A 288358-nucleotide genomic window follows, 5' to 3' on the forward strand; every position below is an offset into this window, starting at 1 on the left:
GTAGCTCTGATACCTCCCTTGCTTTTGCTGTCCTAGGTACTTCTACTAACCAAGGAAATGGCGTTTTACATTATTATTCCATTCTTATCTCTGTTTTCCCCCTGCAAGAAAAGCTATGATAATGAGCAACATTAATGCAGAAATAGCATGTCATCAAAAAGATGCAACAGCAACACGCCCCTGCAAAACCAGTTGTGTAGTGCTGGGCACTGCTACTACAACAAATTCTTCCATCAACATTACCCTCAATAAGTGTGATAACTGGCATGTAATATTTATTTTTCTGTTTGCTCGTAAAAATCAACTCCTAGAATTTTGCCTCTATTTTTATTATCATTTAATAAATATTTTAAACTATGTGTTAGGAATCTGGGGGGGGGTTTGTTGTTGTTGTTGTTTGGTTTTTGGTGTGGTTTTTTTTTTTTGTATTGGGAACAATTTAGCCAATGCCATGAATTTTATTGCATTTCATTTTAATTAGGACTGCAGAATAATTCTGCAGTTTTAGTTTGGCAGTTGACAAAAAATAATGACACCAAATATGTTAATTCTGGTGCCTAGGACACATATCCTGTGTTATTATGGGAAATTGAGACACCTCCTCCTTTGCTTAATGAACCAATTGAAAACTGTTTTTCAGTCAAAATTGCTTTGTAAATGTAAATAAAATTAGCTACTCTTTTAAATTGACCAGCACCATGATTTCTAGCACTTTCTAGCTCTGTATCTTCTGTCTCCTTTACTTCAAGTAACTATAATTGTAAGAATATGTCATTGTGGTATTATTTCTCGTTTATAAAGAACAGTCCTGCCACATGGGAAGTGCAATTAAAAACATTGTTATGGACATTTTAGTGCTTATTCTTCAAATCCTAGTCTTCGGAGGGCTTACCATTCATATATAACTGCCTCATAAATTTACTTTTGTATAAGAATAAACACCAATAGTAACATGCAGAAGAAGCTTTATATGTAAAATAAAAACATGCAGGCTCTAGAAAGTGAAAACCCGCACATTCATTATCTGCTTTGTCATTGACAGAGGGAGGTTGTAGTCATGCAGTTATTACAATACAGACATGCAGCATTCACAATAATGACATTATAAAATAGCAATGTACACAGACATAAAAGCAAAGGTTTTCATGGTAGTGTTGTGAGATGAGGCTGTATTTCTTATTAAATACAAATTTTGTCTTTTGAATTGTACACTGCAAAAAGCACATAGAAGTTTCATGGAGTAATTATTTCCAGATTATCTGTTTGGTTCTGCTTGTTTGTGTTTGCTGTGTGTTCATTTTAAAGCATTTTAAATTGCTTCTTACCTTCCAAGACAGAAGCATGGCTTAGCATCAGCTCTCTCCTCTAAGGACCTCCACTTTAATACTTCTGCAGTTGATATTATTGTTGTGGTTCCTCATATTAGATGTTAGAGGACAGTGGGTTACTTTGTTCCTTTTTTCCATTGTTTTTTAAAGAATAGGTTTGATAATTTAATTTTAGACTTTGACTATTTTTGGCGAGAGTCAGTTGGGCTGGATCAATTGAACCTTGTGCCAGCAGCTTCATTCAACAGTCTGCATGAGCACAAATTCTCTGCTGAACATTTTTTCTTCCTCTAAATAAACTCATGCATTTTACTGATTTGTAAATAAAATTATTCATAGGTTTTGAGTATTTCTAACATTTAAAGATGCACCAAGCATTAGTAAGTTATTGTTAGATTAAAAAAAACCCTTAAAAATTTCTCTTCCTCCCATTCATAGTGCTCTTTATTCTTCTCTTCTGCAGAATTTCAACCATTTTATAAAATTTGATGATGTGACAGATCTTGCCAACAGCAAGTATTTATCATATAAAAAATGTCCAAAAGCATTTAATTGCTTTAAAGTGAAACATGCTTTTTCTCTTCATGAAAGCAGTCTTTCTGAAGTATAGATTTCAGCAAACTCACCAGTTTAGCTGGAGTTCTCCTCGAGATTTTAAGGGCACAGGTTGTGTTACCAAATGGCCTCAGGCACATGTCAGGTCACCAGAGCATGTCTCCCTGTACCAGTCCCTAGGTCAGCATCAGATCAGCCTCAGTGCCAGGGACTACCGTGTCCTCAGGCAATTTGGTGTCCTTAAACTGTGTGACATGGTGCTGACACCAGCCTCAAAAACCCACTAATGACCTTCATTCATTAAAACCACATACAGGTTTCTGTTCATCACTTTATGCTCTGTCACACCTGTGAAAAGGCCAGTGAGAACTCATTTCTGACAGGGCTGATCCACTTTTAGCAGGAGCAATGAACATACCACAGGACACTGCCTGCAGTGGCAGTGTTTGGAGGGACAGATCCTTCCCTTTCATGTGTGGATTCTAGCTGAGCTGTGCTCTGGGCTGGTGAAATGCAGAAAACGACAACATTCTTGCCAAGCTGATTCTTGCCTAAAATCTGATGCTTCCATGTCCAGCCACCTAGCAGCAAGTGACAGCATCCAGATCTTGAGGAGATTCTCTGCCAGCTGCAGCTTTGGCTCACCAGTTGCACCAAATCCATGGTGATTCAGAGAAAGGTCAGAGCCACGATGGACATTCATAAAACCTGTGATGCAGTGTTCCACAGGGGAGAAATGCAGTCCTCCTTACCTCTGCTGGCAAACCACTCAATCCACACTTGATTGTACTTGGAATTTCTTACACATTGCTGTCTTTAGAATTTATTTTGTGGCTTTATTTTCAGACAGTTCAGATGTTTCTTTACTGCTTGCTATCCTCTGTAGGGAGTTTTAATAAACAATATGGACAAAGACTGCATCATCCTTTGACTCAAATACAGCGTCAGTTTGAGTGGACTTTCAGCAAAAGTTTTCTAGACTACTAATCTGAAAATATTTAATTTGATTATATAGTGTTTTATGTCTTTCCTTACAAGAAGAACTTTCTGTTTTGCTTGCAGCTCAGTAGGACATAGATGCCTCCCAATTTCATCTAAATACATTCATTCATTCATTTCTCCATGTTATACTTAGGCATGTTAGCAGGAGTATCACCTGTACATAGGCTCAGATTTTCTTAGTTCTTGGATAGTTATAAAATGGTGACTTACATCTCATTCTGTTGGCCAGTGGGACGTCACAGGTTTCTCTTTTTCTAGCTTACCATGAGAGGATTTTGGGTCGTATTTTATAGCTTGTCCCTTTTGTCAGCTTTGTTTTTTCTAGATTTTATCTTAACCAGAATATCTGCTCAGCTGTTATAAAGTTTTGTATGTTTGTGGAATGATGGCCTTTTCAGCATTCACTGGGAAATCTTCAAAGAATTCCTAGATTTTGTTAAAACTGCCACTTATACACTTTAATATTCTTTCATAATTAATTACTTCAATAATCACATTAAGGAATTGCTTTCACTGTGAGTAACTCCTTGTAATAGTTGTGAAATGAGAGTTCAGATAATGCCCCGTTTCCTTTTCTGCAGTGCAAATTTCTCTTGCCTGTCCATCACGGCTAACATTGAGGAAACGAATTGGTCATTTGTTCTGGATTGTGACAATAAATGCTTCATGGTGGGAATCAGTGTCCTCTGTATACCCTGTCAACAACATCTTTTATGTATGATGTGTGTTAGCCTGGGGAAGGGAAAAACTAATTGTAGGCAAAGGTCAATTGATATTTTTATGTCTGCCCTATTCCAAAGTTATGTCTGTTTCATAAATGTCTAGGAAATTTCCTACAAGTTGACTAGAAGGGTGACATAGTTACTGAAAGTCTCAGAAGTTTTTTATATTCAGTTGTAAAATAGGCTTTGAAGCCTGAAAATATAACTCAATAAGTATAAACACAGATATCTGTATATATTGAACATAGGGCTCTGATCCTGATATTACTTCTTAATCTGGTTAAGATTTAGAACCACATCATGTCCTTGCTGTGTTAAACTTCAGTGAATGCTCGAGTACTGATTCAGCTGGGTTCTTATACACAGTGTACACTATTAGTGAAAGTTCTTCAGCACAGTTATCTGTGTAAGTGTTTATAGGACAGGGTCCATTTTTTAGCAATTTCTGATTTCAGGTAATTTGAATGAAACTTCAGCTGGTATTTTCAGAGATGCTTGGGGCAAAACCACAAAACTCTAAGGAACAAATTAAACACGGCTTCATGTCTAGGTCCTCTCATCAACCTAATGTGTAATTTTTATCCTGGGTACTTAAAATTTTAGAGCGTTAATTGTACAATTTTGAAATTATGTAGAAGAATATAAAAAAATATGTAGAAAGACCTCCTTTTCCCAGTTGGGTAGGTAATAGTTTATTTTCAGCACAATGGAGATCAATGGTTTTTTTGACAGAATTCCAAATTCATAACAGCTACATTTACAGTAACTTTTAAAAGGCCTTACTTCAGCTGCAGTTATCATCACTGGACTTCGAGCCTCCTTTATCATCTAAAGTCTTTTCAGTATAGCAAGGAATGGTAATATATTTCTCATAAGCAGTGTTTTAGCTTGTCCAGCTTAACTGGAATCCTGATGGTAAAGTCACATATTCGGCATGAAATTTTATATAGACTTGATGAGATGTAGCAGTAAATGGAGCGATGTTTGTGTCCTAAAATGAAAGACAAGAAAAATTAAAAGCTTTATAGAACATCAATATCCTTTGGAAGAGACAGAGAGTTAAAGCTGAGGTACAAATTGGATCATAGATTGACAGTGATCTCAGGTCTTTTCTAGTTACTGTTGCTGCATTTCTCCCTCAGGATATTGCAAATATTTAGAACACAAATACAACGAAGTACGGAGCAAACTTGTTTGATACCTCCCACTAGATGTCACTGTACGGTCTGTGTTGGAAGGCTTCAAAGGCGCCACACACGCCTCATGGCTTCACTTCCACTCGTCTGTGTGGAATTCTTGCCAGAATTAGGGAAATGGTCTTGTAGATGAAACAGTAAAAACTTCTTTTACCCACTTCTGGGGTCACAGAGGGAAGGCAATACGTACCATTCCACAGTAGGGCCCGGCGGGGGGGTGGCTGGCATCTGGCCCATTGTAGAGGATCAGGTAGTTGCTGCTGCAATCCCCTGGGTCATCGATGCTGATGAAATCAAAGTTCACTGTGACAATCCGTCCCTGGGGCACGGTAATGGCCCACTCGCAGTCAGTGTTGTTGTGGTAAGTCGCTGGGTAGCTGGGACTGGCAAAGGAGCCAGTGGTGCCGTATAATGTTCCGCCACATCCTGGAAGCAGAGACTGTTAATTGGCCTAGAAGGCTTAGTTTCACAAGATAATACATGATGTAGTACATTGGTACAGTATCAGTGGTAACGCTGAAAACCAGAGAGACCGTGAGCTGGGACAACTAACGTGGCTAAAAACATTAACAAGAGATAAAACTGAGGTTCTGCCTTCAGCAACCTAAGAATATGCAACGGTCATTAGACCATCACTGAATATTAAAACCAACAATCTCAGCATACCTCATACAGAAGCCACTTAATGTTGAGCCCTTTATTAATCCTGATTTTTATTAGAGGAAGTGACCAGAGTTGTGCACATCATTCAATTTGTGTGTGAACTATGGATTAAGACAGTGGCTGTCAATTTCTTCTCTCTTCCTTTCCCAACAATTTCTACCTTTATGCTAGTCTATTTGAATCTTAGTGAACTTTTGTTTTCATGAAACAATTTTACCCCTAAGATCTTGTTGTTGACTACTAAAAGCCAATTCAGTGCTCATATTTTTGTAAGTAAAGTTAGGATTGTCTTTTTTTGGCCACATTCTTTATTGAAACTTTCCTACACTGAGCTTTCTCTGCCTTTCCATCGTTGGGTCACCCAGTACTCTATGGTTATTCTGCAGTACTTCTCATCTAGCCACAAGCTTTCCTACCTCTAGCAACTCAGTGTCATGACAAAATTATTACCTAACTGCCATTTTGTAAGCCATTCATGAACGTGTCCATGATATAGTCACGACACAGCACTAGAGGTAGTTCATTTACTTGGGGCAACTCTTCAGGCTGAGCTGTGCTTGTGCCTAGCTCCTCGGGCATATCACAACTGGACTACTGGAGCAAGCTGAGTCACCACCAGCATCACCACTCCGTGGATCCCAAGGTAGATGTTCCTGATATTTTCCAGCCCCTCTCACTGAAAGGAGATCTTCGTCTTAAGTGGACTACATCATCTGAGGTTTCTAAAGTCAACATTAGGAGAGGGAATTGCTTCCATCTTGTAAAACAAATCTTGCCCCAGTGGTCTTGAGGAACAACTGCCTCTCTCTGGTGACTGAATACAGTGGACTGTGGGCACTAGGGAAGGTCTAAAGTGGTGATGAGGAAGGATCCAAAAAGAGCTGAATTCCACATTGCTGCATTTTCCTTCTATGTAGCGTTATTTTGTAACTACAGCCTTACCACTTGACGATGAAGTCCAAGTAATTTCGTATCCATCATAAGTCCTTGAAAAGTCGCTCTTGAAACGAAGGTAAACAACGTGGTTTTGGGGGAAGATGGGACTGGGCACAGTGTTTCCGCAGAACCTGCCAAGTAGTGGTGATTGCACATCACTCCCATTTCTGACCTTCAGGGAACACAGAAAATTCTGTCAACATTAAATTCCTATGCAATTATATACCAGCACAATTATTCACGGATACAAACACAGCACAAACTAGGTAGTAACTTGCATGCATACTGTAGCTGTCATTTTAATACTGCTATTTTTTCTACCACATATTCTTGTGTAGAAGGAAAAAAAAACTGTTAACTGGTCTGACTTTTATAAATAATTGCACAGAACAAGTATCATCAGAAACAGGCAGCTAAATGTTATAGTGTGTATATCTCCTGGCTGACATCTTAGCAGCTAAGATATTCTTCTGCAATTCAAGCCCCTGTTTTGCTTTTCATAAGAAATGTTAATATTCCAGATGAAAAGATTAATTCTTTACTCTGCAGACCGCTCTTTTCCCCAGTCACATTAAGACACAGATCATATTACACAGCTCAGATTTAATCTGATTTTTTTTCTGCACTCTAATAATGCTGGTGCTTAGATCCATTTCTTAAGACAGTAAAGAGGATATGAAAGTAGAGCTAAATAATGATTCTGCCGCAGACATCTTATTTTTGTCATCTGACCAGTGAACAGGGAAACCTGCAAGAGTGAGGATTGTGTAGGAGGAAGATAGGCTTTTCATTGACACGAAGTACTTTTGCAAGTGTCTTATAGTCGTCACTAGAGTTTGTTAGTTTCTTTTTTTTTTTTTTAATTTTGTTTTGTTTTAATTGCTTTTTTAGGAAAAAAAATCTTTCTTGTGAAAAAATTCAAGCAGTTGGAATCTACCACTGTAATAAAACCATTCAGATTTATGGCTTTCTCTTCATGCATGTATGTTAGTCTCAAACACAAACTATTCCAGATGACTCTGTTAATTGGGTAACCTCAACAAGAGGTTGGTAAGGATAAGTTAGCTGATAATGAAACTATTTATTCACTGGGTTTGGACTTACTAGGGTGTATTGTTTAACTTCTTACTATAACACCTTTGTGCGTTTCACCTTAAAACTTTGGCAATAAATTAGTCCCTAATTCAGTCAGTTCAACTCCAGCTTGATCCAAACTTGATCCAAACATACTAATATCCTTTGAATTCAGCAGATTTTTACATAGGCTCACAAAATATGTATACTTGCATGATACCTCTAGGAAATCATGTGAACACTGGGTGCTGTCTTCCAGACTGAAAGCGTGGAAAAAGAGAGATATTGTGTGATTTGGGGGAGCTCGAAGAATGATAGAACAATCCATATTATTGGGGTGATGACCAGGCCAGCCAGGACTCTTCAGGTAACCAAATGTCTGATTATACTCTCTGCTGCAACCTTGAGACAGAAAACCAGAAACATGTAAGGATTTCAGATCTCTGTATCGCATTTCAGTGTATGAAACAAAGAGAATAGTACATAGATTTTTTGGGACATTTCTTTAAGCTTACCTGTTGCTTGATAGGAAAATCTGACTCCGTTGTTAATCATATATTCATCTGACTTGAAAGTCACAATGGCAGTGCGATCATAAGAGTAAAATTCAGGGACTGGAAAAGTTTCAGTGCCACAGAATCTATGGACTGACCCTTGGCTCTCCTGGAATTTAATACATCACAAATAATTGCTATAATTCAATTTTATATGTACTGAACTTAAGGTAAACAAATCTCTCAACACTTTCTATACCAATTACAAAATTGCATTTTAAAGTTCTCCCAGAAATCACTTAATAAAATCTCAACATTTCATGTTGAATTATTATAAGAATCAAATAGAATATAAGAGGTATTCTCATGCCAAAATGAGAAATTATGAAGGAAGGTTTAGAATATGAGGGACATAAATATTGGGGTTTTTTTCTGGTGTTTTTTAACACTCTTCCTGGCTTGAGTATTCATTTTTATTATGGTTTTTGGATGTGAGGAAGGACAACGAAAACTTGCTGTGGGACAGTATTTTCTGCATCTTAAATTTGGCAGATTAACCACTGATACTTGGTTCAGCTGTGAAAAACTGTGTAACACTTGCCCAGGTCTAACTCGATGTGTGCACAGAGTGTTTCTGTGAGGTCTGTGTACAGTTCCCACACATTTATTGGGGCATGGTGAATAACACTTTGGATGTGCCCCTCACAGAGGATCATCAATGAATGTATTACCAAATAGTGGGTTTCTTCTCTCTTTCCAAAGAGTGAAGGGAGCTGAATAGGAATGGGGAATGGTATCCCCTGTAAATTTCTTACAGTTGGTGAATCCTGGAACTCTAGGTAGTTCTGAGAGCAGTCCTGGCTGGAATGGAGATGGAAGGCCTCTACCACCACCCTGACTTGCTGTTGTGGAGGGGCATCAATGACCCAAGTGCAGAGAGTAAATGGTGGATATTCATTTGGAAAATTAGGAGATGTTGCAGTCAGGGATGTAGAAGTTGCATTATAGATTCCTCCACACAGACCTGTGTAAAACAGTAGCAAGTGCATCATAGAGTGAAAACAGTAAAATTATATTTTGAACAAAACTCAAATGAAATTGAGTTTTGGATGGTATACTTTTGTGTTTGCCTTTGAGTCTCTAGAAGGAAAACAAAAAGCAAAATACATGGTAGTGCAGTCAATATATGTCACAGAACTCAAAGAAATGTTTGCTCCCTATTTGTTAACAATCTGTGAGCATTTCTGTTTAGTAATCCCAGACTGACAATCTCCTCCCAGCCAGCTAAGGCCAAAAAGAATTGTACTGCACTCAAGCTGCTTTCAGCTTGCCTAAAGATGCTGTACTACTGACTGTCTTTGCCCCTTCCTGAGGCTTATGTCTAGAACAAATTTTGAGTTATTATTTAAATATGAATTTCCATAAAAGAGTCATAACAATATATATGCATGCATATATATGTATACTTACGATCTACTATGGTGTAGGTGGCATTGAAACCAGCCCTTTCCACAGAACTGTCTGTGACAAATGTCACTGTCAAGAAATTACGGGTAGAAAGAAAAGGAGCTGGCACTGTAGATCCACAGAATGTGCCAGCTAAATTGGCATTTTCATTAGCTCCATCATAAAGCTGAAAGAAGCAAAATATATAAACCACTAATAGTTTAGGCACAACAAACAAATAAAGATAAATAAAATTCCCTGACCCTCCTTCCATTACAATTTCGTTTACTTTAAAGTCCAGTGTGTTCTCTTGTGCTTTAACAGGATGTTCTTGATTACCATAATAATTCACTGCCATATTAACTAAGTCTGTTGGACAGGGTAAATCTCATTATGGAACATTCTGGTCCCGTCTCAGCAAATTTATAAAAAATGATTACATTTTAATTTGGCACTCTCATTTCTTTATTATATGTAAACTCAAAGTGCCTTTCAGTGAGAAGACTGATTTTATTCATCAAAATGTAGAATGAATTCCTTGTTTCATTGAGTATCTCAAATGTTCAACAGGATCTATAACATTCCTTGGTGGAAGAATAAAAAATATGGAAATTTTTATTTTCAAAAATTATGAAAAATTTTATTAATTCTAGTCCTTTCAAGCAATTGCATGTGATAATGAATCTGCAAGTTTACTCTGAAGTTTTACTTTACACGTGTCTGAGTTTTGTTTTGTTTCTATTCTGTGAAATAAATACTCATTAAAGGAGCAGTCTAAGACCAGAAGCTTGTGTAATGTTAAAACTCTTACTGGTTTCCAGAAAGGCAAAATGACATCTGGAGTAGTAATCTAACCCAATGAAAAAATTTAATTATATTAAGGAATTTAATTTCTTCTTAAGATCATTTTCTATTAATTAAGTTAGCCTCATGGAGAAGATAATGGATTGTATCTCACTGATATTTTCTTGTTAAAATACTCAGCTGTCTTACTTTGACATAATCAAAGCGGCAACTCCGAACAGACTGTCCTTCAAGCTGAAATGAAGTGAAGGTGAGGTTGATCAGTTTGTTTGCAGGTGCAGTTATGATCCATACACAGTGCAGATTTTTCTCGTATCTTCTGGTCACATTGGAGACTGGAGGGCCAAAGGTAGAAGCTGAAGTTGACAAGTAACCACCACAGCCATTCTGAGGTCCTGTTGAAGAAACAGAAGCATTTTAACAGCAATTCCTGGCGTTTATTTAATCTTCAACTGTTTAATATTAAGCCAGGAGCTTTTTATCTGTGCTACAGTATTTTACTGTCCTGTCTTGCAAGGACTATCTGAGTGATTGAAAGACTTTCAACACAAAGAGAGACATGAATCACAATTAGATTTCATAAAGTGAATTAAGAAATGCTCATGTCTTTTGTTGAACATAAAAACAATATTTACTTTGAAAATGTATAAATAGAAGTTTTGAAAAGGGACTGTAAGAAGACGGAGGGCAGCAATGAAACAGAAAAGCATTGGTCTGAGGGCCTTTGAAATGGGATCCATGCTGGCTGCCGAGAATATTTAGTCAGTAGGGGGCACTGAGCTGTTGGCTTTGAAAATGTGATATAAAATCAAGTTGCTTATTTTGGCAATACAGCTGCATCCTAGAGGGATTGAATTTGGCAGCCTGACACCGTATTCACGAATCTAGCTAAAAGGGACATACTTCTGGAAGTGTTTTGCTTGGTGGGAACTTACAGCCCCTCTGAAATGCAGGCTGCTTTTCATTTGGTTCCCACAGACAGGGCTAAGTCCTTGACTTATTTACTGTGAAAATTTGAACCCAATTAAGTCAGTCACATTGAATGAAATTACCTTTGGGGAAAAGCAGTTATTTATCACATTGAATTCCAAACAAGCAAAACCCACAGATTATCTGAAAGGCTTGTGTGGTATTTTTGGTGGTTTTTTTGTTGTTTTTTTTGTTTGGTTGGTTGGGGTTTTTTTTGTTTTGTTTTGTTTTGTTTTTGTTTGTTTGTTTGTTTGTTAATAGTTTGATTTCCAGAGGTTGGACTGGGCTAGTAAATGTGATCATCAATTCATTTATTTCCTGCCCCAGACTCTACAAGGTCTTCTGGCCACTTAATTGAACTCCAGAATTTAAATAAAACATTGTTTTACTCTTGCCTTAGAATCTGAGGAAAGAGTTTTTGTAAACTGCACAGAGCAGAGGAGTAACTGCAAGCCTGTTGTCTCCTGCAGCAAATCCATTTATGAGCAGTCAATAACAAATGAAGCTACAGCTGTGGCTAAGCAACACGAGCAGTTTCAGAATTTAATCTGTGTGTGTAAAATACGCCTGTCTGGCACATTCAGTGACTTAACCTTGACACGCTGATACATTTCCAGACATATAAAACTAAATGTGCCTTACTTGAGCTACAGTATTGCAAAAGATCATGCTGGTAAGAAATCAGCATCCAAGCATCAGGATTGCATCAGTGACCCAGGGCTTGCAAGACTACAGTAGTTAAAGCAGAGTGACTAAGGCTGAAAGTCATCCAGCTCTACCAACAAAAGCCAGAAAAACCCCACCCTGTAAAGCAGTTTGCTTAAAACCAAAATCCTAATAACTTTGGATTTCAGATTTTTCTATAGTTAAAAATGAACAGAAGAAACATTACAAAGTGAAAAAGCCAGGAATTAATAGAGTATAGTCCAGCTTTTGTGGGCATTTAATGAAGTCAGAGACTTGGAAAAGTGTTAGCATTCATTCCAGTGTCACTGCAGAAGGCGAGAACAACAGCAGGGGAAATGTGAGCAATAAATTACATTCTCACAAATTGTCTAGGAAGGAGGAAAATGTCAGACAGGAGGGTGCCTGGGCCCTAAGAATGCAGTTTCCCTATATTTTTCTCTGCGTTCACCCTTCTGCGTGATTTATTCTGTTCCCCTGAAACAATCTTCTTGGGGCTGTCACCTGCAAGCATTTAAACATAACATTAGGCATATAAACGTCAGTCAAAGATCATAGTCTGACCATCCAGCCCTGCAATATTGAGTCTGGACTGATACATAGGTCAGACACTAACAGAGCACCCTTCCCCTTTTTCAAGGATAAAATTGCAGAGATACCAGTCAGACCATGGCAGCAAGAGTCAGGGAATTTCCATAGACCCGTGCAACAAGAAGGCTCTCAGTGCTGCAGGATCATCCTTTTTTTGAATATTAAATGTGTGGACCTTTGCAGTAGTGAAATTCACTGCTAACTGTGCAGCTATAAAGACAGCTCTAATGACAAAAGACACACATATGGGTAAGCTCTGTGTGTACAGCATATGAAAAGGACCTGACAGAGAGAGAAGCAGGCCAAATTCTCCTTATCAGAAAATTAATTCCAGCTAGTATAGTATAACCAGCAATATCATCTAAGGGGAGATAAAAAATAACTGAAAATGTGATTTATACTTAATAAAGATGAGACTTCACAATGCCTGGCTTGCTCAGCGGGGATAGAGTCAGATGCTTACAGGACAGTATATTATAAATAACTGCTAAACTGGAGGCTGACCAGATAGCAAGTAGTCCTACATCAAAGCCAAATAAAGAGCAGTCCTTGTTGAAAAATCCATCTATCTTGGTGCTTTTCAGTGCTGATCAATGTTACATCTCATTGCAGGCACTAGAAGTTACACAATAGTGGAACTGTAGAGATGAAGGAAACACCCACAAATAAATGAAGAACCAACTGCTTAACAGGAGGGAACTAAGAGAAGCACTCTCTCACTGCATTTTAGCCAGGACACAACACATTGCTTCAAAAATCAGCACTACTTCTGAACAGAAGGCCAAAGAGTAGCCATCCAGCCTGCAGGTGATTTTTAATGGAAAGATATTCATCACTGCCTAACACAGACAGAAACAAATGTAGCTAAAATCCAGGCAAAATCTGGGACTGAGAAGTCTCTTAATTTGTAGAATAGACTCTTAGAAATGAAAAGCTAAACTTGATTAAGAGAATGAGAAATGTACCTTACAGAACAATTTGTATGTCAGCAGATGGACCAACTACATGGCTGACTGTCTTTTTTCAGTCTTTGCTTTCTTATTTGAAACAAAAATCATAGGGTCATCATAAATCAGATGGCAATCTTGTTCTCATAAACAGCTTGCCAGAAAATGCAAATTATTAGAACTAGGGCACACACTGTCATCCCTAATTGCTTTCGGTGGGAAGCATTAGTAAAACTAAAAGGTACAAGGACCATTCAGAAAAGAAGGAATTGAAGGTTCCCTATGGCAAATAAAAATCATTGCAGCAGAGACCAAGCACATGTTTCTCTGTTAAGAGGTATGCCCTCTAGATATGGAATGAAGATGAAGATAAATCTTTGAAGCTTCCTGCCTTTGAAGTACAGCCAGGGGTAAGGTTCATTTATACAGGTATGGGTGCAATGAAAGGGTAACCTACTGAATAGTTTGAAATCCATCAGAATCAACTACACCACTGACATTTCAAAAGACAACAAAGCCATTTTGCTGTCTTTCCCTTCTTTTACAAATGAGCACCCTGAACAGCTATTAGAAGGCCGCAAAGCTAAAGAAATTGTCTAGTTCTGCTTAACAGTTATGAAAATTCCCTTCAAGACTTCTGACTCTTTTGCTTTCACCTAGAAGCATCCCTGGGAACTCTAGACTCCTCTCTAATCTGAACTAAAGATGAATATAAGCAAAGATTAATTCAATTAAGACTAATTCTTCTTTCTTGATGGGTCTTATTTCCAGTGCATAGGAGTGGCTGAACTTACTGTGGCTATAACAATTAACTCATAGTGTGTCTAGATCACAGCTTCAAACAGGCTCAGAAGGACAGGGCTGGAGTGAGGACTTGTACTCTTCTGCTTTGTTTCATGGCTGGTACTGAAAGTTGGTGAACCTTCTCAAGCTGGGCTGTTCCTGTGTTTGGCGGTCATTGCACCAACATCATGATTTTGTGAGGCTGCAGGCCCTGGCCACAGAGCCTGCAACATTTCGGAAGACCTCTGAAAGCACAAGGCCCTTTAGAGTCCTTAGCTAGGCTTCATGCAGAAAAGTTTTTGACTGGTTTGATGGCCTGGCAATGGTACTAGCAGTGATATTTAGGGCTGTAAAACCCCAGTATCCTGCTTTAGCCAGATTTCACAAATGCAGTCAGATGAAATTTGTATCCTTAAGGTTCTTTGGACTGATACCAGATATAACAGCTCAGACATGCTCTGTGCCAAGGCTGAAAAACTGTGATCTATGTACTGTCCTATCCATCTCCTTGATGCTTGTCTGGGAGACCAGAGGCTGACATGCAGTCTTGCCTAATTCCAATACTTACTAATACTGAATTAGTGTTCATATTTGGCACCACAGCTACTTAAGCCTTTTCAGATCTCTCTTGCAAATGAGAAATGTCTCCTTATCTCTTTTGTATGCACCAGAGGACGTATTTTCAGCTGAAGAAGTTGCCTTCTGACAAGCTAAGACACTTCATGCCAGCAGAGTTCACCCACAGTTTTGTGAAGTGCCATTAATCTGAATATCCCATCAGCTTTTAACCATTTAGTCACTACAAAGATATGCTATTACTGTGTCTGAAAATAAGTTTTCACCTCAATTTTTCAGATCAGATCAGACAGAAAATTCTTATTTTAATGTCTGCCTTTCTTCTTATCTGTCCAATTTGAGTATACAAGCACTTTCTTTTTATTTTGCTTTGGAAGTAGTTCTTCACTGAAGATATTCAAGCAGTGTTTGGATGCAATCCTATGCAATGTGCTCTAGGATGACCCTACAAGAGCAGGGAGGTGGGAGCAGATGACCCACTGTGGTCCTTTCCAACCTCACCCATTCTGTGACCCTATGATTAATTAACTGACATTTCTGAGAGGCATTTGTAGACTATCCCTTAGCTCAACAGTTGTATTCTTTTCAAAGACACCGAAGAGATATATTTCAACACTGCAAATGCTTTCTAAATTTAGTGATATTTCAAGCTGATGGATATTTTTATATTTGAGCCCCAAAATACATTTAGAAACAGTCTGGGAATTGTGACTTATGATCATATATTTTGATCTTGTCACGGATATTCTTATTTTCCTAGACTATCATAAGATCAAGAAAAGATATTATTAGCCACAATTTATTCAGTTCTTTTAATACATAAAACTAATCATAAGTTATCCATGACTATGTAATGAAATGTGTAATACTAATGGGTAATAAATTTGGCAAAAATTGTGTGAACTGAAAGCCCAAAGAAATTTCTGCCACAAGATTTGTGACATTCAGACAATTCTCAGCTAGACCCTCTGCAGCACCAGGATCTAAGTTCAGGTTGGATACCTTGAGATACTTGCCTGGAAAACAGTCCTTTATGGGATGTGAAATCTCTGCAAGCCACCGCTGCTTTTCCAAAGGCATGGGAAAATACAACAATATTCACATGCCACAGTCAAGGACACATCCTTCTACAATATTTTTGGTGCAGGAGGAAAAATTTGCAGGACTCAGCTGTGCTGAATGTTATGTACTTTCCACATATCAGGCCATAACTGCTGTTATCAGTACATCTATAGCAGGTGCCACCTACAGCAGGTGCCAACATTAATTACATGAATCAGTGCAATGAACTGTTTGGTGGTATGAGAATTTAAATATGACTCACAAAAGGAAACCTACACCTGGTCTACTATGCAATAGAATATCCAAACCAATATTTTGCACCTTATATTGATCATTCACAATTGTGAGGGGCTTTTTCAGCAATTCTGAACAACCCAAAAAGACTCTGCAGCAACTGTGTATGCTGAACACTGCTGAAAAAGTGCACCTAGAAACCAAACATAGAGTAAGCAATAGTTACAGTTTACAGGACAGAACATGAACTAGAACAAAATGAGGCTCTTTTTTTTGTTGTTGTTGATAAAATAAAATAGGATTAAAATGCTGTGAAAATTCTACTAGATCACTTTTTAAAAAGTAGACTGCAATTTCATTAGGCGAGAGTGTAACAGTAAACCTGTTAAGTGACAGGCTTTTAGTAATTCAATACACAGCAAATAGAATAAGAGAAGGCAGATACCTCAGTGTGATTTGTCAGGCAAGTTACAGATCATTTTATCAAGAAGAAAAGCATGTAGATTATAGTCTATTTCTATTTTATGCAAACTAGATTATTTCTGTAAATTACCTATTAATGCACTTTTCTGATATATCAGAGAAGATTAATTTTTCCAGCTATTTTTCTTCTAAATTCTACTTGCTTATGATTATTTTTCTCATGTAAAATGATTAATATTCATTCAATAGAAATGATGATTTGTATTAAAAGAATGGAGAAATCCTTGAGGGGAAAACTGAGCAAACTGAGGACAATGTAGAGGATGGGGAATTAACATTCCAACAGCCTAATGGTTGCCAAAGGTTATGGGGACATTTCTCCTGCCCCAGAGCTAGCAACACTAGTCTTCTCATTGTGGCTGCTCTATTCTTCTTGTCTGCCTATATTCATTGGGTTTTCTTCATCTTGTGTTTAAATCATAATCTTTTTGTGACATTGGACTTTTGCTTTATTCTGCCTGTGCAGTGCCTTTTGCAGTAGAATTGTGGCCCATGAGCTCATAAGCCCCAAAATAATGCAAACAAGGGACCACAATGGTATTAATCCAGTACACAATGCTCATCTTTCACAACGCATAAACTTGGATTTCTTCTGCATGCTCACAAAAGATAGTATAAAAAAGGGAGGGGAAAAAGCTGGTCACAGCTTGAAGTCAAGCAAAATTTAGGGCAGTAAAGAAAAACCAGGCAATCTTCCTCCCCTCCTCCACCCCACCTTCTCCACTGTCCCAACTGTTGCAGTCCTACTTCTCTTGTGTGAATAAAGTTCAGGAAGAGCCTTCTAACTCAACTCACTTACCTAATTATGTGCAACACTTTGCTTCTTATACGTTCATGTGAATTCCTTAGGAAGCCTCAGTGAGCAGACCTGCGTTTCAGAAGACTCCTCAATCCTTCTCTGATGGTTTAGAACATGAGGCATTTTTCATTACTGAGAAAATGGAGCTATGTACATGAGCAGAGAGCTTTCAAGGATAAATTATTCCCTGTTAATAAGGTCACAGCCACAGCTTCCAACAGGGATTTCTGACTCTTTAAACAAGAACAAACCCCAAATCTTTATGTCTTCTTAACTTTTGTATCATATGCCTCAGGGGATCACAAGTTCAGGTGAGAAGGTCACCCTATTAATGAATGGGAATAGGCAGAAGTTCCATTTGTCACCAAAGTGCTATTTGTGCTATTCCAGCAGGAATGGCAGAGGTATGTGCAGGCTCTGTCCCTGCCAGCCAGGGTCAGCTGAAAAGCTCAGATCTTCCCTTAGAGCTGAAGAGATAATCAGGAGATTTTTAGCCAAGTCACAAGCTCAGTACACGCAGACCTCATTCTTGGGGGAGAGATCTTAGCTTTCCTTCCTTTACAGAGACATCTCATGTAACCAAATCCCTTAAGCTGATATTGATTTCTATCTTCTCATCCTTTTATTGATTGTCTAGAGGAGCACATGCTCACTGTGGAAAAGAGCTATAATTCTCATTTTACACACTGAAAAGAAAGGCAGAAAAAAGGTCAGTGGTAACTAAGGTAAGAGGAGTCTGTCTTTCTACAAATCTAACACTTGGAGCAGGCTGGTATATTCCAGTCAGCCCAGCTCTCCAGCTCTGCCTGAGAGTATGTCCAAGTGATTCCAAAAACGAGGCTGGTAAGTGCCCAAACTGAGCAGCAGAAATAGTGAAAAGATAAACCCTCTGAACCACATCACAAAGGCCATATGTTCCCCTGCCTCAAACATACCATTTCACAGAGTTACAACAAGAAATGCTGCCTGTGAAATGTGCACTTTTTATTGCACAGGGTACGGAGAAGCACCAGGGAAGGAAAGTTTTCTGACAAGAAAGACGACGTTGCTAAATGGCCAAACTAGCACATTTCATACTTTCTTTTAGTGTCCTTTTTCTGTCTAGTGGTGGGGGGGACCCTGAATATCCAGTTGGGGGCAGGACCAGTGATGGAAAAAAATTGTTTTAATAAAAGCAAGGACGGTTTTCTACAGAAATTTCAGGGTTTAACTCTTTGAGCATCTGGATAAGTCTAGATTTAGGCAGTATTCCTGAAACAGCCTTATCGGGAAAGAAATTGGAAGAGCTTGTGGGGAAAGGAAATAGTTTCATTTACTACAAACAGAAACAACATACTGTTTCTGTTTGTTTCTTTCCAATACATAATCAGGGTCACTCACAACATGAAACAGAGAGCAGTAATTACGTTATTCACTTGTGTTTCCCTGGGGCAACTAGAGAATAATGTGTTCACTGTCATCCAACAGAGAATGAGGCTTCTTATTTCTCTACAGATACCATCTTCCTTATTCAAGAGATTTATCATTATGAATTGTCATCTGATTGCATTTGTACTCTTACAAAACCACATGGGTTTTATCATTTAACAGGCATGAGGGAGCTTCTCTAAAGCACCATGTAGAATAACAGGCTTTTAGATCTTCATGGTTTTATTCTCTTTTATTTGAAGCATAATCTCAGACCTCATAATACAAAGATGTGTCACACATTTTCCTGGCTCTGTTTTTTAGGCAAGCCAAACTGGAAACATTTATAGGATGTGACTCATGTTTTCCCTTTATTATATGCTTTTCTACTTTTTGGCTATTCTGTACTATCATGGGACTGCCAAGATCCTTGCTAATGGCTATGTGGTTTAGTCCCTGTGGCTTGCTTCCCACAGTGAAGAGAGAAGATCTACCATTAAGCAGCTCACCACCACAGGCTCTCACACAACCCATACCTCTGCCTGGGCATCTTTTATAACTTGCAACTCATGAGTAACCCATGCAACATCTTAACATTTTTTTCCTTGGGAGCCTCCAGAAATGTCCCTCCAAAGCATCAAAGAAATGTAAAAGCTTATTCATAAAAGTCTTCTCACTCCAGGAAATTATCAAGCATGGTACTGACTTGAAGAGCTTGGCTTGTGTTCTGTTGTGTGCTTAAGAAGAATATCTGGCAAGATGCACAAATAAATCTAAAGTCAGTGGCTAAAAAAAATTGATTAAATGCCAACAGGAAGAGGAAGAGCTTGGGGAGTCCTGATGATCTCACCCTGGAAATACAAACTCAGGCTGCAAGGGGATCTATAACAGCTGATACTTCAGGGTTTAAAGACAGCAAGAAGCAACATTAAGTTACCTGGAATACCATTCACAAGACTTAAAGACCATTCACAAGGTCTTAAGCATTCTTGTAGCAATTACTTTGAGTGAAGCAAAGGAAGAGTTAATAATAGTAATAACTATGAGGTTCTGTGAGAACATTTTTCTTGGCAAAGCCTGTAGAACCAGTTATTTTCGTTATCTGTAAATACTTTCTCAGACTATCAAATGAGAAAGTCACTGGCTTGGGACTAGGGAGGGGATTCAATGACTCAGCAGAAGACTATGTTTGTTCTGCCACAAAGGCCTTTCATTCTGATCTGTCTGAGTGCCAGCTTTGCAAGCTGGACAATTACTTCTTTCTAGACCACAAAAGACATGGAGTTAATTATGCAGGAAAGTAGTAGAGATGACATGAAATCAATTTGCATGTAATAATTATTTGTTGCTTACCATCCCTAAACAATTCAGATAAGAAAATAAAAATCTCCTTTTACACCTTGATCTTAAAAGTGGAGTACTGAATTTAAACAGTTTTTTAAGGTAATAATCAAGTTCTGCCCTTTATTCTTGCATCCATCAAAACAGAAGGCATCCAGTGCCTTGTCACTATGATCCTATTTATGTTATGGCCAGCCATCCAGAATGATCCCACAAATCAGTAGAAATCAGGACAGTGGTGCCTGGTGTGGAACCACATTCTTAACTGACCTCACCACATTAATTCTTTTGAAGGTGTGAGGGAAACTGAAGGAAATGGAAATTAAGCATAGATTGAAAGGAGGCATCTTCAGTACACCACCAGCCTTTGACTACAGAAGAATAAGAATTCTCAGGTGTTGCTGTATTTCCTCCAAAATAGAGGCCTGTGGGTGCTGCTAAGCCTTCAGTCACCCAAGAAATACTTACGCCTTCAGAGAGGCAGGGAAAGAGTAGCAAAGAATGAAGGGGATCAGTTCAGAACCAGACTGGAATGCAGGGATCCCATAAGCGTAGTGTTTAGCTTAGCTCACTCAAATTTCACAAAATCAGAAACATTCTTCTGCTTCACGCACCCCCAGAGAGAGAGGTCACAACTGCTCCTCACCAAAAGAAATTGCTTACCAGCAGATTAGGAGTCTGATAATACACTTACCTAAGGTCTCTCTGTAGGATGCTTTCCATCCCCTGTCCGCTCCATAAAAGTCAGTGCTAAACACCAGGAACAAGTTGTTACTGGAGCTCTTAATATTTGGAGGCAATTCTGAGCCACAGAATTTCCCAAGGAGAGGAGCATGAGTATCTGAGCCATCATACACTGCCACATAATCTTTGTAGCAGGAGGGAGATATTTCAAGCTGGAAGTTGTTGAATCTGTAAAACACAGTTGGAGCCTTAGGTATCACATTTTCAGTTCTTTTCCTGTGTTATTTGTGTTTTAGTGCTTGAAGAAAGGTCCAAGTACTACCATTAGCCAAAGCTATATACAGGCAAAACATGTCTCTCCTAATTCACAATCATATGAAGGGCAGACCAGTTTTTAATTTCTCAGTGGCAGGATTTTGTGGCAATAACATCTCTCTCTTAGGCAAGACAGCATACACTCAGAAATACACTATTTTGGGTGGGTATTATTACTTGGCTATAAAGTGATTACTACTCTTCTAAAAGAATTACTATTTTTCTTGTATAAACTTCTCAAAGGCTGACAGAATTTAACTAAAAAGCATGAGCTGCATTTTTACAATTTCTTAGTCTTGTCGGTAACCAAAGTAGGAACTTAAAATTGTGATTTTTTAACATAACAAGTTAAAAAGAAAGACGGAAGGGAGCCTGAGGCTGATAAAACTGAGCTGATAAAAGGGAGCCTGACTTCAGTAACCATTTCTTAGTTTAGTTTAGCTTTGACTTTGAAAAAGGAGAGTCACTGAAAATGCTGTCAATAATTGCAGCTTTAACTGGAATCAGAGACCTCCCTGTTCCCTTAATGATAAACTGAATTTGGATTACATACTTCAGGGCCACTGCTTTGCCATTTCCAACTGTGATGGAGTATGAGCAGTTCATGTTGTTGTGATAATCAAGAACTGAATGGGCTGGACTGCTGATAACACCACTAGAGCCATTGAAAATGCCACCACAAGCTGTAGAGGAAACAGAAAAAAGAGTGATTACTGTCTGAGTACTAGTTCAGTCCTAATTCTCATTTTTCTTTCAGGAGTTTACCCACAAGGAAAGAAAGACCCTTGATAAACTTGGAGCATTCTTCATTGTCATGCCTAGAACTATTAAATGTGAGATGTCTGTCAGGCTGTGCTCTGCAGTGGAAGACTAATGAGAATTGCAGAAACAGGTTGTTACCAATCTATACCAAGTCACACTGGCACTGTGCAGGAAAAGACTGAGACTTATTTCAAGTGTCCTGCAGTAGGTCCAGGGAGCAGCAGGGTGGGATGGGTGCCTCATGCAGCAGCATGAGTGAGAACAGCTCTGCACTCATTCTAGCTTGCCAAGAGAAACCTGGCTGATCCGTGGGCAAAGACATTCCTTCAGCCAGATTCTGCCCCCATGGATGCCTCTAATTAGCCACAACTGCTCTCATAGCCCTCATCTCTGACGTTTCTGGAATAAATGTATGCAGAGCCTCATAATCTGTCGATACCCTGTCAGGGCAGGGGCATTGCTGTAGCATTTGTTCTGCAAAGAAATGCATAGAGGAGTCTCCAGGTATCACTAATCCTGTTCCCCGCTGCACCCTGTGCTGGGACTCACCAGCAGTGTGGGGTGGCTGAGCTGGAGGTCTGAATATTTGCTTTCTGGCTGAAAAGCAAGTTAACTCTGCAGCTCTAAACTCAAGGTGCTGCTTGGCTTCTCAGGGTTTTTCATCATGGATGCAAATGAGGCCAGGATGTGGTTAATGTTTGCTCCCAGCTTCAGCACTTCAGGGAACAAGAACTCTAATCTCCATTGTTAGCTTCAGCCTTCATTTTATAATCTTAAACTTAGGGGGGGAAAAAAAGTTTCCCTGAGTCTCCCTGCATCCTGTTGATAAGCTCAGAGCCACACAGTTTTTCATGTTTTAGCGAAGACAACATTGCCATTGCACCACCTTAACAAAGACAGTCCCATACAGGGTGCTGCTGGATGCAGAGCCCCCGACAACTCAGGCTGGCAGCGTGGAGAACTGGCAGAAAAAGGATAGGAGTTGGAAAGATAAAGAATCAGCATTATTCTAAACTAGGAGGGGGGAGCCTTTTTTCATTTTTTTGCAGCAAACAATGCAGCTAGGGGGAAGAGGAATGTTAATTGGCAGAATCTGCTTTGTATACAACAACAAGCTAATAAAGCTCTAGTTATCCTTCTCAAATGTCAGAAGTCACAAGTCAGATAGCAGCAACTGACTTGAGTGAGTTATGAAGGTCTTTTCCATGAGTAACTGCACATTGTCATTTCTCAGTGCCAGTCCCTCTGTCTTATCTGTATGGGACCATTCATTTCACATAAAGAATTTAGCCTTACGCTTTTTTGCTGTGGCTCTGAACATGAGGAATGCATTAAGGGGAATACCAAAGTTAAATTCACACTTTCCTTTGCAGTTAGAAAATTATGCTTTTGAACATAAAAGTGGTCTCTACCAGTTAAACCTGGAAAATATTAAAATTGATTTTGCAAATAAAATCAGTCTTCTGAGATATTTATATTTGTGCAGATGTAAATTCTAAACTCAGTTGGAAATTTCTTTTTTGAATTCACATTTCCTCTTTAAAATTTAAGAGATCTCTTGTGAATGACAAAAGAGTTTTGGTGAAAATAGTTATTAAAAAGAAATCTATATCCCAAGTTTTATGTACATTAATTCCTGGCACTGAAAGAGGGTCATCAAATGGAGGCATATAGCTGTGAAAATTTACCCGTTCTGTTTCCCATATTGTATCATGTATCACATATCATGTACAATTTTAGTATAACTGAGAATTAGACCATTCTCCTGTAAGTGATAAAATCTTTTAAATTAACTCAGTTAAATAAACTAGTGATGTTTCTCCTGAGACAATGCACACAACAACCAACCAACTAGAACCTGCCAAAAATGGCTGCATTTCTTTTCTGTAGAAAAGGGAAAATATTTCAGTTTCTGACTTGGTCCCATGGAAAGTCTAGAAATGAGAATCATGAGGTAACACATCCTTCAGTGTGTTAATACACATCAAAGGGTGCCATGTCCTGGTCCTGAGAACTGTTTTTGAGCAAATGCAGAAAATGTACCATCTACACCCATCTAAGTTATTCCCAAAATGAGGTACAGCTTTCCTACATGGAACCATTATCCAGAATATTTCTACTATCTGAAATACAGAACAGTGTATACTCACCAATTGCTCTGTATCTCGCCTGGAATCCAAAGCCTACAATGTGGGAGTCAGTGTAAAAGTTGAGCAGCATTGGTCCAAAGACACTGATTGGGGCAGGGAGCTGATTGCCACAGAGAGTGATGAGAGAATGTGAGGCTGTGCTCTTCCCACTGAAGATGCTCACTCCATCATAAAGACAAATTCTGCTCAGGAGAGCTGGGGCTGCATGGACATAAGAGTGCAGAAGTGTTAGCAGCATATTTTACATGTGATTTACTGAGCAACAATTATATAGACCTAGTCCAGGGGAGAATTAAATTTTTTATTACTTTCCATTGCAGGGATCTCGGGATTTAATTTGCTTGCTGAGGAAGCAAATGTGAATTTTTAACATGCAGCAAAACTGTGGCAGAAAAAGGCAAGAGACCTTGTATGTAAGACATCAGATTTGTCTCATTCAACACATCCCATGATCTGGAAAAGGCCCCTTGAATTTGTCGAAGTTCACAGTTGAGTGAACACCATCTATGTAGAGATAAGAAGACCCAACAAAAGCATGGATGTCCTCTGCAGATAAAAGCAATGCACTCTTTGTTACAGGCAACTACCTACCTGGAATTTCTTTCCACTAATACAGAATTCAGCACTCAGTGCAGGGAATTTTAAACCATTAAGAGTAAGATTTTTGAAAAATCAAAAAGTAGTCCATACACTATCAAGTTTCAGAGCTGACATTTCTTCCTGATTTTCCTCAAACTTTGGAGTACCTAAACTCATGCTCTTCAGCTTGGCTCAAGAAAAAGTCAAAAGGAAATTTGATCTTGCAGTAATTTTCTAAAGCAATCTCTTTTGGGGGGAAAATCAGTGCAGATATTAGGCTGAGTGGAAAATAAGAAAACACAGAAATGGGGAGTTCAGCATTCTATTTTTTTTTCACAGTTTTAAACTTCTCATTCACTGTCAGGTTTCTGGAGGAACTGAAAAGTTTTACTCACAATCCTTTGTCAACCATCTTTTTTTTCCAATGCCAATATTGGGCCAATATGATTTGTGACTCATAAATCCTGGTAAGATTAATTATTTTTTGATCTCTATCCAGTAACTCATTCTCTTGTTTACACTTTTCTTAATTTCTCACCAATCTAAATGCATTTTTCTATAAATATTCCCCAGATTCGGATTCTCCTCATCTCATACTTTCAGCATCTAAACATACTCAGCACACCATCCGCAGTTCTTCTCTGTGGTTTATTTCCCCTGATCATATAATCTTAGATATTTTCTAGACCAATTCCTGTCCCTTACACTACAATGAAATAGCTTTCATGAGTCTCCAGAGATCTGCTCTTAGCCAGATGTCAGACCAACATCCTCTTTGAGCTGACAGGCACTTTCCACATAGCCAGCACTGCTTTTCTTCATAAAACCTTGTCTACTAAGAGCTTTTGCTCATCCTTCTGGAACTACTGTATCCTCTGTTCTGATTCATCCATGAGGATTCAATGAGATATCTTCTGTCTTGCGCTCCTTATCTCCACGTTAGCTCTGTATAATCTCATTTGCAAGAACAGATGCAACTGCCTCTCTCTCTGTTGATGACCCCGTAAGTGCCCAGTTACTATCTTTAAGATAAACTGTTTCCTATCCTTCCACTCTACCATTCATCCTTCTAGTCTTGACAATATTTCTTGCAAATACTTCTGGAGAGATCATTTATTTGGCCTGACATTATGAACATATCCCTATTTCTTTGAATTGCTGCATGCATTTGCTTTCAAGGCCTTTTGTTATCTATCTGCGCTCTATTTATCATCCCTTGGCACCATTCAGCATTGATACATTGACCCTTGTTTCCAAAGTTCACATGATGAGAGCTTCAGCTCTCCTTACATTACATTTTGAAATATTCCTTGGGTTGTTTCCTTTCCACTTTGCAGAAATTTCTGTCCAGTCTCATTATTGTCCATAAAATCATTTGTTTGATATGACGCCGGCACAAAAACCTTGACCAAATCTGGGCCCCTGACTATCTGATCACTAATATCAATGTGCAATATCGATGTCTTCTTTCTATCCCTCTGTCTTTAGCCATAGATTTTGTTTCATTTAGTATTGAGGCAGAACGTGTCTTTTTGTTTAAAGGCTTTAAAACTAAAAATAATGAGGCTTTTTTGTCACAACAGCAGCTTCTGATATAAATGGCAATACAATTAGAAATTACTAAAGTAGAAGTATTACCTAGAAATATATCACTGTGCAATATATCAACCAGCTCTGTAGCACAAGATATTGCTTTGAAAGCAAGGAAATAAAATTCTTCCTCATATATATTCTATTTCAAAATAATCTATTGCTAAACTTGTCTGTTTTCTGAATTGCCTAGTAACAGTTGAGAAAGCAGATAGAGCAGACTCCAAAACAAAGCTGTGACCCTATCCCAGATTGCAAAATTGCAGACATGCTTTTTTTAAAAGGTGAAATAAACAAGTTATTAAAACATTTTTCAGATCAACATGGTATAAACACAAAGCAGTTGTCTCGTATGGACAGAGTATAAATACGACAAAATTCTTAAAGCGGATACTGCAGGAAGCTTACATTTATTTTCCCTATTTTCCCATTACTTGGGACTTACTTTATTATGTGTTATACTCATACCTGAGGAGTATTACAGCCACTTAATAATACATTACTGTAGCTGTCCTAGATGAGAATTTGTCAGGATGTTCATCTGAATAAATCTAATGGACAAGAAATTAAATGGGATTAATTATTTCTTAGATAGTAAGTCCAACAAGAAAGACAATTAAGTGGTTTTTACTAATTCTGTGTGATTTTTGTAGACTTTTGACCCAAGGAGGGAGGGCAGATGGAAGATATTTATTACTGCAGAAGTTGGGCTGGAATAACAAACTCACCTCTATTTGTTTGGTTCTTTATAAAATAACCAAGCACAACAATGCAAGTGGTAGTACAAGGGCAAGTGGCAGCTTATGCAACTTCCTGAAACTGGCAAATCAAAAGAGGGGTTCTATGACCATATTCAATTTGGCACAGGAATAAACATCCTGAACACTGCAAGGAAATCACAGAAGCTAGGCCAAACTCCATTCAGGGGGTTAATCTTGCCTATGCTTTCCTGCCCAGATCTCAAGTATCTTGTGTAAGCTATTGTTTATGGCTTCCTGCAATAGTCAGTAGGTAAAGAGAGTGAGAGAGGCTTCCAGAAAGTAATTCACTTCACCTGCACTACACATTTGGTTCTGAGTTTAAAGACCTTCTCCACCACTAGGAGATAAATCTAGGTGAATATCTAAATTATATGTATATTTTCAGGGGCTCAAAGTGAGATAAAAATTGTTCTACCTACAAAGAAGCAGACTGTTTAGATTAAATTTCAATCACAAAATCAACAAATGCAGTTTCCCTGAGTTCTGTTTGTTGCTATATTTAGTGCTTAATATATATTTCATACTTAGTACATGCATGCCGTGTTTGGTTGGTTCCAGATACTGACAAAATCAGTGCTGTGGGTTACCAGCCTCAGTCATTCTTTACAATCAGAAGAGGCATCCCATCATAACTGGAAACATAACTACTATAGAGCAGAGATCTGTGGCTAACCCATTAAGTAATTCCATTTTGTAGCAATGTGTCACTGCACTATAGACTATTAACTTCTGCCTTCTAATTTTCTGGAGAAGATATCTCAACTTGTTCAAGTTGATGAGATATGCATGCTTCACAGGCATTATTTTAAATATTTCATTTCTTTACCTAACAACTATGGGGAAAAAGTCAGATTTCTTTTGAGAAGTCAAATAGTTAATAAATTATTTTAAATATTAATTAGACATGCAGCTAAACTTTACAACCCAATCTAGAACATCTGTAATAGCACAGTTAAAATTTTAAAGGCCTCACTCAGCAACAATCTAAGCAGGTGCAATGCTTCCTTGCATATGGAATAGCTGGAAATAATTTTAACAGATGCTGCCAAACATTGTCCTGCCTTTGCAAAAGAACTAATGGAGTTTACACTGGAAACCCTTAGGCACATATGCTAAATATGTTCAGTATGACTGCTGAGTAAGTTTATATTTCTGCAATGATAGTTTTCAAGATGGTGGTTTCAATCTTCTTCAATCTTCTTTACAGGCAATCTTTCTCTACTGCAGGGTTTTATTTTAAGATTTTGTGAAAAATATTAGTAACCAACTACTAGAGAGTGTCCTACGTCCTCTTTGCTAACCAGATGTCCATTAGCTCATATCCACAGTTCCTTCATGTGACTAAGGACTTTAGATTGGTGTAGCCTAAGGAAGCCTATAAAAATAAAGGAACAAAGTTGCCCTGCAAGAAACAGAGTATTTTTAGTATTTATTTAGATCTGTGTTTATTACTATGTCTGTATCACTTACCTCTCTGTTTTGACCCTCTTGATAATAAAAGCTTGGATCCATTTATAAATAAACTCAATGTACAGACAGAATGCAGAGTAGTAAATGTACTCAAAGAGTTGTCATAATTGGCACCATCTGATTCAGCCTAATGTTTAGTGTGTTTGCTGAATAACAGTTTCTTCTGTGTGAAGAAATGACATTATTTCTATGGTTTACATTTTATTTTTAAAAATTCTTAAAGCAGTGGTTTGTATTAGGGGATGAAAATAGTATTTCAGCTAAAATCGTAGTCAAAGCAAATTTTTATCTCAGACCTAAATTAAGTCTGAATCAGAATACTTTTGAATTCAAGACAGTCTGGAAACTTAAAAAGAAAAGATAATAATACTGTTTTATGGCTTTATTGTTGGGTCTGAAGAAAAATTCGAATCATGCAACCCACCTTAGTACAAAATTACTCAATATCTCTTTGTCTGGTGACTGCCAGATTAAGATGGCCTCAAACTACATGATGCCACTCAAGTAGTTTAGACATACTGATTCCTCTGTGTTATCATGGCACGTCCACACAAAAAAATATGATCTTACCAAGGTTGAGAAAGCTTTACCATTCACACCAATGTGGTCAGGATACTATACTTGTTATTTCTTGGCTAAACGCTGCCAAATTTGATAATCGCAGGAGGGACTTCAGTTACTGGAATATACAGGGTAATCACTTTTATGCATTTCCCACTGCTGTAGTCTTTCACCTAATTTCATATTTTTGTGTTCTTACATCCTTGTAAAACATCCGAGTATTTTTATATCTATTTTATCAGTTAAGGAACAGATGCAGTGAAAAGCAAAACAGCTGGCCTAAGATAAAAAAGATCGTAAGACTCAATGGCAAACAGACAAACAAACAAAAAGGCAGGCGGGAACAAAGACCCAGATTAGCCACAGTCACTTTTATATTCCAAGGAACTGGCAAATTCCCAAAATTATTGCTGCAAAACATTCAACAGGTGAAATCTCTCTTCATTCTTCTGGAAGACTTCAGTGACTCAAAACCTAACCCTGAAAACTATAAATGTTCATCTGTAAAAGATTTTCAGAATGGGCCATCAAATTGCACCATCAGTCATTTTCAATGATAGAAGACTTGTGTGTTTTCAAGTAAGACACTGCATTTCATAATACATACTGAAATTATGAAGAACCAGTTACCTTCCAAGTGAAAAGTCTCAAATTCTAGGATCACCAGTGACTGTGGTCCCTGATCTATAATATAATTGCAGTTCAGGTTGTTATCATATTGATTAGGGTAGTTTGGAGAAACAATACGACCTTCAGGCCTGGTGAAATTTACTCCGCATCCTGCAAACAAATAAATACAGCACAGCTCTAATCCAGATGATAATATTATTCTGTGTTTACAATAAGAAACTCAATAATGTGCACAAGGACCTCATCTCTCCTGGCAAAAAAAAAAAAAACAAAAACAACCCGGGGAGAGCATCATATACCATATGGCAAAATGGTATATGATACTCTCCCCGGGTTGTTTTTGGCAAAAAAACAAATGGCAAAAGCAGGTCTTACACATACCCAGAGCAGGGTTTTTGGGAAGCGTGGGGCCTTCCCACCTAGAGTGTCACACTCTTGGATAAGACCAGGCCATAGGCCCACAGCCCCTGACCAGAAGGACACAGCACTGCTGTTCTTGTGGGTGTGGAGCCTGCACATTTCAAAATCCCTTAGTACGTACAAATAAGTCTGAATTGGAGGGAGGGTTACTGGGGCACAGGAGCAGTTCAGCCTTATTTGAAAATGCCCACATTAGTGTAAGTGATGCCATTCTTGTTTCACGGCTGACATCCAAGAGAATGCAGTCTGCTGTAAGGCCACCTCTGGATTGCTTTGCTATATGCAGAGGCAGGAAAGGTTTACCACCCAGAAGTTTTCAGGCACACAGAACAGTTCATTTTCACAGAGCTCCTTCGGATCCTAATGACTTTGCATGGCCTTTGTTTCTCTTTTGTAAGATAAAAGCTTAAAAGAATGCAGTGCACAGTGAAATGCTGGTAGAAGATTAGGAAAGGCATATGAAGCCTGTGACTGTCTCCACTAAAAGATTGTTAGATGTTACTGACAAAGTCAGTGCAAATATTATATAAACAAAGTGGTTTCAATTCAGAATTCTATATGTTTCAGTGGTGTTTCCCTCAAAGCACTTCATTTCTTGCTGTTTTAATCTGAATGCCATGAAGGGCAAATAGTTTCCTTTGGCAGCATCCCACAAAAAACACCCAGCAACCAACAGGAGCTGAGCAGTACCTCTTCTGTTTCTGGTGGGTTTGATCATCACAAAGCACATGCCATGGTTAAAGAAGTGTCTTAAGAAAATTAAAGCTTTAGCTTTCATGTAGTTTAACTATGAATTTTTAAAATTTATTCATTCTTTTAAAATTTATTTTGTTCATTCTTTTCAGCGCACTGAAAAGGCAAAGGTGGCTGAGAATAACTACAAAATCAGAGCTGCATCTTGGGCAAGTCCAGCACTGGAGTTCATTGCATTCAGCATGGAAACTCTTGGTTTACAAATCTGGGCAGAGGCTTCAATGCCTTGTTGGACAGGGGTCTGAATTGCTACACACAGGTCAAACTAATCCCAAATGGACCAATTAAGCAACCATCTGGCTTTACTATTACTTACTGCTTGTGAAAGATGCGGAGAAACCTGGTGCAGGAGCATCCTGAGACTGAAATACTGTAGTTATCACATTGTTTGGAGCAACAACAGGATCAGGTGCTGAACTTCCACATCCTGTTGCTAACAAAGCTGCTGCCTCTTCATTATTTCCTCTCCACACCTGGCAAGGCCAGATTAGAAATGGTTTAGTACTTTCAAAGTCTAAGTAGCTTGTGGGAACCAAACAGGAATTACATGTACAATTTTTCTTTCCATAGACTTAGGGTAGGATTCATCTCACAGTGAATCTAAGAGTTCTAAATTGGAGCTAGTTATTACAGTCAGTGGAGACAAAAACATCCCTGCAAGGAGTGAGTCATGGTGAATAACTTAGGTTGCCAGGGACCTCTGAAGGGCATCTGGAGGTCATTTGCTTGAACCCTTGCTGGTAACAGAGCAAACATACATCAGGTCCAGGGGACAAGAAAAAAACATTTTATGCGTATCATTACCTGCTTCCATTTTGTCTCTGCTTAATTAACTCCATACAACCTATGAATATGCATATCTGTGTATACAAGGAATTATTACATGCAATCCTCATGTTATTCAGTAAATAAAAATCAAAGCTCTCATACTAGGGTAATATATATATGCATCAGATAATACCTAGTGTTGCTAATATTTTTTTTTATTTTTGCATTCAATTTTTCAATGACAAGTATCAAATCAAGTAAACAGTTACTAAAATAATAAAATAAAAATATATAATAAAGAAAAAAATCATGATGTTTTAAAGTATTACTTCAACTGTACCAATAGCCAGTTGAAGCTCAATCAAACCATGCATCCTAAAAAGCACATGCAGTTTTAGGTAGGTACTTAAATGAAATCTTACTCAAGTAATTACTTAAATATGTGCTTGAGGCTCACAGTTTAAATGCTGAATTTCAAGACACGTGTAAAATGAAACATAGGTATAAATGTTTCATGTTTCTAACCATTTAAATATTTTTCTTAATTGGGGTGTTGGTTGACAGGATTTAAAATGTCTGTTTAAATAATGAATTATTTACTCTAATAATAAAATTCTTTTTGTTAGTGTGTTTGAACAGTTTTTTACTGTAGTTTATACCAAAAATATATCATGTCTGATTTTTAAAATAATGTGTTTGAAGGAAATTGAGTTGAACTAGTACAACCACATGAAACTGATTTCTTCAAGCAACCATCCTAGAAAAGAAAGGGTTAGCCAAGGGTTAGTCTGTAAGTGTAAGCATATGAATCACCTCATTCATGTGACCAGGTGTTTGAGGCAATGGATGCTCAAAGGATTAATTTATACAGTCCAAAGCCTGGCCAAGGTTTTGCAAAGTCACTATTGATTTTGGATTACTCTCTTGGCTCAGTTTGGAATAAATGGAATAAACTTACATCGTTCTACAGCTTTTCAGACACCTTCGTACATTTCAAATTAGACATTTGGAAAAGGAAGTGGACATCAAAAATCTCAGATCTTCATGGAGAAAATCTCCAATTGACATAGTTTTGCTTATGTCATTCAGAGCAGTTTAGGAATTTAAAATTAAACACTTTTACTGAGTGGCATTAAGATTTTCATATTAGTGAAATGTAACATTGCATCAATTAATTCCTAGAGCAGGTTAAGAAAAGACAAATCTAATAGCTGTGGGGTTTTTTTCACAGCCTTAAAAAATGAGTACAACTGATTTGTAAGTTGGTTGGTATAGATCAGATGTACAGCTGCTCAAGTCTTCCTACATGCTATAAAATTATGTTTGCCCTTTACTTCAAGTGGGAGTTGTATTGCTGGGGAGAAAATGAGCAAAAAACCACTGAACATATGCCAAATGCCTGAGAAAAAAATGACACTGAAAAATTCAAGACATGTCCACTCTGGTCTATTGGTTTGAAAACAATGGCTCTTGACAACATATGAAAGATCAGATTGTTATCTTCCTTTCTGAAAAAAAAAAAAAAAAAAAAAAGACCTGGACAGTCTATATACTTATAAAGAAGTTTTGTAGAATTATTGTGTAAAATTCATGTTTTTTTTCTTCACTGGAGTAATTGAAAAGAACTTTTTTTTATGCTTTATTTTCTCATTATTTTCTGGTTCTGAAATAATATATGCCTTTTTCATTTTTGGGAATGCATGTAGGCTGATGAGACCTTGCTGGAGGTGGAACCTCAAGAACCAACGAAAATTAAAATTTTATACAGGCCAGTTCACAAAGTATGCAGAAAACAGAACTGTATGATACAAGGGCTTTAGTTTACTTTTCCCAAATTTTGTGCCTTGACAGTCCAAACCATAACAAATGCAAAACAGGATTCTGAAATCATGCCTTCTTAAAGTACTGCTTAAGTTCATAAAGCACACTTAAAGCTCTGCTGATCTAACTTCAACAATTATTTTACCTTCACATAACTGGTCTGGCAGCTTCCATTGCTATCTGGAATCTGGAAGTTACTGTGGAAGTTCATCTCCAAGTGTTTGCTTTCATGCGTAATGATGGTCCATGTGCATCTGCTGTTCATGGGAAAGTTTTGAGGCCAATGAGGGGACTTGATTGTACCATTATCTGAATGAATGATTCCACCACAGCCTGGAAAAAAATAGTAACAGATGGGAGAAATGTTCAAATATGTTTGAGTGGTGTTCAGCTTTGAATGGTTGTTTGCTTCTGTGGCTGCAAAAGTGAGAGAGGAAAGCCTTAATACTCATTGAAGCTTAATTCACCCCTCTTGATTTTCGTTCTCCCACCCCTGCAGCGGGGAGGTAGTCACACTCAAGAGGTGTCTCTGTACTTCACTTTATTTTCTTCACAAGCTCATTCTTGCCACTTCATAGCCATTTGCAAGGTCCATCTATATAATCCTGGCAATTTGAAGTGAATATTGCTTTGAAAGAGTGCAGGGGTCAGGAATACATCTGAGACTGTGCTGGTTCCTCCCCACACCCCACAGCATGCACATTGTGACAGACAGCCATTCAGAAAAGCACTCTAGGGGGAAAAAAAAAAGTTTACTGATATATCCTTTTTTTCTTCTCACTCTGCAACATGCAAATATTGTAGTTCCACATGTGAATCTATTCAAGCTACATCCGTTTACCCAGGGCAAAATGCTGACTTCCCTGGCCTAGGCAGCTCTGCGGATTTCAGTGGAACTATGGGATGGGCTGAAAAACATGCCTTTCAAAATTGCTAACAGATTCATTTATAAAGGGGAATAGCTGATCACGGCTCTGTGGCAGCTCATGATTTTACACAGAATAAGTTTAGTTAATTTGAAACATATTGCAAATACCACGCCAAGAATAATTTATTAGGGCTATGCGTACAGTACTAGCAAGCCCTTATTATTTCAGATACAGTGCAGTCAAAGGATGAATAGAGAAAAAAAGGTTTGTAACATGCTACTTTTTTCCTCTTAATTTAAAAAATATGTAATAGCTTTAAAAGGAAGATGTTACTTTTCATTCTTCTCTGTTAGAAATGGCAATTGTGTTTAGGAGGGTGTGAAGCCAAGTTTTGGTCACACATACAGAATGCAGACCTGGAGATTCTCAGTGAACAAATGAGAAGAAAGCTGAAGAAAGTATACTAGGTATATACAGAAATGAAAACTTCCACAGAGAATACTGCCTATGCACATGGCACGTGTAGGCTAATGTCCCCTAAAGCATTGAAGAGTGGGCTTCATTGCACATGGAATCTCATGGACAATAGGGAACAATGTCCAAAACTTGCTAAAATGACAGTGTATATTCATGCAAGCACAGACTATTGATATGTTTAAGAAGACACTCCATCAACTAACTGTGTGAATACAGCTACATCATCAGTGGACAGAAAGATGCTGAGGATCAGCCAGAAGGTTTGCAGCTGGAAGTGACACTAGAAAGCATATGCCAGCTCTGTACTAAAACAAAAAGGCACAGTAATTTCTGCCCTGCCACCATCTACCACATTTACATTTACCTTTAGTCTTTTAATGACTTCCTGAATTACACTGCACAAATGGTGAGCTACAGATTGATGATAATTTCATAAGAAGGAAGGCAGCTTTGAGAAATGCACTATTCAATCCTACATGTATACCACCTTCAAAAGTGTACCAACAACTCCATCACAGTGCAAGAGTTCTAGGCTGTTGTCACATGTGCTCTTTGAGATGTTCTGTCTGCCTCTCTGTTTTGGAACTCACTTTGTTCTAGTTTGAAGTGTTTAAACCAAATCAAACAGTGAAACAATAGTTATTCATGAAGTGAAATATCTCATAGTCCTTGACAATAGATACAACTGCTGGGAGGGTAATGCTGATGGTATCAATTTACAGCCATCAAGAAACTGCCAGTAGGAGGTTTTAAAAGTGCAAAATCAATCCAAATTTGAATTCATTGTGTAAAATCACAAAGCACTGGATTAATACTTCATTTTTTTACTACTGTCTTCTTTCAAGGATCCTGAAGACGATGGCATGCCTTTCTTTTGTTCTTTAATTCAAACTTACCTAAAGATTCTGCTGTCCATGTTGCATAAAAGCCACCTCCTTGAACTGAGTGATCAGAATTAAAGATGATGACTAGCTTGTTGGAACCAGACCGAATAGTCCCAGGTGAGGTGTTTCCACAATACTTTCCTATGACAGGAGACCCTGGAGATCCACCATTCAGGATAGTAACAGAATCCCACTTACAAAGTGAATGACTTTCAGTGTGGAATGCTGTAAAAGTAAGCTGCAACACACAAAGGTGACATTCAGGTGCTAAAACCAGTCACTCCAGGGGACAGTTTAGAACAATTCCAGACAGACAAGTCCTGTAGCCATCGTGGCACAATGATTTGTGGGTACACTCAGAAATCTGACCCTCACTTCATGATGCTTTCCTGCAAATATTGATTGGAATCTTGCCACCATAAGTAACAGCAGCTACTTAGCTTGAAGATAGAGGTGGAAGACGAATTTATAGGTTGAAAACTGGCATCATTGTGTCTGAACTATATTTTGAAACAATGTGCATCAAAACAGTGTTGAATATACACAGGTGTTGAACCACTTTCCTGCACTCAACATTTCTGTTCATGAGATATAACAAGCTATGGAAGCAGAAAGCCTGGGATTTTTTTTTCCTTCCTTTTATTTTGAATCAATACATTTACAGTTGCTAAAAATAATATTTTTTTTCCACCAAAACAGAAACAATTCTTTGGTCCATTCCTTTGGGCCTGAATGCATCACATTAACATACCAGGCTGGACAGGCAGCTCCCGACCCTGTCTCCCTCCCACACCAATGCCACTTGTCCTTGGAGATATATGCTCACACATGGAATTTCCAGTTCAAACATTTAGATTGCTGATCCTGTAGGCTCCTGCATTTGTTGATGCTGAAGTATTGATGAACACTAGTTAATGCCTAGCCCCATTTCCATCAGTTTGGGGATTTTTTAAACTAGTTTCATGAGCAGGATCTTTGTAGAAAAATTTAGTAAACACACAGGATTTTTTCCAGTACCTTTTGTGCGTCATTTCCAAAAGAACCTGTCTAAGACTAAATACAAATTTAGCTGTAATAGTTTAAATTCAGAACTTTGCCAGCAACTGAAACTGGCAGCTTATACTGGAAAAAATTAGTCTGCCTTCACCGAGCATGCTGCTACTCAGTCCTTTCAAAACAGAAATCTCCTTCCTTCTGATTAAAATTAGTTCTGCTTTAAACTAATTTGTGGATTAAATGGAAATCTTGTGTTCAACTAAAATAATCCCGTATCCCCCGAAATAAGTACATAGGCAGTGGCCAGAATAAAATGTAGCAGAAGAATTAGGACTATGGGTTTGCATTTCTAACCTTTGTAGTTGTAAGCAAGGAAAACATGATAGGGAAATTATTGAAAGACATTATATATGAAAAATCTGCAATGTGTTCCCACAAAGCTGCTTTTCAAATATTCTTACCCAAACCATAAATGTTACTGATTGTATCTGTGCTTGAAAGAACCAGTCAAATAATTCAGTGAATTAAGTTTTGTACTGCTTGGTCAAAAATGTGCTTAAGTTGTTCTGTCAGGAGTTTGACTCAAGAAAGAATCACCTCAGGCAGACTTCTAATACTTATTGGGAAATTAGAGCAACGTTTCCGTGATGTACCAGAAATAGTATTATGTTCCAGACTAACCAGTAAGACACAAAAGTAACTTTCTAATGGCTTGAAACTTTCCGGCAGAGAAGGAAAATCTTCAGCTTCATGTTTATTCTCATGATAGTGAGAATATCTATGAAAAATCTAATTAAATTATTTATTTCAGTTTTGTAAACATAGAAAGTTGTTGTTTCAAGGAGAAGTCAGAATTATGTTTTGAAGTCAAGTTATAGTAGGATCCTTCATATTTTCAGAAAGGACAATCTTCGAACAGTTTTGTTGTGTTATCTTCATTCCCTCTTTTAGGTAAAATCAATGGGAAGATGTGTAATTATTCAAAATTTCTGATTTTCCAAATTGTCTCAAATCTATTCTCAAAACTCAGAAGGTACTTCTCACACTTTTTGCTATGCACACAATTGTGATATGTTACTCACAGTGATGGTATCACCTTCAGGGGCTTCCAACACCCAGGAGCAGCGATTCAGATTGCTATAAGGCTCTGGGTAGTTAGGGCTTGAGATAATGCCCCTTTCACCTGACTGTACACCACCACAGGCTGCAGAAAAAAAAGTAACATTTCAATACATTTTCAGAACAGAACACTATAATCAAATGAATGGAAGATTATTCATCTTGTAATAGTAATAATATATATTTAAGATGTACTTGACAGAGTTAAAGATGAACAATTTGTCTGGGAAATTCCAAGTTTTAAAATCTTTGTCATTGAGTAAAAGGATGCAATGAAACTTTGCATGTATTCTGATACTTAATATAACTCTGCAAAACCTTAGCCAGCTGACATCTGCCTCTTCCACCTTATCGTCTGTTTATCTCACTCTTAAGCAAACCAGTGCCATCCTTGGACCAACTCAATGAAGTAAAAAAAGTTTTGTGACGTGTCTAGATAAGCCCCAAGGCTAAATTCAGCTGTGACAAGAAGAGAAGTTGTTCTGGCACATAAATGGCAAAGGGGTGTAATTTGCACTGATACATCTTCAAGTGGATTTCAAAATGAGTGCAAAGGTTCAAGCAGCAGAATGCATTTCAGCTCTGCTAGCACTCCAGAGACATATCTGAAGTAAGTCAAACTTGGCTGGTATTACCTGTTATGTCGCTATTCCCAAGAGCAACCAGCTGCTCTGACTGTTGCAAAATCTCAAATACAGTTTGGGGAATGCCAACACTGAGGCAGAAAATAAATCTGAGAGTTCAACTGCTAGCACATGCTTGCTGTAGAAGATATAAATAGCAGCTAGCACTGTGTAACTTTTGAAGACCTCTTTGAGAGTTGATCCCATCATGACTATTCTCTGTATCACCAAATCACTAGCAATATTCCCCAGAAGTGCCTCAGTCAGCCAAGGCAGCAGTGTACTGAGCCATTTACCTTCAAACGTGTAATGGGCCAAGAATCCTTTATCTTCTGTGTTTTCATCACTGACAAACTGTACCCACACCTGGGGGGCAGCTATAACTAGTGGCACAGATGGTGCAGCCTGACCACAAAGTCTGGCTATTAGCTCTCCATCAGCATCCCCTAAGCAAAGAAAGGGAAAAATAAACAAAACACAGCACTTTTGAGTCCTAAAAGAGCTACAATAACATAAAGGAATAGCACAAACATGCAATTCATTTTTTGACAAGGAAACAGAGAAGAGTACATTTCACATGTAGTAACTGATTATTTCTTATGTAAATAAGCAGAGTGTTGCAGTTTATTGTTGGGATTTAAATCTTGGCAACAAGAAAGTTCTTTCCAAAGCTACATCAATGATCCTTTTAATACTCTGGGCTCCTTTTCTCCCCTTCCTACCATCCTGCACACTTTCATTTGTCATATCAGATATATCAGACACACCAACCCCTCACTGTTCTGCTCCGAAACTACAGACCTTTTGGGGCAGAACAGTGGAAAGAGACAGCCTAAGGACCACATGGACACCTATTGAACCTTTTTTTGTTTGTGACATCCTCATTAAAGTCAGCAGGGATTCTGAGTTTTCTACAGTATAGGGATGTGCACCATCCATGAACAAACTGTCATCACTGTATTAATAGTGGGCATCTCTTTCCCAGGGAACTCAACATATTGTTCTCTGTATGGCAAAAAACCCCAAACCAAACCAAACCAAAAAAAAACCCCAAAAAACCCCCAACAAAACAAAACAAAAAACCCAACCCCCCCCCCCCCCCGCCCCCAAACCAGCTTTCGCTGAAATCCTTGAAGCCTAAAAGGAAAGCATAACACAGGCCACTGTATTTGAGTGACACTGAATGTTTGCTCAAGTTGGTGGGCTCTTATCCATCACATTACTAAAAGCATAGTTTCTAATTATTACTGATAAATTCCCAAGAGAAAGAAAGTAAGTGTAATAGCATTCCTCATGACATCCAGGCAATGCCATTCCTAAGTTCACTTCTCTAATAATAGCAGGTTGCTGGTCTTAAAAGTCTCCATTCAAAAGCAACTCCCAGCTCTGTGCAAAGTGGCAGGCCAGTCTTGTGAAGAAGGCAATAGAGCAAGAGGGGAAAATTTTGGGTGCTCTTCAAAGCCTTTTCAGAGTTATTCCAAGTCATGGGTTGGTTGAGTAACTTCATGTTTCTGTCATATGCAAGTGACACAGCCACCATTTGAAATGCCTTGAAGCACAAGGATGAAAAAGGACATATAATAAAATTATATCATGAAAATTACACAGAGAAATGGTACAAACTGTCTTAATAACATGCACTCAAAATTATATTGAGCTGTACAAGGCGAAGACATTAATGATAAATTGTGTTTCAGGAAAAAGTAGTAATAACTACTTTTAGCATTAGTATGTGAAATACATTTTCTTTTTTGTACATTTTTGAGGTGATTGACTATGTGACAGATGTCACCCAGATTACTCAGTCTCTACAGTGTGAAAAGTGACACCAATCATTGCTTTCATGGATGGCCAGCTGGCCAGAGATCTAGCCTGTTGATAAACAGAAAAAGAACACAGAAATATTGTGCTGTTACATTTCATTAAAACTGAAGGGAATGGCCTGAAAGACAAAATGAAGAGTTTTCCACAAAAGCCAAAAGTTAGGAGTATATTTCATTGTAGCAATATGCTCACCTGTATTACCACGTACAACCTACATGCACGTGCATGATAATTTAATAACTTAATACCTTACCCTAAAAACCAGAAATATTTGTTTTATCTATTTAGCTCAAATATTAGACAGTGTATTACAGTCAATTCTCCTTTAGATATTTTTTTTTTATTTGAGTACCATGAAGTGTGTTGTATGGGCATCATGACAGAATTTTGTACACCTCAGCTCCATTTGGGGTCTCATGGGTAACTTAAAGTAGAATTGGACCCTTCCCTAAATGTGCATCTGCTGTGTCAAGAGTCTTAAACAGCACCTGCCTGAGTTTAGTGATATTCTGCGCTACTGCATCTCAGTGCTCATTAAATGTTACTTGTCAGCAGACTCAGATGAATGGGGGGCATTCTGCTTTTGACACCAGGCTAGCTGTGAAATTGGAGGTTCATTAGTAGTGCTAAAATGGACACTGCTGTTTTGATGACAGAACTGTGTAGAACAAAGCAAGACTACACTTCCTTCCCTTTTCTTTGATTGTATTGCCTGGAGGCCTGAGGTTCATGATAAAGTGAGAGTAGCAGGAATGGATGAGTAACAAAGCAAATATATTTTACTGTTTTTCTCTGAGTTTTTTCCTATTATTTCCCAACTCCAATGCATACATGGGAGAGAACTTCCAGGCTACAGAGCTGTGCAGGGTCTGGCTCTACATGGGACAAACCAATGTCATACCACCAAAAGCTCTTACTCAAATGAGCGCAAATGAGGATGTGACAGATTCCTGCCCTCAACCTTTTCACATGTTTCAGAAAGCGTTTCCTGGTAAATTAAAATCAGCTCTCTCTGGGACTCACAGGTACAGCCTTTCTGTGAAGAAGACAGCTGCAGCTTTCATACTACACTTGGCATTAGCTGAGTGACTTTCATATGACATTTCCAGCTGCTTGCTATTGCCGATGAAGATGCTCAAATATGCAGGGATATCGCTGGTGCATTAATCCTGTGGGGTTTTGTTTTTTTTTTTTTTCCTTTAAAATGCTTTAGTCTGTGTTTTGCAATGTATTCTCACTGGAAATATGGATTTCCTTATGGAGAATCATCTTATAGAATGCAAAAATGGATCTGAAGTGGGCGTGCAGTCCAGAGGCTATGAATAATTAAAACATTTTTTACTCCATTCCTGCTGTCCCTGGAGATATTTCAGGACCAGGCAGAGAATGGGGAGTGGACCAAATAAATTGTTTTGATGACTGTAAATGCCATCTCTCAAGGCAGACAAAGTGAAATTCATATTGTCTCTTGTAAAGAGAGAGTCAGATGAGTATTGCAAACAGCAAAACTATTTATACCCCGAAGATATCTATCCATTTTTCTATTTTCTCCCCTGAAAGAACAGGTGACCAAATCCGTGCATCCATTTCTCTGGTAGTGAAATCCCACTTCTGATCATGGAATAGAATGGAAGGCATGATGTAAACACTCTCAAATGTACAGATTCTACAACAGCCATTCCCTGCAAATATATATGAATGAGACTTGGCACAAACAAACTTGTACAACCAGAATCTTGACAGGCTTTATCCATTCTCCTGCTGAACATACGAACCTATTCGTAGCTCTAGGTAGTCATATTGGCAGTTCTGGTGATGTTCTAAGTGGAAATCCTCAAAAGATATATAAATGGATGAATTATAGTGAGAGGGATTTTCAATGATCCATTCACAGTTCAGGTTGCTTGTGTAATTCGTGATGCCATCATAACCAGGAGAAGAGAAATTCCCACCTGCATATGCCATCAGGGTTCCACCACAAACTGCAGAAACAAAATATGGTTTATTTAAAAGTAGTAATAATTCTTTTATGAGGAGAAATCTTGCCCATCTTTATTCAGGTATGCTCACATCAGAAAGCACGTTCTGATTAGATCAAAACATTTTCCATCTTCCTATATTTTTTTATAATTTACTCCTGTGTACAAGAGAATTCTTGCCTGGTGCCCTGAAATTTATTGGCAAGTCTTTAAAAACACACATATAAAGCAAAGAACAATTACTTACAGTATCAAATAAAATATTTCAGCAGCACTATCAATACAACAAGCATTATTTAATATTGTAATAAAATCTTACTACAGCTTCAGTTCAGTATTGCTCAGACTTACTCATTACCTAATTCTAGGCTCAAGAGAAAAATTTTCATGGAAGATCCTCTCATGCCATAATAGGGTGCTTGGGGTGGGAGTTGGAAAATAAGTTCAAAAGACTCAAGGCTGTAGTAGTAAGACTCTGCCAGCTGCCCCGTCTCTGGAGGCTGAGCTTGCAAAAGTAGGTTAGCTGCACTCTTTCACAAGCTACAATAAATTAATTACCCCCCTGAGTAAAAAGGAAGCACTTGAATTATTCAATTTGTCTATGGCACTATGCTTTTTAAAATTTTTCATGGAATAAGGCCACTTTGGGCCATCTCTTACTCAAGACGAAGTACAAAAAAATAAGACAGTAGGGACAACAGGGACTGTGATCCATACAGAGGCACATGAAGTCTATTACTCATGGAGATTCTCCTTTTTTTCAAGTTCTTTCATCTAATTAAATGTAAATATCTATTCCCATCCACAAAGGAAAGGGAAAAACAGTATCAGAGATTTGTTACCTGTTTAGGTAATTTTTTATACGTGCCAGTACTCTTGCTATGAAATGACTCACCAGAGATCATTTACTTAAGTCAAAAACATACAGTACCTGCATCTTCACTAGAGGTATATGAGACACTGAAGCCCCTGGCTGCATGAGACATATCTGTCACCAAAATGACTTTCATTGTGTTCCCAGTGGATTTCACCTCAGTGCCTGGATTTACCTCCCCACACAGCTTGGCCAGCTGGCGAGAGTTTTTCCCAAGGCCATTGTAAACCTGTGGAGTCAAAATAAACTCTTATGACACCAATATACATTCTTACGAGCATTTCCTGTATCATTTAAGTGTGTTTACCATCTTTAATACAAAATTCACTGATGTCCCTCACAAGGGGTTAGTTCTCAAATCTACCCAAACGTTGGAACAAACTTTCATTGCCTTGAGTGGATGAGGCCCTGAAGTAAACACCAAAAATAACTTGCTTATTTTAGTGAAACACAAACATATCCTCTCCCTCTCTCTCTCTCCTTTTTCAAAAAGAAATTGATATTTTTATTGAGAAGAACACTGTGTTTTAGCTCAATATTTATATATTCAATCACTTAATAATGCCAGCTACTAATAATATTAATTTCATTTCAAATCGTTGTCTTTGTATTCTTGTTAAAGCCAACATCAGCTTTATCAAATTCTTCTCCAACATACTGAGTGTTGGTGGGCATTTCTGATGATTTCAAACATTTCACTTTTTGATAATCCAGAGATATTTTGCTCTGTTTCCTTCATACACCCTTTAGCCTAGGAATTAATTTCCTTCTTTCTACTCGGCAGTGCAAGCAAGGCAGAAATTATGTTTCCCAGTGAGACTTGGAATATATTAGAGTATTGAAGGCTTGAAAGCTGGCAGGAAAAAAATTCCCTTAAGAGATCATTAACTGATAAAAAGCCAGCTCCTAAAGGTTTGTCTAAAGCATCTGTGGAGAAAAACCAAGGAAAACCTCATCTACAAACCCCAAGGGATGAATAGCTACTTCAGCCCCCCATGCTTGTGCATGGATTGGCTTCTGATCATCCTACAGTTAATTCCTGTTAATTACAGCTAACTCTACCTCACCTTCCTGCAATTTCAGAGAGGAATCATACTTTTAAGGCATTTGTACATCAGACCAGGTCCAGGTATATGTGCCAGGCTTGAATTTTTTTTCACAAAATAACCAGAAATCAAAACCAAACATGATAAAATAACCAATATCTACCTTTTTTTTGAGATGGATAGTGATATACAAGTAAGTTTCCTGGGGTTTTCCTATCTTTAGTTCAGAGTAGCCATTTGCTGCAATCTCTGTGGTTTTCTTTTTCTTCTTTTTTTTTTTTTAATTGACAGCCAAAAGTAACAGCAGCAGCTGATACTTCCAAAATCAATAAAAATTGAAACTAACTGATGGATCTTGTTTGCACAGAAAAGAGACATTGAAAACTTTCAAAAACCCTAGAGGTTTTTGTTTTGTTTTTTTCTTTTTTGTAATTGATTAAAAGACAACTCCAGTGATTCCTTTAAGTCTTCTACTCTGCCTAGGACACAATTTCAAAATTTCCATACTTACTCCAAAACAAGGAGATGAGTTTAGATGTTCTACAGAGGTAACTTCCTCTCATTTATCTGCATCCCCCAGATTAAATTATGATTTGTCTTAAAACCATATATAGACCTATAAGTGATTTTTCAGCTTTATTACATCCATTAACTCTCTATAAAGGGATTAGGAAGAGCAGTTTCTGACTCTACACCCAATACTCACAGCCACATAATCTGATGAGCAGCTCCAATGCTCTTCAGTTCTCATGTCATTAAAGGTTAGGGTCACACGTCGGCCTTCTTCCACTGTGATCCTCCATTCACACACTCGGTTATGTGGGTATAGGTTGGGATAGTTGGGTGAAGTAAATGTTCCAACAGGTGCAGTAAGATCCCCACCACATTCTGAAATATCCAAATATTGGTACACTTCTCAGAGCAAAGCATTGCTTATAGAATTACACCAAAAAAAAAAAAAGAATGTTGTAAGAAAAAGAAATCCTGAGAGGTTGATTTGATCAGCCTACCCTGTCCATATGTTTGTCTAAACAGCAAAGTTCCTGCCAGTCTTTATCTCTCAGTCATAAAAGCAGTTGAGTATTAACTGACCATAGCAACTCCTTTTAGTCTAATTGTTAATATTTCTTGCTCTGAAGGACTCATCCCGGGCTTCAGAAGCCTGGGTGACCCACACCCAGGATCACCTTGTACCATAGGATACAAGCCTGTCATTGTGGCAAGACTGAGACATTTCTGACTTTCAGAGGACTCAGCAGAGCTACACAGAACCAGAACGGTCTTAAAGTGGCTAATGATGGAGGATGTATTTTTCCTATTCTGATTAACAGAGGTAGAGAAAAAGCTTTTAGGTATTTTGAGCAACACTTTTCAGTACAGTTATTTTTGCTTTTCCTATCTTTCTTATGAATATCAAGCTGTGCTGTGAGGAAGGAACAATGAGGTTCTTGGATACAGAGTGCATTTTTTCTGAAACTTACAATAGAATTTTACCAGTTTTTCCTCAGTTTCTTTTTAAAATAGAGAGATATTGTTTAATGCTGTGTAGTGAAAGTCCCTTTCCTCACACTCACAGATTCTGCAGAATAGTGAGATCTCTGCATCCACCTGCATTAAATTTTTTGGTAATAGAGTTTCTATTCTAAGTTGGCATAATAGGATTCTAGGAGCGGAATAATGTTCTTTTGGAGTTTGTTTACCCTTTTGTTGTTTTATTGCAGAATCAAACATGAAGAAAGCTTTCAGCTGAACTTTTAAATGAGCCGGAAGGAGTTAAGAAGAGTTGGCAGGAGATTTTTCAACATGACTATTGCAAAGAATTTCTAAAAAAGTAGCCACATTTTGGTAGGACACACATTGCATGGACATTGAAGACTGTGAAAGAAGTGTGAAGCAGGAGTAGGTCTATGTTCTCAGTCCTGATTAGAGCAGCTTTTTGAAGTCATTGTGCTCAGGAAAAGGGGCAATTGGCACAAATTGAAACACATGAAATTTCACTTGAACATATGAGAAAACTTCTCCTGTGAGGGTCATTGAATACCAGAATAAGTTGATCTTACTTATCAAGAGGGTATGTTAGGACATCCCTTGACTCACTGTTGAAAAAAAAAAGGTGTAGAAGAGTGTGCTTCCTTGTGCCACTGATGGCAACATCCATTATAGCAGGAGATTGCTTGCTTCACCAAGTTGCAGCTCAGTTCAGCTAAGTTGTTGCCAGAGAGCTCTATTCATACTTCCCCCAAGTTTAAATTTAAGAGCAAATGCATACCACTCCAAGAACAAGTGATCTACAATATAAGCTATTATATTGTAAAAATAATATTAATAATATTAATAATAATAATAATAATAATAATAATAATAATAATAATATAGTGCAATCATGGTCTAAGTTGCTTCCTGAGAGTATATTTCAACCTTAAAAATCCAACCTTCAGTACTGGAATCAAAGCGCAGTCTGAATCCCCGGGCATTGACTGATCCATCAGTGACAAACTTGACATAAGCAAAACTGTCAGAGGTGTCCACAGCATCAGGGAGAGTATTACCACAGTACCTGCCCAACAAATTTCCTGCAAAAATCACAGAGAGAAAGAGAAATTTATATCAATACATAATTTATATTTTCATTTATATTAAAATTTATATTTGTATTTATATTTATATTGAAGGGTCACTTTCCAATTTAACTGGACAGGCAGGAGTAAACTATTGGAATCAAGTTATTGCTGGCAAATAGAAGGGGTTTGTTTGCCTTACTTTGCATCAGCAAGCAAGGCAGGCACAAGCAAGGCACTACACATTGAAAAGGCTCACTTTGTACCCAAAGTGAAATGCTTTATGAAACTTCTGGTGAGGTTTCATAGTAGGACTAGGGAGGGGAAGACAAACACTGAAATAATTCTCAGACCAGAAGCGTTGTATTCTCGGATCTCCACAAAGTCATTTGCGCACTCAGAGGAGTTTTGAATATCTAGGCCTTCTAGTCTGATGGTGAGATAGTGGCCCCTGGGACCCTGCAGAAACCATTCACACAGCAGGTTGTCTTGATAATGAAGGTCAGGATACCCCGTGCTTTCAACGATACCAGTTTGTCCTATCACTGTCCCACCACAGGGAGCTGCAAAAGGAAGAATATCATTTGGTTGACTAAAGAACCTCAGAGACATGATCTTTCTCCTAAATAAAACTTAAAGGTAAGGTAAAATTGACTTGTTCTTTAACTGTGGTAATATGACCGGAATTGCCTTCCAATTAAAAATCTTCCACGTTTTCAATCTAATTCAATCAGTCCTGGTTGCTGTTTTGCTTTTTTTTTCACACCCCCCACGCCCACACACACCCTGCCATTGCAAACATCCCCTCCACTCTTTCATATCTCCTATAATTTGAATGAACTCACAGTTTTCAATCTAATCTCTATCTATGTCCATATTCACCAGAAAACCTTGCAAAGATTTAACAGGTAAACTAAAAAGAAACGAAATTTGCTAAGTGTGGATCTCAGTTTTTATGACAGACAGAAGTTGACTTCTGGTTTGGGTCAACAGCTATAGTTCAGACTCCTTTTTTCTTTCATCCCTTCCCATTCACTCCTTGTGATGCCTTAGTGAGTAATCACTGTACAGTGTGTAAAACAGCTATTAATTTCTAATTTTCTCTTTCTGAACACTCATTTCTCTGCAGTACCTGCAAACATAAATTTGTAGTAGTAAGGCGTACAGCTAACATGTGCTTACAGGCACATGGTGTGAATCTTGGGGTGGTCATGTGTAGGTCCAGGAGTTGGACCCTGATTATCCTTGTGATTCCATTCCAAATCAGGATTTTCTATGATTCTATGGAACAATAATCCCAGGTGGAATTTATTGGATTTTTTTTTTGTAGTGGATTTGGTGTCTATTACAATCGTTCCATAGCAGTAACAGTTGTGTTCATACTGTCAGTTCCATGAGTCATCATCAGTGCTTTGTTACAGGATGACTGGCATTCAGCTAAGATAAATATATGTATATATGCAAGTTTCTTCAGTTTTCACATTCAGAAATATGATAGCACTCTATTTTGGTTTTAGTGTATCAGACCTAATGCAATGAGCAAAATTCTGGATAAAACAATATAGTTCACTACTTTGAGAAATTAACAGTCCTAGACTTTCCTATATAAGTGATACTAACATAATGGCTGTTATTCTTTGAAGATTATGAACATTATCAAACCCAAAAAAGTAGCATAGTTCTGAATCTGATCAAGGATTTTTTTTCTTGAATTTTAATTTTTTAAGTGCTTTCCAGCCCTGTTTTTGCAGCTTGAGAAAAGTAACTAAAGTAGTTCTTTCCCAAATGGCAAATAATGGCTCATTCCTTTTCTAAGCCATTATTATGCTGCCCCTGTTTGTCTAGCAGCTTTATTATAGATTAATTTACATTTACATAGAGAAGCTCCTAATTTGTTCTTCTGCTGCCAATTCTCAACTGATATTCACATTCCCCTTCAGAAACTTGCTCATGAAAGTGACACTAACTTAGCCTGCTGAAAATCAAACCATGACTCTATCCACACTGACCATTTTTCTACTGCTCCTTTTACAACTGGCTTTGACAAGAGGTTATCCAGTAGTTGTTTCTCCTGCTGCTGGTCTATGAGTTCCTTCCTATTAATATTTCCCTAATTTTCAGCTCTTGCTAGGTGCAGAACATGCTAATATTCTGATGCCTTAGCTCTAACACTCACTCAAAGAGGCATGTTCCTGTCAGCCCACCCCACAGGTCTAGTTTAAGCCCAATTACAAAAGTCTAACACTTGAGACCAAAATCTTCTTTAAAATCATAGAAACTGATAAATGCAAGCATTACCAATGGAGTATTTAGCATTGAATCCCACGTATGTGGCACTGCTGCCAGACCTGAACCTCAGGTACATGACAGCTCCTGAGGATCTGTGTGAGCCTGGCATCAAACCTCCACAAAGCTTGGCAATGAGGGGGGCACTGGAGTCAGCACCGCTGTGCAGCTCGAGGTAACTGGAAGTGCAGCTGGAAGAGGAGACAATTTTCTTTTCAATGTATGGCAGTAGTGGTTCAAAATCATTCCAGTATGTGCACAAAGCCATGAAGCTCTAGTGAATTAGATTGGTTTCCATGCAGTGTGACCAGGACAGAATCAACAAGATCATAATCCATTGCAGTTATGTAATAATTGAATCAAAAGAAGTGCTAGAAACGTTGAGAAAAATTAATCTAAAACTCAGTCTATGACCAGATCAGATCTGACAGGAGCAAATTCTGGGTAGGGATATGAACAGCACTGGCAAAAAAAAAGAAAAAAAAAACCACCATTTTTTTGGCAGGATTCAGATTCAGCAGATAATTCCCTACTAAACCTCACTGCAAAGTGTTGAATTAAGGGCCAACAAGAAGACAGATTAAGGGAATAAAAAAATCAGTTCTTGAGTCTAATTAGATGGGAATACAAAGACCCAAAATAACTATAAACTTTGTCTTCAGAAAGCTGCAATGTTCTGGAAGCAAGAAAGGACACCTTTGGAATTCTCCACCCTTCGCTATTTTTCCTGGACATGGTTTCACAGGCTTACCTTTGCCTTACAGTGGTCCACCCCCTATCAATGAAGCTACATCAGCTGGAAAAGAGCCTTTTTTATGCTTCAGGCAGGGGGTGCAAAATGTGTACACCCATTACAAACCAGGCAACGGAGGTGGGAGGCAAAGTGTCACGGTGGCAATCCATTGGCTTTAAAAGCACCCAAAAGTACAAATTACTGAAAACCTGAATATGAAAGGACTACAGGGTGCAGATTTTACAGAAAGAACCTTTCTATCATGGATGTTTCCACATTTTCTGTCATACTAATTTCTGTTATGCATTGCAATGTCCTAGGAATGTAAACCAGTGACCTGATAGCTCCAGTGATCTCTCAAAAATTTCTTAACCCTATTTGGTTTTAAATATAGAAGTTTTTGTTCTCTGAGAGGAATCACAGAAAGTAACAGAGAAAGAAAAATCAGAATGGAGTCTCTGAAGAAAAATAGGCAAAATAATGCGGATATATACTTTGGCGAAGATTCAATGTAAAACTGATCTTCAAATTGCAGCTCTACTGCATGTCCATTGGGAGCAGTTATGGTCCAGACACAGTCAGCATGCGGAGGGTAATTGCTTGGATAGTTGGGGGAAGATGTATATCCACTGGGGTTGAAATCATTGATATAAATGTTCCCTCCACAGGCTGGGAAAGAAAAGATTGCAGGTAAAAAAACATGAAAAGGAAATGGGTGAGGCATCAAAAATATGATTGCTATATTCCAACACAGTTTCCTTTTGATGTCATATAGTCACATCAAATAAAAAAAAACCAAACCAAAACCCACAAACAAATGCATTCTATTGCTTTCTGTGGAAAAACATTTTAATGAAGTAGAATCCTACATTCCTGTGCTCCTGCTTACCTAGTCCTCCTCATTTCCAAATGTTCAGGGTCCTGAATTAAACTGATATTACTTCTTCCTTGGATTGTTTATAAAACAAGCAGAAAACATATTTCTTGCCTTGTTCCTATGCCAATTCCTAAGAGCTAGAAAGTCCACAAGTCAGACCCATCAATATTCCTGTGATTCATTCCCAACTTCTTCTTTCAAGAACCAAAATGTCTGTTTCAGATAATAATGAATGTAAGGAATGTGAGGAATGCCAGTCAGAGAAAACATGAGGGTTTGTTCAGGTCCTTTACCTGAGAAAAACATCTTTGTTTTGACCAGAACCTTTCTGTCCCAAACCCCCTCTATATTATAGCAATACTGGTTTAAACCGGGGCTTTACTCAAGTTCCATAAATGGAAGGGGTAGAAATGCTATTGTACAGCTTCACCTAATCCCCTCATGAATACTCTGAAGTAATGCTAATTCTTTGTGGCAGCAGGGAAAATAGGCAGAAATAAAGCACTTAAAGATTTGAGCTGATTGGCAGGTTGCCCTAGTTGTTTAGATATACTGTTTAACAGGTCTTCAGGTGTGCCAAGTGGCTCTGTTATGAACGCAGTGGGATAACTGCAAATGCCAAGTTTGTGGTTTCCTCCTGGGAGCTGGGTCTTCATTTTGTTCCTTCTTTCAAAGAAGTTAGCTTTGGCAATTAATGTTATTTTGTCAGTTGGGAGTAAAACTTGTGAGAAATGTTGTCACCTTTCTAGACACACTACCCTGAAAAGTTCCTAACTTTATTTAGCGCTTGCACTGGGTACTAAATGTTCAAAATAGAGTTCATGTTTCCATGAGTTTTTTCCTTTCCCATATGAATTTTTAACATCTCTTCCTAACTGTAGATGCTACTTCCCTACTAAAGGATTTTTTTTTTAAATCTATCTTTAGTATCTTCAGGTTCCGTGACCTGAGCCTGACACTCTTTAAAAAGGAGAAATGTGAGTGTCAGATTAGAAGTCATGCACTATAGGACATTTTTGCAGACATCCAATTTTACCAGGGTTGGGACTTAGAAAAAAAACATCCTTTAAGAGGACAAACTCCATGTTACATTTGTGTAAGTTGCAGAATTTGTTACCTAGACTTACCTAGACTCTTAGCCTCATATTTCAGTTTGAATCCTTGCCCCTCATTCCTGCTGTCAGAAGTGAAGTGGACAAACAGCTGATTGTCTGTGGTGTACATGGTAGAGATGGGGCTGCTTCCACAAAACCGTCCATTCCCTCTTGCAGACACCAAAGGTGGGGCAGCATTATCTAACCCATTCTTCAGCTAAAACAGAAATTGCTAATGTTACTCAAGCAAGGAGCCCTGGAACATAAACTTTGTGCACACACAATCCTAATGCTTCCAGCCACATGGAAAATTAATAAGCTAGTGATTAATTAATGCACTATAATAAAAAAGAGAGAGAGATAGAGAATATCATCTTCAGTATTTCTCTTTGGTGTTTTCACCCCATGACATCTTGAGCTGCTTTACTGACTCTGAAATCTGTAAGATTCAATAGCTTTAATAGCTTTGAGGATTTAGTGACTCGGCCAATAACCTCACCTCTATGTAATCTCCACGGATGCAGGAAGTATCCTCGCTCTTAATCTGGAAAGGCTGTTCAAAATGAACAGCAATGATAAATCCAGTGGTTACCACTACATGCCAGGAACAATTTAGATTAGGAGAATAGTTTTGAGGGTAGTTGGGGGATGTTATCACACCCCTGCTTGTGTGCAAATAGCCTCCACAACCTAAAAAAAAACAAAAAAACAAAAACAAAAACAAAAAAAAGACAAAAGTTGAAGCAAGGACAAAAACCCAAAAGCATCAAATATTCACCTATTCATTTTGAGGAAAACCCTGTCTCCTAAAAGATGTGATGAGTTAAAATAAATGTTGAAATGAGTGTATGAAGAGCTGAGGGGCATATAGCTATGCACATGATGAATGATCTCCCAAAATGCAAGTTTATAGATTTCAAGATGACACACACCAAAATTCCTGATCATGAGACTCTTCTCAGACTTAGCAGATGAATAAGCAGTCTGCAATGTCAAGGACCTCCATGGCATGAGCTTATCATTACCCCCCTGTCTGAGGACATTGCTTCTAACCAGGAACCAAAACACTGCCATCTACTCCAGCTGCCAGTCAGAAAAACTTCCCCTTATTGTCACTGTTGCCCTAACACTTTCTTGGTGCCTCAGCCCATTCAGGAATCTGTCATCATTCCTGAGTTCACGTGGGAGGACTGTTGCTGGAAATTGCTGACATTCCTGCTCGAATTTATACAGCTTTCTGCATTTGTCTCTTTCTGCTTTGAGTGATTTATTTTCTTCTCTTAGTTGAGCATTCTTTCGCCCTTCAGCTGAGCTATTATAAACTTAGGCATACCCTTTTCTTCTGAGAAGTGGCTGGTTGGGTTGAATCATGCTTTGTTGCATTACGTTGCTGGGAAAATAGAGAATTTTACCTTTGTAGAGTCAGACATTTATTAAAACATATTCATGAGAGGTGAATAATTTGAGGTGTGTGTGATTAATTAAATTGTACACAGCTCTTAACAACGCCAGAGTCTCTTACCCCATTGTTAGGAGCAAGGCAGACATTTATCTGAGGGAGAAAAGAAATGAGTCTTACTTTTATGGTAAGAGGCATTAAACCCAGCTCCAGTGACACTTGCATCCGACATGAAGTGGATGAACATTGCATCTCCAGTTGATCTGATTGGCCCAGGAGGTTCTCGTCCACACAGAGTAGCCAGTACTGGGGAAAGACTATTGTCTCCTGAGATGAAAAGAACACATTAGTGTTAAAATTGAATCAGTCCACAGCTGCCTGTTTGTTGCTGTGGCTCACACTTTCAGGAAGGTGCCTTTCAAGACCTTTAACCCCTTACATATTTAGAAATATTTTTATAGATCACCAAATATTTTGCTAGACTTTGTTAATTTTATTTTAACTAGCAGAATGTCTCAGAATAGAGGAAGTGTACTGTTTTAAGGCATGTTCCCACTGCTATCTAGGTTGCTTAAGCTCAGTGGAGATGAGAATTTGAGATATTTGGACCTTGGGTCTCTACTGCATCTTGTCAGGGTAGGACAAGACTGGCTTCTCACCATCTTTGATAATAAGTTTGTCATAGTTGCATGAGCTGTGAGATTCTATGTCTAGTGCCAGGATATTGAATTCCACAGTGGATCCAGGAGCTCTGATAAGCCACATACAGTCCTCAAGATTTCTGTAATTCATTGGCCAGCTTGGTGAGAAGAGGAATGAAGGTGTCTCTTCAGTTGTTACAGCCCCTCCACATGCACCTGTCATGGACAAGAAGACAAAAAAAAGAAAGCATCCTCTTTTTAAACCAAGTAAACCCCTCATGTAAGATTAGATGACAGTCCTATAATAACTAATAGTGATAATGTGTGCAGTTACAGTAATGCAGCAATTCTTCAACTTCAGTTTGGATTGGAAGTATAAAACTTGAAAATCCTTATCTCTAAGGATGTTCTTGTGCCACCTGCTGCAGCAATGATGTAACTTATTTTATCTTGAGGGATATCTAACAAAATACCTAAGAGCATCTACCACAGTAACATAAGTTATTGTGCACGTTTCGTGTCACAATGGCCAATGATTTAGAATGTTTTTCCAAGAGGGATAATTTTCCATGAAAGCATAACAAATATTTAGATTTAATTAAATACCTGTGTAATGAAAAATTATCCTCTAGCAACATGCTAATTTTCAGAACACTGTAAATTAGTATATCTAAGAATCTTTAGAAATTCTTTTTAAAAGATTGTAAAATGCTTCATTAAATGTCGGCGAAAGCTTTGCCTCATTAATAATTTGGGCTTTCTCTAGTGGGGAAGTTGGTTTGGAATTCTTTAAGCAAAGGTGAGTGTATTACAGCCTGTGCCACTTGTAACTGTGCAACTCACTGAAAACCCACCTCTAGCAATGGTCTGTGTAACAGCAGAAGCGTCCACTGCATACCACTCCAAAAGAAAGCCTTTTCCAGTCACAGATGAATCTGACTGGAACTGGATTGTCATTGAACTGCCAGAGGATGCAAAGGAAGCAGGGTCTGCACCACAGTATGTTGCAATAAGACGAGAATGAACTGTGGGCCCATCATACACCTGCAGAGAGAAGAACAGTGCTGTTCCTCACAAAGCCAGATTTTTATCTGCCCCATACTCAGCAAATTTCCAAGGAGAAAATTACCCTTTTTAAATGAGTGAGGGATCTTTCAACAAATCCAAGTTAGAGACAAATCTCTCTAAGGGAACAAAATTTCCCTTTCAACTATATGCTGTTAAAAGTGAAGCTTTCACAGAAGAAAGATCTGAATGGAAGTCATCAAATTCACCTCATTCCCTATCACAGGGCTGCTCTTTGGGGATGTAGTATGACATCCCTCTTTAATAAAAAGTCCACAGGTACATTTTTTTATCCTTGATGGGAAAAAAGACCCCACGATATGCAAGGAAAAGAAAAGGAATTACTTTTCTCTTTTTCCTTTTTCTTTCTTCCCCCAGTGAGGAGCATATGTATTTTGAGTTCTATCAGATAAATATGCAGAAATATTTTTTTCATTGTATTTATTTATAACCAAAAATATTGGCTGGTTACAAGATGTTTCTCTTTTGCCACCTTTCAAGCTTATTTTGTTCTTCTCATCTACCACCCAGTAAAAATGTCCAGTAGAGAAAGATAGAAATTATTAAATAAACATTAACATTACATTAATGATCTGATCCTTGAGTCAGGTTAAAGGTCAGGCTGATTTACACTCACTAAATGTCTAGCTGGTTTAAGAAACTCATTTTGCTTTCAGAGGGACAAAAAAGGCAGTCTGAGGTTGGAGAAAAAAATGCTGTTGATATATGGCATGAGATGAAAGAAAAAGTTTTATTTCCTTTTTGAACTAATAACGCATTTGAATATCAGTCAATAATGAACTGAAAATATTGAACTAGTATTAACTTTCTCAAATATAAAAAAGGATAATTGATGAATTAACTGCTTTTAAAAAAAAGAAAGCAAGAAGAGATTTACCTTTTAAAAATGGCTATGTTAGCTAAGTTCAGAAAGAAATTGTGTTCTCTATTGTTAATTTTTCTTAGCACCATGAGTGCTGTATTTAAGAAGCCCCTACTTATTGCTGGGGGGTGGGACTAGACCTGTAAAAGGCTCCTTCCAACTTCAAACTATTCCACTATTCTATTTTTTAACCTGACTAGATTGTATTATAGAGGGGTACAGAAAAACAATGAAACTGAAAGAAAGAGACACCTTTCTATGGCAAGCAGCCAAATTACTGATGCAGAGAGCTAAGAAGGTTCAAGTAAAGAATGGTTTATTGTAGTATTTTAAAACAACCTTATTTTTAGAAACATTGAGATGTTACGATCATTGTTGTCCTTAACTGAACCAGCAAGGAGCAAATTTCAGTCTGATACCTGAAATTCTTGAATAGTAATATTCAGGATTGTACCACTGCAGACTTATTTTTAGCAAATTTCAAACTTACAGATTGGAAATATCTGTTAGGGAGCCAAAGAGTACATAACTCTTCCTATAAATAATAATTACTGAAAGGACAACAACACAGCAGAAACAATAAGCCACACCAGATCCTCAGAAATGCTTCCCATTCATCTTGTAGGTTTCTCTATTCATCCATTTTACTAAAGTTGATTGAAAGAACTTCTCAGAATGAAATCACCTTTAGATTGTCATACTGGCAGCTGTAATGGTTTTCGATATCCATCTGCAGGATACGGCCATGGATAACTTGGGAAGCATTAACGCTTATCCGCCACTGGTAGTCAGAGTTGTGAGGATAACTTCTGGGCCACTGTGGTGAAGCTATTTGTCCTCTGTCTCCCACAATGTCATTTCCATACACTGAAAAACAAGAAAGAGACAACTAATTCCTCTAATTCAAGTAGAGTAAAAGAAACACTGGGGGGACCATCTGACTTAATTTACTAGGACTAGACAGTGTTGTAAGGCTGTAATGTCTCAGGCAGTTCTAAGATGCACATCTAATTGTTTTCTTGTTTTGAGAGATGCAGTGTTCCCTTTTCTGAAGGAAATTACGCATTTGAGCCATGTGGGTCTACCTGTAGGAGATGCAGAAAGGCAACATATCTAAACTCCTCCCTGACTGTGACTACTTTATGTTCATTTTGACCCAAAATCATTAAAGAATTTTTTTTAAAATGCCTGTGTGTGTTCTGGTGAAAAATGGTTCTGACTTCATTGAGGTCTGAGCTATTCACAATTCATTTTGAAAAGGAGTTATATCTCAAAAAAAGGAAAATTATTAGAAGTTTAGCTTGCATAATCAAAATGGTTGTGGATTTTTAGCTTCAGCTGTCTGTTCATGCAGCCAGTCAGATTGATTTTGGCAGTGGTCCCTTGAAATTTTGAATCTATAAATTGGCATAATTTCCTTTTTTCTAATGCCATTCCCTGGTTGATGGCATCTAGATCCAAACCAGAAGACAGACACTGTCACACTCAAAAAGCAAAATGGAAAGCTGGAAAAGAAATACTTTTTTCTTAATTTGCCAACTGCCTAATAAATATGATATATTTACATGCAGATGAATTTTGTTCTGGCAATTTTAAGAGCACCCCTTTACACTCAGCAGATAATCTACAAAATATTTTTAAGTGAATTTACAGACTTTTTGACATCAGCAAATATTTTCTAATAGACTTTAGAGGGCCAAACAATTGCTTTTTGGAATAATTTCAGAAGTACTATGAAAGAACAATAGTTTTCAATGAAATTCCATCTACTTACAGTGAGAGAAGGTGGCCCTGAAGCCAACATGCGTGCCTGAACCGTCTGAGACAAATTTGACCCACAGGATATGTCCAACAGTTGATGTATAATTTGAAGGCAAGGAGTTCCCACAGAATCGTCCTGCCAGCGTGCCTGTATCACTCCCTTCACGAATCTCCAGGTAATCTTTGGTGCAGCCAGTACTACGCTCCACCTGAAATGCTCTGTTTCAACAGCAGTAGAAGAGCATTAGCATGCATATGACTGGCACATACTTCAGAGTGTGGCCTGCCAGGCCATTAATCCCACTGTAGATGGTATCCTACGGTAAGACTTAAGAAAAGGGCAGCAACAAAACCCTCAGCACCTGCTAAGGCCACCAGTTCAGAGCACTCACTTTCCACCCCCTTATTTTATAACAGAGCTTCAGTGTTGCACATTTTAAAGACTACTCAAACCTTTTTAAAATTTCTTGGTTCTCCAAGAACCATGAAACTCAGAAAGCCCTGAGATATAACCCAGATTTTTAATGTAAATCCAGTGAGTGTTGGGTGCAAAGAATATTTTAACCCCTTCATATGTGTATTATTTCAGCACACTCTGTGGTGAGAAAACAACTACTAATTTCATTGTAGTTAAGACCTCAGAGGTCAGAAACCCCTTAGCAGTTTCTCCAGAACTACAAAATACTACTGTTTCTCTGACCTCCCTGACTTTTACATATCTGGGTGTGCAAAATAATAAGGATTGTTATCATCTCTTCTAAACTACTTTTTACCATAGAAAAGGAATGAGATACAGTAATCAAATTATAAGTTCTTAATTACTGCACTAAGCAGTAATGCTTATATTCTAAAAATTATCTGTTATTCTTACTGAAATGCTTTTATACAAGGCAACATGGTTTTCAGAAGCAGACTATGAATATATAGCAAAGATTCCAGAGAATGCCTCTAATAACCAATGCCTTAAATATTCATGCCTTCTGATACACTGGTAACAACTTCTCCCTTTCATTTTTGACTATAGCCCTGTGTGTTCAGCATACCATGCTGTGAAATGGTTCCAACCACTCATCTGGATATATTTCAGAGCAATTTAAACCTAACCCTCACACTGCAAGATAGACATTTCAGTTCAGACTGAGCTGAAGAAAATTAATGCGTCATGCCAGCAAAACTTTATAACCCCCAAACATTAAAATAAACAAAACAAATAATGCTTTCTAACACAATTACTCCATCCTTTCCAGTATTTTCAGTTTCCCTTTCAGCTATGTGCAACTGAAGAAAAAGAATTAACATCTACTCAGTGTCACTTTATATAAGTGAATGTATGTTCCACTGTAAGTTTCTGCTTCACACTAGAATTTTGGGTTGTTTCTGAAAGGTTACTGCTTATTTTGTAGCCTTTTGAAAAATGTTTTCAGGCTTTTGGAAAACATTTTGGAAAATGTTTTCAGACTGTAGTGCTTTTTCTCTGCTTCAGTGAGTTGTGGAGGAATAGAATGTCCTTTTTATTGCATTAGTGAATCAGCACATGCCTAACAAGTTGTGCCTTATGCAGTCAGCGTGTTACCAGAAAAATTTTCCTTTTGTTCTGATTAACTGCAAATGCAGGTTTCAGAGTTAGTTTTCTTTTTCTGCTCATTCTTGGTAAGCTTTGCTAAAGGTCAGTGCTCTCTTTCTTGGCAGCAGCCAGTTTGATGCCCGGAAACGGGGAGGGTCAGAAATCTACCTCATGGGTAAAGAATGACATAACGGCCCTGCTAAAGGACTCCACATTATTCTCCACGTGACTTTCTTCTCAGAACTGTTCAAAGGAAAATTAGTTTACTGAAGGAAAAACAGAATTCCATCACATATTCTTCTGATTCCTGTTATAGCTCCTCTGCTTTAACAGTTTGAGAAATTTTGAAGAGTTTAACATCAATTTTAGAATCTCAAAATAGAATCATAGAATGTTTTGAGTTGGAAGGGACCTTAATGATCAAGTAGTTTTCCAAACCCCCTGCCATGGACAGGGACACCTTTCACTAGACTAGGTTGCCCAGAGCCCCATCCAATCTAGCCTTGAACACTGCCAGGTTTGGGGCATTCACAACTTCTCTGGGCAACCTTTTCCAGTGCCTCATCACTCTCACAGTAAAGAATTTTTTTCTAACATCTAATCCAAACCTGTCTGTTTTCATTTTGAAGCTATTTACCTTTGTCCTGTCACTACAGTTCCTGATGAAGAGTCCCTTTCCATCTTCCCTGTATGCCCCCTTCAGATACTGGAAGGTTGCTAAGAGGTCTCCACACAGCCTTCTCCTCTCTAGCCTGAAGAGCCCAAACTTTCTCAGCCCATCTTCACAAGGGAGGTGCTCCAGTCCCCTCTTCAGCTTTGCGGCTTCCATGTCTTTCTTGCATTGGGGCAACATAACCATATGAGGAGCTCTGGGTGAGATCTCAGGAGAGCAGAATCCTCCCTCGACCTGCTGGCCATAATCCTTTGGATGCAGCCCAGGATTCCTTTGGCTTTCTGGGATGTGAGTGCACATTGCCGGCTCATGTTGAGATTATCATCAACCAACACCTCCAAGTCCTTCTCTATAGGGCTGTCCTCAATCACTTCTCTGCCCAACCTGTGGGCATATCTGGGATTGCCCTGACCCGGGTTTAGGACCTGGCACTTGATTTTGTTGAATTTCATGAGGTTTGCCTCAGCCCACCTCATAAATGCATCAAGAACCCTCCAGAGGCATAACCCTACAATGTGTGGAATATCTAGGCCCTTTATACTAATCATCTATATAACAAACACTAAAATGAATCTTTACAATGTAGGAATTTCCTTTGTAAAGAAAAGGCAGAGTGATGCTAAATTTCCTCTTCTTGTTTATAAGTGAGTAATAACTGGCTTCTTCAGCATCCCATGCTGCTCAAATAATAAACCACCTATTTATATAATGCTGTACCTGCCTTAATATAAGCAATGACTAAGACGGGGTAACACTGATTGCAAGCTGCCACGGACCCCTGCTGTGTTCTCTTTCCAAGTTACTCTAAAAATATGTTTCAGCTTTATCATTCGGTAATTGCATTTCCTAATAAACACAGAGCATCCTTCCTTCAGGTCTGTTAAAGGCTGAATAATAACCCCTGGCAATGCACTTACATGAAGGACAGCTGGAGCCGGTTGCCAGGGGAGCTGAGGATTGTCCAGACACACTCGCTGTTGTGCGGATATGGCTCAGGATAGCCAGGGCTGTTGAAAGCTCCTCTGTCCATGTGGAAAGTACCCCCACAGGCTGCAACAAGAAAGAGACAGCAGAGGCTTGGAAAGGATGGCATTAAATAAAAAAAAAAACAACAAAAAAGCTTGACAGAGACAGAGAACTTGCTAATCAAGAAAACATTTCTCCTCATCTCCTTTGTTCTTTAGCTTGTTGATGTACTTGCTGAGACCTTGGCCAAAAAGACAGAAGGCTACAGAGGTGGTTCAAAAATTGAGTGGCAGAGAGAAAAAGAGGTAAAGGATCTCTTTGTTTTCTGAAAAGCCAGAGGCATAAGGAAGTAGCACCTGTCTTGTGGACTTACATGATGACGATGCAGCATAGGTTGCATGGAAGCCCCTGGCAGTAATGTTGTTGTTGGAGATGAAATTCACCACCAAGGCATTACCAAAAGAAGTGATAGGATGTGGCATAGTAGTGCCACAGTAATGGCCTGAAAGAGAGCAGACCAGAGAGGGAAAAAAATGAGTGCTCAGCATGTAACTGTTACTGCTAATTTAACATTTGGAGTTAGTGCCTGAGAACAAGAAGGAGTAACATTTGTTGCTTACAATTGCAGTTTTCAATTCAATCTACATAAAAAAGAAATATTCCGTTACATTTGCATAAAACTCAACTCTTGTGGCAATACTTTTTAACAGAAAAGGACCTCCTGCACTCCAGACACCCTCATCCCTGGCTATTCTGTCACTAAGTCCCCTCAATGAATATGAAAAAAATGAGGAATTACTGCCTAATTGGAAATAAACCCCAACAAACCCTATCAAATATATCTGACAGCAGTTTCCATTTCACTCAATTGGTTTATGATGAAAAAATAAAAAACAACTGAAAAATAACAGACTATTTCTCTTGTGATGAATTGTAACATGGAGATTAGGAATATGAGTCATGACCTGTCAAAAAGCCATCTGACAGTGAAAAGAAAGATAACAACTAGTATCATAGAACCATGGAATACTTTGGGTTGGAAGGAACCTTTTAAGGGCATCTAGTCCAACCACCCTGCAATGAGCAGGGTCATCTTCATCTAGATCAGATTGCTCAGAACCTCATCCAGCCTGACCTTGAATGTTTCCAGGGCATCTACCAATTCTCCGGACAACTCACTGCAGTATTTCACCACCCTCATTTTATTTTTTTTTCTTTATATCTAGTTGAAATCTACCTTCTTTTAGCTTAAAACCATGACAATCTCAACATGCCTTTCTAAAATGTTTTTTCCCATCTTTCTTACATGTCCCTTTTAAGTACTAAAAAGTCCTTTTGGCAAGTGAAAGCCAAGGATAGGAGACAAAAATGAATTCTGCTCTTAGTTACAAACCATTTAAATTTACTGTAGCCCTACTCCCAACAAAGAAGCATGTACAAAAGTAGAGTAAGATTCGGAATTTTCTAGCAAAGAATTCGAGGCAGGCCTAAGGATACAAGGGGAGTTGAGACCACCCTGTGGCCTGGGCTCTGAATTTTGCTGCTTCAGGGTGCTCCTGGCACTTGAAGGGAATGATACCATCCAGAGAAGTCAGAAGAAAGCTGTAGAAAAGTCAGGAAAGACCAGAAAAATTTGGCTTTCCACGGCTTGATGAAAAACCATTTTCTGCTCCCAGAAATCTGCAGCTTCCTTACGTGTGTTTAGCATGGACTGCACTTACTTGCTATGCTTGTGAGTTATATGTTTTTGTGCAGTTAACTGGAAATTTGATTTCAACGGAATTGCTTGGTTCCCAGGATTGTTCAGCTGAGGAGGATGGAAAAGGCAGCTGGAGTCAACACCAAGCTGCAGGTTAATAGGAGCATAGTCAGAGCCTGGGAGGACTCTGCCATTCACACTGAAGACTAATTCTCCATTCTCAATTTCCTCTGGGTAGAGAGGCCAAGGAGATTCTGTTATCAAAGAAAATCCATGAAGCAGGAAACCATGAACAGAAAACCTTCTCCTGCTTACCTTGAGTGTAGTTCTATATAGAAGAAATACACGAGGGAAAGATACTGTACCTTGAAGAGGAGCCTCATAGTTATTCCCATCCAAAATCTCCACAAAATCCGTTGTACAGTTTTGTCTGTTGTTTTCAATGTCAAAGTCAGTGAATGAAAGTGTGACGTGGTTGACTGGCAATAGCAAAGAGTAAAAATTTAGGAAGAAGTTGGTAATTTCACAGACAATTACATGTAAACAAATGTTCTTCTTTTTCCCTGAAGTCAATCAGTCCCCATAAAGTATATCATCTGAAGTAGGTTTTTAAAATTATATATTGAATGAATTTGATGTAAGTGCATTAACCTTTAATGCAAAGGTCCTGGTAAGTCTCTTCAGTACCTTTCAGTACTTTCTAGTTCAATCAACATTAGAAGGACAGGATTTAACATATACACATGGATCTAAGTTTCCTTGTTTCTGGACAGCTTCATTATATACTGAAAGCATTGGCAAATAAAACATGGAAAATCTACAGACATTCAGAAACAAAACTTATTTCTACACACCCATGACCTGCTGTCCCTTTGCGATCTATACCATAGATCTGGACAAATGTGCCCTGCTCCAGGCTTAGAAAGAGCCGCATCTTTCATCATATTGCAACATTCCATATTCATCAATTGGACTGGTCAAAGGATCATTAACTACCCTCAGCTATACTTGTACAGAATTGGATTTTCCACACTCCTGGACTGCAGGCTATAATGAAAAAGAGGATTTCTGATTCAGGGTATTTTTGATTCTCCTACTACTCTTGCTTGTCTGCTATAAATGAAGGTGAAGTCACAGCTGGCAGAAGAGAAACTGTCCTTGACACTAGTCTGGGACATTAGTTACTACTGGCTTTACGGTTCCATGCAGTTTGAGTGGTTCAGAAAGTGTCTCATGATTTAGATGATAACTAAGTTTTCTCCCACACAGACCAAGCTGAATTTAACACAAATATTTTGCTTCTCACTGAGCCCCAGTTAATTGGCTTGAATAAGCTGAAATGACAGACATGGAGCCCAGGCTGCATTCAGCAGGGTGCCGCTGACTGGCATTCAGCTGCATATGCATGTTCTGCACTCCTTTGTGTCCTGTCTGGTCAGACAATTACAACTATCCATGCAGGTCCTCAGGATACACAGCAAAAAGGAAAAACACACTGGGTGGCCAGAGCAGGAGACTTGTTGGCCTTCCCAGTAAAAGCAGAGCAGGAACTCTGCTGTGGCCTGCCATTGGCTAAATCTATTGGACATGGGTATGCAATGCAATGTATGTATGCTATTTATTTATGTAATGCCACGTGATGGCATAATGAAGCCACATGGAGCTGTAACATGAGGCATGGGGTGGTCCTGCTAGTAAGTGGAGGAAGTCACTACTTCTTATACAGTATTTCTGTGGTCTCTCATACTCATGTAATTCAGGAGACAGCAGTCATGTATTAGTTTTCAATATGAATCCAGGGAAAGTTTGTCTTTAAAAATAGACATTGTATAGGTGATGAACAGCTCAGATGATGTCCTTTTCATGGACATCCTATTTGTATAAGTAAGTATGCTAAAAAAGAATTGCTTATCTCCTGATTTATGTTATGGCATTTTCTTGGCAAATTGATATTTGTTTTATAAACTAACAAAATAAACTTATAAACATGATTGAAACATTCTAGGATTTTAATGCCATCTAAATATAATAGGCACAACTGAAGTAGAATAATTGCAATTTAAAATTAGGGTACCAGGACACTATTATAGGATTTAACACAGACAAATTATTTTTAGGAATCTTATACAATCTAAAGGTAATAGAGGTTACTAAAGGCAGTAGCAGTATCTGATTGAAAATATTTGGTGTTTTATGATAAATCATAAATCTGTGTAAAATTATGATAAATCATAAATCTGTGTAAAATTATGAATAGCTGAGAGTGTATCTATGCATATGAAAAGAGTTTATTTATATATAAAAATATATATATAAATATCTTTGTTTCTATTTTAAATCAAAATTTCTGTGTACCTTTTCTCATTATTTAATGTAAATTTTTTTCATGTTAACAGCATAGATTTAATGTAACACAACTCCAGCTTGAAAACTCCGGACCAGAGTAACGTCAGCTAAATACAAGTGCCTTAATTATATAAAAACCCATAGATTTTCTCATGATTCCAACTTTACATAGTATTCAACACCTCATTTATAATTTTAACACTTGGGTCACAGTAAATTGGCTAAGATGACAAAATTGTAAATTGTTTTTCTCACTATGCACTAAATCTTCTACAGTGAAATCTGACTAGTGACAGACTGGGAGGGCCACACTCACCAACTACCAGGATGCAGAACTTCCTAAAGAAATAAAGGGGGAACTTTGCATTGTTATTACAGAAAAGAAGATGAGGATATTAGTCATCCCAACTAACTATAAAAGATGTTTTTACTTACATGGTTCCTGAGCCTGAATAATCCAGCTGCAGTTCTGATTGTTTGGGTATTTGGCAGGATACAGAGGAGAGGAAATTGCTGCCCCAACTGAATCCGACTCTATGAAACTTCCACATGCTTTAAACACAAAGATTTAGATACATACATACATTTTTATATATACAAATCACCTTGCTTAGATTCTGTAGTGAAAATGAATGCATGAAGTGTGACATGGCACATCAGCATGAAATGAGAATAGAATTTGCAATAGTATTTAATCAGAAGAAGAGACTTAAGGATTAGTTCTCAGCACTGGCTGCTCTTTCTTGGCCTGGATCCACATGCCATGCTGCACCTGGCTGACCATCTGCAAGAAACCAGAGTGACTTTAGACCTGATAGTTTTCATCTCTTCATAGCCCAGAAGAGATATTTTGGAGCCAAAATAACTTGGTTTCAGGTTAGTGCAATACACCCATTTCTCTGGTCATTTGTCTATGTTGGCAGCTAGGAAGAAAAAAATCACAAGTAACTGTCCACAACCTTCCAGCAGCCAAGGGTGGCCTCACATTTCATTGGCAGGATCCTCTTGTGAGCTGTGTCAGCAAAACTGCAATTGTGTGAGGTGTTGCACACACACTAGAGCTTGACTGCCTGCAGAACATTGGCTGACAGTGCTGAGTGCTGCTGTGCCTCATTGCTAAGCTCACTGGCTGCTCATAAACTTCCCAGGTCAGAGTTTAACACACACCTGCTTTAAACTGCAGGGTGAGGAGATGGGTACCGAAGAGTGAGGTTCATTTATTGTGTTGTGCTGCCTAAAATACCAAACAGAAGATGTGACTTAAGTTAACTGAGTTTTATCAGGAAGAAGGAAGCTGGCTTGCTAACATCCTAGGCAGGGAGCATTCACTCATCAGACATGGCTTGTGCAGTACTGAATCCAGTAAACATGTTCTGAGAAAGCTGAACAGTTTAGGCTCTCATAGCTGTTAGCCAGAAATGCCTAATTGTACCTAACTAGTACCTCAGTAAATGAGGTTTCTGAGATTTTTGCTGATACAAATCCCTCCTTTTCTTCATAATTTTTCACAATATTTTCAAAGAAAGAAACATTTCTGGGAAAAGCAATAATTTATAGTGAAAAGAATCCTGAGAGGAAAATGAGAGAAACTGATTTTCTCTGCAAAAATTAAATGTCTGTATCTTGGGCAAAAACTGTTTCCTAAATTATTGACAAAATGCAAAAGCAAATCACCAGGTATCAAATAATATGTAACTTCATGAAAAAATATGCCCAGTTGGTGTCATTTGTCATTAAAAAGGAAACCATGTAAAATACCAATTAGTCTGCCACAAATTGGATAGTTGATGTTTGGCAGGGCACGCAGGCCTGAATCCATGGACTTCATCAACAGCACCACACAGAATTCTTTTATAGCTTTTCAGATTCATGCGCATGGATGGACATATAAAATGTTATTTTGTCACTAGGTCTGTGGAAACTGCCAGTTGCATATTTTTCTCAGGACAGTTATGGACAGCTAACCCTCTAGGGAGGAAGAATGAGAGGTAGTTGGTGTCTGCTAGATGCCTTGCGACAAAAAGTATGATTTCTTTCTTCCCAATTAAAGAATCTAAGTTGATCCTCGGACTTTAAAGTCTTTCATCCATAATTTGGAAAAAATAAATGTTCCTGGTAAAGATACACACTGGTGTGCTGCATGGGTAGAAATGACACTTTCCATTATCAGCTGTGCTAAAAGACTGTGTCTGATACCAAGTGGTGATGAGATAAATATGCATTAATGTAAATGATGAAATTACCCTCGGTGAAGTGAGCACTGAAGCCCCTGTGCTGGATGGTTGTGTCGGAGTGCAGTCGGACATACATCTGATTCTTGGAGGATGTGATAGGAGGAGGATGCTGTGTTCCACAGAGTTTTCTAAGAAGTGGTGCTTCATTGTTAGGACCATCAAACACCTGTTATGAAAAGATCAAATGAAGTATTTGGTCTCAATGGGAGTACTGAGAAGACTTTTATTTCATTTCCTCTCTTATGTTTCATATATTTTGATCATGATATAGTCCTGCTACGGGCAGTGCAAACAAACTGTACATTGCTTATCCTAAGTGGCAATTTCCCAAAAATGCATATATTTCAGGTTGAAGCTACTGTGACCCTTGTAACAGAAATGCCCCAAGTAAACATCCTCTTTCGTGCGTATTGGGCATTGAAGCAACTCTCCTTTAACAATCCTGATGTCCCCATATTTTTGTTGTTTTCTGTTAATGGCTAACACGAGCTCCTGTGTAGCTTTCATTCAGTTAAACCCTACATCTTGTCTCAGTAAAGATTTCCAGACTGACCCTAACAAGCAACTGGTGCACCAGTGAGAGCTATGACTCTGGATAAAAGGTCAGTAGGATTATGGTTTTTAGATTTGGCATCACGGATCGGAGTCTTATATCTATATTTTATAACAGGTTTGAGTGCTGAATTATGCACATATACATGAAGTGCTATTTAAGCAGAGGGTAAAGAAAAGTGAAAAATTAAAAGAAGGAAGAAAGTAGATAGGTTTACAAAACTTCACTTTTAATTTTACCACAAATGGCTTCCTTCTCTTTTTTCCCCCCTACAGCTGATAATTTTGTTCCCTTCCTGTTTCACAATCAGGAAAAGAAGGACAGAGAAGTTAGAACCAATGAGTTCTTAACTTAAGAAACATCAAAATTTTGACAAGAGAAAGTACAAAGAAAAATGGCCAGAGCCTGTCTCCCATTAATGCTTCCTAGCACTCCAGCAGAAGTGATTTGTTGCTGCTGTGTTTGGAGCCAAGGGACAGTCTCAGAAGTGCCTGCCTTCAGCAGTAAGGAGAGCTGGAGCCCCCAGCACAGTTGCATGACTGTGCACAGAGGAAGAACCTTTGGGTTGCAACAGTAGTTGAATTCAGTTCCTGTTTCAGCATTAACATCCTGCCCTTCCATGGGCACATCATTTAATATAATGGAGAAAAATATAGATTAAAATGTGTATAGGTGTACACAAAAATGGAGCCAGGACTGTAACAGCTATATAAAAGCTATCCAACTGCCATCAGATTAGAAGACATGTACTTTTAGTGAGAATGTCTTCCTTTACTTCAAAACGCCTCACATTCTAGCAAGATTGTGCAAGGCATCACCAATTAATTGGAATTTTTTAACTAGACTGTGTAACACAATGCAATGTTTCTGCCTCCAGTATTCAAAGTCTTTTGAACACACTAGTGAAAAAAAAAAACTAATAAAACCCCAGCAGCTGAGAGAAAGATGACCTGTCTCAAATAAACCTCAGAGCTAAGAAACAAGGGACAAAACTCCTGCTTAATCCCCTGACATATCCTACATAGTCAATGCCGTACTCATGAATTAAACATTTGCCTATGATTCTGTGAACACTAGCTAGCTGTGTGGGATCTTGTGATGGAGTATTAAGTCTGCAACGCCTGTTAAAATGAGTACCTGGTAAAGACACCCAAAAACATCCATCCATTCAACCTTTTCTTCTCTCTTGGCAGCCTGCCACAATCAGCCCTCTAATACACAGTGTGCAGTGTTTATACTTCCTCTGCACATATATTCTGTATATAAATCAAACTGCCTGGAGTTAAAAACCACAAACCATGGAATGTGGGGGGAAAAAATAACCCTTAGGAATTAAGGCAGTGTCTTTCCCTAGACAGCAGTGAGAAGATTTTATCTGAATGCTGGAACTGAGAAGAAGCATTGCATTGACAGGGCATTGAGAGAGGGCCTGACTACTCCTGGTAAAATGCTGGCTTTGATCTGCATGCCTCTGCCCAGCTGAGGACACGACCAGGAGGATTTCAGGCTTGCAGTTAGATCAGAAACCGCAATATTCACACAATAGTTCAGGAAAGAGTTGAGTGTCTGCAGTTTCTTAAAGTTATTTTTAAAGCATCTGAGAAACGCATTTTTGTGGCTGAATGACTAAGGAAAACCAATGCATCTGCTCACTTAAAAGCCAAGTTTTTAGTTGCATTGCGCATAGCAACAATTCCCTTTCCATAGTGAACATAACTGAGTGACTCATTGCCTTCTTCTTCAAATGTGTCCTGAATTTTGCACAAACACATGACAAAAAGATGTCAATTTTTGCCTTCTAAGCAAAAAACCCCTCCACATATTTCTAACTGTTCTCTCTTGAGAGATTCTCTTTGCCAGCACCTGGAATAAATGAAGTTGTACCTCCTCTCTATTTCCCAGAAGCTTACCTTTCTACATTCCTGTTTTTTACTTGTTATACTGCAACAGGAAAGAAAAATAATATTTACCTAATCAAACACTGGATAGAATAAGCTATTTCTCGCTCCCCTTTCCAAGACCTTGTGCTACAAGCACTGTCTTCTGAGCCATGTCCTCCTCCAGTCTCCAAATACTTGAAACTCTTGCTGACCTGAGCTCCTGGCATAGCATCAGATACATTATTGGTTAAATATGGTCCAAAAATTCAGCAAATGGTGCATTGACAATTTCTTTCCCTCCATTTTCCTTCAAATGAACAAATTTTTTGTGAGTCACACTCTCCTGACAGAAGTACACAGATGTTTGTACACAGAGGAATTAAAAATTTACTCAAGTATGTTGACAATGACAACAGAAAACTCTTCTCAAAGATTTTATACTTTCTACATAATGTAATTGAGTTAGACCTGAGATTAGAGAAAGGATATATACCCTCCTTTAACAGATGAAGAGATGGTCATCTGTTCTGAGAACAAATAAGAAAGAAAACTAAGGTGCAGAAACAGAGGACTCAGCTAAATTTAGAAAGCTAAACAAATGAAAAATGTGCTCTCTGCACTCCCTCCATTGGCTCTAGAGGGAGTTCAGGGCAGTTATCCCATGATTTACCATCACAGGTTCAGAATACATTTTGCTGTACCTAGACCAGTGCTCAGATTCATATCTGAAATCACTAAGCAGAACTGAAAAATGCAACAGGCTTTATGAAGTTGCAGTATAGCCAAGAAGCAGCAGACACAAATATTTTCCCTCCTCCCCCTTTGCTCACATAACACACGTGCAATGGAAAACTTTACAGGAAAAAAATACATTTTCATGTGTTCCCCATAGAAAGGAATTTATGGTAGAAATATTTGAAAAAAAAAAATCTTGAGTCATAATGCAGAGAAAAAGGAAAGGATCTAGAAGGGGGTGGGTGAATAAAAAGACTATTAGTTCACTCAAGGGTGGAGGGAAGCCCCAAGAGAACTCACAGCACAAATAAAATTCACACAGATAAGTGAAAATTCAAGAAACAGAAAAGGGTGGAACCTCTGTGCTACTCATACATGGTAGTTATTCCTATATTAGGGAGAGAAAAACAACCCACCTGCTTCCTTAGCTGACTGTATTTTCCATTTACACAGCTTTTGGAATGCAATTCCAAAACCATTCAGTCAGACATTTACTTATATTTTCCAGCTACTCTCTGTCCCCTCACTCTCTTCTCCTACATGCAAGGCAAATAGCAAGTCTTGAAACGAGATGAACACAAATCACATCTAGGTGTTGGTAACAAGTGATTCCTCTATTATTGGCATACCAGAAATGAAAGAAACTTCATTTACTCCTTTCTTGCCCTACTGGTTCCCCCACATGAGCACTGAAAAACTCTACCTCATACACCAAGGCCTCAGAGCCCTTTATTATCTTTTGGCTTCAAACCAGCATTCTCTTATCAATTTTCAAACCACACTCTACTGGGTGGGCAGTGATTGATGTCTGCATCAAATTTAAATCTCCACTTGTGTTTGCACAGCTGGGGCTAATAGGCAACTTCCTTCTTCAGCACCCCCAAAAAACCAAAAAGCAAACAGCAAAAGAAGCAAACAGATACTCCTATAGCTTTGGAGGACAAGGGGTGTCACTGCACAGGGTCTACAGACTGTGTTCACATGAAGAGCTTTGGCACAGCCATCTCCCCTGCCCACCAAGGGAATGATTCTTTTCAATGATTCAAAACTCAGCGTCCTATCCAGCCTGTAAAGGTATTGGGAGGCTAGTTCTTGTAGCTGCAAGGGGCTCATGGAACTGAGTACTCCACAAAGTGTTAAGATACATGCAAACATCCCTTGGCATCAGGTCTAGAAGAGAAACTAGTATATCAGGCCTTTTCAGAATTTCAGAATTTAGCCTTTAATTTGTGAATGGTTTACTTGCATCAGTAGAAATACTACAAAATCTCAGATAGCCTGTTTTTCTGTCAGGCACTTTGACTTTCAACTCCTGTGTCTTAGCACAGAAGATCTGAAAGTTTCTTTTCAAAGGTCCCCTGATGCAGCTAATAATTTAAACAAAAAGACATGACCATATTTCCTTATTCTTCATAACCAGAAAAAAAAAAAAAAAAGGAACAGTCATTGTACAAAGACGCTTTGTGGGCAAATGAAATCTTCAGTTCTGCTCAGCAAAATGGGGACACATTTCCCTTTTTTCTAGTTCAGTACAAAAAAGCTTTACGAGGCAATGTTGTTAAAACTGATGCTGTTTTCAAAAGAGTCGCAGCTCCTGCCAAATTGAGTTCTTTGTGAATGACAGTTTATCAAGGAGAGGAAAGCTGGATTTTGGGCTACAGCCACTGTGCTTTATCTGACTAGTACTGATCACACATGCCTTTGTACTGAGTGAAGTGCAATCTGACATCGAGGGTCAGGATTTCATGTCCCTGCTCCCAAAAGGCCAAGAGGAGACTTGGAGAGTTTTTCGCCGTTGTGCACTGATTGAGCAGCAATTTGAGTTTCTGTGACACAAACAAAAGTTCACAAACCAGCAGCAATGGGAAGCTTTAAAGAGAGCAGTGGGTCTAATGAAGCAATTAAACAGACAGCTGCAGAGCACCTGAATAAACAGTGCATACATAAAGAAAATTAGCCAGCAACAATTCCGTCTGGATGCAGACTCCCTCTCTCCTGAGTTTAGCAGAGCATGGGTAATCTGCTATATATGCCAGCAGTTCATCCTATGGCTGGAGCAAGCTGTGGCACTATAAATGGGATGGGGTGTCATCATAACAGTCACCATGCACGAGGTTATTTTGCAAGCATTTCACCAGACTAATGAAGGAAACTTTTGAAATTTCTTTTGTTACTTACTTCAACATTGTCATAGTTACATGAATGGTGATTTTCAATGTCAAAATCAGTGAAATTCAATAGGACTCTGTGGCCATAGTCAACTTGGATAACCCAGGAACAATCTGTGTTGTTATTATACGGTTGAGGATAGTTCGGAGAATGGATTTCCCCACTGGTAGCTTGGAAAATACCACCACAGCCTGAAAAAGACACAATCAGTTTTAATTACAAGCTCTTTTCTTTTATGCTTAGTGAGAATCCACCTCTATTTTAAACTAAGAACACCTCCTTTTTTGTATTTCCTACATTAAGCTTTTGTAAGATGAGTGCTACAACTGTTGCAGTGTGCAACAAAAATGAATGGAAATTCCTTTTTGGAGAGTATAACATTATAATTGTAATTGAATATGCAACAACACTGCTCGGAATAATGTAGCCCCAAGCTGGTAGTAGATGTTGTAAAGGCTGAAGCGTTAGTGCTGGTATTCCTCTATCCTAGATACTGTAAAAGCAATCCAAAATACTGTTCACATGAATGCCAGAGACCTGGCATACTGAGAAAGTAATAACTAGGCCTAGCTGAGCATAGGGTGAGAAAATTACTTCTTTACTGAGAGAACCGGGAGCTCCTCATTGCTCATGGGCAGTGCAGCAATTGCAAACTTCACATTTTTACTTCTCTACCCATGAAGTTGAGGGCTTCCTAAGGACTCTACCCTCAGACACTTCCGGTTGGAACAGATCTGGTGCTCACGGATATCTAAATAGCCTGGAATGATGGATTCTGTGTGGGAAGTTCCAGGGATTTCAACAGGACTAACACGAATGAACTTTTATATCTTAAGAAGAGATGGAGGAAGGAGAAAGAAAGAGACTAGGATTGCTGTAGGTGGAGGCAGCCTGCTGGAAGCATAAAAGACCTGTACTGTTATTGCATTCTGGTGAGTGGGTATTTTAGAGGCTAGAGGGGGTTGGAGTAGAGCAGGAAAGACATTGTAAAGGGATAAGAAAGCTTCAGGGGGCCTAAGCAGAAAAGTAAGCCGCCAGATCTCAGAAGGGGATTAATTCAAAGGACTATTGTAGACTTCTTTTATTGAGAAAAAAACCTTGTGCCTCTCTCATAAAACTTGTGAGAGAGAAGTATAAACCTTGACAAATTAATGAATCGGTGTGCTTAATCAAGCAAAACTGCAAGAATTAAGATTTGCCTCTCATCACTTTTCATTGCAATTATTTTCCGATAATTGGTCTTTTTATAAGGACTCCCATGTAGAGATGCGGTTGAGTATTTTAAGCATATCTCTTCTTTTACTGATTATCAATAAGGCTATGAACAAATAATCACATTGGGGGATGGATGAACCTTAGAGAGATCAAGTATTCAGTAATCACTCCGAGTATTTTTGGGGCCCAGTCTACTGAGTTCTTCAAGTTAAGCCATGTTCTCAGCTATTTTTCACTTTACCATTTAAAACTGAAAGCATCATTCAGTGAATAAAGGACTCTGTATGGGTAAGTGGGTGGGAAGAAGTGGTAACATGCAAAATCCTTTGCTGATTGCAGGAATGACTTCATTAATTATATAGAAAAGAAACCTAAACAAAATACATAAATAGGCCTAGATTTCACATAATTAGACAATTTTTAACTCTTGTGTGTTTTGCAGCATCTCTAAGTGTTACCAAATTCAGTATCACCCAAATTCTCTTTCAGCTTTCAGTCCTGTGCTGTTTGGCTACTTTGAATGCTTGCATGGCTGATTGTCAATTCTCAGACTTCCTGAATTTCTCATGCTATTAATCAGTATACTCACCACCTGGATTTTCTTGCCAGGAGGCATTAAAACCTCTCCCTGTCACTGCTGCATCTGTCTCGAAACGGACAATGGCTGAATTGCCAGTGGTGGAGACTTGCAGTGGGTTCTGTGCTGATCTTGAAACACACAGCTGGGCTAGCCTAGGAGAGAGGAAATCTGGGCCACCAAAGACCTAGAAGTGGAAGAAATATTGTCAAAGTTTTCTCAAAGAGAGTACGTCAGGTAGAGTACATAAGAACGGTTTAGTTTTTAGGAGGAAAAAACCCCAAACATCTTTAAGTATTGAAAATTATTCAAAATTTTAAAATGTAAAGCAGTTGATAGAGTAATTTTCTCTGCAAACTTACTTGGTATCTGAACCACCTGTACAAACCAAGTTTAAAATTCTAGATGATTTGAGAACAGCCTTGCATTAAATAGAATTTTCTGTTTGGGTACTTGGCCGGATTCTTCTTCCCTTTCCCTCCAGAATTAGCACCTTGTTTTCTGGGTATATAAACCCAGAGGTTTTTTTCATGCTTGTGCAAACTAACTTCTTCTTTTTGCAGGAACCTGCGCTGATGATTTGCACCATTGATATTTAGAGGCATACTTAAAGATGATTTTTAAATTGGGGGAAGATTTCATAATTCCTTCTGATAAAACAAAAAAAAAAAAGCATTGCAACTTTATTTACTTCAAGGGCAGCATATATATCCAAAATACTGGGTTTGGGTCAAATAAACTACATTTTAATAATGTTCTTTGGAAGCAAGGATATATAGCATACATATTTGCCACAAAAGATGGGGTTTGGCTTTTAAGAATAATTATTTCCTACTCAGAAGACTGTGTCTAAGGCAGCCATAAACCAGAGAACCACCACTCCCTGAAGCATCACAACAGTATTATGTACTTACAATGCATTTTTAAATCAAGTGAAGTAAATTAGGTAGAAGTGCTGAAGCCTTGTTAACCCTCTTTCTTGTTTACCAGAAGGGATGTAGGATTTTAGTTTGAACACATTTGTAACTGGTGGAAGTGACTCACCTTCCCGAGTCTCCCCTCTCAAAGCTGAAGAAAACACACATGCTCAGTGCAATTTCCAATTGACATGTGATTTGGGTGCCTAGAGCCCTCAATGATTGGATTTTCTTGGCTTCCTGTGTGCTAATGAAATAGCAGCTGATACTAACAGTCTACCACCTTCCACTGTATGTCCCTGGTAGGACTGCAGCTGCAAAAGTCAGCTTGGCAGCAACCTCAGATGTGAAAACTATAAAAGAGGTACACCAAATAAAGAATGTGCTGCTGTCTTTCAGCAACTGAACAAGTAATTGAAAGATTCTAATTCTATAAGCATAAATTATGTATAAATCTCAAAACTAAACTAGATAACAAGTTCTAACAACAACAAATAAAAACCTCAACAACCCAAAACAGTAACAAAATCATACAAACAAACAAAAAAAAAAAACAACCCCAAAAGCAGAGAATAGGAATATAAGGCAACAAATCCCATCAGAATTTTCCAACAGTAGCACCTCAAGTACACTCCAAAAATTAATAGTTTGGTAAACACCAAAAGAGTTACAAGAAGTTGTCTATGCATCCCTCTCAGAAAGTGACAGTACTGTTAGAAACAGCTTTGTATGTGTCCTTTTTTCCTATGATCACTTCAAGATGAGGGGAAACTCAATATTTTAATAAGCCATGTACAACACTTTTAAACCCCAGAAGTAGTTTGGGTTCTGTCCAAGCTAAATATCTGAGCAAGCCTAACAAAGAGCTGAGCTAGTCCCCCCACATCCAGGGCTAAATGTACTGCATTGTCACATCATTTGATTAATTGTGTTCTCACTAACTACTCAGAGGGCCTGACACTGCTCTGATGTTAGAGATATAAGAGAAATATTTTGGTTTTAACTGGAAAAAAAATTCAATGACTCCAGGTTAATGTGAGACCTCAGGAACTGAGGCTTGCATCCCCAGAAGAAATAAGGAATTAATTTTTTTATAAACATCATAGTCTGTTAGATGTTCAAAAGACAGTATTTTGCTTTGGTGGCTGATAATACAGGCTTAATAGCTTAAACATTTTTATTTTGACCGAGACAGCACTTTTTTGCATTCTGCAGGGAGGCTGCGTGACTTGAATGGATAATGGTTCCTCTGTCCAATCCATCGTCTCAAGGCATTCAAAAGAAGTCAGGATGGATGAAATCACAGCTTGGATTCAGAATCTGTAATGAAGCTGTCACGGTCTGGGGAAGAAGCCTGTTTGTCCGCTGGAAGCTCAGTGTCTTCAGAAAACTCTTACTGCTTGGCTGCTTGTGAGGCCCAGTGACTTCTGCATTTGTCAGAAGGCTGTTCAAATGTGAATTTTAAAATGTGTTTGTGGTACATTCCTTGAGTCAGAGTCACAGCATGAGATCTAGCTGGAACACATGCTCTCAATCATCTAAACCAGCCTAGGGAAGCTATGTGGCAGAGGAAACAGCAGGAGTTTCTAATATGCATCTAATAAGTCTCATGGAGCAGCCTCTCATATCATCCCTGGTGCTCCCTGGGGCTCTCTGCACTCCATGGGCAAGGGAACCAAACCCAGCTCTGACATAAACCCTGCTGATTTCTGCAGCATTACCTCAGAAATTAACTTGGCCCAAGCTGAACACTTTGAATTGACCTGTTGGGAAAGAATTAAGGATGGGGAAGAAATACTGATGGAAATCTGAACTTTCTGGGTCTCCTTTACATTGTTAACTGTTCAGCAACAGCTTCTGCACAGTTTCAAAACAAAAAGCAGTCAGAGGCCTGTCCCTTATAGGTATGAGTGTATTTTCTTTTCTTCTTTAGTCTAGTTCAGTTAATCAGATGCTTTTATAAGGGCTGGACCAAAAACAAGTTTGAGTGTTTCCATGACAAAAAACAATAAAATATTATATTTGGCTACAAAGAGAAAAAACAAGAGTTACCACATTAAAAAAAAAAAAAAAGAGGAAAAAGGGAATGGATGGAAAGAATGAATTCAAGGGTGTGGTTCATAAAGAGTGATAGGATGTCTAAGCTGAAAGAAAATAAAAATATAAACATCTAGTATGACCAGAGTACCTGATCCCAAGATAAAGTGGTACTGGATGGCATAGCAGGGCTGCAGAACACTGCCATAAAGCCCATGGTTTTAATCTGTTCTTATCATTTGCTTCTGCCCCGTTAGCTCCATTTAATATTAACAATCAGCATTCCAGAGTTATGAGCAACAGAAAGCTGTTTTTAGTTGGTCACCCTCATGACACAGATTTTCTGGGAATAACACTGATCCTTGCTCAGATATAACTTCCAGCAAAGAGAGAGCCTGGCTTTGACAGAGCATTGAGAACAGTGTTAATACCTGGTGTTTCTTTATATTTAAATGAGAAGGCCAGAGCATCTGACTTGGAAGCGCAATAGGTTAACAGTCTTCCTTCCTTTCCAGCTCAGTGCTACATCTTGCTGAGGCAGAATATATTTATAGCTTGTAAAAGTCTGCTCCGTGCTAAAGGAGAAGATGTCATAACTTATGTGTCACAATTTATTCAAAGCAGACATGGTAGTTTTCCTTTATGAATGTATTTTCAATAGAAGCCATTTTAAAATTATTTCAATTCTTTCAGTGTGTCCAAAAGAATGTCTTCAATTTCCATTAAACATTTCTAGAAAATATCTGTAAGAACAATTTAAATTTGCTTCTGGATGTTTATAAATGGAATGGAATTTGATGGGAAAGAAAAGAGAGATTGCAACAGTGTCATAAAAGAAACAGGGAGAAAGATTAAAGAAGAATGCATCAGACACTTGAGCCATGGGGATAACCTGAGGATTTCTCATGAAAAAAAATTAATGTAACTATTATTGCACAGTTTTGGTGAAACATATGGCAGTCCTGGGATACTGACATGGAAATGAGAACTTGTTTAAGCGGCATTGTGAAAGGAAAGGGAAGGGATACACTGCCTTTTACAAGAACAAATATGCTTCAGACAAATGTGCAAGGGTGAAATATTCTAGAAATTGTGTATAAAAATAAAGTTAGCAACAAAGGTGTTGCAATGAGAAATATCTCTTAGAACTTTCCTAAATTCACTGCCAGGTCAAAGGGATGAGGGTGTTCCTAAGCAAAAGCTAAATGCATCCAGGACAGCAAGTTTTGTGATTGCTGGGAAATATTTATTACAGGACATCTTATTTCAGGTAGCAGACTGAATGGGACACGGAGGGACAGCATAGTGCAGATCTACTTCAGTACTGATTTTGAATTCCTATTAAAACTGGAAAATTGTTTGATGTGAAAGAAAGCGGGAAGCGGTAGAAATTACTACTCAGAGATAAGGCAAACATGAAATCAGGAGACTAACCATGTGAAAAATTAAACTTCAAACCCCAAAGATACTTAGACAGGATACTTCTGGGAAGATAATGTGAGAGTGAAAGACCTTTGGAACCTTAGTGATCACTGAAACACACAGTCTCAAAAGCTTTTTTTTTTTTTTTTTTTTTTAAACACTGCAAACTTAAATGCATGTGTGGTTTTCAGCTTGGACATACATAGACAACTACAGGAAAGAAGGTGACAAAGCAGCTTCTGAAAATGGCTAGCCATGTTCTTTTTTTTTCCCCCCTAAATCTGAGTCAGCCCTTGTTCTGCTCAGACTAGGTCAATCATGGTATGAATGAATTTTACAACAATAGCAAGAAAATATGTATGTGGCAAGGCCACAAACTGCCTACAGTTTGGCAGGGGAAGCTCTATGCTGCCAGGCAGGACCTTTGATCACGCACTAAGACATGCACTAAGCCAATTCACCCCTGTAAACTGATTTCTGTAAGATTATCTGCCAGCAGATCAGAGACAGGTGTTGGGAACTGGACGAACCACGGTCAGGAGACAAGTAACTAGAAGTACGCCAATTCTGAGAGCAGGAAGACAGGGAAGTTCAAGCAGCAAGGTGAGCATCTGTGCAGATGAATCAGTATGGTTGCAAAGAAGCAAAACATAACAACTAAGCTGCAAATGGCAAAGAAAGGAAACCTGTAACCTAAGGTGAATACCTTGCTCAGGAACACAGAGCAGCAGACTGCAGGGTCCTGTTAAACAGTGTCTTTAAGCAGTTGGTGTCTGGCAACCCACTCAATTTGGTTTAGGTCAGCTGCCTTCCCAGTCAAAAAGTTCTCAAACAAATGGTTGCCAGCCATCTTTAATCTTGCTGGATCATGATAGCTCCTGAGCAACCATCTGCAGATGTAGGTATTGTCCTTGGACTATTCAAGAAATGGTTTTCCACAGCAAGTTTAGATTTGGAGGTTGTTTAATGGATTCCTCTGGGCAACAGAGGCATAATGGAAGTTTATAGGCAGATTACTTTCAATCTAGTAATTCTGGGCACAAAGAACAATGAAGATGCAATTCAACAGACTTCATCAATACCCAAACCAGCCAGTACAAGTCACCTACTAACAGTCTCTGGTGTCAGCAATGCGACATACAGGTATACTTGCCAGTGCTACTGATGGAGAATTCATGGAACAACTTCCTTACACCCAGATCCTACAGAAATCAGAATGTGGGAATGGGCAACAAAGCATATGTGTGGATGTTGGACAGAAAGTTGTCTAACTGTATGCTGCATCACATCACTCAGGAGAAGACGAGAAGAAAGGCTGCAGCAGAGTGGTACAAGTTCTCTTAATCAATCTTTTGCATTCATTACAAAAACGATAAAAAGTCATCCATGTAATAACATTGACAAAAAGTCACAACAAGTGTACCTCCATTAATGATCTCAAATGTCTCTAGTGAGAACAGTTGAGAAAGTCTGTAATTCTAAATGAGTTCTTCCTGAAACTATTTCCTGTTCCTTCTTCCTGTACTGGAAGTCTATTCAACTCTGTTAACTGAGATTGGTCACCTGGTTTCTTACTAACATGACTGAAAAGATGTCATATATACCAGGGTTATCCAGTCTTGTGGATCTCTTAAAGGTCAGAACATCCTTACAGAGGCCCCTTTTCTCCTTTTTCCACCACCCTAAGATAACTAGGATATTGCCTCTTCTTTAATTTTTTTTTTTTCTGAGTGCAAAGATTCTTCATAATTTTCATCATCCAGGGTTATAAATCTCCCCACATCCTTGGAGGGCCCTACACAAGGTCCCACCTGAGTTATCCCCCACAGTGACCCATCATCTTCCTTTACATCAGGATATTATCTTCATGGCACAGCACCCTACACTTAGTTTTTCATAAAAGGGTGGGGGTTTTAAGACTAAGTTTTTCAATGCAGTTTTGTCTCTTGTTTGGAAGCATGCAGTGCATAACATCATAATTGACAAAGGTATACAGTCATCAAAGACATAAAAGCAAAAAATAGTAAGAACATTGTGCCGTCTGTGATAATACCTGTTGAATATAACTTTAGCCACAGCAGAAATGGGATAGTATGGTAGAATTGTTTGTTCTGCATCTGCAGTTTATGGGATTATCTGTTCCAGACAGAAATGAATATAACTTGTGAATTTTAGAGGATTAAAACTAACACTCTTACCTCCAAAACATCATAGCTGCAGTTGGGATGATACTCAATGTCGAATTCATGAATGGTGAGTTGAATGCTGCTACCAGGTGCTGTGTGGATGTACCAGATGCATTCCCTATTGCTTGGGTATCTGCTGGGGTAGCCAGGACTGTGAAATGAACCAGAAGGGCCAGAGAGTTCTTCTCCACAACCTGACAACAAAGCAAAGCAGCCTGTCAGCGAGGAGGTCTGGAAAAACTCACTGACAACTCTGATAAGGACAGGCAGTAGCTCCCACTGACAAATGTGTACGCTGGGCTGGAAGGTCTTCTCTGTCACAAGGAACCCAGGAAGAGAATGGCAGGCTGCAGCTGTTTGCACTGCCTGTGCAAGAAGCACTTCACCTCCTGTTTCGGTACCTTTCGTACCAAACCTTAGCCTCGGCTCTGACTGGTGAGACACAGAGAAAAAGAAGTGAAATTTTTTTTATTGGCTTCTAACTTTATCAGTTCAAAAAAGTTGATAAATCAGATCCATTCTCAGCTCTTGCTAACTTCAAATAATACACAAGCTAAGATGTCACAGGGAGGTCTTTCTATTGTTGTAAAAATGCCACTTCCCACTGCTTTAGAAATCATAAAATTCAAGACAATGCAATTTGCCTCAGCCTACTGAGCATGATTAAAAGCTGCCAGATCACAGTGGATAAACCAGCTTTCTGACACTTGCTGGTTTAATGTTCTCTTTTTTTTACACAATTGTAACAGTGCAATTGTAAAACAAGCCATGTTTGAAAAGTTATGTATTTTCTTTTCAGATAAGAAAGTATTGTCCTAACACCACTCCCCAGATCCTGGGGTGACTAAGTTCTTACATACTATGAGCTAGGAAAAAAAAAAAATAAAACCAACAAAACCAACAGTAACAAAACAATGGATGAAATGCAGGCTCCGGTTTAACAGGACAAAGCAGCTGAACATCTGAGACTAGTTTTATCATTGCTTTATGGAGATGTGCAAAGTGTAGCACTAGCCTCTCTTTAATGAATTCCTGGGAAGATGCTATTCCTGACTCAGTCCCCAAGTTCAGGCATAAAGAGGGTAGGAAGGCACAGCAGCCCTCCCAGTACCAGGGCAGATTTAGATCAGCTACATTTATAGTGAACCTTACCTTTAGAAAAGCCAGTAGGATGGCTATGTACCTGTCACATGCAGAAAGAAAAAGGATTCTGTGTTTGATCTGATTTTGTGAGTGCCACTTTGCCTTCCAGCAGCATTTTTTTTTTTTTTTTGCTCTTTACATTATAAGGCCCCAAGTGTTTCATTTAAGCACTAATCTTCTGCTTGCACAGAATTTATGGGGTCACTTGAGCTTTGTAATGCCCACACTCCATCAATCTCTTTGGCTTCATCTCCAGAGGAAAATTCACTGCCAGGGTGAAGGAACCTTTCACAGAGGAAAGGTTCTGTCACATTGCAAAGCCTCAAAATACTTAATAAAATCATCTAACAAACTGTGAGCTCTATATTCCCAGAGGCAAATACTGTGGTATCTCAGAAGTGATAAACAGCATCTGAAACAGGGTCTTTACTTATAGATTTTTTATAACATAAACCAAATAAACTACCCCTTCGATCTGCTCAACATATGCACACAGATGCGTAAAACTCATCCAATCTCTGTTAAATCTAAGAATAATTTGCAATTTGAACAAGGTGTCTTTGGCCTTTGCTCTGCTTTACTCCATGTTTTCAGGAAGCTGTAGATCAAGATCTTCAATTAAGAAGATATTTTCCTTAATGTCTTTCATGCCAAACTTGTGGCTGCTAAGTCCCTGAAGCATTTAGCATCATCTCTATCATGAGGTCTTTTAGCTTCACACAGAAAACCTGACTTTGACTTCCTCATAGTTGGCTATAAGACTTCTAGGACTGCAAAACACAAATCTATGAGGGGAAAGAGCAACAGGCCTGAAAGGGAGCAAAGCTATAAGAATCTATTTTAAGCTAAAAAGGAGACATCTAAATACAGATGTGAAGCCATGCCAGCTATGTGACACTGATCTCTCTCAGTCCATCATACAGCATCCACCAGAAAAGCACCTTTAAAACAAAAGAATTCCCACTAATCCAGGTAAACGTTTACATAGCTGAAGCTGTCTCTCAGATGAATTGGCCCAGGCTTAGCTCTTCTCCCTTTTCCCCACCCTACCGCACATGGAGCAGCCAGAGGTGGCTTGCCCTGCAGTCGCAAAGTTACATTGTCAAGCTACTGGGTATCTCAATTTTGGAACTGAAGAAGTTTTTAAGTGTATTTTAAACCAATCTTGCCTTCGATCCCTATGGAGAAAAAGGCAGTGCACTTCCTTCCCCGAAGCTGTCAGCACGGGTAAATCTTAAGCCCCCTGGAACTTTGATATCCGTGCGCATTTCATCAGACGGAGAGGAAGAAAGCTTCAGTGTAAACCACCATCCTTCTTTTCTCCCAGTGCCATTAGAAGATGGCCTGTTTTTCCTCTAAAGAAACCAGGTTACTGAGGTTTTACAACTGGAGAAAAAAAGGTGTTGATGTCGGGGAAGCCTTAGAGTGGGATTTGCAGAGTTTCTTTCCCCTCAGCAGCCGGAATTACACAGCCACTAAGGACAGACCTCCGGAGGAAAAAGCCGCTTCCCCAGCTTGGGAAACAGAAAAATTTTTCAACAAACAGACTTAATGTCTCGGCTCCTGAGGGGGTGGGAACAGGGATCAGGGGAGTTTCAGCAGCCGAAACAAAGCCAATTGCTATTTATCTCAGCCCAAAGAAAGCTGGGAACATTTTAAAACTTAACAGGCAGTTATGACTCAGCTTCTCCTACTAAGAGTTTCCTGACAGCCACAAAAGACGTTTTTTATTTAAACCTGAAATGCCTCAGAGGAATGGAAAGCTTGTGTGCTCTTCTTTGAGGCACAGAGCTTTCTTCCATGCAAACCTTGCAGGTAGCATTCAATTACTCACACTCCCTCTCCAGAGAGGTTTATATTTCCTCTGAGCTCAATCAACATTCACTGGCAGCACATGAGCAAGAAGGTCAAACTGTTTTTAATGTCCCATTTCTTTTCTTCCAACTGAAAAGTTTCCCAGAAAGGCTTTTTTTCTTTTTTTTTTTCCTTTTTTTTTTTTTCTTTTTTTTTTTCTCTAATGGAGTGATTTTTTTGAAGTGCTCCAGTAAAATGGAGTTAAAGTTTAGGTCTTTGAGATTAATTTGTTTGCAAAAAGATCAGAATTACTTGAGTTTATCCCTAAGCATTCACTGACTAATAGCTGTAAAAAGAGCTCACTGATCTTTGCAAATACGTGAACTTCACACTCGAATTTTTTTGACTGACCAGCATATGCCACAAGAAACCTCCACATCAGAGCAGAAGCACTATCTCTGAACTCTCTGGCCAGCTGCCAGGAAGTCTGTGCATGATGTTTCTGTTCTTTTCAAGGATGAGGTAAGAGTCAATTCTCTTGTGCCGCACTGAAAATATAGATGCTAGTTGATTTTAAAAAATATTTACCTAAATACTAAAGAAATTAAAACATATGTTCCCAATTTAAACTCACTTGCTGTATTACAATGCCAAAAAGAGAAAACTCAAATAATGAACTTTTTGAAATGCTTATGAAACTTTGATTACAAAGTTACATGAATAATTAGTTACATGAATACAAACCTTCTCCCAATGTTTGTATTTGTCAGCAAACATCAAATAAAATTTTGATTCTATTCAAATAAATAGAAATTTCTGGGTATACCAACAAAGTAAAAAAAAAATGGTCTTTAGGGATAAATAAAAATGCAGAAGCAGAACCTATAAATAGCTGCATTACTTCACCTCTCACTGAAATCATAGGGAATAATACCAAGCCATTCTGCTCCTAGTGAAACATCTTTAAAAGTTGTTCTCAGCACAGAGATACATGGTCTTGCTGTGTGCTGTGAAATGCAGACAGCTGCACTGTGGAAAAGTTGCTTGCAGCTGAACTGCATACAGCATATGACCAGTTTGTGCCAACCTCCTTGCAGTAATTATGGACATTTCAGCCCTGCAGTTAAACAGAGGGAAAAAAAAATAAAAAAGGGGAGATACTCTTTTAGTAGTGTAAAGGTCCTGGAATTCCCTTGAAAAATGCTGAAAACTACTACCTACTCTGGTGTCAGTTGCTAGGAAATCAGACAACAAACAGAAAACTTAGGAAACATATATTTGGTGGTTTTGCTTTCCTCTGACTAAAACCTACGTATTCATTGAAGATTGTGCAAGGGATGATTTACAGATATTTCCATATTACTGCCTGTCTGGTTAGCAGATGGTGGTCATTAACCAAAGAAGGATCTCTATTCTCATAAATAATTATAGCTGAACAGAAATGTTGTAATCTGTGGAAAACTCTATTATTTGCTAGGTTTTCAGATTTATTCATGGGTATGTTTTAGCCACATGCTAGAAAAATCCCATCCATAAAGGTTAAAGAGAACTGGCACTGTTCCTGTAAAATCAAAGTTAGGGAAATGAAAGGATACAGAATTTTCCAGTTGTGGTACTCATGGTGAAACATTTCAGTAAGCGTAAGCTGACTCTAACTGCAAGGAGCATGTACTATAAACATTTGCCTGTATTACAACAATACTTGTGTGAAGTATAATTTGGATTTGATGCTGAAGATTTTTGCTCTCTTGGGTAGGTTTGGTTATAGGATATTGTCCAATGGATGAAGTAGAATAATTTACGTGATAAGGATTTTTGCAAGAGAGTAAAAACTCAAGTGAGATACTGTTTCAGGTTTTTTCTGCTTTCTGATTTATTAATATCAGACCTTGCTCACCCTTAGACTTAATGTGACAGAAAGACACTGAAAAGGAATAGTCACTTTTGGAAACTGAAAAAATGGCAACTTGGCAAAGGTTACACAAGAGACAAGCAACAGAACTATGATTCAGGCTTAGAAAATCTGGACCTCAGCTCCCTTGCTGACCTGCAGGGTGATATTCTGTTCAGCAATCCTAATGGATGCCTGACAAATGTTTCCAGTGAATGGCTTCTGCATCTTCATCTAACCTCTGTTTCTGTAGTGCTTCTCTGAAGAACTAACAAACTATTTAACATTTGACCTGACACATATACTGACAACGTGAAACAGAAGGCAGAATAGTTGGTGCAAATTTGGACTATGCTGAGAAGAGACAATTAAGTTTAAAAGGTCTGTTGACAATCAATCAGCAAAATGAGTGAGCTCCCAATGAAATTCATATGTATAGATAAAGCAGTGAGGCCCTACATGCATGTTGTTGCTTAATAAGGTAAGTGACGGGTCTAGGAAATATGTGTCTTCTCAGATATGACAGTTGTCACTGGTGTAATTTTGCACTGAGAGACCTTTGCCCTTCTGGCCCTCTGAATTTTTTTTTAGGGAAAGCAATTTGATTGGCATTCCATCTTTGCAATATCCAGACTGTTACCACAAGTTTGTTCTTTCTCAAAGGGCCAATATTTGTTCCGTATATATTTGCCTATATTAATCTTCTTAAAACTGAGTGAAAGTAGAATGAGCACCTTGCAGATTCAAGCTTTCCCCTGGTAAATAATCCTTTTGAGGCCTTGACTGCAGAAGAAAACATTAGTGATTTAGCCAAATCAATACAAAATCCATCCTCATCAGTGAAAGCCCCTTAGAAGAATAGTATTATTTTAGAACCACAATAATTTTTAAATTAACTTCTCTGTTAAGCACTAGAGCTTTCTATCCAAGTTAAAATTACATAGGACACTTTTAAGCATAAATAACAGCATTCTCCTAAGATCAGTTACTAATTCTGTCTTTGTGAAAGCCTGTGTGTTCTTTGAAAAAAAAAACCTTTTAAAGCACTTTTTAAAGCACGTTTCCTCAGCAGCTGGAAAGATCAGATGCAAATGTTTAAAATCAAAGCAGTTTTGTTTCATCTATGGCAGGAGGGGCTATTCAAATCAGCTATCAATGAGGTAAGCTTTTGTCTTTTTTTGACCACCTTACAACTGTGAAAAAAGCTGCTGGGAAGAGTGTCTGAAGCAAACTGCATCAGGAACATGACAAATGTAAATGCTGCTCTCTTTACCATCGAAACATGTGAAGGTCCTTGATATATATCTCATAGAGGCTTCACAACTGCTAGTTAAGGAGCACACGGGCAGCCTGAGAAATAGTTCACAGCAGCTTGAACTCTAGAGCACACATTTGTCACTTGAGCAGAAATAAAAGCTCTTCTCTCAGCAGTATATGTAGCTCTGTTATTTTCTTGTCAGGTGAGATGTTACCAGATCTGGGTGTAGACTCCCCCCTCCAGGAATTTGCCCTCAGGAAAGAAGGGACCCAAATGCTTCACTCTGAAATACCAAACTCAAAGGCTGCAGCTCCTGATCAGTTCCCCTAGACAAGGAGACTTTTTCCAGTGAATTTTTTTTTGGAATTTTCAAGATTTTCAGAAGGGAAAGATAAGTATACTACCCCAACCATAGGGGCATATCTAATTTATCCACTCTCAGGCAACCAAGAAATGTAGCCACGAAGAGTAAGAGGAATAGCTGTATTTGTGCATGACACCAACGGAGAAAAGAAAAAGATTTTTGGAATGAACGAAAAGATGACAACTGTGGTCAGCTCTGGAGGAACTTGCACTCACATTACAAGCTGTCAGAAGTCACAGCTGTGACGTTCTGAGCCAGCAATGACATTCCCCAAGAGCCAGGCCTATCTGACCCCACAGCTCCTGGTCTGCTGCTTAGACACAGCCCCACATTAGCAGTCTGGCCCTATGCAGCATTAGGGTGGAGCTTAGTGTCCAGGAATTAACAGAAGGGCAGTGCTGTCTGACGGAGAAATTCATGTCAGTGCAGCAAAGGACGGCAGAGGGGTGGGAAAGGAGGGAAAGCACAAGAGTGTTTACCATGCAGGCAGATTCTGGAAAGCTTTGAGAGCTTTAGAAAAGCAAGTTAACCCAGCACCATGGCTACTGTATGGAACTGATGTCATCTGGCTGTGCATAAAAGCCTCTGCTTTTTCTTCTTTTGTGCAGCTCCAGAATGACATCACCCCAAAGCACAAGAAGGTACTTTTGTGCTGCGGCCCTTCCCCTGCTGGCTCTGGCTACACATCCCACTCCCGGAGTGTGTCCCTCCCCTACCCAGAAACGCTCCTTCAGTCACCCTGCTGAATGCAAGGCACCTCTGTGGGGTCGGCAGAGCCCTTTGGGAGCCTGCAAACTCCAGCAGGCTGGGTAGGAGTAATGAGTTTCATTCAAACCGTGTTCAGCACGCCCTACACTTCAGTAACCCACAGTGGGGCCTCTGCAGCCCACTTCAGCTGCTTCGCAATGCTGTCAAACCTGAATGCTGCGGACTGATGAAACAGGCAGGGCAACTGGGGCAATTTAATTATTTTCAAATTTGGAACCCCTTTGGTGGGGTGTACAACGCCACACGATTTAACCTTGTTACAGTTCACAATTGCTGTTAAATAGAGTGAAAAATACTACATTTGTAGCCTCACTTATGAAGAAACTCCAAACACTGTTTGCCTTCGTGCAATCGTTAACAGATTTGTTTATAGCTGGCGTGCATGCTTGCCTGTTTAATAAGGCTCGGGACAGTTTTCATGACATGCAAGAACAAGAGAACAAACACCTAAAGCACAACCTGGCCAATGTTATTTCATGAAGAGAAGTGAGGCAGGGGCAGCTGGAAGTGAACACTACCAAACGAAACAAGTACCACTAAATTGGACAAGAGAAGCCTGCAAAACAGAAGTCTATAGAAATGGGGAAAACTGAGGGCTGAATGTTCCCATTAAAAGCCCAGGTCACTCACAATTACCCGTGACAGCATCTGTCTCCTGTTCAGTACAGAAATTCTGGACACGCCCCTCATCCCTGTGCCTACTCCTGGAAATGAAAGCACATTTCACTAATAGCTCTTGATCTCCAGTCAGCTGATCTTTGACGCTGTACATGTGCAGAAACAGCCACTGGGAAATTATATGAAGAATTATGAGGAAATGCAATGGATTTAGAGCTGTAATGGGTTATTTCTATTTAGACGGCATAGAGTGGCATAAGCTGGAACTCCATTACATATACAGGGAAGGAAACCTGGCCAACTTACCATTAACATGCCATAGCATCTGGAACCCAGTTCTAGCATTCAGTCCATCAGAGTAAAACTCCACATGAAGGCTGGTCCCTGTGGTGCTCCCTGCCAGTGGAAGAGACTGTCCACAGAAAGTGCCTATCAGATTGGCTTGTGCATCAGGCCCATCATAGAGCTGAAATGAAATAAAAAATATGCCAGTGACTAAAAAGAAGCTCCCCAATTCAGCAGCTCCCCAGTGACACTTCTCCCACTGGCCACCCTTTCATAGCAATTTGAGTCTGGGCAGTGTGGAAAGATTTGAGTAAAATGATGAGTAAATACAATGCCAATATGTCTTTAAACCTGGCTGCACACTGTGTGCAGTAGGAAGGGTTTGCTGTTTCTGTTTTGGTGTGTATTGGGGGTTGCTGGGGAAGAAGATAAAGGGCAAGTGGCAATGAACTGAAACAGAAAGAAAAAGAGAGCATCGTGGGTCTGATTTGCCCATGTGCCTAACATGCAGAGTGCCTCCAAACCCCTTGGTGACAACTCTGTTTACATCTTCATCTGTTTAAGACTGCACTAAGGTGATATGAGGACTGCCTGGGCTTCTGATGGAGAGAATCAAGCAGTCAGCATCACAACAGCCTCTCAGAGTAGTGAGGACAAACTGAAAACCAGAAGTAAAGTAAATCTTCAAAAACACCAAGAGATTTCATACGTGTTTTTTTATGGTTTCATAATCTCATGCTAAAGCCTTGCTTTGGAGAAAAACTGTACTGAGCCATGCTTCTGAAATTTGATTTCCTTGTCATACTCTATGTGCCAGTATTTAGACAATCAGTGTGTTGGCAGATGTAGCCAGCCTGAAAACCTATTTGTTTTCCAAATACAGACGAGGAATCCTCCATCCCACTCTTAAAACATTGCCGCTCTTAAAAAAAATCCAAAATCAACCAAACAATCAAAACAACAAAATTCTAGGAAAATATTTCTGTATTTAAATTATGTCTGAAGGCAGTCATATACTCACAATTAAACGAAAACACTTAATACACATTTTGATGGGGTGATAGTAGATGCTTAGAGCTTTTTAACTTCTTTAAATTTGTTGTCTCCAGACAGGTTTAAGTGGTCTTTCAAATTCTAGTTTTGTGAGTTTTTTCAAGTCCAGCAAATCACACTGAACATACCTCTGTTCTCACCATGTCCCAGTGTCATTTTTCAGGTGTGAGGAATGTAATGTTTGCAAAGCTAGTAAAAATGAAACATTTTAGCGAGACTGCCTTTGATTTGCAATATCGAATTGCTGGTTATTTTCAAGTTAGGACTTGCTTTATCATTTCTACCTTGGTTACTATGATTCTTGAAGTTTAGGAAAACAGCAACTCTTGTCCTTTGTTATCACTTTGCAACAGTTGATCTGATGTTCTGTCTCACAAAGCATATCTTCCTAACACAACCCAGAAAATTACTGGCACAGAAATCTTGTCTGAACATTCTCATCGTGCATTTTTGCCTTGCTTCCTTTCAGAATTTCAATAAAAACTTTCTCTCTTCTGAAGCCATTACTGTAAAGTTGTCTCCATGCAAAGAATAAAATCTATGATCTCTAGAAAAACAGCGAAGTCTTTGCTCTCCATTCAAATCTCTTTTCCAGAAATCTGTGATTCCACTAAGAATTCTGCTGCGTTCAGTACTGTATTACTCATACTATGGAAATAGGACATTTCAGCAAATATTGATTGACCATGCTAGCTACTAATTTTCGCACATATTTTCTGGCAGAATCACATATGAGAATAAGTCATTAGCTCCCAGCCTTTCTGTTGAAAATGCTGGTCTTGCAGAATCTTCAGAAATCTTGCTGTTCATTTAAAACATAGTTGGGACCAAGAAATCACCTCAAATGGTTTCAAATCCGCTACCAGACAGTTCGGTTTAAATGTTTTTGTTTGTTTTTTAATTAATAAAAAAAATTGAGTTAGTTCTGCCAGAAGTTAGGGGCAAATTGCAGGAATAATTCCATGGTAATATTTCATGGCCTATTTCATAACTAGTAACCACCAGGCCAATACAATGAAAAGCTCAAAGGAAGCTAAGTGTATTGCAAATTGAGAATTGTCATTCTATTTGGTTTGGTTCTCTTGGTGAAATCAGAAAAGATTGAAAGTTTCTAATAGCAGACACATTGCTGGTAGTGATCAGATATGTTTGAGAATAAATATGAAATTGCCCTAAATATTAGATGGCAATATGTTGAATATCAATCTGGATTCTTTCCACATGTAAAATTTGAAGGAGCATTTGATAGACAGACGAGCTGTCCCAGGCCCAGCATTACAGTTATGACCATCTTCCAAGCCAGGGTAAGAGATATACAAATTCTTTAAAGGCATAAGTTCAGCAAAATGAAATCAAGCCAGATCCAATTAGACTTTTTAATAGTACTTCCTTTGACAAATCTGTAGTGTATACTACTCATATTTCTATGGCTTCAAACCATGGAAATCTTACACCAGAAAAATATGAATGGTGAAGAAGGAATCGATGTGCAGATCACTCTGAATAGTAGCTAAAACTATGTCAAAACACATATTCACAATGTACTATTAGTTCTAGTGATTACAAATAGTTTAAAGAACTAATAGTTTAACTATTAAACTATCTTTAATAGTTTAAAGAACTATGGACTAAATCATACCTAGAAACTTTCAAATCCAAACAACAATAAAAAAAGCTTCATGCATCTCCTGCAATTTGATTCATCAAGGGGGTGGTATTTTTATCTAAGACAGCGAATGTCATTTCCTCTGAAAACAGTCCGTCAGTTTTTCTAGACACAAAGCACGGTTACTATGGCAATCCCTTCATGCCATGCTGCCCCGTGGGTTTGAGTTCAGAGCTGCGTTTTGCAGAGAATTTGAGTGCCTGACCAGCTGTAACTCATTGAGAGAGGCAGAACCACGACTGCTAGAATTACAGCTGGGTTTTTTTGAGCTGTCTTTCATTTCTAAATGAAGGGAACAGCTGTGTGTTTTCACAGGGCATTTTGAACTTCTCAAACGAACTTTTGCTCTCACACAAACACAGGCATGTGAAACTGAAGCTGAACACAGCTCTCATGAGCCATAATTTCTCTCCTGATCTCTGAGATAATGTTTCTTGTGTCAGGTCCTGCTTTGTCAGCTGTGTTATCTTAAACTGCTGCAAATCAAGGGAAGGTTCTTCTGCAGTCTGTGTGAGGCAAGATACTCCTTAAGATTGTGCAAGACAGTTGGGTTTTGGGGCGCTATATTAGTCACTCCTGCACTACAGGAACTGGTGATTTGACTCCCTTCCAGCTCCCCATTGGGAAGAAAGTGCTTGTTCCCCTTCTGTGTGTATATTGGTTTTGTAATATATTTATTTGTTCAGACCTTTTAGCCTCCACCAGAAAAATCCAAGTGCTTCATAATTTGATTTTGGCAGACAATTCAACAATTCAAACATGGAAACACCTGCAAGTTCAGATCCTTAGCCTCTCCTTTGTAGCCAAAGCAATTGTCCAGCAGCAAGTAGAATGCTCCATTTCATCGGCCTGCATCCCAGCACTGGGTCCAGCTGGGGATGTGCTATGTTCAAATGAATTATTAGGCACAGCTCAATAACTGTTAGAAGAAATGCCTTACCAGGCTCGCTAGGAGCAAGTGTATAGATTGATACGAAGGTAAAAAGAGGAGGTACCAGCTCTCTAAGGGATGAATCAAGCTGTGTGACTGCCCCACAGTGAAGTGGCAGCTGAAAACCATCTGCTGTACACTAGAACGGGGTTGGGAAAGCAGGACTAGCAAAAGCTGCAGGAAGGGTTCAGCTTGGGTAGCTCTCCTGGGGGGACACCATGGTCACCAGTATTGCATTTTGGCTTTTCTGACTCTTCAGCCTGGAAATATGTCACTAACACCAATAATGATGCCCTGGAGGCCACAGCTGTTCACTTCTCTTTGGAGGAGCAAAGCAAAAGGGCATGACCTGTGTTACAGAAAAGCTCATTACCAGAACTGGAGCAGGGGTTCAAAGACTGAGCTGACTGGAAAATGAGGTTTCCTCTACTTGGAAGAAATAAAGGTCTACAAAAAATGGGGAAATGAAACTTGGAATGTGTTCCATTTGGACAAACTCGAGGTAGGGACAATTTTCTAGCCGAGTGCCTTGTCAAGCTTATTCTGTCTTGCAAAAGTGAGCCTTTCAGACTGGTAGTAAGACTCCATCTGTTCAGTTTTCCTGGCAGAAAACTCGGGGGTGGGGAGCAGGCGGGCATGGGGGAGGGAGGGATTGTTAGGGCAAAATATCAGTTTCCTCCTGGAGAATGTTACTTCTATGAAAAGGCATGAATTTTTTTTTTTTTTTCCATCAGGAAAAATATTGCAGAGGAAAAGCCCATGCCTTATCAGCTCTGGAAAAAAGGTGCTTACATACACTAGTTAGTCATAACACATAGTCTTGATCAAGAGGTGATAGTCTTCAAAAACAAACTTTCAGTTTAAATGAGGGAAAAATCTATTCTATGAATACTGACAGTTCTTTTATTGTTCTGTAAAAACCACTGTCATCAGATGTCATGAATTCATCATAATAATGAGCAATTATATTAATAATTGTCTCCAACTGAGTCTTGAAACAAACTATTTGCTGTCAGAAAACCTTTATACAGGGACCAGCAGCAACAGTCCTGGGCTGTATTTGCAGAACTCAGGAAAGGAGGCGTTGCCTTGGATCAGACCAACAAAGCCATGAGTGTCCCACCCATGGTCAGAGCCTCTAGGACAGTCTGACACACACAAGTATCCCTTTCCTCTTAGAAGTGGGATTATATATATATAAACTTATATGGGATTGTTTGGGTCTAAACGCCAGAGGCAGTGATTACAGGTTTCTGAATAGCTCTTCCTGAAAGGAAATGAAAAGAAATTTTGGAAAGGAAATTTTGATGGCATTGCTGCAAATCTATTACCAGAAAACAAAAAGAAGCAAAAACCAGACAATATAATACTCATCCAAATAACAGAATTCACTTAAAGAGAGACCACCATTAATTGTTAAAACAATAATTAACACAAACAAAAATAATTAATTTCCAAGCAACACATTTCTTTCCAGAAGGGATAGAGTGCCAACTTAAGAACCTGCAGGTCAGTCAGCCAGAGGAAAACCCAAACAAATTAAAGCTCCAGGATGTGGCCCAATGTGCTAGCTAAGCACCACAGTGCCATTGTTTCACAGAAACAAAGGCAGCTTAAGACTTTGAGTGACTGACTGCACAGAGCCTTGACACTTCTGCACAAACAGAAGAAAAAAATAAGGTTATGTTTGTGCTTGGATGATAAGAGTTTGCAATCACCACTAAAAAGAGGCCCTCCTTAAGAACTCATTCTAATTAATATTTTAATATGATTATTTAAATGTGTTAATGCCCTAGGTGACTATGATAAAAGTCTGACCACCATAGGCACCTTTCTTGTCTCCAGACTTTCACTAATGAACCACTAATTCACTTTATTCTATAGTACAATGGAATTTGACGTCAGGCATCACTTAGACATGTAGGCATACTAGTTAATCTTCCTGGGATTTATCTAACATATGGCAATAAAGAAATGTCTAGTTTTTTAATAGTAAGAATTTTATCTGAGTCTGTGTTTTGTCTTGTTACTTAAGCCTAAAACAATCAGAACCCCTTGAAAATTTCTAGCAATGTTGAAGTCCACATTACGTTGGAGTGATTTTTTTAAAAATAATTTTTCACCTTGTGAATTAGCACTTACTTCCTTCTCAAAGAAAACAGTGATTTTTAACTACAGTTATATCTGCTCATTTGTGTCTTTCTAAGGAAGGTTTATTTCTTCAAATTATATGAAACCAACATTTTTTGTTAGTGATGACTAAATTAAAAGAATGTAAAAAATGCAGGGTGTATCTTTCGATTAAATTTTTAAATTGTTTTAGAGGCAGGAGTAGGAAATAACCACTGCTGAAGAAAGGAATGCCTGGGAGACATCCACCTAGTCGGTACATCCCAAGATCTGCAATAAAAATATTATTTGTTCAGCATGCCATTCTAAATCTCCAAAGCTCTATCAGGAAGGCACCTCCTCCTAATCCACATGCTGTGGTGGACAGAATCCAGATGGGTCCCTAAAGTGCCTCTGCAGTTTTTGCTGACCAAGGGACTGCCTGGGGATCCATGCCTTTGTAATAGTGGGATGATGTTCCTGGCAATGAGGCTGTTGCTATTTTGGTAGAGTTCTGCTGTCCTCAAAGCAGAAATTGAGGTGGTTCCTCTGCAGGGAGAATCCACTCATGGTGGAGGGAACAGGACTGCTTTTGAGCTTGGGACAGTAATATTTCCAAAGTTATTCTTCAGCAGAAATCTGTGTGAAAAGCTCCTTACAAAGGGAGGGGCTGTGCCTAAGGGGGTGGAGAAGTGTGCCTTCTCTGGAAAGCCCAGTGTGGTCTGAGCAGTTTGCAGTGCTGATGACTTGTGCCCAGGGCTGTGCTTCTGCCCCTGTGCTTTGCCAGCCCAGATGAACTGAACTTTAAGTGGAAGAAACATCACACTGATATCATAAAGGGCCAGAGAGGGCAGGAAGGGTTCTGGGATTTCCCTTTTATTCAAGAAAATTTGCATCATGCACATCTATGGACACTACAGAGAACTGCAGCTTGGTCTCAGCAAATGGAGACAGAAGAAAAGGGAAATATTCCTGCCTCTTAGGATTTCAGGTTTGCTTATGGAAACAATGTAGGGGGTACACATGACCTTCCTCAAAGTCCAGTGTGTTTTTTTCTGAGCTGTTTGGGGTCTTCCCTTTGATGAGGGGAAGTTTTGACTGATTTAAATGGAGTTTCTCCATTAAATCAATCTCCATCTCCATCTCAGCCACAATGTAACTTTTTATTGCGACACCTATGCTGAGTGTGATAAGCAGTCTCACAGATAATGGCCAGGCTTTCCAGCAAAATCTAGAATACAGAAGAGGAATCAAAAATCCAGCTGCAAATAGATGAGTCCCAAATATTCTTTCTCCAACAAGGGCCATGCACACTATCATCATGTGGTGATATTTCACAGTCATTTGATTGTACTATGCTTTTTTTCTGAAGGAACAGGCTAAGTCACATTGCTATGAGCTGGAAGGGTGTGGAAAATGCCAAGTCCATGAAGATCTGACTCATTTTGTGAGTCTAAAAGAGGAGTCAGCGCTGGCTTCACTTGTGCTTCTTGTCATCTGTGTTTCTGTAGGCAGCAGACAACCATGTCATCACTACAAATTTAGTGATTATGAGGGGTCAGGGGTTTTGTGTGCATTTGTAATTTTGCTTCAACGTAACCTTTCAAACAGCAAAGCCAAAGTGTACTTTGATTCTGGCAATGCAGGCAATTAGAAAAACAAAAAAAACAGAGTCCTAAGCTGGTCTTGTTTAGGGTGGACAGCTTTTTGTCCTGACACTCTCCTTTTAAATACCCACATCTCCCACTGAAAATCAGTGCATGGGCTAAGATTTTGCTGTAATACCAGTGTATATACTATGCTGCCAGGTGAAGCCTGGCACAGAAACCTGAGAATTGTCACTTTGATCCTTACACTCTTACACTGAAGGATTTCTTGTGGAGGCCCATAACCTCCTGAAGGAATCCAGGGATATGATGTTGTGTTGCCAGCTTGCATGATAATATGTTAATGGACACTACTGCAGTCTGGCCAGCAGACTGTGATTTGATGTCTGGGAGCAGGACCTGGGTGGGTACATTTCATACATCATGTGCTTCTCCAGGGAGATGTACTACCAGTGACATTTTGTACATCAATGCATGGCCATAAGAAAAGACATTCCCTGTGCTTGAAGAATTCCTGCAGCACTTTAGAAAGACACACTCATAAATAAAATGTAATAATGGTAATCTCCTAATATAGTTTAAGCATATTTACTAATTGCAAGAGGGAGTAAAACTAGAAACAGGGTAAGATATTTTTATGCTAAGCTAATAATAAAAGAGGATGACCAGATGAGTGCAAGCAACAGTTATCTAATGCAGTATTCCCAGATGGAGAAAAAGGATATTATAGCACATCCCTGGAATGCTACTGTGGTTTAAAAAAGTGGGGGGAACAGACATATCCTGCTACCACCAGAAGGAAATGAAACAGTTCTCAGGAGCAGATGCCATATTAATTACTGTATTCATTCGATAATATTCCTCATAGAATCATGCAATGGTATTTTAGCCACTTTGAGCCGAGCTGCTGAAAGAGTCTGGGCTGCTTAAGCACACTGACAGTAAGCAAGCAAGGCAGTGATGCAGCAAGGCTTTGGTCCAAAGTGGAACTCTGTCCTGGCCTTTAGCAGAAGAAAGACATTTGTTGTTATCAGGCAGTTGTTTGCCTTCATCAGATGTTCTTTTGCATTAACCCAATGATAAGTCCAACACTGACAGTAGATGCACAGACCAAAGGGGTGAAACTTGGACCAAGAGCTCTGAAACTTGTCTTGCTGCCTGACACAATTTTGCTATCTGCTTATCAGGCTGCTGGCATCTTGCAAAAGAAGGGTCTCCTTCTGGCCTAGAAAACCTGGATGAGGGAGCTGTCTGGTATTGTCAATTACAGTTTGGGGTGGTTTTTATTACAGTTTGGCCTGTATGAATAATTTCTTTTCTTATACCCTCTGTCATTAGTATTGTTGCTGATACTGTTAATTTTCTTATCTCAACCCTTCATCTTTGCCTTTTGTGCCTCCAGTTAGAGGGAGAAAGGGGAGCGGTGCATGGCTTTAGTGGGAGTTCTAAATTGGAGAATATCATTCCTAAACCATGACATCCCTGTAATTAAGAAAAGCAGATGTTAAGACTGGACATTAAGGGATGGTAGTACTTTCTGAGCAGAAGAACACAGAGGGACATTGTCACTGAAAGACAGAAGGATTAGTGATTTTCAAATAATATTTTTCTTGTATAAGGAAGGAGTATATGTCAGTTCTACAGCAGGACTGAACTTCAGGGAAAAAACATGACATTCTCCCCACTTTGCCTTTGGAGATTATGTTCTGCCATACCGAATAAGAAGGCAATTCATCATTAAGAATGGGGAGTTAAATATATGCTTGTTCAGCTAATAATCTGATGAATGTTGAGGAAAGAATGACATTTCTATGTCATTGCCTGCAATATCTCACTAGTTATAGCCCCATGACTCCTCTAGAAAGACTAATGTCAGGTTATTTAGCCAAGGCACATCAAGCAATAGAAGTTAAAGACCATCCAATCTAATTACAGCTAGTATAGCATCACCAGTAAACAGTCTGCTGTTTCATATGCCTTGTATCTTATTATTGTCACTTCTGTACGTCTTTATCAGAAGCAATTAATCTCATAGTCTTGCAACTTCACTGCAAAACTCCTTCCAAAATGTCACACATCCTATGAGCATTACTAGCAATGAGCCAACATCCTCTGACAGGACATGAGACACTGCACAGTGCTCATTTGCTGGCAAAGTGCTCATATAAGATTCATGCTAGAGACTGGCATAATAAAAACTGCAGTTTTGCTTCCCTCCCACATTGCCCCTTCTCAGTTTCTGACACCTACACACAGAGGCAGAGAATTGCCACAAAGTCAGAAGAGCAGAGTTTTTTCCTTCCTACTTGACACAGGTATGAATAGCTGTATATGCTAAAGTGGTGGAGATGCAAGTCCTGCCCAGACCAGACCAAGCTGGAGTCACCCAGTTCTCCCTGCAGAGAGAGAATGCTGCTCACCATGAGTAACACCTGTCAGCTGGTGGAATGGTAGCCTAGCTGACAAGAAGCATCCCATTATCAAAGGAGAAATACACAACTGACTTCTCATTGTACAGATGTGACTGAATTTCAGTCTGGAAGAACCACGCACTGTACTTTTACTTACTCATACTCACTGGATATCTGATTATGTTTTTCCTGCCCTTAATGTTAAACAGTTATTTGCTCTATGGCATGATGATATCTTTGGTAACTGAAAATCAGTAGGAATACCTGTGTGTAGAAACTTTTGGTTTTGACATTACATGTATAACTTCTGACTCATACGTGGACTAAGCCAGGGAGCAAACAGCTTATTAACTGTGTATATCTGACTGAATTAGTCATGAGGCAAAATGCTCTTTTTATGTGGGTTTGGGTCAGTGTCAGTCATAATTAAACACAAAGCTGAAGAATAGGCCCCTTTCCAGTATGGAGACTGGGACCAAAACCATTGTGTCCAGCAGGCAAGGTCCAGCAGTACACAGGAAAACAGCTTGCTCAGTCTAACTGTCCCCACCCCACCAAGCACCAGGATTTTCCCTTTGAGAATTCAGAAAGATTTCAAAAAAATTAGAGCTTTAGTTTGACACTATAAGAATATGTCCACATGTCCATAAATCTGTTTCTCACACTAACTTTTGAAAAAGGCTTTACTACTTTTGGGGGTTTTTTGCAACTGCCATTTCTTGACTGTCATTTGCTAAGGCAGGTCATGTCTCTGCCCTAACACCTCTGCAACATTTAGTCTTGTCCTTTTGCATCATATACCACTTTTCCTTACTCCTTCTGTCTCTAAAACTCTGATCACCACCTAATCCAACCTAACAGCTAACTCTTGTCCTTCCTGTCTCCAGCCTCCCAGCAAGTAGGAGGAAATAATGCCACCAAGCCCGCCATCTGCTAGCTGCCACAGAGCTAAGAAGACAAAGAGAGTGTTGCTGTCTGCTGTAAGGGCCTGAGGTGGGAGAGCTGCTGCCACAAACCCAAAACAAGATGAGAGAAGGGACATTTAAAACCTCCCAGGGAAAAGAGCACTTGATCAGCACCAGTGGCCACTCTGGTTCATGAGCTACATGGAAAGTGTCTGAGCAGCAGCTTCCCATTTCGTTCCAGAAAATGGTGAGGGACTCTAGTGAATGGTCCCTGCATCACCTACTTAGACTACAATGAACAAGTTTATGTCTCTATTATACTCAATGAGAGCATCAGATCTTTTCCCTCTTAGACCTTGCTGCAATAAAGGAATCTCGAAACTGACATGTGGCAGAAAAGTAATTTATTTTAGCTGAATGGATATGAGGTTTCTTTTAATTATCTTTTTTTCCCAATTTGCAGCAGTGTCAGACTCCACATGGATTTCGAACAGAAAAGTCCCAAATAGCTGCAGTCTGCTTAGAAAGTGAACTGTATACTGGTTCCAGATGATTCCCCCTTTCCCCTACACCACAGCACATTCTCAGCCTTGCCAATATGCTCCCCTTTCGCAAGATGCAGGGTGGGAGCAAACACTATTCAACTCCCTGGCTAGTTCAACCTCGTTCTCTTTTTACACTATGGCACATATTTGTGCAGCATGCAACAACCAAATGAGAACATCTTTTCCAAGTGGTATTTCTTAATGGCATTGGAGAAAGATTTGTAAGTAACCTTACATGAATTGCAAATAAAAGCCTCCTTAACACACTTCCATGACTTTATTTTCCCCTTGTTTTTTCTTTTTTATACCACTTTCAGTCTCTATTTTCTTTGATTGAAAGCACTGAAAAATTGTTAAACAAAGAGTGCCCCTGTCTCCTCACTCTCTCCAATATGTTTTATTTCTGTTCTTTTAAGTGCTTTGGATCAGGTCCTTGCCCCTGGCACTATTCCTCCATCCTTGACTTATGTCTAGAATAGTGTTTTCTGGCAAGTTTCTTGCTCCTCACAGGCTGGCTACTGCGTTCAGGGCTCCTGCTTTCCATGGGTCAAGGCCTTGGGCATCTTGAGATTAGCACTGGCTTCTTCACTTGGCTCAAATGTTTCTTTTTCAGCCTCCTCACAAAAACAAACCAGGGCTTAATAGTTCTCAGTACAGTTCTCCTTTGCTTATTTTCTTGTCTATTATTTCTTTCCATTCCTGGCCACAAAGAGACAAAAGCTGGAAGAACATTACTTTTGCCAATTTACTACCAATTTTGAGCTGTGAAAGCTGCCAGAGGGAGTGAAGGAGGACATCTAGAAGGAACAGATTGGGCCATCAACTGGTCTGTTGCTGAGCCTTCTGCACAACTCAGGTGTAAATATCCCCAGAAACACAGATCCTATTCCATAGTCCTCTCCATGGCTCTAAGTAGTCTTCGCTAAGATTTCTCTAAAATTCAGTTCCTCTTGTGCAAAAACCTAAGTAGAGCACGGGGGCTACATGCTGGCATCCTGTACAAGGATGAGATCTGAAGGATGAATTAGTCCACCAAAACAGCAAAATTGTAGGCAGAATATTGTGATCCACAGTACAGAGTGATCATGACTACCCTCTACATCCTACAGTACTAAGTACAAAGTTGAGAGAAAATAGCTTTTCACTTTTCCTAGAGAATTTTGAGAAAACACTTTTTTCGTCCTTGAAATATTTTTTTTGAGGAAATGAACACATAGGGTACTTGGCTTCAGATTGACTCTGTGGTTTCATTTGCCTAAACATGTCACGTTTTGGTTGTGGATGCATTCATTTTCTTTTAGTCCCTTTAAAGATGCACATGAATTATGAAAAGTATAAACAGGAGACACAGCAACCCTCCCTTTAAAAATGTAGACATTTATCAAAGTTTTTGAACATTCCTCGCTCCTTCTCAGATAAAAACAAGAGAAATAATTGATCTCACTGCCTTTTGCAATCCATTTACTAATCTCAGGATTTCCCCTTTGCATGAAGCTGGAATCACAACATCTCACTTCACCCATAAAAGCCACTGCATCTAATCTAAGGTGGAAGTTAGACTGTACCAAACCTAGGCACCTGCAGAGCGATTCATCCTCTGAGAGGAACACGCCTGTCTTAAGGTAGCAATGCTTCACGCCTTACTGATCACTGAGGAAACAGGGTTAAATAGTTTGGATTTAATATTTGAGCTTTAATGGTTAAATTTAAATAAGATAATTTTTTCCTTGCTCTTCTGCAATCTTATTATTTTTCTTTATTGTTAAAGACTTGATTTTCCTTGTTTCTAGAATCAGGGCACATACCTTCAAGAAGTCACGATCACAGTCAGATCCATCTTCTATATCAAAGGCTGTGAAGCTATAGTTGAGAGTGTTCCCCTTGGTGGTTTGGATAGTCCAGCTGCAGTGCTCATTTAATGGGTAATTATTTGGATAATTTAAACTTTCCAATATGCCATGGCTACGATTAACAGTCAGTACTTCATGGCAAACTGAAAAACAAGTGGTAATAGATTAGTTTTGTACAGTGTTATTAATCAATATCTCAAAAATTACTAACCGAAGTTACTTTTTGCATTACAAGATGAGAAATATTTTTATTCAGATTAGAGAAGCCATGCAGAAAGAGAATGGTGACCTAATGAAGAACTTATTTTATATGTTTCAACCAAAATTCCAACTATTCAAACTTGAATTTTTCAGCATTATCATGACCTTCTTTTCTTACAATTTCAGACCCATCAGTATATATAGTACATACATATTTTTTCGGCAGTCTTCTTTAAATCTAAATACATGGGTATTCATGAAACACATTTTCTTTCTTTTCTTTTTTTTTTTTTTTTAACTAGTCATAGAAATGTGCCCTGTCATTTCAAACAATTTGGGGAGGTGCTCAACAAATATTGACTAATAGATAAAAGTAGTTAGTTCATTATGATTCCTGGCTAAAACAACCAATGAAGAGAACACTACTAGTATTGGGCTTTCTAGCCCCAGGAAGAGAATGTGATAATGAAATTTTTTGAAAAGAAGCCATGATTTTCCTTGTGAGACATTCAATAGCATCCTAGCATAAGAACTGGACACTCACCTGGAATAGTAAGAGCTTTCCTTGAAGTGCAGAGAAAATGAAAATAAACTAAACTAGATTAAGAACAAAATTACAATTATGGCATTAAGTCAGTGAGTCTCATTTTCCTGTATCCACCTTTCCCTAAAAACAAAAAATACCAGTGTGGGCAATCCCTTGTCTGGAGAGGACATATAGTGTGTATTGGGAGCAGGGAAGTGGGCAGGAGGCAGGGAGCAGACCAGGCTGTTTGGTTCGTGCAGCAAATCTGCAGTGTTTGAACAGCAGAAATAGCTGAGATTCACTTGTATAACTGTTCTATTGTCTGTCACCACAGATAGTACACCTACCTCCTGCACATTTTTTTATTCTATCCAAACGATTTAAAGGTCCGTGTTTTCAGTATTTCAAAATGCTTGGGATACAGCTGAAGGTCAGGTCAGGTGCAGTGGAGTGGAGCTTGCCTGCAAAGCTACACTGAAGCACCTGACTTTTTGAAAGGGCAGGACAAAGAGCACAAAATGGGTTTTGAAGAATGCAAGACGGGTAAAATCTGCTACCCCCTGCCATCAGGATTTTATTAGAAACATATCAGGCACAAAGGTGCCTTTGAATGGTAACTTGATACCATCTTTTCCTTTGCAACATTTTCCAATTAATCATTAAATTTCTTTCATGTACATGTAAATGTATCTGGTATCTAAGCATCCTTATTTTACAACATACTAGCTACATAATTTCAACCTTTGGGCAAGCCATTAAAAGCTTCCTCTGATGCACCTTCAGGAATTAAATATGAATGTAAATCGCATTATCTGATAGCTCAGGTTCTACATCTGAGTGCTTTGAAAGTGCTCTTTCTGTTTAATTAATGGAAGGCAAGGAGAACCTTTTCTAATATATCCTCTTGACACTGCAGTCTGAAAAAAACATGGTAGATGAATGTGCAGTGATATCTGTAAGGAATGAGGGAGCCAAGGCTCCCTCCCTCTTCTAATTACTCTGTGTGTCATGTATGGATGAATAGGTCTGTTTTTTCATAATCCATTTACTATTGTCCAAACCTAGGACAACTTCATGTCTCTAAAACTACAACAATCCTTGTCACTTGGGCACGTCATATTAAGAGGACACAAAGATGCTTGCAAATCACTTTGTACGTGATGAATTTACCTATCTTTCCATGTGCATTTAACTGTAAAAAAATATAAAGTGTATAAAGAGAAAAAGAAACATCAGGACTATATTCAAGATTATGACTGGGAATAAAATAACTGTCATATGTCTTCTTGTATATTTCTCCAAATGCTATTATTCTGATATTTCTAGGGTAGTACTATTTTACAAAAAAATGTTTGCAAGAGAAGTATTATCCTTTCCACAAGATAGAAAAAAAAATGAAACTTTTAAAAACGTTCCTGATAGGCTAAATTATTCTAAGTACCCACAACGATGCAGTCTGGCTGGCAGAAACTCAATTATCCTTTGTCAGCCTGCCTCAAAAGCAGCTCTAAGATCAGAGACTCTTGCTGTATCTGCCTTCTCTTTTAAAAATTTAGGAGCCTGAAGGAGCAGAAGAGCAAGAACAGTCAAATCCACCCTTTTATGGACTTCCAGCACTTGTTTTTCTGAGTAAATCTGGAGTGGTAAGTGCCACTGGTGCAGGTAGTAGAAACAGAGCCACCTTACTAGCTTTCTCCTAAGGAAGAGATAATCTCCATCACAGGTAGATGGGCAGATAATTTTTAGCTCTCTGTGTTCTGTAACTGTACCAGACTAGAAAATCTGGGTCCTCGGTATGCTGTATACATTTTACTGTGCTGATAAATATGTAAGACATGGGCTGAAAGCAGTTTCACAGACAACACGAGCCGTAGAAACATCTCATCTTCCTTTACTTACCCTGTTTGTATTTGGCTAAGAAACCTCCACCTTGCAGACTGCTGTCTGTCCTTAGTTTTACATACACAGTCTCTCCACCGGAATGGATTGTTTGTGGTATCTGATCCCCACAAAATTTACCTAGCTGTCTAGCATTGCTGCTGTTGCCATCATATATCTAAAAAAACCCAAAAAATAAAAAAGAAAAATTAAAACATAATAAAGTTGATGACATTAAAAATCCAGTTAAGTTCCCCCTGACAAATGTCTGCTTAGGGAAATGTTACCGGGTATACAAGAGGTTAAATTCCATTTCTGCTTAGAGGAAGCCTGGCAGGCATTTCAGAAATAAGCAAAAACAGGAAGCCAGTAAGTGAATACTAGTGGGTTTTTAGGGGCTTAGTCACCAAGAGTGGAACACAGCATTCCACCTCAATTTTATTAAAAATATTCAAATAATTTATGCAACAATTCAAATCTGAAATTTGGGATTAACAATATTATTGTTATTGACACCCTTGTGCTCTGTTCCATGCAATTTACTAAGAAAGCATACTAAGGCCTTGGTTCAAAACACAGAAAATTTAAAAGATACAGGCAGATTTTTGTTTCTATCTATCAGATTCTTTCTATCTAGACATAAATGCTTTTCTCAGCAGCAGCTACACAGACACTGCTGCCTTGCCTCTCATGGCTCTGTGAGATGAAGGTAGCATATCAACATGGAGCTTTCCTAATCTGAGTCTGTTCACTTAGAAGCATTTGAAAACCAGGGCCCTGTGTTTCTCCTGGCCTTTATACTCAGCATACTCATCTGCCTCCTGTGAAGCAAAGTGTCATAGGGCACCTACCGCAAGGTAATCAAAGCGGCACTTCTGGTGATATTCTAGATGGAACTGCTCAAACTGGATTTCAAATGGACTTCCTTGGTTTCCTTTGAGCAGCCAGTAGCACTCTGAATTGTGGTAATATGGCATAGGGTAATTGGGAGACATGAAGATGCCAGAAGATGTTGTGAAAGTCCCACCACAACCTGAAGATAGCAGAGAAAGCAAACCAACATTTAACAACTAGAAGAGCAGAGAATTAAACCTGGTGTGAGCAATTCTCACTACTGAGCTCCTTGACATGCCCTGAACATCTTCAGTAATGGCCCAAAAATCTGCATCCAGCCATCAATGTTGTAAGCAGAAGAGAGTCCATAGCAAATAGAAGTATTAACTATCTGATTTGAAGGGTAATTCTGAGCGAGAAGAATTAGTAATCAGAAACCTCTTCATTAAATTCTTAATTTCTGCTCTCTTAAACATTAGAGAAAATTGAAGCTACTTTATGTCTAGGGAATAGTATGCGGTAAAAGAGAAATAGTCTGTGGTAAAAGAGAAAACCCAAGGATCAAGAAATATCCTTGATCTTAACAACATGCATACATGCACACATATAATTAGCAGACAGACTTTAGAAATTGGAAGCAGAAAAATTGTGGGGAAAACGGTGAGAAATTAAATACAAACAAAAGATCAAAAATAAGATGTGTAAAATAGTTCTATACTTGATGCAGTCATTTTACCTGCTGAGGTACCATCCCACTCTGCTGAAAATCCCTTTCTTGTGCCAAATACATCACTTACAAACTTTATCCACAGCTTGTTACCATGAGAGATTATAACAGGAGGCAGGTCTGTACCACAGTATTTTCCAAGAGGAGGAGAAGTTTCAAAGCCTCCATCTCTAGAATGGTAAAAAAGAAAAATTTTTGGTCAAAGAGAGATACCATGAGCAATGCTAGCAAATCAAAAATCTTATGATTCTTTTGGGCCTGGGAAAGACTAATCCTGGTTTTTAATCTTCAACAGAAATACTCCCACCAAATATTGAGGCTTGCTACTTGCAGTAATAAGCCCTACCACAAACACCTGCGTGCTGGGTATGTCACTCTCTCATCTCAGCATCCTGAGAGTGTGTCAACACAATAACAAGCTTGAGAAGTGTCTAGGTAGTATAGGTAGACTATATTCTCTGTATTCTACAAGGTGACTATCATTGGGGCAACCAATGGTAATCTTCTAATTTGAAGTAGTAATTTTCTCATTACTCACTGTTTAGCCTGGTGCAAACCTAGATGAGCTGATTTACTTAAAAAAAAACCCCAACATGTTTATTTGCCATCACACAGATGGGAATTAATTTCTGAATTCATTCCACTGAAGTGATGCATGTTTTGAAATATTTTCTTAGTCTTCAGAATTGGTTCTACAACCACTTATTTTCCTGTTTTTAAATTAAGTAATTTTTCCAATAACATTTTTTAATACTGTAATCAGGATTCACAGCTAATATTCTGTTTTTTCGCCTGCACATGCCTTATGGGAATAAACAAGAGGGTGACAACCTGCTTATCAATTGCTTCCTGACCTTGTCTTTAAGCACTTTCATACTACAAACAACCTACAGGTCAGTAGGAAAAGAACAGATAATTTATAATCTGTATATGGGTGTGATGTTACTATGATGCTTTTTAAGTGGACAGTAATAATTTCTATTGCATATTCACAGGTTTACAGCTGCTTTTGAGAAAAATTTCTACTTAGCCTTTGCCACTCTTCTCAGTTTAAACCGCTTGCTGCTGTCTCATGTTACTGGCAGTTGAAGAAATGTGCCAGTCTCCCCTCACTTGCATCTTGGCCTCTGCAGCTGTGGTCAGATGAACAGCTTTCTTAGTTGACTTTATGCAATTTATCAGAAGACAAGAAATGAGAGTGGCACTTCACCTAAGTCTTGTGTAGCTACCCTATTTAACAGTATCAGGTTTGAAGAGACATTCTATAAATCCAGTTATGGCAGCAGGAACGTGCTGAGTTGCACTTACAAAGTTCTGTCCATATCTTAAAGCCTGTTAAATGCTGCTGAACTCTTCACAGTGAAAACAGAGTTAGATTTATGCTATAAATTATGTTTTCAGTTCCTAAGGTGAAAAAGTGAAAAAAAATCACCCCATTTATAATTTGGGTCACCCCAAATTAAATTCTTAATTGTTAAAATAAAGTTAGATTAAATTTAATCTCAGATTGTTTTTCTAAAAAGAAAAGAAAAGAAAATGAAATGCTTTACTTAGAAAATATTGAGAAAGCTTTACAGGTTTTCACAACTTTCTCCAGTTGGTATGTACAGCTGAAAGACCCAGCTAATTCAGATGGAATTCAGAATCTCAATACTGCAACTTCAGCAAGCAGACTTTTGCTTGGTTTTAAAAAGAAGATACTATTTACCAAGGAATAACCCGTACAAAATATCTGGTATAACATTCAGGATGAGATGTATCATGCTGCTCAGTGAGGTAATGGAAACTCTTAGCACGCCCAGACTGAAAAAACACACTGCATTCTTCAGATATGGTTCACCCAGAGAGCTGGCTCATGAGGACAGGAATGGCTGCACCAACACTGCAAAGTGCAAATCCATTTGCAGCCACACAACAGAAAGGATATGTGCTTGGTGCTGCTGTACTCTAACCAGGTATCCTTCCTGCAAATATTATTTTCTTCTATTTGTCTCTGTCCTGCAAAATTTCCTAGAAATCACTAGGTTAGTATGCTAAGTTTAATGGTGATGAAGTATAGAAAAATACAGCAGATTATTTACATGGTCCTCTTGTTACCTCCTTGAGCAGCTGCGGTCTAAAGACTAGAAACATAGAATATAGAATATAGAGTATAGAATATAGAATATACAATATACAATATACAATATGGAATAGTTTGGGTTGGAAGGGGCATTTAAGTGTCACCTATGCCACCCAACTCTGCAAGGACCAGGGACATCTTCAAATAGATCAGGTTGCTCAGAGCCTCGTCCAGCCTGACCTTGAACATTTCCAGGGATGGGACATCAGCTATGTCTGTGGGCAACCTGTTCCAGTACCTTACTACTCTCATTGTAAAAAGTTTCATCTGAACAATCCAAACTGTCTCAGCCTGTCTTCATATGAGAGCGCTCTGATTGTCTTCATGGTGCTCCTTTGAAGTTGCTCCAAGAGGTCCATGTCCTTACACTAGGGGCCCCAGAGCTGGATGCAGCATTCCAGGTGGGGTTTCTCTCACCAGGGCAGAGCACAAAGGCAGAATCACCTCCCTTGGCCTGCTGGCCACGCTGCTTTTGTTGCAGCCCAGGACACAGCTGGCTTTCTGGGCTGCAAGGGCACATTGCCAGATCCTCTCTGATTTTTCATCCACCAGCATCCTCAAGTCCTTCTCCACTGGGCTGCTCTTGATCTGTTCACTTCCTAGACTGTATTGGTACTGAGAGTTTCTCCAAACCAGGAGCAGGACCTTATACTTGGCCTTGTTGAACCTCATGAGGTTCACATGGGCCAATTGGTCAAGCTTACCCAGGTCCCTCTGGATGGCATCCTGTCCTTCAGGTGTGTCAGCTGCACCACTCAGCTTGGTGTCATCTGCACACTTGCTGAGGGTGCACTATGTCATTAATGAAGATATTAAATAACACTGATCCCAGTACAGACCCCTAAGGGATCACTTGTCAGAGATCTCCATCTTCACATCAAGCCATTGACCACTACCCTCTGGATGTGACAATCCAATCAGTTCCTCATCTTCCAAACCATCTATCCATCCAATCTATCTCTCTCCAATTTTGTGAGAAGAATGTTGTGGAGGACAGTGTAAAAAGCTTTACAGAAGTCCACACAGATGACATCTGTAGCTGTTCACTCATCCACTGATGTAGTCATTCCATAACAAAAAGCCACTGGGTTGGTCAAGAATGCCCTTGGTGAAGTCATGCTTGCTGCCTCCAGCCACCCCCCTGTCTTCCATGTGTCTTAGCAGAGTTTCTAGGAGGATCTGTTCCATGATATTCCCAGGCACAGAGGTCAGGCATACAGGTAAATAGTTCCCAGGGTCCTCTTTTCTACCCTTTTTAAGAATGGGTACAATGTTTCCCCTTTTCCAGTCACCTGGAACTTCACCTGACTGCCACGACTTTTCAAATAGGGAGAACATGTCACAAAACAAACAATGAAACTCTTTCTTTCTGCAACCATCGAGCTCAAGTGCATGGGAACACAGTCCACACGGTGCACTTGCTCTCAGAAATGAAATTTATCAAGTGGGAAAGCTGACAACAGAGCAGGATGAGGGAAGGAAAAGGTAGCCTTTAAAGCTCTCTAGTAAATCCTTTTCCCACATTGACAGCAAAGTGTATTAGTTAAAACTAAAGATTCTGTACATGCTTAAGAGGGTTTGGACAATGTACATGGTAATCAGTACTAAGGACAAGAGAAATAATTATCCTTGCCTGATTTCTACATAATCCTCTGTGCAGCGTTTGTTCCCTTCCAAGATGAAGTCGGTGAAGTTCAGCACAATCCGTCTGTTTATTCCCACTGTGATGGTGTAAATGCACTCTGTCCGGACAGGGTAGTTACTGGGGTAGTTTGGAGATGTTAGGATGCCAGTTTCAGCAGTGTAGTTCTGCGAGCAAACTTTAAAAAGAAAAGGAACAAAGATGAATTAATGTCATATGCCTGCTAAATTAACAGGAAATTTCTATTTTCAACAGGCAGAGGAGCAAACATCCTGTGTTCCTGTGCATTATAACTCTTCCTGGACACATCTTACTGCTGAATGTCAACAGTATAAACTAAAACCAGAATCCAGCTGTTTCATGGGATTTTTTACATTTGAATTGATTTGTTCAGCTTTTACCAGAACACTGTGTCTGTAATAAATAGGCAACATAAAAGCAGTTTCAGCTGCCTAGATGGCTTTGTCCAAAAGCCCAAGCAAGCAGAGAAAGGAAACTGAAAGGGATGTCTTGCTGAACATGAAAGGTAGGACTCCTGAATTTCTGAAAAGTAGGGATGATGGAAACTAAATATAGTTTCTAGCTATGAGGAGAAACTACAATGTTTTCAGGATTCCCCATGGTCAAACCTGTTGGAGGGAATTTTATATCTAAATTTCTTTTCCTATTTTCTGGGCCATAAGTGACAATAAGTCAGAAAGTGGTATAATTCCTAGAATTTGAGAACACAAGAGTTTTACTTAAGGTCTTATATTTAAGTGAACTACATTTTTTTTCAGGAGCAAGGTAAGAGCTGGGAAGAAGAAAATAGTGTGGACTAATGCTGAGGTAAAACCTAAGCAGTAATTAAAAATAAGCTCTTTTCGGAGCACAGACAGAAGCACTAGGAATAAAAATATTTGCTATAAAAAGTATGAAACTAGAAGAATTGTTGTCTATTAGTTGATCACAGTCAATGAGTAAAGTTTGTGATAAGGCTTCAAAAAGGGCAAGAAGAAATGTGAACTGTGCCAGCTGTTTTCAGGCAAAACAGGAAATCCTAATGCCACTGCACAAGGCAATGGTGACATGTCACCTGGACAAACGTGGATAACCATGGCCACTGATGTTCTGAAAATCAAATGAGAACAAGTAAGACAGAGGTTGTGGAGATAGCAGGAAATTAGTAGATTGGTAGGCAAGAGACACTAGAAGAGCTCAACTTGTTTGCCTTAGCAAGTGCAGATAAACATCAAGAAACAAAAAGAAAGGAAAAATAAATATTCTCAATGGCAAGACAAGTTCTGAAGTTTAAAAACGTCCATGAGTACAGATACATAGAAATAAGGACAAAGTTTCTATTAGAAAATAAGTTTCTAGAGCAATGATCCAATCAGCATAACAGATGCAAAAAGGAGGAAACAGTCCACTGGTTCTTAAGATACAGTTTGATTAATTTAAGGAGGGGTCCACATTATGTAGATTTTAGAAAAAAAAAAAAAAAGGACCGGGGGAATGGCATAAAATTGTGGACTGGATTTGATGACCCTGGGGACTCATTCTGGTCCTCCATTTCCCCATTTCAGGTCCTACAGGTTGCAAATATAAGAAATTAAATTTTTCCTACCAAATAGGCAGGTTTAGACTAATTATAAACAGAACTGAGAGAGTGAGCAAAATATTGTGTTCAACTACACTCATTTAAGCTGGTTGCCACAGATCTCTGAGATCTGCTTTCTAACACAGCACAGTTGCAGTGTAGCAATGTTTATGCTTAACTCTTTAATTGCATAACAATTTAGGGGGAAGGGATGGAGCTAAACTCCAGACTCTTCATGTCTAGGGTTGGTCATTTCCATGTCTGTTCTCTAGCCATTGTAACTACTAAAACACATTTTGCTTTCAATGGTGAATTTTTAATAGTGTTTTTTCGCATTCTGGGTCACCTGGAAGGCCTCTGTTGCAAACATTTTCTGTGAGATAAATACTCCCAAGTCTAGCTCCCAGACTCATGTTCCTAATTCATCATGGGGAGAACAGAGAAACAGGACACAGCAAAAGGTCAATAATTTTCTGCTATTGGCTTGTGCTTTGGTATTGACAAATCAAAAAGGTTTCATACGCTAGTTTACCTAAAATCGTTATCTGTGGAAGTCTTTATCTAGAATTTTAGTAATTTATGTGTTCCATCACAGATACACTTTAATGTAAACATGTAACAAACAGGTTAGTTTGGTCCCCATAAGACTCTTGTGCTGCTTTGTAAATCTTTATAATGCCCTGGCCGTGCTGCCAGCCCCCATGCTGTTTTGTGATATGTAGGGTTTATCATCAAATCTCAGATCCTCAAGTCACAGGTTTTCTTGAGAATGCTGACTGAAGGGTTAGAAATCTGACTTAGAAATGTGACCCAAGTTTTCCTAACAGACCACTACAGAAAAAGCACTAAAAGATTAAAAAGAAAATGTGTGTATATTTATTAGGTTACTTAGTTTTAACTAATTATTTCCTCCTGCTTTTGGAGAGATAGATGTCTGACTTGTGCATACTTAATGATTAAAACTCTTGCAATGCTGCCATTACTTACTTTCTCAGAGGATGAGACAAAGAATATCAGCTTTCAACCTGTAGAATATTAAAACTGGTGTACTAGATAAGAACCTTTGCAGTGAAATTAGCACTACAGAAGCCAATTTTTTTTTTTTATCTGCCCTTTTAATAACAATTTCCAGAGTATTGTCCAGGTTCCCTCCCTCACCAAAGTTTTTCTTCCTGGGAGGAGCCCAGAGAGAAACTTATCCCAAGTGTGCTGTTTTAAACTGGATGCTCTGTACTGCTTTATATTTCACTTCATAATCTTCTTTATGAGCTAAGGGATAATAAATACAAAAGATGGAACAGGGCCTGCCTTATAAATGTTAGACTTCTGGTTACAGTGAAATAAATCCAAGTATAGGTGGAGTATGCTGGCTGCTATGAGGATATAGAAAAGCATAGATGAACCCATATTTTTTGACAGCCAACTCTTTTCTGGTAACTGGATTAATTCATCATGATCTACTTTCAGCAGGAGAGCTAGCACTCCCCTTTAGCACTCACCTCACTAACAACATTTGGGGGTGTGCTCGGGCAACAACAGACCCTTCAGTGAACACTTAGAAAAGTTAGCAGGAAAAAAAGTACTTGGACTCTTTTGCCAAAGTTCAGAATGCAGTCTAATAGTATACATGATTATTATATGTCTGGAAAAAAACATTAATTCAGTTCAGTTGGAAGACACTTACTACAGCTCATGAAAAACAGAAAGAGGCAGTTGTTGAGGACAATCACACATCTTGCTTTGCCCAGAGTATGAGGTTTTGAAAGCTATTCAATCTGCCTTCTGATTTAGTACTGAATGTGTTAGCTTTTCTGAAAAGCCATAAATGGCAGTAACCCACTGTAATAGCCAATAGCAGAGGAAAAATGGCAGCTTTTGTACTACTCACTTATGCAATCATGCATAATGTAGAAAATTGCATCCATGTTTTCTGTCCTAAAGATATACCAATCAGTTCCCACAATCCCAGTTAATCAAAAATCAAGCAATAGTTCAGTATGCAACATGGAATTTTCTTTCAATCTCACTGTACCAAAGGAAAACTGGGATCCCTAACTATTCACTCCTTAGGTAGTACCATGCTTGTTTAGGAAAAAAACCAAGAAACTATCACATGAAATATATGCCCCTCCACAGGCAGTGTGAAAGCACATCTGCACTTCAGGGCCTTCCGTTACTGCTGCTGGCAAATGCTAACCGGCTTGATTTTTACCAAGGAGGCACACAACGGTCTTTCGTAGCATGTTAGACCCAAACTCCCTCAAAATACTGGGTACAATAGTTCAAAAAGAATCTTTGTCTGCCTTCTGCTGATTTACACCTAAACACATATCCTGTGGAGTTGTACGCACATATTTTGGCTTTTATAGGCAGACTAACACCCTGATCAAACACTGCCAAGTTACAGCAGTCTAAGAAGTTGTCAGGTGGCAGCCAGTCTCTTTTTTCTGAGCCTTGGGGTGAGCTGAGCAGGTGCCCAAGACACATATGGGACATCAGCTTTATTTTCTGTCTTAGGTCAACCTCATTTAACCATCCTCTGCGCATCTCTGCACACACTTATTTGCCAGACATTGCTTTCCATTCTCGTCAGTGCTCGTTCAGCTGAAGACCAAAGCCAGGCATCATAATCCTAATAATTACTAGGTTCAGTCAGGAAGATGGGAATGAAGACCTCAACTTGTACTCAGCTACCAAGGAAGAAAGCACACAAATCTATACCACTTTCAGGTGGACTTTTAAGTTCAAGGATTCACAGATGTTTTTCTCTTTCCTCATCCATCTCAAACTCTGGCTTCTCCAAATAGTCATTGTAACTAAGATATAATCCACAATGAAGCTATTTAAAACCAGATTACCCATCCTGATAAATAATATTCAGACTTCAGGATGATAATGAGGAAAATTATCTTTCACCAAGCCAGAGACAGGCCAGGAATAAAAAGTCTATCAGGAAGGCAATCTGCTAAAAGCCTTGTTATGGTTAACTTTTCCCAGCAGAATGACTGAAATGAAGCATCTCTAAAGAAATAAATTTTTAAAACCCCAAAAAACCAGAAAACCAACCAACAAACCAACCAAACACACTGCCAAAACCCCGACTAGAAGTAAAACAGACAAATTCCCACTTATTTGTGAAGAAGCTGAGGGAAAAAAAATTAATAGCACTGACTCCAGTAGCATTCCTATGGGAAAATTGCAGCCTGTATCTATCAAGATCCTGCACAAAAGTTCCAGGAAAAACTAAACCCTTTCAAAGGATTTTTGATATTTTTACATGGGTTGTTTGTGATGTGGTCAGCCAAAATTGACAGAAGACAACCCTAAAATCTACCATAACACTTACATGGCTTTTGTGACATTCATCTGTTTAGTAGTTGAGATCTGGACCCTTCAAAACAAATCAAAATATTACCTTGCATTCCATGTGACTTTCCGTTTTATAAGAGAGAAGGATGGCAACTAAGAAACCAAGGTACCTACAGCTGAAGTGGGTGATACACATTTTAAAATGAGTATCATGTGGGCATGTCTGACTGAAGGATTTCCATCTGTATTGCTGCTACACAACCTATTCACAGCTACTAGCTGGCAGAATGCTAAAACAATTGTTTGCACTTTATGGGCCATGGCCATGGCTGCATCTTGTGGCACTCAGTTTTATTTTTTTTTTAATTTTTTTTTTTCAGGAAATATAGCTTTGCCTTTTATTCTTTTCAGGCTACTTTTCAAGTGTTTAATATATCACAGATAAGCCATGCTAACAAAAACATTGTTTACCAAGATGCATGGAGAAGAAAATAAATTTCATTTTGCATTAAAAAAATCCCCTCCTACATATCCTTCTTTTTTTAACTCAAATTTATTTGGCGGGGGGGGGGGAGGGACAATCTTATCCATGTTTTCAACAGCTCCTTCTCTCTGAAACAACTCCAGACAAAAGACTATTGAAATGTGTAATTTGAACCAGAACATCTTTGACAGGTTCTGATACTGGTTATGCTCTAGCTGGCTAAGAAAACACAGCTGAATAATATGAAGAATTCTTATTGCACAAGAAACATTATTAGAACCACATTTCTTTAGCAGAAAAAAATCTAAATTAGCAGCAGATGTAAAGAAAAAGAAATCATAGTTTTAGTATATCTCTCAGACATTATTATGCTTAGCAATTTGCTACCTTAATGTAACTGGATATACATGAGACGAAGATCAGACCTAAACGTCTCACAGTGGGAAAATTAAACTCTGTATGATTGCAGGGAAGTGAGGAGTTTCTTCTCATAGCAAAATCCACATACACATATGTGTTTACCTTCTCTCAGGCCACAGAAGTTTCAAAACACTTTATTCTTAAAAAAAAAAAAAAAAGAATTTTATGTCTCTGGTATTTATGAAAACTTTATGGTACTGCTATGCTTGTACTGGACCAAAAGAAACAAATCTTTGTAAAAAAACCAAGTCATAGTTTCAGCCTCTCTGTAAGTTTATAACTCTCAGTTTCAGTAGCTATCTCCCACTTTGCCATATTTATACAAGCTGTAGTGGTTGAAATTAAAAAGCATTTATTCTAGAGATTGTTCCAAGAGTGAAAATAAATTGAGAGTTAGTTCAGATTGGCTGAAGAGCAGTAAAGATATTTGTGTTCATTACGGGAAAAGAAAATTCTAGGTGTTCTATAGAGTTTGGATTAAGATATTACATAGCACTCATTTCATATAAACATATTCTATAGTTGTTAAAAGCATTGAAGAGACAGCAGATTTTTAAGGCATTTTTTGAAAACATTCCAGGGACAGCATTGGTGCAGTTGGAACTCCACTTGACACATATTGCAGTGCTTTGGATGAAAGATGAGAAAAGCTAATCACCATGGTAGTGGTAAGCGGGGGCGGGGGGTGGGGGATACAGAAGAGAAGAGGCAGAACTGTGAAACTGGACAGCATTGACATGACTAACAGACACACAGAAAGAGATATGGTTACAACAGAGACAGAAACACAGATTAATGTTGAGTAAAGAATACTTTGATCTTGATGGACTCTGAGAAAAGCTGCTGTAGGAATATTTAGGAAGGAATCAATCCACCCATGAAATAGTAATCTGAGCTGAGTTAAAAAGAAAAAATATCACATTAAAAAGCAACAATGATATTTACAGAAGGTTTAGTTTGCACTTGCAAACAAAGGCTCAAAAAAAGACTTTATAAGGATAGTAGTCTTTCTCACTAGTAAGAATTCAGATTTCAAACTACAGAGTTTTCCTGGAAAGATTTTTAAAAGTAAAACTTGTTAAAACTTGGGTCTTTTGCATATTGCTTTCTAAGAAATAGAAATTTCCTCTTTGAAATAGTTCCCGTTAAATCTTAATTGTTTCTACTGGCTTTTTGTTTTCAATGCCAGATAACTCAAATATAAATTAAGGCAGCTAAGGAAATTGTTTCTTTACATTTGTAAGTTATCTGGTAGTGAATAAAACCACAGTAGCAAAATCTGTACTGGTACCACCTATACACAAGATTCACAGACAAAATAATGGCCAATTTTACCAAGATGTCACCAAGAAAGCAGTAGGAATTGGAAAAATTGCTGCTTTAAGCAGGTTGAATAAATTCAAGAATTAGGAAAATTAAAGAAACTAAGAGCACAAAATGAACAGTCATTGGTAGTTTATGGCTGCATAGATGAATACTATGAATTTCTGATATTCATCTAACAAATCCCTCGTAGTCTGCACTCACACGCAGAAACAACATAGAAACTGGTTAGTGATGGATAACAAACATCCCAGCTACAAACATATTCTCATTTTTACTTTTTTTTCCCTTGTGCCACTCTGCCTCTTCTGTGGTTTAGTTCTGCTAGGCAGACCCTGTCCCTCTACCTTTCAAAGCACTAAGTGCTGTGTCCAGTTGTTTCTTGAACACATCCAGGGATGGTGACTCCACCACCTACCTGGGCAGTCCATTCTAAAGTTTCACCACCCTTTCTGTGACTAAAACTCCTCCTAATGTCCAAAAGAGAAGATTAGAGAGAGAATGAGCAGTCATTCTTCCTTTACCTCACTGATACAAGTCTTAGCCCTTTAGAAAATACTTAAAGAAGGGATTTAATGCATAACAGGAGCCCTGAACTCTGGTGGAGACAGAAAGGTTGCACTTTGTTTTAATGAAGAAATCGTTTGTGCTTTCAGGTTCTTTTGCTGCTTTATCAAATGTCATTCTAATTGATCTTTTTCTACCTACCATAATATTGGACCTTACAGAGACTAAATAATTTTTTTATGGCACCCAAGAGTCTCCCATTCAAGTGAGTTGTCCATGATCACTAAGTTTCCTACATCACATATACTCAGCTCAGAATGGACAAAGAAATTTCTGAAAATACTTTTCCTAAATAATTCATGCAGTTCTGCCATGTCAGCTCTTACTGACATTTTAAAGAAAGCAACGATGCTGCTTGCAGAAATTGCTTTCCGCTTTCCTAGGGAGTAAAAAGCTTTTGAATAAAGCAGAATGAATAAGAAGGAGTAGAAGAGGCACCAGGCAGTCTTCTGGCAACATAGAAAATAATGTCTCTGTTTCTTGTAGTGGTTATTTACAATGACAGCTGAAAACATTTAATTTGCATAATGAACAGACTGATATATTACCTTTGGATGCATTCAGGGAGATATAATTAGCTGAGAAGCCTTCAGTTGCAATGCTGTGATCTGTCATGAAGGACAATGTCATCATATTGCCACCACTAGTGAGAGATGGTGGAATTGATCTTCCACAGTACCTGCAGCAAAAGGATACCCCAAACTGAATGGCAGTACTTTATAAAGCATCTGTATCACTGGAAGAGAATTCAGCTTTCCTGTGAAGTTTGAATATCTAAACAATTCTCTCCTTTGGATGATACAGGTCCCAGGCATATACCCTGTATCATGGGACTAAATAGCATACTACATGTACAAGGGTACAAATCTAAAGCCTGGCAAAATCAGAGAAGAAACTCTGACTTACATCAAGTTGTCAAATTCTTATTGAATTTATACTGTCCTGTACCTACAATATACTCTGTTCTTTTGTAGGAGTCAGAGTGGCTGGCCAAACACCAAGATTGCAAAATGCTCTCCATTATGAGAGTCGTTTGCTCCTTATTTTACAAAAACCTGCCGTGTCAGCCAACTATTTTACAGTGTATAGCTGCAGCTGGATACTGTTTCCAAGTAATTCAAATGTTCTTGAATTCTAGGGCAGCAAGAAAACCTCGTGCATACACAAATTGGAGAACTGGAATAGAAGGAAATAATCTTCCCTAAGATAAAATCAGGAGAAAGTGAAAATTAAATCCCATAAAATGGAGGTTGTGGTCTAGTTTTTGCAGAGATCCAAATGCACAGCCTCTTAAGTAATCTGTCTTTCACTTCTGCAAGTTTTTAAAATCATGTCTTTTCTGGGCAGAGATATATTAATGCTTTTCAATTTATTTTCCATAAATCAAAATTTTAATGGAGCTGGACAAAGCCAGCTATTGAAACCTGTCCTTGAAAGCTATCCTTTTGATACAACTTAGTTTCTCCCAATATATTATTTTTTTAAATGTGCTTTTCATTCCATGGTCAAGGAAAGCAAGCTATCCTAGCAGAAAAATTGCAACTACTGTTTCTGTGATGAAGAGAAAATAGTCTATACACAAAACGGAAGGAAGAAAATTGAATGTCGAGACCTGCAGAACAGTGCTCACTCCACAGTAATACAGTTCTGCAGGGTAATGGACATATTTACCTTCCCAATTTTTGCATAGTGCTGTTGTCATATATTTCAAGATAATCCGTTTTGCAACCATAATCAAAGGCCAAGTTAAATGAAGTGAATGTCAGGCGGACAAGGTAGCCAGGCTGAACGTTGATAATCCAGGTACAGTTAATCCCATGTGGGTACACATCTGGATAACCAGGACTTGTAATGGTTCCTGATGGTCCAGTGAAAGTCTCTCCACATACTGCAGAGATTTAAAACATCAGTTTAAATTATACATTTATAAAAAAAGAGTTAGACACTTATAAAATTGCTTACTTTTCTTTCTGGAATTTCATAGTCTTTCTTCCTTGATGCATACTACACAGTAACTGATTCAGAATATATCTCCCATTACACCATCATAAAACTTGATTGCCAATTGTTTTCCGTTTGCAGGAAAATTTGGAAAGTCCCAACACTCTACACAGAAAACAGCAAAACAGTCCTTACCTGTATCTAATGGCCAGTACTGAGCTCTGAAGCCAAGGTTGGTAAGTGAGGAAGCTCTGAATTTGATATAGAGATTGTTCCGTGTGGATTGCACTCTAGAGGGTACAGCTGTACCACAGTATTTCCCCAAAAGAGGAGAATCTCCACTGTTGCCATCTCTGACCTGAAGAACAGTGTATTCAAAATATCACATAGAAATTTTTATTACACTCAAGTATTAAGCTTAAAGTAATTAATAAGAACTATATAAAAGAGATCCTTAGTCAACCCTACTATTTCTTCAGTGTGGTTTTACTACAGGCACATAAAATACAACCTTATGCCTATCAGAGAAACACTGTCCCCCACAAAGCATGTCAGACAGAAAAAAGATGAGATCTTACACCCTCAGCAGTAAATACCACATAAACCTCCCAAATCAGGCCTACCTGTTTAAAGAAACCTGATACTTTTCTCTGATTTTAAAAACAGTCAACGTCTTTGGAGAACCAAGAAAAGCTTTGGGATCCCATTATGAACCTGGAACAGCTATTGTGACTGCTGGAAGGAGTGCTCGTCTGTCGAGAACTTCTGCTTTGGTGGAGATTAGTACAAGAAGGAACTTGCAGATACACATCTACTATTCATAGCATATGTGTATTGTTCTTTACCTCAATGTAGTCAGAATCACAAGTGGTTGCATTTCGAATGTCAAAGTCTGTAAAGTTTAGAATGACCACTTTGGTAGCTGGCTGGGAGATGATCCACTCACAGGTCTTTGGGTGAGGGGATGTCCTGGGGTAATAAGGTGAATGGATTGTGCCTGCTCCAGACAAGGAACCTCCACAGGCTGTCAAGAGACACCAAGAATCAGAACTTGTAATGAATGATTTCAAGGAATGTATCATAAGGTTGATGTATCAAGTATGTATCTATGAAATTAGAAGAAAACCATCCCTAAACCCTAAACTATCTTATTACAGCAGTTTTTACAGATCACTCAAGTAGTATTCACAGCATATTTAAAAGAACAGTTTACTATAGGTATAGCATAAACATGCTTGTACAGAAGACCAAACTGTGCCCATGAAAACTAATTGGACTCTTTTGTTTCACAGACACAGAAAGACTTGTTGGTGGTTAAGAACTTAAAGACAGGCAAAATTAAAGTAAAAAGATTTAGGCAGAATTGAAGCTATAACAGCTTTGGTATGTCAGCATCAGGTGATAAATCATTGATAAACCACATCACAGAATCATTAATATCATATCACAGAATATTCTGCATTGGAAGGGACCCACAAGGATCATCGAGTCCAACTCTTAAATGAATGGCCCATATGAGGATCAAACCCACAACTTTGCTGTTATTAGTACCATCCTCTAACCATCTGAGGTAATTTCATGGTCAGAAGCAACAAAGGACACATTTCCGAGCGTGCTAGGAGTGCCTACAGCAAACCTACTGCAGACATCTTTTAAATAAATAGACTGTTTTTTCTTTCCTTTCTTTGGAAGTTTGTGTTTAACCTATTATATGAATAAGATGGGATAGAAATGACAAAAATGTCCAAATTACACGTAAGTTCATTGTGCAAATGACCAGTTCCTCTTACCAACTTGATAAACAGCCCTGAAGCTAGTTCTTTGCACAGAAGCATCAGACTTGAATTTGATCCAGAGACTATTGCTGGTAGAAGTGATTGGAGACATGAGTGTATTATGACAGATCTTTATAATAAGAGGAGATATCTCACTGTCACCGTCTCGAACCTAGTCATCAAAAAGAGGAAAGAAAACTGTTAGATCATAAAAGCGCTGGGATCTGATAGCCAGATAAAATTATAATCTCCCAAGAGCTGCTACATAACAAAAGGAGTAACTTTTTTACATATTTATGAGAGGGGCAAAGAGCCATCACAGTAACTGGAATGAGCACAGGATTTATGAGAGCTTAAAAGAGCAATCAGATGATCAGCACAGAAGACACTAAAACATGCTGCTGTCACAGGACATTAGGATGAAATTATATTCTCTATGAACCACAGTTTCAGCACTATTTGGGTCTATGCTTCCAAAAGTGACACCTTTAGTATGAAAGAGACAGGTAGGGTTCTCAACAATGATAGCCGTGAAATTTTTCCCAGCACTAAAATCTGCTGGGGATGAAAAGGGTATTTTTGATTTTCTTTTTCTGGCTATGAAGTTTACAGTGATTTTTCAATGGCACTTCTCCAGAACAAGCATCTGTCCCATCACACCCATACATCAATGCAGGCAGACAGTTGCAGGAGATGCCACTCCAAGTCCCTAACGCAGTAAAGAGGCACACTGACATCTTTTCACTCCTTTATCTGAAGGGTTCAATGCATGATACTGGCAATGAGGCTATATCAGGAAATCCAGCTTCTACCTTCTGCACTGCCTTTTTACTGACCTCAATCAATTTGCTTATCAAAGGAGAAATGTATCTTATATATTTTCCCTAAAGTTGATTATAAATGCTGGTTATCAAGGGGAGTAGATGGGAAAAAGGTATTAGAACCTCAAAACTTCACACTCTGAATCCATATTCCATGAGTAAGAATAGCTACAACAAGGGAACCAGGCAGAGCCCTGGTATACCTCTGAGGTGCCCATCTCATTTCAAGTGAGCAACAACAACCTGAGGTCCAAAAGACAGGTCCTCTGCTCTCGGCCCAAGCAAAAAAATACAGTTTTTGTCCCAAAGAATCTCCCAAAAACAAAACGCTTTTTGTTTTCTGCTGTAAAAGTGGTCCTAGTTAATGCAGATGGAACTGCTTTTAAAACTATAAATTCTATATTAAAACATAGAAAATAGAAATATTTTAATATAAAATATAAATAAATATAAATATTTAAAATAGAATATATTCTATATTCTATTTTAAAATTGTATATGCTGTCAAAGCCAAGAAATCATTCCAGTGAATTCACTGGCAAACCAGGAACATCCAGCCTTCAGGTCCCCTCTCATTACCAGTTCTTTCTTCCTCAGCTGTATTCATTCATGGGCTGAGACAGAAGGTAAGGAACCCTTATGAGCCTGGTGAACAGGGAGTGGTTGTCCTGCTTGCCTAGCTTTGCAGTCTAAAGCTGATGAGATGGCTTTCTGACTAACAGATATTTTCAATTTCCCTGGAATTTGAGTTTAAGGTGACAGAATTATTCTGGATTTACAGTAGAGCAGCTGACATAAGAATTTGTGCCAAAATATTTAGTCAATATTTTTAGAAAGCAGTGAAAACTTCCAAAATATTATTTCACAGGAGTTTACATGTTTTTCTTGAGCTGATTTTCCTTACATTTTTTGTTTATATAGACCAGTGAGTAGTGATAAAAATAACAGGTTCTCTAAGCCATGTAAGTGACTAATGTCTTCATTGCTGGTTAGAAGGATGGCATGGAAAAGGGACTGCCTTGGCTAGTATCTTACCTCTGCACCATCATGTCACAGCCTTTCTCAAATAAGCTTTATTGTCTCTATTTTCTTGTTGCAGATCCCTTCCTTAGCAAGAAAATAAACATCCTTCCCTGAGCAAGTGCTGTGAGCTGTGTCTGGTCCCTGTGGAAAGTCTACAGATTTCCTGGTATAGCCAGGGAATGGAATAATCTGCACCATTCCAAAGTGACAACAGAGTTGTTGGAGAATGACTTTTAAAGTAACTTAAACACCCAAAAGTTATCTCCCTAGATGAACCAGTGGGATAGTATTTTACAAAAGCACACGTGAAAAAATCAGGCCTTAATAAAGAGCGCAGTACTTCGGTTTTACTGACTGTCCCAGCCAGAAAATGTCAGTCCAATTTCTCTGCTCTGGACTGAGCCACAGAGTAAGAGGGCAGGAAGAAGAGGAGAGCAGAAGCACATGAAAACTGAAGGGCTTGTGACTGAGCAGCAAACAGTGAGGTAAATGCCTTGCTGAACTAATACAAACCGATGGTGTTCAACAGAAATGGTTTTGTTTCTCTGGCTGCTGTGAATTTAGCTGCTGTTTTGCCAGCAATTAGGCAAGAGGAGTAGCAGGCCAAACAAACAAAAGCTGTCTGTTTTCATTAAACACTCTTCCCCTCCCATTTCAGAAACTAATTACGTTTCATTCCAACCTAGGCCTTTGAATTACGGGAGAGAAGGGAACAATGTCAACACAATAACATCTTTTAAAAATAGACCAACAGCATAAAGCTCACAGGGGCCTGTTCCTCACTGGTCAAGAAGAGATTAAATACAAAACCAAACCTCTGCTGCCACTGAGCTGCATGGCTGGCAGTACTGGACCCCTCTCCTGGGCCACAGGGATGGCTCCCGCCTGCTTCAGCTGCGGTGGCACCTTCACAAATCAACCACTGACTGTACCCTGTTTGTTTTCCTTCTGTTTAGCTCTGCACAGCACAGGCACAGTTTTCTACAGGGCTGTGGTACCCAGCAGCCATCCCATGTGGGATGAGGTGTTTATGACTGTACGGAGAAATACAAGCTGGGTATGGCAGCAGAGGCCTTGAGACATGACGAGCAGGGCATGATGCAAAGAACAGGGATGCCATGGTAGGAGAAGGGGCATCAACACAGAGAGCTTGTCAGGCTCTGAGGGCACCACCACGACTCACTGGGGCCAGCCTTGCCTCCACCAGGGCCCTGTCACTGTCCAGGACCCATGTCAGACCCTCAGGGCTGTCAGTCCCTGCCCCAGCAAATCTGCAGCCTGGTAAGTCTCCATCTCCCCACAGCTCTGCCCTGCCTGGCCACGGACTCTGCTGAGCCAGGTTTCCCTGTACTTCCCTTATCCTGGCCTGCCCCAGTCCATGCCCAGCCCAGCAGGTGCCCACATCCCAGGGCTGCCCTGCTCCCTGGCCAGAGCAGTGGGACAAGCCCTGTCCCCAGCCTGTACAGCACTGCACCAGACCTCACCTGCGGCCAGATGAAGGATGCACACCAGCAGCTGGACAAAACTGGGCTTAGGGATGACAAAGGAAAGGAAAACATGGTGTCTCATGTACTTAAAAGGCACCCTACAGCTGTAAATTTGTATGTAACACAACATTGTGAACCAGTGAAGAGAGAGTTAGGAGTAAAAGCAAAAGTAAAAGTCACCTCAAGTGGATTGTACTAAGTACTGACATTAGCTCTACATTAATATTACATTTTCCATATAGAAACATTCTAACTGTACCATTTTGCTTTCCTTGACAATTAGATTTAGACTAATAACAATTCTTGAATTAGACTTATAAGATTTCAGTTATGGCAACAATTAACTCCCAGCTTTACATATGTATATAGAATCATAGAATCATTAAAGTTGGAAAGGACCAATCTTAGAGTCTAACTGTAAACTGAGCTTGGCCAAGCCCACCACTAAATCATGTCCCTAAGAGCCACTTCTACACATCTTGTAAATACTCCATGAATGGTAATTCAGCCACTTCCCTGGGAATGTGTGTATAAATGTTTATATGGTGTGCTTTTTTTTAGTTTCAGACCAAGATCTTCCATATACTTTGAGTCCAGAAAATGCTGCATGGCAGCTATGGCATTAATTCTATTTTTCTTGCAGTTGATATACATTTACCAAATGTCCAAACTCCCCCTTAATCATGTACAGACTATTAAGAATTAGTGTTAAGCTAGACAATTTTTCTCATTCTCTTATCTTTGCTTCACTCCAAATGCACCATCCTGCTCTTTCAGCCCCTGTGACTTTTGGACCCTAGTAAATTCGTATACTTAGTTGTTTGATTAACACCTATTTCTGCAGTGGCCCTTGGGACAGAAGTTATACATGCTCTTGTACACACAGGCAATCAAACTTTCATATCAACTGATTATGGGAATCACCTCTATATAATTTGCGGAACAACCGCTATGACTCTCCAGCTCCATATGGGTGAAGTTGAGGAATATTTTTTCATCCTCTGGCTGTTGGATAATGTAGACACATTGTCGGCTGTTGATATAAGGGTTAGGCCAGAAAGGAGATGTGATAACCCCTTCACTCTCTGTGAAATTTCCTCCACAACTTGGATCTGCTATATTAAGAAAAAAAAAATTAATAAGTACAGTAACTCCTTTTAAGGCTGCCTCTGTACAATGCCTGCAAATCAAAATGAATTACTATATTATTTAAGAGCAAGTGTTAATTGCCTCCTTTCATGTGTTGTTGGCTCTATCTCGAGAATGTCACAGACCAAACTTTAATCCTGAGTATTTTACTTACCAGGAGATGTTGTATAGACAATATGGAAGCCTTTATCAGTAATTAAGTCATCAGAGTGGAAGTGAATAAATGCATATGGACCAGTGGTTTGGAGTGGGGGTGGAGATCCAGTGCTACAGTATTTACCAAGGACAGGGTCTTGTGGAAGAAGACCGTCTCGAATCTAGACAGAACGACAGATCAACATTTAGGATTATCATATGTGTGCCACTTGTGAACTGTACCAACACTCTGTAAGTTATCTCAGAGGCCCCAGAGGTATTGTGCATGGTACATGGAGGGAAACCAAGAAACAGATCCATCAGTAGAGCTGTGATGCTGCCGCCAGGAGTCATCAAGGGTTTTGTGAAAGGGAAAGAAAGTGTCAGGAGATCTACTGTTGAACCATTTTCTTGAAATCATGCTCTGCATTGGACACAACATACTATTCCAAACTGACTTCTCATTTCCATGAAAATGTATTGGCAAATTCCATAAACATTATGTCACACTTGACAAAAAGCCCTAAGCTCATATGTCAAATTGTGGACGGCTGTGTGAGTTACGATATGAATCTATTAGTCTTAGATCCCTTTCCTGAATAGTTTCCAATAGGCTCATGAATTCTCTGTGGGTGGACATTTGACAAGGAGTTTGGAGACCAAACTTTGTGAGAAAGTGAAAGCTTCCCCTCATGTATTTGGCCTGAATCCTACCCTTTTTGTCACAGGATTTCCACTGACTTCAGTGAAGCAGGTTCTCGTCCCCTTTCTGTCCTATTGTCTCTGATTGTGAATGGATGGCTGGAATATGTAAATAAAAAGGAGCATTTCAATCCAGGATTAAATTTTCAAACAGCCCCCTTCTGTACATAAAAAAGTTTTGAAATATCTTGTTTTGCAATAACATATCCACAAAATGTTGTCGTAAGTCACAATTACACTTTACCTCTAAATAGTCATAACTGCAGGTTTCATGGTGTTCCAGGCTCAGTGTGCCAAAAGCAAACATGATGAGGAGGCCGGGACTGGTTGAGATGGTCCAGAAACAATTTCTGTTTACAGGATAGTTACCAGGATATCCTGGAGAGCTTATCGAGCCATAAGTACCTGTCAGTTCACCACCGCATTCTAACAAAAAGAGACATGGAACGACAGAGTCTTTATCACTGCATGTCGGGTCAGAAGATGAATTGTCCTCTAGTGTCAAAGCTAGCTACCACTTTGGGGTCAGAATAAATTTTAAAACAAATACTAAGCCAAACAAACCAGCCAAGATTCTTCTTTCTTTAAATTTTGCAGTTAATTCTGCAACTCAATTTCAAAAGGAGAACTCCAAGTATTTCTTGATTTACACAGTAAAAGAAAGATTCTTACCCAGTTATGATGAATATGCCTTAAGAAGAATAATCAGAAGCACTGTGTATGGATTGGAATTACAAAATTATTCTGAATTTCTGTACTTGGTAAATATTTTTTTAAAAAAAAAACTATTCCATTTTTTATCCTATCACAAGACGGTTTCCATTAAAAGGGGGGGGAAAAAAGGAAGTTTAATTACAGGTAAGGCTGTTTTATATACCTGTAATAAAATAATATCAGTTCTACAGTTGGGAATGGGAGGGGTATATCATGTGTTATACCTCAGGAATAGCTAGTTTAATCTCATCTATACTGCTCTCTTTGCTTTTTTTTTTTTTTTTTTTTTTTTTTTTTTTTTTTTTTGGTTTTTCAGTGCTCTTTTTTCCTCCAAAATATCTGCTTTCACTTTTCAGTACTCGTATTTGTTAATTAGTAATTATCAATCTAATAATGACAATTCAAAGAAAAAAAACCACTAAAAATAATATTAAAAGCATTTCAAGAAATATTTCTAGAAAGAATGAAATGGCTTTTTTTACTTTATGGTTCGTTCAAGACTCAACCCAATGCACTATTTTCTTTCTAGATAATATACTGAACTGAAGTGACCCTAATGTTATGTGAGATGATTTGAAGTCAATCTCTGGAGATGCATTGCCAGACCGTCTGGAACAATCACCCAATTAGCATTACCAAGAATTCAGGCAGAAATGAACAACAAATCATACCAAAAACCTCACACATTCTTTAAAATCCAATTCCCTAAAATCTATTATGTTTGGAACATTTAGGCTATTGTAAATCGTCAGTGGCAAAACAAACCATTAACTTGCTTGCTTGAAGTACTAGATACTTCTGCGAAAAACGCGAACTGACTAAATGAATCCCCAGAAACACATGCTCTTTAGGGGATTCCTCACAGGAGGTGTAAAGCTGCCTTAAAAAACAGCAGAAAGCTATTAATAAAGCAGCCTAGAGCTTGAGTTTGAAAATATCTTCAAGTGATATATATGTCTACATTTCAGCCTCACTCACTTGAAAAACACTGTCCTTCTGTTCCTAATGTTTCCTAATCAAAGGAAGTAAGTAATTCATTTTACTCCAAAGCCATAAAGATGCTTGACATTTCATCAACTTACCAGGATCATGAGATTCCCAATGAACAGTAAAACCTCCAGTAATGGTGTGGTTTGAGTATAACCAAAAATACAGAGAGTTGTGGGAGCTGAAAAGCTCTGCAGGACCTGGGAAGCCACAGTATTTTCCTAGCATGAACATTGATGCTGAAGGCCCATCATGGATTTGAAGGAATTCAGAGTTACATTCATTACTTGTCTCCAGTTGGAAAAGTGGGAAAGTAATACGCAGAATCTAATAGAAGCAAGAAAACAAGAAGTCTCTTTTTTTTCCATTTGCTGAGACACTTTCTATGCAGAAACTTTATAGAGCAGACATATGTATTCATGCACCTGTGAGAATCTATGAACTTCAGAGCCATTATGTCATTTCCTGAAATACTCCAGGACAAAAAGGAATATTGAAGAATCTTAAGCATCAAAAGGAAAGAGAGAAGATAGACAGATAAGAATTTAGTCAGTGAAGTTTTCTGGAAAGAGTATTATTTCTATAAACTAATAATTGAGACCATTTGCCTGTGTGTGTGGTATGTGCAAAATATATATATGAGTAAATTTCAAGCCATGTGAAAAGCTTAAAACACAGTATAAAATACCTTATTCCACGTTTCTCTTGGCAGTTTTTTTCATCAGATAATTAGCAGTTTTCACCCTTGCTATGGTTGAAAGTGTTGTAATGGGAGTTAAAAGACTCAATGATTTTGTTTCACACATATAAAATCACTGTCTCTAAAGCCAATTCTGGATACTTAGTGACATGCAGAGCTTTAAGTTTGTTCAGATTCTTCACTGATGTGCTGTAATATGCTCTGCTGAAGACAGTAGTGGCTTCAGGCTTAAGGCTGAGGACATGTCACATACATATATATATATGTAATGCCGTATAAACCACTGTTAAGCACTGGTTTATAAAATGACAATTAATTCCACAAAATGTCAAAAATACATGAAATACTTAGATCCCAAGTAAGAAATTTCATGATAAATTATGAAGTAACATATTTCTAGTTGTTATTTATAACACAATGCATTTGTGTGCAACACTTAAAAATTAATCCTTAAAAAAATGAAATGCTTTTTTTTTTGTTATTACACAAAGCCTTTGACAATATGAATTAAGCATTCTATATTTCTGCACTCAGACATCAGAAACATGAAATTGTTTGGGGATCACAGAATAGTCTGAGCTGGAAGGGACCCAGAAGGATCACCGAGTCAAACTCTTAAATGAAGAGCTGGCACATGAGGGGATCAAACCCACAGCCTTGGTGTTGTTAGCACCAGGCTCTGACCAACTCACTCAGCTCAGGAACCCCCTGTGCAGTCCACCAGAGCAGAGCTTTTCTCATGCAGCTATTCACAGATCACATTCTAAGGCAATGTGGAACAGTTCCCTTTGGTAGCTGGAGGTACGCTAATAAACGTTAACCCTCAGCTGCTTAGAAAAAGCCTGAAAAATCTAACCCAAGCAAATCCTTAGGCTAAGGAGCCTAAAGGTTTGTAAGGATCTAAAATTTATTCTTTTGAAAAACTTTTTTTTCCGAGGGGATTGGATCACAACATAGGAACATGTGTAGCATGAAGATAGTCATGTTTGCTCTGATAAGCCGAGGGATCCTGCAGACTGAGGATTTCTTTAACCTGAACTCTATTTTACCTTGTTGGGACTAGTTTGAATAACCCAAGCACAGCTGACCCCACTGTTGTACCACTGGCTGTTTGGGTTGTTAGGGTAACTGAAAGTCCCGCTCAAGCCTGTGAGGTATCCTCCACAAACTGCAAAAAGAGAGAAAATTAAACAGATTTTGTGCTATTACTGTACAAACTAAAACAAACAAAACCTTTTTTTTTTTGCATAGCTTTTTCTACTTGACCATTTAAAACAATGTTGAAAAACACTTCAATAAAAGGATCTTTAGGACTTCCTCTCAAGTTGAATGACATCTCGAAAAAAGCACAAATTCCCTGAAAGAAAAATAGTTCTTGGAAAAAGAACAAAGAATACCAGTTGGAACATGTAGGTACTGCCAAAAGATATTGACTCTGTCTGATGGTAGTGTCCATAAACTGCTTTGCTTCCAGAAGGATATCTACAGATTGAATCTCTAAATTTTCCCCTTCAATGAAATAACATTTTGCATTTTGAAGTTAACATTCTTTCTCAGTAATGGTACATCATAGAAGTTATCTTGAAGAGGTTGTATTGTTCTATTTACTCTTTTTGGTCAGATTTCTGGGCCTGATAATCCTGCTCATGATATACCATGATCTCCTTTCTCACTGAACCATTCAATGCAAGGGAACTGAGAACTGAGAACCCCAAATAGCTACAGAAAAACATGTCTGTAAAGCAGCCAAAATATAATGCACATATAGCTACAGTGCACAGCAAGCACCTGTAGTTTAACACTGAACTGATTCTAAATAGCCAATTCCCACCAAACTGTTTTGTTTCAAAAAGTGGTAAAAAGAATACAATTTTATTTGAAATGTCTGTCTAAAACATCTCACCTTTTTTCAACCAGATTCAAAATGATCATGTTAGAAAACACATTTTTCATTGATTAGAAACTAAAAGAACAGGTGGTACAGTATGATTCCTTACTGCATAAAAACTGCTTTTCTTTCCCTTCATTATGAATGCCTAAATTTTTTTTTCCCCTGTGGACTTAATAATAAAACATTACTAGTTAGATACTTCAAGAAAATAGAAAAAAGCCTAAAATAGTTCTAAAATAGAGAGGTTTTCACAGGGGATCAGTGGAAGTTTTACATTCTGTATTACATTAAAATGTAATTTGCTTTCTTCTCAGCAATCTGCAATAAAAAATGAGCCACTTCTGTTGCCACAGGGACATGGGACTCACTGGAATGCTATCCTTACCTTGTTTAATTAATATTAATGCAAAAAAAGTCCTCCAACAAGTAGAAGAAATGATATTAGGAGGAAAAGTGAGAACCTTGCAGCCAGTATAAAGCTGAGAGTCCCTCATTTTCATGCTAACATTTCTTTCATTAAATTTCTGTTTGAAAACCTTTTCTGGCTTTTCCTCTTGACTAAGAATATCAGGACCTTTCAGCTTCGTAACAGATGAAATAATATGCACAAAAGAGAAACATCAATATATTCTCTTGTTCTCCTCATACTAGATCCTCTTTCCCGACGAGATTTCCAGACCACTTTCTCGGGAACAGAGATCTGATTTTAGGATGTCTGGCATCTAGCCAAGCCCAGTAGGCCTGCAGATCAACTTCATTGTTTCTTTCCTACTGCTAAACAAAACAGCTATAAACAAAGCCCATGGAAAACTCTGACTTGAAGGGAATTAGGGTTGGGACTTCTAATCCACCAAACACAGGGTTGTTTTTCACATCATAACTCAGTCCTTATTCATGTCCCATGCACCAAGCATCTACTCGCTGAAGCCTGCTGTCCCATTTCCCAGGAGGGGAGGGGGAGGTTCTGTCTGTACCTTGCTGGGCAGTCTGGCACTGTGGTCCTGTCCAGGTGCTGGTGCACTCGCAGGAGTAGCCGTTGACCCCATCGGTGCAGGTGCCCCCATTCTGACACGGGTTGCTGACACATTCATCAATGTTCTCTGTACAATTAGGGCCTGTCCAGCCCGCATTACACAGGCAGAAATAGCCAGAGATCGTTGCCTACAGATACAAACAAACCAAATAAACTGTGAGCATGGATCACCTAAAGAAATCTATGGAGTCAGCAGAAAGACTGATGTTTACACTTAATAAATGAGGAGATATTGGAGTAAAGAAATAAAACCTTTGAATTTTTATGGCCTTGATGGTCACTGGTAAATACCAAAATAAACACAAAGCCTAATTAGATTATCTATCTCTTTGTGGTTTTTTTTTTTAATTAAGTTATTTCTTAGCAGACCTCTTTCAAATTACTGTCTTAAAAATCAAAATCTGTACCCTTTTAGCCATTCAGAAAACTGTTTGTTTGGTTTTGGAATGATCACGCTGTTTGCTTGGTTTTGGAATGATCACACTAGAACCAAGTCAATCATATTACCTAAACCTTATAAATAGCAAGGCAAGATAACTGGTTTATAAGTCATTTCACTGAAGGCCTTTCTCCAGGAAGTCTGCACAGCAGTTATGAGGGCTGTTAACTTTCATTTTCATCCTGAGGAATGTTAAAGTGGAACAATTTCATCACCTTTTCAGCTTTATTCCTTATTCTGTATGTCTCTTTTCCATTTCTGTTGTTGCAACCTGTACTACTTCTCCGTATAATCAAGTCTTTCCACATCCGTAACTGTTTTAATTTCATATGTTCTCTTGTTTTATAGACACAATCTTTAAAGGTAAAGCAGAACATGGTCCCAGGTACAGGCTACTATCTCATCTTTGATGACATACAATCAGTGTATTGCATTCTCTATTTGCTTTTTCATTATCTAGTCATGTCCTCTGTGTCCCAAAGAGATCTTTCAGTATGATGGAAGAGGGTTTTGATGTGTTTTTAGGGCACTGAATGTTGTTTTAAAAGGTGTTTCCTGATCTGTGTTGCCTGATTCTTAATTGACATATTTCCACTCTCATTATGCTGGCCAAATATAGCTCTGTTGTTTCTCTATTTTATTAGATGCTTCTGTAGTCCCATTACTTAAATATCTGTGTTATTATCTTCAGGTCGCAGTTTGTAGCCATGATTGCCTCCTGTTGAATGTTAGGATATATTTAGGGGAAGATTTCGTATCTTTTAATAGATTGAATAAAATGAACTGAATAGTCAGAAAAAGTATATAATATCTGGGCACAAAGGGTCGTATAAATATCTTTAAATATGAGGGAAGACACAGTAGATACCTACAGAAGAGAGAGCAAGGAATGCTGGTAAGGAGTGGGGTGTAATTGAGAGGACCATTTCACACAGAAAATGGAAAAACAAGAGGTAATACACCACAGAATCATAGAAACATTTAGCTTGGAAAAGACCCTTAAGATCATCAAATCCAGCTGTTAATCTAACACTGCCAAATCCATATCTCATGTCTCATCTTCCCTGTGCCTCCAGGGACAACCAAAAGGGGGATATCTGCAGCCTAATGGGGATAAATGGGAAAAGACTCTACTGGAAGAAAAAATTTTTAGCATTTGTGAATGTTTTGGCAAAATCACCATTGTCAATATCCTCCACAACAAAATCCCCAGGTTTGCAGCATGGACTTGCCAGGGCACAGCACTCCTCACAAAGGAAGCCAAAAAAGCCTTTACAGGGCCCATGAGGACAAACTAAATGTTCACTGTGCATGAGAATTAATTCGTACTACCAATCAATTTAGGTCCAAAAGACTTGGTTACCATCAGTGCAAGAAATTCCCTTCAAACACCCTTTCCATGTTCATAAAACAGCCTGAGACTCCAGGAGTCGGATCAGACTAGGAACTCATAACTAACTCTGCTAGATATTAAGTCTGAAGGTCAGCAGGTACTGGTTCTGTTATCATGGATAATTCCTCCATGACCCAGGGTGGTAAATTACTTTCCTGTGCCACCAAGTGCAGTCCTCTCCCATCAGCATTCCACTGGCTAGTGTGGGCTACTGAACACAACTTCTCCAGCCATTAGTGCCAAGATTGGCACGACTTCACACACAAAGAAATGGCTTGTGTACCCTGAAACTCACTTTGCTTTCCTCAGGTATATCCTTTGATCTTGCAATCCCCACTGACTTTGCCTCATTTCCGGTAGTATGTCTGCACTCAGCCTTCAGTCTCACCAAGTCTCTCTGACTGGTTATAACCTCACAATGTTGTCACTATGTGTGAGGAGCCAAGTACTTACCAAGCACTGCCCATTTGCACAAGGGTTTTGCAGCTGACAGATATCACTGAGAGGAGAGCACCCATTTGGCCCATATCCACTTCCAGTGTACCCAGATTGGCAGGAACAAAGTGCCATGGGCCCTTGGGAGATAAGACAAGATACAGAATGTAGTTTTGTTACAATGACAATACCAATGTCTGTAAATGTCCTTGACATTTTGAAGCAGAGTCTTAATATAATTCTAACTTACTTGATCTTTTGACACCTTCCCTGGTCAGTGCCCAGCTCTTCCATGGAAAGAGCCCTAGTGTTGTTTTGCTATGGGTACCTGAGAGTCCAAGGTCACCTTCATGGGGAGTAGTGGGGTAGTCGAAGGCTGTTTATGGGAAGGGGAATAGCAAAAGCAGCCGTATAATTGGAAAACTGCATCAGAGAGAAATGGTGAACATCTCCACTGTTTCAAGATAAAATCTTCTTTTTGGTGGAGCCTAAATCTACTTCTGTCAGTGTTTGTGCAAAAGTCTGCTGCTTTAGCTAGCCTGCCTGTAAAATCCCGTGCATGAGGCAAAACTGACTGTGGCAAAGGGGCTGCAATCTAGATATGTTACTATGAAGTGGATTCATCCTAACCAGATCCTCCTTGACATTCACACTGATATTAACTTACAGTCTTTAAGAAAGCATCATACCTGGAGCTGAGGTACAAGTAGCCAAAGGATGGCACCCTCCATTATTTATTGAGCAGATATCAACCTGGGTACATGTTTGTCCATCTCCCTCATAACCTGTTCAGGGGTAAATCTCAGTTAGTCTGTAACAAACAATTTCCTTTAAAAATTTACAGTAAAACAATCAATTGGTGAGCAAAACACTAATTCATGGTGTAGAATCATAGTCTTCTGCTGTTAAAAAGAAAGAATTGAGATAGCTGCTGAAGTTAAACCTGGCATATTTATTGTGGCTCTTTCATTGAAGAGATGGATTCTGACTGCAAATAAATCCTTCCATAGATGCGGAAAAAAGATATATTAGTGTATGCCAAATACAGGTAAAGTCAGTGAGGCCATAGAAGCCCATATCTCTCAGCCACCGTGCGTTGCCCTCCCTACACATCTGCACCCAGTCAGCCCTAACCACACACAGATTTTTTCCACCTGCACACAAGAGCAGCTCTTGGATCTCAAACACAGCACCCAGATCCTCTCAGGACATTCAGGAGGACCAAAGCGCTGCAGCCCAACTCCTTATGGCCAGAGCTGACATCATCAAGATTTGTCTGATGCCACATTTCCAGAATGGTGATACCCACTCACTAACTGGGAGTCTTCACTACCTGCAGTCTATTGCCATTTAAATAGCAATCAAAAAGTCAATTAGAAAGACTTTTTCCTGCTATATTTCTAGTATCGATACCTTGCATTTCACAAAGCATTTTAAATTATAAACCTTAAATTATAAAGACCTAAGTTGCAACTTCCACTGCTTGGGCTGTTCTGTGGCAGAAACATTGCCTCCTCAGACAGCATTCAGAGCGTGACAATTATCAAGGCTTTTTTTTTTACTGCAGACAATACAGTCTGTGATTTATGGCACACAGGATACTCCTTCAATTAATACAGACAACAAAATTACTACCATGATTATGCAATCCTTGTTTCCCATTAATGATCTTGTAAAGGAAGTACTTCACCAAATAAAGGTTATAACACTGAAAATACCCACCTAGTACAGGAGAAACATATTTCAGAGGACCATCTTTAGAGGCATACTCTATACAATGTTCATTAATAGCTGAAGCAGTTTGAATATACTTGGACTCTGCATTCTGTTCTGCAGTATTGTGTATGTGACATTTCTTTATATAAAAACAATTTTCAGCTTCTTAAATCTACCCCAAAACAGGCTCAATTGTGTTGAATCTTCATCTTTTAAGCCCTTCCACAGTATTACCAACAAGGAATGCATTTTACCTGGTGGACAGAGCCCACAGCGAAATGATCCAACTGTGTTGATACATTGGACCATCGGTACTGTTGAGCAGCCTCCGTTATTACTTGCACATTCATCAATGTCTTGGCAAGTGTAGCCATTTCCTCGCCAGCCTAAAAAGCAGCGCAGAAAAGACATCAGAAAGAAAATGCCTGGCCTTTTTGGTTTCTTCTTTGACTAAATCTTTTCATAGAGGACAACTGAATTGCACTTCATTAGCACAAGAATAGACCTGTCTCTCTCATAACTGATTAAAATTAATGCTGGTCTGAAAATTAGGTTTCAAACACAACTGGGTGGACATGTGTTTACAAGAATTATTTTAACTGTATTCTGGATATTTTTGATTCAAACACACTTTTACCTAAAGAGGATGCAGTTCTGGTCTAGTGCATGTATGTATATTTTGCAGCAAAGATTTATTACAACTTCAATTAAACACTTTAAAAACTTCTCCCATAGACACCATCTGCCCAGCTCAGGAAGCGTAATCATAGGTTATATGGTCTGAGGGAATAATCAGATTTTATATTGCCTTAGGGCAGGAAACATACAGATGTGAAAGTACTGCAGACCTCTTACGTGAAGGTGATTGGACATGATGAACGTGAAGGTACTGTGGACATGAGACCTATTTAGATGCTCAGTTTAGAATGAGATAAATTGTGTATTAGACTTCACTGCCTGAGCGACCTTTATAAAACACAACTTGTATTTATTCCCTAGAACACAGACTAAAGCATTTCATGGAGTTCCTCTCATTTGCATCCTGTGTCTGTGTTTATGATACACAGGCAGTAGTACCTCTGCCACCCCATCCAACCTGAGAGCATGGAAGGACGAGATACCTGTGGGACAGGGACCACATCTGTAGGAGCCTGGAGTGTTGTGGCACTGCACAAGGGGATCCTGTGAACATGGAGGATCAGGGAGGCTGCATTCATCTATATCAGCACTGCAGGCAGGGCTGTCAGAAGGGGACATCCAGCCAGCCTCACAGATACAGTGGTACTTGGGCTGCCACAGAAAACACCACATTGCATATTTAAGACATTTGCAATAGTCAAGAAAAAGGCAGGAGGAGTTAATTTCACAAAATGACTTTCCAACTATAGCAAGAAAGCTTTCAGAGCATTACATGCCTTTCACATTTTGTTTGGTAAGTTGCTTCAATAGTTTTCTCAGTCTATTTCTTCCTCTGAATTTACTTATTCAGATTATGGAAGCAACTCAGGCTCATTCATTATGTTCATTAAAAAAATCTGTAATTTACCCCAAAGCTCCCAGAGAAGATAAGATCAATTATGAGCTGTACATAAACATAATTAAAAGTCATCAACTTGCTTTTAACCAGGGCAAAGAGATCACTGTAAGCAACCTGAAATCATCTTGGCTGTTTTCTTTTAATCAAATTATTCAGTAGTCTATTCAATGTGCATCATTGACATTAAATTGCGAATACATGTTTTCCTTTAGGAAAACAGTTTTCTCTCTAGTAAACTTTACTAATGGCTGGATTTCAGCATTTATCTAGCTTTGGTCCAATTAAAGCTAATGGGAGATTTATTGTTGATTGTCACAGGAGCAGACACTGCTAAGCCAACACTGAGCCCTTTTGAAAAGCTTTCTCAACAAAAAGTGGGCAGAAAATAAGTGGTGAGTTGTGAAACTTCTAAAAATTAAGCAAAGAAATTATTTTATAGCAAAGCACAAAAAATATGTGCTGTGACTAGAATGGTGCATGGGTGTATAGGAATATTAAGGAGCACAAGCTTGGCTGGGTGGTTTTGGAGGGCTGCTCTGAGTGGAAAGAGCCAAAGCTGGCATGGCCCATCTGTCCCTTTGGAGTGAACACCCTGTACTCAGATTCTTGCCCAAATGGAATGAGCTGGCTTGCTCCTGAAGAGCCCTCAAGTGTGTGCTAGCATCCACCCAGAGCAGATGCTTGGAAAGATTTGGCCTGGAGTCAGACACCACATCCAGCTGACACTGAGGAGCACCAAAGATGAGCAGCAGTCACCCAGTCACCATGTAGCCCTGGCAGCTGCCAGGCCCCTGGCAGTAAGGTGCTGCTGGTATGCTTTTTCCCAAGAAAAATAAGATTCATGACTTTTGGCCTTCTTAATCATTTAAGCAGTAAAATATTCTAGCAAATTAATTCTCCCCAAATAATGAACAGTAAGAATATTATATTTCACATAAGACTTTAACTTCTAAAAAATATATTCCCAAGCTTCCTATGGATGTAGTAGTAGATCTAATACTGTAACAAGTACCTCTAACAAGGCATAAGACATTTTTGATGCTTTCTGCCACCCCTGGTACAACAGAGAGGCTGTTATGTTGTACAGTGACCTTTCTTCTTGTTTTTCAGCAGCAGTTCATGCTAGGCAGTTTTGTCATGCCCAGCAGTATTTGTTGCTTATTCATGCTGTACTCTATGATGAAGTTTATACATTGTTCCTTACCCTATTGGGCTGATCCCTTTCTTCATCTATGCAGAGGCCATGCTCACAGAGTGTCTCAGATCCTTCCTGGCAGTCATCAAACTTTGAGGCACAGTGAGGCCCATAGGTTTCTGGAGTACAGGAGCAGCTAATAGTGAAAGTGGAAAGAAAAATCAAAATTTTGTCCTTCTACCACTATTAAAGATTGTTCATTGCCACTCTCCACTTTATGGGGTGTTTCTTACAAAAGACATCTATTTACCTATATTGCCAATCCTGCTAATAATCAGGCAGGGAGGCAAATCTCCTGTTCAGCAGAGACTCCAGAATCATTTGAGATTTGTGAATATTCATGACTGACTGGCCCTATGAAAGAATCTACAGCCTTTTGTTAATTCACAAGCACAAATCCAGAAAAAGAAAAGTCTAACCTAAGACTTAACCAGAATATAAGCATGGAAACCCCCACTTCAGTCAAAGAGCACCTAAAATTCCTCTTTCAGTTATGACCATCATATGATGCTAGGTGACTAAAACCCTACCTCTAGCAATATGCAGAAATGCCATGTCTGGCCTGTCCTAGAGAGTGGGGTTCTTTCATCCCCACATCACAACAATGGGCAGCTGCTGTCTCAGCAGCACCTCAGCTTTTAGGGATGTGTGGTGGGCAAGGGGTGGCATTTGTGGTTGGTGGGGGGAGAAGAACAAAGTAGTGGATTGAAAGAAGGCATTTTACTGGGAGGATCTGGTTTGAAAGCTGCCACATGCATCACACAGTTATTTATAGGGCAGAGCTTAGTTACAGCATTATACATATGTGGTGGAACTGAAATTGGGAACTTCTAACCTATCGGATAATACTTCCCATTTCTCTGGCTCTTTATTTCCACATAGACAAAATGTGAGGCTCTGAAATACAACTGAAAAAGATAAAAATGTACAAAAAACCTGCTATCAGATCACTAGATTCTTAATAAACTCACAGTGACACTCACATTTGGATTCAAGTTACATGCTGCAATGTCTTGCAGCTTGCAGAGACATATGGAAGGTACACACCCTTCTTGGATTGCTTTTAAGCTGCCTAATGAAAAAGGCTCTGTAAAAGCATTTCTCTGAAGAATTGGAATCAGGGTATTCCAGTGCAGCTGACCTGGACCTTGGAGCAATTTATATAAAAAAAGCTGCTGCTGTCCCTTCCACTGTGTCACATGCTCAGCTGAAATAGCAGTTTGATAAGCCAATTGCAGGTAACTAAACAGTGCACCCAGGACAAGCAACCCACATGACCTTAGGCTTCAAAAACCCACTACAGCTTAATGCTTAACTGCAGTCTGCAGTGCAGGACAGCGTGTTCATTATTGTAAGAGACAGAAAGCAGAACAACACCTTCCCATCAGTGCAGCAGCTCATCCTGGGCAAGCACAGAGGCAACAGGTGACCAGATGAGTTTTTTTTGTCTAAGGTACATTCAGAGCTCTGTGTTCAACTTCAAAGGACACAATAAGGCAATCTGACCATCTCTAAAGGAGGAGAACAATGGCACTGTCTCCTGTCTACTCTGGCAAAGATTAATCTGCTACCCATCTGAAGTTTCTCAGAGAAGAGCTTCAAAGAAGTAGGTCACACTGCAAGGCACTTCAGCCAAATTGTGATGCACTGCTGCTTGGCACTGCCGTGGTTCTCTCACATGACTCATGGCATGCTGTGATGAGGCCCCTGCTACTTTGGTTGTGACATGGAAGTCTGATAGACATGGGGACTTTCACAGCCTTTCATCCAATGTCCCCTTAAAATTCTGATTGAGGAAGGTGTTTCTGGATACCTGCTCTTTTTCCTCATATTTCAGCTTTTCTGAGTTACAGGAAAAGCACGCAGATACAGAATAGGAACAAGGGGTGAAGACTGCATTATGTTCCATTTCATGGTGCATAATCCATCACCTGGCATTATATCTAAAGGCTTTGGAAAGTCAATTATTACCCTTTTCTTTCCCTGCAGTCCACAGTGGTGTATATAGCTATACCAAAGCATAAGTGGGGTGACCTGGGCTGTTGAGACCAGGAAGATGAGCAGCAAGGTCCTCATAGCTGCTGAAAAGTGATGGAATGCTCTGTGTGGGGATGGATTTAGCATTTGGGGAGCACTCAGAAATAAGGAAGACAATTTGTGAAGTGAGACTGGCGATAGTACAATGGACTTGGGGAAGGGACTATATAATAATCCTGAGTGTGTCATGCAAAAGCAGTAATATTAAGGTGTCGATGACTCAAGAAGAGGTCTTAGTTCATCTCATGAAGCATTGATTCAGCAAGTACCAAGGAGGGCAAGGGGTACACCAGGGAAGAAACTGGGGAATCATTACTGTGCTAACACAATGAAAATGCTTGCGAGAACAGCAGACCTTAAACCTTGATTTAGTCACACACCTGTAATTCTCTGAGCACAACAAGAAACAAATAAAGGCAGATTGCTTTGTGTGTTGTTGTCCTAGACAAATGTCTGTTGCAGACAAGCTAGAAACGCCCTTTAAAATCAAAGTGAAGCTTACAGGAAGCATCATGCACCAGTGACACCTCTGCAGACTCTATTAATGCTGAAGCATGAGGAGCACTACAGGAGAATTTCCTTTGTTTGAGGTTCTTCCAAGAACTGACAAAGCACTAGAAGCCAGTGTTACATCAAATAAATATTTGTGGGGGCTAAGATTTCCATGCTGAAGCAGGACACAAAATGCTTTGCAGAAAGCTGTGGCAGGCTCTCCAGCGTGCTTGTTCCCATTGCACAGGGATAGCTTTGTATTATATGTTATTTATTTATATTTTTATTTATATATTTATTATAAGTTATTTATTTACCAGATTATTTGACATTTTGGAGAATGAGACACAAAATGTTCAGGCTGGCTTGCCCTGTAAGCAAGAGGGCAACGTTTCCTGAGGAGCTGGGCACAGCCAGAGAAGAATATGCTCCAAGGGCCTCATGTGTGTGGGGCCCAGCACACAGGCAGCCCAGGAGCCCCCTTGGTCAGAAGGCTGCAGACAGCACTTCTCCTCCCTTTCTACCTGGCAGCACTGTGCATTCCTTGCTTTGCTGCTGTCTCAGCAGTGCCTGTGTTTTTGGAGGAGATGAAGGCATTTCACAGAACTGTTTCTGTTTTCACAGAATACCCTGAGTCAGAAGGGACCCACAAGGATCATCAAGTCCAAGCTTTAGTGAATGCCCTGCAGGGGATTGAAACCGGGATCCTGGGGTTATTAGCACCCTGCTCTGACCAAAAGAGTGTGCTGGGAATGCCAGTGATCAAGGGTGATCACCTCCTTCATCTTCTCACTCCCTTTGATCTCGAGGGGTGGGTGATAGCAGAAGTATGGTAACGTGGCTGTGCTTTGTGGGCACGTTGGTGAGTGCTGGTTACAGACCAGCATGAGCCTCTCACTGCCCCAGCTACATCCCATGGTGCAGGAAATTGCCATTAAAGCAGCTGCACCTACAGCAGGAAGGAGGGCCACTGGAGCCAGTCTTCAATTTGCAGCCTTCTCCCCTGGCAGGGCTGTGAGATGGAGCTGGTTCCTGCTGCTCTTCTTGTGTCCAAGCAGGCAAAGGCTTTGGAGGCCTTTCTGTGTCTGTGGTGGGCTCAGTGTACAGTGCAGTAAGGATTTTATATGTTTCCAGACTGCAAGGGGTTATAGTGCATACATATTAAACAGACTTATTTCTAGAACTTGGGCTGCAGGCGTGATATGGAATACAAATATAGCAGAGTATTCTACAGGGGATATTTGTGTCTAGTTTTGAGAAGTTACCTGTAGCTGCCTGGTGTGTTCACACAAGTAGCTCCATTCTGGCAGCCTAATTCTGTTCCAGCAAAAATCTGGCATTCATTAACATCCACTGAGCATAGGGGGCCCTAGGATGAAATGGAAAACCAGTTTATTTTTCAAATAACTGAGAAATGAAGCAAACCATGGACCCAATGTTTAATATAGTTTTCAAAGATATACAAACCTTGAGCTGTTATCAACACAGTTTCCCTTATGAAACACAATAACAAAACTTTATTTTTCAGCTGTGTTTCTGTGACCCTTGCTATCAGTCAGATGGGGATAAAATATCTCAGCTGTAGAAAGCATATGAACAGCACATTTTTGTCATCCCCTCCATTTCCAACTAGAAAAAGACTCAGAGAATTTTCTTATAAACTGTTTCTCTCAGGAAAGCATGTCAATTTTGACCCAAATCTTGCTGGTATAACTTTTAAGTTTAAATCTTTTGAGAAGAAGATATAACACTTCCATCTCTGGTGCACGTAATAGCACCATTAAAGCATTTGCTAGTAAAGTCTCTGGATTAAAAAAATTCAGAATGGCACTGATTATTTACACTCTGTTTGTCTTATTTGTTTAAGACTGAATAAATCTCCATCCCTTCCCCCAGTCTCTGTCAATCCTTGTGTAAGTTCAACAGCAAGGCATGCAGTTCAGTTCAGTGCTCAGCAAAAACCAGACTAATTCCCTGCTGTGGGAACTGCCAAAGATCACTGACTTCATGGGCCATCGCCTGCGTGTAACAGCTCAGGGGTTGGCCCAATGCTTTGGGCTTCTTTTTTTTTTACACATATATATTGATATTGTTGAGAAGCAAACGTGGCGCTCCAACCAATGAGTGATACTGCTGCTCTGCTGTTCAGTGTACCTCACCCTGTCCTGAGCAACTCTAAATGATGCACTTCGTGGCAATCACCCTGACCTAGATGCAGTCTCACAGTTGAAATACACACTCTGTAGTCAAGGAGGCTAAAGACTCACCTGCCAGTTGTTTGTACAGAGGCAAAAGAAACCATCCAGTGAGTTAACACAGGTCCCTGAGTTCTTACAGGGGTTACTACTGCAGGCTCTCCTCTGGATATCCTGAAATGCCAGAAAAGAGTAGAAAATGAGGTTTCTGCTTAGCTGGTGTTCTAATAACATTTATTTTCAAGACAAACCTTCTTTCCCCTTTTTTTTCCCCAAATTATTTTTTGAATTCCCCCTCCACTTTTTTTTTCAGCAAGGTTGATTTGTAAAAGTTTTGAGCTATTTCACTCATCCCTGTACAAAATAACAATGCTGTGATTGCTCATACACAGAATGGCCAAGCACCAGGATGAGAAAAGCCATGTAAAAAGTAAATATTAATAGAGACTGTTCTTCAGCAGCACACTGGGAGTCTAGATGAAGGGTTATCTTGTCTTTTTGACTCCATGGGTATTTCATCTGCTAATTGTTTTTACTGGCACCTGTAGATGTGGATTGTCTCAAGCTCACAGGAGAAGCAGGCGACAGCTGAAACTTACTTAGTTCCAGCACAATAAATTCCAGTTTGAGTTTCTGGTCTTTATCTTGACAGACCAGGGAAGGAAAAGTTTACTTCTCCTTGTATCGACTTGTTGTTCTTGAATGTACAACTGTTTTTCCATTAAGAATAGCAGGCTCCTACACAGTTTATATTTTGTAAGAAGGCATATCACCTCCTCCACAAATCTTGGTGCTTTTTTTTTACCTTCTGTTACCAAAAAAAGGTTTCCTGAGGAATGCCTGAGAGGAAAGAAATCATTTAGCTGTTTAATCATTGAAACCTCACTTTATTTACTTGGGGCTGAGATTTTCTTTTCTGATCTCTAGTTTGCTTCTCATTTACTTACCTGCTGTAAGCTTTGAAGTTTGTTATCGAGATTCAGGATCTGAAAAAAAAAAAAAAAGAGAGAATTACATTGTGTTTAGTATGAGAGTGATCACAGAGGTATTTGCTGGATGCTGGTAAACTCACAAAATATTTTCCTTTGAGAACAGAGAATAGCCAGTATGTGAAACCAGGTGACAGTCAGATCTAAATGAGGCCCCATTCACTGAGATTTTGGTGGGTTTCGCAGTTCAAAAAATGACAGCTTAAATATGTCCCAGCTTGGATCCACAAGGCAAGACTCAGTCTTGCAAAGATGTATTCAGGTGCTGAAAACCGAGAATGTGAGTATTCCTGTGGGACTGTTTGGGTCCTCACATGGGTGACAAGCATGGAGGTCTGGGACAGAGCACCCAAAGCTAAGAAAAGGGTCTTCACATCTCAGTGGGTTGTAACCACAAACAGCAAGCCGACACTGAACCACAGAATGTGATGGATACATATTAAAACAATTTCCCTAAAGGAAGGTGTCCCTTACACTATAAAATATTTTCCTATAAGGCACGTGTGGAAACACTGTAACAAAAGACACTCAAATCAGGCAGTCTTTAAAAATTTTCTCATGGAAAAAAAATTTAAGGAGCAGGGAAGTGACAAAACTACTGCATCAGTCTTTTCTTTCCACTGCAAACCCCTATAGCCCATTCCATTCATAGAATGGGATGTCTGTGTAAACATATATGCAAACATATATGGTCCATTTCCAGAATTTATCCATAAATACTAGAGGATATCGGCAATACTGATGCTGACAATGAACAAAGAAGAATCACAGTAACTGGAAATTTTGGGGGGATTTACAGAAATATTTCCATTGTCTACAGAGTTACTGAATCAGTATCTCAAAATTAAACACAGACTCCAAGCTGATATTAAATAGGGACTCTGCTTCAGCCCCCTAAACTGGGTCCAGAAATACTAAAATGAATCAGGTTGTTTAATATTAGTGGGAGGAATGGAAACCTGGGAATGCTGGAGGAGGATAACATGAAGGTGTGACTCACCTTGGAGGTCAGCAGAGAAATCTGCTGAGATACATTCTGCAAGGCACCATTGGCTTTTTTAAGTTCTTGAATCTCTGTGCTACTCTCTCTAACCTAAAGTTAAACAACAGAGGTAATGTGAAACAAACTTTGACTTTTCAAAAGCTTAGGAAAGTTTAGTTCTTGCATAACTTTACTATTATAAAGTCCACTTAAATACAGAGAGCTCTACTACACACACAATTTATCTTTCCATTATCTTTTGTGATGATATGATTACTTTACAAGTCTGCAATGGCTTACTTTCATATTAGACTGCTGATATACATAATATAAAATAAAATACAAAACACATCAAACACTTGTGATAACAATTTAACTCTTAATATGTAGAACTGAAAATGAAAATATATTAAGGGAAAATAACTGTATCACCTGACTAAAAAGTTCTGCAAGGTCTTCTCCATTAATTTTTACTTTCCCCAGTGGTCCAGTTCGAAATTCAATATTTTTGCTGGAGCCAGCATGGAACACTAAATTACCCTGCTCAGAGGATAAACGAGGCCTGTTGTGTATTGGAAAAAAAAATAATAATAAAGAGAACATTTAGTTACAGATATCTGCCAAAGAGTACATAAAATAGAGATGTAGCAAAGCCATTCTGCTCCCATTACCAGCACTTAGACGCCACCGCATCAACAAATGTATTTGCAAGCAATGGTACTTACTGCTCGTCATAAGTGGCTCTTTTCTGCCTCTTTTTTTCATGGTGGTTTTGGTCACAGCTCAATCCAGTAAGTAATAATAACACAACTACAAGCCCAGGAGCAGGAGAAGCCCAAAGCATTGCTCTCCTCCAGCTGTCCTGCGCTTGAAGTGAAAGCTCCAGTGCTGGACTGGGCTGTTGTGAGCCCAGATGCCCTTTGCTCTCACACAGCTCTTTGTTCACAAGGTGCCCATTCTGCTGTCTTGTCTTGCAAGGGTGAACTTTATCTCGGATACCTAATTAAAGATTGACAGCATGCAAATCCCCTAGACATTAAATGCATTTTTCTCCCTTTGTCTTTTGGATTCATGAGCTTTGAGAGATCATTGAATGGAATCTGCCTGTATTTTATCACTATGTCTTTGCCCTTTGTACAGCTGAGCACCCCTGTGTCCCTGAGAAGCTTGTAATCTGCAGAAAGTGCTCTCCCACATGCTGCACCACAGGGGCGAAGGAAAGATAGGTTATTTGGCAGCACTAAAGGACCTAAATTGTTATAAAAAAATCCCCAACCCCAAATGTAAAACCCACAGTGGCTGGCAAGGAACATTTGTATTGAAAGAGAAGCTTCCAGTCAGTAATTTACTGGGCAGATGACACAAACAAGTCAGCAGTACTGAACAGCATCCCATGGATTACAGCAGGAAAGTACAATTTTACCTGAATATGGTTACTCTGTCTCAAGGGTGACTCAGTCCCCAGATGCTGAGGCTCAGGCTGTTGCTACTGAAAGCCATGAGAGATTCCACATCTCACCTCCCCTTTGTTTTTGCCGGATTCTCCATATTCCCCTTGCACAAGACTTTGCTGTGCTTTTCTCTTCCTGACATCCAGGTCCACTACCATACTTTTTGATTTTTTTTTTTTTTGTTTAGTAGACATCTTATTCAGGCTGCTCACATTTCAAAACTCAACTGAGAAGAATAACAACAGTTGTAGCTGCTCTTGCTCATAGGTAACACCAGCATCCTTTAAGCCCCAGACTTCCCTGGAAGTCATGGAGCTCCTGCAACTCCTAATCCTGCCCAGTCTTTCTTTCTGCTCCAGTTTGTACTTGCCACCTACAGATAACCCATAGATATGTGGAACCTGCCCTGGAGCTGGAGGATTGAATGAACTCTGCAACTCTCACAGATGGAAGCATTATAAGCTCAAAACAACCTGGGAAGAAATTGAATGTGGTGACAAAAAATGCTATTGTCATCTCAAAAAGAGACAGATGCACACTGAGTATATGAATGTGAAGTCAGGGCAGCTAATGTTTGTGGTGCTGCCACAGATAATGTGATCTTCCCTGTGAATACCATAGTGTCTTAGGCTGTATCAGATATATCCCACCATTTTTCCAAAAACTAGATTTGTATTATATTTTATTAACTGTGTTTTCATAAACTTACCTTGGAATTCAGAACAGCACCAGCCTGCTGACCACAACCCTTGTGCTCCCACTGGCTGTGATTGCAGGTAACCCAACAGTCACTGCTGCTGCCGAGGGATCTGGAAGGGCGGCAGTGAAGCTCCTCCTGAACCCAGGGAAGACAGCCCCATCCCATGAACCTACTGGTGAGGTGGAAGGAGGACAGTTCTCTGGATGTTCGCCTGCTCTGCAGCAGGGAGTCTACCAGCTGTTTCTGCCAGAACAGAGAAACAAGGAGAATTTTCCATGTGTTGTCCTTTACCAACGTGAGGGGTAATATTTCCATAAAAATACAGAATTGTGTCCCTAGTTGTTGGAAATATGACTGCTCCGTTCAATCCACATGAGCTATGTTTTTTTTATATCAACTGAGAATTTGTACCTGCACCTTTTTTATATTTACTATTATGCTTTTTGCTCTGAAACCTCTGTTCAGTAATAGGTCAACATACACAAATTATCAATGTTTCTGTCTAGTCAACAGGACACCTTCTGCCTCTGGGTATCCTGGTACTGTCCATTAAACTGGTGCTCATTAACATTCTTCCTGTCGATTTTGAAGTCTGTCTGGTGGGGATTTTTTTCTCTTTAGGTTTTGATTTTCTTTTTGTTTCAACAGTTTACTGAGTTTGTGTAACTGTCAGTTGGATGTTAACTTGGACAAACTCCGGGCCAACTACACTCGCACTCCATAGCAGGCTGCCTGAATGTCTGTGTACTCCAGGAACTTACTTCCACAAAGTCCATTGTATGCTGACAGTTTCCATCCTGGCCTTCAGCTGTGGCCCACCAAGTCTTTCCTTCCCTCTATTCATTTCTTTTGCATGCGGAGTATGCACTGCTCCTCTCTGCTGCCTGTCAGCCTTCGATACGGGCTTTCCTTTCCAACTAATTAACTCCAATAAACCAATAACCAGTGAGCAATAAACCATAAAGGATGAAGACAAGGCTGGTAATGCAAGGAACAGGAAGAAATTCACCCTCTCTTCCTGTAGGCTTTATAACTTAGAAAATAGTTGGCCTGAGAAACAGCTCATTTTGACTATACACTGATTATAGGACGGAAAAAGAGGGCTGGACATCCACCTATTTGCATGACACACTATTCTCCATTTCATTAGACCTTCCAGATTTTAGTTAATTTAGTCTTTATTCCTAGTGAATGCACCTTAGGCTGGCCAAATTGAGAAATCTATAAACCTTCTTAGGGAGAGAAATAGGTCCACACCTTCTAATTTTACTGTAATATATTGGATGGAGACATCATTTTTGGAGGAACATAATGGAAAACATACAAATGTCTGGCACAAAGATAGGGGTTGTTCTTTCTAACAAGGAGAGCTGGCATGAACCTCGCCTCCTGGGACAGGTCATTAATTACCTGCCTAAGATGAAGGCTCAGAAAACAGCTCTAAAGAGCATAGGTTGTGTGCAGATTTGGCAAGAGTAATGGAGTGTTTGTCTCTAATTCTGGTTGAAGTTCATCCTGTACGAGCAGGGACTACAATTTACCACCATCTTGTATAGCTGTGTGAAATGAAATGGTGGTATTCCTCTATTTCTCCAGCAGTACGTGCCTGCAATGCAGACACTGTGTAGAAGATAAGATTTGACTCAAATCATGGCCAAAAATTCAATACACACATTAATTACTTCTGGGAAATAGCTCAAATGCATGGACATGAGTTTTTGACAATATTATCTGTTTAAATGGAGGAAGAACAGCAACTGGTGTGAATCCAAACCTGCCTAGTTTTTAATGGAAGACTAAAAAATAATCCTTTTCTTTTTCCCTACAGATGCAATTTAAAAAAAAGAATCCCTGCTATTCAATGTTATCACTTTAAATACTTGCAAATAATTATAAATCCAGTCCACTGCTGGTTAAATACCAAGTAGAGCACAAGCTTTCCCTCAGCTGAGCTCGTATTTCCCAGTACTTCTATCTTCACTTCCCTGTATCTGCCTTCATCTTTCCTCTTTTTAATTATACTCTAGTGTTCAAAAGTGACACAACATATGAAGTTATACTGTTACCTCCATATAACTGAGCAAATTCATGGTGTAAACCATGCTCCATATTGAACTCAACATTTCCTGTGTGTCCCTACAGCTCGGAGACAATCAAGCACTAACCTGGTAACAGGTCCTGTGCAACGGATCAGCAGCCATGGGGTTTACATCAAACATGGGTGAAAAGTAACATCCCCCTTGCTGTGCCTTACCTATAAGCACCTATGATCAGTTCCTTCCCACTCTTCACGAGTGTCTGGAGAGTTTTATGGCCACAGCACCTACCCCAGGGGCAGCAGTTGCTGCAAGACTAAATTTCCCACACCCCTCCTCAAGGATTTCTCTTTTTTTCAACATTCTGCCCTCTGACACCTGTTTAAGATTATGCTTCCTCAACACAGTTGATGAAGTTCATAAGTTACCTGCTAAGGAAGTTAAACTACCTGGTCAGGAAATTGAGTTTTTCAGTTTTTAATAGCAAGTGACAAAGATAAGGGTCTTGATTTAGTTAACCACTTAAGCTGAAATTGATCTACTGTCCAAATTTTCCCTGGATTCCTTTATCAGAAGTAAGATTTAACATATTAGCTTTTACTTTCCTTATGAGACTCTTATTTTAGTTCTTCTGTCTTTCTGGTTTGTCTTCCTACACATTGTTGTTTCTGTAAACCACTAACCACTTTGATACTTCCTATTCTCCATTTCATTCTTTTTTGCAATTAGCATTTTCATTTGCAAATGAAAAGCTTCCAGTCAGTTGTATTGGCTTTGCTCTTTCCGATTGATTATTCCAGTCCCTTTAACACATTCCAGTCGCTTTAACATACACTGGAGTTATTTTTAGGGACTTCCATTTGCACCCTTCTTCACTAATAACCCTAAAGCCATGAATGGACCTGGCTGCACAGCCTCCCTCAGACTGATGCTATTCTGTCCTGCTGGCTTTTACCAAGAAGCTCAGTCCGAGCTATGTCTGCAAAGCGTTTCCTGTGTGTTGATGCCCTGGTTACAAGTACTGCCATTCAGCCACCATAGAATATAAGCAGTAAGAGTCATCATCCTGGGCTAGAAAAGATCTGTGCAGGTCAGTGGATCATCTAAGTCACTCTCCAAAAGTGGCCAAAAGCAAATAGGAAATGAAGGGGACATGAAGGGATGAGCACATACAGTACCTCCCCCAGGTACTCTCTTGGCCTCCAGTTATTTACAGCTTTGGAACTTCTTCAGCCAGAAATATACTTTGTACTCTCAAAGGATTTTTCATACACGAACTTCTCCAGTCTTCTCCACAAGCTTTCCCTTATAACACATGTGCAAAAAATGAGTAATGCCATAGGTCAATTGTGGTGAATATAAAGTGAAAATGCCAACAAAAAATACTGATTCTGAAAAGAATTCCATTTTAAGTGTATTATTTATAAACAGAATGAGATTAGTTTATTTTTTTAAATATATACAGGTAAACATCTGAACTAGTAAAAACTACTTATTGCTATCTACATATGAGAAAATACATCAGTACCATCAACATGCTTTGCTTCCAAATGCCAGGTGGCGATTTAAAATTATCTGAATTAAAACAGCCCAGTGCATGGACAAAAGCACAAGATAAACATGCTCTCACTGAAGCTGGGATTTCAGGATATATTCCTGCATCCAGAATCAGAGACATTCCTCCCTGGAGGAGATTTTAGGAACTTTTTTACTGCAGTTTCCCAAATCCTAGTGAAAGGCATCCAACCAGAGTGGCCATCTGACATTCGATCCAACAACTCTCTCAACTAAAAGTGGTGTGTTCCAGCCGACTTAAACCTTTCCAACTCTTTTTCTTGTTTCACCAGAGCTCTTACCAGAAGATTCCTCGTCCAACTTACTCCCACTGTCAACAGAACCAGGCAGAGGAAAGTCAAAGAGAACAATCCAGTTGTCTTGCCTTCACAGACAGCTGCCTGACCCTCTTGGGCCACTATTTATTTTCTTTAACAGCTATATAAATTCCCCAAACCTTACGATCAACTAAAGACAAAAAACCATAAATCTTGTCCTGCTCTTTGTAATTACATTTAAATTGACATACTATCACTACTCAGTATTTCAGAAACTTCCCCTAATGAGGTTGTAACACTGCAATACTCATATTTGCACAGGAAAAAGGAAAATGGCTACTGGAATGAATTTTGGGCTTAGTGTCTACTTTATTATGGTTTCACACTATTTTCCTTGGATATTTCTTTGATCAGTTCAATTTTATACAATATTTACATAGGGCTGTTCAGAAATGCCTAGTGTTTTCTACCAATTATTACTTCATCTCCTCCAAATCCTTACTAATATGTCACGTTCTTTAAACACCATGCAGAAAAAAATACAACACTAAAGTGGTTGTAAACACTTAGGAGACAATATATATTAAACTGCTAAGGAAAATAAATATAATTCAGTATTTATACAAGAATTCAAGTGTTAAACTTACTCTGAACAGCAAGCAAATAGAGGAGCCAAAGGAAGAGCTGAGAATTGAATAGTTCATCCTTGAGATGTAACAAATATTTTCTAAATTTTCCATTTATTTTAGAAATGTCTGAAAACTGCTAAAACAGAATTGTAGAGTCATTGAAGCACTGGGCTTGTTCAGATTTCTATTGAAATATCTCTGTCAAAACCAAAATGGGCTTTCCCTTGTCTAAATTTAAGAAATAGTTATCACCAATCAATGTTTTACCAGACTGTAATACAGAGCTTCCTGAAAATCCTTGTAATTCCCCTAGGAGGAATCAGTAAAAAGTGAGGTAAAAAAGTCTCTGGGCAGAAGCCTGACATTCACAGCATGGAAGGACGCACCTCCACTTCAAGCATCAAAAGATACTCAAACTCACTACATTAAAAAAAAATGATATTCTAGTAATTTTGCTGCTAGACAGGTTTCTTCATGAGTATAGGGAAACCCCAGATCAAGTCAGATACAAACTAGCTGGTATAGGGAAGATTTCTGTAAGTCAATCTGCAAGCTTCAAAAATAACTACATAAATAGAACACCACCAAATATGACACCCTTTTTCTCAGTGGAAATTCTCAAATTTCAGGGAACACAACCACATCACCTCACTCAGATAATGAAATGTAATTAAGATGTGCAAATGAATTGGGTACAAAATCAAAAATCAGATTCTGGAAATCTCCCTCCCTTTCCAAAGGCTGTTTTCCAGATTTCCCTTCTTCACCTTTCAGGTGCTTTGGTAATCAGATTTCATTGCTGTGAAAATGCTTAAGCTGAAGTTGCAAAGTACAGCAATGATGTGGGCTGCAAAGTACTCAGGATTAGGGGACTGCTTGGAAAAGGAAGCAACATGATAATCAAGTGGGGTCAAGCAGGTACAACCCAACAGAACCCAGTAAACCAGTCTATTAATGACAAACCAAGGGGATAAGCAGCAGTCACCCAATTTAGCAGCACCAGTATGACAGGGTTAGTAGGGGTAAAACACAAATATGCATTTACAACTCTGAATTCTTTCAATTTTCTTTTCCTTCAGAAACAGCTCAAATTAGTAAACAGATTTCAGTCTTCACAATCATATTGGATTAAAATTCACTGTCAATATGGAACACGGTCTGTATTACTATACCAGTTTTACGTGCAGCTAGACGTTTCAATTTACACTTCCACACTGCTAACTTACAAGTGGCATATAAAGCATTAGGATATGTTCTACACATAAAAGAATTGAAAATTAATTGTTAATAGTAATATTTTTCCAAATATTACTACAGTGAAGCAGAATGAATAAACTATTTACATGGTTTAGCAGAAGGAATTCAATTTATACATCAAATTAATATTGTTTTCATACCAATGTTTGGAACATATTAGATAGCGATAGATCTTCATACTACCACATTTCTCCCAAGAACAAAACCATACAGCTACTAGTTATTGATCTGGCTGATAAATCTACACAATAACCATTATGTGCATAGGTAACCATGGTTCACTGTCAAAACCACACCCGCTCTTTGCAGTTTAGTAGCCAGCACAGCAGTACTTTTTAACCATTTCAGCACAAGTGACCAGGTGAGGACAGAGGCCAGCCTCATCCTTCTCTAGGGCTTTGTCCAGAGCACTTTCAGGAGAAACCATTTCCATTTCTCTTTTACAACTGGAACAGCCCGAGTGGTCAGCATGCTGCTGGAGAATCAGACAGGTTGAAGTAGGTCAACCCAAACTTTTCCTGGTTTACCAGTCCACAAGTAACATGCAAATCAAGACTGAAGAAGAAATAAGCAGGAGTCAGAAGAAAAAGCTGTGTGAATTTATCTACATAAATTCATTCTGAAATTGTTTTCAGGACTACAGTGGATGAAAGTAGCTGCAGTATGTCTACAGCTGCTCTGTTCTCTATGGTCTTCACTTCCTCCTGCACTACCAAGCCCAGATGGAACATACCATGACTGTTCCTGTGTCACCCCTTGGGTGGCAGGAAGAGGGGGAAGAAAACTCATTCATTTTCAGGATTGGCACCTTAAACTTACTGCTTAGGTGCACAAGAACTATGATCAACAACAAAACCCTTCTGTCTTCTAGCACATAATCTCCTTAAGGATGCTTACTAAGTATCATCTCACCTCTTCCTCACTCAAACTGTTTTTATCTAGATACCAATGCGAAAATCCCAAGGAAAGACAACAACTAGAGCACATGCTTCTTTAGAGGGCTTTCAGTTTTCCCATCATTTTCTCTTTATTTCAGAGGTACTGAACTCACAAGATTTCATTACAAACCCACTGAATTCAGCTTTATGAGGCACTGTGCAGCGGTGGCACTCGGGATGGCCACATGCAGTGATTTCACCTCAACATACACTCCTAACCCCCAGTTCCCAACTCTAGCAAGATCTGTGAAGAAATTTTAAGAAGAAGCCCATATAGTTTTTCTCCAGTTCTTATGTCACAGGAACCTAAACATGAAGCTTTAAAATTTTTTTTATGTCTTTCACATGTAGGTCTTGGGTAAGGAGCAATGATCTTATCCTGAAAAATATGAGAAGAGAAACAGGAAAGTTTTATCAGGCCTGTGATAATTTCGCAGTATTTTGATTCAGCTGCACCTAAACAAATCATTCCAGACAAATATAGTTGGGTTACAGAATCCCATGAGACAACCATGAAGAACAACATTATGTCTAAAAAATTGTATATAAAATACTGAATTTATTAGTTTCATGAGCTACAAAAATCATATCAAAATTTCAGATCATATATACAGTGTATCTTTTCAGAATGCATCACTTACATTTAAAGATGAAGACATTTTACATGTAGAACTTGGCCTCTGCACCTAATTAAAACAGCTCTGACACAGTTTCACACAATACAGAGAAAATGGTTTTAAGATTAAAAAATAAAATAAAATAATCTTATCCCTTCTAGCTGAAGTATTTGCATATGTTGCTATTTTTTATTCTGCAAACTAAAAAAAAAAAAAAAAAAAACCAAACCATTTAAATAAAGCAAGTAAGTCCTGTAAACTGCCGTTTAAATAAAACACCTATACAGTTCAAATCCATCATGAATGTGAGTTATTAAAAATATATCTAAACTGTTCAGCAAAATGTCTGGACGAATATCTTGGCTAGCTCTGATTTTTGTCCAGGTTCCATCAGCTTTCTTCTAAATGATGAGAGTACTTTCTGTCACCAGTCCACATGCATCAGTTTCAGGTTCTAAATTATTCAAGTAGAATGGAGATCAATTTTGACACCACACGTACATTGAGGCTGTTTCCCAGAAGACGATAGCATTGTTTTACTGTTACCTTTTCAGGAAAACCTAAAACAAAAACATATAGTGCAACATCACTAGTCTGAATTTGTTCCTACTTTTAAGGGGTTTTTTTCAGTGAACATTTCTTAGTGCAGTTATCATAGATTGCAGAAGGATTTACCCTCCCTCCAGGCCCCCCACAAAAATTCACAAGGTTACAAAACCAATTCACAACCAATTGATTGGATTTGCATCAGTTCTTCTATTACCAGTACTGGTTTCACAAGAAGCTTCAAAACATTCCCCTATTGTGTAACTACTGCTGATCCACCTTCCCTTCAGAGAGCTCAAAACATCTAGCAGTCTCAGGGAGGGGCAGCAGTACTAAATCCCTGCAAAACTGCTACTCTAGATAACATCCACAGAAGAACACAGCCACAGCAGAAAGACAGTGTGACATTTCTGCAGATGGACTAAACTGCACTTCTCAATAAGCTTTATACTATACTTCCCATATGATCCCCTCTAACAGCTCAAGCAAATCACAAGTCTCTCAGTGCAATATATCACCCATGCAGATTAAATGATGAGCAAGACTTGTTTAGTGACTGATCAAGCAGATGAACAATTTTCCATGTAATTCAATGCCAACCCCATTAAACACACTCAGAAATACAGACAGCATGAGAAATGTCCTTCACATAGTAAGTGCATGGCCTGGCAGAAAGAAGGGAGAGCCACTAAAAATGACACTAGCCCAGGTATTGTGAAAGGGCTGTGTTGTGTACTGACTACCAAGCTCCTGAGAGTGAAGCAGTTTCGAGCAGCCAGCTGGTCTGCTCTGTCCTTGCTTGCACTCTTACCTTACTCCAACTGTGAGGTAAAGTACATTTGCTTCAACCTGAGCGAAAGAGGAACAGCAGTGGTGACTTAATTTTTAGGGTCATATAGTAAACTGCTGAAACTTGGCCACATTCAATTATTTCATCATTCCCTAAGAAGAAAAGCCTTTGACTCAGAGGTCAACACTACCCCATTAGCTCAGATGCACAAGCACACTGTGAGTCCAAGTAGTGATTTGTACACTCTGAAATTTTCACAACTCTTCAGAAAAAAATTGTCTTCCAGAGAGAGCTCAGGAGAGAACATGGTTGGACAGTTACTGAGCCAAAGGAGGCTCTGAGGAGGAGGTGGTGTCTGGGAGGAGTCGTTCCATCCTTCTCTGCCAGTTATTAATGCCTCGAATGTGGACTGCTTTGGTAAACACATCTTCTGCCAGCTCCATCCACTCTGCCCAGCTTCCTGGCACTCACATTTGGGCAACCGTTCTTCTGTCTTTGGAACAATCACTTGCACTCCCACACACATTTCCTTAGATGGAGTTTTCACATTCCATCGATGAATAAGGTACAGAACAAAAGGATTTTAAAAGCATACATGAAAATAAATATGTATTTTTGCATACACACACATGCACTTACAGCCCAAGAAGCCTACCTGAATCTTGAAAATGTCAGAATTTCTCCTACCTTTTGGCAACAGAAAGCCAAGAATGAATTTTAAGAACTCACGGTTTCCTTCATCCCAAGCCTCCTCCTTCTGACTGTTAACATTGTCTTTCAATGTTACAACACTTCCTATCTTCTTGGCTTCAGAGTGGCCTACATCAAAAGGTCAGATTCAACAACTCCCAGTATGCTGGCACTTACTGCACAGCTCTCACTGTAGCATTTATGTCACACACAGTATCTGATGACACTGAGGTCTTAACAGCACGTACTTCCCCACCATGCTGGCTTTTGTTTCCTAAAAGCTTGCACACATTGCTAATAAGAAAAATGGAAAACACATCCTAACACCACTCTCATGAAAGCAGGTCACAGGTGCAAGAATGCTCTGTTCACTTTTAATGATATTGCTGTGGGACCCACCAGAGTGACTAAGACAAATGACTGCAGTATTTCATTGAACTATAGTCCAATTACTATTTATACATTTAGAGGTTAAAAGCACAAATAAATCTGGTCATGTTAAGAATGAACAATGACTTTAACTCTGGACCTTACATATTAGAAAAGGCCATCTACTTCTTAAAATGCAGAACCATTTAGACAACCACATTTCTTCTGATGATACTATAGCTGCACTAGTAACAGCATCTGTTACAAAGCTTCTTACAGTCTGCTCACAGTTTTCAGCTTATAGTTTCCTCATTCTTCAGTTTCTTGGACCAATAACATATTTGCAGTGGGTGCAATTCCAAGTTTCCTGGTTTTGAAAATTTTGGCCTAAATGTTGCTGTCACTACGGATCACAGTAGCAGAGAACTTATAACACATTTGCTCTGAAAATACCATATCTCACTACAATTCCTTGAAGTTTAGCATGGGAGAAATGCTGTCAGGGCAACACCCCGTGCTGCAGCCATAAATACATCCACTTTCAAAAAAAAAAAAAAGAAAAAAATCCAGAGTTTGCAAATTCTCAAAGGAAACTGAGATTACAGTACCTGAATTCACTAAAGATTCCTATCAGCCTGGAGTGGAGTAACATTTTTTAAGCAAAAAGTGGGAGAAGTTTTAAACACAAAGAAATGTCAGACTTGTGACTCAGTGCAGGGGGAAATGCATGTTCTGCCTATGACTCAGGAGTATATTTGAGAGGAAACCACTGAATGAGAGGCTTGCTTTATGTGTCATGAAAGTTGGAAAAGCAGTATAGAGAGGGAACTGCAAGAACTGTAAAACAGTTATAATACTAACTGCCATAATTATGGTGAAAGGGTACTCTCCTCTAAGAGGTGGAATCCCAACCAACAAAAGACAGGCCTCCTAAATGAACACATTGTTACATAGTGATGATCTGGATGATCCTCAAATTCAGAAGCCCGACCTGTCTTCAGAGCTCAGTTCTGATTTGCAAAAATATTAAACCTCACAGGTGTCTCTGCAGATGAGCTATGAACAGAAAGGACGGTATCACTCCAAGCACTATGAAATTATAGAAGTCATGTTTTGCAAACTGCTCACCCCAAAGTAATGGAGTCTTCCAAATATAAATTTCTCCATTGTCTCAGTTCTCCCTTTGTAAAATACAAGCAACATTAACCCTATTGCACCTCTCAGTAATGTTGCAGAGACTGATTTAACAGTACAAAAACTTCAGCTGTATTTTAAAAAAAAGAGAAAATGGGCAATTTTGTGCTCAAAAGAGCCCTTGAGCAGCATGATAAGCCTATACAAGCCCAATCCAGCTCTGTTAAGTTCAAGTATCTTGACATCAGCCTACATGAATATGGAACAGAGCTGTGCTAAAAGGCTGTCTGCAAATAGAACAGATCCATTAAAGAAGTGGGGCTATGAAAAAACATTGCATGTTGGTATGTTACAACACAGCACACACTTGCAAATACTCATGAACACATAAGCTTAGTGCTGGCAACTCCAGTTTCACTGTGCAACCTTGATAATGTTCTCTAAATGCAGCAATTTCAAATCTAACAAGTAATAAATGAAATAACAAACTAAAACTGTGAAATAAATACATAGAAACAAGCCACATTTCTCAGAACTCTAAGTCACCAAGGAAGTTAAAGCAAAATATAACCAATTATTCAAGGTCAGTGCCGTCTTATTCTTTGAGCAATCTGGTCTAGTGGAAGGGGGTTGGAAACAGATGATCTTTAAGGTCTCTTCAAACACAAACTCCTCCCATGATTCCATGGATGCTTTTGTTGCTGAGTGACAATAAATTGATCTGATGTGATGTCGGCAGGACAGTTTCTTAGCAGATAGTAACAGCTACATTTTCCTCATTGCCCCTTTTTACAAGGAGAATTCTGATGAATTTACTTCAGGTTTAATTCTTGTTGATATGTATCCAGCATACTGATACTGCTGAGTCTTGTTCCTTGACTCCTTCAAAAAACAAAACCACTTACAAAATTAAGTGACTGCCCAAGGGCTGCCTTGCCTAGAAAATAGAGATTGCTTAATAGATTCTTCTATTGCTTAATAGATCAACAAAGAACTATCTGTATCATCTGAAATTCCCTATCAACAGCTGTAAATGTGTGGAAGGGAGAAAGCAAGCAGCTCAAACACTGACAATCACAGACAGCCTTCCTAAGCTGGCAGGATAGGTTGATTTAACACAGTTGTGAGTAACACCGGCTGCTGAGTAAATAGTTTCAACTTTAAACAAAGGTATTCCTTTACTGCACTTCACTAACAGAGCATTTTGTATGCCAAAACCTTCTTCTTAGCTTATGCAGATAAACCTCACCACAGAGGCTGGCTATTACAAGACATGAAAAAATCTAGTGGAAATTCAGATAAATTCAAAGTTAGCCAAACAACAAGAATCAATCAATCATAAGAAATTAGTGGCCTGAAAAAAATGCAATATAAAAAGATTGGATTAGTCCCAGTTAAAAAAAAAAAATACATTGGCATTTCTGAAGAATAATGTAGAAGTGGGTATTTTGCAGCACATACCAAATTCCAAAGGGAATCCATGAAGATTTGCTATTTCTCTTGGGGTAAAGTACCTCAGTTTTAATGTTGACAATTTCATAAGCTTCTCGTCCTCTGGTAACTCGTCAATGTGTTTAAACACTGATTCAAGCTATGAAGAATATCAAAACCAAGAAATATGACTGATGCAGACCAAATACGCAAAATTTACAGTCACATCTTAATAGAATATTTCTTTAATTATCAAAGTGACAAAGACAATAGAATGTTCTGCTTGAAAGTGTCATTTGCATTCTGTTTTTGCAGCCAACATCTCAACACGTGGACTTGCAAGAAAGAAATCAATGTTGCCATGAGGACATTCATGATTTCTTCCTCCAGTTCCAAGCTATACCAATACTTAATGGGGCAATCAAAGAATAAACATTTGTTAATGACAAAAGACAGTGACTCAATATAACTCAATAACAGACCATTCATATAAATTAAGCTGTGTGGATGCAGCTGTTTTAATACGCTCACTTTGAGATTATTCTGAATTCTAGAGCTGCATACCTCTTATGCTTAGAAATGCCCTATAATATTAGTGAACAGCACGGAAGTGCAGGAGGAAGGGCTTGTGTACAGCACAATATTTCATTCAAAATTTTTGACAAAGTACAGCTTGTGTCCTTTTTTGTGAAAAGTATCTTTGAATACTGATTAACTAGTACATTTATTACCTTCCTCAATGTCTCAATACCACTTGGTCATGAACTTAGTATCAAAAGTAGAACTTCTCAAAATACTCTTCACAGATAAACAGTAATTTTGAAATTCAAACATGTTAAACATCTGACAACATATACCAAATTATATGTGTAAAAAAACAGCCCTTGATTCATAGCTCTGTACTGCAGGTTATCCATAGAACTAGCAATTTTTAAGGTTTTCGCATACCCTACTGAAGCCTCTGTATTATGACATGACAGGTAACAAGACAATAGCAACTCATATTCTCCTCACAGAGAGACACAGATATAATTTTAGTCTAAACAAACTGCTGTCTAGGAACACAAAGTAAACCAATTTGAAACTCAGTTGCCACAAAATGTGCATTTTAAAGATGTTTTTCTTATAATATTTAGAATAACAGAGGAGGAGGAGAAAAAAACCAAGCTTTGAAACAAGTCTTGAGTTTTAAAACAAGTCATTCTAATATGTTAGACTACACACTTACCTGTACATCTACTGCTGTCTGCAGAACTGAGCCGGTGCCTTCTACATAGTGTCCATACCTTAACAATAATAATAACAACCTTAAATTAATATTTTCACTGGATTTCATTGTACTGATAACTGCAAAGATGCTGGGAAGTTTCTTAGGTTCCTTTCCCTTGATGAACAAACAGCCTCCTGGACAGATAAAGCAGAAGGTCTTGTTATAAACTCTGCTCACCCCTGGAGTGCAGTACCCTCTGAATGTGCTCTCTGAGGGTGAGTCTGCCCTCAGTGCTCAAGGGTTTATCCACACGAGTGTCTTATACATGGCAACCACACAAAGCCAAGGAATTCAAGCATAGGACCACCAAAAATAACCATCTACATTGCCTAAGCCAATTTTACATTAAGGCAAAATGTGTTGAAGGTCAAATGGTCCCAGGGGTTCAAATTAGCTCTCCTTATTAAAAGGAGGACCACTAGTGTCAGCATCCAGCTTCCATGTCAAAGCATTAGGAACAAAGTGGTTCAGTCAGGTTTAACTTCTGTTTACTTGTGAATTTTCCACTGAAGGAAGGGCAATGGCCAGGCATCTATGCAGAGCAGTAGATGAAAGAAAGAAAGAAGAAAATAAAATTAAACCCAAGTAAACAGTAAGTAAATTTGCATTCTGAAACTTATGATAGCTGTTCTGCATGCTTTGTGGTTGATTGCATAACATGTTTACTCTCTAGTCTCTTCAAGACTGTAATTTAAATATAATTATGGGCTTTCAGAAACATGCTTTGTTGGTCTAACTATGGCAGTTTGAACATTCTGAACAGAAAAAGAGTGAGCCAAGACAACAGATGGCTTTGTCCTGTGGAAGAACTTCAGAAGATCCCCTGTGTTAGAGGGATGTGGTCTGCATCAATTGTTAACGGACACCCTTCTCTAGTTTTATCTGTACAACTGTAAAGACAATTACAAAGGTCTTTTGTTCCACTTGGGACCCACTTCTAAAGCATGGCACCAGTTATGTTTTAAACCTAATTCCACAGTGAATAAAAGAATACTCTCCCTTCAGCACAGACAGCAATGACCTAGCATGGCTCAATCTTGGGTATTTCATACTCAGCTAAAAAAGCTACAATTACCTCTGCCAATAACAGCCAGAGCAGCACTCATTTTTAAACGAAGCACTCATTTTTAAATCTTCCTCAGAATCAGAAGACCTAAACACTATTACAGATTAAATACATGTGGAATCTGTTTTATAAATACATCATCTTTGATTGGTTAATTGCATTCTGCATATTCCTTAACACAAAGTTTAATGATGTAACACACACAACACTAAGGAATCCTCATCCTCTTATATAGCATCTGGTAATATTTCAGTTTAATATAACTGAGCCAAAAGAAACAAATGAAGGACAATTCAAAGTAGTACTGAAGAGTTTTATTGGGAGAAATAAATACTCCTGTCTAAACAACTGGCAATAGAGTACAGAACTCCTCCCATTCCATTAAAAAAAATCCAGTTGGTGTCCATGTGCTTTGATGGCCATGCTCTGTGTGTGTGTGTTGGTTTTATAATACAAATGTGGGCATATGGCTACTGTAATGCTAGCTGGATTCTTATTAATTATTATTGAAGCTGCTGACTACAGAAAAGTTAACATTGCTACCTTAGACCCAGAACATAATTAAATTTTATCACGGGGGAAAAAAATGAAGTATTGATTTTTTTGACATTTCATTACAAGTTATAATGAAAGAAGTTGGCTTAAAAAATTACAGTCTTTAATTTTCATCTGATTCAAGATTCCCTCTCTCTTTTATTTCTGTAAGCTTTAAAAAAAATCTTTTCATTTCATACATGTATTTTTTCTAGGTATATTGTGTCGTTTATTATGACTGACAAAAAGTAATTTCCACAAAGTGAGAAAGCTCTTCTGTAATTGATATTTGCACTATTTTGAAAGGTATCACTTCTCTTGTCAATAGCATATCAAAAATTTGAAGTATGTCCAGAACAACTATTTCCTTTCAAAACTTCAGCCACCCCAAGCATACTCCAAAGAGAAACCATGGTGTTGGCGGTTGTCTCACAGAACTCAGCAATCATTCACTATGTGCCCAGGAATTCAGTGTCAGAAGGGCACACAAAATTACCTGCTTGATCTCTCACACATTACATTTTGCAGCATACTCTGCCAAAGCCTTTCAAGGGACATACTGGTAAAGCGAAAATCACTGAACTATCAGCATTTGAGGTCCCTGAATTAGCAAGGACTAGAGAAGGCATAGCCAGATTATTTCTATCACATGAACCTTGCTAGAAATACCTGAAAACCAAAAGAGAAAAAGGGAAATTTTTCTCCCACTCTCAAAGCTGATGGTCAGTGTGACTTACAAGAAGGACACTAGACAAGCACAGCAGCAGAGGGATTCTCTGTACTACCTGGAGTGCTGTTCCAGCCCATTCAGGGGTCTTTTTCCTAGATCTCATGCTTCAGAGAAATACAAAAACAGAACTTCTGAAACAGATACAGCAGGGACTTATTCTTGGCTTCAGAAAGTGACTTAAAGGGGATGTAATTATAAACCTTCTCTTAATGCAGAGCTGTAAATGAGATGATTACGCTGAGAACCACGTTGACAACCTTCCTTCCCAAAGGCTCTTGAAAAACACAACAAAGATGATAAATCAGACAGAACTACCACCACAAGTACCTCCATATCAGCAGAGGAATAAGAGTCATGTTCCCCTGGTGTCAGATTTCCCACTACCACATACAGAGACTTGGTATTAACTTCTCAGGAGCCTCCTTCAGAGTGATTTTGATAAACATGACCACAAGTAACATGATGTATTCTAGTGAAACCACAAGGGGCCAATTACCTTCAATGACACCTAAGGCTTACTTAAGACACATCAGACACCATTCTGGCTAAGGGCTTTTTTGGACTATTCTAGTTAAGAAAGAGATTCCACAAGATGCTGACTCTCTCTCAACTCAAAAGAGTGAAGTCAGAAAAGACACACACATATATATCAATGAGAGCTGAGTGAAGGCCTTTCCTATTGCACAAATTTCAAACTTATGAAATTCTTTTTCTTCTTTATTATCTAGAAGTTAAAAATGAAAAAAATCTGCAGGAATTCTGTCAATCTGGCAGTCTAATTTCTACTAATTAAAAAAAGTTACAATTAGCTTTAACTCATCATCCAAGCCATTTTATTGAAACACTCAGCAATTCAAAAAACCAATCCAATCAGAAAAAATTATCAGTATTAAAAATTCCCACAAAATTGAAGGCTCCAACTGGAATATTTCAGAACAACTCAATTCACTGGAAAAGCTCCTCACCAGTTGTCCACAGAGTTTCAGAACACTCACCAACTTCTAGAAGTCAAACTTAAAATTGCAAGGTACAAATCAGGAAACTGCTAGACAGAAAAGCACCAGTGTTCTGCTCCTTCAAATATGAATTGTAACGCAGCAACCTAACCGGTTTCATGACAATCCACAGCTATTCTGATCTACATAGCTGAAAAATCCAAGGAATCAATGAAATGTACAGTGGAGACACATTTAATGAGGAATGGATCTGTCATGCATGACACTTTGTAACTTCATTGAGCAATATAAAGAAATTCATTAATGAATCAGCACTATAGTGGTTCCAGTCTGCTGGAACCATATTTCCGCAGGGGTAATTAAGCTTCTGTGAAGGTCAACAACAAATGGCAACTGTCTTTTGTGAATGCCTTTTTGGAGTGGGCACATGATGTTCTGCCAGACAGATTCACACGCGGGCACTCCACTGGACCAGCATGCATACTATACAAGGAGATTTCTTTCAAAGGCCAAGGATTTTTTCACGAAACACCTCTCTGTGATTTTACAGGACACAAGTGAGAAAATGCACTTAAAATTCCAGGACATGATTTAGCAAGACGTTTTCTTGGCAACTTACCCTTTTGTAAAGCACGTGGATCTCCGGCAGGTGGGTTTAACAATGTCTAACAAGAAAGCATAGCGCAGTAAGGACTTTGGTGATAAGAAATACGGACTCATGTCTTTGTTTTCCTCTTCCAAGAAGTCTTTTAGCATTTGAATAGAGGAATCATTATCCTGATTATGTTTCCTTTCCATTTCTTCTACTGTTTCAAGCTTAAATAGAAAGGCCCCTTTTGGTAAACTCTTCTTGCTGCTGCAGTCTGGACTAATGCTTGGATCCAGATCCTTCTCCTCAGAGGACAAAGAAGAACTGGTTTCACCCACTTTGTTGGCGACTTTTTCCTTGAGTAGATCTTCTGGATCCTGATCTGGGAATCTTGTCAATATCTAAGTGGAAATTGTGACAAAAATAAAATTAAAGAATTGTATTTTATAAAAAACTTGACAGCCAATCATATAGTGAGTAAGAATTCCTTCAGAGGTGCTCAGAATAAAGGAAGTAACCTTCCGAAGTTATTTTCATGAAGATTTCAAAAGCATTAGCATTGAGATTAGTTGACCTATTGGCAAAGATGCCAGAACACCTCAAATAACTGCCTTTGCAAAAAGACCTTTCCAAGTGTGAAAACAATGTAGCAGTGTGACATATTTTCTAGCCCACTATCAGGCTAGAAAACACATCTCCCAACGCATTAAAGCCATCTAATGCACAGACATGCACATAAGTCCTTACAAAGCTCAGTATATCCAGGCTGAAAGAAGGAGACAGAATTTAACTTTTCTGTTGGAATCACTTCTTCTCCATTCATCAACACACACAACTAAACTGAAAATTTAACCCTCAATCTTCATGAAATGAAGCAAATTCAAGTAATATAAACAGACTCACTTGACCAGGAGCTTGAAAGGAAAATGGTTCTTGGTGAAGTTTCGCAATTAGAAAATACCGCAGCCTAGAATTGGGAATGCCAAGCTGTAATCAAAATTCAGGAGCCTTTAGTCCATGTGATAGTAGAGAAAAAGTGGCCTATAGCATCATACAAGTTATCTGCCATTATATGCAGTAACAGGACTATGACATACTAACATATTTTGTGCCTTCAGAGATATCAGTATTCACAGAATCAGATATTCATATAATGGTTTGTGTTGGAAGGGACCTTGCAGGCCACCTAGTTCCAAGCCTCCTGCCATGGGCAGGGACACCTTCCACTAGACCAGGTTGCTCAGAGCCCCATCCAACCTGGTCTTGAACACTTCCAGGGATAGGGTATCCACAACTCCTCTGAGCAACCTGTTCCAGTGCATAACCATCCTCATCACAAAGAACTAACTTCTTCCTGATTCTAATTTAAAATTACTCTTTAAGTTTAAATCCATTCTCCCTTGTCCTATCACTACAGACTCTTGTAAAAAGTCCCTCTCTGTATTTCTTGTAATCTCTCATCAGGTACTGGAAGGCTGCAATTAGGTCACCCTGAAGCCTCCTTTTTCCAGGGTATTCTCTAGGTATTAGTTGGTAATACCTACACACTTGTAACTTCCATACCTAGGTACTTCCAAAGAACCAAGCAAGCAATTATTCTTTGTATCTCATAGTTTTGACTTCTCTGTAAACGAATATGAATGTAAACAAAATTTTATGTGATGCAAAAAGAAAAAATTACATGCCTCATGATTTCTTGGGACAGGTACTATCTGTTTTCTGTTAAAAGCAAAAAAGTCTCTCTTTGCCTCTTTAAACAAGGAATTATAAGACACCTAACAATTAAATAAATATATCACAATTGGTTTTCAAGCTACACTCTATTAGCTTCTCTCAAATAGTTATACTTCACTGATTCGTTAGTCTTGCACAATCTGAAATCTCTCTCAAACTTTTTTTCAGTTGCCAGGGTAACATGGAAACAAAGCACCTCCTCCCACAAGAAACAGTCACATTTTCTGTGCTGGGAAATCCAGAGGCACAACGCTCCTGAAGCAATGAGGCTCCTACAGGGAAAACCACCTTCGTGGTTACAGTGTAAATTCATGCCTCCTTAAAAATATGAAATGGCAGCAAAGCAACAGGGATCTGAACACAAACAGCAATACAGTTATGCTCTATGAGAAAGAATGAAGTACACGGTATGAGAAATCAGAAGTCATGTCAGTTGGTTTTCTCACTCAAGTGTATCCACCATTGGGCATGACTCTCTTTTCTAATACAAAAGAGAATTTTCAAACATTAGTGGACTCAGTGCACTTTGAACTAATAAATAATATTAGAGCAATTTTAGTACTCACACATGTTGGAGACAAGAGAAATTCCTGATATTTAAATCCACATGTTGCTAGTGTTTGCAAAAGTTCATTTCTGAAAGGAATCAAAAAGCAATTACTCCCTTCACATAGTCTTTGCCCCTTTTTTAATCCTAAATAAAAACAGATTAATTCAACAACGTATTTACCAAAGCATTCATTGCAATAACTGGACAGCAAATTATTGATGTGTCATCCATTACTGAATTTGAGATACAACTTACGAAGTTCAGTGTTAGAGACTATTACACATTCAAAGGCACCTCGCTCTTACTACAGTGCAAATGCCTCTTCAAAAAACATCCCAGCTCTAGGAGAGTAATTGTAGTGTGTCAACACGGAAAGTTAATCAGAGGGCAAGATACTCTCTTTATTGGGAATCATAAAACAGGAGATTAAAACCACTACGAATAGCTCAGTACTTCTGCTCACATACACAGCACCAGCTAAGCCTAACAAAAAGGCTAAATCGAGGGATGACAAATACCAGTGGCTTTGATTATAAAAGTCAGATAGGGCTGTGGTTTACAAACAATGGAAAAAGACTGTAAGGGAAATAATCTTAGAAAGACTTTTCTTCTGTATTCCATGCAGACTGCACTAGGCTGGAACTATACAAAAGGCAGGAGCTGTGACCTGTACCCAGTATTCTATGTGAGATTGCATCCCCGGTGTTGTAAGAGAAAACAAGTCTCCTAGCCTGGGGTGTTTTCTGAAGGACAGCTTGTCCCAAGCACTGGCCATCAAGGCACAGCCTAGGGAATCCCAGGGTCTACAAGAGGGGACCATGAACGCTGAACCAGTGAGAGAGCTGAGCATGTCTCCCAGCTGCCTGCCACATTCATTACGAGCATGGTACGCAGGGTGGCTGTTGGTGCTTTAAGGAGTGCATGGAAAGATCCCACTCTATTCCAGCAAGAACTGAGAAGATTGCAACTCACTCACTCCTGCTTTGGTCACAAGAGAGGAGTGTGCTCCTGCTGTCATTAGGTAACTGTAGGGACACCTCTCCTCTTCCACATTTCAGACCAAGACTAAATATGACCTTCTTACTGTATCTCTGAACCATTTGATGGTAGCCCTGAGTCAGGGATAATCTACTCTCAACAAAGGTACTCAAGAAAGCCCCTGTACGTTCTGTGACCATAACACAAGATACCATGGGATCCTGTCATGAATAAGCCCCTGAAACCTCTGAGTGTTACATCTATTGTTATTTTTCTTTGAAAACTAATTCTGACCTTTTCCAAAGAAAACATGATCATCAAATCAAATCAAATACTCATCAAATAAAATTGAAATAAAATACTGTTGTATTTTATCTGCTTAGACACATAACCAGTTATCTAACAAGTCCTTTTCACAACCTAAGATTTTAGTTCCTGTCCCATCTCAAGCTATTTTGTTAACTCTGATTCTAGGAAATAAAAATCCCTTCTAAAGAATAAATCTCTTCTCCTCCTAAAGAATATATCCTTATTGCAAACTAAACCCTGCCTATATCAATTAGAGTTTACCTTGCAGAAGAGGATTCAAATCCTTTAACGTTTTCTAAAAGTAGGTATTTTGGAAGCTTCTGAAGTCTACAAGGAAAAAAAAAAGCAAATCAGAGTAACAAGATGTAAAGTACATTATATTCATCCACAGATCTGTTTAGCTAGCAGAAAGATCAAAGTATTTCCACATCATGCTAGCTGTTAAAGTTTAGTATCCTCAAAAAACCCAACTGGATTAAAAATGTGGACTGCTGGTTAAAAACCACAAAGCCCATTTATGTTTGGATGAACAGTTGTACCCTCTTGTACTCCATGCATGTACTTTTGAAAATGTTTATCACTGTTCATTTCCTAAAGCACAATAATATTATTCAACCAATTCAGTGTATAATAGGAAATATAATTGTTGGGGGAACACCAATTGCTACTTCACCATAAAACTGTTGTTTTCAAGTCCTTGTACCTGAAATCAATGTCAAAAGGTCACATAAACCTTACTGATAACATATCGGAACGAGTATTCATTTAACTGATTTCAGAAACACAACATATTTAGAGTTCAAACTGAAGATATTCTCAATTTTCTAAACCTGACTTTTTTTATTTTGATGGGAGGAAGGGAAGGAGGTGTCTCAGCTTTAGCAAGATCAGTGCAAAGGCCTGGAAACAGGTGCATTCCAAAACCAGCATATTAAATCTCTGGAGAAATGAATATGCCCCAACTGTGCTAGGGGCTGTTTCAACAGTTTAGAAGCATAGACAATTCAGATTCAAGTCTCTGGGAACGTTCTGTAGCACTGTAATAATAATACCAATGTAGACACAGAATGTCTGTCACACACACTGGGATCTCAGAAAAACATACAGAAGTAGGATATTAATGCCCCCAGACAGCAGCTTCATGCTTATTGAAGTTAGTGACTTTGGACTTCCACTGGAACAAATCACAGCAGAATTTGTTTCAGCACATTTTTAATTACCACCAATTAAAGACATCACATAATTAAAAGAAACAATGCATCTCACAAGAAACAAGAAAACGTACAAGAAACTACATCAAATCTAATATATCCTAAAAATAATAGTGAAAAAATAATACTAAGGTGAAAAAAGCAGCATCAGCCGAATTCCTTGCAGAGGAATGGAGAATATATCTGCTAGTATGTCTACCCACACTCATCATCATTAACTACTGTGAAACTTCTTTTTCAGCAATGAATCCAGAGCACAGCCTGAAATGCAAGCACTCATGGAGGATCGACAGATCACAAGGCAAGTAATCACTGTACAAAGAGGAAGTGTTAAGTATTTAGCAGATATTAACATTAAAAATGTTTCTGTAAGAGCAGCACTTTGATGTTTTAGCATTGGATTTCATCAGATTGTGGCTAGGACACGATAAACAGATAGTATCTCGACCATTTGGATTGGACTTTGTTTGCTGGCTAGGTGCTCCAAGGATTTTCAAGGTCTTTCCAGGTCTTCAAATTGTCCTTTCCATTATCTCTAATATTTGTCATTCCAGGCTACCTCTGAGCCTCATTTCAGCAATATTTCATTACAAAAGGCTGAACAAAAGCTAAGTATATCCAAGGGATGAGAAATTATTTTACACTTTTCACAAACTGCATGCATACCATATCAATTTGGAATGTAATGGGATAATTCCTGTATTAAGAATTTCCCTTTTTGGGGCTGAAGTACTCCATACTCAATGTCCCACAAATGTATCATATTCAAAAAACACATAAGCGCTATCTTAGTAAAACACAAATCCACTGGAATTGAGAAATTCTACAGAAGCCATCATGTTGAACCTTCTAGTGGCTACTTAGAGTAGGTGCTGCTTCAAGAACCCTCCCCAAGGAGATAAGGGACATTAGCAGTGTCTCCTGGGGTGTTGAGATAAAAGTGAGACAGCCAAGCCCAGGTCCTTTGCATCGTCATGATAAAAACACAGGTCCTGGAGTGTCTAAAGCTTTGGTTTTGAGAAGGAAAAGCTTCTGCTGTTTATCCAGGTAAGCCCACAGCAACTGGGAAGCAGCATTTCCATATAAATGCACTATAATGTCCAAAAGCAGCCAGCCTCCTAACCAAGTCTCAGTTTAATGGAAAGGAATCCCTAGGTCAGGATGCCGTTAAGGATATAGAAGGTACTGTTATTCTGAAAAATTATTAACTTACTCAGTATCTGCCAGGTTTTATTTATCATTTTAACAGATCAGTTAAAAACCTGTGTTACATTTCTTGTTCCACAAAAGACATCCTTTGCAACTTCTGAACAACTCGTGTTCCCTCCCTAACTTTGTGTCTCTGGCAGAAGCAGGGGAGTAGTAATAACCATTATTTTTACCTAGGAATTGTCTAACTTAGTGGGCAACAGAATCTGTGTTTTATTCTGTGTTCTGTACCACAGATTTTTAAAGTATGGCCCTGCCAAGCCACACAGCCCTTCTGAGTCATTGTTCTCTCTCTGCCCATGACAAGGGCAAAGACACAGTTCTTAATGTTGTTGGCTGCATGAAGTTTCTAGAACAAGGATGAAGACCCTTTTCTCCCAGTGCTAAAAGCAGTTTAAAAGAATTGCTTTTTGGTACTGGCTTCCTTCTGTGTTGAAAGCATTCATTAAAAAAAAAAAAAAAAAAAAAAAAAAAAAAAAAAAAAAAAAAAAAAAAGAGACACCAAACATTCATCTGTTCTTCTCCAATCCTGACAGCAAGATGAACTAATGAAGGAATATATAGGGAACAGCTGTCCTAGTCTCCAGGTGAAGCAAGATTTCAAAATAATGATGCCTGTTTCATTAGGAACTGGGATCTGACCAGGCAAAAAATGACAGATGAATACAAAGACAAGGACACAGTTCAGACAATGCAGTGCTATTCGAATTCTTTAGTATTACTACTCCAAACAAGAGATTGTACTAGAAACCAAAAATACACAATCTGCCCCAAAATATCTAGAAGCAGCACCAAAAAGAACAGACACTTTAAGAAAGAATGGAAGAGGCAGGAAGATGCATTGCATTGTACAGTCAATAACATATTTAAATCAACTTTCAAATGGTACCTCTTTGAAAGATGACTATATGTTAAATCTAAGCGTTTGTTCCCCAATATTTTAAAAACTTTTCATGTTTCCATGAGACCAATAGACAAACTATTACATTACCTACTCCTGCTTCTATGTAAAATAAATGCAAATTTGATGTTGAACTGAAAAGAACTCTTTCTTTTCATTTATCATCTAGGCACAGTTTAAATAGACATGCAACGAAAAGGAAACTGGACAATGAAAGCACATACAGCAATGAGGTGATTACAGCACTAGTAAAATACAAGTATTTGTAAGTTACATATGATCATGTGAAAACAAACATGGAATACAACATAAGACTAGCAGCATCCCTCTAAAACATTACAGATGTCTTGTCCCACTGAAATAGAGAAGATCTAGTTACAACAAAGCCTAGTTACAAAAGAGGTTTTACAATGGAGGTAGAGTTGATTTATACCTTGGGAGTATATCGAGGATATAGAGAAAGCTCTTTGTCCGTGGATCAGACACATCACCTTGCAGGCCAATTCTAAGAAAGAATAAAGAAACAATGGTGTATTACTCAGAGCAGACTGATATTTGAGTTACATTTTTCTACAAAATGCTGACACTTAGAGTTTCGAAAGGAGATTCTGCAAAAGCAACATGAACAGACAGGAGGACCTGCTTACAAAGGCAGTGTCCTGAGAGATGCTCTAAGGAATCAAAGTCCGCCCCTGGAATCCATCAGCTCACAGCAAAGTTAAAATTGAAGCGTTCAGTAATGAAATCCACTCCCCAGACTCCAAAGCCTTTAGCATTCTGGTCTTGTCCAGCAAAGCCTTTGAACATACTTGGCTCTGAATGAACAAAAATCCCCCACTGGGTTTCTGGGAATACCCTGCTATTTTGCACTGAATATATTAAATTATTTCTATGAATTAAAGCCTCATTGTTCACCATTTAGCAGGATTGAGCCCCATGTGAATAACTTCAGAACCAATTTTGTAACACTAAACTGGACAGATTATGTAGGTTACAAAAATGATAATGATTCCAGGCCTGTGTTTTCCTAGCTTATGCTTGTATTAGCTCATAAAAAAAGAATAAAAGCTTGGTAGAAGAGTTTTAGCATGTATGTAAATTAATCAGTCATATGCAGATTTTTCTTTTCATCATATTAGAAAGAAAAAATCTGAAATGTTTCCTATATACATCATAGGTTTGCACTAATAGATCAGCACCACTTTACAGGGATTTCTTTTCAATCTTAGGACATTCAATGAAATATACTTTCTTACACAATCAGTATTATCACCATCAACAGACCTTTTTTCCTGAAGCTACTACTTTGCATGAATGCAGTTACTAGAATCTTTCCCCACTGGTCACTGCTGTCAAATGATCTGAATTACAAATTAATCTGACAAATAACATCTCAGTAAACTCAGTCCTTAATCAGCAAGATATTCCTCTTAATCATTCACAAAATAATTTCAAAGCCATTATCCTTCCACTCTTGCCTAAAATAGAAATATTCTTTGGAATAAACTGTGTGCATGTGCAATTTTCAAAGTAAAAATAAAACCAGATTACACTCTTGAGTCTCAGGTGGAATTGAGAAATTCCAGTCCTCCTTCTGGAGTTGCCCCAGGAAAATATTAGATTGATATCTAAAAGGCAAGGCAGCACTCATAAACACTAAATTTCACTATTAGAGGAATAGTACAGTGCACAAAATTGGTGCTGTAAGAAGCTTACTTAAACTGAATTAATATATACATATGCAAGAAATGTGATCAACCATTAAGGTGCAAATTGCTGCATTTCTTTTGCTTCAGTAAACATCATGATGAACAGAGCTACATACAACACATCTCTCAGGAAGAGAAAGATACACAGATCACCAACACACCGTGTCACTCTTGATAACATTTCTCCTTTGACCGTACATAGTGCAGTAACTGCACTTTTTTCCCAAGTGTGCTGTATCTACCTTGTAAATGGCTGACAGGGAGGACTCATCAAAATCATATCAAAAGATAATTTGTCAAATTCTTTCAGTGTTATGCCCTGAAAACAGAAAAAAAAATAAAAATAAAAGAATGTTGAGTGTTGTGAACTGCATGAAATTCTCAAATCATCTTTCAGATCAAACTACCCCACTTACTTCCACTGTATGCTTCATTTAATAAAAAACTACCCAACCTCTCACTTGACCTAGTAATTTCAAAATCTTTTCTACCTTGGCAAACCATAAAAGGTAAATATGCATTCACTGCTCTGAATATAAAAGAAAACACTGGTAAGGTTAGCATTTATACATAATCTTGAGGTTTGTATCTGCTCATTCTTTGAGGTGTGTAGTGGTTCTTTCAGTAGATACTGACCTGCTACTTCTCCAGAAAATAAAGTATCATTATTCAGATATGAAGTCTTTGTACATCAAAACCAGTGTTCACATACTCAAAATATGTGTAAAAACATCTGAGAAGAAAAGTAGCTCAAGTGTAAGTATGGTAATTTTTACAGATCCAGCCTATGGATTTTAGCTCTTAGGAGCCTACTGGCAAGGCACCCTATAAAGTTTATTTCATAGTTTTTCCCCTATAAAAATTAGTCAAAGATACCACATGGCTGAAGTTCTCCTCTACAAAGATTATTCTGCTCAGAAAAAAAAAGAATTACGGAATTAATTGCAGAGGTAGAAATTCCTCTAAACTACGTTTCCACCAGAAGGTCAACACATTAAGGGGCCAGGAGGAAAGAAGGACAATGATCAAGTTAACTATGACTTGGACAAAGAAATCACTCCTTACATATTCTGAGGGATATCTATACAGCAAACGTAACATAACTACTCTCAAAAAACTAGACAAAAGCGGCTATTTTTTTCCATTATATTTGAAGAAGGTGTTACCAACTCTAATAATCTGCTGTTGTTTACTATAAAATGACACAGGCAAGGATTCTTCTTCTTCCATTACAAAACCATAAACTACCATTTAGCCAGTTATTATTGAGAGCTGAAAAAGCATTTAACCTTTAGCCATCTATTTAACTCTTACTTAAGGTGGTGTCTTAAAACAGACACAGTATCTTTTACTGCCATGTTGTAAAACTGTGAAAGATTAAGAAGTATACAGTAATTTCTAACTCAATCCAAGCAAAACCCCATGCCTACCTTGCCTCTCATTTATTAAAACAAAATCCAATTTAACTTAGTTATTTTTCAAATAATTTGGCAAGTGACAGAATTCCAGATAATTAATAGATAAAACATTTTATCTATTGAGCCCATTAAAATAGATTAAAGAGTGTTTAATCCAATTAATTTTGTTGTGTTTCTCTGAGCCCAAGTGTAACTACAAAACAAAGGCATACCCCAAGAAACTTAATTAAATTTTTTCAAAGTACATGAAAATATTTTTTTTAACCTAAAAATATGATTTTTTTACATTCCTTTACTGGTGGTAAGCATTTCTTTTGACATTTATATAACCTTTCCTAATGCAGCAGGAAAGACTAAGAAAAAGCCTGCAGTAAGAATATCCCTCTTACTTCAACAAGCAACAACAGCACAAGCAACCAAAGTTATTGTAAAACTGCTTTATTCATAATAACACAAATCTTTTTGTTTCTCTTGTTACTAATAAAGACAGTGAAAACAATTTACATCTTACAAATGGCAGACTACAGTAAAAACCACATTGATTACTCACCTCAATAGTCTTTGCCCATAATGGTGTGCTCGGAAAGTTGTGCTTATAAACATCGTTGGCAAGAGTGTTCACATCAACAGCAGCTACAACTTCTGCATATGTGCAGCTTTCTAAAATTAAAAAAATAATAATTTGAGAACTCTAGTATCTCTCTACTACTCTTACAAAAATGCATTTGCTCAGCTGTGTTACGGCATTGCTCAAAAACAAAAGACGAATTACACAATCAAATTCTGCTGTGTTGTCTTTGAAATTTTGTATAAAAAACATACAGTTTTTCTAATCATATGGGCAATACTTCCCTTCTTTAGATATCCAAAAATGGAAACTAACTGTGCACCTTATTAGTAGATTAAAAAAATTCCAAACAGGGTGCACCTCTACAACATTTCCACCTCTGTGCAGATCTCTGTGGCCAGCAAGTTCCCTGGCTACAGGAATCCCAAGTCAACCTGCCAAGCCCCACTGCCACTACCTTATCCTCTGAAAACCGGCAAGAAATAAGTGTGTTATTTTAGAGGTGTACTACTTCTCATTATGAAAAAATAGCACCAGTATGTTTGACATATGTCTACTCTTCCAATGAAACTTTTAAGTTGCCTGAAGAACATTTGTGCTTACATTTCGGTAAAGCCTTAGGCCTCAAACTCAGCTGCTGCCTCCTTTGAGTTAAAGGTCGCAAAATACCAAACTTGGCAGCTTCGCCTCTCTTGGACAGAGGTGTTATTGAAGAGAGGACAGTGTAACAAACCCACAGCTAAAACCCTGAAATAAAAATACACTAAAAAGAATGTAAATAAACAACAGTTAATTCATAGAGTAAGAGAGCAATAGATTCTACAGAAGCTAAAGAGATAAAAAGAGCAGTGTTTACTCCATTGCTCATCATGTCACACTATTTGTTATTACTAAACAGAGTACCTTCACTGAGGCTTTTTATCCAAGAAGATGGGCTGTGGTTACTGTCACAGCTGCAGGCAGAGAAGTGACGTTACCTCCTGGTACCCAAGATCAGTCTAAACCACCAGGATATTTATATTATGGTCGGCATTACAAAGCCTCAGATGAAACACAGGCAATTCTAAAAAAACTTTTGTAAACCAAAAGAAACAAGGCAAATAGCCACATGCCTTTGAATAATCTCACAATATACTCAAGTAACACATTAACAAATGACCTTAGGAGAGACTGTATGAATTACTGCTAGTCAGCTAATTATTTACAGTTTGAGAGGATGAAAGCACAGCTGGGATGATCCCAGTGGATTTAATTTTGAATAATGCAGTCACCATCCATCTACTATCTTTCAGGTTTTCAAGGCTATCTTAGTCAAAACTAAGATGAAAGAGAAATCCAGGTATTGAAAAGATTGTAGCAGACATTTTAACAGGGACCAAGCTGGTTCTTCCAGGCTTACTTGGTGATATTGAGGGCAAAAAGATAAGGATTTTCACAAGATAAATACTCACAGACCATGAAGGGTCAACATACAAAACATTATTTGCCATGACTGTCTTGACCTTTTGACCACAAGCTGTAACTGAGAACTAAATACAGGTGCCTCCAAAAGGACAATAGAATGACTACACCTGAGATTACAGAACAGGTATGTTAACACTGACACCTAGCGTGAAAAGAAGCTGGATCAATGTCCCAATTTACAAACGAATTCAAGAACCAACTCTTTCATCTTCCTAAAGCAAAGCTGCAGCATCTAAGTAACAGGAACGAACTTCCAATACTGTTAAAGAGACCGCTTCTCCCACTTACTCCTTCAGTTCTTAAAACACATTCTTGTCCTTACAAGCTTACCCTTACCATATTTTCCAGGTACTCCAAAAGAAAAACAAAATTTTAAAATTCAAGACCTTCAAATTATTATCTAAATTAGCATATAGTTTTAAAACGGCAACTGGGAAGGCAAGCTTTCTGCTTTGTCTCACAACTCAAGATTTAGACACTCGTTTTTTTACTGCCATCCATCCAATATCTTCCTGTGTACATACAAGAAGAGCAAGCTACTGAGGAATTCACAGGCCCAAAAGCTTGGAGATACTCGAAGAGAGCACACAGCTAATAGTATCCTATGGAAGCTCCAAGCAATACAATGTTCAGTCTAAACCAGAGATGCAAACCACCATAGAAAATGGACAGGAACTTTTCCTGAAGTATTTCCCCTGAGACCCTCCCTTCCTAATTCAAAGACCTGATAACTTTTTCAAAGCTTCTCCTCCTTTTCACTTAAATGTTGCAGCTCACTCGGCAATTCCTGTTACAGAACAGACTCCCTCCAAAAGCTGATTAAGCATATTTGTGAGGAAATGCCCTGGAAACGCATGAAGGAGCTCGAGCAGACAAGCAGCTCTCACACATCCAACCTAACAAAGAAAAGCTTGTGTAAATTTCAAACAATGAGAAAATGCAACATTTTTAAAGAACTTCTCCTGAAAGTTAAATAACTTTATGTCAAACTGTGATATTCTGCTTTTCCACAGCAATTACATTTACTACTTGAAAATTACTATAAAGAATGCATCATAAAAAAGCCTGAAAGCAGAACCTAAGAAAAACAGAATCAAGACTGTATTTAACTATCCCTACTGACAAAAGGCACAAAACCAACTCAGGAATTGCTGACTTGGTGGGATGTTAAATCAATTCCCCAAAATACATAGCAGAACTTCAATACAGAAATAGACTCAGCTCTGGAGACTTCTTTATCCCCCTCAAACAAGTACATCCAATTTTCAAAACACAGATATTTAACAGAATTACGGTAATGTAGAAAACAGTATCATTTTATTCAGACTAAAGAAAAAAATAATACACACTTCTAAAGTGAAACTAAAAGGCTGCTGGAATACATGATTTGCAAGATTCCTCAACACCAGTTTTTGAACAGAGATTTTTCATTTCTGAGCAAGATGACATAGTTCAAATGGAAGCCACAGACATGATGGGGAAGTTACTGAGGGAGATGTTAGGACTTATTTTTAGGCAGGCAGATTGTGATATTCTCTCTTGGCTGAACGCAGGGGCAATCAAGTTTGTATCATCCTACTAGTAATGTACTCATTTCACACTTAAAGCTTAAAACCTCTTGGACCCAGACAGCAGAAACTTTTTGACTGTTACTTAAACTGCCTAAAGAGGCAGCAATCACACTTTGGGTCCCAGTTCTTTGCTTTATTCAATACACATTGCTTGCAAGTCATTTCAGCTATGGAGTTGTCATTCTTGAGGGAAAGGGACACTACTCTGAGGACTGGAAGGTGATGCATTTGAAACAAAGAAAGACAGGGTGTGTGTATTAGCTTCTGATTTGAAAAAGTAAACCCAAAGAGTGTCACCTTCAAATACCAGAAATTAAATTGCTGAGATAACAATATCTGTCCTTTTCCTCTTTGGAATTGATTCCTTTGTCATGTGTTTCTGCAGACTTTAAAATTAACATAGATCTGTTTATATTCACTACTGTACTTTTGCAATAGTCATCAGTGTCAACAGAACACACGAAATACACTGGGTTATAGCAAGGGCAGTTTGGTGGATTTCAGCATATTGCAAAATAGGAGCCAGAACAATTATCTATTCTAACAGGTATATGGAAACAGATGGAAAAGAGAAGATTAGTCACAAGTTTGGTCAGTCCTGTTTCCTTTTAAAACAGAGAGCAAGGATTTAATTTCGGAGTTGTCAGCTCTTGGCTGAAATGATTAGACTGAACTGTCCATAGCTACAGTCAACACGACTATCAGTAAACTTGATACTTGCTTCCTGCAGGATACTTGGCAACTTCTTTCACTGCTTTATTTGTACAGGATTTGATCATGTTAAGCCATATAAACTTCCTAAACCTACACTACAGCACAACTGGCACCACCCCGTGCCTCAAAGTGCTGTATTTTGGAAAACCATTGAGTTTAGGTGTAAAAACTTGCTCAAGCCAGCAATATTTTTGTTTTGCGTGGTACTGAATCCTAAAGCTCCTTGCCAGTTTTGTCTCCTTTGCCTCTCCTGGTGGGATAGCTTTGCTTAGTGTAAATACACACACCAGTTTACTGTGCTGTGCAATTCACAGAGACAATAAAGTAAAATGAACAAACATGCGTGACAGAGCACAAGAGACAAGTTTTTACTCTGTAAAATTGAAGTACAACAATTGCAGAGGAAAAATACCACCAACTTCATCACTGCAAAATTACAATGTTTTTTTAAAATCAAAAGTCCTTTGGTGTTTTATGCAAGAAGACTTTTTTCAGGGACCTGGCAGATTACAAATGCTTGTGGCAAAGACATGGAACCCACTTTTCATGGGAAAAGTGCCTGAATTAATAGGCCAGTTTAGGTTTGTTTTGGCTGGGAAGGAGCAAGAGTGGGCTGTTTGTTTGATGGAATGTTACTAAGGAAATTAATTTGCCGTCATAGATTTTCTAAAAATAAAACACTATTTTTCACTGCAGAAACTCTGCACTTTATAAAGAACAAATTCATTCACTCACACATAAAAGAATTATCACACATTTAGACATGTATAACTTATCCTTTATAAATCCCAAAAGGCTTCAGGTACAGGGTGGGAAGAAGAAAGAAATGCATCCATTAGCTGCGTCAGTCTTTCAAGAGTGTGAATATGAACAGACTCACTGGTTTCTGACCTTAACTGAGCTCAACTTTCTAAATTGTATCTTTTTGCAGGTCTTTAGTGTTAAAATATTATTATAAAGCATTCCAAACCTAAAACCAGAAATTCTGCATGTGCTGACAGAGATAGACAATCCCCAAGGTTTTTCTTTTTCAGCTTTAGACTGAAGCCTAAATTCAGGCACAACCTTCTCTTCACTGTCAAAAAGGTGATTCAACTATGAAGCTATGTACTCATAACTTCTTCTCTTTCAGAGAAACACAAGAGACTATAAACTTCCATCAATATGTGGAAATTCAATTCTTTTTTAGTGTAATCTCAAAACCAATTGCACACTTTTTGGTGCCAAACGCATTCTATGGTAACGTCAGCTGCCAAAACAACAAACATCCTCATCCTGCAAGCTATCCTAAAACTACATTTTTTGAAAGATCACAGCAAAGAAGGGCAACAAGGTAGAAGAGTCAGAGCTCCTGACAAATACCTATTTGCCAATTGAAACACTGGCAATTTCACAGAAAAAGTAGGAAGTTGGACCAGCTGAACTAACCATAACTAACCCCATTACATGGCCAGGAATTAGCCTGCCAGAACTGCAGAACCCCTTTTGTAGAACAAGGCTTTCCTGGGATGCTACCACTGAAATACTAAATGCTCCCTCTGTTTCCTACATATTCCTATTATTTTTCTTGGCTTATAGATTCACTAGAAACCATACCCAGATAATATATTATTAGACATAATCTTCATCTAGCATGCATCTGGCTTATGGAACTGTTGGCACAATGGAGGCCTTTCTTACAAACTTCATATTTGTATGGAAAAAAAACCCCACAACTCTTCTAATATTTCCATACATGATGTAAAAGGAAGATGCTGAACAATCTGCCACTTGCTAAATGGAAGATTGGATCAGAGACCTTTTCAAACAGCATGGTTTCATGTACACGTACAGGCCAAAAACGTATAAGAAGCACATTATTAAAGTACTTACAGAGGAACATTCACTTCTTTTCTGTTTTATTTGCATGCAAAAGCAAACACTTCAATGCCCCTTGACTTTACTTTGTTCTTTCATAAACCGTGTAAGAAAACTGAATCCAGATGTCTAAAAGACTTTAAAAACCAGTAGAAATTATCAAATGCCCAAGTATATCTCTGCTCCCAAATGAAATCCAATTCATCAAAAAATGGTTTTATGTAATAACCTGTTCATAAATACTTAATTTAGTGCAAATTTTGGGGGACACTTTTTAATCAAATTGCCTACTACTTTTAACAAGACTCTAACAAGATTTTCATCTAGAAGTGTATGGTTTGGACCTCTCCTGAGACAACACAATTCCTATGGGCTGAGTTTTCATATGCTTCCCAGAAACATAAGCACCCAGACTGAAAAACATTGTACCGACTGTAATGCAAATAGCTTTGTGTCCATTCACTTGGCAAATTTCAACTGGTACTTGACCATTTTGAGCGAGTTAAGGTCACTTACACAAATAATAAATTAAATGTCCTTACTTACAATCCCTTCATCTGTTAGCTGATACCACTGCAGAAAAATCTCAGTCTCATTGTTCACACCTACTGCAATTTCTTCAGTCAAATGTAAACCCATAAGAACAGAAATTACATGAAAGACTGACAGTGAATCAGTTGTGTTCAGCAAGTTCAGAAACAGTCAATGTGGAAGTAAATTTACCCTTTCAGGAAGTAATACAAGGGGTTTAGTTAAATCCTTCAGTTTTCAAACTACACCATTAGGTGACATGATTTCAAGACTTCATATGAGTAGTAACTATCCACTGGGGCATCACTAATTCTGTGTATCTTTTGTATAAAAGTTTACAATATTCTGATAATCCAATGAGGTGCTCCCAACATTCCCACCCTTTTAAATACATACTGAGTTGCAAGTGATGTTGTTGCAGGTGGAAATTCACAGGACATCACACCTGGCATTGTAATTTATTAAAAAAATTGAGCACACTACTGAACTGCCCCAAGACATCTATTGTTATGGCAAGAATACAGCTTGGTAATTCAATAAAGAGTGAAGGAACCGTGGTATAGACTAACTTTCAGGAACCAGTCCACTTTCCATGGAAATAGAGAAACTGTCTACAATACAACAAACATGGATAGCTTGCCATCACTTCAGAAAATTGATTACTAGGAAAGCAGCACGTTACCATTAGTGTGTGCACTGTATACAAGGCCTAACACACTCGTTTCATTCTACAAAACCTCCAAAATCTGTAGTTCCAGACAAAGCTATATTTTCCCCTTAATATTCTAAGAATGTCTCTGGAAATAAGGAAAATCCATCCTCAAAACAGGTGGTTAGGAACAATGTAGGAACCTATTTTGTTGTGTATTTTTATACATAATAAATAAAATGTATTTATATATTTATATTTATAAATAAAGTAGATGTGCACATTCATCAAAAATAGGATAGTAGGAAAAATGCCACACTGACAATCTTGAGTGTGTTTTAAGTAAATAAATGATGCTAAATGGATTTGACTCCATAAGCATACTCTCAATACTCCATAGCTCCCTGGAAAAATAGAACGATAAGACAAGTTTCTACCTGATGGTTTTATTATAATGCTCTCTGCTAATGCTCCTTGACTGAAAGATTTGAAGGGTTGTAGTTACAGTTAAAATTATTATGGTGATTCTCATAAATTATACTAATGTGTGTTGAAACCTGGACTTCGAAGTAATAAGGTCCAGGGCACTTTACAAAGGAAATCAATAGCCCTAACTCAATTTTTAATTTGGGGAAGCCAGTTCACAGAGAGTCTGCTGAAGGTCACTCAGGCCACGCTTTAACAATTCAGCAAACTGAGCTCCAGGGTTCCTTGCACCAGATCAAAAACTCACCTGGAACTCTCTATACCAGCTCAAATTCCATATTCAATTTTCATGTTTGTAAAAAGTTACACCAGCCTCAGATGTTCAGGCTTGCTCATACTGGAACACGGCTCAGCTGTTCACCTAACCACGGCCTCTGAAAACCAAGTCCAGGTGCCTACCAGTGGGAAACCCTGGCTCCTGTGGTTATCATCCTGGGTATCCCACCGACCCCCATCATCCCATCTCCAGCCGGGGGGCGTCTGTATTACACGGAGCACACAGTAACAAACACAAAATCACGGCCTTTCCAGCAGCAGCTCCCCGAGCCAAACAAGGTGCAGGGATCCCTAATTTCTGTCCCAACGTGCTTCTGGATACCTGGCGCCGACACGCCGGGCTGGGGAAGGGGCTATGGGAGAAGAGGGGCCCCCTGTGACCGCCCCATGGAGAAGAGACGCACCCTCCATTGCCCCCCTCCCTCAAGGACGGGAGTCCCCTCGAGAGGATGGAGCCACCGAGGGCGGGGTGTCCCGGGCGGGGCAGGCAGCACGGAGCCCCGCGGGACGCGCCGGTACCTCTGAGGGCCTGGTGCATGCCCCCGATGCCGCTGTACAGCTCCAGCACCCGCAGCGCCGCCATGCCCGGCCGGCCGCGCCCGCCGGCCCGCCCGGCGCCTCCCCGAGCGCCGCCCGCCCGTTCCGCCGCTCTTTCGTTCCCCCCGCCCGCCCCGGCCTGCGCAGCCCCGGAGCGGCGGCGGCCTGGCCTCGGCGGTCGCTCGGGGACCCACGGGCGGGCTCGGCCCCGCAGGACGAGGCCACCCCCGGCTCAGCCGGCCCTGCCGCCCCCTGAGGTGTCCGCGGGGCGGCTGCAGCGCGGGACCCCACCGGCGGGAAAGGGACCCGCTGCGCGCCATCACTCCCTTGGGGGTCAGGCGACAGTAAAGCGGGCGGCGCAGGGAGAGGAGGGGTGGCAGAGGGGCTTGTCCCCACGAGGGGTGTGCGCTGCCCCGCCCGGCGGGCAGCCGGTGCCAGCGGCCTCGGCGCTGCCGTGCGCCCGGGCGTTCCGTGAGTTGGGCCGAGGGTGATGTTTTCGAGAAGTCCTTTCAAAGCCCGCACAGGAAAGAATGAAATAACTGATGAAACTGCTCTAATTTGCCCCAACGCTTCTTGCTGAATTGCGAAGTAAGAGACTGCTCAATGATATTGTTTCCCCTGTAAAGTGTCCTTTCCGTTGTTAATGTTTTAAATACATATTATATCTATATATATATCTATACGTGTGTGTGTATGCCAACCAGAGCAAATACGTTGCAGGCTGTTACATGAGTTACCCACCGCAGTCAAGCAGACACTCAACTACGTCTCAGTTTGCAGATTCAGGTTCTAAAGTGAAGTTGAAACATTAACAAGAAAAAAAAAAAAAAAAGTCAGTCAAACCAAACCTGAACATGTTTCTCCGCTAGCTCCTTGATTTAATTATACTGTTGTGGAGCCTTTAAGAAACCTGTCAAAAGCAAGGTGGGTTTAAGGAATAGTTTGGTTTTTTTCTTAGAAGCTGCCTCATACAGCATGTCATAGTGGCTCCCACCTCTTGACTTGCAGTGGGGAAAGAATTTTTAGCTGAAACTGGAGGGCAAAGAAGAGGTAAATCTTCTGCCTTTCAGTGCACTTCTCCAAAATACAGGATGCATCACCTGTGGAAAACAGTGGAATTAGAAACAAAAATTCAAAGTAAAAATATCATTCCTTGCTAGTTTTTTCAAAACAGTGGTGACATTCACCTGTGGATCTTCATTATCAGAGTCTGAGGCTGCTGCTTTATTTGTCAGCCATGGAAGTAAGCAGGTGAATAAAACAAGAAATCCAAGTCTACGTCTAGGATTTCTGAAAGGAAGTGTGGCAGCTGAGATGCCAGAGGACAACAGCAGGCATTGCAACCAGCTGCATGCAGGTTTCCTGCATTGGTGCTTGACAGAGAACTGAGAAAAGGAAATCACATGGCGCAACAAAATTAGAAAAGTGCTTGCTGGAGAAAAGAGTCATGGGACAAAGATGCTGAAGGCTCTGAAGGAAATTGGTCAAGATGATGAAGATGTGTTACAAAGAGCAAGGTTGTTATCAGCTAAGAAGATACACTTTAGTAGAACCCTTTCAAAATGTTGAAGCCAGGTGAAATTAAAGAAAAAAGCAACTTTTAGACTATTGAAATCAGTGAAGCTGATGAATGAGTTTGAGTTTCTTGTTTTACTATTCCTGTAACCTACAAATCACAGCAACACTACATATTGTGATGGGTGAGAACTGTAGTCAGCCAGAAGCAGTTCATTTATTTGAATCTGCTCAGTACCTGGAGTGATTAATATCAGACAGGAAAACAGGGCTGAGACCTGTTTTTCCTTCTCCTTTCCCTGAATCCTAGGGATTTTTGCCATTCACACATAGGAAAAGTGGAGTCTGATGGAAAAAGCAGCAGAGATGTCTCTGCTATGCTGGTGGCAGTAGAACATTCCCTGCTCAGGGGAAATCCTCCACCTACTTCCTCTTCCAGTGTAGTAAACTGGAGAATATAATCAACATGCCTCCCCTCTGGCAACAAAGAAATTCGTAAACTAGATTGGGATTTTATTGGCTTCCTCTTGCAAAGAATGGGAAGCACCAAAATTTCCCGAGTGCTCATTTTTAAACAACTGTCAGCAGTCACTTTTATAATTCTGTATAACTGTGTCTGCACGAACTTGGTTCTCATTATTAATTGACAGCTGCGAAAAGAACCAAAATGAAAACAGGGAAACTGGAAGCAGTTACTTTTAGTGTTCTTCACTTTAAAAATGTAACATCAACATAGTACTAACCATACTTTTTGGATCCAAACTTACACAATAGTATTAAAGGCATGCTGCTTATTTCAGACAGGGGCAATGGCTGAGAAGTGCTGAGATCCATGGCCACTCATATTTTCCTTCTCAGAGGAAAACCCAGAATGATGGCAGAGAGAGGGTGAGCCCTGTGAAAGCAATTGTTCATACTTTGCTCAGAAAATCTTGCTAACATGTGCTGCCACTGCCGTGGGGCGGGCTAAATGTTGCTCACACTGTCTTGTGACCCCAAAACAGCCACGTGTCTGCAAAATTTCCCAACTGGATCTCTCTGACTTACTGAAATTTGGATATTGTGACAGCTCCTTTTTACTTTTCTCCATGCATATAGGATTCCTGTAAAACTCCATGAAAGTTTAATTTTATTAACAGAGGTGATTAATAACAGAGTTGAAGTCCAAAGTCCAACTCTGGAGTCTGCATTTTTTAGGACACAAGTATGGGCTGTTTCCTATATGAATTATGCTCCACAATGTCATTTGCTTTAAATAACAAATGAAAGGCTTTTCTAAAACATTAATTTATTCTAAATGGGTACATCTACAGAACTATGATAATGCATTGATGAAGCAGCTGTTTGCTTGACTCTAATATATTTATAGTAAAATACATTTTAAGCAAACTGATCTTTTAATGATATTTTTAAAGTTGTTGACATAAGCATGTGATATCAGCATTTTCACTGAGACAGCTTTGAAAACTTTTGCCTCCTACCAACTAGCAGCATTTCCTCAATGCAGAAGTTCCTGGAGTTTGCCCACATCTCTGATGAGTGGTATGATACAGGTAATCGTGCTAAGTTTGAAATTGTTGCCTTGGTAATCAAGAAACAGAGTGAAACAGCTACGTGTGGTAAGAGGAACACGAAACCACGTTTTCGCATCTCAAAATGCTTTCGAATTGTTAAAAATGTTACAATTAGCAATGCTGCACAAGAACATCACAGAAACATGCAAAAATCCCCACTTTAAGATTCTGCATTGTACTTGGCAACTAAAAAGCAAAATTACAAAATATGACTGGACCATGTAATCTTGTCCTCAAAGTGAGAAGAAAAGATTTTCACTGCTCTGTTTATAATTCAACAAATACACACAAAACTCCATAGGCAAACTGATGTAAGTCTCCTCCCTGCCCTCCCCTTTGCAGCAGAGCAGATCCAGCAGGGCCTCGCCCCCAGCTGTGACAGGAGGCTGCCAGTCTGCACTGTCTGTCACTGGGCTTTGTGGGGGCCATGAATGTGACACCTCAGCGTAAGGCTGGGTGACAAAAGGTAGTACACCTGAAGCTGGGAAGTGTTTGTGAGCATTTCCTCTATATTCAAAAAAATTGAGAGAGAGCAGGGAAAATCTCCCTCTGCTTGTACACCAGATGTTTAAAAGTGCCTTCACAGTGCTCAGCCAAAACTTCAGTACAAGCTAATATCAATGCTGATGGCTGAACAACAAAAAATGCTTCTTCTGTCGAAAGGTCCGATATAACTTACTTAATACCCAAGTGAGGATCAGGAAGAGTATACAAATATCTCAGCTGTCTGGAAGGGAAGCTCATGTTCTGGGTCAGAAATCACTGTGGCCAGGGAAGAATGTGAGGCATTGTCATACCCTTGCAATGCAACCAGTGAATTGAAAAAAATCACTGAGAGCGTATGGCATCAATTATGTTTCCATAACCATTGGCCCAGTAGGTTACTAATAAAACTGAAAACCTTTTGCAGTTTATCAAAGTCAATCTTTATCGGATGTTATTTTTCAGGGTATTCATCAGAGGGTATTTATCAGAGTTGGTTTCTGCTGAAGTGGTTCTCAGTAAAAGTAGCTGTCAACCACAGAGGCGATGTTTCCAGGAAGCCTGCTGGGCTGTGCTGTATGGCTAAGGAAGCCTATGATTTTCATTTATAATGCCACGCATCTGCAAGACTAGAAATGACAACGACACTCAACCAGATTTGTCAGCCTCCATCAATGCATTTTCTAAGAACTCTATACTCAGGAAAATTATAGTAGTGGAAATTACTTGGAAGTCATCAGACAAACATTTTTAACCTTTTGCTTTTCAAAGATATTAATAGCTCCATTTCAGGATTTTATTTTCAGGTTTTGGTGCTAGGTGTATACTCTGTAGGGAGTAAGGAATAAAAAGACATTGCTTCTCTAATTAAATCTTTACTTTTCAGGTTTAAATGCATTTAAATCTAAATAAATCTGGCTTGTTTGTTACATTTGGCCTGCAGTGGTTACCCAGTCTGGATGAAAGGCACATGTTTACATTATGTTATTGACTTTCTTGAACTTACACATTCCAGTGCTTGACAAAAAAAAAAAAAAAAAAACACATAAAAATTATATATTCACTGGACTGAACAAAACAGACTGAGAGTTGTTTATGGCCCCTGCAGTCAGGCAAAAGATTGCTGGTGCAATGAATGTGTTTTGACTCAGACCTTTGAAGGGTGAAGCAGGCATGGAGCCAGGCATTTGTTAAAGGGGGATCAGTTCAGGATGAGGTAATGGCGTGGGAGATCCCAGCTCTCTTGCAAGGGCAGGAGGAAATGATGTGGTGCCTTCTGCTCTCTCAAAGGGAGGGGAGGGGAGGGGAGGTGACGGAAAGAAAGGAAGTGCAGACGGTGAGCCTGGATATGCCTCTTAACTTCTTGCTGAAGACAGGAATTTTCACCTCCGGTATCCCCGTATGATTTGCACAACCTATACTGTGCAAACTGAAAAAGCCTTGTAGCTGTATGTCAGTGTTGGTCACACTTTTTGATCACAAGGCCATCTAGTATCACCTACAACTTTTGTACAGTGCAGTTTTGTCTTTTAAGGAGTTCAGCCCCTGCCCAAACTTTTTTCTATTCAGTCCATGTGGTGAGTTTAATCTCTGACTACGACTAGTGTTAACACAGGAAATGAGATCTGCCATCATGGTGGTAGGATTTCAGCAGAAGGATAATTTCTCCAGAGCGAAAGAAAACCTATAATGCAACCATAGCAGAGCTGTAACTGTGGTCCTGCTGAGTGACCTATAGATTAGATAAACCAAAATTTTACACAGTAAGTACTGTAAAATCTGCCCAAGAAGCTGAGCACTTGGTGCCTAGACAGCACAGAGATGTATTCCATCCTGGTTCTATTGCTAGCATTTGCAAATGAGTTACTTTAAAGCTAATATAAAACTATCCAATATCAGTTATGGACTGCAATTACAGAAGTTACTGTACTTAAAATATTCTCTTTCTGGCTTAGGACATGTCTACAGATATCTGTCAAACACACCAACATAACATCTGCCTGAAAGTCTCTTAGAAAATAGTCTATAATAAAACACAGATTTGAAGAAGTTGTGAGATTTTGTAAGGATAAACTGAAATAAAGGATAAATTGAAAAGTTATTGTGAAAAAAATCTAGGAAAAATATAACTGTGTCATTTTTGGCTGCTTTTGGGGTCCCTTCCCCTTTGCCTCAACTAAAAACAAAAGCTTTAGGTTTTCTAAAGTTGAAAAAGGCTTTTTTTTTAGAAAAAATACTGTGAAATTTAAAAGTTATTTTTTGCCAAGACAGCTTGGAGAGAGAAGCCCCAAAAAGCCTGGCCTAAAAGGGCCAAGAAAGCCTAAAATAGTTATTTCTGAAGAAGAGAAATCTTCTTGCACAAGACACATGCCAGTATGGACTGGCAGTGTCAAAATTCAGTGGTAGGGAGTTGTACTCCAGCAAACATGTTTCACATAATTCACCAGAAAAAATACAATGGGAGATTGTTGGAATTGTCCACTGGGAACACTGCATGTCAGATGAAGTCCCTGAGGATGATTTTATCACAGTTTTGGTGCCAAGTCAGATGTAGCGCTCATCTCCAACACTATAGGACACTGTTGTTCAAAACCTAACAACATTAAACTCAAGTACTTAATTAACCTTAACTCTGAATTATTCACATTGTCAATGGCAGTCCAGGCATCATGTATATTGTAGTACAATAGTATTGTGTCCTTCATCTGTGGGATATCTCTCAAGATTCCTCTTGATAAAACAGAAGTTGATTATTTTTGGAATACAACTGCAAGATGGTGGCATTACCTCTCGCTTTAAAATATCTTGACATCTGACCTGTATGTTGTTTCATCCTGATGTGCTGGACTTACATGGTAGGCTTGGTAAATTCTGTCATGGAGTTTATAAAAATTCCTGACCCATGTGAAATAGACAGCTACAAACACTAGCAAAAGTCTGAGTTAGCAAAACTGAAACATCTACAAAGCCCCTGAATAGTTGTTAGATTCTTCCTTCTGCCATCCTACACAAGCTCTCTCCCACCCAGTATACATATTGGATGATATACAAGACCAAATTCTTAAGGAAAATATCAGGTAGACACTGAATTGTCTTTGTATTGGGAAACAGGTCACTGTTCCACCTGAAAAAGTATGGACACCTCTACTCTTCCAGTTATTTGCTCTCGTCCTTCTCCAGCCATATGCATCATCTCTTCTGCATTTAACTTATTTTCCACTCAATTCTTTGTGGCCATAATATATTATGCATCTTCCCTCCTTAATCCCAACTGGACAGAGAGTATATTTATGCTTGAAAATTAGGCATAGAGCTGGCATGTAAAAACAGAATGTCTTTTTAGAAACTCAGTCTTCTCAGTTTTGGGGTGTGTGCAGCAACGCCTCTTCCCTTTGAAAGGAGCCAATTAATCCCAGAATGGCTAACACAATGTATTCTCAGTTTATGAGTCTCATTGGAACCAAGGATTTGGCACAAGAATTTGGACTGAGGAATCCACTAAAAAACTTGGCCTTCAAGGAGCTAGTACGGTTATGCTTGTCCTGGGCATCTCAAAGGAAGAATGGAACAATTGCTGCACGCAATTAATGATTCCATTGCTGTGTCCTGCCTCTTCCTCAGAAAGATCATCATTTCCTGGTATATCATGGCAAGAAAACATTATGCTATTTATGCTTTGTGTAAGTGATGGAACTGGGGGAGAGAGAAGAATGAAATTACTTCTCAGATTTAATTATTTTTTGGCTAGAGGAGCTCTTTAAGCACTTTGATTTGAAAAAGCTTGGCCAAAAAGAAGTAGTAAGTGTTTAACTGACAGGGTTCATTAATGGCGTACAAGAATCACTTTGTTAGAATTTTCCCAAAGAGAGAATGGATGGATGGATGGATGGATGGATGGATGGATGGATGGATGGATGGATGACTCATCCTTGAAAAAGTTTGCAACCTCAAAATTAAAAACAGTGAAGCAAGACAGGGCTTCGCATTGTTATGTGACAAGTGACTGTTCATCCAAGCTGTTGACTTCCACCTGGACCAACAGTTTGCTGCAGGAACTGCAACCTAGTGCTGAGCAAGGTCAAGATGGCTAGGTCAGCAGTGTGGCAAAGGCCAGAAAGAAGCTACACACACTGCATTTTGCATAGATCCTCCAGAAAACTTGAGCTGCTTAACTGAAATATTTTATCTACTATTTAAGTTAAATGGTCATTTAGTTCCTATCATGATCCTTGAACAATTTCTTGGTATTTGACAATATACAAATTTCATGAAACAAGGATGTGGAGAGATGAAATTTCTAATTATCTACTTTGGGGCACTCAAAATCAAGACTAAGAGATTTTGTGTATTCTGAAAATTGGTTCTGCTTAAGGAGTTTCAGGTTGAGCATTGAGCCTTAAACAATACCAAACCTCTTCTCAGTTTGGAAAACCTCTTTCTTTATGTCCCAGTCATAGCTAACTGTATTGCTGCCATTCAGCAGTCAGTGCTATTGCTGTTAAAGAAGTGAGACAGGGTGTTATTCTTGATTTGGGTTGTTTTTTGGGTTGTTTTGGGGGTTTTTTGTTGCTGTTTTTTTGTTCTGTTTTGGGGGTTTTTTGTTTGTTTTTTAAGGGATGGATTATATAAATTGCTATACTTGTGATAGAGCTTAAAAACTCTCCTCTCCTCTCCTCTCCTCTCCTCTCCTCTCCTCTCCTCTCCTCTCCTCTCCTCTCCTCTCCTCTCCTCTCCTCTCCTCTCCTCTCCTCTCCTCTCCTCTCCTCTCCTCTCCTCTCCTCTCCTCTCCTCTCCTCTCCTCTCCTCTCCTCTCCTCTCCTCTCCTCTCCTCTCCTCTCCTCTCCTCTCCTCTCCTCTCCTCTCCTCTCCTCTCCTCTCCTCTCCTCTCCTCTCCTCTCCTCTCCTCTCCTCTCCTCTCCTCTCCTCGTTCCTGGAGGTGTGCATGGTGTTTGAGAACCCCAAGGCACAGGGCTGTAGTGACTTTGAAATGAGCACCTGATTTGGTACAGGAATATCCTATTTTGATACAGAAAACTTACTATTCTGGCAACTAGAAACTATAGTAAAGAGGAACCTAATGCATGACAATAATTCTTTGGAAATGTAAATCGTACAACAGGGTGGCTTGACTCATGTTCATATCACTTCCCTAATGATGAAACCCCTGCCAGTTTCATATAGTTCATTATACATTAAAATAGAATATTTTAGACAGACTTGGTTAGTTTTGAGTCTAGTAATTCACTTGAAAAAATCAGCAGCTAGTCACACCAATTTGATATGCTTTGGAATGCTGGCAATGACAATAGGCAACATAATTTAAAAAATAAATTTCATTTAAAAATTTGCCAGTTTCTTTCTCAAGACAAAAATTAGTCAAGGAAGTTACAAGGGGAGATTTCAATGCTGGAACATTTAGATGTTCTGCAGCCTGGTGATATTCAGAAATTCAGATCAGCTTCTCCTAGTCAGAATGTAGGGAGATGGATTATCAGGGTTCAGAAAAAACATCACTTCCCTGAATGCAGTGGCCTTGGGGGCTACTCCTTACACTCGGCTCTCAGCTGAAGGGAGTGACTTATCCCAACTGAAGATTAGAGTCAGAATCCGTGGAGTTTTTTGTTTTATTTTTTCAAGCAGGGACGTTTCTGTTTTCAAAATCGTAGCAGTCTTCATGTTTTTAGGCCATGGCTGAAGGTCTTAGACTGTGAAAGTCACAGCAGTCACTAAAGTGATAGGCCACAGCACTTGCTCTTGCTGAGCACTAGTGTTCCTCCTGTTCAGTTGACTGTAGGGTGTTAAGGGTCTTTCATTTCCTCATGTTAAAATGTGTCACCCATTGCCCCGACTTTGTTTAATATTCGTGGTGCAGGGGATGTATGAAGGAATGCCTCTACAGCCCCATGCATGCCAGGGCTTACGGTTGTTGTTTGGTACTGACAACAAAAATTATTGTATTTGCATGGCAGGATTTTTTTCATGGGTGTTCAATCTCAATGTATCTTTCTACACCTCCTGGAAGCAGAATCCTTAGAAAAAGGGCATAAATCTCATTAAGAAAAGCATTCACATCGTTTAGTCAAGGTTTATATAACTGGAAAGCACATTCAATATTTGGACTAAATTGCTCTAATTTCTTACTCTTTAAATTAAATTATAAATTAAAAAAATATTTAAAAAGTGAATGCCAGTCTTTTCAGTGATGTTTTCATACCAACAGATATTTTTGCAAGGAAATAATGGAAATTCTGTTATATGAACATTTTAATTTTTAGTACAACAGATATGCAGTATAAAGTCATTCAGGCACCTGTACCTTCTCTCTATGAATATCCATTTCCCCTGTTAATGGAAGTTACACACAATACAAGTGTCTTTTTGCTAAATTTCTATGGCTTGATTCTGCATTTCATTCTTGACAGTAAATTAATACATAATTATTTGAAAGAAAAGGCCACCAAAAAAAACCAAAAGGGAAAAAAAGAAAATTTCAGTGTGAACTGAAACTCTTGTGACAAAAATACCTGTTTGCTTTTTCAAGAGTGCCATTGGCTTACCTCTGATCTGCTTCTGTAGAGGTGATGTTGCAGGCTGACCAGGCAGCTGCATGACTGCACACTGGAGTTGCAAGGGGAGGCATTGCAGTAAACAGCACAGATGACAACCAGTAGCTTATGAATAATCCCCACCATGGTGCTGAGTGACGCTCTTTGCTGTCTGTGCTTAATGTCAGAAGTGGTCAAGATCTCCATCAGCCACCACCTCTGAGAGTCCCATAGCATTTCCCATGAAACTAGACAGATTATTGTGATTTCATTTCCATTCAAAGTACACTCTCTGTGATGTTTATGGCTACACTGAGACAGAGTCTCTTCTGAAAAGGATAGTAGAGATCTTTTTGCATTTCAAGGGGACATATTTTAATCCCCTTTGGGGCCTGCAATGCAAATGTGCCTTAAATTTATTACAGCTTACAAGAAACTTACAGCTTCTTCCATTTGTGCATCTGTGTAAATGCCAACCAGCAAAAAGCACTTAAAGGTTTACTGTAGTCTCAACAACCAGCAATATCTTAGCATTTCATAGTGAGACACAGAGATGAGGCAGGTGGCCAAAAGCACATATGGCAGCAGTGACATAAACATATGGAAATTACACTTGAAACATGAAGTGGGTGGGTCATATTTGCTAAAACAAATACCTTGGATTTTAGGGGCAAAGCATTTTCTGAATGAGGATGATTCTTGCATATGTGTGCCATTGAAGGTTTTGTGAAGCATAATTTGTGCTCTGTTAGGAAAAACAGATGGGGCACTGGCACACCTTTAAAAAAACAACAGTCTTCTAAAGCTATCAGTATTTCTGAGCACAGCATCTTTAATCTGTGAGACTGTTGGTTATGTGCTGTTTTGCTTTTTGCCTGCTCATAGAACGGGTATGTACTTCTGTGCCAGGGCTCACAAAGGCTTACAGCTCAAACTTGATGGCTTTAACAGAGCTCTGAGAGGGCTGGGCAGCAAAACAGCGTCCAGGCTGGGCTTCGGGAACCCTTAGCCTCAGGAATGCTGTGTGACCTCTGCCTCTTATTCAGTGGGTGAATGGAATGAGCTGCAGCCCAGGACTTATACTGCAAGCACTTCAGTAGCTCAACCTTGTCAGCTTCCTTTGCTTGACTAAGCTTCAGTGAACAAAAGAAATTAAAATCTCAAGGACCTACATTTAGATACAACTGCATTCCTGCACTTCTGGTTACCAACAGAATGAAAGCAAAGCAGAATTTCATTCAAAAAACACAAGCTCTTTAATAAAATACATAGGTTCACATTCTTCCTTGTAAAGTGCATTACCTGAAGTAGAATAGTTGACTACTGTGAATTGGGGTGTGAAGTTTACCTTTTCCTCTACCCACTGTTCATGTTCAGGTTTATCAGAACTTCCAGTGAAGATATTTCTTTCTGCAGGACTGAAAGCTAAAAAGAATCAAAAATCAAAGGTAGTTTTGCATCCCCTAAGTGCTGAAGTAATACATTATATTTAATATCTCTACAATGTATCACTCACTTCCTATAGCAAAGAGGAAAAAAGATGTCCCTTACCTCATGCATCAGTGCAGAATTTATGAATGAGAGCTGTGCTTTGGCCACTCCAGTTTTAAGTTACCTAAATGGCAGAGATTCTATCACCTTCCTTAAGCAACCTCTGCATTCATGCTGAAACAGTCTGCTGCTACTTCAGGTTTTTCTCTGTTAACTTTTATGCCATTGCTATTGCCCTGTACTACCTACATCATTCTTTTCCATTGCTGGTTGTCCCATTTTAACAGTAAAATTGCTCTTAAAACACTGGGATTTTTGTCTGGCCTTTTATGTTACACACATAATTGCAGATTATAGCTAATAATTCATTAGCATTTTGCCAGGTGCTCTCCTAAGACTCTTACCACGTGCCTGCCAAAATTAATAGCAAAAGTCTGCTGGGTACAACAGTGGAGAAACGAACCTTTGTTAAAATCAAGCCTGCTGCTATCCTAGTTATTATGCATGAGCAAGATCCTGGATGCAGCAATTCCAATAATAGACTGTCCACACAAAAATCCCCTAAGTTACTCCTGGGATCATTGTTACCATAATGGCAGATTTAAGCCTTAGGAATGTAACTGCTTACCCAGCTACAAGGAAAACATATTTAACCTATAAGGTTTGTGTCTTAAGCATAGGAGCTGAGATTGCTAATAACGGGAGGCAGCTAAAGAAAACACATTATTTTTCTGGCTATTTATTTTGAACACCTGGCAGCCCTTTGTGAGTAGTTAGCATAATTTTTCCCCGATCCTACTAGTTCAGAAAGCTCAAAAGGAAATAAAAGGTTCTTAGAAAGATATATAGATATATATGCATCATACCTATAGAGGGGCTTTAACGGGTTATTCGGAGTATTTTGCCAGGCCTGTGACATAACATTAAACTTGCCAACCCCTTCTTGCAGCCACCGCGCCCACTCTGGAGGGGGACAACGAGAGGCAAGGGGAGAAACCCAGCGTCCACTTCCACGACGCCGAAGATGCCATTGCTGTCACCCCCGTTCTCTCCGGGCGCGCCGTGCCGGGGTTCCCCGCGCTCCCTGGGTGGGGCACCGCCCTGCCACGTCCCACAGTCCCGGCGGAAACCTGCCAACCTCTGGGGACTCAGCCGCAGCTCAAGCTGCCGCCCACCCTCTGCGCCCCGCCAGCCGAGCAGCCCCGCTCGCCTCCTTTGTGTCCGCGGCCGCCGCCCCTTCCCTGCGGGCGGGGCGGAGCAGGGCGGGCCCGGCGGGGCGGGTTCGCGGCGCCCATAAGAAGGGGCCCTGGGCGCGGCCACCGCCCTTCTTCGTCGCACGCTCTGCTCGTCCTGCTCCGCTCCCGGATTACAAAGCCCGCGCCGCCGTCGCTATGAGCATCAGCACGAAAAACTCCTCGTACCGCCGCATGTTCGGCGGGGGCAGCCGCCCCAGCACCGGCACCCGCTACATCACGTCCAGCAGCCGGTACTCGCTGGGCAGCGCCCTGCGGCCCAGCAGCGCCCGGTACGTGTCCGCCTCGCCCGGCGGCATGTACGCCGCCAAGACGACGTCGGTGCGACTGCGGAGCAGCATGCCGCCCATGCGGCTCCACGACTCCGTGGACTTCACCTTGGCCGACGCCATCAACACGGAGTTTAAGGCGAACCGCACCAACGAGAAGGTTGAGCTGCAGGAGCTTAATGACCGCTTCGCCAACTACATTGACAAGGTGCGCTTCCTGGAGCAGCAAAACAAGATCTTGCTGGCCGAGCTGGAGCAGCTCAAGGGCAAGGGCACGTCCCGTCTGGGCGACCTTTACGAGGAGGAGATGCGGGAGCTGCGGCGACAGGTGGACCAGCTCACTAACGACAAGGCACGCGTGGAAGTGGAGCGGGACAACCTCGCCGACGACATCATGCGGCTGCGGGAGAAGTGAGTGTGCCTGGGGGACGCGGGTTCGGGCTGCCGGCGCCTCCCGCTGCCTTCCCCCCGTCCTGTCCCCTGGCGCGGAGGCAGCCCCTGAGCATCCCGAGTGGTACCGGGCGGGCGGGAGGCTGGGCGAGGGGTTTGGGCCACCCCCGCTCCCTCCTCACCTCTGTCTTGCCCCTTCCAGGTTGCAAGAGGAGATGCTTCAGAGGGAGGAGGCCGAGACCACCCTGCAGTCCTTCAGACAGGTTAGCGGTGGTGGAGGAGGGAGGGGCCCGAGGAGGTAGTGGCTGTGCCTGGGGCGGAGGGTGGGAGTGCAGGAGTTTGCTTTTCTTGCACAAAGAGGTTCCGTCAGTTCTCACGCAAGCCCTCTGTGTTTTCTTTAGGGGGATGCTGCAGTCTGAGGGGAGGGGAGGGAAACTATTGTCCTGCTTTATCCAAGTCTAGCCCGTTTTACAAAAAACGCCCCAACGTGGAATCACTTTCCGATCCAATAAAAGTGAAAGGGGGCCATCTGTTCGCTTGGCTGAAGGGTATTAATGGTTTCTATGGGATTCACCGTGGAATGCAGATACAGGCATTATGGCAAGTGTGGTGGCAGCAGATTGAAATAATAGATCCCTTTGTGTCGGAGGGGAGGGCGCAGTGGGCTGCATTCTTACTAAATGTGTAATGGTGCGGGAATATTTCTAGCGAAATGTGTCTATTATGGGCCAGTTTTTGTCCAAGACAGAACTCCTTTTTGATGAATCACTGGTCAGTGCATTACTGGGCAACAGTTTCAAATTTAAGGTTTTTCATATGGGTGTTGTCTGCTGACAAGAAGTAGACGGTATGTTCCTTGGGGCGAGGTCACAGGATTGAGTTTGCCTCCTCTGAGTGTCCATTTAAAAAGTGGAATTCAATCCTCTGTAAAACAACTATGTTAACCTAGGAAACAAGTTATGTTAGAGTTTAGTCTCTGTAGGATGCTGTGATGTTATCCGGAGAAAGTAAATCTACATGACAACCAGAAACAACTGTGCAAACAGTGTTCGAAAATTCTTAAGCTCAAGTTTTCACTTGTGCAAAACCAGCTTTCAACTTAGATTAAGCCTTGTTTGGACTAAGAGATATTTAGGAATGTGGCTTCTCTAAACAAGGTCTCTTCCCTAAAACTGCTGGTGTAAAACAGCATTGCTAGCATTCTTCCAGACTGGAAATGACTGCCTTTATCACCAGGCAGATGGCTACAGGCTGACTTTGTCCCAGAGCTCTTCATAGGCATTAACAGAAGTCACTATTCAGGAAATCAGCACTTGATGGTCAGTGTTTCCCTGGGAAAGGCTTTTGACTGCAGTGTATTTACAGTCCTTGAAGGAGGGCAGGTATGTTCAAGAGATAGTATGGGAAAACTGAAACACCTACTCCCATTCAGAACCTGGGAATTCAGTCTCCACTGGCATTCTGGGGACAGAAGTTTTAAACAACAGTTTGAGATATTGCCTTAATTTAAGCTTCTGGGGATTTTTAGAGTGCTAAGACAATCTAATATAGTGTGAAGTTCTATGAAAGAGCATTTTACATAAGTTTTGGAGAACCTCATCTACTCTGATTCATTGCTGAATTTAGTTGAAGGATCAATTGACTTAAGGTTGGCTTTTACATGATCTTTCATATTTAATTGGTGCACTTTAGGCATGTCTGTATTTCAATCCAATTGAATTTTATGAAGGCTCTGGGCTTTAAATTGAGCTTGGCTTGGTGTGCATACCCCACACTCATTATGTAGCTCTTCCCTGTACTTTGGAAAGGGGTCACTCAGGAGCTCAGCCTCTAGCAGATTGTGTGCATGCAGGACAGTCAGAATTGTATCCATTTAACCTCCTAAGCTGTAGCTTGTGCATAAGAAATGCAAATCATTGTCTATGGAAACTCTACACTAAATCCATTTGTGACATAACTGGTGCATGCTGGTGTGCTTGATTTGAACATCAGTCATACATCATTTTTCCTTACTGGCAAGGGTGGAGTTAACATGAAGGTTTTGAAACCTAAATCTGTTTCAGTGTAAGCTTTGTTTTTCTGAAAGTGCAATTAAATTCACAGAACACTGAAACTGAAATATCCTGTTGTGCATTCCATTTTAAAACAACACACAGCTTTCTCTTAAATCATTATATTTTTCCACTGGAAGGTTGTATAGTTGTATAGATTTGGAGTACTTCAGCAGGTGCTTTGCTTTTCTGATGTATCATCAAAGCTGGTTCTTATTTGATGGAGCAGTTTTGTACTTCAATATTTTAAAATAAAGAATGAATATTTGAACTTAAGCTTTTATTTCCAAAAGCTGCCTGTTACAGAAACTGTTCAGCTCTAAACTGTTCAGTACTAAATTTTAATTTATTTCTTCTGGGCAAAGATGTGATTTTGCTCATGTGCTGAGGGGTGTACTGCATAAAGTATACCTGAAAGTTCAGTGAGGACTTTCCTTTGGGGCAGGACAAGCATCACAGTTAATGAGAAAGTTACTGCGGCTTTGCCAGCTAGTCTAGCAGCAAGGAATAGGTCCTGAACCTGTGACAAACCTAACAGGTCAGGTCCTGGCTAACATGAATTTGTCTGAAGTAAACATGGATGCTCAACCCTGCAAAGTATGTAGCTTGCTGTGAAAAATCTCCTAGGATAAAATCAGTGCATACTCCAACTGCATGTGTCTATGACTTCTACTTGTTTGTTCAGGCTACAAGTAGCCTATTCATTTATGTGGTTCTCCACACATCTGGGAACTGCTGAAACACTGAATCTTAGTGATAGGGAATACATAAATGATAGCATATAGTAAAGTACATACCACATATTGTGTCTTCAGTTTAAATTGCTTTCAATTTACTATAAGGTCCTAAAATCCTGTAGCTATTCAGTTGTTACAAAAAAAAAAAAAAATAATAGCCTTCAGGGTGAAGATTTCTTTAAAATCCTCTAGAAAATCTTTGGATGTCTGGCCAATTATGTAAACATGTTGGGTCATAGCCATGTAATTTTCTGCCAGAATGATCTCGAGGGGTTTTGGGGGGAGGAGAACAAATTAATTAGGAAATTCTTTCCCTGAACCAAAAAACAGAGCTGATATGAACTGTGGCTGTAAAACTGGAATTGATAGAAAAGTTATGGAATGACGCATGAAAGGGGTAGTTTGCTGGATAAAGTAAACAGAATTATTCTTCTGGAGCAAGGACCTTACCCCAGAGTAGGAGTGATCCAAGGAAAGGCTTTCTAGGAGTCTAAAGAAAACACTCCTTATTTCAAAGATGCCGTAATAAAGAGAGCTGCTGATTAGGAATGCTTATGCTTTGGGCAATCCAAAATAGTTTTAGAGTAAGCTGTGAGAACCTGATATGTTAATACCCTGTGAGCACAAGCATGTGGCTGTGTATGTGTATGTAACTGTGAAAGGAACAATCTTCCCCTTTGCAAACTAAATGCCCTACACATTCAAAATGTAAGCAGTTTCCAATCAATGTTTAGTCTTATGTTTTTGAACTAATTCAAGTTGCTCCCTTGTAACATTCATGACGTGTCTTCTGTTATGCTCTAAATGAATTTTTGCTGTTGATTAAGACTATCTCTGTCCAGCAAAAGGTGGAGTCTTTGCCAGCAAGTGTGAGGGTGTAGGCAATGATGAGTAGCTCAGTTTGTGTTTATGCTCATACCTTCTTTTTCTCAAGGGTGTTCTGTTGACCTGCATTAAGTGAATGCTGCAGTTCTTATACGTACCTCACCAACTTTACAAGTACGCTTTAAAAGTGTGGTCTGTGGACCTAAGGGGCTCTGTGCTTGTTCACCAAGGAGTCCTCAAGTTAAGCCCATTGACAGGCATGAAGGCTCATGTGTTGGATTTTTAAGCCCCACTGAAAAAAGTGGAAGTTTGCAAATTGCAACTCTTTGTTAGTGTAGTCAAGCTAGAAGGACTTACTGCCGACTTCTGACTGAAGTACTTGAAGGATTTACACCCACTATGATCTGTGTGCTCTTGATCATGCTTAGCAACATGTCAGCAAAGATGATATAATCAACATATGTGGGATAGTTTTCAAATTCACAATGAAGGTAAATGTAATAGTTTATGGCTTAGGTAGGAGGTGGCAAAAAGGGTTTTTACAGCTTTTGCTTTCCTATTGTCTTGCTAAAAAGCTCAGATGTAGCATCAGTCTGTATGCTGCTGAATTTGCTGTAAGAGACTTCTCTACATCAGTTTTGTAAGATTATGAATTGTTCTTCTCTCTGGTCAGGATGTTGACAATGCCTCTCTGGCACGTCTTGATCTTGAGCGCAAAGTTGAGTCCCTGCAAGAGGAGATAGTCTTCTTGAAGAAGCTTCATGATGAGGTAAGCTGAGAAATGAGGTCTGTGTTTAGATGCAGACTGTCTGGCAAGGAAGCTCTTTGCTGGTTCTGTCCCAGAGTCCCCACCTTGGTATTATCTGTGTGCTTTTGTGCAATAGTGTTGAGTGTCTGCTTCTCTCTTAAGGAAATCCGAGAATTGCAGGCCCAACTCCAGGAACAGCACATCCAAATTGATATGGATGTTTCTAAGCCTGATCTTACTGCTGCCCTGCGTGATGTTCGCCAACAGTATGAAAGTGTTGCTGCTAAGAATCTTCAGGAAGCTGAAGAGTGGTACAAGTCCAAAGTAAGTAAAGTGCATCAGACACTGGAACGAATTCTTTTTAACAGCTCTGTTGTAGCCCCTGCTGTCTCTCTAGTGGACATGAACATAACCATGACACAAAGTCTTTTTTTAAATCCTAGTCTAGGAAGGGTACAACTGAAAACATTTTGTGCCATAACTCAAGCAGCAAATTAATGGGTGGACACTGGGAATCTTTCCTGGGATTGTGCTTGAAAGCAGATGTTGGATGAAGTACTGGAAAAATGGTGAAAAGATGGGCAATGTGCAGGGTGGGGAAACAAGTATGAAAGTTTACTATGACTTCCAATATAGCATTTAGAAATAGAGAGGCACTTTAATACTAATATTTAATATTTAAGCATTTCAGGTGCTAACCTTTGTAATACCTTCAGTTGCCCTCAAGTGCTGTGTCCACAGAGGGTCTGTTTCCCCATTTCTGTTGAAGTGTTGTGCTAACCAGACTGGGGTTTTCCAGTTTGCAGATCTCTCTGAAGCTGCTAACAGGAACAATGATGCCCTGCGCCAGGCCAAGCAGGAAGCCAATGAGTACCGCAGACAGATCCAGTCTCTCACCTGTGAAGTTGATGCTCTTAAGGGAAGCGTAAGTAGAAGACAGCAGTTGTTCTTCTTCATTGCAGCTGCACTGCTCTGCAGTTTAATTGTTACTTTGGATGTGAATGCAGGTGATCTGCCATGCAATTCAGCAGCATATTACTACTTTTTGAAAAGGATGCTGTGGGCTCAATTTGTGCACAACAGTGCTCTGGCTACATTGATATGCTGAATTAGTCTTAAGCTGCTTGCTTAAGACTAATTCTGCTCTTGCTATAATATTCACTTCATTCTCTTGCTATAATAATCACTATTTATTTAGCACTTTCTGAAAATGTTTATGCCTTGTCTGTTAGGTACAGCTAAATTTATAAAAAAGAATCCTGGAGGAGCAGTGAAAGGTGCAAATTTTGCTGTTGATAGAACATGACTACCTTTAAGACAGGCTTGAAATGGATGTAACAGTGTTTAGCATACTTGCAAATCTCCACTAAGGACTACCTGCATGCTGACCTGAACTGCATGTGTTTGGCTTACTGTAAAGGATGGCTTTGGCACTTGGTAAAACAAATATCTGGCACACCTCAGATCATGCAGCAGAATAACCCTCCTTGACTTTGCAAAGGGAAGATAAGAAGATGACAAATTTGGGACATGTCTGGGCATTTTCAGAAAGGATGCTAATGTAACACAACTTTAAAATGCTAAGGGTCTTGAGGGTGGGAAAGCAGTGTTTGATTTCACTATTCTCTTCCAGAATGAGTCCCTGGAGCGCCAAATGCGTGAAATGGAGGAGAATTTTGCTGTTGAAGCTGCTAACTACCAAGACACTATTGGCCGTCTGCAGGATGAGATTCAGAACATGAAGGAAGAAATGGCTCGCCATCTCCGCGAGTACCAGGACCTGCTGAATGTAAAGATGGCTCTTGATATTGAGATTGCCACCTACAGAAAACTGCTGGAGGGTGAAGAGAGCAGGTAATCACATGCAGACACTTTTCTAAAACCAGGAGTTACTAGAAGATACTTTATAGCCATGTCTGATTTTATCCATTTCTTTTTTCCTTCAGGATTAACATGCCTATTCCAACCTTTGCTGCTTTGAACCTGAGAGGTAAGCTGGTTTTGCTATTTCAGTTTAGGCAGTTGCTCAATCATTAGCATGAGGGTTCTTGTGTAAGTGCAGTTGGTTATGAATACTCTTCTTGGATCTAACTACAGTATTTGCACTTACTTAACCTTGGATGGTAGCTGGACACATATTTTTAAATATTGTTACATAGCAAGTAATTAGTTTGGATACCTGCTGAAAGTGCTTTAAGGGACATGGAGAGAAAATGTAGAAGACCTGGCTTATTCAGAGAAGGACACTTTTTTGTATAATGCAAATTGAGATTCTGATAGTAGACACTAAAATCTGTTACACCTCATTTCTTTGAGGAAGTGCTTCATCTAGACTATTGGTAATAATGCATCTTCTTCTGCAGAAACCAACATTGAGTCTCAGCCAATGGTTGACACTCACTCAAAGAGAACACTTCTAATTAAGACCGTCGAAACTAGAGATGGACAGGTGGGTGGTAACTTTAATTTTATTTCTATCACAGCTGGTTACCTTAAATTCTTAAGTTTGCCTAGTGTTTACTGCAGCTTGTATGTGGTAGTAAGTATTGAGTAGAACAGCAACTGGCCCTCCAAACTGTGTGAACTTACAGGTATAGCAAACAGGTTTCTCTGGAAAAAATCAAAATTCATCTGATAATAAAACTTTAAGTTGGTGACTGTTACCTGTGTATTGAGTATTTAAATTCAGCTGAGTTAGCAAATTTTCAAAAGATTTCCTTAGGAAAACATGTGGCACTAAACAGAGATACTTTACTTGCCTAGGATAAGATGCTGTTGTTTGTGTAAGTAAGTAAAACTTGAATGGTTTCTGTATGCTCTTTACAAACTAGAATTTCTCATAAATGAGAGCTGATACCCACTTGTTCACAGTTTGGAAGTGGATGTTCCACTTCTAACTCTTGAAAAACTCACAAAAATCTTCCTACTAAAACGTAATGCAAGTGTTTCTGGTTTTCATTAGGTTATTAATGAAACTTCCCAGCATCATGATGACTTGGAGTAAAGCTGAAGTGAAGATGAATACTTACTAAAGGAGTTCTTACCAGCAAGATTGAAAAAGTTCATGTCTTAAAGGAAGAAACAGCTTTCAAGTGCCTTTCTGCAGTTTTTCCATGAGCGCAAGATGATTATGCTAGGAAATAGGTCTTAGATCTTGCAAACTGACTCTCCCTGAAGGATTAGAGTTTACAATGGAGTCTAGTTTACAAATAGCAATATCTTGTGCTGCAATACTGTTTTTAAGTATCTGAATTCAATAAAACTGCTTTTTCCAGCACAGTATGAGCAACCTGTCGCTACTTCAATAAATCTTTGGAAAATGGCTCTTGATGTGTTCTAATTTGTTAACTTCATGACTTTCTGGAAAGCCATAACAACATAATGCTGGAATTATTATACGGTTGACATCTCTAGTACTGGCTGTGTGGAATGCTGTTTTTTCAGTTTAACTAGATAAACTGTCTTACTCATTTACTGCTTAGGTTTTGGAACCAATTAAAATGGATTATAACTGGCAGATGCATAATGTATTATGATATTTCTTATCACTTGAATAAAATATGATACTTCAAGCTAATAAAAATTAATCTTGCTTCCATATACTAGTTAATGCAGTTACTAAATGTCAGAATGCCTGAAGTACCTTAAAACTTGGCTTTATAAAACATAGTAGTTATGTAGCAGAGAAATAGTTCATGTGAGCCCTTATCTCAGACAACACCTTGCAAAGTTAACAGCTGACTTGGTGCATTAACTTATATTTTTCCAGGAAAAACTAGTTCCCAAAGGCTTGTTGGCATTACAGAAGCTACAAGAAGGCTTTGGCTGGAGTGGGGGTTAGGAGAGACTAACTTGTCTTTTTGCTGAAAATTCCAGTATTTAAACTCCTTTTAAAAGAGGAGAACCACCATGCTTGCCATTCTCTGCTGAACATCAGTGTAAATACAGCAGAATAGGAAGGACATTCCACTCTGCCTTGCCATAGTCTTCCAGGAGGCAGTAGTGGAAGTTGATGTCCTCTCTGAAGGCTTAAGTTTTCTTCTGCAGAGTAACTTCTCAAACACAATAAAGACCAACAGCAGAGCCCCATGTGTTCTGCATTACTTCTGTAAAATCTGATTCCTGTAAGCTTTTACTGAGGTACAAATTTTATGGAATGAGAAACTGCAAACTGAAAATTTTCAGTTAATATTAATAGCATTCAGGGTAAGGGTAGTACTTCCATGTTGTACAGACACACTGGCTAGCATTCAGGAATTGATCTGTAAGAAAAACTTACTGTTACCTCCATCTGATAGGGATGAAAACACTTTACTCCTTTTCCATCCTTATTCTTACCTTTGCTCAAGTGTGTGACTACCTGGATGCAGTGCAGGCACTGGATGGGGGACGTGGGGGCAGTAGGAAGCTGCTTTGCTCATCCCAGTTGCTGGCAGCACTAGGTTAGGAGTCCTGGAGCCAGGGTACTGAAGAGGGAGGTAGATAGTGCTTGGGGTGTGCTGAAACCCCCTGCAGCTCCAACACACAGGCATCCTTGCAACCTGGCGGTAGGGCCTAGGCATGAGGGCAGTTTGCATCTTTGAGCCACCCAGGCAGAATTGCTGCAGCTGTTCTTCACAGCAGAAAAGCACCTAAATTTTCAAACAAGGCAGGGTGCTGTTCTTACCCCACTTTCCTGTAGTAAGTGTTCAAAGACTTCAGTCTCCCACTTCCCATCAGGCCAGGGGGGAGTTTTCTCTTTGCTGTTGCACCAAACGTGGGCTGATGATCCATGTAAATCCATTAGGCTGGGATATGTCCCTGTCCAGCTTGGTGCTTTATGTGCTTCCCAAGAGAAAAGTCCTGCAACTGATCCAGCGTTTGTTCTGGTGACTCCCATCAAGCAAAAAGGGCCAGAAGTGACTCTGAGGAGATTGCCTGGACCCAAGCCTCAGCCACAGCTTTTGCCTCAGCAAAGCAGAACAGATTCAACCTGCTCCACCATTTGGTGGGTAGGATAGTCTCACTAGAAATTGAGAGTGAACCTGGCCTTTTTCATGTTGCAGAGATTACAGACCAGGTTTTCTACTACCTTTCAACATCCAGACTGATAAAATAAAGCGCAAATGAGCTCTCATGGAAAGTATTTTCTGTGATAATAACAGCTCTGGGCATGTGTAATATCTCATTTTTGAGCACTTGATAGGCATGAGTGTCAACAACCTTTCAGGACAAAAGGAATAAGGGGCTGATGTCCTGCCTGTTGCAGACTACTTAAGTCTTTCTCTGGAACTAGTTATTGAAAAAGTAGACCCAATGCTAAATGTAATTTCTTGCCCCTAAAGCAATGTAAGAGCCCTGGTTGGTGGCATCTGGCAATGTATGGCAAGGAGAGCCAGCTCCACTAGGGGATGGTGGGCACCCTTGGTGGCTCTGGGCAGAGACCCACAGCACAGTCTGCTTTTTGAAACGCACATTGACCTCTGGAGTTTGTGATAGTCTTTCAGATATTGCTCCCACTCTGGCACTAGCAACCTGGCTCAGTGTTTTCTGTCGTCTTTGCTTCACTCAGTAGATTAAAGAAGTGCCTGTATCAAGCACTGACTACAGCAAAGGAGTTATTCCTGGCTCTTCAGTGTTTGAGGTTACTCAGAACACAGAGAAGCTTGTGGCAGAGCTCTCAGTTCTGGGAATAAATAGAAAAAATAAATAAAAATAAATAAACCTAGTTGCCGAGGGGATAAGAAGATTGCAGGAAACCTCAAAAACCCACACCCCTGTGAGTGCAAGAGCACCCTCATGGTGGAAAGGAGAGTGGACAGTGGCTGTGTAAATCTCTGATCTAGGGGCACCAGCCTGATGCCCGTATATAATTACAGCGAGCTGCTTAGTGCTGAGCCAGCAGCTGACCTCAGAACTGTATTTCACATCCTAATAACTGCAGGCAGCAGCTGCACTAAGTGGGGCAGCCCCCACCAATGGCCAAGAACTTGTCCTGCCCTCCAATGAGCCCCACGAAGCTGCTCCTGTGGGCTTACATAGTGAGTGCCTCCAAATGTTTCCACAGTCAACAGTAATAATCCTCCAAATGACTGAGAATCCTCATGTTTAGTTTGTTTTGCCTCATGTAGCCAGAACCTTGTTTTCCTTTTTTTTTTTTTTTTAATTTAATATTTTTGCAAAACATGGAAACTGTTAGCAGAGACTCCACATTCCAAGCCCCTGGGAACATGTAGCCAATGCAGTTCTTCTGCCATCCAGCTGGTCTGCTTTAGTATACAGCAAAGATACTTCTCCCTCCCTCCCTCCCTCCCTCCCTCCCTCCCTCCCTCCCTCCCTCCCTCCCTCCCTCCCTCCCTCCCTCCCTCCCTCCCTCCCTCCCTCCCTCCCTCCCTCCCTCCCTCCCTCCCTCCCTCCCTCCCTCCCTCCCTCCGTCCCTCCCTCCCTCCCTCCCTCCTCTCTCCCTCCCTTTTTTTTCTTCCTCTCCTCTCCTCTCCTCTCCTCTCCTCTCCTCTCCTCTCCTCTCCTCTCCTCTCCTCTCCTCTCCTCTCCTCTCCTCTCCTCTCCTCTCCTCTCCTCTCCTCTCCTCTCCTCTCCTCTCCTCTCCTCTCCTCTCCTCTCCTCTCCTCTCCTCTCCTCTCCTCTCCTCTCCTCTCCTCTCCTCTCCTCTCCTCTCCTCTCCTCTCCTCTCCTCTCCTCTCCTCTCCTCTCCTCTCCTCTCCTCTCCTCTCCTCTCCTCTCTCCATTGTTGAACACACTTTTTTGGCTCAGAGTGCTCGCAGTTCTGTCCCAGCCAGAGGCTCTGGCCTTCTCTCTTGCCCTTCCTGTAGCAGCTCTTTTCAGTTGTTACATCAATAAATGAATCTGGTGCTTTCACTGATGCCATGCTCTGCTGGGTGGGAACATCTGTATTTTTTTAAGTGCATGGAGGAAATGCCTACAAGACTGCTCTGAGGTTCTGAACGTTCAGCTGTGAGGCTAACTTGCTCAGGACACTTTGGCTGAAGCCAGCTGAGAGCATGTGGGAAGCTGCCCATCATGGTGGTGGGGGCTGGCCTTGCTGGGCCTCAGGCTGCAGGGTGCTGCCTCACAGACTGACAGGGGCCTGGGCATAGCCACAAAAGCATCCAAGGAACTTTCAGAAAACTGTTGATAGGAGACCACTCATCCTAGCCCACTGGGAAACTTCCCAACTGGGGTCTGGGCCAAATCCCACCACTCTAGGCCCAGCACCTGTGATGAGAGCACTTACAGGGCTCATGTTCAAAGTCCTTTGTGCAGGTGCAGGGTCCCACATGAAAGTGGGCTACTGGGCACTTTGAGACTGCTCTGTTTTCCCATTAGTCAGTCATTTAAACATATCTTGTAAATTCTCAATCACCTTTAGGCACCCATGGAGCATGGAGACACTTGTGACTGACATCCCCATCTTGGTGGCAGTCACCAAGGACCCAATGCTGCGTGGAGATCGTGTCCTGCTGGGGCACACTTGGTGTTGGGAGGGCCCTGCTCCTGGCTAGGGCTTGCTTATACCAACTGCTGGAAGGGAAAGCATCCAGAGGATATAAATTTCCATGTCTGGAGAGGATGAACAGTTGAGTGGCTGGATAGAGAATTTTGCTGGTTCCCTAACAAGTATTGGAGATTTTAATTACAAAATCCTTCCACAGAGGTAGAGAAGCCCGGGTATTGCCAAAAATTTTTAAGTAATTTACATAGAATAGACTACTCTAAGAGACCCTTATTTGAGTGCAGTCACACATGCAGAAATAGTAAGTGCCAAATATAAAATTACATCTTCAGTCTTCATTTGGTCTCTTCATGCTCATGCATAATCCTGTGGATTTGAGCTTCAAGTTCATAGGCCTTGTCTTACTTACCCACCAACACTTCAGGAATCACTACTGCTCACTGCTAGAGCATTTCACATCTCCTGCATTTGTGTTTCCCGAGTTTATCTGCTTTCAGGAGTTTGAATTTTTAATTTCCTCTCGAGTACCCTCTGCTGTTCTTCATGGTCCTTTGCAACACCCCTGCAGGATGTGAGGTATTGTCAGCCCTGTTTGAAATGTAGGGCCATGGAGCACAGCAGTCAAGATCAGAAGTAAAAGGCAGTCCCAGGGGTTCATTGCGAAGGTGTTTAGTTTAGCACAGTGTACTTTTAAGGCACTTACTGATTTCAGGTCCAGGCATTTTCCCAGTCTAGATTTCAGATTAAGTCCCCACAAAATGAAGCTCACACAATATGGGGTACCAATGTAATGCACAGTTCAAGTGAAACTCTCAGCTTCAGCCAGGAAAGCTGTAGCACAAACACAGAAAAATCGCTGTCTCCAATAGTGTAGAGTTACCTTAGCCATAAGACTTTTCCTGTCTGCAGAATATCACATCCTTCATTCCATGTTCCCTCCTTCTGCACTAAGGGCAGCAGGGCTCTGGCTAACAGGCCCCCTCCCAACCCAGTCCAAGGCCATTCCCCAGGCCCACGAGCTGGCCAGAGGGAAAAGTTCTTGTGAGTTTCCGTCCACAGCAGCCAAACTCATTGCTTCTGGAAAGGGCAGTCCACAGCAGCCCCATCTCCGCACAGTGGTGTCATATTTTCCCCACCAACGCCTCAGCCTGACGTTTCGGGCCGGTTTCTTTCTCAGAGATGTATTGCAGCTGTCTCCCTGTGGAGGGTGATGTGAACTGCAAGGCAAAGGCAGCCGGCATGGAGCCTTTCTTCTGGCTGGTGGGTGCTTACCTGCGGGGAATGACACAGGGCGGATGGCATTGCTGCAAAGGGAGAGATGCCGCTTTCTTCAAGAACTGTCCTGCAGTTACTCTCTGTTACTGTCAGCGAGACTGGAAGATGTCTCAGACTTGACAGACAGCGTATAAATACATTTTCAGGATGGAGAAATGTGGTGGGTTGAACTCGGCCAGCAGCCAAGCACCTACAGAAATTCTTGCTTGTCCTTGTTACTACCAGTGAGATGGGGGACAAAAAAGAAAAACCAAAGAAAGAAAATTGGTGAGTCAAGATAAGCAGTTTAATCGGTAAAACAAAAAAAAGGCAATCACGCACTATTCCCCACAGCCAGACGGAGGCCCACCTGGTGTCTGAACAATGACCACCATGGAAGCCTTCTTCTTCCTTTACCCCAGTCTTTATTTCTGATGACTGAGCTGATTGAACATTACATTGTAGGGTACGGAATAAATATCCTGGCCAATTCAGGTCATTTGTCCCAACTGTGTTTCTTCCCGTTCTCTTTCCTACCCTCAGTCAGACTTGTTGAGGGGTCAGAGTGGGAAACAAAGAGAATCCTTGATGCCTTGTAAGCACTGTTCAGTCAAAACATCAGTGCACCATCAATATTGTTTTAGTCACACATCCTAAGCACAGCACCCCCAGGGCTGCTGTAAAGACAGTGAACTCCATCTGGGCCAGACTCAGCCAAGAATCTTGCAGAAATTCAGATGAGGTTGTGTGTCTCTGTTACTGGCAGTGGGGTAGAGGCCAAATACAAGATCTGAGAATGACCCAGATACAAAGTCCATGTTTTCCAAATTAAGGGGAAGGTTTGAAGCCCAGATCTCCCAACTTAAGACACCTTATAGACTTCATGGGTGTCCAAGAAATGTATGAGCTAGAAGGTCTCTGCCCTTTTATACAACCGCCTTTATAATATATAGAAAAGTGAGTAATATGGGAAGGTTTTGCTATCTGAAGTACTCCATGTGCAGGCTAGGCTTCCATTCCCATCTCAAGCTTTATTTAACTACTGCAAACATATCCTGGCTTCTTCCTGCTGTAAACCATTACAATCATATTTTAAAGTTCATTTTGCAAATTGGAGATGTTAATTGCAAACATACTTTCTGCTCCAGCAGTCCTTCTTTGATGATGCCTGCTGGAGTGCATGACAGGTTTGCTCCTGACTTTTCCTCTCAGCTCTCAGTGCTCTACAGCTGGGTGGCCGTGGAAGTGTGTTTCTGTACCACACAAAGTACTTTCCCTGATCCTTTAGGCTAAAAAATACTGGACTGTGATCTAGGAGGGGTCTGGACTGGGAAATTCTTTCATTGGTAGGGTATGCTTCTATCATGGCCAAATACTGTTCAGTATTCAGTTACTCTCAAAATGAAAGAGATTTTTTCTTATATGTTAACAGAATTTCTTGCTTCTCATTTGATGCCCATTGTGTCTAGCCTTTCTCCTGGATACCACTGAGGAGAGCCTGGCTTTTTCTTTGGTATTCCTGCCACCAGGTATTTATGTGATGGAAATTGATGTGATCCCCCTGAACCTCCTGTTCTCCAGGCCAAAGACTCCCAGCTCTCTCAGCTTTCTCTACTTGAATTTCAAGTACTCCAAGTTCTTCATTGTCCTCATGGCCGTTGGCTCGACTTGTTCCTGTATATCCATCTCTCTCTTGTTCTGGGGAGCCCAGAACTGGACATGGCATTGCAGAGGGGTCTCACCAGGGCTGTGCAGAAAGAAAGGATCACCTCTTCCAAAAAGCTTAGCTTCATCATATTAAATTATACTGACTTGTCATAAAAAGGATCCATAGAAAGTGGTGGCCTGGCAGATGGAGGGGAAGTAAAGTCCTGAGCTCTACAACTTAAGAAAAGCCATTTTGGGTCAGACCAGGGATCTGCCTGGCCTCCTACAGAGATTGTTGGGGAAAAGGGCATAAGAAACAGTGCTCCAATTCCTGAAACAGCCTTTGCTTTGAGGCAAAGAGAAATTCAGGAGCTTTTTGAGCCAGTGGCTTAATCCAGACCCTTGATGAAGTTGTCTGACTTAAGTAGTTTTGTATTTTTAGTTTCTAACAGAGTGTATTTCATAATATGACAGTATACTAGGGAAGAACATTGCCTTTTGATTTTATCCTTATTATCTGATCCCTTTGCTGACTTTCCAGGAGTTCTTCTGTTATGAAACCTAGTAAATAATCACCCTGTGCTCAAGTCCCTCCATGTTATCCCTAATTTGACAGATTTCCCTCCCCTGGAAGTGTTCAAGGACAGGTTGGATGGGGCTCTGAGAATCTGGTCTAGTGCAAGGTGTCCCTACCCACAGCAAGGAGGTTGGAACTACATGATCTTTAAGGTCCCTTCCAACCCAAAACATTTTGTGAGTCTGTAATTCTCTACACACTCTCCTCCAGCACGTTTGCATGTTCCAACATCTATAGTGCTTTCTCATCAGGAAGTCATCCTGTAACCCTAATAATCCTCATCCCTCTACTCCTCATTCTAGTTCTGCTATGATCTATTTAAAAGAAGGTGACTAAGAATACGTGATCTCCAAAACATGTGCATTGGTGCAATACAGAGTGACATAATGAGAACTCCTGTTTTGTGCTCAAAGTAAGTAAAAATATCCTAGCTACTTTTTTGATCACTGCTCAGTACTGGGATGATATTTTCAGAAAGTTACCCAAAGCGACTCAAAGATCTGTTTCCTAAGGACAAATAGCTATGAGTTATTTTTTCCCCCTACTTTGCCGTCACTGACATTAAATTTTCATTCCCCGTTTGATCACCCAGTTATCTCGGAACACAATACCCTTCTGCATTTTTGAGCTCAGCATTAATATCGATTGCCCTTTTTTCTATTGTCAACCTGCTGGACAGCCTTGGCTAGGTCCCTGGGGAATGTATTGAATGGTAAAGTCCAATGTATGAATACTTGTGGCAGCCCATTGACAGCTTCTTTTCACAGTGAAGGCTCTCCATTATTTCTATAATTTCCTACCTTCTAGCTTAAAACTGGGAGAACATGACCTTTGTATCTCTTAGAAATCTGAAGTTATTGATACACATAATATTTTGACAAAATCTTCCATCTGCACCACCATTACGCACACGGCTTTTATAATCCTATAGATGTTTCCACCGCATCCATGAGGTGTGACTTCCCTGGGAAAAAATGCATGTGGAATCCAACCCAGCACAGCTGCTCTCACAGTTCCTCCTGATCTTGCCAGGTAAAAACATTAGTGTTATTTATCTCTAGATTTCAGCATCACCCTGGAGCCTCTTTTTGAGAGCCTCAAGTTATACCAACCTTTGTCTGTTCCTCTTACACCAGACGCATTGCAGTTCACAAATTAGCAGTTTCATGCTGAGTTGCTGCAGAGCTGCTTGATGGTTGCCATTCTGCCTTCATACCTGTCAATGTATTGATTTGTTTCAAAGCCTTTTCAGTTTGAGATTGTTCTTCATCTGTCTCAGGGGGCTCCTTCACCTTTTCCTTAATAAGCTGCATTCATCTAAGCTTTTTCTTATTTTTGCTGAGTAATCTTTCTACTTCTTGACTATCTCACTTCAAGTTGCACTGAATTTCTGGCAGACATCATGGTTTGGATGTGCCTGAAACTGTTTTTTATTGGCAACTTGCCACTTGAAAAGGTATTTGAATCGTATCATTAGATATCTACTTTTCAACTGCCAGATTTTCCTACGTTTCCCATTTGGATATGACTTCTGTCAAAGTCTAGTAGTTCCTTTCATTGTCCCTTTAAACTTAAATGGTGCTTTCTGTGGGCTTTTTCCTTTCCCTTTCCCTTTTCCTTTTCTTCTTTTCCTTTTCCTTTTCTTCTTTTCCTTTTCCTTTTCTTCTTTCTTGAAGGCTTTTCAGCATGATAGTGGGCAGTTCTCAGTTTAATATGGTGTCACGGTTTAACCTCAGCTGGTAACTAAGTGCCAGACAGCCACTTGCTTGCTCCCTGCCCCCTCACCCCTGGTGGAATGAGGAGAAGAATCAGATAAAGTAAAACCCAGGAACTGAGATAAGAACAGTTTAATATTTTAGATAATGTATAAAATACTACTACTACTACTACTACTACTAATTATTATAATGAAAAGGAAGATTACAAAAAGGGAGAGAAATAAAACCCAGGAGCAAAAAGTGATGCGCAATACAATTTCTCACCACTCACTGACTGATGCCCATCTGTCCCTGAATTGAGCTCTTCCCCTCTAGGTCAACCCCCCCCCCCAGTTTATATCCTGAGCATGAGGTTCTGCGGTGGGGAATATCCCTTTGGCCAGTTTCATCAGCTATCCTGGCTCTTCTCTGTCCCAGCTATCTCCTCAATTTCAGAGCATGAGACACTGAAAAGTCCTTGCCTCAGTGCAAGCACTACTCAGCAGCAACCAAAACATCAGTGTGTTATCGACGGTATTCTCATCCTGAATCCAAAACTCTGCACTGTACCCGATACTAGGGAGAAAATTAATTCTATTCCCACATGAAACCAGGACATAAAGTGTCTCAAAAAACATCTTTGTGTCTAATCAGCATTTTAATTTTTCTGGCTTCTAGGGTTTGTTGTCGTTTTTGGGGGTTTTTGGTGTGTATGTCATGCAGCTGGTATATCCTTTCCACCACTAACCTCTCCACTTTCCTCACAGGCTGTAAATTACTTGTCTCTCTCTTTCCTTTGCAAGATATGTTTTCAGCTTCTCTCTTCTCTAACCCATAATTCTCTAGCTGCCTTTTCCTCTGTAGGTAGTAGAGCTCCTATGTACCTGACTGAATTTGGAACAATTGCTTTGAACTTCAAAATACCTCTTTCAGACATGAAGAAAAGCTTTCAGATTAAAGTTTGTCATTTCCCCCCAACTTTATTAGATGGACTAATAAAACATAGGACTTCTATCCACAGACCTTGACTTACTGTCATCAGATGAACAAGCACTGTAGGTGCTCCCCACATGGGCTGACAGGGAATGGCTTCACCACCATGGACTGTCCCACCTTCCCCAGCCAGGGAACAGGGCAGGCTGTCGTGGAATGACAGATGGAGCAGCCCCAACCCAAGGTATCAGGCACCTCCATGGGCAAGCAGGTGCCTGATGCAGAGGGTGTCTACTCTGATCAGGAAGAACAAGTAGAGGAGGCCTTTCACAGTCTCCCATTCACTGGCTCTGGTCCTCACAGCAGACTGTAACCATACCAATATCTGCAGGAGGAAGAGCACAGCCTTGGAGGTTCCTGAAGAGCATTGATGAAATCATCCAGACCCAAGGGATAAAGGAGCCAGTAGGGAAGAGGTGCACTGTTGGACCTCACACCTACAAAGAAGGGAAGGCTCCCTGAGGATGTGAGAGTCAAAGGCTGCCTTGACTGCAGTGACCAAGAGATGGTGAAGTTAAGTATCTTGAGAGGAGACAGCAGGGCAAAGACCAAGATCCCAACTCTGGCCTTTAGGAGAGAAGACTTTGGTCTCTTCTGGGATCCACTCGAAAGAGTCCCATGGGATAGAACCCTAAAGGGAAAAGAGGTCTAAGAAAGCTGGTTGATATTCAACAATCACATTCCTTATGCTTAAGAACAATCCCTCCTAAAGAATAGGAAGTCAGGCAAAAATGTCAGGGGGCGTGTGTGGACTGCTAAGGAGTTCCTGAAAAAACTCAGACCTCAAAATGAAATATGCAGAAAGTAGAATTAGGGTCAGGTAACCTGTGATAAATGTAGAGACACTTTTTGAGAAAACAGACATGGTTAGGAAAGAGTCAAAGCCATCTGGAATTGACTCTGGCAAGGAATGTCAAGAGCAACGAGAAGAGCTTCCATAAATACATATGGGGCAAAAAGACTATTGAAAATGTGGGCCTGATGCTGAAAGGGGCAGGTGTTCTGGTGATGCAGGATATGGACAAGGCTGATGTACTTCATGTTTTCTTCACCTCAGCCTTTGCTAAAAAGACACAATTCAGGAATCCCCAGAGACCGGCATGAAAGATTGGAGCAAGAAAGTTGTACCTTCGTGGAAGAGAATCAGGTTGGAGAACATTTAAACAAGCTGGACATACATAAACCCCTAAGCCCCAAGAGGATGTACCATTGAGTGCTGAGGGAGCTGGCTGATGTCATGGTAAGGCTTCTGGTGGTTCTCATATTTCCATGCAAAACAACAGTCATCACAGGCTTCTCACAATAGATCAGTGTCCCTTATATTCCATATCATCAGCCTCCAGTTGAAGAGTTGCACTCTACTGCTTCAGACTTAGAGATATGTTGATATTTAAGGTAAAGAATTACGTGGGTAAAATTCTGCATGAATAAACTCTGCATTCTATGCTCTGAATGAAGCCTGCTGGAGCTGTTATGAGGGTAAGAAGGAGAAGCAGAGGTGGTAGAAGTACTGCAGGATGAGAAAAGACAGATTGGTATAAAGGTTATAAAGGTTTGGAAAACTACTATTCTATGCATGAGACAAAACAAAGTACTGAACTGGTCTTCTACCTTCGTTCAAGCTCCTTTCCATGTACACAAAGCAATTTCAAATAGAGGATTTGCTTTGCATCTCTCAAATATTATTTCTGTTCATCCAAAAGGTCCTTCCCCAAATGCACTGTATATCACTGGGGACTGCTCTACACTCCAAATGTTTTTTTCATGTAATAAATACTTGACATTTAGAAAAATTGCTTCTAAATTTACACAGTGCAGAGCTCACAGTTTGAGATTACCCTCTAAGCACCCTGAAGTGCCAGGCGCATAAATAAATATCTTTGCAAATAGATTCTCATTTATTAGTTTTGAAAGAGTATTTTCACTTCTTGGAGATGGGTGATTTCTACAGGATGAAAGAAACACTTCTGGCTGAAAATTAATAGTAAGAAAATGCAGGAGAAAGGTTGATCAAAAAGGTTAAATTCTCTCCCTGATGTTTTGATGTTTTCTGCCTTTGTAATTTAAATTTCATAATAATAGTACTAAATGTCTAAACTGTCCAGTTGTGTTTTATGTCACAGCCAACCAAGAATAGATTAAGCTGTGTGAGAAACAGTAGCAAGAGATAAACTGTCATTTTCAGGGACAGGAAATACTGTCTGTCTGCAGGTCATGCATAGTCTCCATCATACAGGACATAAACAGACTTCAAGATGTACTATCTACTCCTGTAACTCTACTGGGAGATGACCAAGCATTATTGTCCCCTTTTCAGAGAGGGAATAATACAGGACTAAGTGCTTTGCTATAGAGAAAGCCAGGGATTGCTGTCTGCTACCACTATATAAAAATTGAAAAGTTCCCTACTTTTCCTGCATCTGAACTGCAATGCCTCACCTCATTTCCAGGTATTTGGAAAGTGAGAAAAGATTCCTGATGGCCATGAATTGCTTGGCACCCCTTCTCACTATCACCTGTGGATAATGCCTATGCTGCACAGGCTGGAGTACTGATGCAATTAATGGTGCCATGAAAGGATACAACCAGTAAGCAAGGTGATTTTTCCCTTACTTTTGCTGCCAAAACCCTAAATCTCTTGTTAAAACTCTCTGCTCTTGGGGGGGGTAGCATAACAGCACAGTGATAGATGGGATAAAGGGCCTGCCTGTGACTGCAGAAGGCAGCCCAGATGGTAACCCTGGGACAGGCTGGATAGGTCAGGATTTTCTTCAGTACAGACTGAGCCATAGCAACTAAAACCACAAGGGGCCAGGGATCCTTGGACATGTGTTCAAAACCCTTGAGCTCAGGGCCTTCAGCTCAGGGAGTGCCTGTGTTTTTGCATGAAGTCTGCAAGTCAGCAGCAGTGAAGACCCTGATGATTCCAGACTTTTGTTATGGCCTAGGTGTGCCAGAACATTGTTTTTTGGCCAAGTCAACACTTTAGTGAAGCTAAAGAACTTTGACACTTTTTCTGACAAATGACAGATGAAGCCATGTGGAACATATTGAGGAAGGGGGTGGGGGTGGGGGGGCGGTGTCCCTGTTAGCACAAAATTATAGTCTTACTACTGGTTACCTCTTCTCTGAGTGTGGGTACTCAGATTCAAGGGATACGCTGCCCAGTCAAGCTTCATGACATTCTCTCTATAGCATTGTGTTACACTGAGAACTGGCTTCCAGGTTACTGTTGCTTACCTCCAGGAAGGTCTCCATGGCTCCAAAAGCCCCTCAGACTCACAGTTACTTTATGCCTTGCTAATGAATTTATCCAAGCGAAGCAGTGAAAATCCCTAAGTGAAAGCTGTTTGACTTGCACTGCTAGACTGACAAACTAAGCTAAAGCCAAAGTACAATCGGATTAAACCACTTTTAATGTGTCTATTCAGGGCTGCACAACAGTTGGAGTATACAAATCCAATACTGATTTCAACAGTGAACATTTGATAAAGAGCTTTTACATTCTGATTAACTTTTTGTGACTGTGAAACTTGTTTTAGAGGTCAAAGAAATTAAGTTCACCAGCTTTGTTATTCACAAAGGCTAGTCTATACCTTTTCTCTTTTGGAGAATCTTTATCAACCTGATCTCATTATATGCTGTCTCTAAGGGATGTTATATAGTCTGCTACTTAGCTACTATTTCCCTGCTCACAAGGTGTAATGCCACAGGGTAATGATCAGGCCTCAATCAAGTCATGGCTGTGTATGAATAAGGAAGGTGGTAGCTCAGTCTAGGGTTGCACCTGCATTTCACCTACTCCCGCAGAGTAGATCACTGAACTATGGGCCAGCACACTGAACGTGATGGTCAAGTTAGTCACTCTACACTCCCTCCATAAACCAGGGAATCTAGGATTTATCACAAGCTGATTTAGACACCTAAAACAAGCTGGTTGAATTATACTCCATTTTTCTCCATGACCATAAAGGGAATCCACAGTGGTGACTTTGAACTGTAGCGATGACACCTGCAGTCAGTTCCATGGAAACCACCTTTGGTGTTAAAATGCATTTACTTCAGTTCACTGCTAGACTGTACAGCATTGAACTATTCAGCTGCTCCACATTCCCCTCTCCTTCTTTTCCCCTGGTCTGAGGTCACTTTGCAGTGATCTTTCATCTCAGCTGATCTCTTGCTGTCTGACTTTTGAAATTAATATCCTCAGTTAATCATTCAGCTCCTGCAGAGCACATACAACACAATCAGTATAATTACTTCATGTCATACCTCAGTTGTCACTTCACTTTAATGGACTGCAAGTAAGACAAACTTGAAAAATGCTCTAATTTAATGTTCTTAGAGTTTCTGTTTTAGACTCTTCTGAAAGATGGTAAATGTATTCAGAAAAAGAGATTTCATCCTAGAAATTATTATCTGTATTACAGCAAAGAAAATAGGGCCAACAGAGTTCAGAGCTCTATGATTCAGGCACTGTTGAAAAAACATTCAATGTAGATAGGGAAAGTGTAGGACATGATGAAACTGATCTAGTAAATGTAGGTGCTTATGATGTAGGAATTTATATATAATGTAGTCCCTGACTGTGAAGGAGCCTCCTGTACTTAAGGACCATGGGGCTTGGTATTAAAGTCTCCCTACCTTGAACTGGAGACTGTGGGTGGTGAGATGATGTTGCAGTGCATTTTGGGTTTTGCAAAGTTCTGCATGCTTTTGTTCCTTGCTTTAAAGTGGCTTGTCCCTTACCCCCATGTTAAAACCCCTGTTCGTTTTTCCTTAGTTATGGGTCCTGTCCATCATTCTGCAACCCTGCCCAGATGGCTAGAAAGTTCTAGTGGGGGGCCGGGGTGACTGGCAGAATCCATTACTTCCCTGCCCTTTATTATGTATGGCATGTTCTACTGACTGTCCTTTTGTTCTGGGTCACTCCCCCTCTTTCTGGGATTGGTTCTAGATTGTCCCCTGCCCTTTCCACACCTCCTGTACTTGAGCTGAAACCCAAAGGGAAAAACTCACTTTTTACGTGGGCCCTCTGGGTGAAATAAAACCACAGTTGAAACCCGCCTGGAAGTCCTCCTTTCTTCCTCACCATTGCCAGGTTTCTGCCTGAAGCCAAGTCCCATAATATCAGAAAGGTACCGAGCTGTACCCTTAAATGCAAGTTTGGTGAAAGAGCTAGCCAGATAGCAGCACCGAACATGCACAAGATGAGTCTCTAGCTATTTCCTCCTGTCACCTCACTCAGCTTTACAGCAAGGAGAGGTGCCCATCTACCTCCCACTCTCACCCATCCAGTTCTCCAACATGTCTGGCTTTTTAAAACAGTTATTTTACACCAGCATTTGAGAGAGAACTGTGAATTCAATATCAGAGCACTGCAATCTCCCATTTTAGGTCACTCCCTCTGCCACTTAATAAGCACAACCCCCTCATCCTTCCTTCATAACCTTTCTCCACGATGTATCTCACACAAGCATATCCAGAGTATCTTAAGCCTTTTCTCTTACTCTTCTACTCCCAATGCCTCAGAGAACATTGTCTTTTTTTGATCCAGCCTTGAAACCTTTCCTGAGAGTATAAGAGCTTTTGTTTTGTTTTGTTTTAAACAAACCAACTAATTTAAAAGACAGCTAGAGAAGAGTCCTGCTTCTCTTTTATGTCATAATTCAACTTCAAGACATTTATTGAGGCAGCATGCCACCACCCACCTCAACTCCTTCCTCTCCTATAGGTGACTCAGACCCATCATTTCTACCTTCGGGGCAGGAACCCGAGGGTGGGGGTTGGTAGCAACCCAGAGGCAGGAGCTGTGGTCGTGTTCTGTTAGAGGGCACACACAGTGGGAGGCTGCAGCCCACACCTGGTGTCCTGCTTGGGCTCACAAAAGGTTTTGCACGATGCATATTGTTCAAGAGAAACTATCAGTACTGAAGGGGCAGTTCAAACTGAGGGACCTTTACTGAGTGATTTTACTTTATTTAAAATCTACACCTAACAAAAGAGCAATTTTTGTCCTTACAAAGATTAAAAGCTAAACAAAAGGAACCAATGTCCCTGCGGGGCTGGATTTACACAAGCAGCACTGTACTTAAAATTCAGTCAGAATATTTTTGCCTTAAGTTTCTCAAATTACCTAATTAAAGTAATTTCAAATATGAAGGTTATTCCATTTCTAATGCTTATATAATTTTCCCAGCACATCCAGCATTTCTTCCTCCAATGACAGCAACAGTATGTGAGATCATGGACTAATTCAGCTTTGCTTCCCTGTGCTGTAGAAAACAGACAGCAGCTTAAATTCAGTCCTCACTGGGGTCTCTTTTTTTTTTTTTCCACTTACATGATAAAAGATCTGCAGCGCTACACTTAAGAGCTAATGCTTTCATTATGGTATCTCCATTAACCAGATGGTTTTATCTATCAGTCTGCAGTGGCCATGAGACCTTAACATTTCTATTTAGTATTAATTTGCTCTGGTGCAGAGTGAGGATGACACAGACACTTGATACAGGATGGAAGAAGCAAGCTAATACTTAGCCATGTATCTCAAAACTCAGGCACATTTAGTTACCAGAACATGGGCATACTGGGATCCTTGAAAAGGAGGCAATCTCTCCTCAACTTTTAAAATGCTGATGACTTCCTCAGCCCATTTATGTATTTTTCCAGCTGCTGGCTGGGGTGTGGCTGTGATTCCAGATTCCCTAGCACACTGCCATGGCTTTTAGCTTGTGGACTTTGGCCATTCTCCTCTTCTGGACTAAGCCAGTGCCCACATGTTGTAAAATCTTCACATGACACTTTTTGCCTAATAGAGAAAAGAGGAAAACCTAACCTGGTCTTGGACCATATAACTGCTCCTGGGAACATTCCTTCTAAAGCCCTTCTAACAGCAGAGAGCAGGTGTTTCCCACAGCAGGAGTGTCACCTTGATGGTAGGTGCTCTGCCCCTAGGAGCATGGTTTGAGCTTGGTGTGATCCAGAGGTACAGTGACTACGTGACAGGCATAACTTCAATGCACAACCACTTCCCTCCCACCCTCCTCTTGCCCAGCTGACTTTTCCCAGACTGCTCCCCTTCTAAACAGGGAATAACAGCAAGGCAATGAATTGTCTAGGACTGCACTCAGTTATTCTGTACTTGGACCAAGTCCTAATCACCTGGCAGTGATGCTCTTTCAACATTTAGCTGTTCATAAATATTTGAGAAGGCTAAGCTCAATCTATGACACTTTCCTCAGCAGAAATCACACTTCTGATTTAGAACCTGCTCTGATTATGGGGACACATTTGCATTTGCATCACTCATATATGCCATTCCAGCTTCCAGCACAGCAAACAAAAGAAACCCTTTGGTTCTGATCATCAGTGAGAGACTCATGCACTATGGGAAGGAGGCAGGCCACAAAGATCCAGATCTTAATTTTCAGGCAGAAGCCACTTGATGGTCCATGAGGCCAAATAAAAGCTTTCAGTTCTAAACCTCTGTTCTGTCTGCAATAAAATTTGGCAATTGCAATTCAGTCCCTAGAGGGCCCTAAAGGATAAGTCCTCCTCACAAAACAGCTGCATGTACATATTTGACCTGATTTAACGAGGCAGTCAGCTTCTATTTGAAGAAGTCACAGTAAGTGGCACAGAAGTTCTATGATCGCCTTCTGCACAAAAGTAAAAAAGTAAATGCTTGGAGGAGAAATTCTTTCTCTGAACTTTATCTGTTTGAAATTCATTCACTACAAGCATCTTTGTATGTGACCAAAACCTATATAAGAAAAAATCCTAACGTTAAGTTACTAAAATATGCATAGTAATCTATTAGATACACATTTATCATACATTTACTCATGGTCAGTATTTTGTTTAAAAAAACTTTTGCATCTCTTATTTAAACATTTTCCATTAATCATTGCTTTTGAAGCATTTAGTTATAATTTGAGATAGTTTTCAAATTTAAGAGCTATTTTCAGAGGAAGATGGTAACAATTGTGTTTTCTTGTTTGTTTCCTTTCCATGCTTGATGTTTCTTCAAGAAATAATTTTTGAAAGTATTTCAAGTCATTAGAAGTAACAGAAGATGAATAATTTTGCTGCCATTCAAGAACAGAAAATACTGAAATCACTTGGAGGTACCATTTAAGCAACAGATACTTACACATGCACCAGTGCCCCAATCCCCTATCCTTGCTTTTAAGCACAGCTTGCGTTTTTTTCTTGCACAATTTAAAGGAACTGTCCACATTTCTACTGTCAGTTGCTGATGCTGTTCCAGAGGATTCAGACCAATGCATTTTCTATGCTGCTGCCTCAGGAGACATATTTTTGGATGTTTAGTCTCAGGAATTCACAAAAGAAAAATCCCACCATAATTATGTCTAATAAGTCTTTATTTCGAAACATAAATTGCAAAAATATTCTATTACAGAACAGGTAGCAAGTACAGAATTCTAAGTATGCCTTGTAACAGTGAAACCATTGCCTCCTTGACAAAAAATCATCAGGCACTTAAAACATGAAAACAAAGTACAAATTAAACCAGCTGTAACAGATGACTCAACAATACAACTTCATCTTGGTTTTCTGTAATAAAAGCACACACACAGCTGAGGGGCTCCTGCCTCCTCCTAAACCCTGCGCAGAGACATTTCTATATTACGCTGCACACATTCTACTCAGACAATATCAAGTTCACATCTGAAAACATAAATAAGTTCAGCACTGAGAGAATTTGAGGAACCTTTTTGGAACAGCAGTAGCAGAGCCTACACTAGCAGCTTCAGAGAGCTTGGTGCATGTGGAGGAGCACAATTATACCAGCTCCACGGGGGAATAAGCTCTGCTTTGACAATCGCATTGGAAAGAATGGAGCTGAAATGAATGCAAACAATACACAATTTAAGAGACAACGAAACCTCTGGGCAAAAGCTATCATGGTAACTTTATGAAATTACTTTTTGACACATGGACCAGCCTCTGAAAAGAAAAGCCACATATTTGCCATCCCTGAGGAGCAGCCCTGTGTAGGACCTCTCCATTCACCTGTTTTGTCCCTTGCAGATCTTGAACTAAATCAGAAGCAGAGGTTGCCTCTTAGGCCTATCTTAGAAAGGTAAATCTAAGATGCAAGTGTCCAAATAACTAATGAAAATACTCCTCCAGAAATCAGTCAAATACCCTTAAAATTAATTTGGCTTGTATGACTGGTTTTTTAGGTGACATTATGTAACTTCCCACACACTTTACTCTGGTGGCTTTAATAAAGAAGAATATTCAAAATAATTTTAATTAGGTATTCAAAAGAATATTAACGTAAAGAATACATACGAAGTCACTATATAAATAGTACATATAAAAATGCAGAAATGTCAGCTGTTATACTTCAATGTCACAAGAATTCAAGAATGGTTTTGTATTTTAAACACTGACAATAAACACACCAAAGAGGAAGTGTTTTTAGAGAAACACCTCACAGACAAGCCAAGAGCAGAGAAGCCTAGCATGTTGTTGGCCTACACACTTACTGTGAAGAATCTCCTCTTGTCAGGGACCAAAGGGAATAGTGAGGAATTTAAACCCAGCAATATTGACAATAGGCTATCCTGTCACAACCATTTGCATGATTCATTCTGATGGGCTCTTGCTTTGAAACATGATGGCATCATTAAATACTTCCATCATGCATTTCGAGTTTTCTCCCTTGCTGGAGAAAAGAGGGATGAAACAAAGACAAGACACAGAAGTACCAGGTGTAGCAACAAACACTGATGTATTGCTGAAGGTACATCAGGATTTAGCAAAAGACAGACTTGAATGTTCTTTTGATGGCAACATGAGGATACCAATCCTTGTATTTCACAGCCAGACTATTTTCATCCTTAAACTGGCATCTGCCAACACCTGCCACCCAAAGGCAGTTATTGCTCATGCTCAGATTGATGTGAGCTCAATCACCACACATCACAGTACTACGCTAACTCCTTGGTCGGTGGCAAACTCAAGCTGATGTACTCCCATCGTGTTAAGCTCCTGCTGCACTGCTGGAATCTGCTGGACACGGAGAGCACACTGACAGGCTGCTACCCCTGTAGCTGTAACCCAGTAACCCCGGGTCACTCCCCTGGTGAGCTGCGTTCCCAGAATAGGAAGGTATTCTGAAATGTGCCCTTATGAAAGGAGACCATGAAATAACAGCAATAGTCCCTTTGTTTACTGGCATGCTGCACAGCGTTTCTGCTCTACTTGATCAGAATGATAATTTCGAGCCTATTAAATACTTTATGAAAATCTGGAACAAAGGTTAATAAATAGAAATCTGCTCACTTGTTGTATGCTGTAGGTGAAAAGCCTTAAGAATTTCCCCAGAGTATCCTGAGAGATTAGCAGCATTTGACATTTTTCTGTCCAGAAACTCAGAGAAGAATGATCCTGCCTAGAATGACAGAATTCAAAAAAAACCAGTCAGGCCTTCTAAAGTAACTACATGCCCCCTTGACACTGTTGTTGGCTAGCAGATCTAGAGATTAAAGAGATCTGCTGCTGAAGTACCACAAGGTGAAGGATTACCCGGCTTTGAATATTTTAAACTAAGATATGTTTAACTAAAAGGCTCATGTGCAAGACATCTACTGCTTCAAAGCATGCAGCAAGTGGCTATCAGCTGTTTGAGATAGAGCTGTTTCAGAATAAAGGGCTCCACAGAATATTCCTTGGGTTTGATCTCACAGACTCCTGTATACAGGTAAATGTGTACTTTGCGGACCTGAGGGTCTCTGGAGGAGCTACTGCATGGATATTCAGGACCTCCCTCTACAAATTTGCCACAGGAGAACAAGTGACAGGACAAAAAGAGATCTCTAGGTCAAATGGATCTAAACCTAGATTCCTGTGTTAGGCTGCAGCTTCACCATGGAGCCTGTGCAAGCTCAAGGCGTACGTGATCAATTAACCCAGATGAATTAACTGACCCAGATATTTGCACCAAATAAAATCAACTAATATCTAACAACAGGAATATTTTGATAGTAATTTAGAGAGCCACCAAAGGTCAGAGGTCACCCAGATAATTTAGTTTCTTTTCCTGAGTCACTCAAGACAGAGAATTTCAACTTTTGTCAAGCATGGTGGTATGTCAGTCCTCTCATTACTGTACAAAGGAAAGAGAATCAAAGTGAGAGTAACTGGTCTCAATGCCCCCCTCAGGCCTCGTTCACCTCTGCTCTCTGCAGAGGCTGTTTTAGAAGCTGGGGTTAAAAGAGGCTGAAAGCAAAGGCATGCTGATTAACAAGCAAGTTTATGCAAGTTTACTATCAGTGATCTGAGAATTTTTTCTGCTTATCATTTCTGAATCTGCTGGGGTCACCAGCTTGTTAAAATGACCATAACGAGAAAGAGAGAAGGGTGAGCAATAATCAGCAGCGTAGGAACCTAGAGTTCTTAGTGCAGATCTCTTAAGCACCTTCTGGCACCACAGGGAGTGACAGGCTCTGGCCCACCAGAACAGCTGCTGTGCTGCCAATCACCCTTGCAGGGGTCCATCTCTCCCTTCTGACCAGGCAGACCTTCAGAGATGTTACCTTCTGAACTTGGTCAAGCTTTCAGGGCACCACTGGGCCTGTCCAACAGCTGTCAGATAACAAAAGGCACCTGTTGTGTCCCTACAATCCCACCTGCACAGTCTTACCCCCTCCTTTGCTTTGACTGTGAAATTCCCGTCTCTTGGCATGAACCAATTTTCTCATTTTGTTGCCATGGGAGGGTTTCCCATCTCGGTGTGCCAAAACAGCTCCATGTGGGACAGGCCAAGGCCAGACATGGCATGAAGGGAGGGGTGCAGCACAAGAATGGGGACTGGACCTTGCAGCCATTCCATTTAAGTCACCATGGAGCTACAGACCAACTTTAGCACCTCCAGTTAGGCAACACGAAAATCACACCAAGCTGCCTCCCTTGAGGTGTAAACCCAGTCATTTACAGCATGTTTCACTAAGCTGCAAGCACAGCAGTGTTTGATTCACAGTCACACAAACTCCCTAACAGACACTAAGCAGGGTTGCATAGCACCCCATAGGGTAAAGACAAATAACCAACTCAAGGCAGCACTGGATCCTGAAGGAGGAGGCAACATTAGAGATTCAGAGGAGAAAAAGGAATAAAAACAGCCAGGCAGGCTTTAATCTAATGATGCTGTGATGCAGCTGGGCAAGGACATCGTCAGCTTCTGCAAAGGTACAGTGGAAATATTAGCACACTGTCAGTGCTTCTATCTTTAGAAAACTATTTGATCTCAATATTCATTCCACAGCATGTGACAGCATTGGAGGCCCACAAACCCTAAAAATGAATATTCTTGATGTGAAATGGAGGGAATTCAAAGGTCCTTACTAGCCTTTGGTCAAGAATCCTTAATCCAAACTGATGTTGGCTCAGTCTTGCAAAAGTGACATAAACATTCCCAGCCAGGTACAAAATCCATTTATTAACCTGGCACAGGTATAAAACAAATTAGAAATAATGTATTCAGCTACCCAAGAAAACATATTTTCCCACAGTGAGTGTACTTCAGCAAGTCTTGATCAATCTGATGGTACCTTGTGATGCAGAAATGCCACTATTAACTTGCCCAGCCCATGCCTGAATTAACACGACCCAGCCACCCAGCACAGAGCACCAGTAGCTATAAGAAAGCTGAGTACAATGTCTGCCCTCCTGGAGAGTGAAGTGGATGCAACCAACATCTCATTCTGGCTCATGTCTGGAGCAAGGCCTGAGGATCTTAATCTGAAGTCAAATAGACTATATTTTTAATCTATGGAGAGTTAAGAGCATTTGTAGGAGAGGGAAGAAAAGGTCAACAACTCCTTCAAGCATTTCTTATCAGCCCTGTGTTCCACCTAAATCACTGAGAGTCTTGAGAGCATGGAAGATCAGGTCTTCAAGTCATTGGCAAGTTTAAACTTTGTGGAAACAGTGGTAAAAAGTCAGTGGCTATCCACACTACAGAAATTTCCATTTGCTCTCAACTGTGAGTACTACATCACACTCCTTCAGTTAAGACCTCTTTTCATCAAGGAAGCCAGAATACGTTTCCTCCTTTTGGCTAATCCTCTCTTCAAATGTATTCTGATGATCTTTCCAGTTACTAATACACGTGTGTTTCAAATAATGTAGCTGCACAGAAATAGTTATGATGCACAGTAACTTCACCTCTTTGTGGTGTGTCATGGCACAGTTTACATTTATTCACTGCAGTAGTGCAACATGGTACTAACTAACAAACACTTTTGAAAAAAGTTGCTTCACTGCAAATGAATTTCATTTTCCCCTTTTCCCATCTACTTCACACAACCAGGTTTTGCCCCTTTACTCACACTGAGTAGTTAATTGAATTCAGTCAGAGCAATGAATGATCTTGCATCTCTATGAGCACATAGAGCACTTGCAATTGTTCTGGATACAATGTAAGAACCTGTAAAAGATGTATGAATTTTCCCCAAGACAAACCATGTAGCTGCTACACAGTCAAGATCACCTCACTGCTCTACACTAGACTGGAACAAGTTACAGTCCTTACATGAACACAGGTGTGCCTTTGTCTGTCTTTGTGAAATACAGCAAGGTTCTCCTCAATCTCAGCTGTTTGCATCACCCAAAGGACAACTACATCACCTTGCACAGCTTCTTTTAAAAACATTCCATGTGAGTGATTTTTAGGAGAGGTGATGCTCTTTTGGGAGCAAGTTTGCCTTTGATCTGTAACTAGTATGTTGCAGTAGGCAATCACCCATAGCATAACACGGATGCAGGTTCTTGCAGCAGCCACCTCTCTGTACATAAGCAGCAGATGCCTGTGGCCAGAAAATAGCAAAAATCTCACTTCTGGGGAAGAAAGAATGTGGATTGTGGTTCTGGGACTGGAACAGACCAGTGTAAATCAAACCCCTGTGCTCCCCTCTTCCAGTTACCAGCTGGTAATGCAGATGGACTCATCAGCTCAAATCTGCTGTCTTTGTTTCTGTTAAAGGCTCTACTAACACTCAGAGGTCCACACGTGTGTTAGTGGCATCAGTTATTGCCCCAAAGCACTATGCATTTTTTAAAACCCCTTATTTTCAAAAATTGACATTATTGCTGATATCTGCAGTCAGAATTTATGGACACTTCTGCTTGGGTAGGAGTAATATTGGATTCTTATATCATTATCCTGGAAATGGATCCAGATGCTGAATGTGTCTCAATCAACAGACCTCTAACCATAATGATTGATTCTAATACTTCCAGGAGTGTTTATGTGATTATAAAACTGCTGCAAGGTAAGCTTTCAAATATTACAGTACAGTAATGCTCTTATGAAGTATACATTTAAAAGGCTTTTCTGAACCTTATTTCATAAGGTCCAATTCATTTAAGTGGGAATTTTTTTTTGCAGATACAATCCTCCAAGAGTGGAATACTGAATGCTCTTTAAATCACTTATTTTGGGATTTAATGGTGCAGTAGCAAAAGGAATTTTAGTAAACAAAATACCTGATAGCATCTGACTGTAAAAGAAGGACACTATCTTTGAACTGACCATTCAAAGGACTCTCAAAAGAGTCAGTGAAACTCTTAACAAAATTTGGTTATTAAAATTTTTAAATTTTGTTTCCTTGCTTGCTTGGGGTTTTTTTCTGCAGTAGAACATATAATCATATAAGCAATAAAAGCTAGGGTACAACTGCTTGTCAAAGCTCCTGTAAATATTACAGTGATTCCTTCCGCTTGGCTGATATTTCACTTTCTCTTGTTGCAGGATGTTGCTCCACGTGTATTCTCGGACCGTATGGAAAACTTAAAGGACTACACAAGTTATAAATTAGGGGAATGTAGACAGTTTTCTCATACATCCTGGTGCAGAAAGGCTTGGGGTTGATGGTAAGAGGAACATTCTTCTAATAATGCTGAGTGCAGCTTCATTATCTGTAGTCATATATGAATACAAGCTATACTACATGAAAAGAAATTGAATTATAGGCTTGGTACCTGTCATCTTTCTAATGGAAATTCCATCTCATGTATCAGCCAAGACACAAAGCTAGAATAGAAAGGATGTGTGTCAAGTCATGCCCTACCAGGACTCTGGGGATTTTTAGTGTGGAACCAGGTTCACAGTCCCCAGGAGCTGAACTGGACCTTAGACAGGAACACAAGCAAGTAGAGCGGTTTATAAATAATTATAAAGCTCTGGTCCTTCATACACTTGTTTTCAGAATTAACATCACTCATATGAGTGATCCTATTAAATACACAGCATCATCTATTGCTCACAAAATGAAGGCCCATTAAATCCACAGCACTACTTACTGCCCACAAAATGAAAGCCCATAAACCACTTAACTACCTCTGACCCGAGGGATTTTCTCATCTGTGCACCTTGGGACAAACTAAGAATGACATGGCTCTGAATTTATCACTCTTCTGCAGCTCTTCTATCACTTCTCTCATTTAGACAAATGCCAGTATTTACAGGATGAAGTTCTTAATTGAAAATATTCACTGCCACCATACAGAGACTATTGCCTATACTATGTGATATCAACAAAACCAGAGATCTTATATCTTATGACATAAGAGACAGAGATCTTACAATCTTAATGATCCTCTAAGAAGCAAAACATGATGAATGCACATATTGCCACCATCCTGAGATTGTGCTTTGCTACCATTAAACCAACAATAAGGAATTTCAGGATTTTCCAAATAATTGTTACTGTGTATTTTAAAAAATGATCACTCAAAATTTGCAAATGTAGCAGTCACTGTGTGAAAAAATCACTCCCTTTTCTCCCCAAGTGCAAAATATTTCTCTATTGTAATAATGCAGTTTAATGCTCACATCAGATCAAATCCAACACCGAACTGCTGAGATACACATAAATTGTCTCCTTAGGATCATCCCCCTGAAATTAAAACAATAAAACATGTTATTGGTATTTCTTGCATAGTAGAAAAACTGCTTGTTATACTTGAAATAAGCCAATAGTTTAGTTTTCTGTGTATGCCTGGCACTTTATGCATCAGCTTTTCATCTGCATTTCAGGCTGGCAGTCTGTGAGATCTATTATACAGAATTCTCCTGACTAGGCTGGAATGCTCGTGCCTGGTCTAACTCAAGCATCTGCTCTTTCTAAAGGAGGACTCCTTCATTTGAATACCCCCAGAACCACTCATGCTTACCCCACCTGCTCCACTCTTCAGGCTTCCTAAGCTAACCAAGGCTAGGTCCAGCCAGTATCTTCATGGGGACACAATCCATTGCTAATTTGAATATGGATATGTTCTAAATTATATTATCTTAATCATATTTTTGAATCACCAGAGATTGCAATTATTCTGTTTCTTCAACAGGACATCTCTGCTGTGGAAAACCAAAACAAAATCCTTCTAGATATGTAAATACTTCTTCATTTGAATTGAAATCTAACATAAATTCTAATTTGATTTAATTTATACTTTTCTATTCTAGTAGGTTTTTAACCAAACCAGAAACAATTTATCCCTACATGTTTCATTACTGACATTATTCTTAACATGCATATTTAATTCACTGAATGCACGAGCAAAGTGTGTGCTTAAAAGCTGCACTGCAGGGATTCTAAGGCAGAAAACCTTTCTTTCAATATCTAATAATTTCACATTGGATAATACTCGCCCAAGTCAAGAATAGTCTGCAATTTGGCTGCCTGACAGGAGCCCAGAAGTGTCCTTTTTATAAAATGTGGTATAATTTTTCTCAAGGTAACTAAAAGTTAAGTGTGGGTTAGTTCTTATTTCTCTAGCTACACTGGGACACCACAAGCATAAAAGAATTTCAACAGAATTTAAGCTCATGTTGGTATTCTAAAGTTATAAATAGGTTATCTGTAACAGTATTTATCACGTACTTGGATTGCAGCAAATTCCAATCAATTTCAATTTCAATTGCAGCAAAAAAAAATATCACATGCTGACAGAGTTTGGGAAAAAATAATTCTTTTTTATGTTAGTTCCTGAGAAAGTAAACAGGCACCCCCTGCTTTACAGGATGCAGCTCTGGCAGCTTCACCTTGAATGGAAGGAGTCATTGCTGCTCTCTGTCAGAAACAGATCACATTTAATCTTTTGATTGGAGTTAAGTAAAAAAAATACCTACTTTTTACTTTCCAGGTAAGATATGCAGTAGAGAGTTCAGCAGTTCTTACTTCCGAACCACCAGCACACCTCTGCTCAAGCCCTCCTCCCTCAGTCCTTCTGCTCAGACAATTGAGTACTATTTTCTTCCCCAGGCTCAGAGTCTTAGTTTCATTCTTCCTTTCTGTGTTTTTTTTTTTGTATTGACTGACTCCTCTGAGCAGATGCTTAATGTTACTGTTTCGTATGTCAAAGCAACACATACTCATCTGCCCTGCTGTCTTCTCCTAGCAAACAGAAAACCTGATGGATCCCCGGTCAGACAAAATTTGCATTTTAACCAAGCTTCTGGGCAATCAAATTTATGCCAGTCTGATTAATTTATCATCTGACAATGTTTCTAATCAGATTTTTTTTCTATTTTTAAATATGAATCAGGTCATTTTTCCTCCTACATTTACTTGAAGCTAATGACATGCCCTTCAGGCTTATCAGGTTAAACCAATGAACAAATAAGACTTCCTTCAGCTGCAAGGCCATAGCAAAAATGATTTGGTAATCTAATAAAATAATAAAGATCATTAATTATATTTCAAGATTTTGCTGTTGCTGCATTTTCTGTTTGACTCTCTGTGATAGGTGGGCACCAACTTTAGTGATGACCTGTACTTGTCTGTTGAACATAATCACAAAGGTACAGGAGAGGATAACGAGGCAGAATTTCCCAAATTGTGGGACTCTACAGGGCTCTCACATCTGACAATTCTCTCTATCCAATAAGAAAAATCCGCGTTTCCAATGCTAAGGATGGTGTTTAGGAGCAATATTACTGAAAATGATTAATTGGGAGGCAATTATACTCTCCCTATAGGTGCTCCCAGCAGAGAGGCTTCCTTCACTTCTCATTTACAGCAGCAAATTTTCTGTCCCAGTAATGTGTGTGGGAGGTTCTGCCTGAGCCTTCTGTGGGCACCCACTGGTGTAAGGAATCTCCAGCTACCCACTAAGAGGGAAGAGCACAGAGCATGGAGAAGAACATAAAATGGAAATTGAGAAGAGAAAGGAGATTGTTCAATTTTTAGAAAAGGTCATCTTCAGTAAAATATACTCATTATAGAATTTCAATTATCTCTAATAGCTGATAATACCAGAAGAATGGTAGCTCATACTGAAAGCATTTATTTGGTTTTCTCTTTGTAAATATAAGTGTAAATTAGGGCAGCACAACTTATTCTTCTTGTGCCTTTTTTTTTTTTTTTTTAATTTACACCTTATTTGGCAAATTTGGCCACAAAGTAATTTTCAGTCTGTCAAGCATGGACAACATTTAATTAACACGTACAGATACTTAAACATTTTTTGTGGCTTCTATCTGCTTCTCTCTAGAGTAAATATTTCTAAGGAGCTGACTTTCATTTTCTTAGCTGATGTAGTTACTACAGTTAAAATTACACAGTATGTCTCCAATGATTTATATTATAGGAATAAAAAATACAATGGAAACTGTTGGATATAAACAGCTTAGACACTAAGAAAAACGCATTATGTATTTCTTAACCTTTCTAATATGCTGCAACCTTTTGCAAACAAAAAAAAAACATACCTTAGCCACATGAAACCGCACATATATACAATTCAACTCCTTCTAGGTAATCTCCTGCCAAGGACCAGAAGAATGGATCCACTATGTGGATTCTCGGTCCCTTTTTACAGGTTTTATATTATTCTAATAATCTGAAAGCCATTTATTTTTCTATTTCTTAAAAAAACCCTTGAAACTGAATAAAATTGTGCCTTCCTGGTACTAACAATCTGCTATTTTAAAAATTAGTATTCTCTGATGATAAACTAAGTGTGAATGTATCTTTGACAATGTTTTCTAAATATCAACAAAAGACATTTTCAAATACATTTCAGAACCTAGCCAGAAGAAAAGTGCCCTTAGCTTTTAAGCTTGAAATTTCTGGCTTGAACAAGAGGATGCTATTTATTTAACTTGAGTAATACAGTCATGAGATTACATCAGTCCAATTAAAGTATATAGTATACAATGGCAGTTCTACTGTACATTTCACTTATTGTTATTTTAACTTGAACCCCCTGGAAAAATAGAGTTCTGTGAAAGGAGAATCTAACAACAGTACTGTGAGCTCATGAATTTGTGAGTTAGCTTAAAAGATGAAGTATTTATACAAATTGGTCTTATTTAGTCAACAAGGCAAATCAAAATTGAAAACATGAAGACAAATCTTTTCAGAGTCATCTCTAGTATATACCCAGTAAATTGGCTCAAGGTCAGAGGCCAGACTGTGCTGCATTTCTGTGAGGCAATACACAGAAGGCAGAGGTCCAAGGGTTGGGACAGAAAGAACAGAGGAAAAGGAATGACACTTCATCCTATTTTTGTAACTCCCAGATTGTGAGCTGCCTCAAGGTAAAATTCTCAGCAAGATCTGCTGTAATGTATGGCAGCTCCTTCACTGCTGTCCACAAGCTGCTCTGCAGCCCTGGGCCGTGAGTGCATGCTTCTCCAATCTTTACCCAGCAAGAGGCAACGAGGCCATAGATGCATGTTTCCCCTTCATGGAACAATCCTCATCCTTACTGTGCTCTGTACACACCTGGAAAGGCTGTGCTAGGATTAGGCATCTCCTTTTGGAGATCACAATGTGTGAATGCCTTTCGTAAAGCAATTCTTAAAGGAGGCTGGTACCTGGGAACTGATACCAAACCAAACATAAGCTGTCAAAGACATGTATCTGAGATTAGGAGACACTTCTGATTGACTATGATTTAAGGGGATAATTTGTACTTAGCTATGCTCCCCATCTAATGTTCACAATTAGAGAACATTTCTCAACTCTGTGATACATATTTATTCAGAAAGATCCAATCTTTCACTTATTTAGGAATACAATTTCCATTGACTGTAAGGTAGACATGTCTCTCTAAGGAAGAACAGACTCACACTTTGTAAAACAAGTTTTCCCTTGGCACATTAGTGAAATAAAGACATTTCATGGTAAGAATGGGACCTACCTTTTTAGTCTGATTCACATTTACCAAACTGCAACTTCAAAATGCCTTTGCCATGAAGCTGAAGGATCTGGTTGTATTCTTTGGGCATTGCATGGAAACCAGGTTTAGGCAGCTGGTTGTCGTAATAGTGGTGGCTGATTGGGATCTTCTCTGTGGATTTTGTGAAAGGCCAGAAGCCATAGAGCCTCACATTCTCACACAACTCAAGAGCAGCACTAGTAATCATAAAACCAGATGACAACCGGTAGGCTTTCACACCCTTAGTTCTCCAGAACTGGGCAAGACTTTTCAGATATGCGGGGTGAAAAAATATTGCCCTTTGGGTTGCTTTAAACTCTTTCAGAGTGTGGTATACTTTAAAAGAAGTGGCTGTGTTGCTTCTAAAGGAAAATGCCGGCAGTAAAAGAAAAGCATCTCCATAGACCGCAATGTTTTCCAGAAATTCTGTCTTCTTTTCATTTAGCTTGTTGTATCTGCAAAGTACAAAATGTTAGGAATGGAATGTAGTATTGATACAAACATTACAGACAAACATTACACTGCAAGTGCACAACTGCACTTGCAAAGATGTGTTATAAACTCTGCTGCAGCAGTTGAGCCTGCCTACACTGCAAATTTATTTCACCCTATTATAAGTTGCCATATGTGCAGCTATGAAAATCTGACTATTGCATAGTAAGAACACACTAGGATTGAACTGGCAACACAGGAGATACTGAAGCAGATCAAATTCACTGCTAATGAGACTAGGACATGTTTACAGAATTGATCAATTCAAGAAATTAGGAAGAATGCAAAAAAATATTGTGCTCATACTTTCTCTGTTTAAAAATGCATGCACTACAATATATACTGTATATGTTTTTGAAACGTGTTTTTTACATCAACAGGTATACAAAAATCTCTCCTCAAAATCTCTATGTCTGCCTGTGTGGAAATCCAAGGACGCATGTGAGCAGTCTTGGAATGTTAAAGATTAGTGTGTGGTCAAGTGCGGGATATACTTTGAAAATATAGGCGTCCCTGTTTACGTCCTTCAACTACGAAGGCAACACATGGAGATCTACAAAGACATAGAACTCTAACTTCACAAATGACAAGAATTTCTTCTCAGATGCTTTCAAAGAGCCCAGAGACTTAGTTTTCACCACTGCATAATTCTGTGCTCCCAAATACTGACTAGTGAAATTCCCAAGTTATCTGAGAAGCGATCCAAGCAAGGGGATCACTCAACTCATATCCTCTACAGATCTGACTTTTCTGAATCAACTAAACATATGTAGCTTCCACCCCCTTTGGGACTCAAAGCACTAAGCCTTCTTTTGTAGGTAGTTGTCTATCTGAGCACTGAATTTTCACCTTTTGAAGGCTATCACAGTCCACTTTTTACAAGTGACTACAGCAGAAGCTGGAAAAATTGGTTAAATTTCTCTTCACAACTTGAGTAGGTTCAAACTGTCTTTTCATGCAGCACTTCAAGACAGAGGACTGCAGCCACTGCCATTTCCTTTCAAAATATTCATGGAAGAGATACCTCTTGCACAACTAAATTAGTGCAAGGAGTGATATATCCCTTCTCAACCTGAAGGGGTTTAAACTTACAGCTTCTATATCTCAGAAAAGTGCCATTACCACCAGACTCTGAAACAAAATGAATGAGAGTGTCTCAGGCCCTCCTGTTGACCCTGAACCTCTGTGCATGCAACAATCACAGAGCCAAAACAAGCAAGAAATGCCTGAGCCTCTGTCTAGGAAAAGAGGCTGAAGGGTGAATTTTTTGCCCTACATTACAAGAATTTTCTATGTTTTTACTCAATGTAAAGTACTGGGCCTCCAGGGCAGAATTCAAATCTCTATTCTTCCTTAGCTATAGACCTGGACAACTCAACAGTGTCTCAATCTCCTTTCCAGCTCTGCCACTGTAAGGAGAAATGTATCCCAGTTCCATTAGGACACCATAAGAACTGTGCTTTTCTCCAAGAAAGTTCACTTACATTTTGCAGCCTGACAGGCACCGTTCAAAAGGTGATTAACTTGAACAATAACAACGTCAGACTAAGCCAGTATGCAAACAAAAAATTAGAAATTACACGGAATGATGCCGGCATAGATCTTCTGAGAGAAGAAAAAAACATGGTTCTGCTAAATGCTAACTCTATCAAGTTGCTTCCTGCTTCTTCTTCAAAAGCATTTACAGTTTCCTCTGAATATTTAAATAAATACCTTTTAAAATTCATAAAGTCCTCTTATACTCTCAATCCTCCCACAGGTTTATCTCTCATTTCCTTCAGTGTAACTTCAATTAACCCTAGTGTGACTTGATTTGGCTAAAAAATGAGTGAAGCTGTGGCAGAACACTGATGAAGCCCTGAAAAGTTGTGGATCAGGTCAGAAGTCACCAAGGATGCTCAGTCATTGAACTACTTCCCTTCCTCATATCATTGTGCAGCCACACTAACATCAATGAGCTAAAACTAGTTTTGGAGAAACAATAATTTGTCTTCATTAAAGTCAAAAAGAGTTGTGTAAGCATTAACATAGTTAGTACTCATTGCACAAAATTAAATTCTATCCCTGAATCAACGCCTGTTAGTCGTTTCTATGTACACACTGTACTTTTTTGTTCTTCCTTTCAAGGAGAAAAAAAAAAGCTTTGCCTTATGTTGTCTTTTTGACAATACAGTTATGACAGACAATAAGACACAGTAAGATTAGCAAGCAGTAAATAACATAGCACAGCAGTCCTTTTCATAGATAAACTGCAGTTCCAGCCTGCTGAAGATGTCAGATTAGTCAGGCTGGCCTTATTGGATTTTCTTTTCATCAAGAAGGTGAAAAAAACCCACCTCTGTTGAGAAAAAAAAGTGTGTGAGCAAGCAGCGTTCATATGGATTGAAAAAATGGATTAGAGAAGCTGGGCCTCCATTCCGGAAACAGCCTTCATCAGAACAGCCTCTTAGCACATTACCTAAGAACACATGCTCACAGTACTGCTGATAGAGTCAGATGCACATTTCCAGGCTTTCCTGATTTATGATTGCAATTCCTTTCTAAATGCTTGGGGTCATAAGAGTCATGGGGGGAAAAGAAGAGGCTTGGGCTTACAATCACCAATTTTACTCTGCCACAAATTGTTGACTTGTAACAGCCAAGGCTCTGGCTAATCTGGGTATTGCTGACCCCTTTATGCTACAAAAAAGGCCAGGTTTAGAAGATTTCCATTTAGACTAGTACATATTTTACATGGAAACTAAGGCTTAATGAGGTAATCTACATGCACTTCTCTCTATGCTGGTATCCCAATGGATTTCCAAGAAAATCTAAATCATGTCAAACAATTATACATCACGGCACAGAAACAGATTTGCAGTAGTACTCACTTCTGAGCTATGATACTCGGATTAACAGTCACAAGGTTTGTTTTATTGCCAACATCTTTGCTAATGTTTCCTGTGGTTGGAGGGAGGTTACACCTGAAATTGAGAAACATTTGCTTAAACAGATGTGCGCCAGAAATGCTTTACAGTTATTATTGGCAAATTCCTCTCTTGTGCAATGACACTTTCACGTCAGCTCCCAGGGATATCTAAGCACTTTACAAATATTAAATAAGGCTTACAGCACTTCTAGTAAAGATACTTAATCTACTGTACAGATGGTTAAAATAGGGCACAGAGAGCTCATTTTCATAAATCGTATCACAAACCAGGAGCACAGTCAAAATCTCAGTAGGAGCCAGTCTATGAATGCCCTACGTTGGCTGCTAGGAAATATTGCCCCTCTTGCATAAACAATGCGTTTCTGCTGAAAGTCTTTTACTGCGTCTTCTAACAACAGCATACCTTGCCCTATCACAGAAACAGTGATTTCTGTAAAATTCAAATAAAGCTTTTTTTTTTTTAATTCAGTCACTGAGTAAGTTTAGGATCTTAGTACAGAGACTTCCCATTTTTATTAAAACAGTTACCTAACTGGAAAGACTTTTTATTTTATTTTATTTTTTTTTTAGATTTTCAAAAGCTCAAATATTAGGAAAAAGTAAGAAAAGGAAACTAAATTCAGTATGCTGTGTGATTTGACATCACTGAGAAAAGAACCTTCCCTCTGTTTCTTTGCACGAACTACAAACTGTGAGACACATACTGATAGAGTGGGCAAAGTTATCCTCAGAGTGTGCCTGGTTGTTTCCCAGTCTATCCCGGGAGATTAAGAACTACTTAAATAGATGCTTAATTTTTTAAATGAGGAACAGATATCGGGGCAATTAAGCAGCTACATGGGTGAGCCAAACTATGTCTAAGTAAATACTTTGTTAAACCAGAAATACACATGTGACATAGTACCAATCTCCTAAAGGATGTTAAATGACCAGAAATGTCAGATATCTAATTCTCAGATAATCACATTTCACATCACTGCAAGGTGACTACGCAATCACAGACCATACATGTACCATCCAGCCTGCTCTTTATTAGAAACAGCATTCTGAAAATTAAAAAGCAAAATTATCCTTAAAGGGGCAGAAACAAAGAATTGTCAAGATCCTTCCTCATTGCTACAAACTGCCACGGGCACACTTCCAATACCGCCAAGTTTTTAGAATGTTGGACACACTTCAGGAAGACGAAGCAGCTCTTACCTGAACACAAAGTCAGAACTATCAATTTCAGCTCCACAGCTGGAATTTTTCAGAATGCCTCCATTTCCAACCACAGCACAGTTCTTGAAGGGATAGACTGAAAGAGGAGAGGACTGCAAACAAAAAGATACAGCCAATTCTTTTTAAGAGTTCTGATTGTTTCTTTGTATGTATTTGCTCTTGCAGGTTAATGCAGTAAAAGCATTCACCACCTAGCAGACAGGATTGCCAAACCTGGACAGCCAGGAGCCAAAAATAGGCACCAACAGACAGAGAAGTGTTACCTCTGCTATCAGAACTTTAAGAGAACAACACTGGATTGTTAAAACTGAGTACCTTTTAAATACACTTAACACTAAAACTATCTAGTAGTGGATTGAAACACTGACAAGCTAAGGAAATAATTTACACTGAAGGCAGTTTAAATTTACCCATTTTCCTTTGCACTGTAACAGACTGGGGGTTGTCACATAGTAATTTACTTTCTTAGGTAATAGACAGTAACTTTATAAATTCTCCTCACTTGTGTCATCACACAATTACATTTGAAGCAGAATAACAAATTTAGGGGAACCTGAAGATGCTGTAAAGGATGATGATGTGGCCTGGCTTAACTCTTTGCAAATGCGAGGCCTCACTGAAGATGTTACTGTTTCTGACTGTTCACCCTCTCTGCTCCTCTTCTTGTTACAGCTTGCTGTCTTGCAATGGGGAAGCTGACTGGGAGCTAAGTGCATCCACTTGAGAACCAGCACAGTTCACAACCTAGAAAATTAATGTAAATTGTTGGCTATTTAGGTTGACGTTAATATAGCTGGCTGTTCTCCCAGTCTCAGAAACTTTTCATACATCTTGCTCAACCTCTTTTGCTGTGGGAGCACTGACATTCACCAGAGGCCAACATCTGGGGTACTCTGACTGCAGAAATTAAAACCAGTTGTAAAAGTGAGTCAAAACTTGCTTATGGAAAGCATTATCCTTTTTCTTTCATCAGCTTGCCCAAAGAAAAGCAAGAAGGGACACTGTTATGAACTAGGCAAAAAGTGTGGGGAAAGTGGCAAACACCATATTGCCTGGCAACATATTACAAAACAACACGTTCAAATATTTTGTTCAATTCTGAAAGGATGGTAGGAGAACACAAAGGCCAGGCAATTCTGTCTACCTTACCATGTGTATTTGCACATAAAACATACTACTTTTTCATTTTTCCATCTTAAATTTGGAATCACTATATCCTCTATTGCAATGAAGCCAGTTAAGACTCATTCACAGCAGTGTTACGAAGAACTAGACTCATGGTAGCTGGGATCTCACAAATCAAGAACGCCAGAGATGGGTGAGTTCCCATGTGTCTTAGCTTCAAGAAATCAAAAACAAACTTTTTGTCTAGTCTCAAGATCTTGTATGTCTATTGTAATCCTGAGGTACAAAATCTGACTCCTTTTCTCAACCCATGTTTCTGTCTGCAAACACTCTTCCCCAGTGGGTAAAAAAGCTAGTGAAAGGGCTGGAAGGAATGTCCTATGAAGAGTGGCTGAGGACTTTGGACTTGTAGAGTTTGGAGAAAAGAACAGGTACTCTCGTTGCTCTCTGAGGAAGAGAAGAGGAGAGGAAGGTGCTGATCTCTTCTCCATTGTATCTAGTGATAGGACACATCAGAACAGTTCCAAGCTAAACCAGGGGAAGTTTAGACTGGACATTAGCAGGCATTTCTTTACCAAGAGGATGGTCAGTTGCTGGAATGGGCTTTCTAGAGAGGTGGTTGATGTCCCCAGCTGTCAGTGTTAAGAGGCATCTAGACCATGCCCTTAACCATGACCTGCTTTAACTTGGTCAGCCCTGAATTGGTCAGGTAGTTGGACTATGTGATCATTGCGGGTCCCTTCCAATTGAAATTTCTCTGTTCTACTCTATAATGTACTTTGCTGTTCTCTATCAGGTTTACCACCAAAATATCTTCCATAACTTATATACCCAAGTCTGCATTGGAAATGGCATGGGTATATAAGAAATATGAAATGTCAGGTTGAAATGTCTTCAAAAACAGGAATGATAAAAGCAAGGCAAACATTCTCAGAGTATGTGCTCCTGAATTCAACTGGCTACCAAGCCAGGCACCATTTGTGTTCTGTAGCAACTCCACCTCCAATCTATGATCTATGATATCTGTAAATGCCTCTACCACTGCAGAGGAAGGCCAAAAAAAGACCCCAATACCTTGCAAGGTGAATAAAGAAGTGCCTGAAGTTCCTACAGGGGCTGATGGGTCTCCTCCAGGGGAATCACAGCATCTCAATTACTAAACAAAATATATATACTGTGATTACAGTAACAAGAAAAAAGATACAGGTCTTACCACAGGCAGCATCTTAAAGATGTCCTCTGTAATGAGGATAGTCTTTTTATTGTCCACTTCATAACTCATGTTACTTCCCAGTGGGCTGTTGTTTTGCGAAGCAATAAAATTGTGAACTGCATCACAGCAGGAAGCTAATTCTGACCTGCAAAAAACACAAGCAAACAAAATCTGCTCAAAGACATGCAAATAAGTAGAAGAGCAGTGCTAGAGAACCAGATTAATGAACACCAGTTTGAATTAACTAGCAACAAAAGGCTATATTAACCTTCGATGTTGTCATTTCCTTTGACTTGCTTTGCTAAGCAAGTCCATTTTCACAGCAAATGTTCAGAAACTAATCAGACCAAGAACTGATAACTGTTTTTATCTTTTGGTCTCCTTTTCCCACTGAGAAAAAGCTGTAATCAATCTCCTCTATATTATTAATTGCTATTGAATAATACAGAAACAATGAAAGACCAACATAGAACAAGTGATTGTAGGAAACTAGAAGGCTGAAGAAGGAAAAAAAACCAAGAGGAAATAAAAGAGATAGAGATGGAAGGTACTGGCAGTGGTACTTAGTGAACATCTAGATGGTTGCAAGCCAATTGATTAATAATTAATTTCTGCAACTGTTCATCACAATTTTCCTGTGCACAGTACCACAGGTGTCAAATAAATTACATCATAACTTTCACATAAAGAAGACAGATACCTATGTGCTAGACAGATAGCCTAGCTGCTCTCCAGAACACCTAGCAGAAGTCCTTAAATAAATAAAAATGCAAGGGATTCATTCAAACCTTTTGTGGGAGAGAAGACTATCACTCATCTTACAATTCCTGTTACCTCCAAACTTGTAAAAATACAATGTGTGCAAACATTCTACATCATCAACAGTGAAATGAAATAAATGAAATGAAAATCCCCATCAGACCTTTGAAATAAGACTCAAAAAAGTATAATTCCTTTTGCTTTAGGCAACAACATCCTCTCTGCTGCCATGGGATCTGATTTTCAGGCTCTAAGGCTGAAATAAATATTCACGGCCAGACATTATGTATCAATTGCTAGGACACAGCTTTCTCATTAGGTGAGATACTAAGAGAACTACTAAAAACTTAGAGAAGAAAATACATTTATAACAGAATCACCCAGAATTTTGAAAATACCACATTGCAGGTTAATTGAGAGGAAAAAAAATTGCCATTAGAGCCAAAAGAATAAAAAAGTTTCATTTCATACTGTTTCAATGCGTAAAGTAAAACAAATTGTTGAAACCAGTTAAACATTAGAAGCCAAATTCTGCCTGAAAGTGAGCTGACTTTAACAGGGCAAGACACAGCTTAGAGAAGTTGCTTCATTTCACTTTATCAACAATGTAAACAGAGAAAATACAATAATAACAATAATAAAAATTAAAAATACTAATTATTATTATAAATATTTTAAAAAATAAATAACAATAATTAAATGTTTCTGAAGGAACTGAAGCATAGTCCAGCACATAGAAGAACCTAAAGATTATGTTTCCCAGAAGACAGGGACGGGAATGAACAGGTCTGGGACAACTCAATCTCACTTCTCCTGAAAAAATGGTCAAAATGACGGGGAAAAAAAAAAACTTGGGAAGGTTGGTTTGATTCATACAGAAAATACCAAAGGAAAGAATAAAGAAATGAGCAACATTTCAGTTGTCAGATGACTTACTGGTATATATTAACCCATTTTGAATACTGAGTTCAAAAACTCCTCCAAGGCAGTTCCTACATGGATGAGGAACATTGGGAAAGACTGAGTGCTGGGATGGCACAGATCTGAACTAACCACACTAGGAGCGTAACCATGAAACATCACTCCTGAGAGAGGAACCAGTAGGGTTCAGATTTCCATAAACTGCATTCAACTCCACTCCCTAAACACAGTGACTTCCCACTGCCCTGCTCCAAACCTTAAGGGGCAGAGAAGATCTGTGGCCAATGAAAACCACGAGGTCCAAGGCCGCAGATGGAACTACAACTATGCTCTGTGGTCAGGAGACACCCACACGGTGAAAACAATTGCTCCATGCATATATAGCATCCTATTTTAAATATATGGCAAAGTAAAAAGGGTGCAATTAGGCAGTAAAGGCAAATGATGTCTGGGAACACTGGATGTTATAGAACCTGTGGGTTTTGACTGGAGCATACTTGCTTTTCTTTCTTGTCACTTTTTGCTAACCAGCCCTTTCCAGTCTTAATAAATGCTGTAGCAATAAGAGCATTCAGATCTCACTGTCAGGTCCTAAGGGCACCACCAAGCCTCACTACTGTCCAGCACCTTGGGGCTACCCTTATCCTGTCTAGGGTCCAGGACCCTATTTCAATCTTCCAGAGCCATCAGTCACTGGCCCAGCAACACCACAGCAGGCCGAGCCTCCAGTTGTGTCCATCCTGTTCCCAGGGAGTTGCCCATGCCTGGGCTAGGGGTGCCCCATTCCTGGCTAGGGGTGGGATGAGCCCAGCTACCAGTTTCTGCTCTGCTGGCCAGGTTACTATGTTGGGATTCCACACCCTGTCCCTCAGGAAGCAGCTGTCCTTCACTGCTCCCTGGCACTCACATGGAAATGAGGAATCACACAACCCTTAATGTTGATTTCCTTGTTTATTTTCTTGAAGCTAAATGAAGCAGGCCTAAATGTTATCTGTGTCACCCACTGGACATTCAGACGAAAAGGAATAATGCCAGAATATTCCTGCCAAATCAAGTAAAACAGCTCCTTTCAGTGTGATGGCTACCAGACCCTGAAAAGGCAAACTGATAACAGATACCATTCATTAATAGAGATGACATATTTTTGCTTTTTATTACTCATTCCAAAATAAACAGTGCTTCAATAAAAGCAGAAACACTGTGGAAGAAAAACAGATACCAGAATTGAAAAGAAAGTAATAGCTTAAATTAATATTATGGATTCACTGAGGAAGTAAAACAGAGCCAAGGTAGTCCATAAAAACAGAAAGAACAAGAGAATACATACTGAGTAATGACAGACATTTTTAGAGCATCCATGCTAGAAATTCGGTGGTAACAATAGAAACATTTTACTTAGATCAAATCATGACAGAATGCCACTGTGCTCAAGCATCCCTGTACAGAGCTCCAGTGGGAATGCATGTAACCTGCAGCTAGCAATAACCCACGGCAGTGTATTCAGCAATCTGTTCACACAGGATTTTGTACAAGCTGTCACACGTGGCAATCTACAACTGACAGCAAACAATGAGGGAGGGGCAGAGACTGGGCAGTTCAAGCAATCCATTACTGCAATTTCATCAGAGCATTAATGTCATTCATACGTGGTCTGTCAGGAGGTGACGATTCACAGAAGAGCATTAACTTCCTAAGATTAACACATGTATCCTACAAGGGCTCTGTGTGAGGAGTTGCAAAGCCAAGACAACATTGTAACTCATGTATCGTGCCACCTGGGGAGAGGGAAACTTAAGATGGTGGGACAAGAAACAATGGTCAAAACTGTAACAGCACTAAATAGCAGTTTTGTTTGTTCATTTTTATTTGACTAGAAAGTGATTCACATTGTCTGTTCTGACTGGGAGAAAATCCTGAGATATGGAAGCAGCTCCTGGAAGACAGGATGCTGCTATAGCAGCTGAGCATCCATCTCCTCGCTTTCAGTACATGAATATAGCTTACAGTAAGAAGGTTTAAGTTCCAGCTTTTATCAGAGACCGCGGGGTTGCCCTAGAACAAAGGATGTTTATGATCCAGTCGTGGCATGACAAGTCCAGACTGAAGGTGATGCTTGAGTCAAAGTAACCAAGTTTTGTAGGGCACTAGTTTTGGAAAATATCTCCTCTGTAGTAGAGGTTAGTACTGACAGTTTCTTATTTGGAGAAGCCTTTTCCTCCAACATTTCTCCTGCAGGGATTTGAAAGCTGAGTGATATCTAAGAGTTATTTTTAAATCCTGAGGCATAACTCCAAACACAAATATTTCTTATGCCAAGATAAGCAGAAAGGGAGTTGATTGCACTATCTAGAACAGTCACTTGTAATAAATGAGTAACAAAATCAGAACCTGGAAAAAGACTACACCATTTTGACTGGTAATACATATCTCATAGGACTGAGTAAGTACAGTCACGATAATCTTAGTCAATAACCTAAGCAGAGGGGCATGCTGCATTTGTCTGGGAAGTTTTGATCACATTAGAAAACACAGAGTCATAAATAGTTACACTGAAGAATGTTTGTTGTTGCTCAGCATACACTTTCCCTCAGTTTTTTCCTTTGTGGCTGAAGGATGCAGGACCCAAGTTTGTATTGTTGTTCATCAGGTACAGAATTTTGAGCCTATGGCATCCAAATAATTTCTTCAGTTGGGTGGCCACTAAGACCTTATGAAAATCCTGGTTTCTTGGAGCAAGTTACCAAAATTGTTTTGGCTTGTGAGACAAGCCAAACAATGTAATTTTCCAACTGCTACGCAGTTTTTCCATGCTGAACTGTTGGCAGTAACAGAGGACTGTTGCCTTGATTATACATTTCCAAACTTTTCTGCATAACAAACACTTCATATGGATAAGTCCACTGTATTTAGTGGAATACACATATTCTAAATATGCTGATACAGTTTCTTTGCAGTGCCAGGAGTTGCTCTGTAGCCAAGATAGCAGCAAAATTAGCTACCTCGGTTCTGTGCTAATATGAATTTATGCATTTTAGCTGATTCCGGCCTTTTGTACAGGCTGCATGTGCCTGCTGACAAGTCACAGTGTGCACACATCCTGAAGGTACTGCAAACACCTCAATGTCTTCAACAACTCAGTGTGGACCAGCCACAAGGGCTAAAACAATCAATGGTTATTGAAGGTTTAGCAGACTCTCACAGCTGGTTCAAAAGCCAGCACTGCCCTTACTCTGAGCGATATGGGAAGAATCTATAGGAGCGTGAAATTTGTCTTTATGTAAAAAACTTCTTCAGTTTAAAAATTTCCCATTCTTCCAAACGTTTTCCATTGAAAATGCTTCAGTATGACACCAGTGCCCGTGGATCTGTGGCCTGAGGGTATTTGTCATGACTGAGAACACTGAAATATTTCACTGTTGTTATGCATTGGACTAAACTGGAGTGGGAGGAGCAGAAGTATCAAAATATTCAAAACGTTTAAAACAGCAGATGCTCAAGTACCCTTCAAGGCCATGGTGGGAAGGGTAAGGAAAATAATTTTAATTTGCTTTAAAGGAAGCTGAAGTTCAGTATTAGGAAACACATTGAAAGAGGTTGCCTAGGCAAGGTGCAAAATTTCAACAACCTACGTATTTTAATAGTGATCAGGACAAACTTTTTTCAATAATGGTGTAAATCTGTTCAAAGCCACCATTTACAAGTATCTGTAAAGTGAATGTTTGTTTGCACAAACAGAATTGTATCAGTCTTGTTATAAAGCACCTGTGCATTAGTGACATCAGCAATGCTTACAATAGACTATCTCCTTGCAGATTTTTAGTTATCCTAGACACAAAAACATTGCATAAAAGAGAACCAAACACAAATTAAAACTAGCAAATATTTAAAACTGTAGCTTCTGTGAGCTAAATGGACTTCCCAGCACAGCTTGTAAGGTCATTTGAACAAAGAGCAAAGCATTCAAGAGACAAAAATCTGTGGATTACTACAAACCAGAAAAAGTTTTGCGCTTGCTTAATAAGCAAACGCAAAAAGTTTGTTAAGTTTGTTTTAATAGTTTACCTAGCCTGGACATTTGTAGTCATTAGTTCATGTGAGTTATTGTGCTGTACATGTGAAGACATCAGAGACTTTAAGTTTTCATACTGCAGAGACTGTTGTGACAGTAGAATAACCCACAAAAAAATTCCACTATGTAACAGCAAAAATTTCAAGGGCATAACTACAAGCAGGAAGACTACTTTTTATCTATGTCTACTGCTGTATTATTTTATAATGAGCAAGTAATTATCTTATTGTACTGCACTGGGGGCTCTAGACAATGATACAAGTTTCTCCAGGCTCTTGTCAACCCAAGTCAATGTGTCAATCAAAGTGCAATGAGGCATATCATGACATATTCCAAACTTTAAGAAAAGAGTGGTTAAATCTGATATCTGAAACAGAACATGTTGAAGGGGAGTGCTACACTGACAGCCCTTGCATTGCCTATAAATGAAGTAACATCATAAATGTCTAAGACAAAGAAAGCCAAAAGGGTTGAATCTGAAATCAAGGCTGAATATGTAAAAAGTGTAATAAAATTTTCAAACCAAAGACTATTTAAAGAGCATGTCATGAAGACATAATTAGCTCAGAATGATCCAAAATTAGATTCTCTTTATAGGAATCCTCCATCCTTTAGAAAAGTATATAATAGTCTGCAGACCAATTAAAAGATTCAAGCATTCTTTCAAAATGTCACTAATTACTAGCTCTCCACCCATCTTTTTCTCTCCTGAAATAAAATATGCCTTTGAATATATACTCATTATTTTACATGTCATCTGTTAAATCTGTGGAGCAAATGTACTCTTAATCGCTCTGCAGTCTGAGTTCTGTGTATTTTCATGTAAACTGGAAGATTTCAGAGATTACAGCAGAAATATAGATCTGTTTAGTGTTAGAAAAGCTATTGATTATGTGGTGGTGCAAGCTTATATAAGCATAAATTGACCTTGCAGTGTGTTTTGTGTTTCAGCTGGGGTTGATTGCAGTACACAGATGTGATAAGCAAGACTGTTACAGTATAGCTTGCAACAAAACTAATCTCTTCAAGAAATGGTATTCTATAATCTGCAGGAATGTTTAACACACACTTTTGAGAAGAGATATTGAAGTCGGAGAAGGGTAATAGAGGACAAGTGGAATAAAAAGGAAGAGGGGAAAATAACAGGACTAGGGAAATGGTTGATTTTTAAAATATTTTTCACTCTTCTTTTTAAGAGTCTATATTCTTTTTTTAAAAATAGCAATGTTCCTTTAAAAAAAAAATGGTTGGGGCAGCATTCTGCCAGTTAGACTGCAGTGTAACATCAGGAATTTTAAAACTGTGTTTTACACCTAGGTATATCCTTCTCCCTTCATTATGAGATACAAATAAGGTTTTTCTGGAATGATCTTTCCATGGGGAGAGGGCCCAGTACCCACAGCTCACTATTGCAGTGTGACACCACTCTTGAAGTGCTGTTGCATTACTTTGACAGGCTTCAAGCTCAGTAAGCCCAGAAATACAATGCTCAGAGGCTTCCCTGAAACACAGCATCTGCTCAGCCTTTCTCCCATCATTTTGAGGCCTGTTTTAACTATTTTGCAGCTTTCTGCAAAAACTGTAGTTGACACTATTTTGAAAAGCTGCAGATTATTTGATAACATTGGTGTATAGCCCAAATGAGAGTAAATTAAGCTTAAGTCTGTAAGCAGAGAGATGTGGAGGTGTAAAAAACAATTACAGATGCACTTAATTGGGCTCTGCAATTTGTTGCAGTAATGAAATATTTCTTTAAAGTGGAAAACCTTTGAAGAATACTAACATAATAATTAATATTCAGGTTACCTAGGGAACTTGAGACTCTGCTGACTGTAGCTAGAGATCCTTTGCAGAGGAAGATACCCAGCACAGCTTTTTTTCCTAGAGCTTTAAGGATAACCCTTCCAGCAGCTGTGAGATTATATCCCCCACTTTCCCAAGTTTGTACCAAGCTTCTCTCTAACAGTCAAGAAATCCAAGGACTTGTTCTGCCTAAAACAACTTAGAGCTGATATAAATCTGAAAAGGAAGGAAGAATTCAGGTGGACTTAGAAACAAAGGCATAATGTGGAGATGCTAGATGACTGAAGAACCGTAGAGAATAAAAAAAAAAAAAAATAGAAAGTTCAAGAGAAGATGAATTTTATAAAGGAGAAGTCTGAATAAAATTACAGTTTTCTATATGTCCCTAGCAGTAAATGTTGGAGAAGACTCCCAAAATCACTGTTAGCAGGATGCTACTTACATCACTTTTAACAATGAGTGACAATTACTACTGTGGTGCACAATAAATCTTAACTAGATTTCAAGAGCAATTAACCAAGCATTTGCACTTGCTCCTCTGAGCGCAGCCTGTATCTGGCAATGCTGATGTCACCCTTATAGACACTAAAATAAGTGAAATGCTTGGAGATTGGTTCCGTGACAGAGTCTGGACAAAAATGAACCACAAGAGAGTGACTGCATATATGGGAGGTATTAAAGAGATCATGGCTTGTACTTGCTTCCTGGTTCTTCTTGACTTTGAGAAATGCACACGTAAACATCACATAGCTGCGAAGAACCAGTGAGCACTGCCAGAGAGCCAAGAGCATGTGAGGCTGCACAGCAGAGCAGCTTTAGAGGGAGCCATCTGGGAAAGAGCAGCCCTCTGACAACAAATGGACACATTTTGCACAGCTGCATGACAAAGCTGAGCCAGGTAGTAGAGGAACAGCCTGAAGTCCTGCACTTTGCTCTCCAACAGTGAGTTGGCAAAAACACGGTCGTTTGTGCCAGACATGGCTGTCAGCTATAACCCTTTTGCCAAATAAAAAGACAAGTATTTCTTTCCTAAACTGCACTTCTAATTTATATTCTTTTATTTGGCCTGGATTTGCTGGGAGAGCAGCTTACAATGAGAACAGATGTGTAGTCCTTGGCACACAGTGCTGTCTTCTAGGAACAGGAGTTACTGGCTTAGATCACATACTCCTTCACTCCACTAACAGCATGACAGAAGCCAACAGCAAAAGCTGCAAAGGAAAACACAGGAAAGCTTCTCTGAAAAATTAACTACCCAGGAGAAGCTGCTCTTGAACCTTATTAATTAGAGGTTAGTTTATGCCCTGAAGCATAAGACATTAAATCCCTTATAAATATGCATGCCTGTTCTTCAGAACTTCAGGATAATAGAGAGATGTCATAAAATTGACACCGTGCCTGAGAAGCATCTACGCGTTCACTCCATTTAACAGATGGACAAACAGGAAAAGAAGTCAAGCAGCTTCTCTGCAGTCTTGTCAGCAGGCAGACTTCTGGTGGCACTGGCAGGTGAATAATGGGACACGGGCAGCTTCAAGTTTCTCCTTCTGAAGGTGGCCGCCTGTAGTACCCAATTTCTGCTGCACAACTCCTCAGAGGTTAATTTCCTCTTCTGCAAATGGGTGTGTTTATCTACCTACTTAATGAGATTTTCAGACTGTATAATATTTGTATTAGACAGCTATTACTGACACTAGGCTAAGTCAGAAAAAGGAAGAGATCTACTGCCCAGGTATTATTAATTCATTTACTTCACTACAACTCCAGAAACTTTTTCTCCCCCATAGCTCTGTCAATACATAATTTCTCAGCTGAAGTGCCCTTCCAAAGCTAGTTGCAGGCTTAAGTCTGATAAGTCTGGGAGTGTTGTAAGCATAGAGATTTAGCCAGCAAATTTTATATAAAATTTGATTTTCTTTTTTAAATTTTTTTTTTAAAGACTGTATTGACCAACTGCTAAGAGCCTTGAAAATCTCCAGTATGGTCATGGATTAAGGACAACAGTAAAATTTTAATATCTTATTTCCAAAAAACAATAAAGAAGACTGAGAATGAAAGAAGAAAAACAAGACTTATGCAAAAGCACCATCTTTGGTGTAGGGTATTGTGAATAATCATTCATAATGCCTTACACCAAAGCACCAGTCCTAAGTCATATTAATGGAAATCTTTGATGACATCAAATCAGATCAAATTTTGCAGTCAAGCAAGCTAAAGCCATTTTTAAAAGAAACTATCAATAACTTCTAAAATAAAGCATAAAAAAATAGATTGGAAAACAAAAAGCCCAGATGTAGCAGGGTGAGGAGCAGGTGAGAGCAGCTTCATCCCCTGTCAATTCTGTGCAAGACACTTGCCTGTTCTGAAATGGAATGGGCTGCTTTACAGCTCCTTATCGTGCTGGATAGCTCTGTGCACAGCTAAGGCCTGCCTGAGTCAATGAAAGTTTCCTTAACTCCAACCTCAGCTTTGGGAAACACCATTAGACAGTTGTGATATACAGCAATTTTTCTTCCACAAAACCCTTTACCCTGCCTCCTCCCCCCCCCAAACTACTTCTTCCAAAGGGATCATGCTGAACATGGGGATATTTAGCTCTCAATGCTAGTTAACTCCAAAGAGTTGGAAGATAGGTCAGTTTATTTATTTTTAACAATCATGACAGGATCTTCGATTCTCATCCATGTAAAAACGTAATTCAAGAGAGCCTTTTTCCCTGGAGAAAACAGGGATGGCAGAGTGAAGCTGTTCTTTAAAACCAGCATAATTTCCAAACGAGAGTTTAGGCTTTTCAGAGCTCACCATCCCTACTGAGCATGTCCTTCTGTGCTGTCCCAATCAAGGACAGATGGAATCACGTGCTGTCATGCTCAGGGGGCATGACATGCAGTGACAAACCTAATGAGTGCCTAGGGCACTTCTGTAATAATACAGGCAGTACTTCTTGGGGTAAGGAACACACTGCTTCATTACAGCCTTTTATCAGAGTGCCAGTTCAGATGGACAAAATAACATTACCAGTACTTTTTTAACACTGTAGTGTTTATGCCAGGAATATTTTACTTCATTCTACTTGAGTTAGTTTACTACTCGTGATAGTGAAGACACATGAAATTACTTCTGTAGTTCTTTTATTCTACTTAGTTTGCACAGTTAAATTCCAACAAACAAGAAGAGCTCCAGCATCAAAAAATTAATAGAAATAACTACAAGCAATATAAGATTATCTGTTTAAAAAGGAATATTTAAATTTATGGCTTGTTAGAAAAATCTAGGGTAAACAGTTTTTCTAAATGAGACAATGAAAATTACCTGAATTTTGTAGATTCTTCTGGTTTCCTTACCCAGGTGCAGTTCTGCAGCTTTTTGACTATGTGAAGATAATAATCTTCTGAGTATCTAAAAAAGGAAACAACATCAAACACTAGAATATATATGTATGTATATTTAGAAACAGTCTCTAAAAACATTCAAATGATGCATTTATTAATAATAATGTGCATGATGCATATATAATAGATTGCTTTTAGAACTCCATGACCTATTTTATTTTTGTAATTTGTAACAGCACTATCCTCATTTAACTAGCATGACCTACTAAACATCTCTTCTTAGTACTGGTGTCCTAATGAATTTCACAAACTTAGAAAAGTACACTTGTTTCAAACTTATACTTTCAAACTGACCATAAATATTTGAAGTTATTAGAAATCATCTCAACTGTGAAATTCCAAAATAATAGAAATAATTCCCTTGTAGTTGGTGATTTAAACCTTAAAAGTGCTTTGAAAAGTGGCTCTCACAGGCCAATATGAAGCACAACACTTCTTATGCCTTTTCTTTCATTTACTTTATAAAGTCCCCAAAGCTCAGCCATCTAAAGACAATAGACCAGTATTTACAGATGCAAGTTTTCCCTCAAACTGTCCCTAAAATACAACAATCTGCTATTTTACATGATCCAGAACTTTGGTTACATTGCTACATATAACCAAACAGCTCTCTGCTCTTGAAAATCCATTCAAGAAATCTAAATTTGTTCATAAGTGAAATACTCTATAACATGCAAATCAAAAGAATGAAGACTTTTTTTGCTTTCATGGTCAATGTTATTACTTCTCCCATTTGTGCCTGGATCATAATACAGGTTTTTAAAAAACAATAACTGACTTCTAATAACTAAGCAAATAGGAAGAAAGGATGGTATGGATGCCATGAATACCATGCTATGGGATTCAAGTCATTAAAGATTTAACTTGTACTATTTTAACAAAAATAGCTTAGTGTTGACCCAAGCAATCATGAGTTTATTCAAGCTGACACTTAGAAGTGTCTAATTTGAACAGTTTCACAAGAGCAGGGATGGCAAGAAACGTCACTTTTTTTTTTTTAAGTGGAGCATGAGAATTGATAAAAAGCAATATATAAAAACACTGGTGGTTGCAGCAGCAGAGGTCAATTACCTGAAAGCTTCCTTCTCTCTGCTCCACATTTGCAATAAACAGATTGTTTGCTTCCTAGAAGTACTGCAATTGCTAAAGGTAACACGTTTATCCTACCCTGAGTAAAATCATGTCCAATTTCCACATGAAAAAATAAGTTATAATTTTAAGAGGAATGCTGCTTTAAAACTGGTCACGGGCTCAAGTCTGCACCTGTGACAACATCATTGTGCAATTTTCATCCTCTACACTTAGCAAACTCTCAATGGAACTAGAAGACTATAACTAAACTGATTCTACTGAGCCCTTCACAACTCAAAAGAACTCAATCGGCAGAAGCAGAGAAAGAAGAAAACTGGTTTTGTTGCAGCTGTAGCTGATCTGACTGTGCAGTACATTCTTCCTCCTTCCAGTCCAACTCCCTTGTGTTACAATGGGTACCTACGTCCACCCCATTCTTCTCTTGGCAGGTTTTGCACTTTGTCAAATGCCTTCATAGGCTACTTTTACTTTCAGGGCAATAAAATAATCCAGAAGGAAAAGGATATGCATATACACTTTCTTCTTCCTTATTGTGTTAAACCAGATAAGAAAGATTTCATCTAACACCACTGCGAGTACAAACAAAGAGTGATCAAAACAGGGACCAAGGCCCTCCTATTTTGGCAGCTGCCTGCTGGTATGTTATCAGCCTAGGAACTGCAGCCAGAAAAAAATGGAACTACCTTCCTGCTGAAGCTGATACCCAAATTGAGTCAACATGGGGTCAGATAAGTGTCAATATCAGTGCAGGGCAGGACGTGTTTGTGGGGTGAAGATGAGATAAAAGCACAAGATTGAAATAGCCTTTTCTGATGTTGAATAACTCATCTGGTTTCATTCCTTAATCTAAACAAGAAATCACTCTTAAATGCTCAGACTTAGAAAAAAGTTCCAAAAATTAATAGGATCACAGACTGTGAAGAGTTACTTAGGCTATCATTATCCAGGGAAAAAAAAAAGTAGAAAAAGCAAATTCTAGCCTAAAGACATTGATAAGATGAAGATCAGAGTCAGAAACAAAATGGAAAATTACCATCTATTCAGAAAGAAACAGCATGGACTGACAAGTTATTAGCAAGTTACAGGGAAACATTTGGTAGGGAGAAGAATGAAAGCATCATCCATAATGCTACTTCTGAGACCTCTATAGGAAACACAGGCACTTACTGTCAGAAACTGTAAGGGTCTTCTCACACTTGTAACAGAAAATGCACTTAGGACAAAAACACCAATTACAAAGCAAGAACACTGCAGCCTTTCCACAGCTGTCTCTACTGGATGGAATTGCTCTTGTTTGGAGGTATCCAAGCTCACCAGCTCACACAGAAAAGCACTACTTCCAGGTCTTTATAAGTCAGAACACCACCTCGGCTTGCCTCATGCATCCAGTTTAGCTCTTCTTGTGACTTACAAAGACACTCTGGACTGTCAGAACTTGTCTTTACCAGCTGGCACAGCGCCACAGGCAGCACAGACATCCCAGTATGCTGTCCTGGGGGACAGGAGCTCCCAACTGTGGCAGTTCTGCAAGGCATCTGCTCACACCAATAAAAGGTTTCTATGAAATTAACTCCAATACAGACAGTAGTATTATTCCTAGAAATAATTTTTTAAAGACTTGACCTGAAGCTCTGGGATTTGCCACAGCTGGGTTTACAGCTCTGAAAACCTTGTTTTCCTCTCAATTTTAGCATTTCCTGCTTTAAAGGACGCTTGGGGACTCACTTCCACAAAGAAAATAGTTCAGGTTATCAGGGAATCATTTCATGACTCTGCTGTAACCCAGTCAGTCATCTTCCCCACTGTTCCATTTTAAAGAGCTGGCACATTACATATATTTCCACTGGCACCTAGGAGCCTACAGCACATATTCACTGATGCTAAAAGGGTTTTATTATTAAGCTAAAAAAAGCTCAGGTAAATTGAGCTATAAAAATACTTGGACAACACAATAATTACAGTGCTGAGAAGAGTGAATGAATGAAACATGTTCTGTTTTGACCCTGTTTTTGTCTGTCACCTGCACCACAACCACTATAATAATTTGCTGCCCTAGGAAACTCACTTATACTAAATGAGCCTGACTGACAAATAACACCTGGAAGGCTTTTTTTTTTTCCACAGTATTTGTTGGGTGAGCAGTGACCTTCTACGTTTACTGCGGTGGCTAAGGTGAAATTAATATGCACATTCAAAGCACTGACAAAGTATTAGTATCTTCTAATTTTTGGCAGATATTTAAAGGACAATACCAAGGACAAAAGTGTTGAGATAGTTGGAGACAACAGGTAAAATGTCAGAACAGACAGATGCAGTCTCATTGGTTATTTGCTAAAACTAAATACCAACATGTAAAAAAGGTATTTGAATTAGAAGGAAGACTGAGCTACAGGAGTGAAAAAAGGACACATTTCTACTAGGCAATTTATGTTCAATACAGAAACAAATAAAAAGAAAAACTATGGCATGAAATGCAAAATAAGGGGAGGCTCTGTTTTGCCTCTGGACACTCCAATACTACCAAAAATAATATCCGTTTTATAAGCCCTCAGGAGATTGTACACAGGACTTGCTCTAGAATAAAAATGGAAAACTGCTAGCAAAACTCAGCATTTCAGGCTCTTTGTCACCACCAGCACATACTTGCTATAATAAGTTGCCACTTACATAGCATTTCTTACTATCCAAGTATTCGACAAGCTTTAAACTAGTCATTTTTTTCTCTTTCTTTCAACTTAAGAGGCAGGACTGTCCAGAATGTCCCTGCAAGTCTAGAACTGCAATATAAAGCATTAATATACCATGGGTATATGCCATGGGTCACGCCTTGAAAAAGCAACAAAATCCCTGCAGCTCATCTGAGTGAAGGTTGATAGCTCTAATATTCATGGCAAAAAGCAACCCCTTGCTCCTTTTTCCAACATCTGTTTCTCTTCCTACCTGCCCAATGCATCTTCTGCCTCATTAAATGGCACAGTCCCTTTCTCTTTAACCACAGAATAAAGGTCTTGTACTTTGTAAAGTTTCTCCCATAATCTCAACTCCAAACTGTTCTCAATATGAGGAGCCCATCTCCAGATTGTAAAACTTTGTGAAGTGTGGGATAAACAACAGCATTTATATTGCTCTAAGTGGATTTTGAAAGCAATACAGTGACCGCTGTTCCTTCCCTTGGTGTTAATCACTCAAGTTTTCAGTCAACTGCATTCTTTGACCTCTGCCAGTCTATGTTTCAGCTCTCACTATCAGTGCATTGGTAACATAGTGGGTAGTGGTGCAGCACCTTTCAGAAGAACAACTTCAGCAATAGTGTTGCTGAAAGAGGTGAAATATTGATGGGAAAAGAGGTTGTAAAGAAGGGGAAAAAAAAAAGAAAAAATAAATAAAGAAGTAATAAATAAGAGCAAAGACAAAACGCTGGAAATATGATGACTTATAAAGAGGTGAATGATATTTAAATGAAAGACAAAAGTGAGGAGGGGGCAGAAAAGACAGAATAAGTTTTTAAATCATCATTTAATATTATTTTGGCACTAAGAAAAAAATTGACTTGTTCAGTACTTTAAATAGGGAAAGGCATATAATTATTTTTAGCTCACCTTTTGTTTCTCATTCCATTTCTCTTCCCAAAGGGAGGGGAGTACAGAGTAAAGTTCCCAATTTTAAAGACAGAATGGCACCATCCATTTTAGGCTGCAACTCAGCCCTAATGGGAAGCCTTTCTTACTTACAATATTTTATTTATTGGTGCATCTATACAGGAAAATATGCTGCATGTCAAAAACAAGGGCTGCTTCTCCCCTTTTCGCTTTGGGAAGCAACAAGGAATTTGAGCAGGACTGATTTCAAAGTTGGATTTTTCTCCATGCCAGAAAAATACAGAACAGCAAGTTGAAACCCAAAATTAATTTGGAGTTGTTTTTTTCAAGGTGTCTAAAATTAGACTCTTAGTTTCCTGTGGACTTGTTATCACAATGCAATCATGTGACTAACCAGCAAGTCTTTATACCAGTACATTTCCAAACCTACTCTAGTCAACAATGCTGAACAGAATCATTAACTGAAGCTGCTCATAACAAGGAGGAATGTCCACCACACAGGGAAAAGACACTCAAAAATGAAATCATACCCCACACTTCCACTCAATACTTTTGTGAATGACTTGGAATGTAACATTGCTTACTGACAAGAAGTAGTCTTGTATTCTGAAAATAAAATAATTAAAATCCCACCTCAAATAAATCTTATCCGTGTAAAAGAAAAAATGCAGCAAACATTGGTTGAACAAATTCAGTTTTCTGTTGCATAGCTCCACATTAATAAACCAAGAATTATGTAAAAAAGGACAATCTTTTACCCTTCTATTTAAAACAAACAAAGCAGAAAGGACAGCAAACACCTACCTCTTCTTCTTGATAGATGATGACAAAATGTTGTCCTGAATTGCCTTACATTTTGAAGCCTGTTCAAACTGGTAAATTCCATTTCTATTAAGAGCTGTTCTGTTAAAAGGAAGCAGGAAGAGAAAAAGCAATAAACTTCAAAAGAGAGAACATATTCTACCAATGTTGTCACATTTACTTTGCTATGACAATAAGATTAACAACCATTGATTTAGCTGAAAACATTACCGAAGAAATATTATGGACTTCCATTGTGAAGCTTCTGTTACTAAAGAGAGTTTGCTGCTAGGGACTGTAAAATATTTGATTCTTTAAAATAACCCTATTTCATAGTCTGAATTACATTTTCCACTTTACACTGTAATCAGCAAATGCAATTTAAAAAAATAAATTAAATGGAAAGACTACATTAAGTTTTGAAGATATTTAAAATATTCACTAGTAAAATATTTAGCAGATGTGATTTCTTGAAATTGTTGATGAAATGCAATATTCAGAGTGAATATAATAGATACAGGAAACACCACAGGTGAAGTGGATCTTTGTACTTTGACCTTAACTTACTGACTCAAGCATAATACTTTCTTCCTTGTTTATTCGTTATTTACACAAAAAGAACAAATATTTGTAAAAGGAACCAAGGCAAGTGCCAGATAGTGATCTTTAATTCCTGTCTTATTTTCACCAAAGTCCTGCGTGGTCCTCTTGCTCTGGGCAGCCCTTGTAGAAGATTGAGATGTAAATTAGTAAACAACTGAGATACCAAGGTCTTATTCCATTCACCTCGGTTCATCCTGTATCCAGATCCAATCATCTCTTCTAACTTCAGCTTTCCACTCTGTGGACTGTCATTCATCATAAAGATTTTTCCTCTGGCATTATTTTCCCTGCCCCTCGCCATGTTCCTCCCTGCCACCTCCTTCTCCTTTTTATTTCTTTCTGCTGATTCACTACTTACAGAGCCCTTGGACATTGCAGCCTATTTGTCCAAACTAGAAGACAGAAACACTGTGTGCTGTTCTTAGATAACTGAAACACCTCTGTACAGAGGCACTCACACACAAAGAGAAAGGGCTTTCCTGCTTTGCACAAAATACACTGTGCTTCTGAACCATCACAGCTTTTATTGACAAGGACCGAAACTCCATTGCCTTCAACCTACGACAACATGGAGACCCCTTAGTAACAATATTTCTGACAAGCTGATTTTGACGACCTTGCTTGAGAAAGATGCCATTTCAAGCCACAGAACGACTGAGGTTGGAAGGCATCTCCAGAGGTCATCTAGTCCAAACTCCTTGCTCAGGCAGGGCCACCCTAGAGAGGGTGAGAAAGGACTGTGTCCAGATGCTTTTGAATATCTCCAAGTACAGGGACTCCACAACCTACCTGAGCAGCCCATGCCAGTGCTCACTCACCCTTACAGTTATGTCTGATGGTCAGAGGGTGCTAAAGCAGCCCTCTTGTTAGAGAGTAGAAACAAGCCTAGACACAGACTTCTTGCTTATCACAGCATATAAAGGGTCCTGGTTTATTCCTCTTTACAGCTCAGCCATCCTGACTCCAACTATTCACTGACTCTGCCTGCAGCAAGCTCCTATTGTAGGTTTCGCTTGCAGCGTCTGGCTGCTGGTCACTTTCTGCTAAACTATGACTGCATGTATTAGTTTGTAGACTCTGAATGTAGGCTTTTACCTAGCTAGACTGTGACTGCAGGTTCCAACAACAGGCTCTGACTGCAGACCCAGACTGACCTCATAGCAATGATTCTTCCTCCCCAGGATCCTTCTCCATCATGGCTTCCCCTCACCAGCTAACCCACTCCCTTTTATCACACTTATTTTTATTGGAAATAGCTGGATTCATGAGAGCCGAGGCTGTATTGGGTAATTAACACAGCTGTTACTTATCAGCAGCAAGGTCACCTGTATTCCCTTCTCCTACAAGAGGAAACCTCCTCTGTTTCAGTTGGTGCCCATTGCCCCTGCTCTATCACTGAGCACCACTAAGAACTTGGCTCTATCCATTTTGCACCCTCCCTTCAGGCATCAATAAGGTCCCTCCTGAGTCTTCTCTTCTTAAACACTTCAAATGAGAAGACTGAAGAAGAGAAGAATAAATGCTTTTTTATTTTGCTATTGAGCTGACTCTCATAGTCACAGCTGACAGGGAAGGAAAGAACCACCCTTCTTTTTCTTTTCATTGCCCATGAATTCCCTAGAGACTCAGCCACCCCAAGTAGCAATTCCCACAGGATGTAGGCCGCAGAGGAGACAGAACAGCCCTCGTCCTTTCTTCCCACCACGAAGAAATTCTTCCCAGTATCCACTCAGTGCCCCTGAGGAAGCATCTAGTCTGTACAACCCTTGTTGAGGACAACAGTAAGACAACACAACATAAACCTCTATCCTTTCAGTTCTGCAGTGACTTCAATAGACAGTAAAAGCTGGCACTGCCTACTGAGAGCTCCTTGGCTGCCTTTGCATACAGCCCTTTATCTCATTTTTTCTCAAGGAGTGAAATACAAATAGCAGAAGGCTCTCAGAGCACACAGTTCAGAGCTAAGAACTCAGCAGATCTCACATAGCAAGTGCTAGCAAATATTCTGCCAACAAAATTCATGTACACAGGTTTATTGCAGCTTGGTCTGAATGGTTCTGTCTATGCAAAACAACCAGGTAGGCCTTTTCCAGTTCTCAAACAAATTTAGTTAGCAGTACATCCTGCTTCCTCTCTCTCACTTCTGTAACTCAGTAACCTCAAATGATTATTCTGCAGCTGCAGCTTGAAATAAGAGAAATGGCTACAGGCAAAAGTTTAGCTGCCTAAACAACATCTTAAAAAAAAGAGAAAAACCCCTAAAACCTAAGATGTTGAATGCTGATTTGAGAAGTGGCCCCAGCCCCTCTGAGCCACAGCTGCCCAGAAGACACCCTGTCTAACAAGTGAAAGCTCCCAGGATGGCCAGGTCAGAGCAGGCAGTTAGGTTTGACCAGCTCCTTCCAAGGTGCGTTGGCAGGAAACAGCAGAGCACCAACATTCTTCCACAACTCTGTGCAGACAACCATTACAAGTTCTTACAGCTTCCTATTAATTTTTGTCCTGAGATCTGTGGGGCAATGAATAAATATACTCTCAAATACAAGCTTTACTCCACAGACTTATAGTCCTTTTAAATTCATAAGATCAACGGAAGCAAGTTGCCTCATTTTTAATACATAATTGTTTTTTTAGGCATTCATTTTCAAGACTTGAAAAATTCAGAAAAGAAGAAGCCTGAGAAAAAAGAAAGAAGAAAAATCCCTACTCTGTTTTGTCGTTAAAGCCTCACAATCACCTGTACAGCCACATGATAGATCACCAAAATGAGTCTTCTGTGTCTTTCTACACATAAAATTTACTCAATGCTCTTTATGTGGTGCAAAAAGGTACAAGATTAAAACCAATTTATTTGCAAAAGATGTGAAACAATGACTCATTCCATTAAATTTATGAATTTCTGTTTCACTGTCAGAGTAGCCTCAGCTTCACACGAGTGAAATCTTTTTACATTTAGATAAAAATGGGTGTGCAAGAGGCAGTCCAGACTTCTACTGCATTATTCATGGCAAAGTTGTGCAGACATCAGACTCACATTAAATTTCTGCTCATTTCAGACAATTGTGCAAGGCAATTTTTACCACTAAATGAATTTACCTGACCTAGTGGATGACAGTCCTTGTTCACTACTTAGAGCAGCACTACAACTTCTACAATGAAATCAGAAAACATGCCAAACACCACAGATATCAGGGTACATTCAAGTAACTCCATGAACTATTAAGCTAAATAAGAACTTGACGTAGAAACGTTCTGTTGGTTTGAACTCATAAAACTAATGATACAGGGAAATTTCAGCTGTATATTCCCTAGGGCTTAGATGTTCTCAAAGCCAATCTCATTGGACCAAATCTGAAAAACAGAGCTTTTTTTAATCATATACGAACAGCTTGAAGACCACATACTTCCTATGGTAATTCTAGGAACTCAGGAAGTACACCATCTGTACTTTAATAAATCCACAGTAGATTAAGATCATGTGCCATATTTATCAGCACGTTTTTATTCTATATCTTGCTCTCAGGAAGACAGCAGATCCTCAAACTGTAAAATTCTTTAAGACAAGGATTGAATCCATCTTTAGAATAAGAAATATGAAAGCTATATGGAAAGTCCTTTTGCTGCTCCTGTAGCATTCAGTCCTGAGACAACAGGGAGCCTTAGTGCAGGGAGTCACCAGGTAGAGAGGAATGTCAAGTAACAGCATTCTGCGGGAGAAGAAAGGTACAAGGTACAGGCAGGGAAAGCAAAGGGACATCCTTTAAAAGCAAAACCAAACTCAACCCGTTATCAGAGTAGGAAAATGGAATGGAGGAATGGTAGGGAAGAAAAAAAAAAAAGGCAGATGGAAAAAGGAAAACTGGTGCACTGAGTTATATTGTAACATGAAGACTGAAAGGCCACTCCTCTAGAAATCCCCCAAAATGAGGTGGAAACAAAGAAAGTGGGATGAGATAACCAAAATTTCTCAGAACTGAACTGTCTGGTAGCAGTGAAAGCAAGAAAAAATTCACCTCCCTAGTAAGTTCACACTGAAAGTAAGGGAAAATCCCACTCATTGGCTATTCACTCCACACCCAGCAGAATCAGTTGTTGCTCTTTTCTATAGCTTCTTGCCCTTGTCTGTCTGAAGCAGCACAAGAGCTCCAAACATGTTCCAGCTGAGCATCTCCAGCTAAAAAGGATAACTTCAGTGTGCAAAATTGCACATTTTTATCATTCTACCAAAATGGCACTGAAAAGCATTATCCAGACTGTGAATATCTTCTGTCTTAATCTCTCCCTTGAAGGGACTAATTTATATTTGAATCTCATCATCTCTTAGTTGAATACTATTAAAAAACCCACAATCCATACTTGCCTAGGAAGGATGCTCTTAAGTCTTGTCTTTGACACTATTTCAAATTAATCAGATGATAAAAATATAGTGATGTTTTTAAAGTTCACACCTTGATTAATAAGGCAATACACAATTTAAATTCTTGGTGAAATGGACTATGAAAATGGCTTCATCAAACCACAGGAGCAAGAATTTGTCTTGAAACATTAAACACAGTAACTGTTAAAGGGACTGATCCTACTATCTTTGTTGAAGTTCCTATAGAGGTATTGCTTATCAAAGGAATGCTAAATACGGTCTTTAATACAAACTGCATCTTTAAATTGTTTGAAAGACCTTCTGGTGCATCCACCAGGGTTATGTATAACATCAGATACTTTTCATTTATAAAATCCATAAACTGCATGACAAGTAACATGACAAGCAACATTCAAAGCTTCATGGTAGGTGAAGTGGAAAGAATAAGGTACTTACACTAAAATCCTGTTACAAGGGCACACGATAGAATGACAGAGCAGTTTTACTTGGCCCAAGTGAACAGAAAGAGTCTGGGAAACCTTTCACCACTGTCAGAACATAAATGTGTCCTGGCAGCAGCTTTCAACTGAACACCTATTCATTTAGACAGAACTAATAAATGAGGCATGCGTTCAAAACATGCTCCTTAAATATGACTGCAAGCATCACTTGGGAATGAAGGGGCAAAATATTAAGAGAGCAGTAAAATTAGTGAAGTGGACCCCCACTGCTGACTAATCTAAACCATAGGAAATTATTTGTGCAATATACTAGGCTACTCCATAATTGTGGTATTAGCCTGCCTCTTCTTTCCCTTCTGACTGCCTGAATGCAGTATTTTGACAGGAGACAGAATGCACAAGTCTCTGTAGCATTGTTAATTAAGTATAGCTGTTTATTTCCTAGGCCTGCATACAGATCTGCTGCTGAGAGAAGAATTGGAGAAATCAAGACTATGGAACACTAATAATACTAACTTGTTTACTCATAGCTCCTCAATCACTTCCTCCCACTGTTCAATTACCCCAGTGGTCTCTACACTGTGCTTGCCTTGGACCTGCAAAGACAGAAAGCAAGCTAGGGGAATAGTAAGCGAATGCCTTAAAACTGGCAACACAGAGTAACAGAGCAATAGTGGTCAGTTCTTCTGGGTACTGCTGCCTTGTTACTTTTATATCAAGTATGCATAAATAGTGCTATTTTCACTTCCCTTGCAGAAGCTGGCATTATTTATCTGCTACATATTCCTGGGCAGTATAATAGGAGCTAGAATTTCTGCCTAAATTTAACCTGGCACACCCTGGGCCTCATAACAAAGAAAATACTACCTAGCTTCTCTTACTATTTTTATTTTCCCCTGATAAGCACTAGCAGTACTGAGCCTTCTGTTCTACTATTAATGCAACTACTACACAAACAAATATGCCTGTACAAACACAGCTGGGGAGAGAGGAAAAGAGAGAGGAAGACCAGGGGTCTGAAGGTGGGAAAAATGCAAGACTTCTTTTTCTGGTTGTACCGTTGGCTTAAGAAAATATAAACTGTACTTGCAGTTTCAGCTTAAAAATTGAGACGACGGTATGAGGCATAGATAGGAGAATTTGCTAGAAAATACAGTATTGCAGTATAAATAATACTGATTCCATGAATAAATTTATTCCATGAATAAATACTAGACATATCTTACTAACAGTGGCCTTTCTTCTCAGTCAGAAACCCTACTAAGAGGCACAGTAGGCTGTGAAATAAGCCTAAGACTAAACGTGCAAGTCACACTGTAGAGGCAGTCACATTGCTACAATTAGCTAACGCTGAACAAGAAAAAGGGGTAAGCAGTGTCCTGTACGAGACAAACCACATCATCATTATTTACCAAAACACAGATGTTCAGAAAACTTTGGGTGCCTGGTCACCATTGTATTGAAACACTGCTGTGCATAATAGCTGCCTAAATATCTAAGAGAGTCTGATCCAATCCCCTGCTTTTCCTCCTTTCATCCTTCAGTTTCATCCTTTTAAAAGAATTACTCAAAGTAAAAGAACAGATTAGCTTTCAATACTGCAAGGCAACAGAATAATAGGGCCTTAGAGATTCCTTGGGAGATGTCTGGTTACAAATATGCCTCCAACAGCAAAGGAAATAATGATAAGAAAAAAGATTAGTTTGTGACTGTGAAGATTGTCTAGATTACTTAAACTTAGAGGTCACGGACAGTTTCTAGGTTTTTTTTCCTTTTTTACTTTCCTGGGAACATCCACACACATCCTCTTATGCAGGAAAGGACGTTGCTGTCAATAACAGAGTAACACCATTCCAATGATCAGGGTTGTTTAGGAGAACCATACTTCCCCACTGCACACTGGAATCTAATTGCTATTGACGAGACCATCCATCTCCATCACTGAGGGATTGGTCTGAACCTCCTGAATGAGTCCAGATGCTCTCTGGATCAAACCTCTCCAGCATGGCCCTTAGCCAGGCCCAGTCCAGCTGCTGCCTGGATCAAACCCCTCCAGCATGGCTCCCTGCCCAGTCTTGCTGCTCTCTGGATGAAGTAACAGCTCCTGGTCAGTCCAGTCCAGCAGCTCTCTCTCCTTTCTCATAAGCCAAACATGCACCACAAACTCCTGTCAGGCCAGCTTACTGAGCATGACCACTCAGGTGAGAAAGCACATCCTTTCTTGGATTCAGCTGGCAAGACATCTCTCCAAAGACACTTCGGTTACAGGAGCTTCAGTAAATTGAAACTCTTTGATGAATTATTTACTTGACATGCTTTTGCAGTCACTTGGTCATGAAGAAATACAATTTCAAGCTGACCAAAACTAGCTTCAAATTGGTGCCAAAATCCTCCAAGTAGAATAAGGAACAATACATATTTAAAAATTTCAATCTCACTTGTCCTATCACAAAGGTTAAAAACATGACACGGATTTTCTGACTTCTTTGGTAAGTGGTGTTTCTTCTTTCTTTGCTCCAGTTGTGAGTGTACTAACAGCAGATGGGAAAGAGCTAGACTGTTCTCTGAAGTGCTCTCTGCCAGTATTTCTAGTCAATTCAACTCCATGGTATAGCACACAGAGCTGAGCGAAAGGAGCTGCAGCTCAGAAACTAGCACAGAAGAGCATGAGGAGACAGGCCAGGGGGAAACCACAGACATAACCCAAAACAGAGTGGAGAGAACAACAGAGCAATGGCTACAAAAAAAGCAAAGCAGAACAGCACATACTGCAAAACCAATACTAAGAGGGGGAAAGAAGGGAAAAAAGGGAGAAAGGGAAAAAATGAGAACAGGAAAAAGAAGCAGGCTAGAAGCTCTTAACACCAGGTAGGAACATTTGCAGAATTCTGTTTCTTTTCTTTCACTCTAATTTTGAAAGATGCTATAAACTTACAGCTTGTAAAGTTCCAAATTTTGAGGGAGGAAGCACAAGGGTCTCCCACCACAAACATAAGAAATGCACTGTTAGGGTACACGGCAATCATTACTACAACTAACATCATTTGCATTTACTTAAGGAAAGCATAGGCTGTCAAATTCACCTTGATTGGGTGAGCTGGTGGCCTCAGTAAGGTTAACTGCACAGTCATCATTGTCTTCAACACAACCAGGGCATCACAGTTAGTGTGAAAGACCAAATTCTTAAGTTCTTTCTAATTTTTATAACGTGTTTTAGACCATAATATATACTAACATATAATAGTCATGGTAACTGCAAAGTTAATAAGGCCATATCAAGTAAAAGAGGAAAGCAAAAATATTTCAAAATTACTTCTTACATAGTATTTATCTCATGTGTGGATTACACCACCGTCTTCTGCACTCTTGGTTTCCCTACAGTTTGTGGGGACTCAAGAGCATGAAAACAATAGTCATTAGTATTGAAGTCTGCATGTATGGCACAATGTGTTTCACAGCTGATTTTACGAAATGTCTTCATTTTAAACTTCACAGCATAAAATAACAGGCTGTAAAGCAAAGCTCAACACTGATCTAAAAAGTCAAGACACAGGATCAAGTGAATGGGCTCCCACAAAGTACGATGCTAACCCAAAACAAATCAGGCTTCATATGTCTTGCCTTCATCCTATGCGTTGTAAATGATAAATCTGTATTTTTAACTAAATATAGATTACAATAACAGTATCACCGAGCTCCAGCTCCACCTTCCTGGAAAGAAGAATAAAATATACCTGGAACACGCCATTCAGCCGGCACTTTTTGCATCGTACACTAACAAAACTGCTCTACGCAATATTTTATTGGGCTCAAAACCAACGGCAGGGTGACAGCCGTCAATAAGAGGGCCCACGAGCAAATAATTCATTACAGTTAGAGCAAAGTGTCACTTGCTCTAATAATCTCTAACGTTCTCTCTGATCAAGCTGCCGAAACAAAAGGAAGAATGAACCGGAGCGAAGGCGAATTTCTGCTTTTGTAGACCCGACCTCACGGACCCACCTGCGGGCGGCCAGCCCGTACCTGTTCTCGCTCTGAGGAAGGGGCGTCAGGGGAGACCTGAGGGCTCGCACCACTTTCGGCGTGACAGCCGCTACTCCTGCCTCCTCCTCCCAGCCCCTGGCAAGCGAGACGGGAAAACAAAGTTATCAGGACCAGTGATTGAACATCACGCGGTGCGAGCGGCGCCGCTCTCCTGCCCACGACCCGCTCAGAGCCGCCAGCACCCGCGCCGAACCCAGACCGAGCCGGGGGCACCGCGCCAGGCTCCGCCGCGCCCCGCGGGGCTCGTCCCGCTCCTCCCGCCCTCCCCAGCCGGCTCCGGACCGCGGGCGAGGCCGCCCGGCCGCCCTACCTGGCGCGGAGGGGCTGCTGGCCGCCCAGGCGCAGGAGACAGCCTCCCAGCAGCAGGCTGCCCAGCGCCGCGGCCAAGGCGATGACAGCCCGCATGGTGCGCTCGGCGGCGGCGCCCGTCGCAGCTACGGCCGCCCCATAGTATTTAAGGGAGGCTGCGGGGAGGGGGAGGCGGCCATGGCAGCCACAGGGTCTCTGCGCTCCGCCCCTCGCCCGCAGCCCTGCGCCGCCGCTGCCGGCCCCCCCTCTCCCGCCGCGGCCGCCGCGCGGGCCCGGCCCGGCCCGGCTCGGCCCGGCTCGCCGGTGCTGGCGGAGGTGTCCGGCATCGGCGTGAGGGCGGCGCCGGGCGGCCTGGGCCGGCGGCCTGTGGTGGCCGCCGCTCGGGCGCTTTCCGGGCCGCTTCCCGGTGTCGAGGGTGGCGGACCGAGGGAGTCGAAACTGCCCAAACTTGAACAGGGCAGAGGGGCGCCGTGCGGGACGGCCGCGGGGGCAGAGTGCGGGGCTTGCCCAGTGAGGGCAGGCAGCCCAGCCCCGTGCCTAGCGTAGTGAAGTCGCTGCTACTTCAATAGCTCTTTATCTGAATTGAAAACTAGTAGCCGATGTGTACTGTATTTTGTCTTATAAAAGGTATGTTATAAAAATACGTATATTATATATAAAAATGACCCCACATGGAATACTGTGTGCAGTTCTGGGGCCCCCCAACATAAGAAGGATGGGGACCTGTTTAGAGGAGGGCCATGAACATGCTCTGAGGGATGGAACACCTCTGCTGTGGAGACAGGCTGAGAGAGCTGGCTGGCTCAGCCTGGAGAAGGCTCCAGGGGCGCCTCCTTACAGCCTTCTGGTATGTGAAGGAGGCCTACGAGAAAGCTGGAGAGGGACTTTTTAACAAGGGCATGTAGTGATAGGACAAGCAGGATGGCTTTAAACTGAAAAAGTCAGGTTTAGGTGGAGCATTAGGAAGATATTCTTTACTGTGAGTGTGGTAAGGCACTGGAACAGATTGCTCAGAGAAGCCATGAATGCCCCATCCCTGGAAGTGTTCAAGGCCAATTTGGATCAATCTGACCTAGTGGAAGGTGTTCCTACTTATGGCAGGGGGTGGTTGGAGCTAGATGGTCTATAAGGTCAATTCCAACCCCTAACATTCTATGAGTCTATGATTTGCATTGGTTTTGGTAAAGAAATGTTTCTGTAATAAGCTTGTGTGTTTCTACCTAATGGTGCATTCAGTGTTCCTTTCACAAGCCAGCCATTGGTATGAGAAACCGAGTAAGATGACAAGATGCCAATAACTAGGCCCCCTTTATTAAAAGAGTGGGTAAAGAGATGCTGTGACTTAAAGCAGCCTTTCAATGGTGAGCTGTCTGATGCCTTGTTTTTGCAGATTCTTCCCTATCCTTCACGTTTTCTGTATCCGTGAGCATTTCCTTAAGCTTTGGAGCTGCTGCTCATCCAACAATGGCTAGAAAGTCTCAAAGTAAGAGCTCTGCTGCAACTATATTGACAAAGTAACACAGACTTGATATTGTGAGTCTTTAGATAAGACAATAAGAGGCAGCATACCTATAGTGCACCAGAGGAACAGCACAGCACCATCTGTGATTGTGATGGGGTATGCAGGGAAACATCTAATGGTGTTTTTGGGGCATTCATTAGCTTGCTGGTGAGCAGGGCCGTGGGTGCTGGTGGGAGGGAGCTAGAAGCATTTGGCTGATGTCCCAAGGGGTTGCAGGTATCTCACTGGCTCCTTGCACAGTCCCCCTGGGAGCACAGCTCAGTTGTCTTCTTAGCTTTGAGGTACTTAGTTGTAATAGCAAAACAAAGCCAGTGTGAAGACTTCTGAAGTCCTGAAGAAGTTTGCTGGTTTGAGATTGTTGTGGATCATAAATGTCTGGAACATGGAAGTGATTCATCACCATTTCCCAAAAGCTTGGTTTGGGCCTATCCTATAAACCAGTTGACTCTGTACACGAGCAAGTATGGGGCCAAGAGTCAAGCTTTTCAAGATACGTGTGTACTTATGATCAGCAGGTACTAGAAATACCAATCCCCCATCACCTCTGTAAAACATGAAGGCTCCTGCTTACGTTAGTGGATATCATCAACTATTTCATAATATCCATTAAATACCCTATGTAAAACAAGAAGTCTTTCATCTTAAAAGCCTAGTGGTATTCAATTCCAGCTCTGAATGAAAGATGACTAAGAATTACAGTCCAGAAAAAGATTTGGGTTTTGCCTTCACTGTCACTTCCCTCTGCAATACAGTTTTCCCTTGAGTCCTGAGGGATCACTGTCAGCTAATCCATGGGAAATTTAGTGATGCCAGTGAGGACATCATATTTCAAGTTAGAGGTCTGCTGCCAACGCTAGTCTATAATACCAGTAAAGATTCTTTTTTTCCGAGATCAGAAGGTTAATCTTTATGTCATATTAAAGTTCTTGCAAAGAAAATGGGAAGATTATAAACTATACGTGTTTAAACTAGACTTGGCACTTGGTGCTCATTGTTTACTAACAAGTTTACAAACATGTATTGATTGATTGTTGCAGTATCTTTGAATGTTACCAGCCTTAATTTCCTGACACAGCATCTAGGAACAATAGAAAGGTTATGCGACCCTACTAAAGGGTGAGATGAGAATCAATGTTTAATCAGAATTCAAATTTAGGAATGCTGGATTCAAAAGACCGAGTTTCTCTTGCATGTGAGAAGTGATGGTGTCAGGTAATGTAATGCAGAGGGTGAAAATTATAAAGGCACAGGTGCCAAATATGCCACACAGTAAAAGACAGAGACTTAGCAGTGCACATAGAGTCTCTGTCCCATCTCGTCATCCTCTTCACAGCTGGAAGCTGCTGCATCTTGGCAGCATCCCCCATCCTCTGATTCCCATTAGCTTCTGAAGTCAGCAGGAATTGATAATTGCTGGCTTGCACAGAAGGAAAAGATCACTAATCAGCCAGGTGGTATCATCATGACTTTGTTACTGAGCTCCTACAGCCCTACTTAGCTGCTAATTTGGAAAAGCAAAATGCAGCCTTGGTTGTCATCCATGAAAGGCTGCTGTCCCCCAGGTTAGCAGGATTGCATCTCGAAAGGAGTCTGGTGGAGGTGCCTGTGGGGCTGCTGGTCACATGGAGCCAGCTTAGCCTTCTTATTTCCAGCAGCTAAATCATATTAAGAAGCAATTAATGTTCATTAAATGCTTTCCTAGTGCTGCCTTCTCATCTAAGCAATGGCTGTCATAGGGATATTAGTTATTGCAAATCGGAGGAGAAATGACTGTTATAATTAAGAAGAAGAGAAAGATACTAAAGATGTTCAGTGAAACTGGAGCCCCATGTTCTGGGGAAGCATAACAGTCCCCAGAGTGAGGTGTTGGTGCGAGACAGCTATTTTGGTATTTTTAGTGCACTCACAATGTGAGTGCTTTTAGCTAAAAAACTTCCAGCAAATTCACAAAACTGAAACATATGTGTTTCAAACTGGGAGAAAGTCATTGGTTCATTGCATTTCACAACTTCATTTATTTCCACCCACAGTTTTGGGCAACATGGTTTTACATAATGATAAACTGCAAGAATTAAGGTGCCGTCTGCCAGACTCTGGGACATCAAATGACCCCAGTCATCCCACTAAAGGAAGATCTCAAAAAGCTATGCATTCCTGGACCCCATTAAAATAATAATTAAAAAAAAAAGTTCAAATCAAATAATCCCCTTGTGTGGCTGTTGCTGCTATACCTCTTATCTTGCCTAAATGTTTTTTCTCTATTTTTTTTTTTAGGACAGAATTTTGATTTTGTGTCCTGTAACTTAAAAAGTAGGCTTTATTATAATAATAATTTATTAACTAAATTCAGACAGCAATCAGTCTGTTGAGATCTACATAAACCTAGCTAAATTATTAGGTGTTTAAAAGCAGTTACATGTACCATCACTTTGAGATGTTCATCCAGTGTGCCAGTGATGACTCTACCAGTCAAGCACCAGTCACTATTTGGAGAAGGTCAAGGTGAAAAAAAATCAGGGCGCATGGAGAAGTCTTCAGGACTCTGAGTGTCTCATAAGATGTCATACTTACAGAATCACAGAATGTTCTGAGTTGGAAGGGACAGACAAGGGTCATCGAGTCCAACTCTTAAGTGAATGACCTGTATGGGGATTGAGCCCATGACCTGATGTTATTAGCTCCCTGTTCTAACCAACAGCAGGACTTGCTTTTTGTGCACAAAATTAATGATTTTTCACTGTTGAAAGCTATGTTTTCGTATCTGTCAGAGTAAGATATTGTGTGCTCTTCACCTGATTCCTTTTTTTAGTTTAACTGAGAAACCCACATCTCTTCTTTAGCAATGATGATCCAGCCCAATGGCAGATAAATGCTCATTGCCAAAAATGCATCTTGTAGCATAAGCAAACTTGAGGCCAGTAACTAGTGAAAATGAGTGCTCTACTGCCAGCCACTGTGTGAGCCTTCATCCAATTAAAGGCTCCGCAGGCATGTGCCCATGGCCATAGTTCAGCCTGGTGTGTATGCTTTTCCAAAGGAAGCTGATGGGCCAAGAGGATTTCAATTACAATTAGGTACAAAGGAGGATTTTAATTCAGAAACCGGAAAGCTTGCAAGTTGTTAACCTGAAGGGGGATAATTTTTTTTCCCCATTCTCTTTTATTCCTGAAGGCTCTCAGCACGACATCTTAACATGACACTGTGCTAGAGGCCATACTGGGTCAGACTAGAACAGCATGTTCTTCAGGCACTGCCCGGTAGCACAATCCCAGGGAAGAACTGTGCAGTGATCCATCCCTAGGACCCTTTCTCAGCTTCCAGCAATCAATGGCTCAGGGAATTTCTGAACTAGAGCTAGCTGTGCGTTTAGTTGCCTTTCATGGATTTTTCTTCCATAATTGTGTCTAATTGCTTTTTGAAACCATGTAAACTTCTGGCATCAACAGCAGCTTGTGCCAATGATTTCCATCCAAAATGAATCCTTCCATTACAATTAGCCCAGGAACAATTTGCAAGTCTCTGTTGTTATTTGGAACTCTGATCTCCTTTGCTAAAGGAGATGATGCACTAAGAATTCTTTTCCAAAGAATTTTACTACAGTTGCACAAAACAGCACTGCTGTTAATACAAATTCACAGCATCCATTGCTAGAATTCAGTGGGAGTTATTACAGAGCATACTGTGAATGCAAATTAAAAATAATGCACAACACTCAAGCAAATCCTAATGGACCAATGGCACAATGTCAAATACATCAGGAGCAAAGACTTTTAATACAATTATTAAAACCCCAAGCAAACAAACAGTGCAAGTAAATTAACACTGACAAAAACTGTTGGAGCAACATTTACTCATCATAGATCAGCATGCAGACTGACTGTACAGCTCCAGAGGGTTTTGAAATGCCTGCATGGCTGAAAGGGGAATATGCCCCCAGGGATGTCACATAATGGAAGTGTTCTCGTTGGGCACTGTGGTCAATAGTTGAGGTAATTAAGTCAAACTAAACATTTCTTTCCATCACTGAGTGTGACACAGTGTGTCCAGCTGCCCATTTGTAGAAAAATCCCATTTGGGATCACATGTTTGTTGAAGTGTCCATATAAAATACACAGTGATAGAAAAGAGAAACCATAGTGAAGTCCAGAATCATCTTTATGATACAAGTAATGGGGTGTGCTGATCAGTCAGCATCATTTATGTTTATGAAAAATCAGAGCAACAATTCAGAAAAATAAATGCATGATATGAGCAAATCGCAGGGATCACTTAAAAGAAGAAAAAAAGAGGGGCAGGTGTTTGAAGGCCTAATGTTGGGATGGGAAGATTATCCACTGAGTTTCATCCAGGAGGGTGGTCTGACTGGTCACCTCCAAATGTCTTTTTGGGTCACAGTCTACTGAAAGAGCTAGAGACTTTTCTTTTTTTCTTTTCTTTTCTTTTTCCATTTTTTTTTTTTTTTTTTTTTAAATTCCTGTATTTCCTTTGTTGAAGTTCACAGAGTACAGTAAATGGAAAAATAAGGAAGAATCCCGTGCCAAAGTATGGGCATAAGCTTCTTCATTGCTGTGGAAGGATACCAAAGAAGTGGTACAGAGCACGATGAACTCATGGATTTGAGGGGTTTGGAGGAAGAAAAACAGGACCTCTGTCTTTAAACTGGGAAAAAGCCATTAACCTCGTTAAATAGAGTTAAAAATATAACTGCCCAGATTGCAGCCTAAGTATGTTCTTACATAATAGTGATTCTCACAGTCTCTTCTGCAGTTAAAATTGTTGAATGCTCCATAGAAACATAGCAGCTACAAATCCTAGATTTTCCTTCTCCTATCATCAGGTACTTGTTAGGGTATTTGCAGTGGTGAAGTTAATGCTGATAAGGCAGTGATACAAGAGGTGTGCCAAAGGGGTGCAGGTGAGGGATGTGGGTGTCAACAGTGGAATCAGCCAGATGAGGCTTGTGACTGGGATACCTTGCTGTGAAAAAGAGATCTTCTGGAGGATAAACCATGTCCCATAAGTCATGGAGCTGTGTAGGAAAGTAATTGTGAGGGTGCTTGAGAGCCAGGGTTCGACAAGGACCCTTAGCTCAGATGCAGCTTTAAGCACGTGTCAACCTGGGGCCAGTCTTGAGCTTCTGGTGACGTGCCAGAGTCCTCTGAAAGCTCAGTGTGTCTCTGAAGTGAAATATCAGTGTTTACACAGGGCAGGGGGCATATCCATGCAGTAATGGGGAAAAGCAAGACAGTCACTGAATCTTCAGCACATCCTGGGAAGAGAAATACATAGGAAAATAAGCCATACAAACAAACAAAAAAAAAAAAAATAAAAAACAACAACAAAAAAAAAATCTACCTTTAAGCATTAGGATGGCTTCCTGTTTCAGAATCATCAGTGAAATCAAGGGGAGAAAAAACTATGCACAGTTCTTTATTTCTGTTTGTCTAGTAACATCTTGAGCCATTTATAAACTGGAAACAAAAGCCTTTGCCTCCAAACAGAAATAAATCCAGGGTACTTTAAGAGCTATCAAGACATACAGACATCTGGGAATACTTGCTGTAAACCAGAGTTGTTTCAGATGTCTTTTTTTCTCCATTCTGAAGAAATTTTCTGTCTGAACCATGTTGGTTATAGACCAGAGTCCAAAATGGGCCAAAACATGATGGGATTCATGCCAACATATTAGAGAGCCATCTCAGCCAGTGCATGACCATTGCGGTCCTGCTGGGGAGAGGACTGGCAGTGGGTTGGGGTTGTTCCTGGCAGCTGCAAAGCAGCACAGCCCCTCTCTGGCATAGGGAGAACGTGAGAAACTTTGGAAGGCCTTTGCCAGGGCTGGGGGCATGGAAGGTGGCAGGCAGAGGCCAAGGGAGGGAGTTAGGACATTTTCCTTCTCACAGCAGATCATCATCAATTTGGCTTAGCTCTCTTCCTCTCTCTCTCTCTCTCTCCTCTAAGCATGTAGTGCTGGGCATGGTACTTCAGTAAATATGCTGATATCCCATACCTCGGTGACAGGCCTTGCTGATTGTATTGCAGCCCTGGCTCACTTTCATTAGGCTCTGCAAATATACTGCCATTCCTGCAAAATCTGTGTGCTGGGTAAGCCAGAATCTCTCTTATGGTCCTCAGATAGTCACTTATCTATTTGTCTCCCTCTCAATTACTGTACTTCCAGAGAAAGTGCATTTTAGTTTATTATATCCGGTGCCTTTGATGGCCTGACAGAAAAGAAATAAGGTCTAGCAGAGAGGAAAACCAAATGTAGCTTAGGAAGAGTGAGTGTCATCTGAACAGAAGGGATCAATAACAACTCTTATGTTTAGCATTATTTTCAGAACAGGCATTCTGTACCTAGTTCCCAGGTAAGATTTTCTGCAGCACATGGTCATTTTCTTCTTACAGATTGACCAACCTCATTTTTTAGCTTGAGAGCTTTAACACCCGTGATACTTATTTGGACATCCCCTACAGTTAACAAGTCCATCTAAAGAGACTAAGTTTATAAATATATGGTTTGCATACACCATTTCTGAGTCTTTTATATTGAACAGCCTCAGCGTCACCAGTAGATCCAAAAAAATCTAAAAATGTATCCGTGTTTGGGAAGAGGACCCAAAAGGGAGAGAAGGAGCAAGGAGAGGAGGATGGAGGCTCCAGGACAGTGAAGAGGTGCATGGGGAGCATAAGGGCTCAGTGTGGAACACAGGATGGCGTGTGACGTGTGTGGAGCCTGAGCATTGAGGGCAGAGGGGAGGGAGGATGAAGGCATTTTCAGCTGAGAGGAATGCTGATGCTTAAAGTACCATTATCATGTGCTGGGGAGATGTGCATTTTAAGTACCAGCATTTAAAATTCTTCGTCTTTAATGTCGTGTTTGTATATTGCATGAGTATGCATTTGACCGAATAGCTGAGTGTGTGTAAAAGTCAATTCCAAAGCAAGGAATCATCACTTGGGACCTGCAGCTGGAGAAAATTTATTCAGGCTCCCCAGATGTGCTCAGCTCAGCTTGGCTGTCCTTAAGAGCAAACTGAGAATTTAGCAAGTAAGCAATATGTGAATTTTTTTTTTTGATAACTGTTGGATATGGTCATGAAAAACCGAATGAGGCCCCTGACAGCTGACCAGAGAGTACCACAGAGGGCAGCAAACAGATGCAGCAGCACCTCCCTGAGCTTCCCCAAACCACATTACTTGGATCTTCTTCGAGGAGAGACAGCACTTCAGCTTTTGCACCACCTTTTCTGTCTTGGGTTACTCAGTCTTCAGTGATGTGTATGGTGGAATAATTTCCCTTTTGGGGAGAAAAATCCCAACAACCAACAATCTTTTCACCAGGGATGAGATTGAGACCACAAATTCAGTCCACACTGGAGGAGTTGGAACTAGCTCCCTTCCTCAACCACAGTGAACCAAATTTTCAGTGCTGAATTGCATGTTTGCATTTCTGAGGCACATTAGTATCTAGCTGAGGATGGTGTGTAGGGGCAGGTATCTGAAAGATCTGCTGCACAGGATATTTGCATGTAGCCTGCGGAGCCCTGTAAAACAGGAATCAGTGCCGTCATGGGGCCTGTTTCCTGTCTGGAAATACGTGGTGACGCATGTCAAGATCTGAAGCAAGATTATCTCTGAAAATTAAAAGGTGCCAAGTAATTCAAAATTGTGACATATTGATTTCTCTGTTCAGACACCATATAATTTGTAAAGCTGCAGCACAGCACTATAACTCAATGTTTGGTCTATAATGACTGGCCCAGTTATAAACACTGTTTTACTATTTACTGACATTTTACATTTATTGAACATGTATTTTATCTAGACTCATAAACAGAGTGCAAGCCATTTTTAACAAACACAAAAATATTTCCGGCTAAACAAAAGCAGGAACACATCGCTACGTGAGTGCACTTCCAATGCGTGATGAGAAGGTGTTGCCAGACATTCTGTAAGAAAGCAGGGGAAGAGGTGTGAGCCAAGGAGATGTGAGCAGAGCATGGAGAATTTCATTGGTAGAGCTCCAGTAGGAACCCATGCCCTGGTAAAAGTTGGCTGAGGTCCTAGATGTGACAGGGGTGGTGGTGCTTTGAGCTGCACACTCATTTACCCCACACAAAGCACCATCCTAATCACAAGCTGCAGCAGCTGTTTGAGGGGACAGCAGGGAAGGGAGCTGTGTTTTCCCCAGGCTCTGGATGAAGAAACACTGAAGGAGCTCTACAGTGGGCATATGAAGATCAGATCTCTTTTGGGCTTTTTCCTGGTTATAGCAAAGACATTATTTTCTGTAGACTATAGCATGTGTACTCCTCAGATAACGTAACAGAAAAAGTGACAGAGCTCCCCCTTTGACCTTTGATGTAGTGATCTATTCTGTAATCATAAGGGTAAAATAGTATAAAATTTGAAAGTTTGGGTTGGATTCCCAAGTCTGTAAGTAGTTACTTTTCTTTTATTTCAGTAAAGAGAACATTTTTTAGGAAATTAAGTAAGTTATGAAATATAAACTTACCTCCCCATTCACAATTTGTTTTTAAATAGCCTACAGATACTGTGTTTACCTAGACAGGATGCAAAATGCATAAATTATGTACAAACAACCTGGTTTTGCCAGTTATAGATACAAGACATTGTAAGGGCTTCTGGTTTTAAAGGAAGCTGAAATTATACATTTTTCATTGAAAGTATCAACCTCATTAGATCTATTTATGTAAACAATCTTTAAAAAACAAGGACACAAAAGTTTACTTTGGTAGGGCACAGATGGCACATCATGGCTGGTTTCATGTTATCAGATAAAGTCATATGAAATACCTACATACACCATGTATATATTCATATACATGAACCATTCACCCTGGATCCATTTATACTTAAATGAAAGATATCCACTTCTGGAGAGAAATATATCTCCAATATATCATTCAAAAGTGAATATATTTAAGCTAATATATATTATCATGTGCGTAAAAAGCCCGGAGAGACTGTTTCAGCTGCAGGTGAGGTAAAGCCCTCTTCTCTTGTGAAATATTTGGGGAATTAAAAGAATTCCTGTCCTCATCTGAAAACACTGATTTTTTTTCATGTATTCAGCCATTATTTTATGAGGTGACAGCAAGCTTTTAAATGAGTATTACTTACATAGCCTGGCACATAACTTCTACTAGGGACACAAGGCTGAATCAAGCCACATTTTGACGTGGACTAAGCTTGATAGATGTAGGGTTTAATTACACTTGCATGTTTAATTATGTGGGAAAAATAGTTTAGAGACTTGGTACAGTGCATGTTCTCGTGGCCTTATTGACATGAGTTATCCTATCTATGGACACCCTGCTATATTCACACTATCTGTTTCAATTTCTCCTGAATTTAGAGCCAAAATTTGCCTTTATCCTTTTCATGTAGAAGATGTCTGCCACACTTACCTTATAGCATGTGGAATTTTTCAAGCACTTACCACAGAAATCAAAGGCGGGTTTGCTGTTAAATTCCCCAGAGAGCAGAATTAGTAGATAGGAACTATGCAGAGAAATCATGCATCCACCAAAATAACTCATCCATCATCTGTGGAGGGCTCTGGTACCCTGACTGGATGGCGCTGGTGTGCAGAGCACTACCAGGGTTGTGGTTTATGCTGTTCATATTAAGAAAGTCACTAAGTGTGCACTTGCTTTGGAAATTCAACTATCAAAAGTCCATTCTCCTCAAAGTTATAAGAGACTTGGAAAGAATATTGGGTCGATTTTTTTATTTGCATTCATGAGAAAAACAATAATTAACAAAAGTCTAGGTTCAAGTCAGTGAGCCATAGGATCATTTAAACTGGAAGACCTCTAAGCTCATAGAGTCCAACTCTTAACCCAGCATTGCCAAGTCCATCACTAAACCATGTCCCTCAGTGGGACACCTACGTGTCTTTACAACTCATATTCTGTCAGGCTGAGCATGATTCTTCAAGAAAAGAAGCTACCACAGCTTTTAATGTTGAGCCATGAATGTGCAAGGTGAATGGGCCTGGGCACAAAGAACCCTGAGAGCCACAAAACATGGTGAGTACAGACACAGCCCAGCTTGCAGGAGTCCTTGGTTACAGTACAGCTGGAATACCTTAGTGGACAAAGAGGAGCTAAACTCCTTAAAGGGTTGGCAAGAGTATTTAAAAAAAAACTAACAAACAAAACCAGACTCAATCTGCAGTTCTTGGAAAATGATAGTCAGATTAAAACAAGGCAAGAAATCTGCTCCTAAACCTCTCCTGTGAACACGTTTTAAGAAATTTTAAGAAATTTTCTCTGTTGCTTTTGAGTCGTTGTACTGAGTTACAGAAGTGGAAGTGTTCAAATAATTTCCATCATGCAAAACATCCAGCTATTTAATAAAAAGCTATTTAAATTTTGTAAATTCCTCCTGAGAAAGTGACTGTTACGGGAAAGGGGAAGTAGTAGTTAATGTTGATGGTGCTGCCTCAGAAGTGTAGTGAGTTTGACTACACAAAGAGCTTGTTTTATGATTACTCAGCTATTGCCTCCTCTCAAAAAAAATATTTACTGAGGAGCCCTGTTAGTTTGCAATAATAGTTTTCATTGGATTTCTTCAATGCACCTGCTATTTGATTTAAACAAAACAGACATTCTTTGAGTAGCTGTCTGATACTATAGTCTAAGATTTATGTAAATAACCTTTATATTTGTCCATGAGCTGGCGTCGGTAATTTGTCCAGGATATAGCAGTGTATTATACTGCCATGGAATTAAAAAGCAAACAGTTTGGTCATGAGTTAGTTTAACTGTAAACCCTAAATTAGATTAGATTAGATTAGATTAGATTAGATTAGATTAGATTAGATTAGGAGTGGTTGCCTTTCCCTGGCCAGGATTAAAATGTTTGTCACTTTGAAGACCAGCAAAATATTCTTAGGACAAAGTTTCAAGAAATTGAAGTATGCCTGTGATTTAATTAGGAATCTTGTGTCATTTTGTGTTTCCCTCACTGTTTAGTCACTGGAGTCATGAGATTTTGAAAAGCCAAGCTTTTCCTTTAAAAACTAAATTATTAGTCCTTAAAATTGCTGAGGAGAAAAAAGTAAAAAGGAAGCTCCTCAGTGTCAATGAAACCAAAAAGAAGAGAAAAGTGAAGTATTTTGGAAGAACTGGTGTGCTCCTATGCAGGTTTTTTAAAGCTGTGTTTGATAGTGTCAGCCATTAGTAAGCAGCTAATGTGGAAAAGAGACTGTATAGTTTACAGTGATAATTTTTTAAACCATTTTGCACCCCTTGGTCCTTAGAAGAAAGCCCCAAACAAATAATGATGAGGCCGAAGAGCTCCAGCCTCTGTTGGAGCACAGTCCAGAGCCTCCTCCATCCCAGTGCAGCAGACGGCAAGCGGCGCACGGGCCAGATTGTTCCTGTCTGGCACAGCTGGCACTGCTGCCTCCTTCCTGGCAGTCACTGACATTCACAGTGCTACCAACTCAATGGTAATCACCCTCAATCAGCCAGCAATATCAATGCTTTTCTACAGATCTCACAGCCATGCTCATGCTCTGGGACTAGATGTCTATGCTAGACTGTCCTGAAGGCAAGAGGAGAGATGTGGGGCTGATGTGCACACCTCCCATCCCAACACATACCCGGTGGCACCAGGGCTTTGGCTCCAGAGCTCAGCCGGGGCAACCCCTAAGACATCGAAGATCATAATATCCACTGTGTGTGTTTGGGGCAGCTTCAATGCCTCTCTCCAGCCATGTCTGAGAGGAAAACACAAAAGGAGGAGAAGGATGCCACCAGTAAGCTTTCCCTTAGTGTAAACCCTCAGCTCTGTGAAATCTCTAAGTTACTGGTTATCTTTGGACTGTCTTGTTAAAACAACCTAAGGGTTTTTTCTTCCAGGAATTTGTCTAAATTCCTCTTGAACTTCCTTGTTACATGGAATTGGATTTCGCACTTTGGTTGGGGATTACGTAAAAAAAAAATCTGTTATTTCATTTGCGTTGGATATCTGATAATTTCACAATTTGACTGTTATGATGTACCAATAGTGGTTAACATTTTCTCATTATCCTCGTACCAGACATTGATTTAATTAGCCTTGTCTTAATCCTTTTCAACTTATGTGTTCTTTCCAATTTTTTTACATCTGGAAGCAATTCTCAAAAGGTTTGAAAAAATTTAGGAGCAGAGCTTATGAAAAATCCATGTTTTCCAGGATCCGTCTTTAAGACAGATAATGTGGCATTGTCCTTGGTAATTAATTTGCCAGTACCACATGCCATATTTCTAACAAGATCTTTCTTGCACAAGTTCAAAATACAGATACAACGAACTGGCCATCTTTTACCTGTGGCTGGATCAAAGCATTGAAAAATATACAAAATCAGAACAACAACATTAATGTTTTATAAAGGGAAGATGTGATGTGGAAACTCTTTCACCAGCAGTAGGAAAAAATAAACCTGAGGAAATATTGCTTCAAGGTTTTGTAGAAGCCTAATTTGAAACAACTATTTATAGATGCTGCATGTTATGTTAATTTGACTTCTCCTGACACACAAAGACTTCCTTTGAGAGCTTTTGTAGTAAAAGAAGGAAGAAAGAGAGGGGGCCTCACAAATAGAGATGTGATAAAAGCTGCTGTCATTATTACAGATCATCAGAAAGAGAGAAGGAAGTGCTGAGACACCATTCATCACTTTGAGAAATGCTCACAAACAGCTCTGGGTTAGGTAGGACTAGCTGCAATTTTTATGAAGAGGGATATGTTATCAGAAAAGTGCGATTTTTCCTTTTTGCAGGCTGTTTGCAAACTCATCCCAGTTTCTGCCAGTGTTATTTGCAAGAATTCATTCAAATACCTCATTCAAAACAGGAAGAAAGGATTAATTTCTCTTTGAAAATAAATTTCATTTCCCTGAAACGTTGTTGGGATGGGATTTTTTTCAGCAATGGGATTTGAAGTTTTCAGCTTCTAGACTGTATGCAAACGGATGATTTTAAATGGGTTATTTTCATTGTATTGAGGTCATTGATCATGCTATTTTTTCTATTGCATGACTGTAGGCATGAAAAACAAGATTTTTGACATGAAAAACAGACCAGAACTAATGAACTATTGACAATGCATATGAATAATAGATAACAACCAGAAATCATCTGTGCTTTGTATTATTTCAGCCTATTTTTTATTTTTGATAGTTTAAAGGGAATAGTGGCACTGTGGCCACCTTCACTGATTGTTTTACCCGTAAAAATGCAATTTTTTCAGGAAGAGAAAAAGAAAATCTTTACAAATGAATGTCTGCAAACACAATATAGTTAGGGTATAAATGTCATGTTGGAAATTACATGTCCATGGACGCTGCTTTGTGGCCACGTTCTTTCTACTCTCCTGCTGACAGACAGCAGCGGAGTGAAACCCATTTTACAGTGAAAAAGTCCACTCACAATGTGGACATCTTCTAGAAATGTGGTGTTGAGTTTATCTAAAAATATTAACAAAACACTAGAAAGCATTCACTTGGAGATTATTACAACTCATTTGTATCAAGTTGGTTTTCCATTAGTCTGTACTACTGCCATTAAGCAGCCACTCAAAATCCCAGTCACTTGGGCAACACTCAAAGAGAACTTCTGTCCCGTCGATGGCACAGCAGCATCAGCCCCATACAGCTGCTCTGGGTGCTGCCTGTGGGGAAGGGGACGAGGCAGGAGGTGACAGGCCAGCTGCTTGCCCACGCAAAAAGTCCATCCACCAGCTGCTGGGAGTGGCCTGGGAGCACCCTGGAGGATTTGTCTGGTGTGAACAGGCATGCAGCGCTGCCCCAGGGAGAGCAGAAACCACAGAAGGGCTAACAGGGTTTTAAAAATTATTTGTCTGCACTCCAAAATCATCAAGCAAATCACATTTAGTATATTGCCCTCATAACATGGACACATAAATTGAGCACTGAAGCTCAGATCATCTGATGCCTGTGCAGGTGCTGCTGGCCACAGGGGCTCTGCCAGCTTGCATCGGGATTTTGCTGTGGTATGCACTACGTGGTGTTGACTTAACCTCATTCCAGCTATTACTTGAATGAACCCATGCCATGAAATAACACCTTGGGGTAGTAAATCTGTGTCTTGACCAGATGTAAAGATGTATTTAAAGCAGTCTCACCATCTCTTATAATGCTCTCTCCTAGCAGTAGTCTGTAGTCAGGCTGGAAACATGTAAAATCAGGGGTCTTGTCATTTTTCAGGTCAGGGATAGCAAGTAATCAGTAGTCTAGAAACATCACCATCACACTCATCTCCTTTGAGGTAGCAGCTGATACCAAGACTATAGAATCAAAATTAATCCTTCTGGACATATGGTTAAGTCAACATAATTTTTCATCACCCCATTCCTCAGGGATGGAGTTAGAGAGCATCCAGACCTCCTGCATCCTATTATTATGGATGTTATTATCACTACTTGCTGAAAAGCAATGTAGACCAAAAAGGAACACTTTCTTCCTGCTTAAAGACCTGCCTTTTAATTTTTATTCCAGCATTGTTCAGAGTAGGGGGTGGTGCTAATAAAAGGAGCTTAATTCTGCTGGGATAATGAATTCATTTATATTCTTCTACTCAACTGTCTTTCCCACACTCAGTCACTGAGCCACTCTGAATTTTCAGTTAATGCAACCAGATAGAATTGAATTGGAAAAAGCTGACATTTCCAAACGTGCCCAAGTAGGAAATGATTCAGTGGTTCCAAGGAGTAGAGCCAACTGTAAAAGACCATTTGTAACATGATACGTCTAGAACCCTAAGCCACCCTTTTGTTTTATGAGCTTCTAATCCCACTATTTTAATGTGTGGTGCTTTCCTTTTCCATAGGAAGATTTTGATCCCATGCTGGTTTCATTTGCATCTGCTGTGAAGAATTTACATTGTAGCTGTGAAGGGAACTCATCATAGGGACAACCAGTGGTCCTTGGCCTCTGCAAACCCCACTGGATCCCAGTCAGCCCAGGGCAGGCTGTTTATGTAGGGTGAAGAGTACATTTAAAGAAGTTAATGACTGAGCCTTTGCCATTTCAATGATTAGACTTTGATTCAAAATATTCATTTGCATTTGTCACAAAAGTGGTCACTAAGATATGCAAGTTGTGCTGGCTCATTTTCTAACAGTCTATTTTGCAGCATCTTGAGGTATTGTATGCCCTGGGAGAACAATCAAAAGCTTGTTTTACCTAATAAGGAAACTGCTGAGGCAGATGAATAACCGTTCTGTTTTCCAATACATTTCACACCGATTAATTTTCCAGTTTTATGAAACAGGCTGCAGTTATCTTTGAGTCAGGTTCAGCAAACCAGTGCTTGACTTTAAATAGAAAACTACTGATGTCGCTGGGCAGATGTGCACAGGCTTTCAAAACACCACGGATCCCATCAACACCGAGTGACACCATCCTCTTCAATCTCCCACTTGCTTGCTTCTGGCTGTAGCAACACTGACTTCCCTTGTAACTGAAGTATGTTTTTATTGGATACTTGCAATATTATCTTGTAAGAACTTGTGAATCAGCCCTGCAGAAGTTCAAGTTTCATAAAAGAAAAAAATGAAGTTCAATTTTATTTTTGTAATTCCTTTTCTATAGTTTACAGGTTTTCTCTGAATCAGGTACTTTGTGGTAGAGAAGCTGAAGATGTGTTTGGCCGGCTGGCTGAAGGAACAGCTGAGCTGTTTGCTCCTCAGATGCCTTTGTGTTGTGATTATGTCCATGAAAAATGTTCCATAAACTATCAATATTAAATACTTAGTCTTTCTAACATTAGTGCTGCTAGGCACCACGTTCCTGAGAAATTTATGCTTCTAAAGCATACAGTCAAGTCTTGCTTGTGTTAAGCCGGTAGGAATAGAATAAACATAAAGCTTATGTCACTTGCCTTTTCATGCAAAACTGCATGGATCTCTGTGTCACTCAGGAAGCTACTGGTGTGCTGGAGGATTAAGCTGTTGGCATATTAGGAAGGCTGAGAAGAGGTGCCTGTGACATGACTGCAGGAACCTTACCAGAGAACTTGCACAGTTCCCTTCCATTGCTGTTCCCTGCAACATGGCATAGGAACACTATAACTCCCTGTGTAATAGTTATGCCTGCCAGCCATGTCAGAGCCTCACACACAGATCCTTTCCAAGGCAGTAATGAAGGGTGTTGAATCCTCACACCGAGACCTCCTGGTCTGTGCATGTAGAAAGGCTCTGGCATCATACTGACAGCACAGCCAGCAGCCAGGGAAGGATTCCACACATAGGTTTAAACATTCCTAGCATGAAAGGTGTCATTTAAGCGTCAGTCATCATGTTCACTGTTGGCAGAGGGCTAGGTGACTCATTTTATCACCAAGGCTATTCCTAGAAAAAGAAAATGTTAGTGCCTTAGAAAGGCAGAAGGGTTCCAAGTGCACGAAATTTTATAGTCTTTATAGGAGAGCCCAAAGTATTGCCATTAAGCACTAATGAAATCCTGAGTGATTAATGATTAGAGGAAATAGAAATGGGTTTGTGTCACTGGCTATGCAGCATCACCCCAGGTCCCACAGAGGCATCAGAGGTCTGTGGTGCCAGAGACCAGAGACCCAGGCACTGGTGATCAGTGTTTGCCGGAGTTGTGGGTCTATGGTATTTTACAAACTGTTAACAGCTGCGTGAGAAATACTTCAACATCCTGAACAGAGAACTCTGGAACAAGCACTGCTTTGTTTCCCGTGAGTATTAGTTCACCTCTTAACCAAGCTTTTTCCTGCCAATGGGAATGATTTCCTACTCAGGTTATTGCTATATATTGTTAGAGAAATGGAGAGGGTATTCCACTCAGGGAATGCTTTTAAAGTCAGTCACCCTATCAATCCTCTTTTTGTTTGCTTTGTGGAGTTGTGTCAGGGTATAAAAAATGGCCTGCTTTCAGATTAATTAAACCAGAGGACAGGCTACTGGGTTGGGTTGTATCTCGGGAACCCAACCACTAATGGCATTAATAGCCTCCTCCAACCCCCTCCACACCCCCACCCTGGATAGTGTGGACATTGGATCCCCGGTGGCAACTGTTTCACCCCACAGACCCACTCCTATTGCAAGCCACTACTCAGCAGTATGGGCATCCATTTAGATATTCCAGCCAGGCTCCTGCTGGTTTGTGCCTTTGCTGATCTGGACAGCCGTATGGAGCCTCTGATGCTTCCAATTCAATTGGAGCATGTCAACTGCCACATCTTCAGCCTTTAAGGTTGTAAACTTCAAAATCTGTAGACTAAATTCACTGACTGTAAACCAGGGTGTCCATGCCCTGTCCATGTCCATGTCCTCCTCATGGAACTCCCTAGCCTCCAGCTCTTTAATTCATGATTCCTCATAACCTTTCCTTATCACTTCTTTACACAGGTGGATGGATGCACCAGCTCTGTTCCTTCCCTGAAATATAATTTGAAGTCATGCAATATAGCAAAGCACAAAGAAGTTAAAACCCATTGAGTTAGCAGGTTTTAGAGAGGGTTTTATGGCAGAAGGTGTTCTGGATATTGCTTAACAACTATTTTATTTATCTCAGTGTCCTGGTTTCAGCCAGAACAGAGTTAATTTCTTCTCAGTAGCTGTTACAGTGCCGTGTTTTGGATTCAGAATGAGAAAGGTGTTGATAACACACTGATGCATTTTTTTGCTAAGTCATTTTGTTCTACGTCAAGGACTTTTGTTTTTCCTTTTCTCAGTGAAGGGATGCACAAAAAAGAAACCAAACCCAACCCCAAAAACAAACAAACAAATAAAAAATACTGGGAGGGAGCATAGACAGGAGGGGTGACCCCAAACTGACCGAAAAGATACCCCACACCACAGAACATAATTCCCAGGGGGAATAATAATAAACTGGGGGGAGTTACCTGCAAGCATGGCTGATCTGGGTTTGGGAAGGGAGGTCTGGCATTGGTCAGCAGGTGATGAGCAATTGTACTGTGCATCAATGCTTTGTTTCCTTTTTATTATCATTATTTACCATTATGATTATATTTTACTTTATTCTCAATTAAGAAATAGTTCTTGTGTCAACATACAAGTTTTACTTCAATTCTCCTCCCCATTCCACCAGGAAGAGGGGGATTGAGTGAGCAGCTGGAGTGGTATTTTGTCTCCAGCTGGGCTTGAAACCATGACAGTCCTTTTTTGGCACCTGAACAGGGGAACCAAAGGTTGAGCTAAGAACTAGAGTGTGTTAAAAGAAAATTGTTATAAACGTTCATTGTATTGGTTTAACAATTGTTCCTAATTAAAATGTGGACTTATTTGCCCCCATATTTGTGGTGTTTTGTCTGGCCTATACTAATACCTCACTTGCAGTACAGGTTCTCTGTGGTGTATTTCATAGGCTGGGTTAATGATATGACAGTGTTGCTTGTCAGGACACCAACCTAGTAGATGTAGTCAGTATTGCAGGCACCTCTGTGCTTTGGGGGTCATCTACTGGGAGCAACTAAAAATCACACCTTTGGCTTTTTCTCCTTTTTCTCAGAGGAACAACGTATAGGGGAAACACCTTCCTATTTTTTCTTCTCCCTCCTTTATTCCTTCCTTGTCCTCTAG

The 288358-nt window shown here is 39.6% G+C and overlaps 4 protein-coding genes across 11 annotated transcripts; 1 reads left to right on the forward strand and 3 right to left on the reverse strand.

Moving 5' to 3' along the window:
* Positions 1-4286: 4286 nt before the first annotated feature.
* On the reverse strand, positions 4287-145965 carry CUBN (cubilin). Its single transcript, XM_066198415.1, has 67 exons — positions 145825-145965; positions 145532-145661; positions 145118-145210; positions 144076-144114; positions 143201-143302; positions 142199-142302; positions 138414-138540; positions 136794-136962; positions 135927-136058; positions 134646-134741; positions 133975-134096; positions 131631-131817; positions 129815-129933; positions 128161-128392; positions 126609-126790; positions 125682-125844; positions 125303-125493; positions 121063-121219; positions 120118-120296; positions 119468-119630; positions 119003-119219; positions 117880-118010; positions 109641-109827; positions 105895-106055; positions 105176-105357; positions 104346-104502; positions 101675-101862; positions 88664-88823; positions 80534-80715; positions 73972-74146; positions 72177-72358; positions 66840-66996; positions 65032-65148; positions 62616-62729; positions 60925-61053; positions 60503-60635; positions 57362-57567; positions 56273-56454; positions 54494-54683; positions 53658-53855; positions 53179-53325; positions 52099-52289; positions 51633-51816; positions 50123-50297; positions 48908-49086; positions 46963-47172; positions 46484-46624; positions 44758-44939; positions 43063-43234; positions 41928-42134; positions 38625-38774; positions 37669-37790; positions 35603-35828; positions 33506-33693; positions 31088-31244; positions 29599-29748; positions 24008-24208; positions 21649-21778; positions 20791-21008; positions 10410-10615; positions 9441-9603; positions 8786-8994; positions 7992-8139; positions 7697-7878; positions 6409-6574; positions 4994-5229; positions 4287-4598 (listed from the first exon to the last, which is right to left on the reverse strand). Exons 1-67 carry the CDS (start codon positions 145941-145943, stop codon positions 4491-4493), a joined length of 10902 nt encoding a protein of 3633 aa, XP_066054512.1. The 5' UTR covers positions 145944-145965; the 3' UTR covers positions 4287-4490.
* Positions 145966-154760: 8795 nt separating this feature from the next.
* On the reverse strand, positions 154761-183398 carry TRDMT1 (tRNA aspartic acid methyltransferase 1). Of its 5 annotated transcripts, none has more exons than XM_066198454.1 (12): positions 183319-183398; positions 175234-175343; positions 173508-173584; positions 171990-172061; positions 168497-168562; positions 166965-167034; positions 165568-165651; positions 164695-165065; positions 160748-160805; positions 159550-159679; positions 156625-156714; positions 154761-155119 (listed from the first exon to the last, which is right to left on the reverse strand). In XM_066198454.1, exons 1-12 carry the CDS (start codon positions 183380-183382, stop codon positions 155019-155021), a joined length of 1293 nt encoding a protein of 430 aa, XP_066054551.1. In that variant the 5' UTR covers positions 183383-183398; the 3' UTR covers positions 154761-155018. The 5 variants fall into 5 exon arrangements, with proteins under 5 accessions (XP_066054551.1, XP_066054559.1, XP_066054541.1 ...); XM_066198462.1 differs by lacking the exon at positions 183319-183398 and adding an exon at positions 183204-183284; XM_066198444.1 differs by lacking the exon at positions 183319-183398 and adding an exon at positions 181400-181490.
* A 12863-nt stretch (positions 183399-196261) lies between these two features.
* On the forward strand, positions 196262-204541 carry VIM (vimentin). Its single transcript, XM_066198430.1, has 9 exons — positions 196262-196877; positions 197059-197119; positions 201143-201238; positions 201380-201541; positions 202017-202142; positions 202851-203071; positions 203164-203207; positions 203581-203666; positions 204180-204541. Exons 1-9 carry the CDS (start codon positions 196336-196338, stop codon positions 204219-204221), a joined length of 1380 nt encoding a protein of 459 aa, XP_066054527.1. The 5' UTR covers positions 196262-196335; the 3' UTR covers positions 204222-204541.
* Positions 204542-223210: 18669 nt separating this feature from the next.
* ST8SIA6 (ST8 alpha-N-acetyl-neuraminide alpha-2,8-sialyltransferase 6) lies at positions 223211-268511 on the reverse strand. 4 transcript variants are annotated; one of them, XM_066198500.1, is made up of 9 exons: positions 268229-268511; positions 267898-267993; positions 258457-258555; positions 252882-252968; positions 242018-242162; positions 239659-239771; positions 238400-238492; positions 235020-235492; positions 223211-230770 (listed from the first exon to the last, which is right to left on the reverse strand). In XM_066198500.1, exons 1-8 carry the CDS (start codon positions 268321-268323, stop codon positions 235024-235026), a joined length of 1197 nt encoding a protein of 398 aa, XP_066054597.1. In that variant the 5' UTR covers positions 268324-268511; the 3' UTR covers positions 223211-230770; positions 235020-235023. The 4 variants fall into 4 exon arrangements, with proteins under 4 accessions (XP_066054597.1, XP_066054585.1, XP_066054591.1 ...); XM_066198488.1 differs by having other exon boundaries at positions 267877-267993; positions 268229-268374; XM_066198494.1 differs by lacking the exons at positions 267898-267993; positions 268229-268511 and adding an exon at positions 260211-260897.
* Between the last annotated feature and the right edge of the window lie 19847 nt (positions 268512-288358).

Source organism: Chamaea fasciata, unplaced genomic scaffold (genome assembly GCF_029207755.1).
Source record: "Chamaea fasciata isolate MVZ Bird 193981 ecotype frontalis unplaced genomic scaffold, bChaFas1.0.hap1 SCAF_1, whole genome shotgun sequence".
NCBI lineage: Eukaryota > Metazoa > Chordata > Aves > Passeriformes > Sylviidae > Chamaea > Chamaea fasciata.

Excerpts from the sequence above, each read along its gene's own strand:
- CUBN (XM_066198415.1), bottom strand. The coding sequence starts at position 145,943 with ATGCTTTGGGCTTCTCCTGCTCCTGGGCTTGTAGTTGTGTTATTATTA. Across the intron at positions 120,297-121,062 it reads CAGGGCTGTTTATCAAGTTG|CCTGTGGAGGTTCCTTGTCT; the intron begins GTAAGAGGAACT and ends GTCTCTTGACAG. Across the intron at positions 47,173-48,907 it reads CAATGCTAAATACTCCATTG|CTCCCTGTGGTGGGACAGTG; the intron begins GTAATGCTTGCA and ends TTCCTTTTGCAG.
- TRDMT1 (XM_066198454.1), bottom strand. The coding sequence starts at position 183,382 with ATGGCGGCGCTGCGGGTGCTGGAGCTGTACAGCGGCATCGGGGGCATG. Across the intron at positions 173,585-175,233 it reads TATGGGCAAAGACTATTGAG|GGCATAACACTGAAAGAATT; the intron begins GTGAGTAATCAA and ends TTCTGTTTTCAG. Across the intron at positions 156,715-159,549 it reads TGGATTCCCTTTGGAATTTG|GCCACTCTGAAGCCAAGAAG; the intron begins GTATGTGCTGCA and ends CTTTTGATGTAG.
- VIM (XM_066198430.1), top strand. The coding sequence starts at position 196,336 with ATGAGCATCAGCACGAAAAACTCCTCGTACCGCCGCATGTTCGGCGGG. Across the intron at positions 197,120-201,142 it reads CCCTGCAGTCCTTCAGACAG|GATGTTGACAATGCCTCTCT; the intron begins GTTAGCGGTGGT and ends CTCTCTGGTCAG. Across the intron at positions 201,239-201,379 it reads TGAAGAAGCTTCATGATGAG|GAAATCCGAGAATTGCAGGC; the intron begins GTAAGCTGAGAA and ends TTCTCTCTTAAG.
- ST8SIA6 (XM_066198488.1), bottom strand. The coding sequence starts at position 268,323 with ATGCGGGCTGTCATCGCCTTGGCCGCGGCGCTGGGCAGCCTGCTGCTG. Across the intron at positions 258,556-267,876 it reads TACGGGCTGGCCGCCCGCAG|AACAGCTCTTAATAGAAATG; the intron begins GTGGGTCCGTGA and ends TCCTTTTAACAG. Across the intron at positions 235,493-238,399 it reads CCGAGTATCATAGCTCAGAA|ATACAACAAGCTAAATGAAA; the intron begins GTGAGTACTACT and ends TGTACTTTGCAG.